This window comes from Perna viridis, chromosome 7 (genome assembly GCF_037379345.1).
Source record: "Perna viridis isolate PV_CMFRI_1.1 ecotype Kerala chromosome 7, ASM3737934v1, whole genome shotgun sequence".
Classification (NCBI taxonomy): Eukaryota; Metazoa; Mollusca; class Bivalvia; order Mytilida; family Mytilidae; genus Perna; species Perna viridis.
In genome coordinates this window covers 40,737,029-40,965,753 of record NC_142451.1, presented here as the reverse complement: position 1 = coordinate 40,965,753, position 228,725 = coordinate 40,737,029, and the positions used below count along the sequence as shown (strand labels likewise).

Here is a 228,725-nt window from a genome sequence, read left to right as displayed (position 1 = left end):
CTAGGTCTAAATATCGAATTTAATCACTTAACAAAAAGCCCCTAAAATTATGACATTTTAGCGCATTTCCAACTATAGAAAAATAATGGCAATATAAAATCAAATAAAGATATTTGTGTATTTATCACTACAATGGATCTATCTTTTTTTTTTTTGGAAGCGAAGGTAACCATGTTGTTTACGATATGTACATGGAATTTACACTGTTGTAAAAACTGTCCAGGTAAAAAAAGGTAAACAACCAATCATAATGAACGAAAAGGTATATGCTAATAAGATTCGAATTATTGATTAATAAAGTTGAAAACACCTCGACATCAATAGTTTGAAAGACTTTGAAGCAGTAAAACTAAATTTGTAATGAAAAAAGTTCTTACTTAGCCGGAAGTACCGGGAAAATACTGATTTCATGTAGACGTTTCCACCTTTACTGCATTTATCGTAACTGAAAATCAGACTACTTTTAAAGTTTGCGCGTCTAATTTAGTAGGAAATTTTATTCATTTGTGTTATTTGCTACATTTAAGGATTAGGCATACACATACTATGGTATATTCAAGGATATTTTTTTATCCGGTTATGCGAAATAAGCAACTTTAGGGAAGTTTACGCTTCATGGACCGAGAAGCGGTAAATTGTCCCAAAGTTTGTTATGCGAGCATAACTTTGTCAAAATTAGAAACAATCCTAATAGTTTGATTTCTAATCGATTAAAGTCCAAATTAAGATTTTTCACCTTTATCAAAACCTTATTCAATTGAATTTCGGACTGCCGTAAATGACGTCACAGTACCAACTAACTGAATGGAAGATAACCTATATGGAATATATCTTACCCAGGTGAGAAATAAACAATCAAATTAAATTATTATATAATATCCTACAACGATGTTGAATTCTGAATCAATGGAACACCAAGCTCCACGCAGCGGGAGATGTTCATTTCCTCTCTTGACAAGCCTTTCGAATTTCTCAAAAATTATTCAAAACAAACGAAAAATCATTCACTTTTTCCCGACTTTGCATAATTCTTGCATTTTCAGTGAGGGCTAGCTGCAGCGTCTAAAGTGAATTTATAACACATTGTTAGTTTGCTTGATGAAGCACAAATAAACCATTTTTTTCTTAATCTGCGTGAATGGATATTTCCTTTACTACTTCTCCTAAATGCCTTTCAAAAAAGATAACTTTCCACTTAGAAGTAAAATACTTCGAAGCAACTTAATATGATAATTGAAAAAAAATATAGATTTGTATTGACATAGTTGTATAGAACATGGGATATGTCGATCGTTGGGGGATAAGAGTATTGTTTTAGAGACATTTTGAATTTTAATGATTCAATCTTAAGTATGTCCATGATTGCATGTCTTCACTTTAACAAAAAATACCCTCAAGAAAAGCATGACCGTACTTGTAAGTCCTATATTTAAATACACAATCAAAAAAGCGTACTCAAGATAGTACATAAGATAAAAAAAAAATAGTGATAAAAAATTAGTTTTGTTACGATAAAAAGATGATAACCCTTAAACGATGCTTCTTTTTATGTATGGGTCCATTCATAAATCGATATCCGACTCACAATTTGCGTAATTGCACCACATGATAATGCACTGGTTTATTTTGTCCAGAAAGCATATTTAGCCAATGTTTTTACTTTCTTTAAAATGTATAAAATTCATCCTTTGACAAATAGCTCTCTTGAGAGAGCTCAATAAATTAGGATTTTTTTCCACTACTTTACCATTTTAAAAATAAAAGACTAATAGGTTTTCTCTTATTTTTGTGAGGTGTTCTTCAGGTATGTATATCTGCATTTCAATGTTGAAAACTTAATAAATATCTGGGACACAAAGACAAGGCAGAGGATTCAATTTCTTTTTCCAAGAAAAGCAATCCTTAAATGTTTTACTTTTCTAAATTTCAAGTTAAAAAAGTTGGGAAATAAATTAATTCATAAATATCCTTTCTTTTCTTTAAACAATATCGTAATAATATTTAAGAAAATATAAGTTGTAAATTAATTTTCATTAAAATTTGGTCTTTAGAGATAATTATTGTTAGAGCTTAAAAATCTGAATACGCACACATATACACTCTGTCACCATAATGCGCTCTATATATCTTCCACTTGATAATTTAACATTCTAAGTTGAAATTGATGTCTGCCCACCCCACACACATTTATCAAGTGTTAATATACACTGACGTTTGGCTAAAGTATGATAAAGTGTTGCAAAGGAATCTGCCAACCAGCAAACTTAATGGGTATCGGATCGTCGAGTCATGACGATGCAGCACAAACAAAAAAATATATAAGTCTAAAGGATTGTACAACGATACCGATAAAGATGTTAATACACTATAATAAAAATTTTCAGTCAACAAATGACCTTCTTCAGGCACTGAATATATATAGATATGTTTGTCAGATCTTATAATAAATTGGGTTTTTTTTCCTTCGTCAAATGGGCGAAGAAGAATAACATCGTCAAAAGGCTGCTTATCCATGTAAATGACGTTCAATATCTTGTTGATAATTATGCCAACGGAAAACAGTGTTCGTTAACTTTTCTGGGTAAGATTTGTATATTCTTTGTCCTTTGATTTAGTTCAGTGTAATATGAAGTACAAGATGATATACCAGCAGCGTAGTTCATACCTTTATATAAATGCTTCAATAAGTTTATATTATATGTGCTATTCAGATGCATCAAATTTTCCTTGTTCCCTGCCTTTGTTGTCTGATGCAAAGCAAGTAACGTCTTTGTTGCATCAATAGTTGTGTGGTTCTGCTTCCTGGTATTCAGCACTAGATAATTATCATAACCACCTCTGCCTATGACAATGCCGGGACAACCCTTCCATGGATATGTTGAATCAGTAATGAAATAATCTTCGCCCCAAGGACTAAATATATTTCCTTTCTTTGAGAGTTCATGAATACGTTCGAACGATGAGGCTTTCTCCTCGGTCACGTTTTGAACATTTGTCCTTTGTCCAATAACTAACATTGGGCGTTTACTATAAAGGTTTGAACTAAGTATTGTTTGTAAAGATTTTACTAAACTTGTAGTAAAAAACACGTCTCCGTTTCCGAAACCATAAAAGTGTGCATTGTATTTGTTCATAGTGTTTAGAATCATAAACTTGAGTATCGGAACTCTAATTGGTGATAACACTGGACGCATTACATCCCATCCATATTTTTTTCATTCTAATTAAAAAATCTTCATCATCTGAGAAAAATACCGGTTTCACTAATGACCCAAAGAATGCCTAGTATAATCTATTATTTCTACATGTGTATTTTTCAGCGTTCGTTTTAAAAGTTGTAAATTATACTAATAAAAATGTGCCGCTAAAATTATTGTTTATCCTTTTAAGAGCATTAAGGCTGTTAGTTGAAACTCTGAAAATATTTAAAGTTTTGTTGTGTTACTGAAAGTCTATACTCCCTAAGTCTTCTTTGGCGTCATCAAATGCGTGGTTAAATTTAAGCAAAACATTGAATGATCGAAATGTAAGACTGCTATACATTAAGACATATATCACGAAGACAAGCAAACTAAAGGTGCGGAACACTGAATATCTTCGAATAACCGCCATCGCTACCATGTGGTCTTTTCAAATGACCTAATAATGAAAATTCTTTCACTTGAAATAAAAAAAAATACTTTATATAAATGATATAATATAAGTAAAATAGCCTACCCAAAAGACCAAAAACCAAAACAAAACATAGACAAAAACACAAAACAAAAACAAAAACTGCCATAAGAAGTAGAAAACAGGCATGTACAAAAGTATAAAAAAAGAAAAAAAATCAGACAAAACTAATCATTCAACAGGACAACGCTGGGAACATCAAGACGTACAAATTGTTTACAAAAAAGAACTAAAAGGAATGCTAAGAAAAATATACAACACGAATTCCAATATAACCCAGTATAACAAACTCAGGACTCCGGAAGGAATAGTAGTTTCTGCATCTTGAGTGACACCCATATTGCTGCCTATTGAAGGTCAAGACCAGCGAAATAGAAAAGACGTCTTTGAAAGATGTAAATCGGTTATGCTGAAAATTGACTCTCCATATCGGTCATGATAGCGATCGAACAACTTTATCTAAGAAGATAAAATTTGACAAAGGTCGCAGTTATTTATTATTACGATTCCATTAAACACTATAACTTCATACAAATTATCAATATTTTCTTTCAATCATGTCGGCAATTACTTGGACAAAAGAAAAATTTATTTAAGTGGAAGCTCCTTTTAATTTCTATTGAAGTGTGTGAGATAAATCCTTCCATTGACTGGAAAGTCAAATAAATGTTAATCAAAAGTAAAAAAAATACTCTTATAATTCAAAAATGTCTAAAGAAGGTTGTAATGGTAGATAAGAATGTAGACCTAGGTTGTACGTTTAAGTAAACCATATTACTTTAATCTATAATGTAAGCATCTAAGTAACTTAGATATATATATCATATGAAAGCATGAAAGGCTTTGATAAAATTGAATATAATACAAACATATCTATGATTATAAGAGCTAGTTTGGCTTTTGGCTACCTTCATGAACTGTTCATGAGTTCACGACCGCTGTTGTAAAGAGTAAATCTTCGAAAACAGCATTTCCACAATTATAAAATGTTGATTCAAATATATGAAGAATAAAGAGATAATCACGCCACCGGGATGAAAAATGTCAGCTCAAGATCACTCATGGGACTTCAATGAACGACGAGATAATCCTCATTGCACAGGGCAGACTGCAGCTTGCCCCAAAACAACATTATACACATGTACAGCGAACAGTTGCCTCTATATATTGCAGCAACAAAAAGTGAACTGAAAGTGAAAACGAAACGAGACATACAGAGGTAACAAATTCCTGACATGGACAGGCGCAAAAGATGCGACGGGATTAAAGTACTTTGGCGTGATCATAAACCTCCCCTTTTAAGACTAACCATGGTGGAAAAACTATACACAAAGACCAAAAAAATCAGTTCAAAAAAGTATAAGTCCCTTGTTTAAACATAAATAAAGAAACTGATTTTACGTTACATGAATGCACAAACAAAGGACTGTTTGCAGATAACTGAAATGCCAGCTCTAGACCACTTTACACCTACAAACAGTTATAATCTCATTGTATGTAATTTCAATCCTAATTGCGGGGTTTGGAACCACGGTACATCATGAGTCATACAGGGAAGATATGTAAACGTATAGAAAGGTCTGAAAAATTTCCAACAATGTTAGAACTGTCAAATTTGCGAGTTGGCCGAGTGGTCTAGGGCGCTGGACTTAGTGCAGGCGGTGTTGTCATAGATGTCACAGCGGTACGAGTTCGAGTCCCGCGGAGGGAACGACCAAAAAAATTGCATCGCAAATTTGACAGTTCTAACATCGTTGGGAATTTTTTAGACCTTTATATATAATGACCCTATGAGTGACCCAAGTTGAAAATTGATATCTTAACGAGTCGAAAACAAAATCTTAAATGTATCCTTTATGAATAAGCCTATTCAACAGTTTAGTCAACACATTGGGTGTAAAGTTTTGTATGAGTTTCATATTGTTTTCTTTTTTTGTCTCCATTATATTTTCGAAATGTAAGCATGTGATTCGTTTGTTGATAATTCTTTAAAAATGTATCACGTTTAAACCTTTTCGCTCTTGAATACTTATTTTCACTTTTTTCATTTAATGGTATAACTTTTATTAAGGGCATAAAAGTGTAGCAAAAATGATTCAGCCTTTTCCTATTTGGGAATAAAAATAAAGTTTGATATTACATAAAGAACAATTAAATACTTAAGTACATGTTCACTCACAGTTCATGATGGAGCGGTATTGAAGTGAATAAAAAAAAATGATTTGCTATCATGACATATATGCTTTCTACTGAAGATCTTTCTATATTTGTAACGATTAAAAAGCTGAATTTGAATATAATACAAGCATATCACTGATTTCAAGAGTTGTGTCCCTTACCCTAGGTCTTCCTCCTTAAGGTGTGTTACCAAACCGCATATCGAATATGTATTACTAGCTAGGCTAGAGTGGAAGTCGGCCCTCGTATGCACACGATATCAGATTTTGAATATAAATTTATATTTCAGTTTAAGAGGCTATTTAGGTCATACTTATTTTCATGTTCCCGACTTTGATTTTGTTTTTTGTTTTTTTGTTTTGTTTTGTTTTTGTTTTTTTTTTTTTGAAAATACGGCGAAGGGAAATGATTCTCCAACCATACAGACTGGTTTACTGACCGATTCGAGCGATGGACAGCAGTAGACTCCAAATTCAATTATTTGACAGCCTCATAAGAGTGAAGAAATAGGTCAGCAAGTAAATGAGCACAATTTGTTCCCATTGGAATGCCGACCGTTTGTTGAAAAACACGTCCACCACACTGGACAAATATGTTGTCGATTAAAAATTTCAGCATTTTGTAAACATCTTCTTCTGTATATTTCGAAGATGATTTGGAATTATTTCTTACAAAGTATGAGGAATCTCTACAAAGAACTATATATTTGTATCTAGGTGTACAATCTTTTTTGGAAAAACAACGATGTATAATGTTTTTAAGTTTTTTGGGGAATAGAAGTATACAGTGTTGAAAAATCATAGGTTTTAATGCTATTATATTCAGATAATAGTCTTGAACTGATTGTCTCCAAAAGATCTTTCGAATTTTTCAGGATCCACATTGCATTAATACCACTACGGGAGTAACAAGTGTTGTGGTAGGACTACAGACCCTCTTTGACAGTTGTGAGTATAGAAGTTAAAATTTTTGAAAGAGGTTTGGTGGTACATTTTGCAGATCCAGCTATGAAACGTTGTTTGTATGGATTCTTGTGAAGTTTAGGAATCCAGTACATAGACGGTAAATCACAATCATCGTCCTTGGTAGAGAGACCAAAAGAGGATAGCACAGATTTATGGTTTTCTACAATCTCTTCTTTGGAGAGAGTGGTAGCAGTATAGTTCTTATCACTGCTATTATTTTCTACGTCTAACTCTGATAATAAACATTGGATATAAAACGTTTTGCAGACAAAAACAATGTAGTTTTGGGCTTTGTCTGCTGGTACGACAACATACTTGTCATGTATAGTAGACAATGTTTTTGCTACATCGGGGTCTTTGAAAACTGATGTAGCCTTGGGACTCATTGACCTACTTAAATCTTTCATTCGTTTAAAAATTAAAGACCTCACAGCCTTTAACCACTCTGACAGAGAATCAATGTCCTGTTCTCGTTTTAACCATTTTCTTGCGTAGTCCTCCACGGCATCCATAAGAACGTTAAAGTTTTAATTCCAATTTATGGAGTGTGGTTCACGGGACCTTTAGAAAGGATATTACGTAGAGATTCGTTTTCGATAATGGTTAAATCTCCCGTAACGACGTGACCAGAAGGACCATATTTGAATGGAGAGGTTCTGCAAGAACAGTCAGGTGGATTAGCCTTGAAAATTTTGGATGCAATGGGTGAAGTCAATAGGAATATGAAATAATTGGTATGGATTTTTCTTTGAAATATGGGGGAATTTTGTTGATAACGTTTTTGTGATGGAGGATGTTAGTCAAATTAATTGCATCTATACCTTTGTTGACAAACGGTAGTGGAAGAAATTATCGTTTTTCTTCATCTTTACTTTTCACACAAACTGGTTTAAAGAATCTGTGGAAACCAATATCCAAAATGATGGCAACAAGTCTGTATAATGATGAGGTGGGGTCAGAAACAGGAGTGTCAAGACTTGTTTTGTAAAGGGAGTGCAGTAGAGTGAGAGGTATAGAAGAAAGTTTGGTTCTAATGAGATGAAGTCCAAGAGGTTTTTGTATGAAAGGAAGGAAACATCATGTAACTTAGATGACGTATAGTGGCGATGGCCGTGACTCCTCTCCCGTCTTGGATTTTTGTAATACATTCATCACATTCATGCTATTATTATATTGGCTTGAAAGGTTTCCTATACTTTTAAACGAGTGCATGCGTAGTGATGATCTGGGATATCTTCCACAAGTGTGAGAAATTCTGTCTTTACCCGAGTGGAGCGAAGCGGAACGAGGGAAAGATGTAGAATTTCTCACATGAGTCGAAGACATCCCATACCTTCACTATTCACTAGAACAAGAACTTATTTCTTTAAAATTTCTAAAACTATATGAATGTATGACGTTGAAAAATGCAGCAAATTAATGCGCCCGTGTGAAAATGTGTGTCATGTCAGTTAAAAATAAGTACCTTAAAATGTTATCCTCAGTAAAACCATTTATTGTATAATCGCTGAGAATAATAATTCCATGATTCATAGAGATCATTTATTCAACTGAATTGTTAGGTGTAAATGCGGGGCCGGGTCCATACACTTTGCCAAAATGAGATATTTTTACCTTATATTTATTCACATGTATGAATATTTATGAGTTTTGCTGGGTCTACTTTTTTTACCTCGCTTTTAATTTGCTGGCTTTGCCAGTGAAGACTTGGTCACGTGCCACTGTCTTCACTGGGCTATATTAACCGGAAATATGAGGCTTATAACGATGTTCTTCTGTTGGATCAGATTAGCTACGTGTATAAAGTCAGCCTCATAAGTGTGCAGATAGATGTCAGGGAGTAGCGGAACACAATTTGTTCCTATTGGAGTACTGACAGTTGAAAACTGGGCCAATTGTGAAAGTGTTCATGTTGTGTTCACCAAGTAGAGAAACTCATGATTACTATGGTGGTGCTGCGGCTGTTTTACAGTATTATATTGAAATTTATTATTTAATCTTTTAATTACTAAAAACCATACGTTAATATGCCAAAACAGGATAAGAATTGCCGTATAATCTTTACTAGAAACCATACGTTAATCAGCCAAAACAGGATAAGAATTGCTATAATCATTCTTCAAAAATCTTTTCAGATTATATTTCGACTTTCTTCCTAAAAAATAGCTTAAGTATGGACAAGCATATTTATGTTAATGAAACTCTGAAAACTCTAATAAGTTATGTTAAAATCTAGTCTTCGTACATGTCTCTCTGATAACTGGAAATATAGGGTAAGTATTTAGAAAGCAATTGCTATAGTATATTGAAATAAAAACTACACAAAAGACTAATGAAGATAAAACTGGGGCCATCTTCTAAAAAAAACAAATATGATAATTTCATTATTTTTTGAAACACTTTTCAAGCGACGTTGAAAGTTCACTTTTTGATTTACTGACAATGTATCAGGTCATTTTGTTTCAATACGATATTCAGCCTACAGTTTATATTAATTATAACTCATAACCTAAACATTTTCCTCCAGTCTAGATCTTACGTTTTTATACAAGAGACCTTTTCGTGGGATAGTCGATAAGCACGCATGGAGTATTTTGCGGTGTTGGTAAATAAACTTGGGCAAAGATTAAATCTATTATTTTAAAAATTTCCAGGCTCCGATTTTATTTCTTTCTAACATACAGAGCTTTGCTTTGAATCATTCATTAATTTTGAGAAAATCATAACTATTCATTAACTTTTCAATGTATTTTTTTCCTTTTTACTTCCTCAAAAATTATTTAAATTTTTAAAGGAAAACTCAGTATGGAGCAAATGGAAAATTATGGAGTTTTCAAAAAGGACAGGCTCAGCGATAACCAGACACCGATGTAAAACAGATTAAGAACTGGATGTTTGGTCCATGAACTAGGTAACGAGCCCCCGAGAAGGGATTTTTGTAGACCTATATAGTTTTATATATGTGTATTAAAAAATAAATCCGCCTTTTTGCCAAAATATAAGTGCAGCGCTGTCATGGAAACCAGGATTTAAAAGTATTCCACAAGGTCATCTCTAAGTTTTCGTCTGTGAAACATTTTGCTTTTTTCCAAGTTAAACAAATTATGTTGGTTAATACAAATGACACCAGAAGAAAGCCAAGACATTCCTCGGTACTATTATGGTATAAAAAAGTTGCTTACCTTTTGAAAGAATGGAATAAAATTCAAAATTTTCCCCAACCCCTTACAAATCGCCTAGCAGAGACCAACTAGTTTGATTTATTTGGCTAACATATGCTATTAGTGAACACAAATGAATGATTGTGATACATTTATGTCTAACAAAAATGTTTGAAGGGCAGAAAATGTCTTATTTTGCGTTAAAAAATATGTCACCACCAAAACCTTAAAAACGGGAAATTCTCAGAAAACCGTTTAGTTTCTGCGTTAATCCGCCAGATGTGTTTATTTTCTTCCAAATGACCACAAAAACAAAATGCACTACATATATTATGATGATACACCAATATAACATTTCATATTTCATCTGTCATTTCGGATTAATTTTTAACCATACAACTATGTTTTCAACACAACGTAATTGATTCTGATAATAGGCACGCCATTGAATCCAACTCCCTAATTAAAGGTGTATATGGTATTTCTTTATAGACATCAAATTAAAAACTTAAGAATTCACCATTAAGTACTTAATATTTTCGATTTTGATGGAATTTCTCAAGAAATGGGCAATTTCGAATTTTATAAAGTTTAAAAACTAATTCATCAAAGTAGAATGTTGTCGACGGTAAACAAATTTCAAAGAAAATAATTGAGTAAACATGCTTCATAATCACCAGGTCCCTATCAAAAACATCTGCAATGGATACTAAATACTTTGGAAAGTCGTAAAACTTCTGTCAAAAATCTTATAACTAGTGAAAAATTTGTTTCGAATCCATCTGTTGAAACTAAAAAATCGATTTCTTCCTTAAATGATTATCTTTACCTCGTACAGACTGACAGTTTTTTTTAACGCCCTTCACTGCCCTGTCGGGTCTCGCACGGACGGCTCAGATTCTTTTCTTTTGAAACAAGCATTATTAGCTCACCTGGCCGAAGGCCATGTGAGCTATTGCCATCACTTGGCGTCCGTCATCGTCGTTAACAATTTTTCAAAACTCTTCTCCTCTGAAACTACTTGACCAATTGGAACCAAACTTGTTATGAATGTTCCTTGGGGTATCCTGCATAAAACTGTTGTGGATATTTTTGATCCATCGAAAAACATGGCCGCCGTTACTAAAAATATAACATAGTAGTTTTTCGCAAATATCTCCAAAACCGTTAGGTGTAGCCAAATTCCGACATGGGGATAAAAGTGTTCAGCATGATGAGATCTGTCTGTGGTCAAAAATGTATTTTAATCTGTTAAGCCACGTTGGAGTTATTGTCCTTTTTCGACTTTTTTTTTGCTATTAAAAATGTTATTTCTTTTTAAAAAAATCTGCTCTGACACTACTTGCCCAATTAGAACCAAACTTGGTGTGAATGTTTCTTTGGGTATCTTGCATAGAACTGATGTGCGGATTTTTGATCCGTCGAAAAACATGGCCACCGGTACTAAAATAGAACAAAGGGGTCAGACAGTAGTTTTTTGCATATATCTCCAAAACCGTTAAGTTTAGCCTTTCGGAGACAATCAGTTCAAGACTATTATCAGAATATAATAGCATTAAAATCTTTGATTTTTCAACACTGTATACTTCTATTCCACACACTCAGATAAAATCCCGACTTAAAGACATTCTACATCGTTGTTTTTTCCAAAAACAAAAAAAAAACGTTACACCTAGATACAAATATATAGTTCAGGGTAGAGATTCCTCATACTTTGTAAGAAATAATTCCAAATCATCTTCCAAATATACAGAAGAAGATGTTTACAAAATGCTGGAATTTTTAATCGACAGCATATTTGTCCAGTGTGGTGGACGCGTTTTTCAACAAACGGTCGGCATTCCACTGGGAATAAATTGTGCTCCTCTACTTGCTGACACATTCCTTCACTCTTATGAGGCTGACTTTATAGCTGATCTGATCCCAATGAAAGAATATCGTTTAGCTAGATCATTTGATCTCAGTTTCCGCTATATAGATGACGTATTATCTTTAAACAATCCTAATTTTGGGGATTTGGTACATCGCATCTACCTCAAAGAACATGAGATAAAGGATACCACAGACACTGTGAAGTCGGCCTCATATCTTGACCTACACTTAGAAATCGATGGTAAATGAAAACTATTGACCAAACTTTACGACAAACGTGGTGACTTTTCGTTCAAAATTGTCAACTTTCCTTTCATCTGTGGCAACATCCCTTCAGCACCTGCGTATGGAATGTTCATATCATAACTCATACGTTATGCCAGAGATTGCCGAAACTACGCAGACTTTTTGTATCGCGCTAGATCTCTAAGAGTTATATTGCTACAAGATTGAAGTCATCACTACAAATGCTTCATGGTCGTCATCATGAACTCGTGGATCGTTACTGTATATCCATCTGCGCCATGAAAACTGATTTGTTCGACGTGTCATAGTTTTCCTGTCCACTGTTTCTACCCCGGACTTGACTTTTTATGAGCAACTCGGCGGGTGTTTCTAGAAAAGTAGAGGACGCTTATCCTACCGGTGCACCTGGTCCATGCTCCTGTTTCTAGTGGAGTCCGAGTTGCTTATTTGCTTTTGTTACTTTGTATATATGATTTTAGTTATTTTATGTTCTTTGTAGTGTATGTCTGTTTTCCCTGGATTACATTCTTTTGATTACCGCTATAACCTTGGTTCCCTTTATTACTCTTGCATACTTTAGTGTAATTCAGTTAATCAATGGTAAAACACAGTGCAAATCCGGTACGAAATGTACTCAATTTGTTTAAAATTTAGGTTGTCCTTGTGAGTTTCATCCCCTTAATGATATATACCATTATCATGAGTGCTACATGTAGAAAAAATAATCTCTTTATGTAGATTAATAGTAAGAAAATGTCGCCCCCGCAAACTAATGACTTTGTGCAAGTAGTTAAATCAAGGTGAGTATGATAATGTTCAGATAATGATAAACATGTGAATTTATTCACTACCTTATTACACGCTTTGCATGCCCCTGTGTAGTACGAACTGCGTAAAATGTCCATGCGTTTATTCAAACATGCCTAAAAGGTCCGTCACTGATTATTGCATACATTTTCCTCCCCACGTAAAGTATAATGAATACACAAGATTCAAGATTAAAAAAGAAATACAGTAAAAATACGGGTTTTTACCTGTCGGAAATATTCAGCTTTCTTGGTGTTGGTAATTATACTTTTACTATAGACTGTATCCATAATTTTGTGAATTGTAAGGCTCCAACTTTATTTCTGTTTTTAACACAAACCTTTTGTATAAATCATCCATTAATTGCGAGATAACAAATATTGATAAATGTTGTAGTACACTTGTTTTCTTTCTACTTTCTCATAATACACAAACGACTTATTTTTCAGAGTAAATTATTCATTTGCTTTTTTTTTCAGAAAACCTCAGTAAGAAGCAAATGGAAAATTATGGAAATTAAAAAAAGAGAGGCTTAATGTAACGAAAGATAAAAGAAAACAGGCACCAATGTCAAACCGGACAAGACAAATACTTGAACAGCTGTATCGACCCTTCAATCAGAAATTAGCGTCGATGTTAAATGATCAACATTATTTGTTGTAGCGCTTTTATCATATTAGAACCATGAGAATTTATTTAATGTTATCAATTGCTTTCTAAATAATCAAATAAAAACAAATTGTATGCTGTTATTCCGAGTAATTTACTGCTGTTCTTTTCAGCCATTTATTCCTCTTAATCTAGTTTTGCTTACGTATACCCTCGTTTCTTTCTCTCTGATGCATACTGATAAAATACTAGAAAAACTCTAAAATACCGAGTTAATAGTAATAGTATATGGGATTACACATTTTTTTTTCTTTTTGACTACGGATTCGAGATTCACAATTTCGTCATGTTCGATTTTTTTAAGAAAACTCTTTTATTTTGAATTTTAAATGAAAATCTTCTAGAAATACATAACAAAGTCAAACTGTTTATCGGGTAGGAGACAGTGATACGGTGTGCGTGTTAAAAAATGTTTTTCTGAATCGGATGTCAAAAGACATGTTATACTCTAAAAACGAGAACGAGAATGTTACAAGCAAAGGAAAATGCCAAATATGTATCATCCACGCGTTGTTACCGAATAATTTGACAAAATATTTACCCTAAGAATGAACACATATAATTTGTCTATTTTTGGGATGGTATTTCCTCATTTCAATATTATTTACATCATGAAACATTGACAAAAATAAGTAAAATCGCCCATGTGTGAATCAAATGCAGTTTCTCTGTTGTTTTAGGTTGGACCTATTGATGTTTCTGCCTTCACAAAGTGAGTTTACCAGATTATACTCCGTTGCAATTTGGCTGATGTCGCTGGTTGAGCACGATATTTCTAAATCAAGGAAGCATGTGATAGCACTCCAAGTTTTCTTTGAGTTTTTCCTAGATCTTTAGTTGTTTGCGTGGGAGCTTTATTTCCTTATTTTCAGTTTGCATATGTAATTGCATTTTATCATGCTCCCTAGACTGTATCTTTAGATTTTCTTTTTTAATCTTGAATCTTGTGTATTCATTTTACTTTACGTGGGGAGGAAAATGTATGCAATAATCAGTGACGGACCTTTTAGGCATTTTTGAATACACGCATTGACATTTTACGCAGTTCGTACTACACAGGGGCATACAAAGCGTGTAATAAGGTAGTGAATAAATTCACATGTTGATTTTTTTTTTGTGTGTCTCAAACATTTCGGAAAATTAGTATATGTTGTTGAAAGAAGATTAGGTTAATATATATTTTACGATTAAAGAATATTTCAGCCTGTGTTGTTTTACCAATTTAAGATTTGAACACACCAACCTGACATGAACATTATCATACTCACCTTGATTTAACTACTTGCACAAAGTCATTAGTTTGCGGGGGCGACTTTTTCTCATTATTAATCTACATAAAGAGATTATTTTTTCTACGTGTAGCACTCATGATAATGGTATATATCATTAAGGGGATGAAACTCACAAGGACAACCTAAATTTTAAACAAATTGAGTACATTTCATACTGAATTTCACTGTGTTTCACCATTGATTAACTGAATTACACTAAAGCATACAAGAGTAATAAAGGGAACCAAGGTTATAGCGGTTATCAAAAGAATGTAATCCAGGGAAAACAGACATACACTACAAAGAACATAAAATAACTAAAATCATATATACAAAGTAACAAAAGCAAATGAGCAACTCGGACTCCACTAAAAACAGGAGCATGGACCAGGTGCACCGGTAGGATAAGCGTCCTCTACTTTTCTAGAAACACCCGCCGAGTTGCTCATAAAAAGTCAAGTCCGGGGTAGAAACAGTGGACAGGAAAACTATGACACGTCGAACAAATCAGTTTTCATGGCGCAGATGGATATACAGTAACGATCCACGAGTTCATGATGACGACCATGAAGCATTTGTAGTGGTGACTTCAATCTTGTAGCAACATAACTCTTAGAGATCTAGCGCGATACAAAAAGTCTGCGTAGTTTCGGCAATCTCTGGCATAACGTATGAGTTATGATATGAACATTCCATACGCAGGTGCTGAAGGGATGTTGCCACAGATGAAAGGAAAGTTGACAATTTTGAACGAAAAGTCACCACGTTTGTCGTAAAGTTTGGTCAATAGTTTTCCTTTACCATCGATTTCTAAGTGTAGGTCAAGATATGAGGCCGACTTCACAGTGTCTGTGGTATCCTTTATCTCATGTTCTTTGGGGTAGATGCGATGTACCAAATCCCCAAAATTAGGATTGTTTAAAGATAATACCTCATCTATATAGCGGAAACTGAGATCAAATGATCTAGCTAAACGATATTCTTTCATTGGGATCAGATCAGCTATAAAGTCAGCCTCATAAGAGTGAAGGAATGTGTCAGCAAGTAGAGGAGCACAATTTGTTCCCAGTGGAATGCCGACCGTTTGTTGAAAAACGCGTCCACCACACTGGACAAATATGCTGTCGATTAAAAATTCCAGCATTTTGTAAACATCTTCTTCTGTATATTTGGAAGATGATTTGGAATTATTTCTTACAAAGTATGAGGAATCTCTACCCTGAACTATATATTTGTATCTAGGTGTAACGTTTTTTTTTTTTGTTTTTTTTTGGAAAAAACAACGATGTAGAATGTTTTTAAGTCGGGATTTTATCTGAGTGTGTGGAATAAAAGTATACAGTGTTGAAAAATCAATTGTTCTATTTTAGTACCGGTGGCCATGTTTTTCGACGGATCAAAAATCCGCACATCAGTTTTTTGCAGGATACCCAAAGAAACATTCACACCAAGTTTGGTTCTAATTGGGCAAGTAGTGTCAGAGCAGATTTCTTTTAAAGAAATAACATTTTTAAAAGCAAAAAAAAAGTCGAAAAAGGACAATAACTCCAACGTGGCTTAACAGATTAAAATACATTTTTGACCACAGACAGATCTCATCATGCTGAACACTTTTATCCCCATGTCGGAATTTGGCTACACCTAACGGTTTTGGAGATGTATGCGAAAAACTACTGCATGACTCCTATGTTATATTTTTAGTAACGGCGGCCATGTTTTTCGATGGATCAGAAATATCCACAACAGTTTTATGCAGGATACCCCAAGGAACATTCATAACAAGTTTGGTTCCAATTGGTCAAGTAGTTTCAGAGGAGAAGAGTTTTGAAAAATTGTTAACGACGATGACGGACGCCAAGTGATGGCAATAGCTCACATGGCCTTCGGCCAGGTGAGCTAATAATGCTTGTTTCAAAAGAAAAGGATCTGGACCGTCCGTGCGAGACCCGACAGGGCAGTGAAGGGCGTTAAAAAAAACTGTCAGTCTGTACGAGGTAAAGATAATCATTTAAGGAAGAAATCGATTTTTTAGTTTCAACAGATGGATTCGAAACAAATTTTTCACTAGTTATAAGATTTTTGACAGAAGTTTTACGACTTTCCAAAGTATTTAGTATCCATTGCAGATGTTTTTGATAGGGACCTGGTGATTATGAAGCATGTTTACTCAATTATTTTCTTTGAAATTTGTTCACCATCGACAACATTCTACTTTGATGAATTAGTTTTTAAACTTTATAAAATTCGAAATTGCCCCTTTCTTGAGAAATTCCATCAAAATCGAAAATATTAAGTACTTAATGGTGAATTCTTAAGTTTTTAATTTGATGTCTATAAAGAAATACCATATAAACCTTTAATTAGGGAGTTGGATTCAATGGCGTGCCTATTATCAGAATCAATTACGTTGTGTTGAAAACATAGTTGTATGGTCAAAAATTAATCCGAAATGACAGATGAAATATGAAATGTTATATGGGTGTATCATCATAATATATGTAGTGCATTTTGTTTTTGTGGTCATTTGGAAGAAAATAAACACATTTCGCGAATTAACGAAGAAACTAAACGGTTTTCTGAGAATTTCCCGTTTTTAAGGTTTTGGTGGTGACATATTTTTTTAACGAAAAATAAGACATTTTCTGCCCTTCAAACATTTTTGTTAGACATAAATGTATCACAATCATTCATTTGTGTTCACTAATAGCATATGTTAGCCAAATAAATCAAACTAGTTGGTCTCTGCCAGGCTATTTGTAAGGGATTGGGGTAAAAGTTTGAATTTTATTCCATTCTTTCAAAAGGTAAGCAACTTTTTATACCATAATAGTACCGAGGAATGTCTTGGCTTTCTTCTGGTGTCATTTGTATTAACCAACATAATTTGTTTAACTTGGAAAAAAGCAAAATGTTTCAAAGACGAAAACTTAGAGATGACCTTGTGGAATACTTTTAAATCCTGGTTTCCATGACAGCGCTGCACTTATATTTTGGCAAAAAGGCGGATTTATTTTTTAATACACATATATAAAACTATAAAGGTCTACAAAAATCCCTCCTCGGGGGCTCGTTACCTGGTCCATGGACCAAACATCCAGTTCTTAATCTGTTTTACATCGGTGTCTGGTTATCGCTGAGCCTGTCCTTTTTGAAAACTCTATAATTTTCCATTTGCTCCATACTGAGTTTTCCTTTAAAAAGTTTAATAATTTTTGAGGAATTAAAAAGGAAAAAAATACATTGAAAAGTTAATGAATAGTTATGATTTTCTCAAAATTAATGAATGATTTAAAGCAAAGCTTTGTATGTTAGACAGAAATAAAATCGGAGCCTGGAAATTTTTAAAATAATAGATTTAATCTTTGCCCAAGTTTATTTACCAACACCACAAAATTCTCCATGCATGCTTATCGACTATCCCACGAAAAGGTCTCTTGTATAAAAACATAAGATCTAGACTGGAGGAAAATGTTTAGGTTATGAGTTATAATTAATATAAACTGTAGGCTGAATATCGTATTGAAACAAAATGACCTGATACATTGTCAGTGAATCAAAAAGTGAACTTTCAACGTCGCTTGAAAAGCGTCTCAAAAATTAATGAAATTATCATATTTGTTTTTCTTAGAAGATGGCCCCAGTTTTATCGTCATTTGTGTCTTTTGTGGAGTTTTTTTTCAATATATTATAGCAATTTCTTTCTAAATACTTACCCTATATTTCCAGTTATCAGAGAGACATGTACGAAGACTAGATTTTAACATAACTCATTAGAGTTTTCAGAGTTTCATTAACATAAATATGCTTGTCCATACTTAAGCTATTTTTAGGAAGATAGTCGAAATATAATCTGAAAAGATTTTTGAAGAATGATTATAGCAATTCTTATCCTGTTTTGGCTGATTAACGTATGGTTTTTTTGTAATTAAGATTAAAAAATAAATTTCAATATAATACTGTAAAACAGCCGCAGCACCACCATAGTAATCATGAGTTTCTCTACTTGTTTAACACAACATGAACTACATGAACACTTTCACAATTGGTCCAGTTTTCAACAGACTGTCAGTATTCCAATAGGAACAAATTGTGCTCCGCTACTCCCTGACATCTATCTGCACACTTATGAGGCTGACTTTATACACGTAGCTAATCTGATCAAACAGAAGAACATCGTTATAAGCCTCATATTTTTTCGGTTAATACAGCCCAGTGAAGACAGTGGCACGTGACCAAGTCTTCACTGGCAAAGCCAACAAATTAAAAGCGAGGTAAAAAAAGTAGACCCAGTAAAACTCATAAATATTCATACATGTGAATAAATATACGGTAAAAAATATCTCATTTTGTCAAAGTGTCTGGACCCGGCCCCGCATTTACACCTAACAATTAAGTCGAATAAATAATCTCTATGAATCATGGAATCATTATTCTCAGCGATTATACAATAATTGGTTTTACTGAGGATTTCATTTTAAGGTACTTGTTTTTAACTGACACGACACATTTTCACACGGGCGCATTAATTTGCTGCATTTTTCAACGTCATACATTCATATAGTTTTAGTAATTTTAAAGAAATAAGTTCTTGTTCTCGTGAATAGTGAAGATATGGGATGTCTTCGACTCATGTGAGAAATTCTACGTCTTCCCCCGTTCCGCTGCGCTCCACTCGGGTAAAGACAGAATTTCTCACACTTGTGGAAGATATCCCAGATCTTCACTACGCATGCACTCGTTTAATAGTATAGGAAACCTTTCAAGCCAATATAACAATAGCATGAAGGTGATGAATTTATTTGACAAAAATCCAAGACGGGAAAGGAGTCATGGCCATCGCCATTATACGTCACCTAAGTTACATGATGTCTCCTTCCTTTCATACAAAAACCTCTTGGACTTCATCACATTAGAACCAAACTTTCTTCTATACCTCTCACTCTACTGCACTCCCTTTACAAAACAAGTCTTGACACTCCTGTTTCTGACCCCACCTCATCATTATACAGACTTGTTGCCATCATTTTGGATATTGGTTTCCACAGACTCTTTAAACCAGTTTGTGTGAAAAGTAAAGATGAAGAAAAACGATAATTTCTTCCACTACCGTTTGTCAACAAAGGTATAGATGCAATTAATTTGACTAACATCCTCCATCACAAAAACGTTACCAACAAAATTCCCCCATATTTCAAAGACAAATCCATACCAATTATTTCATATTCCTATTGACTTCACCCATTGCATCCAAAATTTTCAAGGCTAAACCACCTGACTGTTCTTGCAGAACCTCTCCATTCAAATATGGTCCTTCTGGTCATGTCGATACGGGAGATTTAACCATTATCGAAAACGAATCTCTACGTAATATCCTTTTTAAAGGTCCCAAGTACCGTGAACACGCTCCATAAATTGGAATTATAACTTTAAAGTTCTTATGGATGTCGTTGAGGACTATGCAAGAAAATGGATAAAACGAGAACAAGAAGACATTGATTCTCTGTCAGAGTGGCTAAAGGCCGTGAGGTCTTTAATTTTGAAACGAATGAAAGATTTAAGTAGGTCAATGAGTCCCAATGCTACATCAGTTTTCAAAGACCCCGATGTAGCAAAAACATTGTCTACTATACATGACAAATATTGTTTTTGTCTGCAAAACGTTTTATATCCAATGTTTATTATCAGAGGTAGACGTAGAAAATAATAGCAGTGATAAGACCTATACTGCTACCACTCTCTCCAAAGAGGAGATAGTGGAAAACCATAAATCTGTGCTATCCTCTTTTGGTCTCTCTACCAAGGACGATGATTGTGATTTACCGTCTATGTACTGGATTCCTAAACTTCACAAGAATCCATACAAACAACGTTTCATAGCTGGATCTGCAAAATGTACCACCAACCCTCTTTCAAAACTTTTAACTTCTATACTCACAACTGTCAAAGAGGGTCTGCAGTCCTACCACAACACTTGTTACTCCCGTAGTGGTATTAATGCAATGTGGATCCTGAAAAATTCGAAAGATCTTTTGGAGACAATCAGTTTCTAGACTATTATCTGAATATAATAGCATTAAAACCTATGATTTTTCAACACTGTATACTTCTATTCCCCATACTCAGTTAAAATCCCGACTTAAAAACATTATACATCGTTGTTTTTCCAAAAACAAAAAAATGTTACACCTAGATACAAATATATAGTTCTTTGTAAAGATTCCTCATACTTTGTAAGAAATAATTCCAAATCATCTTCCACATATACAGAGGAAGATGTTCACAAAATTCTGGAATTTTTAATCGACAACATATTTGTCCAGTGTGGTGGACATGTTTTTCAACAAACGGTCGGCATTCCAATGGGAACAAATTGTGCTCCTCTACTTGCTGACCTATTTCTTCACTCTTATGAGGCTGACTTTATAGCTGATTTGATCAGAAAGAAATAATATCGTTTGGCTAGATCCTTCAATCTCAGTTTCCGCTATATATATGACGTATTATCTTTAAACAATCCTAATTTCGGGGATTTGATACATCGCATCTACCCAAAAGAACTTGAGATAAAGGATACTACAGACACTGTGAAGTCAGCCTCATATCTTGACCTACAATTAGAAATCGATGGTAAAAGGAAAACTATTGACCAAACTTTACGACAAACGTGATGACTTTTCATTCAAAATTTTCAACTTTCCTTTCATCTGTGGCAACATCCCTTCGGCTCCGTCGTATGTAGTGTTCATATCACAACTCATACGTTATGCCAGAGCTTGCCGAAACTACGCAGACTTTTTGTATCGCGCTAGAACTCTAACAAATAAGCTTCTGGAACAGGGTTATGTTGCTTCAAGATTGAAGTCATCACTACAAAAGTTTTATGGTCGTCATCATGAACTCGTTGGTCGTTACGGTGTATCCATCTGCGCTATGAAAACTGATTTGTTCGACGTGTTATAGTTTTCCTTTCCTCTTTTGACTACCCCGGACTTGACTTTTTATGAGCAACTCGACGGGTTTTTCTAGAAAAGCAGAGGACACTTACCCTACCGGTGCACCTGGTCCATGCTCCCACTACAGAAGTTTTATGGTCGTCATCATGAACTCGTGGATCGTTATGATGTATCCAATCAGCACCATGAAAACTGATTTATTCAACGCGTCATAGTTTACCTTTCCTCGTTTGTCTACCCCGGACTTGACTTTTTATGAGCAACTCGACGGGTTTTTCTAGAAAAGCAGAGGGCGCTTACCCTATCGGTGCACCTGGTCCATGCTCCCATTTTTAGTGGAGTCCGAGTTGCTCATTTACTTTTGTTACTTTGTACGTATGATTTTAGTTACGTTATGTTCTTTGTTTTGTATGTCTGTTTTCCATGTCTGGTCTTTGTCCCTGGATTACATTCTTTTGATTACCGCTATAATCTTGGTTCCCTTGATTACTCTTTAAGATCCTAATAATCTTGACCTACATATAAAGATCGATGAAAAGGGAAATCTCATGACTATGCGACAAACACAGTGACTTCAAATTCCATACTGTAAACTTTCTTTTCATCCGTGGCAACATCCCTTCAACGCTTGTGTATGGAGTTTTCATATTACAACTAAAACGTTGTGGCAAAGATTGCAGTTACTACGCACACTGTTTGTGCCGTGCTAGACTCCTTGCGATTAAGCTTCTGGAACAGGGGAATGTTGCTACATGTAAAAGATTGAAGTCATCACTATAGAAGTTTATTGTCATCATTATGAACACTTGTATTCATCTGCACCATAAAATCCGATTTGTACACCGTGACAGTTTTCCTTTCCTCTTTTGTCTACCCTGGACACGACATTTTTCAGCAACTCCGTGGGTGTTTCTAGAAAAGCAGAGGACGTTTACCCTACCGATGCACCTGGTCCATCCTCCCAGTTTTAAGTGGAGTCCGGGTTGCTAATTAACGTTTGTCTTCTTGTGTGTGTTATTTTAGTTAGGTTAAACATATTTATTTGCTCAAGAATACAAGCAAGGGGATTGAACTCAAGTTATAACAACATTACGGAGGTCCTCTCCCATATATTTTACTTATTTCATTCTTTGTTGTCTGTGTGTTTTTTCTTGTCTAGCCCGTTATCCTTGTGATATACTCCTTTGATTTTTGAGTTAATGGGTCTTCAATGAGCACGATTAAAGCAGAACTTCTTTCAACTTTAATTGAACTTTAATCATTTTTTTTTTTTTGCAATTTCCAAGTAAGTTGCTGAGTCCATTATGAACTGTAAGTCCTTATGTTTAAGTGAGTCAAAAAGTAATATTTTCTCCACACTTGCCCCAAAACTTAGAACAGGGTTTAACATTTTTGCGCTCGACGGATTTCTTTATTACGTTGGTTTTGGACTGCCAGTGGAGTGTTTTTGTCCATCCAGGTAATATTTTATGGGTGGGTTCATATTGCAAATACACCTAAGGTAACATCTAAAGAAAAGCCAACAGCAGAGAGGAGTGGAAGCAGCTTGTCCTTGCCCTATGTTCCACAGGCATAGCAAAGACTAAGTAAGTATGTAACTGTGTTTTATTGTCTAGATTGAGTAGTTTCCTGTTTTCCCATTTTGGTCGCCTGTATATAGTTGGAGTCTTTAAACAGTCTGTACTTATGTTTTGATGCTTCGGTATGTTTTTGCTCGAGATACTTTTCGATGGCATGAAAAGACAATTTACAACTAGACCATAAATACATTTACAATGATGTTTGTATGGTTTTTAATCGTCTACTTCTATTATTGTTCCTCCATACAAATGTTTTATTATGTTACAGACTACTTTTAAAAGTAGCACTCCAGCTAAGAATCATGCAAATGTGATTCATGTGTTAAATGCCTACATATTTTTATTTTTGACATTTTTTTTAATTGCCATAGTAAACAGAAATTAACATTTGGTTTTTCATATAACCTGTGTTCTTGGGAGCTAAAAATTATATAGAATGCACTGTATATTTCAAAACAAAGGGAGATAACTCTGTAAATGACACTCAAATACAATGGAATCTATTGGATTTTCAATGCTGATTATCTCCTAAGAGCAGGCAGATTTGAATGAATAATTACACATTTCATAGTATATACCCATAAAACAACACAATTACAAAAATAAAAATATGTATCACATTTTTCAGATTTTGCATGATTCTTACAAAGAGAGCTAGTTAATCAAGTAGGCATATTATACAAACAGTTTTGGTTTTCTTGTGCTCGACTCAAGTGCAGGGAGTCGTGGGTTTAGTAAGTCACTGCAAGGGCAGATTAGATGATTTTCAAACAGGGGTTCAGAGGGTTTAAGACTATTATTTGTTCGTCTTTGTCTAAATTTGGCCCGAGAATCCCCTGGATTTGCCATGTCATTGCCTTTTTTTCCTAGTACGGGAGCGTTTATCGTTGTATTATCAACTTTGTTCAATATACTTATGGCAAGTAAAAGCATCAATATCCGGTTTGTACCTGCATTTTCAGGAGCTGAAAACAGCATAATGTCAGCTTCATTTGCGTATACTTGTATATGTGCGATTGAGAGCCAAACCAGTCTCGGAAAATATTTGATAGTTTCGATAATTAAATACAAATCGAATCATAGACTTTCCAAGATAGGTTTGCCCTTATAGTCAGCAGTATGGCGCCCAGATATTAACGAAAATTACGTAATAAATATTACCCATAATTCTCGGGTCATAAAAATTGCGAAACGAAAACGAACCAAAACGAAACGAAAGTAATCGATAAAAGAAAGAATCGAAACGAATCAATTCGATAAAATAAATCAAATCGTAATAAAAACATAATTAAACGATATAAATAGAAAAAGAATGAAGCAAAACTAAATTGAATAAAAGAAATATTTTTCATTACAATAACCATAATGTTTATCCGTGCCGGACAATGCGACCCAAAGACATTTCGGACCATGAAAACCAATAATTCTTTATGAATGCCGGACATTTCGGCCAATAGACATATCAGACCATGACAATAAGTATAATGTGTTGGGACATATATCATTGCAAAAATTACCATATTTGAAGGTTATAAATATAATTTATCAAATCTGACGACAGAGCCGACAAAAATTATCAAAGTTGTTTTTAATTAATGTTTCTTCGGCGTTAAAAGGTTTCACCTTCATTATATTATATGATATGTATTAGTTATAGTGACATCAGGTTTGCTCGGAGTAATTATATGTGTCCGGAATGGGGGCATTAAAATTATGATTGTGATAAATCGTTTTCATGAAACATATCTAGTGTTAGGATGCTGTATGTTTGTAATAATTGTAAGGTTGTTAGGACTGATCAGTTTGACCTTTATTGCTAAATATAGAAATGGCACATTTGTAAACATCTTATTTCAATAATAGAGTTTTCTAGAATTTGTAAACAAAACTGTTTATCTGACTAATTAATGAATAATTGTTTTCTAAATTGTTCTAGAACTTTCTTAGTATTTCTAGATTTTTATGATATTTTATATAAATACTGGACATCTGAAAAGAAAATTTATCTGATTGACTGCTGAATGACTGAATGCTGTTTTGTGAGTACATTCATTCTTTAACACTGCACTTCTGAGGACACCTTTGTAGCTTGGATTAAGTGCTTGAAATTATTCTGTGCGGGACTAATACTATTTAAATTAACTTTGGGATTCCTGCTATATAATAGAATTCAAAAGTGAACATCAAAAGCTGGACAGATTAGCAAACTTTCCAGACTGTATATTGATAAGTAACTTTTGTAATTATAATTACTGTAAATTGTAACACATTACTTATTTAGTTTAATTAAAATTATTGAAATTATAATTTGACTCTTGGTGGCTGAATCTTTAAGAGGTTATTTCTGACCTTGACATTTTTGTTATAACAGTAGTATGCATGTATGACAGTCATCTTATGATCTACATGCATAAATGATGCTTTTTTCTTTGTCCTGTATATACTGTTGTACTGCATTAGTGCACATTATCTTTTGGTGCTACATCAATTCTTTTTGTTATTTGAAAGTACACACCAGTAAAAAATGAAATATAAGAAATGAACAATGCGTATAGTTATGAGGGGAACCAAGGTTATAAGGGTAATCAAAAGAATGCAATCCAGGGACAAAGACCAGACATGGAAAACAGACATACACAACAAAGAATATAGAGTAACTAAAATAAAACATACTAAGTAACAAAAGCAAATGAGCAACTCAGACTCCACTAAAACTGGGAGCAAGGACCAGGTGCACTGGTAGGGTAAGCGTCCTACCCTATAAAAATATGCAAAAGAATGCTGAGTTTCAATTGTCTGAATGTACTGGTACCAGTAGGATTAAACTACTTAATAAATTGTGAAAATGTACCTACCTACATGTACAACATGTTCATGCATATATTGAATCTAGAGTTGAATGTTTCACAAGTAATAAAAAAAGCAGCATGTTACAAAGACCCAATTGGCCAATATGGAGAATTCTTTTCCAATACATGTATGACAAATGATCTAAATGATCTTTAATATGGTCATTGACTTTGCGTATACAGATGGAGCTATTTGTTCTTGAATACAGAATTAGTTGACAGTGTTGATAATGCTATGTTGTTAAATCTCTAATGTCTTGACCAAGGGGAATATGCCAGACTAACATAACACACACTGTGCATCTGCTTTAAATACTCAAACAATCACTTCCTAACTGCATGTGTCCTTCCAGTTTAACATCACTTCCAACAGAAAGATTTTAAGCAACATATTTATAGGACATCACTCATGTACCATCCCTTATAAAGAGCACCATGACAGGTGTCTTGTAAGAAACAGGAACTTTGAGAGCAAATGAATTCATCCCTAAGTTTTCTGTTTGTACTTTTTAGTTCTTTTGTGATGCAAGACATATGTGTGTTGTCTGCGTGTGTGAAGGATATACATGTACATGTATTCTTTGCTTCTTGTCCTTTTCATATTCCTGGTATTGTTTAGTTCAGTCATTTCTCCTTGTTTGTACCTTCAGTATCTCTACTACATTTGTACTTCTTAGATTCAGGAAATCAAAGAATTCCAATATTCAACTCATTTTGAAAGTAAACAAAACTTTGATATTTTGGACACCAATTTGCATGAACTTGAAACAGGGCTCTAAAGTCAGATTTCTAAGCAGAAGTTAAAAGGGAAGATTTAAAAAAAAAAACATATACATGTACATGTATATGAAAATGATTTTTTACTTAAAATAAAAACCCATTGAAATTGGTCAATATTTAAACAATTTATAATACATGTACACATAGTTGTTGACACCTTTTTGCCTTTTATTCTTATGTTTGTACATACTGTAGCTCCCAATTAAGCCAACCTTCCTTTGCAGTGCAGTTTGGAACTCAGTAGTACAATTTCATACATTTTTGTACATGTGTAACAATCAATTCAGTACATGAAACATGTGAATAAATGTACATGAACATTATGTGTATACTAAAGTAATTACATAAAACCAAGTGTCTAAAAATGACATTTACAATGTTCAAGGATTTTTTCGTTAGGTCAACTTTCCAAAATCTACTTTCCCAGTCAATATAGTACTTTCCTTGATATTCTTAACATTAGTACTTTTTGTTGTATTGTACAAAATTAAGTCATCCATCATCAATCCTTCCTGTATGGACAATAAATAAACACCTTGATTCTAAAAAGATGCCTTCATCCTTTCAACAATAGACATAGAATTCTTCTTGACTTCCTGGACACTTTCTGTTGATAAGAGTTCGTTCAATTGTTCAGCATTCAGATCCACAGTGCCAACAGTTCTAGCCTTTGTAGGATATTTATGTTTATGTATGTTACTGTTTATCCTGTGCAAAGCCTCGTATTGTCTTTTACAGAATTCTTCATCAACAGTAGTAGCATCACCTTGACTAAAACGTTCAGTCACCTTCTTTCGTAAAAATGCACCAAGGTCACGGTGAGTTTTTGATTCGTCGAGTGGCCATTCAGCAATCAAACGAATGAATTGCCTATACCTGGAAGCCATAATATATGAGTACTCCCTATTTCAGTTAGGTTTTTAATCTTTTAACTTTGAAATCTTGTTACACAATTTCTTCTTCGGTACATCATAGACGGGGGAGTGAATCTTGCAGTAATGCTTTTAAATACCAATATTGTTTCGGCCCTAAATATCGTCGGTACTATAGACAACGTGAAGGTTTTGATTTTTTATTATTTGTATTTACTTTTATTATTCAAACTTTTTGTTGCAAGTCAGAATTGGAAAGTCCTTATTTCACTGAACCATAGACCTGTACTTAATTATAGACACTAAATGTCTAGGACTGCTCATGAATATGTTATATGAAAAACATTCAATTCAAATTTCTAGTTTAAACATATTGTATTAAAAAATAACATATATTTTGAAAATACAATTTACAATATACAATTTACGAAAAAAAATCAATAGGATTAGCCAACAAGCTTGTTCCTTTTCCTGTGAAATACCGACCTGGTTTACTTCTACAATGCTCGATAAGTTAAGGATTTTAATTACACATATCATGTTATGAACAATTTCAACCAAAGAACTGAAATTAGGTAAGAAAAGGTGAAATATATAAAGAAAAAAATAAATACTGTTATTATGAAAAAAGATTAACATAATATATATAAAAGAAAAAAAATATTAAAAAACAAAACAAAACAAAAAACAAAACAAAACAAAACAGATAAAAAAAACAAAACAAAAAATCAAAGACTGAAGTACTACTCTGCTCTAAAATCCGATGACTTCCGCTGGAATCTTGGTTCCCTTAATTGAAGTGCGAGTAGTGTTTTCGTTCTACAAGTAAGTTTCCCTAAGGTTTTTAGCGATCCTTGGGTCGCTATGATATTTACCAGGGAACCAGATTGGGAACAAGATTAAACAACTTTATCGGGCCCTGATAATGTTTATGACCCACTTAGTCAATTGTAACGAGCCCCTGTGTCTGAATCGGAACCTAGGTACTATTACATAAATTCAATGCTAACCGATCATTTCATCTTTTAATGTAAACTTCTCGTTCTCATTCAAGCAAAAAAAATACACGTAGAACACATGTGTATGCTATTTAAGAGGTACGTTTTAATCTCGTGGACGGTAAACATGGCCCCGACCAGCAGCATAATGCGGTGTAGTAATTTATAATTATGCAAATCATATGCGAATGTAAAATACTGATATTACGAGTGCAAGAAGTTGCTAACAATATTAGCGACTTAAAAAAAGAATGTTACACGTTTCATATTTGCACGTCTAATTTGAAATTCAAATTGTAGACTACTACAAAAAAACTTGTTCCTATATGCCAACCACTATTTTCGCTAAAAGGCTTATGCATAAGAATGACGGAACGTTTATTTTATATCATTTTATTTTATTATTTATTTATTGACTTTTGTTTGTTTGTTTTCTTTTTTGTTTTTTTTTTTTTTTTTGTTGTTTGTTTAAATGCTTCTTTGTTGTTTTTTTTATGTTTTGGGTTTTTTGGGTTTCTTTTTTTTTTTCTTTTTGTTTTTTGTTTTGTTTTGTTTTGTTTTGTTTTTTCTGGTTTGTTTTGTTTTTTATTTGTTGTTTTTTTGTTTTTGTTCAGCTTTTTTTTTTATTCTGGTCATATGTTTTTTTTTCTTTTAGGAGATACAGTGTCAGAACAAGATATATGCAATGATTTTTATAGTCTTCTATAAACACCCTTGATGTATATAAGGGCTGAAGTAATTTTTTTTCCAATTCATTGATCAAAATAATAATATTATCTGCTTAAAGTTTACTCTCGGTTTAGATCACCATGTGTACGATTAGTTATATAAGGGGAATAAATTGTTTCCAATGTAATTGTTTGAAATTGAATGGATTACCTAAATATTCCGGTTTTTTATGACAGACCAAACTTTACAGGGGCGTGGGTTGTCAGGGGTAGATTTGGGCGGTTTTAGGTTGAAACTTTAATTTCTTGCTAATTTTACCACAAAAGATATCTACATTGCACCCACTCTAGAAGAATATTTCAAAAATTTAATCTCGAAAAATGTTTTAACTGTGCTCCCCAATCTAAAATCCTGGATCCGCTCCTGCTTTAAGAACAATCTTACGTACTTTCAAAAGGAACCATTTGTAAGAGTGTTAATTAATTTAAATCCAACAATTCTAAGAATAACTTGAAACTAATTAATATATATCTACATCTTTAATCAAAAACACAGTAGGGTTATCTCTCTTAGAACACTGTTTCTGATATGACATTAACTATCTGGAAACTATTTTACTTCAATTCTGTCTTTTTTCTCTCAGGTTCCAAATGAACCGGAAATTGGTCTACATGTTACACACCGAAATTATATGTACATGTAGATGAGTCTTCTGCTACGACCTACTCGTATTACATTACAACTGAAAGTAGGGGTTGGGGCATGGGGGCTTGCTCCCTCTATCAAATGTACAGCCAGAATAGTATTTAAACTACTAACTGTTTGTAAATATACTAGTTTTGTTGCATATATGATAGTGGGATCAAGCCCCTGTGGTTTGGGCGCGTCTTACGTGCACGTTCATTCGACTTTTCACATACAAACCTTTCTATACGAAAGACACCTGGTCCTAATTTTCGTGGTTTTTTTTTTTATTTATATGTATTTTGTATTGATGTTTGTTCTGATGATTGTTTGTTTTTGTTTATGCTTGTTTGTTTTGGTTTGTTTGTTCTTGTTAACTTGTTAATTTTTTTTTGTTCGTTCATTTGTTTGTTTGTTTGTTCATGTTTGTTTGTTACTTATAACAAAACCATAAAAATTTACTGCATGGTACAGTTTAGTTCTTTTCCTGGATTTACTTTTGTGTTGAAAGCAAAGTTTCAAAAAATGGGGTGTTGGTTTTATGATAGCAGGATGATGGAGAAAGAGTAATCAAGGGAACCAAGGTTATAGCGGTAATCAAAAGAATGTAATCCAGGGACAAAGACCAGACATGGAAAACAGACATACACAACAAAGAACATGAAGTAACTTAAATTATACACACAAAGTAACAAAAGCAAATGAGCAACTCGGATTCCACTAAAAACTGGGAGCATGGACCAGGTGCACTGGTAGGGTTTTCCATTAAGTGATTTCTGCAAATAAAATTCAAAGCCTTCCCCTAAAACAATGACATGTATAGCTTAAATGACAACTTTCATTTATAAAGTACAAAATTTTGCTGAATTCAAATACGTATTTATTTTCTCTTGATTAAAGTTCACAATGCTAATATGATATGTAAGTCATTTTTTTTAATGTATCACCTTTAAAATAGATACAAATTGCAAGGCATAAAATATATGTAGTTTACGGCACCAAATGCATAAAGTATGCGTATAATTATGCGATTATGAAAAGGTATTGATAAACATCAGGTAAGTTTCAGGTGTTAGAGAATGTAATCTTCAGATCCTTTCTCTTTAAAGGTGTATTGGGTATCTTATTATTATGATTTATGGAATGAAAAATTTGTGTAAATCAGAGATTATTGCGTTTTTTTAGTAAGCGTTTGTGCCATGGCTGGCTAAAGGGCGTTATAATGCATATAAAACGAACGTGTCACTAACACTCCGATCATATGGAAATTCGAAGATAAGTCAGGTACTGAAAAACTAAGAAAATACAGAAAATTATGAAAATGAAAATCATTGCCAAATCACATGTTAATTGGGTCGGGATCTTCTTCACCTAGCACGGGTAGCGATCGGGGGGGGGGGGGTTGTGTCTTGTCTTAATTCAAAATGAGTACATGTATAATGAAATGAAATCATTTGACTTTCATCATCAACTTACATGCAATGTAAACATACTTTAGCCTATATTCTATACTTTCTGAATGAGACTGCATCAGTCTCCTCAAGGTGAACTCTGGAAGTTACATGTAGAACATATATACAACCGTTCTCAAGTGCACAAAACTACAATTGTTTTGTTTAGAGTATGAAGTCAATTCTAAATCAACATGCCATAATAATTTGTGTAAGCTAATGACAATACTTGACTCTAATGGGTCTATGATTTGCATGACGTAATTCAGATCGCTAGATTTAGCTGTTACAATGAAACATGTATATGTGCCATATTATATAATATTCAAGAAGCAGTTGTTAGGTGCAGATTTACAGAAGAGTACACAATTTACTCTAGAACAAATAAGAGTATAACAAGCTGAGCGCGAAATATTTCTATTAAAATGTCTATTTTAAACTACAGGGCTAGACCTGAGCCCACCACGGATATCCCAAATTTGTATTGAACTAGGTACATGTAATGTATTTCTGAAAGATACATGTAATAGTCAATGAAATAACGTACATATACATGTGGGTTCCTTGTGTAGTAGCTCGTTGTAATATACCCTCGCTTGGACTCAACGAACATTTTACACACAAAAAAAAATCAAATTTCAAACAAGCATCATATTTAATGTATATCTTATGTAACACAAGACTAGACTCATTTTGTGCATTCTATCTCATTTGTGCTGATGGTACATCTTTTGTGGTACTAGACTCGAGGTCTCATTCACCCGATGGGTGTTGTGCTGATGGTACATTAAGTGGAAGGGAAGGGATGGGGCTCATGCAAAGTAAGTTTAGTTTTACAAGATAAAAATAGATGATATTTTATTACTACAAGAGACATGAAATGCATCAGGTTTTTTTCACAAACTATATAATACAAAGATATATGAAGCATACTGGTAAATGCATTAATATATGTATATAGGTTTTTGCATCGGGTCTCTGTCGACTCGAAGAAATATCTGATTTGAAATAGCAGATGTACAGAGACTTGAAGGGGAGCTAATTCAACTCGCCTGAAATATCTTCAAAAAGTGTGGATATATCAGCTTATTTGTATGTGTGAAAGAGTACAAGTAACCTTTAAGGAATGTTAATATTTCTATCACCCAAATAAGAAATAATACAAAAGTGTGCCAAAACAATTTAAAATATTCGCAGGTATCCCTTTAAATTTTAATTTGCCTTATAAAGGCAATATTTTTAATTAGGTAAGGTTGATTACAGAAATTTGAACTTTCACGTAATATTGAAAATAGACCAAGAAAAAAGACGTTAAAACGTAAGAAAACGTGAAGAAGACTATCCAGAATTATACTCTACTTGACCTTTAATTGTTTAAATTCATTGGAAGAGTAATCAAGGGAACCAAGGTTATAGCGGTAGTCAAAAGAATGTAATCCAGGGACAAAGACCAGATATAGAAAACAGACATACACAACAAAGAACATAACGTGACTAAAATCATACATACAAAGTAACAAAAGCAAATGAGCAACTCGGACTCCACTAAAAACTGGGAGCATGGACCAGGTGCACCGGTAGGGTAAGCATCCTCTGCTTTTCTAGAAAAACCCGTCGAGTTGCTCATAAAAAGTCAAGTCCAGGGTAGTCGAAAGAGGAAAGGAAAACAATGACACGTTGAACAAATCAGTTTTCATATCGCAGATGGATACACCGTAACGACCCACGAGTTCATGATGACGACCATAAAACTTTTGTAGTGATGACTTCAATCTTGTAGCAACATAATCGTGTTCCAGAGAAGTCTATTTGTTAGAATTCTAGCGCGATACAAAAAGTCTGCGTAGTTTCGGCATGCTCTGGTATAACGTAAGAGTTGTGATATGAGCACTGCATACGCAGGTGCTGAAGGAATGTTGCCACAGATGAAAGGAAACTTGACAATTCTTAATGAAAAGTCATCACGTTTGTCGAATAGTTTGGTCAATAGTTTTCCTTTACCGTCGATTTTCTAAGTGTAGGTCAAGATATGAGGCTGACTTCACAGTGTCAGTTACAGAACAGGATCACTCATATGTGAATAAAGACACTTCTGCTCGATTAGTTTGATGGATTACATAAGATAAACTGGATATTACTCGAACCCCACTTAGGTCAGTCAACCTCCCTTACTGAATTCCTGGATCCGCTACTGTCACTATGTAAAATTATTTTAAATTATTTCAATATCACATAGAATACAAGAAGAATCTTTGCCTGTACCAGATATCAACTTTACTGGCACACCAAACTCACTAATAGTAACCATGTCAAAACGAAAACCAAATCAGAACAAATTATGATACATACAGCAAAGAACTTGCAAAAGGCGAGTTGTTTAACTAAAACATTCAATTTCGAGTGTTGACTAAATGTGTAGTATTTTAAATTCAAAATAAATTAATGTCGTGGTGGACATTAAATATTAACCTAGGAATCCAACTCCAAAATCATGACTTGCTGTCTTCCTATCAGGGTAGCAATTTCAAGACCAACTAGTTTGCCTGACCCACTGATACATGTACCATGCATAATTGTTTAAACGGCACACACATGCATTATGGGAGCAGTTTAACAAGACAAGGACAATTCTCACAAATGTACAAATACAATTCATATTTGTTTACAGGCAGCTCGACCATCTCTCTAAAAATTTTGTGGGAGTTCCCCCAGGGGTTGAAGTTCCTCCTTTTTTGGAAGATGATGTTAATTTTGTGCAAAAAAAGTGCTTAAGATAGCCTGGATTCCCTTTTTTTTAAACTGTGAATCTGAATTCACTCTTTTAAATAAGTTTTTTATCCACCTCTGATTTCCCATAAGCTGTAAAGTGTTTGATGAATAAGCGTTATGACCTCGTTCAATTTGATGAAGCCTGACCTCCTATATCATACCCGGTCATACATCAAACTTGTGTGTTATGTTTACATGTACGTACGTGCTTATTTGCATTCTTTTTTTTTTCATAATTATAATATTTAGTATTTACTTCATGTTCCTTAAATAAAACAGAAAATTAAATTATGTGTCATGTCAATAAATATTTCTGTTTAATCAGAGGGTCAATGGCGTACTTCAGAAAAAATGTAATCATTTAGAGAATGGTATTCTTATTAAAATATAACTCCTTTAAAGTAACATTATATTTATCTTACAGAATTGAATTACATAGTACTTCTAAAATGAAAATGTAAGTGGTTAGAATTACGCGATCTGTTTACGTATAAAATTATTTTAACAAAGGAAGAGGTAAAGAAAATTCTGACAATGGTACTTGACTACTTGTTAATATAGACAGACATCATTGTTACTTTTATTCAATACTGGTTTAAAAATATTCTAAGGTCTGGTAATGTTTGTAAATCAGCATAATTATTAATGCTAGCAAGATCGAGTATTTATGGTCTGCATCTTAGCGAAAGTCGTGACTGTAAAATAACCGGCGTTGTAATCTAGTTCAAACAAGGACCGTGCGATGCTTGTCATCAAGCTATCGGAGTATAGGTGATGAAACTGGTCAAAATCTCAAAAGTTTAGGTCTTTTGTTTGTTCGAAGTTTCACCTTGTACAATAGGAGCACCTCAACCTTTCTCGTTACGCTTACCCTACCGGTGCACCTGGTCCATGCTCCCAGTTTTTAGTGGAGTCCAAGTTGCTCATTTGCATTTGTTACTTTGTGTGTATGATTTTAGTTACTTTATGTTCTTTGTTGTGTATGTCCGTTTTCCATGTCTGGTATTTATCCCTGGATTACATTCTTTTGATTACCGCTATAACCTTGGTTCTCTTGATTACCCTTGGATTGCACCTTGTACAGACGAATTTGAATGAACTTGACCTAGGACCTAAAAAGAAAATAAGGATTTAGAGTTTTATAAAGACTTTAGTATTGCATGGCTAGACAATTCTACGGAGAGTTGTAGATTTTAGAATGCTAACAAGGTTGCACGGGAAGAACGAACGAGAGGACATACGACACTATGTCTTTTGCGACATGTACTATAACATCAAAAGAAAATGTAAGTGGTTAGAATTACGCGATCTGTTTACATATAAAATTATTTTAAAAAATTAAAGGAAGAAATGAAGAAAATTATGATGATGGTATTACCACGGCCGGATCCAGACACTTTGAAAAAGATGCAGCTGGATAAAGCTAGCACGCAATATAGTATGTTTGAGGTAAACAAATATACCTCAGATAGGTAGTATCGTGATTTCGACTAGCTGACCATTGAACAATTTGAAATCCGGCTTAGAACGAAAGTATTCCGTTCACGCCATTTCAAGATATAAACCGTTCCCTTCATGCGACAAGAAGGTCGAGTGGATATTCATTTTAACTGATTTTTTTATGACACAGAAAGGATGGACTCCGAACGACGAATACGAAATCGTACATAGAGCTTGAAGTAGTTTTGAGAAGACAAAGACATTTTTAAAAAATCTGACAAAAGCCATTGGAAACCTTAATAGTCGATGCCATTCCAAATTTATGTGAACTCCAATTGTATTATTCTACTCTCCGTAAAATAAGCATGTAACCAAAGCCGGGATTAAACGTCGTGTTATAGCGTTATTAAATGGGCTACATGAATGCTGATATAGTCACTTAATTTGTATAAGAGGTCGAATTCTCTCAGTTACGACTATTCACACAAAAGTTGGACAAGTTTTCATACTATAAGTTTGCACTGGCGCGGAAGACGCAATGAGGTGCTAATGGTACCTTTGTGTATGACAGTTTGAGCCCGAATAAGCAAATTCATCTCACACGATCCAGGGGTCCGTTCGAGTTACACTAGTTGGACAGAACCGGATCCGTTCAAAGCTGAAAAGCATAATTACTTTAAAGTTATATTGAATCTCTATGAACTCTTGTAAAACGAACCTGTTTTGTTGACCACCGGTTTAATGTGTACATTAAATGAACGGCTTTGTAAACGTATCTGTGTTTATGAGCAGATCTATTTAATCCGTTTGTCGGCTTGTTTTGGTAGAAAGTAAATGCTTGATTTTAATCACGATAACTGAGTGATAATTGCCCTTTGTTTTGTGCGACACATAAATCGAACCGAAAGAGAAAAAAAATCAACATAACGGCCTGTGAACTATCTTCGAAATATAATTCCTCAGAGACGGCAGCGACAGCTTAACAACGGGCACCGAAGCAAATCCAACGTACCAGACCTTCTCGGCTTGTCCGGTCGATCATTATATTCGACGAACTCCATCCGATCTATATTGATTTCGACGTCGATACTTCTGTCGCGTATGCCAACTACCACCAGGTAGACACAGAAAGAGCGACGTACAAACTTATGATATTGCTACTTTTTTAACATAAGACCGAAGTAATTGTTCGCTAGCTTCAGTCAATCAATAAAAAAACATTAATTTTACCCATTGGAAAATCGTTCATGATAAGCGTGATTAGAAATTTTGTAAATAGGAATGGTTCCATCAAGGCGTTTGGACCTTTATTGCACGTTTTAAGCCAAGAACAAAGATGGTACTTGGATTTTATAGAATGACATTCGAAACTTACATGTGTAAAACACCCAGTCACCTACAAACTACACGAAACAGGTGTGGTATTTTGTAGTTAGAACAGACTGCCGATTTTGAGAACAAAAAATAATGTTCCAATATGGTTATGAAACTGTATGAAATAAACAAATAAAACATACAAAAAGGGCAAAAAAATAATTCTGGTTCAGATGGACTTTTTTCCTTTTCTTGTAACGTTACCAAATTTGAAGCAGATTTAATGTTTATGATAAAGATCTGTTATTTGAAACTTTTTGCTTCGTCTGTCATTTTGTAGATTTAACAGTTAGACAAACGCAATCTAGAATGAGTCTGAACCATTAAATGCATTACAGCCTTTAATTTACACCCCTGAAAAATACAACATTTGCACAAAATAGTTACGAATGTAAATTTTTAACAGATAAAATCGACCATTAGACCTTCTCCAACAAAAAGTCATTCATATAATCCAATTTTAAAGGGACCTTAAAGGAATTTTAAATAACTTCGTTTTGTCACTGCGCCATAAAGTGTTCATCAGCCATTTTTTAATATGGCTACTACGCGTCTGTATTTGGCTATAAAGTGTTGATAATAACAGAATAACGTGTAAATGGATAATGACCTAAAATAGACACAAATAAAATTTATTTTGACACTATCTACTTCTGACACTGACTACATCTGTAATTGTAGGGTAAAGTGATATTCATAATAACAACTTACGTCACCAGAAAACAAGGATCACCGTTTTTATGTCATCTTTTTTCAATTCAATATATTTCTAGATATAGCTTTAAATGTCATTCTAATTGACTAAATTCACAAAAATTCATTTACAAAGTAAGATATGAATTGCATGGACTGTACCATGCATGTATATATAAGGCCTAATGTATGTGATACTCAGTCTTTAAACCATTGATAATGTACTAATAAACTAGTGCTAACTAATTTTCACAGTCCCAATGTTCCTGTTCCAAATATTTGCTTCATACCTACCATAACTTTGTGATTGAATAAACAGAAATAATCACATACAAACAGGTGTAGTTTCTTTATAAATATATACCTAACATATAAACCGGTAATATATCATACTAATGTTATATTGACATAAGTTAGTGCTCCAATTAAGGATGAAAATAAATGTCGTTTCCTATCCAGAAGCAAGGTCGTATAACTTCGGGTACCTTTTGTTCGATTTTGATTGTAAATGGTTTAATACCTTACTGCTTAGTTGTAAATAAAAGAGAATAAGAAAACATAATGTTAGTGAAGAACTATTACCCTGCACCTGCATGATGTACGGGTTTTACTATGATCATTGAAATCTAATTTATTTATACATGTTAACTTGCACATTTCGTAAAATAATCCCCGTTCAGAAATTGACTTAAAGATAAATATATCCATATAAACATAGTCAGAATAACTAAGACATATATACTTGTGCACTGATGACTAAAAGAAGGTTTCTAATTTGTCCCTGGTACTTTCGAAATGGATCCTCTTTTTCAAAATTAAGTTTATTTAAAGTTAAATACATTTGTATATCGAAGTAAAATTGATTGTCAAATAGAAGCACTATTGACATCAGCACTATTGACATCAGCACTATTGACATCAGACACTATTGACATCAGCGCTATTGACATCAGACACTATTGACATCAGCGCTATTGACATCAGACACTATTGACATCAGCGCTATTGACATCAGACACTATTGACATCAGCACTATCGACATCAGACACTATTGACATCAGCGCTATTGACATCAGACACTATTGACATCAGACATGGAAAAATATATGAAAAGCAAATCGACGTACAGAATATAAACATCTGTAGGTTTGGGTTTCCCTTCGACATAAAGGAACCACAACAGGGGCGGATCCAGGAATCAAGTTTAGGGGGCGTTAATTGAATCAAATGTCGTGCAAAGCAAGGCAAAAAAATATTATGGGGTGAAACTTGTGGTGTACATTTTTTTCTTACAAATTTAGGGAGGCGTACGCCCGACACGCAAGTCCTTGGATCAGCGCCTGCCCAAAACCAATAAGAACATATCGGCTATTTTGTTAGCTACCAAAACAGTAATAGTGATATTATGAGCGAAAAGAAAGCCGAGGAATTCCGATTGCCACCCGAACTACACTCCTTGGTTCTTGGAAGAAGTAGTAGAGTGTTCAAACACTTAATCTTAATAGGATAATTAATTGGAAAGAGTGAATACCAAAATATGATCACGAGTGCCGAAGAACGCCTAGATTTAACGAGTTTGTGAAATTTGTTTCGTGCACGAGTTAAATCTTAATGCATTCTTGGCACGCGTGATCATATTTTGGTTATTCAAGATAACCAGTTGATTATCCTGTTTATTATATAGATTTCTTCCATTATTCAGTGTTATTTTCAACATAAATTATAAAATTTGTGAAAGGCGGATTGATATTCGTGTTGTGACGTTTTGGCGGGAGAAATCGCGATAGTGAAATTACCGAATTTATTTCACAGTGTGAATTATCTATCAAGTAGATATAGTGTTTTAATTTAGAAATGATTTTAGAATATGCTAAAATTGATTTCGGCAAAAAGTTGAATTCGTCACTTCTGTAGCAGTTCAGGCCTTGCATGCACAACAACACACATTTAACGGCATTGGACCTTAAATTTCAAAATTGAGATACTATATCTACTTGACATAGAGACACTGTCGTCAGAGAAGTACGAAGTACGACATAAATTTCTAACAACTGTGTGACAATGAGAAATAAACTTCAACTTCTACAGACATTAAAGTCACCATGAATGTTTAACTACCCATAAATAATTGAATTAATTATAGACTGACACTTTAATGTAAAAAAAACCTTTGAAATCTGACCATTCAAGTGGCTACTTACTTAATGCTTAGTGACCAGCCTATAAAGATATACATGGAAATTACAAATAAACAGAGCAACACGATTTATTTTGAAGGAGACTTGATAAGTACTTTAATGAAATATAAGCCTTCCGAGTGGACAAACCTAGCATTTAGTTGCATGACTTTTAAAAAACATGAAAATAAGTTTTATGGTTGGTCATTTACGAACTGAACCACATCTTTCTAGTACCTATATATCTACTTTGTAGACTCCTTTGAGAATATTGTCATTCTCCGCATTGATCTCACCATAAATCTATATAATTTGCCGAACAGCCAAAATGAGCAGACTTGAAAAATTAACCCTGAATGTGTAGCATTTTGCATGAATCGAAGATTTAAATGATTTAAGAAGGTAGACCTAGGGTTAGGGACATAACTCTTGAAATCGGTGATATGTTTTTATCATATTCAAATTCATCAAAGGCTATCAAGCTTTTATTTGAAACAGAATGAAATCAGTCAAAGTTACTATGATGCTTACATGAGATTGATGTAAAAAACTGAATACAAACGTTCCAATGATTTGTAAGAGTTGTTTCCCTTATCCTAGGTCTACCTTATTTAGGACAAGGAAAACGACAAAAAAATACTTGAAGCAAAGTCTTTTTTTTTCATCCTCATTAATAGATTTAATTGTGTGTTGACCAAAGAGTTGTCTTCTGGTTGTCAAATGACTGATGACGCATTGAACAGTCTCTAAAAATGTTCTACTTAATTCTCAGAAACATTAAGGTTGGGTCCAGAATTGAATAAAACATGTTTTTTTTTAATCCGCTAAGTTATTTTAAAAAAGAAAAGGAAAAAGAAGGAAAGAAAAGAAAAAGAAAAGGAGTCCGAGCTATATCATTTGCTCAATTTTGCTGAAAATTTGCACAAAAGTAACAACAGTTTCCAAAAAGGAAGGGTTTCAATCTCCGGAACCGTTTTAGAATAAGTAAATGTTGCAATCTACAAAAAGTAAAAAAAATGATATTTTATCTTGCTACCTCGTGGCATGCCTTAAAATTTGGTGTTATGTCACGGGATTCAGATATATCCGGTATTGTACACTATTTTAAGCATCGATCAGGAGTAACTTTATGGACTAATAAACAATATGGTAAATGTTTTGAAGATACAATGTAATCGACATGGTATCTTCTTATTGGCAACAGGAGAATCAAGTATGCTATTTTCTGAGCCTATAACTACACATTGTGTCAATCTCCTGAGCCCATAGCTACCCATTGTGTCAATCTCCTGAGTCTATAGCTACCCATAGTGTCGATCTCCACCGTAGACTGACGTGTTTGTCTCCCGATATAGAACACAGAGATTAGCGAAGTAATCAAGGGCATCACTGATTAGTCTATCTCTGCCTCTAGGTTCACAATGTTCCATCCCGCTAGATGATAAAAGGTGTAAAAATTTGTATTGTATTTTTGGTATACTGTAACAATTCGCATCTGAATAAGTGCATAAACAGCAAAAAAGAAAAGAAAACGGACCGAAACGAAGAAGAACAAATTAAAAAAAAAAGACTTTATTTGAAATAATTATGCTTACATTTTCAACTATAATATCTTCGTCTGCTGTCATTTAAGCAAAATCATGATTATAAGGCCAAAAAGTAATAATTTTGTTTCCTTCTATAGCTACCAGAAAGTTAAGTAGGCAGGGAAGTTCTTTTATTTATTTATTTAAAAAAAAAACAGTTTACATTGAATAAATGTGAAAACAAACGGTGTTTGAGCTAAAATGGTCATAAAATACTTAGGGTAGGCAAAAATAAAAATTAGGGTATGTAGGGTAGCAGGAAACAGACATGCTATTGTTTTGGCCTAATATTAAATTCACATTCAACCCAGTTGTCAGACTTGTCTGAATCCGAATTATGTCAGATTTTATCTATCCCATTTGTCAAAATTTGCAGTATTACAAATTTCAAAATACCCAAAAACACTGAAGATTGCGCATGGTAGAACCTCAGGGATTTGAATTTGAGTAATTAATTTTTGGATTGATATCTTTGTGTATCATTTGTTTCTAATACTGCTGGTTAGAGGTTACTCCTTGAAACACCGAAATATACAATATATATATATATATATATATATATATATATATATATATATATATATATATATATATATATATATATATATCTATCTATATATATATATATATATATATATAAGTAGTATTTTTGTATTTCATAGGCATGGAATATTAGGTTGTATCGTATTTACTTCAAATCCCATATCAGAATGAAAATAGACGTTACTTATTAAGACCCCAATTTTTATAATTACAAATTTTATGGCAAGCCATTTACAATTTAATTACGTGATTGTAAGTTACGGAGTCTATTTCTTAAGTAAATTTGATCATTGCGACTATTTGTCTAATTCCAAAGTTTGGTTTATTAGAGGCTGTCATATTTTATTATAACCTTTCAGATAATAATTTCTATTTCTCAACAAACATACAAAACAATTTCTTCTGTATAAATCACGTATTTCTACAATTGAAAAATAAATTAACTTCTTTTATGTTTTTGATCAAGGGTAAAAACTGAAATTCAATCCGAAAATGTGCGGAGGTAAATTAAACTGTACAGTTCTGTTTATAGTTTTCAACTTGTAATCGGCATACTTGGAAATTTCATTATCTATTTCTTTGTTCAAGTGTCAAAGTACAGCACATCAAAGGATTTAAAAACCATGAAAAGTATTTGTTTGACAGTGATCGGTGTAGTTTACTGCCCGAGACCGTATGTATGCCGGTACGCACTGTTCCGCCTTTCATTCATCCGAGAGGTTCAAAATTGAGTTTTTAGGGTATTGGTATCTATTTTAACAAATTCCAGTGGTGTACAAATGGAAGTTAATTGATTTCTACTACTGGTATCCTTAGCAATCTCTACCTCTATTGTCCATAGCAATCTATATACCGCTAATGCCCATTAGCAATCTCTATCACTGGTGTCTTTGGCTTTGTACTTTTAAGTTGATAATTAATAGATCTAGATTACTAGTGCAAATTACACGAATCACAGTTTCAGTGATTACAGAATTGTCTTAAAGGACCGACTTTGATTTGTACCGAATCGTCCACTAAAGATGCTACATTGTAACAGTTTCTATCCCCTGTATTTTGACCCTCCTTGGTAGCAGCAACTATTAGTTCATTGTTCACTGCAGTATATATGCTACATAGTACAAACACCATTTCCTCATACAAATAGTTATTCTCATGTGAAAAACCTAAGATTCTAAAATTCAGGTCAAATTGGAGAACTAAATGTTAATCCTTTGTAGGATTCAGTGTCCAGAGCTATTTTCTGATTTGGCCGCCCACTGAAGTTACATGGAATGGGCTTTTTTTTCGACAGAAAATAAGACTTTCTATAAGATCATCAAGTTTAGTGGAATGTACAAATGTACATTTTACATGTTTAGGTAAACACTAGATCAGTAGATGCCAGGCCTTTCATTAAGAGGTGGTACCAGGTACCTTTACCTTCCTAGGCTACTGAAAGGTACCTCTTGAATCTTAAAATTTCATACCTTTTATAAAAGAAAATGATAAAAAATACCTCCTACAAAACCAAAGGTACATGTATTGCAAAAAGTTAATGAAACCCAGAGATGCTATATATTTATTTTCAAAATTATAATGTATTTTCACATCATGCTATAGAGACTTCCAAATTAAAGTTAAAACAGTTTTTTTTCTTTTTTAGCTTTTAAATCAACAGTTTAAGGTTTGAGTACACAGAATTATTTTGATTTAATCATTTTTAATTTACATGTAGTTGATAATAGAAAGAGATTGAAAATTATGAGTAACTGTACTAAAAAACCTTGGAAAGAGGTTAACATGTAACATCTGATTAATACTTGTAATATAATGATATCTGATAGAAGAAAAGCAAAGTGGAAATATTAAATTGCCAATGAAATGGGATTATCAAAAAGGGAAAATCCATGGGCAAAAAGACATTTGAGAACACATACATTGTACATAATGTACACAATAATACAAGGACAACAAAAAAGACAAAAACATAAAAATACAGAAATGAACATGCAGCACAAACCAAGTATAAAAAGCGGGAGTGAATTAAAGTGCTCTGCAAGAAGTGCAGTTCCTGTTCCTCTTACAAGACACCTGCCATACTGCTGATGAAGGTCATGTCCAGCAAAGAGGAAAACATTCCAAATGTCATTTGTCATACTGGAAAGAGAAGAAGACATACATGTAAGCAGTGGTCTTATTATGTAAGGAGGTTCTTAGGGTTACCCCTAAAACCCTAATGTATGATAAAGTAAAATCTGTTTAAACAAAATATCAATGAACCAGACACCTTGTCCAAAGCAGACACCTTCTGAAGTCTCTAATTACAGTCGAACTTCACTCGCTCGAACTCGGATGGCTCGAACACCCAGGATTTCTCGAACACAATTCAAAGTACCAAAATTTCATAGGTTATAAATAACCTTGGATTTCTCGAACTTCGATTTCTCGAAAACTCAAACTGACTAGTCGGTCCGTTCGGTAATAAATCTTATAGAATAACCTTCACAACTCGAACTCGTCAGCCATTTTGTCAACCTGGGTAATAAAAGGTGTGAAAAACTGAAACCCTATCATTAATCAGTGTCATTTTAGTTAATTACAGGTAATATTTAAGTCATCACTAATTAGGTAGTTTTGATCTTAACATAAAACTGATTGATGTTCAAGAATGTTCTGAAGTCGGTATGATGAAACCATGAAAGAAAATCGGATGAAAACAAATTATTAACCAATGAACCTGCACTCTGGACGTTTGTAAAAGAAAACACAGCATTTTTAATGTCCACAAATCAACATAATCTTCCAAAAGCTAATGAAAAAGATCCACAAACTAACACATCTTCGGAGGAAGTAAGCAATTTTTAATGATAAAGTTGAACTCGGACCGGCAACGAAAGAAATCCGGAAATACACGAACTTCAGTTTCCATATATATGCATATACAGTGAAACTTCTCCAAACCAGACCCTTAGAAACTGGCCTTTTTCAAAAGTCCCGGGCGATATACCTTAGAACCTGTGTGTTTTGTCTTCAATAGTCTGGCCACCCCCTAAAACCATACATCGGCCGGTTTTTCACAGTTTTAGTTACATATTTCAAATAAAAACAACCTCTCAATTCCGGCCGCTCGGTTATTGTTCACCTGTAATAAATGTGTCAACAAAACTGTAAATGATTACATATTATTACATGATTAATAATTCATTCACTGACCGGTTTGCATTTCATCAGTGGACAGATGATAGTTGAAGGGGACAGTAGTTTAAACAACAAAGTTAATCCAGACATTACATTTTGTCACTGGTTGGCTGTTAATTGGTGTGTACACACGTCAGGCAACAGGGGTCATTTAATAGTATGATCTTTACGATCTTTGAACTGTCAATTAATGTGACGTGCCCAAGCCAAAACAATATAGGGGTGAAATTATTAGACTTTGTTGATAAGTAGTTTATGAAAACAATACAAATAATTAATTACCATCATTAGCCCTTTGATCTTTAATGCACATTCTTTCAAAACCGTGAACATTATTTTGTCAGCAGTACCATTTGTAAAATCAAATCGTTTACAAATGATGCAAGCTTTGAAATGTAATAAAAGGCCAAAAGTTTTGAATTGGTATTAAACATGTCTCGACCAACAAACTAACAAGGTGTAGGGTTATAGAACACATTAATGGAAACAGCTCTTAGAGTGCATTGCTATTTTTCACAAAACCGGCCACCCCTATAAACTGGTCATTTTTTCTTATCCCAGTGGTGGCCAGTTTGGAGAAGTTTCACTGTATATATAATCAGCTTAAATACATATTGAACTTGCATGTGTATATTGTTCACGTACCTGAACTTTGTACTGTGAAAGAAATATTGTTCCTGGGGTTCCAATTTTCGTGGTGTCCATCAAACCACAAAATTTGGTTACCAATAAAAAGGAGATTTCCATTGATTGTATACTAAAAACTTCAAAATCACAAATTCAAGAATTCACGAAATTGTGTTTCCTCCCTAATCCAGGAAAATTAATATTCACAAATTAAATTACTCTCGTAGTATTAAATCTATCAGTTTGTAGAGTTTATTTGAGACAGCTTATGCCATCACTTGGCGTCTGTCGTAGTCATCATCGTCCTTGTGGACAAATTTTTGAAAATCTCTGATGAAACTACTAGATCCACAGGTTTTAAACTTGGCTTGATTGTTCCTTAGGATGTTCTGCACAAAATGACCGTTAGGATTTTTGATCCATGACAAAACATGGCCACTGTTACTTAAAATAGAGCATAGGGTCTGAAGGCAGTTTTTTGCAAACAACTAAAAAACGGTTGCCTTTAGCCAAAATCTGCAGTGTAATATTGTTCAGCATCATGAGACGGACCTATGCCAAAATTATCAAAATTATTCGTCAACTGATGTAGGAGATATGGCCCCTGAAACTTTTTTTGTTTTTTGCTTTTTTTCGCATGTGCAACGTTGAAAATCTTCTCAAAAACCATTGTACAGAATTCAATGATTGTTCACATATTTGTTCCTGAGGGTATTCCAAACAAAATGACTCTTGGGATTTTTTATTCTTGAAAAACTTGACGGCTGTTACTAAAAATAGAACATAGGGGTCAGAAGGCAGTTTTTTGCGAATAACTCAAAAACTGTTGCCTTTAGCGAAATTCTTTGCAGGGGGTATTATTGTTCAACATTATGAGACGGACTTATGCTAAATTTTACAAAACGATTCGTTGACTGATGTAGGAGTAATGGCCCCTGAAACAGTTTTTTTTGGCTTTTTCTCTAAAACCATTATACAGAATTCAATGAAAGTTAGCATATTTGTTCCTTAGGGTATCACACAAAATGACTTATTGGATTTTTGATTCGTGGAAAAACATGGCTACCATTACTGAAAAAAGAAGATAGGGGTCAAAAGGCAGTTTATGCAGATAACTCAAAAACCCTTGCCTGTAGTGAAATTCTGGCAGGGGTTAATATAGTTCAGCATCATGAGATGGACCTATGCCGAAATTTTCAAAACGATACATCAACTGATGTAGGAGTTACGGCCTCTGAAATAGTTTTTGTGTTTTTTTTTCACATGCACAACTTTAAAAATCTTCTCTAAAACCAATTAAGATCATTTAATGAAAATAAGCATACTGGTATTAGTCCTTTACTGTATTGTGCTGAAAGTGACTGTTGTGATTTTTTATCTGTGAATAGATATGACTGCCTATACTAAATATGGAACATAGGGATAGGAAGACAGTTTTTTGAAAATAATTAAAAATTGTTGCCTTTAGAAAAATTCTGGTTCATGTCATGAAAATGTTATTAAAAGCATTTCCTGCATTTGACAATTCAGTTGATTTTAAGTTAGCCTGTGGTTAATGGTTAACCAGGTGAGGGATTCAGGCTCTCTTGAGCCTCTAGTTATTTTAGTTGTTTCATTCGTTTTATTCGTTTCAATAGTTGTTTTCATGTTTGTCCAGTTTAGAACAATTTAACCAAGAGTTTCTCTAGCAGATCCTCTTTTCTGCTGCCTGTCCATTGACACTCACAACTGGACTTAAGTGTATAATAAAAATAGCTGAAAAAATACTTTTTGCTCATATCAGAAATACAGTTTGGTTCCTTGTTGATCATCATATTTTTTTTAATATTCTAGCTCAAACAACCAGGTTATTTATTTTTTTTTTTTTATCAAATACCAAACACTTGCTTCAGAAATGCATGAAACCGGGTAATTTCAGTGGAGTCTTAATTTGGCGTATTTTTGCAGTCTGTCTAAAAAAAGATAAAATGAATTCCACAAAATATGTACTCTGGGCTTAAGTACTTCGTGCACAACTTAGCTTCCACCAAAATTAGAAATGCTGAAATTTGTTGTATACCTTTTTGCCTCCAAATCGTTAAATATTGCTTCTGCTAAAAAGCCTAAAATAACCATGTTGTAACTCTGTATGATGTCAAGTCCATTCTATTACTGAATCACCATGACAACCTTTATCAGTGGAATGGGACTATCAGTATTGGAATTGCATTTAAGTTTTAGAATTATGGTTAAAACTATTTGGGTCTAGCCCGAGGTTACAGAACAACTTCAGAGGTAATAAGTACTGGATTCTGTACTTGTACAAGATACTTCTTAAAAATTTATGGTTTGTTCCAACCATGATTTCAGATTCCCTGTGAAATGTTAAAAGTCCATATAACTTTGTGATGCTGTTTCAATATCCAATTTAAAAGATTCATCAAACCAATAAATTTGACACGTAGGAATGAAAGTTACTTTCACAAGAAAGTTGAAAATTATCAAATACGTTATTTCTATTTTCAGTCTTAGGTTGTGTTTTAGTATGAGGATGGTTAATATTATATTTTTGTATTTTAATGATTTTTTAATTATTTTTCTATATTTTCATTTGAATAGAAATATTGGAATAGTGAACTAGCACAAATTGATCAGAGCCACAGAGATTAAATGATGCAGTTATCTCCCTTGCTGCCAGTATATATGGTAATAATTTAGATAGTTCATGAAGATCTTCAGTATTGTATATTTTCAGATAGAGGGAAGCATTTTTAATTCCCTGTTTGACCTTTAGAATGTGACAGAAATAGGATAAGAAAGTCGAAAATTCTAAGTTGAAAAAACAATTAAACCTGCATTTACATGTACAATCAGTTCCTTGAATGAAAGGACCTCTGTCATTGAATGCAACCTCACAAAGTTACCAAGGTTCGTGATGGAGAGAAGTCTGTATTACTATGTTGGAAAATCTGTAGGTCCCAGATACCTTGAAACTTGATGATCTGAACCATCAACATTGTTAGACTCCATGAAATAAAGTCATAAACTAAAGAGAAAATAAAAAGTCTGTTAATATACAGGGTACCACAAATTTGATGTTTCATATACATCTTCACCTTGTTAATATGTTAGTAAATTGTTAAATACACTCAGACCACATTGACTTGTTTCATGTTTAATACATGTGAGTACATGTATATACATGTAGAATTCATGTATGACAACTCTGTATAAATTCAATTCAAAGGTTATTTTCAACTTGCTCCATGATTAATGAAATCTGTTTCCTTGTTAAAATTGCAGTGTAAAATTCTGATATTTTTTTACTTTTTCAAATGGAAAGTTACTTCTGTCTTTTAGTTTCCTTTGTCTTTTTCAACAATTGTGGGCAATTGGGCAGGCACTTATTTCTATTTCTGTAACATCATTTGTAATATCTTGCAGGTGAGAAGACTATCTATAGGTATATTTCTTGCCAGTTATCAGAAAGAGGCTTGCATTGTATCCTTACTTTTCTTAAAAAATGGTGATTTTTGAGACATTTCAAAGAAAACAGAGGTAAGTTGTTAAATCTGTTTTTACAATTTTATTTTGCTAATGCTCCTATTGGCCTCAGTTTTGTATTCTTTGTCCCATAGGCCTCTATAGTAAACCTTAAATTTTCATGATTTTTTAAAGAATAGACAGTGAGTTTCAATTTAACTTTTGTCCATGTTTTTCCATGAAGGAAATGTCAAAAATAATTTTTAGGTCCATTTTAGAGAACAAAGGCATGAACTTTGGTACACCAGAACAGGTTGAACTAAAAAAAGACTTTTTAGCTCACTTGGCTATTGTCATCACTTGGCCTCTGTTGTCGTCATCCATCTTTTTCTCAAAAATTTTCTCCTCAGAAACTACTTGACAAATTTGAACCAAACTTGGTATGAATGTTCTTTAGGATATTCTGCATTGAACTGATTTGGAGATTTTTGATCTGTTGAAAAACATGGCCGCTGTTATTAAAAATAGAACATAGTGGTCAGGCAGAAGTTTTTTGCATATACATCTCAAAAAGCTTTATGTTAAGCCAAATTCTGACTGAGTAAAAGTGTTAAGCATGATGAGATCTATCTGTGGTCAAATTTTTGTTTTAAGCCATGTTGGAGTTATTGCCCTTTTTCAACGTTTTTTCCCTATTTTTAATGTTATTTCTTTCAAAAATCTTCTCCTCTAAAACTACAAGACCAATCAGGACCAAACTTGGTATGAATGTTCCTTAGGATGTTTTACATAGAACTTATATTAGAAGTTTTTATAAAAAAAAAACATGGCTGCCATTATTAAAAATAGAACATAGGGGTCAGGCAGAAGTTTTTTCGCATGTATCTCCAAAACTGTAAGGTTTAGCCAAATTGTGTCTGTTGCTGAATTGATCTTCATTATAAAGCCTTCAAAAATCTGCTTTGAGTCAAAGTTGTCAGAGGATTCCCTGTAAGAGTTATTGCCCTTGAAAGGTGAAAAATTATATTTTTAGCAGTTTTTAGCCAATATCTTGAAAACTGCAATAGATAGAAAGACACTTTCAATTGATGATATGATTCTTATGGTAAGTCCTACCAAAGTCTTCTTTGGGTCAAAATTCAAGTCTCTTTGTTAGAGTTATTGCCCTTGAAAGGTAAAAATTTAACCAGGTAAGCAATTCAGGCTCTTGGGAGCTCTTGTTTATTTTTATTTGGAGTTCATAAAGTAGACTCCTTCTCTGAAGCATTATTTGTCATGAAAATACTGGGGTTTTTTTTGTGTCATAGCTTGATATTTACCCTATACTTTTGATGAAAAATGATAATCATTTGCATAAAAATAAATACAGGAAAAGGCAAAAAGAAAGTACACTATATTTTTTAGCTTCTATGCTTTGATGTACATCCGCTCAGGAATATGTAAAACAAGACTGATACTGTTGTACTGACCTAATTCTAGATATCAATGTGCCATTTTGATTCAGCTGGGCAACTATGAAAAAGGAAGAGATATAATCCAAACCTTTAGTTTTGAAAAAAGTTTCAAAAGCAGAGAAAACAATTATTCTGTGAATTAATTTGACTTGCATAACAGAACCTGTGTAGGCTAATTGGATATATAATCATTTTAAAGCTATGTTTCTTGTCAAGTTCTAGTTATACAACCATGCATCAATAATGTCTTAATCTATTGCCAGTTTAGAAGTTCATTTTTTGGATTCCATCTTCAAACCATTATTTTTTGGATTTCATTTTTCTAAATTTCACATACTATCTAGGGTGGAGTACCACAAGACTTGAAGAATTTACTACTAGTTGTTAACTACTTTGATTGATTTAAGCTTACTAGCTGCACAAAGGGTCTTTTCTGTGTCCTTACAAAAATTTTGAAAGATGATTAAATTTTAGGTATACTTCACTTTAATGATTGGCTCCCACTTCAAACTACATGTGGCTTTATATAGATGGGGCATAAGTTTTAAGTGTTTTTTTTTTTATAATTTTTCTTGAATCTAATATTTTGATCACAATTTGGTTGTTAAATTATATACTCACTTAATGGTTTGATAGTATATCGGAATCACCTTGTCTGTCTGTCTGTGCGTTCGTTATTTGGACTGTTAAAATTTTTGTCACAAAAAACTTGGCTCTTACTGGATATATTGATTTCAAATTTAATATGTGGCTCTATTTATGGGGCATACACAGCAAATGTGCCACACATGAGAATCATATGGTTGGCATCATATGGTTATCATAGTCATAATCATAGACATAGTCATATCATGATAGTCATATGTTTCAGTTAACATATGATAATCACACATTTTTCTCAAACATATGATTATCATATGTTTTCAAGCCCATAGTATCATATGAAAATCATTTGATTACCACATGATAAATATATGATTTTCATATGATTACCATATGATTATCATATGAATCAAGCACCATATGATTATCATATGTGGCACATTTGTCTGTGTATGTCGTAAGCAAATTCAGTTGCTGATATTAACTTCCTGTATGTGTGGGGATATACTTAGATCAACAATCCATGCAATTTCATGATTATAGAAGACAGTGTGTATTGGAATTTTTGATTTTTGGAAATGTGTAGTGGTCATTCTGTCTTTCAATTCATTCATTGTTCTGAGTACTATTTCTAAAAAAAATTATTTCACAATTAATACATGTGTTTTGCAAAATAATTTATGATTTAAAAAAAATGAAAGGTTAAATTTAAATAGAGAGAAATATAAAGAAATTATTGGTCTATACATGTAATTGCATTTAATAATTTTCAGTCAAAGTTACAAAATAGTTTTATACAAGTATCTATAGTAATTATTGTATTCAAATAATTCAGTTACAAAATTACTCAATTATTTTTTTTCTGATTGTCCTTAACAACTTTTATTAGTTTTGCAAAATCTAAATAATATGTCACATTAAAGAGCAAAGTTAATTTACAAGAAATAATTAATCTTCAAAGTGGGTCTTTAATGATGCAATTTCGAAATTCTTTTTAAAAACTAATAACTTGAAAATATGCCTCTTTAAGAATTGTTTTTTTTCAAAATTGTGTCTTTTTTTTAAAATATGCATGTCATTTCAAATTGAATTTTGGAAAATTAAAAATAGACCTTTGTAGGGTTCCAATCCTAAATTATAATGATTTTATTTTTCTTTTGTTCATAGAAATTTAATAGATATATCATAACTATATAGATATCAGTTTTATGTTACATAAGTTGGTACAAACTTATGATAAACATATAAACACATAATTACTTTGCCCTTTTTCCCTCCAGACAGAATGAAATATTCAGTTCTCCAAATTACCTTGTATATTTCATCTGAGGCTTTTTAAAGGGGTGGTGATGCTATCAAAGGGTGATTTCAGTGAACTGTGTCAAGACAGTTGAACATAAGACGTAAGTTGATCGACTTCACAAAACAGTATGTTAGGTAAATAGATGGAAGCCTCATGCAATAGACATGTAATAAAAAAAATAATTTTAACTTGAAGTGTACTGGATTTTTTTTAGAGTTGGGAGGATCATTTTCTTTTCTTCCATACAGTGGATTTTCTGATAAAAGTCTTATTACTGGATTTTTAATCATTGTCAGAAATGATTTTATGTGCACAGGATGTGGGGAATGGATTTAGAAAATAATTCATGAATGGGAACTCAGGATCTATTCACTTAATATTTTTTATGCAAATTAAGTGTACCTAATATTTCTTATGCAAATCAAGTGTGTCCAGAAGAGCTTCTTGATGCTTCCTCAATAAATTGGAGACTTAAATTTGTGTAATATCAAGACTGTTCTTAACATTACTGAAGTCTTGTGGGAGTTTGTTATTGAGAACTATAAGAACTTTCCCAAAGTAGTATATGAAGTAGTCGAAGTTTTGGTAAAGTTTCGTTAACGTGGTTGGAATTTGAATTTAGAAATGATGTAATGAAAAAAAAGTGACATTGTTGTACATGGATTAATTACAAAAGTTTCACCTATTGATTAAATACAGGTAGGCATGTTAAACAAGTATTTGCACATAATTATTTGCTATTTGGTTAGATATGAAATTATTTTTAGACATATTTGCATTTGATATTAATACTTTACATGTTGATGGAATAGATAAACATGTAAAGAGGTCTAATGGTATTTTTTTTTTTTTTTTGACATTTAAAAAACAAGGATTAAACTCTGTCGCATAAAAAGATGTAATTTTTTTTCCTTTTTGATGTAAATCCATAATTGATTATAATTTGATCATTAATAATTTTCCATATTGATGAAATAGATAAATATGTGTTTCTTAAGGAAATAAATAAGGAGAAAAGATGCAACAATGTACATGAATAATGTTTTATTGTCTTTGATTTTCTGCACATTTTCCCCCAAATATTTGCACTTCTGATTAAAAAATAAGAAAACTATATGATACCTGTAATTGAATAATTTTTGTATAGTATTGATGGTTTTAGTTCTAAGGCCTACTTTTCTGGCTTCTATAGTTAATGGCTTTTTAACTTAAATAGAAAGAAGCTGGAAAAGGACTTTTACTTCACTTATTTTCTAGCTAAAATAAAACACATAAAGCAGGGATGGATCCAGATTTCAGTTTAGGGGGGGCGGGGGGTAATTGAATTAAATGCCAAGCATAGCAAGGCAAAAAATATTATGGGGTGAATCTTTTGGTGAACATTTTTTTTTCTTACCGATTTAGGGGAGGGGGGCGTATGCCCGGCACACCAGTCCTTGGATCCGTGCCTGTAAAGTGAATTTGACAATTGGGGGTAGTGTTCATTTTAGCCGATTTTTGTATCAGACTACTGGTATATATTTTTGTTGCATGGCTGAAAAACTACATGTAGAAAAAACAATTTTCTACTTTTCTACTTATTGCGTTTATAGTACAAAGCAATAGAAGAGCTGAAACAAGTAGTTTTAGAAAATGACTTCCAACTCTCCTGTCATACCCTGTTATGAACTTCTAATTATGTTAAAATCCTTTTTGAGGCTACATGTATTATCTTTTGGGGGAGGTTTAAAATCCCCAAAAGTGAATGAATTGACAAAATCTGTAACTACATCTTCATTTTTAGAGACTACTTGCTGGTATTATGAGGAGAATTTTTTTCATTGTAATTGTCTCCTATATGAATGATAAATGTTGGTCATACATTTTAATATAATAAGTAAATTGGGCTCTCAGTACAGGTTCTGAAGAACATGTATTAATTGGATGTCATATAATGATAATTTTAAAATACATGTAGTCCAAAACCCTAAATTTTCAACATTTTCAACAAAATCATCAGTTTAAATGAAGTTTTCAAAAAAAAAAAAACAAAAAAAAACTGACTGCATGTTTGTTTACATGAAAAAGCGTGTCACTGAAATTACTGAGAACATACACAATATTTACCCATCCTACTTGGCTAGTCGTTAAAGACCACATGTAAATATGGTCAGTTTGTAAGTAAAACCTGAATGAAAATTTATAATCTTCCCCACTCAGGCTATAGCTGCATTAAACCATAAACTTTACTTAATCCCTAAGCTGAGTACATAATGTCTTCTATATGGTGTAATCTTGCCTTGAAAGAAATAGTTAGGGAAATTTGCCAGCATCAACAAAAACACTCCTCGTAATTATTACATTGTATAAACATCTACATTACGATGTAGTAGTATACATAAAAAACATGTTATAAAATCATACTGTGCTGTGTATCTTTCATTAGGTACATGTGCATTACATGTGTGAAGCCTTGATGGTGCAATTGAATGCTTCTTAAGAAATTTTTTAGAGTACATACACTAGAACTGAATCCTAAAGTTTAATTTTATTTGCTTATAATTGCACTCTTTACAAATTACCTATGAGCTTTACCGAAAATGACAACCATATACATTTGTATTATAAAATCTCTTTTTCTTTCATTTAATGGGAGAATTTTATGAAAAATGAACTGGCATTGTTGAAAATTGTTGCAGATGCAGATCTAGATCTGGATAGAGAGGGTCCAGCAAAAGAGGGACTCTAGGCTATTTACTTTTTTTTTTTGCCAAAATTTTGCTTAAAATTAACTTAACTTTCCAGTCTGGGTTGGGGAGGGGCTTCCAACCCAAAGAGCTCTCTCCTAGATTTGTAATTTTGTTGTGCTTCACTTATAAATTTTATGAATTGTAAATTTACTTTTTGTGACTGACCCTGTTATTTGTTAAGAGAAAAAGTTTTTTAAGAAAATAAAATTCATTTATATTTTGTAAGGTAGTACCTCTAACACACATACTTTTTTCCTTGTCCTAATTGAATCAAAATAGTGCGATCAGATACCATGCGTATCAATTATTATGCATACAAACATGTAAACATATTTATGTTAAATCAGTCAAGATTCTTGTCAAACAATGCATGTCTGTCTATCAACATTCATGTTTAAAGTAAAGAAAAAGGAGAAAACGAAACCAAAAAAAAAAGAAAAATTAGATTCAGAGAAGAAATGAGTAACATCTCAAGGCTTCATGGCCAGTATGCAGTAACAATTTTGAACTTAATATTGGGCAAGAAGATTTAGATTTGAAAATTCGTTGAAATTATAAATTTAGGAATCACCATTTTAATTTTCAGTGTGAGAATTTGAAACTGTTTAAAACAATGAATTTCATATCTTTATTTAGTTACTAGTTAAACATCTCTTGACCCTTTCCTTAGTTTACATAAAAGACTCCCTTAATACACTTAGGTTGATGCTTCCATGTTTTATCCTAGCTCAAACCCCACATTTTCATTCAGAAATGTGAGACTGTACCAAAAGCTGAAGTGCTATATGGCATTGATTTTCCAGTACTGGTACTCCATCTAAATTTCTATTTTCTTTTTGCAGTTGTTAGTTTTAAGTTGTACATTTAACTATTATGACACGTTTTGTGATTTCCTTTTAATATCTCCCATGTAAATACAGTCTCGCCATTTTATGTTCCTTAAAAGACGTACCACATTATTCTCAATCATTAACACCTACACCAAATTAAACCTGTTTATTCAGCATGTCTTAAATGAAGCACATTTCACTTTCTATACAGACCCATTATAAAATCAGTACACACATTTGCTTTCTTGTGCATATATCTTGATTAATACAAAATAATATAAAACAGAAAAAAAATCTTCAATACATTTAATAATCTCAACTACTTCTGAAATCAACTTCTCATTCAGAACGACCAAATAAATTTTTGACTTGTATATTCTCTATTTGGAAACAGTAGAGCGAGAAATTTCCATAGAGGAACTAACTTTACATAGAGAATCTTGTCGGGTTATAAAGGCCTAAAATTACATATTCTGCGTATTAATATGTGACATTATATGTCATAGTCAAAATACATCATGTTTAGAACTAGGTATATGCTTCTCATATGAGATTAATCTTGGTGAAGCAAAGACCTTTTTTTATCTTTTTAAAAATCTTTTATTTGTTTTTTATTTGACTGTACAATAGGTCTTATTGTTCATGTCATCTTTTTAAATAGGCTTTTTCAACCACTATCCATCTTCATTTCACTCCCCCTGCAAACAATATTTTGGGGATATAGTAATTATCATCTGTCTGTCTGTCTATCTGTCTGTATGTCTGTGTGTTTATATTTGGTGATTCCCAAATAATCTTGACCTTCTGTCTGTCTGTCTGTTTGTTCGTCTGCAGTACAACTCCTGTTAAATAAATAAATTTTTCCAGTACTTATTATGTAGGTTGGGCATGAGGTATGATAATTATTACTGATGTGTATTTGCAAGGGAAATAATTGAACAAAAGTCTTTTAAATGTAACATTCATAGCTTGTGAATTCAAATTCTTCTACACTATTCCATGGATTTTGATGAAATTTTGATTGAAGGTTGCAATATAGTATCATATATGTGCGAGTTAAGCTAATTCCATTGTATTAGCTTTAAGGTTTTAAATGCATGGGCTTTTGCTTAGTGAGGGCAATCATATTTCTAGTTTGAAGACACACGTTTTCTGCATGGCATAATGACCATTTTGTCCATATGTCAACCATAGAATGGTGAGTCTTTATCTATCTTTCCATATGCTAGTACATGTATACTAATTATGCATCATGATATTGGATCTTCTCCCCAAAATTCTCTAATGCAAAACTTTAAACAGAGGTGTGACAAACTGAAGACTGTTATTATAGACACACAAATCTAAATGTATGATTTATATACCTCCCAAAACCTTTTGATTGGTGACAAAGTCTTCAGCACTATGACTAACCCATTCAAAAGTTACTTGACAAATTTTCATGAAATTTTTATCTTCTCTGATTAATAACTTCAGGTGGTCTTTGTAGTCACAAACTTTTATTTCATACTGCTTATCTGAATGAATTGTACATCTTGCTTTTCTGACAGCTTTTTATTAATTTCAAATATCTACTTTAAACATGAAGTTTGCTGTGTGCCACAAGGTATACCACATTGTATAGGAAAGCAAGGTTATACATAGTATATATTTATCACAATTTGGCACGAATGTTTTGAAATTTTACAACTTTTGATCAAATTCTTCAATGACACGGTTGTATACTTTTCATTAAGTTAGGCAGGTTTAAAATCTTTGATCAAATACTAAGTTTACAAAAAACCATGTTCCTATAAGCATGTGAAAATAAATACATGTGCGGAACTTGTTTGATTTTGGCATAACCTTTTGATGAATGAAAAACATGCACATGTTTCAGTATTAACTCCCTTTTGTGTTGATAAAATTTGGTTCAACAGGTCATATCTCTTAAAGTAATTGAAAAAGTTGATGAAAGAAAAAAAAAATTGATTGACTATTTGTAGATTGTGATACTATGGCCTGAACTTCTTTTTTATGTTTACAAATTCGTTAAGACAGCTTGTATCTCTTTCGAGTTATTGAAAATAACTGAATGAATGATCCTAGACTTCAATGAATGTTTGTAGATCTTGACTGATTACAAGGAAAATATATTCTATTACTTTTTGTTAAAATATTTACTGGTATATAAGTATGAATAAATTTTTCAATGACCGAGAAAAATAAATAAGAAGAAACTACGCAGAGTACAAATGCATTGGAAGATAAGGTAGATTACAGTTTGCATAATTACCAGTACATCTAATTTGCATAAAAAATTAATTAAAGACATAAATCATTCGGCGAGGCCACCACAATCATAAAAATTAAGTTTAAAAAATCTAATTTTTGTCTGACAAATGACCGCTGGTAGAAATTTTGAGCGGTAATAAAAATGGGTTTCATAAGTTGACAATAAACTTTTTATAGCATGATATAGTTTCCTTAAGCCCCATAAAAGAGGAATAATGATTAAGTTAAAAGTCAGTAGTGTTCATAATAACTTTTAATGAGATTTCATTATGAATGGGCAGACTTAGTAATTGATAACCTCTTGACCCAAAAGTGACCTTTTACGTTTACTAAATTTGGACTTCCAAATTTAAAGCTTGATTAGCAATCTTTTGTTTGGAACCATGAATCTTCAGAGCAGATTGTATGAAGAAGAATAAAATATTACTGAAAACATACATGTAGATTTATAATCACATTTTTTCACTTTTTTTAAGTGTAAAATTACTTTTTATGCATGTTTCATTACATTATGTTGGTCCTATGTTGGTTATGAAGCTTTTATAAGCTTTTGTAGTATTGTTTCTAATGTTAACTTTGATAGAAGTTTCTTAGCTTCTATCAGCTTAATAGTACAATGCATATCCAAATTTAAGGCACGTTTTAATTCTTAGAATGTTTCAGAAGCTCAGTTATGAATTTCTGTATGGTCTCAATCAATGCAATATTTATTTATTATACCTTCCCCCCAACAAACTCAAAGTAAGTGATAGGACTGTCCATCCTTCCTTCCTTTCTTACATCCAAACATTCTTCCTTCAGTTACTTAGAGGGGTACCCATCTCTTATTCATTACTTCTCCCAAGAAAGGGTTGATTTTCCGTAACATTTTGTTATTTGAATGACAAATAAATACTGACACACAGGTAGACAGATTTACAGGACATATCAGTTTCTATGTACATGTATGAGAACATATTAAGTGGGAGTAAATAATTGTTCTTTTTAAATATCTACATGTATCAACAATTTACGAGCCATTCTATAGTTTGTATTATATACTAGCTGCCTAGTTTTACCAACAGTGTCATAAGTACTTCTCTATCTAAGAATCAGGCAAAATGTGTATACAGTGTGGCACACGAAGACAGTAAACACAGACATTTTATTGCATTATTCAAGTTACCTCAAAAATATCTATGTCACAGATGCTTCAGGATAATTTTAAATAGCTTTTTGGATGTTTTCTAGATGTATTTAATGTATTTGAGACAAAAAAGACTGAATTGAAAAAAAATGATGTGCCACCCATTTGCTTGATTCTTACACAGAATGGTACTTACAGGTTTAGTTGTATGGGTATTTGTTTTGTAGGAAAAATGACAATAAATTGTTTCTCTGCATTATCGTATGTGGTTGACCACAAGTCTACACAAATACTATATAATTGTTGACAGTCACTATACAGCTCAATAAATTTCTCATACTGTTTGTTTATGAATGAAATTTCCATATAATGAATGAAAATATTTTGATAAGTTGAATAAGACCTGGCCATATCTAAAGAGGAAGGGTGTGATTGAGTGGTTGTGTGTCTAAGCCCACTATTATACCTTAACAGATCAGAACCCTTGTCCATGTGTTCATCATGTCAGTAACACTTTTTTATGTAACTTTTTTCATTGTAACTGCTTGTCACAGTCTCATGATATTTTGACACCAGTTTTATATAGATGTGTCACATTGTGAGATGCTATTACAGGTTTACATGAGCACTTCATATGTAATGACTCGGTTTATTCTTTGACCATGTACTAAATGTGGATGGGGGATAACCTGCTATCACTATTTGGCATTGGCTCACAGATGTCTTGTTTTTCATGTTATATTTGTTAAAATGCTTAGATCCTGAAAGCTTCAGGTTGCTTCACCCATTTCAAATCATTTTGCTTGAACAGACCTATTGGCCTCTTCATCTTTCACTGTAGACAAGTATTGTGAAAGTAATGCATTGCTTATGGGTACCAATTTTCATGGTTTTCAGGGGCAAAGCAAACCATGAAATTTGGTTCCTAATGAAAAGGTAATTTTTCATTGATTTGACTGATGTAGATATCAAATCTTCAAATTTTTCAATCCACCAACTAATGTTTATCCCAAAACCATGAAAATTGGTACCCATGAATAAAAGTACCTTCACAGTATCCTCTTTTAACATCACCAGCATAAAAAAGCCATGAAAAATATGGTAGTGCTGTTTCCCCACAGGTTGTGGCTTCAACATATTTTGCTCATGAATCAATCAGTACATAACAAGGAATCCTACTAAATGCAACACCATTCCCTAGACATGAATGAATATGGCATTGACATTTCTTTCTCATGAACTTTGCAACTCACTTACAAGGGAAGATGATGTAGATACAAACAAAACATACAAAACAAATTATGGCGTGGTAGATTTTCACAAAGATACGGCTGAGTTTCATTAATACTTACACTATATCTACTTCATTCATTAAAAATAACCAAATATTTTGACCTTCTTCAATGAAACAATAGTAGCTCTTAACTTCTGCCGCGTAAAATGACACAGGATTGTTCTTATTTCAAAAATATGACTTTAATTGGGTGCTTCCGTTGCTTTTTAAGAATGGCGGAAGGATGTACTTACTCGGGTAAAGACTTTTTGTAAGTGGATACTTCAATAGAGGATATATTTGAGGGTATCAACTCAATTAGCGATGCTGCTGATTTGCGAGAGTGGGGGTGCAGTTGAATAAGAATCTTTTGATACATGTAATTTAAACAAAATTTTACAGAAGTGAGCAGTTTATTTTCTTTTGAAAGGATTGTCACTGTACAGTTTCAGAAGAGTCATTTCAATTAATGATGTGAATTGTTTTTGTAAATTGGAGAAATTGAAAATAGCTTCAAAGGAGTGCACATGTTATGGTAACTATAATGACAAGAATTATTTTAAGTGGTCAAGTTCGATTTTCAAAAACAGCTTCCCACATGTTTGAGTTGAGTGAAGTCCTTTGAGATGAAACATATTCATTAATGTGTGGTAATACATATATAGCCGTGATTCAGAATAGTGCGATTGATGTTATTTTTTTGCTCTCAAAATAGTGAATATCCCATTGAAAACTTCATTATTGTAGTCTGCTGTTCAAGTTGAAAAAAATTGCTATGATGAGTTATTAACATCCCAAATATCTTACAAAGCGGTGTTTTTTTTTAAGATAACTGATTTGACTATGCCATATCTGTTTAGTTGCAGTCTTTATAAATATCAGACACAGATACATGCATATCAAAAAAGTTATAGACAACATAACCAGTCAGAGTTTGTCATACAATTTTTGCACTTTTGAGATAAAAAGTACCAGTATATAGAATGTACCTGGAATTGTCACTTTATAGGAGTTATATTCACAATTTGTTTGATTTAAAATGAAAATAAATTAATTGTTCCTGCAATATATACATATCTGTAAGCAGGAATGACTGTTGCCATGTTAAAATTTGGTGTTTTTCAATTGAAAAATCATTGTGTCCTTTGAGGATTTCTAGCACCTCTACTACATGCAGTGTCAGAATTTTATATGGATTGGTAATTAAGGTCTTGACTTGGGTAAAAACAACTCACTTAGAAATTCAACTTCCATAATCTTTCCTCCCACTGAAAAGAGAGGATTTTGAACTTTCATAAATGTAGTGTTTTCTTGGTTTATTTATATTGACTTTTCTTGCTCATATCCTTTTTTTTCACAAAGTATTATTTTCCAATTGTGTAATTTCCGATCCTAAAGCAAAAAAGTTTATTCCCAATTTATTTATATCATAATATTGATATTTTATCATGAGAAATCAAAAATAAATGTTTATAAAACCCATTTACAGTTTGTTAAGGAAATAAGCAGAAATGTAAATAGTTAGTGGAATTTCACCTCATCATAAATATTCGTGTAAAATGTTGTATAAACTTGCATTTAAATTTCTATCGCTTACAGCAACTTAATATCTTGTCTTAATCAGATTAATACTCAGCTCAAATAAATTATCTACTGCCTTTTCTTCAAAGTAATAGCATATACTCTTACCAACGTAATGTGATGAGGGCTTGCCAAAATATAGTATGCAGGTCTTGATCTTATTTCTTTGATTGTGATAAAAATCTAGCATGATGAACACTTATATGTACTTTAGTTTTATGCGACATCAATTTTTATAGTTGCTTTATGATTGATGTTAGGCTATATCAAGTTAATTTGTAGATTCTCATCCCCGCCCGCCCCTACTCAAAAGGGCCAGCCCCAAATTTTTTTATTTTTGATTTTTTTACAGTGGTTCAAATTTCCGGATTTCTATTATGTCCGTATCTGTCATGACTCTACCTATACACAATACAATAGACTTGTGGTCGGAAAACGAGTAACATGGTGTATGTTTACCGAATATCTTGATATTTTTCGGCAGATCTCAGGATGGTTTCGTTGTTAGTCGTATTATAAGGGGAATTTAAGATATATAGCCTTGGTATGGCAAACATAACTGAAAGTACACATTTCCAGAAGTTCTTCAACGAATTCGTCAGTGGGAATAAGATTTTACAAATCTTGGAAATATAAAAGATAAAAACTAAAATCCTCCTACCCGCCCCATTTTTTTAGTTGCTTGTGGATGAGAATCTATAAATTAACTTGATGTGGCCTTAAAGTTATTTACTAGTTTCATTTTATTTTGCTAAATCCCTTGTAGGAACAACTTTTGACCAAATAAGTCAGTCATGACTTCTTCATTCTTTTTTCAAAATGATGAAATGCCCATAAAACAAACACTATTATGTAATAATGAGTACCAAGTAATAGTTGAAGCCATGGTAAACATTTGGTACTGATGATTTTAAAATTCAGTCACTGCCTATAATTAAGTGGGAATGTATTTTCTTTGTCCGGTAGTGTATTCATCTTATTCATTTCTCCCAGAAAAGATTCAGAAACTTTTTTCTCATGTCTTCTATAAAAGGATGCTTTCTGTTTTATGCCTCCTCCATATTTTCATGTTCGCTGCTGTATTTAAGAATAACAAGGATTTCAAAGTATTGTGAAATCTTTTAATATCGTTCACATTAGAACTATATAAGAAGAAAAAAATAGATGGGCCCGTGCATATGTTTTTTTAGATGTAAGCATTTGAAATTATAGGGGGAAAAGGATTTCTATAGAGTTTCATAGGTTTTGTTTGAGTTGGTTTTATCTATTTAAAACACAAGGATTTCTGAAAAAAAAACAAAAAAAAAACATTATAAGATGTGTTTAATGAAATTATGAAAAGAAAAGGGGGGCCCACTGGTCAAAATATATTAATGCTAACAAATGGATAAAATCAGTTGAGTCTGAAAATCTGAAAAAATGGCTGAACTTTACCAGTAAACTTCCTTAACTATGATCTAACAAAAGCAAGAATATTCTAAGCAAAATATTTTGTGACTTTATCTACATGGACTAGCTATCTCCTTTGTAAATTGCTTATAATATCATTATCGTTAGTGAACAACCTTACGTAATAATGCCAGTAGTCATTTACCATAATAAGCAAATATTTTGAATTGACAACTTTGAAATGTTACTGTTTGAGTATAGGTAATTCAAGTTCTCAAAGTGGAGGACCAAGTGTATGCACCCCTCCCACCCTAAAAATGGGGGCAAAAAATTTTTCTCTTGAAACCTCGCTTTGCTCAGCTTTTGTGTAACCCCCCTCCCCCCCCCCACCTGAAATCCTGGATCCACCCATGTTGTTTATTAGATAAGAAAGAAAGATTGTATGAGAAGTTCCCTATTCAAGTTGTCCATTTCCTTAAGTGCAAGTCAATTTGGGGATTTGGTTGTATTGCCAGTTATTGCTATTTATTTGACATACATACCCCTTTGAAGGTCACAGGGTAAATTATGCCTGAAAATATGATTAAAATATTGGTAAGTTGGTTCAGCTGCATTCTTCCATATTAAAATCAAATTAATAAGTAATAATATATTTAAAAGACTAAAAAATCTAATCCAATTGTTCTTTTTAGGTCTGAGTAGAAGTTTTTAAGTGCATTCCCGCCGTGATCTAGAATTATTAAATTGACATTCCCTTTTCAATTAGGTTGAGATGTGACATGCAAGAAATCGGCACTGAGTAGAAAAATATAAACAGCTCTATTATGCTTATTACCCTCAGCAAACAGACTCCATTGTAAATGAAGCACTCTTACATATGTACAAGGTGTCACTTCATTTCATCCAATTTCATTAAAATGCAACTGTAATCTATGTTGAAATGAATATTCAATGGACCTATTATGCAAAAAAACGTAATTATGCCAATTTGATTTTCAGACTGAGTTATATTTAAATTGTCATCAAATTTGGACCCACATGCTGTTTGGTGATAAAGGGTACTGTTTATATAAGATGAAATGAAGTACCTTTATACATCGATCACCCTACTAAAAAACTGTTTTGTCAATTTGATATAAGGTTTAACACCGTCCCGTTACCTCATTTGGACTTCAAGCCTCACTGCAGTTCACAAAAGCAGAAACCTCCATAAAATCATCAGACTAGTTCATTGAATACATCAAAGGTTTAGCCTAATTACAGGTAAAGGTGTGCTGACAGGTATGGAACCCCTTTTATGTTAATTAAAAGTCTATTTCAAATTCTAGTGGGGTCTGTGATGTCTCATACTCTAGGGCCCCATCAAAAATAAAGACATCACACTATACAGTTGATTGTAATGCATTATTCAAAAGATCTAAAGGAGATAGCTAATTAAAGGTAAAAGGTGTGCTGACAGGTAAAACCTTCTCCATTTTGATGTTAAGGAGGTCAAATCTCGCTCAAGTTCATTAAAAGCTTTACATATATTTATTCAACAAAAAATTAATTATGAGTTTTAATGTTGCTGTTTACAAAAAAAATAAGTACCAGTTCATAAATACTGTACACTGTTAAATATTATGCTAAAATCTGTATCACATGCCATATCAACCCAAACTCCTATATCACCTGAGGGCCATTTGCCCGAGGTTGAAACAACATATAACACTGAATTTGACATGTCTTGTCAGTGAAATCAGATATCTCAACTATACAAGTGTGTTCAAAGTAGGGCTGTGATATATATGTAGGGTAAACAATATAGGGTTTAAACAATCACTTTTCTTATATATACAAAAAAACTATATATTTTAACTTAAATATATGGTTTTGGTTCAATAAGTCTGATCTAAGTTAATTCATATGAGAAATGTTGATGAAGTTTAATCATAGGTCTGTCTGGATATATGACAAAAAGTACCCTGTTCAGGTATTTTTATCTAGAAGTTGATATTTATTATTACAGTTAGGTAGGCGTGTGAATTTCACAATCAACATTGAAACTGAAAGACTGGTGGCTGATGTATTTAAGATTTGAATAAGAAGAAAATTGTTTCTTTTACTGAAAGTACAAAATTTTTATTCTGCCTGATAAATATTTGAATTAGTATGGCTTAGCTATGTAAAAGAGCAGAAAAAAATATGTTAAATTGAAAATATTTTGAACTGTGTCCTGTTTTTGTTGTATTCACTCAGATAGTTCTGTATCAATTTTAAAACTGAATGGAATAAACTCGCAACACTTTAAAATTTGGTTATTTTAAAATTTACTGATTTGATCAAAGGGCCTCCTTACTCCAGGTGTGAATTTGGTGACATAGGACAGGTGATAATAGGGCCATTTTCATTAATTTGCTATAAACTCCATCTTACATCATTTTAAACATCCAAAATAAATAAATTTCTATAACATACTTATCACTATCTCATGGAATTAAATTAAAAGTCCCCCAAAGTGGTTCTGAATGTTAAATCTCATAAATTAAAAATTTTGATATTGCATAAGCGATAATTTTCTGTCAGAAGGAGCAGGATTTTGAATAGCCATCATTAATGGTGAGTTGACCTTAAATTTTACTTCATTTTTGCTAGGTGTTTATCAATCAGAATGCTAAGTATCTCTTTTAGATAGATATTTTAATCAAATCAGTTGTAGATATATGATAAAATACTAATGATAACAGGAAAGGTTTTAATATTGAAGATGGGATGTTATTTATATTCATAATATGATTTGTTGAAGGAGGCAAACAAAATCTGTTACATGTTTGTAAAAAAATACCAGTGTATATTGAAAGGTCAGTATTTTACTGTGAAGAAACCATCAAGGGTTCAAATTACCAAATTTGGCCTGGTCTTGGGGTCTTTGACTCTCAATTTCTGATGCAGGACCATTGAAGTTTCATTTACCACGGCCCTGCTCATACCATACTTTATATATACTCTTATTGAGGACCTTTCACTTTCTTCTTGTGGACCTTTTATCTAGGACACAAAAGTAAGTATTTGAAGACCTAAATTATCATATTTAATTTGTTTTATAAGTGCAGGGCAGACTTACATACAGACATAAAAAGGCTAACAATACTTACCATGGGTTAATTTGCTGTTTTAAACACAGCTTATGTAAGAAGTGCAAGGATACTGTAAAAAATTAATTTTTGTGGATTCTGTCTAGTGAGCATATTTGCAGTATCTATTTTCATGGATTCAAAAAATGATGTGCATTATATAGTGTTAAAAAATTTCATGTCTATCTTTTTTCACGGTTTTCTGTCCACCATGAATATAGCAAAAATAAGTAAATTTACACTATTCCTCTATGGGTTGAAAAATTTTGTTTCCTTGTCCAACAACTAACCTTATATACACTGGTAGCCATATGCTTTTGTATCTGATTTGTTAATGTATTAAAAAAGGACAGAAAAACATTAATAAGAGTCCTCTATATAAATCATTTTGTCCAAATTAGGTCTATTAATTCAATCTTGATCCTTTATTTCCCAGCAATTCATCAGCCCTTCCCAAAACATTTCGTTTTTTATGTAACTCTGACAAAGCCCATCTGGTTAATAAGATGTAACCTTAATTGTAGCTTACACACTTTCTTGTCAAAATTACAGTTATATCTGTCTAAACCAAACCCTGAATATTCTGAAAACCTGTCTAAACTTAACCCTGAATAACCTGAAAACCTGCCTAAACCAAACCCTGAATAACCTGAAAACCTGTCTAAACTGAACTTTGAATAATCTGAAAACCTGTCTAAACCAGACTCTGAATAACCTGAAAACTTTTCTAAACCATACCCAGAATAAGATGAAACGCTTTCTAAATTGAACCTCCATTGGACTTTAAAATGTGTTTTGTTTTGAGAGATGTTCTGTTAAATCAAGGTTCGAAATACATTTAGATTGATATAAGGGGCTTTTAAGATTGTCTAGTTCAGAAAGGTTTTCGGATTTTACCAGGTTTTAGTTTAGAACGGTTTCACTATGTCTTTAGCCGCCACTGTTTGCTTAGATAAAGTTATTTATTTTAAAGTTTTGCTTGTTGGTTTCTGTTTTTGGGAAGTTTTTATTTTCAATGCAAAAGTTCCCAAGTGGAGAGCTGAAAATTTCACTGAGAAAATGGCCACTGTTCATCAGACAGTTACATTATCATGTATACAAAATTAAAACAATTCATCAGGATGATTTGAAATATTGTTGAATTTCTTTGAAGGGCATACAAAATGCAACTCTTTAAAAAATAAAAACATTTGAAACAATTTAGTGGTCTTTGACAGTTTTGAAGTTTTGAAGTGTTTTTCAGTGTAATTCCAATCATTGATTTATTCTTGATTTTAAATGTATTTAATTCTTCATGTGAAATTCTTCTCCTTGTATATCAAGTTCACATATTTTGAGGTAGGCATTTTAATCTCAAACTGGATAGATTTCGAGAAATATGTCCTTAAGAACAAATTTATTAATCCACCAATATATTAGAATAAACATTGACTACATGCTTCAATATTTGCTTTCATTTTCTTAATCTTAATTTCATATCTCAGTTTTAAATATATATACACCCATAAATCAAGTTTCTTATGATTAAAAAGTTGGTCTTCAATTTTTTGGAAGAGCATATACTATGACCATAAAATTACAAAATTAAGATAAAAATCTTATTAGAACAAATTTAAAGGGGATGAACTGCATAAATTTGGACAGTTTTTATGAATATTTTATGCATTTTAACCCAAATTATTCCATAAATTTTAAATTATGTAATGACATGAGTTTTTGATGATATTAAGGTATGAAAAAAGAACTGACATTCTGCAGTGTATTTACTTTATAGTTTCTAGATAGATTTTGATAAAAACTCGTAGATTTTTAAAGACAAGACTGCAAAGAAAAGCAGAATGCTTACTTGATTTACATATCAGATTAAATTTTATCTGAAGAGAATGATTGGTTATTTGGTCCTGGAATGTAGGTTTTATTTGAGTTTTATGTAGGTTGTCGACTTTTACTCTTGTAAAATGCTCTGTTTTGTTGCTGTATTTTTTAATATAAACTGGTAAAATAAGTAATATACAGAAACTAATTTTTCTTTTTCTGTAACATATTACTTATTTGAATATCATAAACACTTAATCAGCAACTTTCATGAAATAACATAATCAAAAGATAGTAAAACATCACATAATTGCATTTCATACTTTTCCAATTGGTGGCAGCGGTGGGATTTTTTTAACTTCAAACTTATATTTCTATTCTGAAATTTTATAGTATAACAGGTATATTTGAAATGCCTAAGGTACATTACACATCAACAATTTGGTCTAGATAAAAAATTACAAAAAATCGGTATTTCCATTTAGGTAGATGTGTATTAGCTGTATTTTTTTGAAGTTGCTTCTGTCAGAAATTTATTCTTAACTCCATACCTTAAATAAATTAAAAAAAGCTTAGAAACACATATAATTCTGAAAGACTTCTATTTGGAATGTTAAGTCTCATACTTGTGTGATAAAATATTTTGCCAAACTTTGACATATTTAAAGTCTTTAAAAACAGATATGAAATGTCCAACTTGTTTGTATGTCATAAATTACATTGAAAAGCCATCTTAAATACCCTGTATATTACATATGTCATTACAGGACAATACACTTATAAGTGCCTCTATGATAATTCCCCATTTAATTGCAATTTCTATGTCCTATCAGTTTGAGGTTGGTTCTGTTATCATGTTTTTATCTTCAATTAAACTATTTTGGAGTGATTTAGTAACTTAATTATTTATTTGTTTTTGATAACTATGATTTGGTTTGGAACCAGTTAATAAGTGACCCACTGAGAATGATAAGTTGTACTAGTATTAGTCCTTATTGTGATCTATAGTTTCTTACCGAAACCCCAAGTGTAAGTATGTGGCTGTACTGAAACCAAAAAATATTGACTGTCAGTCTGTTTCATTATGTTGTTTTTCTTATAATAGAACTTAGTTAAAACAAAAGTTACAGTGACAAATTTTTGGGCCTATTTGATTGGAATGATATTAAGAAACTTCATGTTCAACTATTGTATTCTCAATACTGGAAATGTATCAATTTTTACGGTTGCTAATTTTCGCAGATTCTGCCAAGTGAACATATTACCAGGTATCAACTTTGCAGATTCACAAAATGATCAGCCTTATATAATGATAGAAATCAATATTGTGGGTACTTTTTTTTGCTTTTATGTTCACTGCGAAACTATCGAAAATAAGTACATTGTGAAAATTGATACTTATACAGTCTCATTGGTTTTTTGAATGAAATTTTTGCTAATATTTCATATCATCACTGTCTGCTATTGCTGTATTTTCTATATTTCTCAATTATTTTGGACATTGTCATATGAGCAATTTCCTGTAATCTCTATTTTACACAATTCTAATAAAGTTAATAGTCAGTTATGTAATAGCGCCAATAACAATCATTTCTAATGATGAGTTTACTATTCTATGTCATGACGGCACCGTGCTATTCTAAAGGATCAGTTATTTCTAATAGTATTGGACAGAGTCAATCTCTTTAATGTATGGTACAATACTTAATCACTGACATACAATGTAGATATGATTTATTGGTCGTAGAAATGGTAAAGTAGTCATATTTTATACCATTGTTTCATCAGAAAGATTTGTTCTATAGTTGTATTTCTATACTTCATATAGTTAAGGATAGGCTTTATGTATGACTTCAATCAATTGATAAGTAAAGGAAGCCAGGACATGGCAACCATGTGATTGTTTGGTGCAAGGGTTAAGATAAGATTTGGATTAAACAGGAGGGACCTGGTTTTTTATCCTTTTATGGAAATTCTCCCCCATTATGTATTTTTCTATCGATGGGAAACATATATACTGGATACTAACAAACAAAAAGTTATATCATATATTTAAACTTCTATTATGTTTTTACACAAACAAGTAAACATCAACAAGAAAAAATATACGTCTGCTACAAGCAATTAAAAAGCTCAACCTAAATTTTATCTGGAAATCAAAACAGACCCTGAGTTTCCGGAAACATATAATACTGTTATGTGAGCCAACATATTGAACTTAAAAAACTATCAGTGATACATATACATCACGACCAAGTGTAAAATTTAGGTCACTTCAAACTGCAAGAAATAATTAATCACCGATAATTCTTGATAAAATTATTATTTTAAAAGAATTTCCACACTCTTTTTCTGTAAGATATGATCATTCATTAACTCTTTATTCAATTGTGCTGATTTTTCACTTGAAGGTGCAAACTTTTTGTCTGAACACATGGATGAGATAAGAAAATCGTGCACAGCTAAGTTTAGGATTTTTCTTGTCTCCTTAGTGAGAGAGATTAATGACTATTTTGCAAGTACCAAATTAGGGGCGGAATTTAGCTTGATATTCCGTCGTGCCTGCTGTTCATGTTGGTATTTGTTTAATGTCACGTCATCATGCGGTTTAAGACTTATCTACAAGATGTAGACTATATCCATACATTTTCACGTATTTGTGGTTACTTATAAAATACATCTTTCAAAAGTTGCCAACTTCTAAAAAAAAGTGAAATCTAAATCTAAAAAGTCTTGTAAACTTCAAGTGGATTTAGGCTGGGAAAAACTCAGTTAAGTAAGCAATTTCTATTTGAAATTCCCTGTATGATGATTTAAATTCATTCACAAATGCAGATGACAGTTATTCACTTAACATGGCACTTGAAAAGGAGCCTATAAAAAATTTAGGCACCATGTATTTTACATAGTGGAGTCTTGGCATGGATTATAAAAGTGGAGTCTTTAGAAGTGGAGTATTCAAGTGGTATATCATAAACTAACATTTTATTCTTTTTCTGTCTAATTTGTTAACAAAGTCAGTTTGAATTATCAGTCTGACTCCTATCTTTTATGACTCAAATTTTTTACTACAATGTTCTACTCTCTGACTCCACTTTAATATTCCACATCAAGACTCCACACCAAGACTCCACACTGTGAAATACATGATGCCTAATATTTGGAATATGAAATCTTACTGAATACCAGTGGAACATTACATGTAAAGCATTTGGTACATAAAAATTCCTTGTATAAAATTATGAATAATGTTTATTTGAAATATAACTCAAAGCAGCATATATATTTTTTATTTCATTTTCAAGGTTTTTTAGTTTGCACATTTTGTGGACCTATTTCTCAACATGACTCAATTGAGTTTTAAATACTTTTTAATCCTGTTATGGCCCTTTATGGAGCTCTTCAGTAAAGAAGTTACATAACTGTCACCATGCAATCCATATCATTTCAAACACAAATTTTAAATATTTGACATTGAAATCCACTTTCTATGGGTTTTATTTACTAATAAAAACTTCAAATGGGGTCTGATATGAATTGAAAAGATTAGGGAACAATTCAAACAAAAACCTGAGAGGATTTCTCCTCCTATTCTGTAAGCTCTTCTGAAGTCACATAATTGCCTCAATCCCGTGAAAAGTGCTATCTTTAAGTAAATATTATGGTCATCAGATTACCTGCTTTTGTTTTTCATGAATGAAAAAATTTCATAACAAACTTTCACCAAATGTGGATGAACCACTTCATATATAGTTAAAATGATAGATGTTATTCAATTTTTTAAGGATGAAGAATTTTTAAGTAGTAAATTACCACTCCAATTGAGTATTGAGTATTCTTTAAATTTTATGACATGTTAGCAAGCCAAAATTAACACATTGTATGAAGGTGAAAATGCTATTGAGGACCTTTCTATGGATAATGGCCAAAAAATTATTTTACTTTCTATTGAATTCAAATTTGATAATGGTGTGACTGTTAAACATGTCCTAAGGATTCAGTGAAAGAGATGGATCTTTTATTTGCTATTTGACAATGCAATATCCCAGTAACTCTAAGATAAAATCTTCACACTTTCTGTTTATCAGTTTGGGTTGATCAGTTTTGTGGTGGTCTTGTCATTAGGATAATTTTCAGATTATGGCCTTTTTATTCTAGGTTTGTTGAAGATTGTAAATTCAGTACACAGAGTTTAAAGTTTGTGGTTGAATTGAGAGTTTTCATTTATACTCTTTGTGTGATTCATAGATTGCAGAGATTTCAGAAAGGGGATTTACAGCTTTTTTAGGTCATATTTTTGCAAAAGAGGGTTCTCTTTATTTTCTTAGTTTTCCTTTATTCTATAAGAGTCAACAAATAAAGTGTGGATTTGTTCATTCATTGGGGTTCAGTTTTTGGTGATTATAAAGTTAGACATCTGACGCTTTCGTTTAAGTAAAGATTGATATTTCAGTGTCTGATAACTGTTCGGCTGAGGAAAAATAAACATCACACAAAATAAATGCTCAAATTTTTTACTTTTTCTTTATAAAGCTGAACAGCATTTCACAGGCATGGATCCAAAGATGGGCAGGCCGGACATACACCACCCTAAATTTGGGAATTTTATTTGCATGAATTCTTATTTTTGACAAAATCATCCTCCAAAATTAATTTTTCTCAATTTCTCTCCATTTAATTCTCTTAATGTCCCCCCCCTCCATATCCTGAAATCCTGGACCCCCTACTGTTTCAATTATAGATGGATGGAACATACAAGCTTAGTATTATTTACGACCCACCACATTATACTTTGACAAGATTTTATTTGGCAGATTTAGCAATTTTAGTTGAACATCTTGAAATTTTAATGGAAGCCTTTGGTCTTCAAGTGATAAGCTTGTTCATTTTGACCCAAAGATGTAAATTATACTTGTGAATGTTTATGTTAAAAAATGGATCAATATTTAAGCTAAAAGGTTGATCTTAATCAGTTTTCTTGACATAAGGTCAAGTATTTTGACCTAACTGACTTTGATATTAAAGGGTTTAACCTTAAATGGTTTTGATTATTTAAAATAACATTGTATTGCAGCTTTTTTACTTTTTATACAATAATTTATAAGCTTAGTCATAAGCTGTAGGAATTAAAACATTTCACTTTGGGTGTATAATTGAGTATCATAAAGAAAATAAAAAGATTGGATTTTTATATTGCCGATTTATTTTGTCAGGCGAGTAATATCATTGACAGTTGGAATGGCATTTGAGAAAGAGGGGATTATGAAGGGTTACGTAGTGGTTAATTTGGCATGCCTTATCAAGGAGGGCAATGGTCTTGCATTGTGAAGTTAGTCACTCTAAAATTCACTTTTAAAAACCAAGCGCATATATATAATTTAATTTGGTAAACAACTTTGTTATTGCTTGTATATGGTTATTGGTCAGGTTGCACTTGAGCAAATTGGGTAATAGAGTGTTGAATGTCAGGCTGGCGGATAAAATATTTTCGTTACATTTTTCTTGGCAATTATTAATCACGACCAGTAGATATTTGTTACACAACTTCAGTATGGGGGCCCATATTGTGGGATAAAATTTCAGGTCTGTTACACTTCTATTTCCTGTATATGAACTTCTTGGCAACCCTGCCATTTCTCTCTTTGACCATTTTTTTTTGTGTTCCTTAGGGTTGATTTTCAGGAGACTAGAGTTTATGTCTTTCTCTTGTAGTTTCTTTCAGTCTTGGCTTGATTGACTTGAATATTGACTTAAAGAATTTACATGTGTTGACGACAACTTTTGTATCTTCTTTATTGTCAAACCTTAAAAGGGAGGGAAAAATCATGGTCACATAAAACAGGTGGTCTTTATATACAGGTTGATTTTACATAGAATGCTCTTTATAGAGGTACTTTAATCATAGTCTTTTAAGACAGATTATTGCCAAATACTTGTGGTTGCTACGAATTTGTCATTATTGTCCATTTATTCTGAAGCCTGCATACTTCATTTAGCTGCACCAGAAATTACAGTAGATTTTGTCAATCATCAGATATACCTGTTGTTCTCACCTATAACCAGGTGCTTTAATTTTAAGTAATTAAGGTATAGATGATTGACAGGTACAAACCAACACTCAATGTGATTGACAGAAGGAAGTAGAAACCCAGAGATGGGAAAGACATGTTTGTAAATGTTATGTATTATTGCTTAAAACAGCATTCTCTGATTTTTCTAGACATGACTTGTAACAGTGAAACATGTCTAAACTGAACACTGAAATATCAAAAAACCTGTCTAGACCAGACACTTTTTAAAGCCCCTAATATCAATTTCATGAGCAGTTTTTTTTTATAAAAATCAGACAGAAGGTGATTCATGCATGTTAAAAAACCCCTGAATTTAGTTTTATTTCGTGTTCAGAAACAGTTACTGATCACATAACCAGTCTTAGTTTTAGCTTTTGAGATAAAAATTTTGTAGATTGTAGGTACGAGATCACAATTAATTCCCCTTGAATTTTTGTTGTATACGAATATAGTTATTTTTTTTTTAGTGTGTTTCTTCCTGATTTTTTTTCTTTGCTGTCATAAACTTTATTGCTTAGTATTTACTGCAGAAATGTAGGGCAAGGATCAATTTTACAAGGTTTTTTTATTTCTGTAATTTTATGTGGAAGTTGTAATTTGGTCTTATGGAAAAAGGTCAAAATTTAGGACATTCGGCAGTGGTCAATTTTCATGTCTACGGGGTCTCCGAAGCAAAGTTGCTAAAAATCAAAAAAGGTTGGTGAATTTTTCTGGCACTCTTATAGAAATCTGCTTTTATACATGTTTCCATATTGGTGAAGTTTTTTTTAGTTCGAAGTGGTGGAATATTTTTATATGTCAAGATGGATCTGTTGAAATGCACTACTGAATTAATTGTGTCCACGTACCTGTACATGAAATTGGCTCTTTGCAAGAGTTACTGTTCTTGATTTTGTTTGATTTGGCTGATTTAAGTAGGAGATAGATATAAGATTTTCTGAAAAGTGCAGATCTGAATACAGAAATAAATATCATAATGTTAATATATAGCATTTGCAGGTTGAAAAAGTATTGTTTGTTCGGTGGGTTTTCCTACACCATGAATCACTTTACTATTGGCAGTGTCTGAATTTTATGTGGACTGGTACTTAAAAATGCATTTTGAACTTTGGTAAACAGATTTTAAAATACAAAAGGGGTTCAGTGAAGACAGATTTCACTGTAGAAACTACTGGTAATGAATTACTATGTAACAGAATTGGTCAGGTTATAAAGTGATCTTTTTGAAGTAATTTCTCACTTTTTATTGCCTTTTAGATGATAAATTAATGAGAGTTTTAGACCTTAAATATATTCTTCATTAAAATGCCCAAAAACTTGAGGTTTGGTATTAATTTAAGTTCAGGAGATTGGGCATGGCAGGTGTGCATCCTCTCTCAATTGATAAAGCATTAGTTGAAAAAGTAAAAAGAGGAAAGCAAGGCACAATTACATTTTAGTATCACATACAGGTAAAAAAAAAAAAGTCAGCCTGTATTCATTTAATAGACCAAATGATTAGAAACTGCTCTAAAATAGAACTTTTTGAAATTCTCTTCTTGGAAAACTGCACTCCTCTTACTTCACATCCTTGATTCTTAATTCTCCCCTGAATTTGGTTAATTTTTATTATAGCCTGAAATTTATTTGAAATATTGGTATTCAGGACACTTACTTACATTGTACATGGCTAATTTCAATGATGAAGTTTAAGGAATATAAAAATGTATTTTGTAATGAGAAAAAAACTTCTGCTTGACTATGATAAATGACCTAAAAGCATTTCTTAAATACGACTTGACATGATTATTGCTAATTTTTTATGTACAATTTGAGTTGATTAACATGTTCTTTAACCTGCTATTAATTACAGGTGACACTAATTACCTGCATCAGCCTGTGCAGGTATGCAGCATCATTGAAATACCTGTCATTAACAGCAGGTGACTTTAATTACCTGTAGCAACCTGCAAAGATATGCACCATCTCTTGATTAACTTGTCTTCATCTTTCATTAACTACAGGTGACACTAGTTACCTGTAGCTACCTGTGCAGGTATGCAGCGTCAGGTAGGTCGTGACATGTAATGATTGCAACATCAGCATGTTCTTTGCAGGTGGTGCATTATAGAGATTGAAAGTTAAAGGTCAAATCTTGTTTCATAATTTTTCATTTTTATTGATATGACATGTCTTGAACATTTTTGTGCAACATGGAAATATCCATGTAGGCCAAAACGATAAAACATTCCTTTGATTTCTGAGGTGTTTTTGATAAATTGGGTCTGTTTGACTCACACATGCTTTGTAAATAGGCTGAGATAGTAGGAAAAAAAATTTAAGTAAAAAAAATGTATGATCTATGAAGATGTGCATAAGGATGGTAGCATGAGTTGTCAATGTAGAATAAGAATATATATTCCAGTAAGGAAACTGCTTTAGATATTGTTTTGATTTTTTATTCAATGCCACACAAGATGGAGAAGTAATATGTGATTTCCTCTGAAAAGTTGTGTTTCTGTCCAAGCGGCTGTCCGTCCATCTGTGGTCTCCAGACGATAACTTGAAAAATGATCAATGAATTTTTTTTAAACTTTGCACCATTGTTAAGAACCATAAATACAGATCATGTTCAACATATAGCAAAATTCAAAATGTAGTTTTTTTTAGTTAAGCCAATTTTAGCATTTTTCAAAATTTTGGCAGGTCATCACATAATGTTCCAGTAATACCCAATTCTTTTTAAAACTGTACTTATATTGCTCAAGACAACACAACATACTGTGAAGATACTTTTATTCATGGGTACCGGTATTAATTTGTGTGGTTTGATGTGATTTATCATTTCTTGCAGATTTAAATTTAAAAAAAACATGTTTTAATTTTTTAGGAACTAGAAATTTGGAAATTTCCAAACTACAAAAACCATGAAAATTAGAAGCCAAGGAAAAATAGTTCTTTCATAGTAAATTAGATCTAACAAACATTCATAGTTCAGTGCATTGCACAGTTTATTTGTCCATATGTTTCAGAGTTGCAACTTGTTCCCTGTGTGTTACTTATCTTAGGTGCCAGTTTAGATATACTGTATATCAATTTATCTCTGTCATATGAGGCTTTACTACCTGTTTCGGCTTCCTGGCATGATGGTTGGTTAAACAAATACTTATCTATTAATCTCTGGTCTCCATCAGTCTGTCTAAGGATCTGGTAGAAATCTTGATTCTTATGGGAAGTTTTGCAGGTCTGAAAATTTCACTGGGCTTAATTCAATAGAGAAATTTTACTGTATGAAAATAAACTACACTTATAATTTTACAATTTTATCATAGCTGTATGAAGAAAAGAAGTAAGTTATAAATGGGTTTCAGATATAGTTTAAAAAAAAAATAACTCCTTTCTAATGTCGGTGTGTGTGATGAGAATTAGGGATTAGGTAGGTAGAGAGATATGACTGTCAGCATCCACTTATTTCATATTCCAATACTTATATGATTTTAGGCAAATCACAAATAACAGAGCTATTTGTACTCAAATTGTGATGCCTCGATCAATGTATATCTGTTGCTTTAAGAAATCAAACAATTGTTTCTTGACTGCATACTTCATTTTCGTTTCTTGACTGCATACTTCATTTTCAAGATAGGCCACTTTGGACAACACAATTTTTGAACCATTTCATGTTTGAGAACACCTACACACATAAATGTACCACATCACTGATGCTCCGTCCCTATCAGTATCTAGTACATATGATCTGCTGTCAAGAAGGTTTCTTTTTAAGTTTAGATATAGCAAATTATGATTGGAACTTAAACTTGTTTCAATGTACTGTTATACTGTATATCTCCTGTTAGTTCACAATTAACTAGTTTGTTCTAATTTCCAGTCATGATTTTGTCGAATCATCTTGATCTTCCTGTAAGTTTATGACTATTGTAGAGATCAAAGTCATGTTTTCTCACTTTACTTGCAGGCGTGATTTCTTTAAAATCCATAATTGCAGGCAAATATCATGAAGTCTGATTTTATCATCCTAAGAACTTAACTTGAAGCTTATCTTAAGAAAGAAAAAATATTGAAAACGAAAAAAAGTATAGAGTTTAAAATACTCCCTTTCCCTTTGAGAGGTGGATAAGAACTTAAGTGGGAGTATCATGAAAATTTCTATTAAGTCCTCTTGAAAACTTTCATACAGGTACATCCTATAGAATGCTTCGTTTGCCTGATGTTCGTGTATGGCATCTCAATTTATCTTCATCATTCTGATCTTTACTACCTGTTGTGATTTCCTGGCATGATGTTAGTTAAACAGATACCTATTTTAACCTTCTGTCTGAAATATCAGTATTGTTGAGTAGTGGGCAGGTCAGGAAATATTGGTAATTATACTTAACTTCCTGTAATGGTTCTCCCTACTTTTGAAGTATACCAGTACTATTCTTTGTAAGAATCTGGCAGGTCTGAATGGAGTAAATTAAAGGCTTGCTTAATAGATATTCATGTAAAAATGTATAATGATTGTTGTTCATTTACTATTATATTTATAATTGATGCCTCTATTCCATGAGGTTGATTCAATATTTCTTCAAGATGTTGCTGATGTAAGCAGACATTATGGTATGTTCCTTTGTCTGTCTGTTTGTCTGTCCACACACATATTTGGTTTTGGTAAGACATTTGTCCTGAAAGAATGAGTCTCCTCTGCAATTTTTTCATTGTCTACCCCGGACTTGACTTTTTATGAGCAACTCGGCGGGTGTTTCTACGCTTACCCTACCGGTGCACCTGGTCATGCTCCCAGTTTTTTAGTGGAGTCCCGAGTTACTCATTTGCTTTTGTTACTTTGTATGTATGATTTTAGTTGCTTTATGTTCTTTGTTGTGTTAGTCTGTTTTCCATGTCTGGTCTTTGTCCGTGGATTCATTCTTTTGATTACCACTATAACCTTGGTTCCCTTGATTACTCTTAGTAACATCTCAGAGTAAATGGTCTTAAGACTTAGAAATGAGGGGACCAGATCTATTGTTTGCTTTGATAGCACAGCTGTTTCCTGAAGTTTTCATCCCAGTGGAGTTGTTGTACTTTTGACATACTCACCAATATAATATTAATTGGTATGCAATTTCATTATTTTTTACCAAAATGTTATTTTAATTTTTGTAATATGAAGAAATTTCAAATTTGTTCAAATAATAGATTTTTAAAATGTGAATTTATAATACCCTGCCACATAATCGATAACTATTCTAAATTTTGAAATATCAAGTTTTTAAAAGATTTAATAAAAAAAAAATACCTACATTACACACAATTGTTAATTGAGATAAGGATGATCTATCATTAACTACCTGTTGATTTGTAACTTCCTTGGAAGATGTAGATAAAAACAGACACTCAACTCAGTATATCTTCCATGTATCTTCCCTGTATCTAGATTGTGATCTCTAAAGTAGAACATACATATCATACAGGATGACCATGTTATGGTTTTACCTTATTTTTCAATGGAAAAACAAGTTGTAAAGCACTAAATTATATTCCTGTAGTAATGCACTTAATTTTGAGGTGAACCGGTAAAGATATTTTTCTATGCTCAACCATTGCAAATTTTTAAATGAACGAAATTGTTCTGAGTGACCATTATATATTTTGACAACCCAACAGTAATGAATGAATTTATGTGGAATCTGTTGAACTCATGTTTTCTTGAATTAATGTACAGCTTGTTTGGAAATTACATGACATTACCATTCTGAATTGTTGAAAATAGTAGTACCTGAGGTTGGAAAATATAAGGGGATTCTGTCCTACTGAGTGTCAGCTGCCAGTTACCCATACATGTACTTTGAGTGTCATATGACTATTTGTTACTCCTCCTTTTGACACTAAAAATTTGTAACATAAATTTCACTCTTAAATTTCTTTCTTAGAATTCTTTTTCAAATGAGTGTGTGCTTCTTCTTACAAAAGTAGAACCTTGGTTGGAAAAGTACATAAATCTATCCCTGACAGGTATAAAATGTGGCTATAATAGTCCATGTCAGGACAATATGTCCCTCATAAATCTCTGCCTAACTAGTAGTTGACCATGTGTTACTGACCAGACATAAATTATCTCCCTTGTATCAGCTGTTTTTATATTACATTAACCAGGTCCACTTGACCCCTGAGGGACATTTTTTTTATTTTTATGGCCTTAAATGGCAATTTTAACAGTTATGGTGTGAAAACAGTTTTGATTTCTTTGTGAAATTATAAAAGTTAGGCCTGGAGTATTTATTTGTTTTTAATGTTGTCAAGTTCAGTGTGAAATGGACATAAGATCGTAAATTATATATTTAAGGTACAGTTATATTTATTAAAACACCACTTAAATATTAATTCATTTTGAATAATGAAGAGTATCAATAAAGTGGACTGTTTGTCAATCAGAAGTTAAAATTTCCCATTTTTTGTGGTATGTTTGGAGGGCATTATGTATACAGAATATAAATGAATTAAAAGCTTTGGCATTTGTTAGTTATATGTAGAGTGTTGTAATGTTAAGCGTTTCATAATTTTAAGTTCTGTGTAATTTGTGTTTCTCTTGTAGCATTGGAAAATGATGGATCAACACTTCTTTAATAACATTGATAATTCGTTGTTTTACTAATATGAAAGTATGCCATTTAATGAGGTTGACCTAGGGTAAGGGACATAACTCATGAAATCAGTGATATGTTTGTATTATATTCAATTTCACCATAGCCTCTCAAGCTTTTGTTTGAAACAGAATAAAATGAATCCAAGTTAAGTAGATGCTTGCATAAGATTGATGTAAAATGCTGAATACAAACGTTTCAATGATTTTTAAGAGTTGTGTCCCTTACCCTAGGTCTACCATCTTAATGCATCCATAAAGCTTTGTGCTTTATTTTTTTTAGTTTGGCTGCTTTAGTATAAAAATCTTATTTAAGAACAATGTGCTTGTGTATATCATTGTTTATATGTAATTGTTTATATGTATTTGTATATGTGTTTGTACGTCATATACCACTAATCTCTTAAAAAAAATCAGCCACCAGTACTTCTTGAATTTTTATACTCAAGGTGTTGGTGGTATATCAATCATCTTGTCCATCCATCTGTCATTCCATTAATCTGAATTTTGTCGCAATTTTCTGGACTCCTATTAGATGGATTCATATGAAATTTGGTATTGCCACTTCATGACATATGTGTTGAATACGTTGTTAGCTGTCTTATACAAACTTCCTATTATGTGGGACTTTTTCACTATTCATAATGAGTGGAGAACGTGAGCAACTTCAAGTTATCATTGTTTTCTTATATTTTTTTATGAACAGTTATAATGAGGAAGACCTACTTAATTTTTACTACTGTAATCTACAGAGGGGATAGAATGATCGGATATACCAATTTATCTCCATGAAAACAACTGTTTAATCGATTCAGTGTTATTTTAAACTACAGACAGGAATTAAGGCTTGTGATTCTATGTAAAGATTCATATCAAATGATATTTATATTTTATCAATTTTTTCTGCAGCTAATTCAAGTGTTCCCTTTGAAAATAGAGACTTAACTTGCGATTTTAACTTTTGATATCAGTTTGATCTCTTTAATGTACTCTATATGTGTTTTAAATGTAGACACTACCCTAATCTTGCTAATTTAGAAAGTTTTTTTCAGTATCTTTATCTCAGAATTTTCTTTTTATTGCTTCTGCTACTGTTTTAGTGTCCAAGACTAGAAAACAAGATGAAATGTCTGTAGCCAGTGTTTATTTATATCCCTTCTATTGAAGTATAGGTGTCTCTGTTCCTTGGCTCATAGAAAATCCCAAGTGTAGGTGTCACTTTTGGACCAGTGAAATACAAATTTTTTTCCCTTGCCTATAGGCATCAGGAATCTGATTTTGCTGCAGTCATAGAGTATGATTATTCAGATTTGTTTATTTCATATTTGAGAAGAATTAGCAATTCTTATTAGTTAAAACTTATTGGTCATATGGTATTCATTAATATGTGTTAAAATGTCAGGAGGGGGCATTATCACACAAAAATGTCTTCTTCATTGAAATGAATACAATTGTGGCTTATGTAGAGGGCATTATCAATAAAATGAATGTCCCTGGGAAGTAATTATTGGCTTCAACATTGATAAAGCCCTTGTCTGTGGCTCAGGGCATTATCAACAATTCAGGCAATACCAGTGTCCCTTGGGCATCATGGTAATGCCCTTTATATTAGCAACTATTGTGTATGTATCTACATACGTCCAATATAAACTTCTTCAGCAAGAATTTTGAAAGACTAAAATTTTGCATGATCTTCAACATGAGAGATTGTACCATATTGGTAGATGTATTACTACTTACCTTAGACATCAACTGTCTGCTTACTATTTTACTGGTAGGTGGAGGACATCCATGACCTTCAGACATATTTCATCTTTTGTAGAATGCAGACGATACCCTATTGTTCAATGCTCCTGGTTCATACTTCTATTTTTAGGTGGAGTCTCAATCTCTACTAAATTTGTACTTGTATTTTTTTAGTTTTTGAGATTTTAGTTGATTTTAGGTATCTGTTTTAGTTTTATCTTATTTAAGTTTTTAATGATTACCAAACCATAGCTTACATAGCTCATTGTACTGTAATGATCATGTCTGTCTGTCTGTCTGTTCACATTAAATGGACATCACAACTTCTACTGGACAAATGGCTTTGTCACCTTAACAAGTACTATATCTCCTCATTCCATGTTTGAAGTACCAGTCCATATAAAGTTCAGACAGTGCCATTGGTAAAGTGATTCATGGTGTAGAAAAACCCACCAAACAAACAATGGTTTTTAAGTCTACATATGCTATATTTTTACATTACAACAATCATTGCCTTATTCAGATCTGTACTTTTGAGAAAAACATACATTCATCTCCCACTAAAATGAACCAAATCAAACAAAATCAAGAACAATAACTCTTGCAAAGTGTCAATTTCATGTACAATCTATGTAATTTGTATCTCAGAGTACAACAACCAAATGAAAAATTAAGATTATATGATGGTTATATGATGAGTAACTGCTTCTGAACAAGAAATAAAACTTTTGTTGGATTTTTTACATGCATGAATCACCTCTTGTCTGATTTTTATAAAGACTAGTACTTAAGAACATCTTTCTCCTGATTATCTATGCATGCTTGCTTATTAAATATGTGATTTGGCATTGTGATCAGCCTCTTATTTCACCCAAATTTACAAAAGAGGTCAAGTCTACAATAGTCAAACTCATCATGTAGGGTTTTCCCCATTGTTTATACCAAGGATCAGCATTTACGTCTTCATTGAATTCTACTTGCTGAAAATCATGTACCAATTTCACATGAGTAGGTGGACAACTTGATTTTTTCATTCATCATGATTATTGAATTATGAGATAAATTGTATGATCTGCACATCAAATTTGATGAAAATTGCTATGTAAACAGTTACAAATAATCTTATTTATTTTATTTTACTATTAAACTTCGACAACTGGTGCATTTTTAACATTTAGATAAGTTGCCTTATTATTGGCATGATGCACTTGATAATCTAATAAAAATTTGTCTGTCTGGAAATTTGGACAAATTAATAGATATTTTGGTTTAGGTCTCTATGGTTAATGTTGAAACTTCCTTATTTAAAACTCTAGTTTTTTTCTCAGAAAAAAAACCGATAAAAATTAGTCAAACTCATTTTAAAAGTGTTTTTTTCTGTCAATCATAGATGTTGCAGCATGATTCTGCAGAAGTCATATAATGATCATAGTGTTTGTCTGTTTGTTTGTCCCATTTACTTTTGCATACAGTTTTCTCCACCTTCTGCAGCATTTTATATTTAATAGGGGCTTTTTATATGCATGCCATATTGTGGGATTCCACTTCCAACTGAAAAGACATCTACTTCCTGTTTGATAACTTTTGTTGATAGTTAGACCATATATATGGTTACTTTTTAATTTGATAAAAATACAAAGCAAAATAAAATATTTTAAGCATTAAACTCTGTTTGCCCTGTTCTAGGCCAAGCCAACATAGAAATCTGTGTAAATAAATATGTTATACTGATTTTTTTCAGTATTAGTTCTTTATGTGGATGCAAATATTCATGTCGCCTGACATTGGCGATGAGTTCCATCACATACTATCATATAATTATTTTTGAAATGAAAGGAATAAGTATCTTTCCTGTCGTTATTGGCAAAATAATTGAAGTTTAACCAGTTGTTCTCATCCCATAATTTAGCTGAACTAGAAAAATTGTGTAGATTTATAAAATATATATCTACTGTCATAAATCCTCCTGTTTAGGTAACTCATATACATGTATTTCCACACATGCATTCATACCTGTATTTTGTATACATGTTATTATCTCTGTAACTATGTCATAGTTAATGAGAATAAAATCATATAAAAAAAAAATAGCCAAATATTAAAATTTTTTTTTTCTTTTTTTTTTTCATATTCGGTTTTATTATTGAAGTCTCACTGACAGTGTATGCATAAACTCAGTTTTGAGGTAATTGATCCATTCCCACTTGTCAACTAAGGTTAAAGGCATACTCAAAAACAAGTCTATATACATTTAACCAATCCAGGCTTAGCCAAGTCAAGCTTATCAGCTTATATGATTACAGATCTGGTTTAAGAGTATGTGACTTTATTGAAACCTGTCCTAAGTAACTTCTACATTTTTGGCTTGAGACAACCATGTACACAAGCTTTAAAATTGATGCTGGTTGCCTTGAGTGACATCACAAAAAAAATCCTATTCCCTGTTTGAACTGGTACTTTGCCAATAGAACTAGTCAATGAACAACATTTTTTCCCTTAATTAAATGTACATTAATTTCACAACAAAATGAATTTAACAGTTAATCACAAAAATACAGTATACTCAGAGGAAATGGTTTTATAAAAGCTGTGTGAGCAGGAACAGAGCCAAGTCAAAGGATATTTATACAAGGAAAACGCTAAAATAATGATTAAGGCTTATTATACACAGTAATGAAAGGAAAGACGCCAACTCTGCTTTGGTCGGTTGTATAATTTAACGACATCGTAAATGTAATACATGCATGCAGTAATAAGGAAATGAATGAAACCACAGCAAAACATGCATCATTAATGATTGTAAAGAGATTTGTCTATTGCCAAGCTGCCGTTAAATTTAATTTTAAAATCCATTTTTCATTTAAAGCCAATTATAATGTCTTGAATGAACCAAACCTGAATAAATAGCAACTCAGTGAAGTTGTGAATGGTGGAAGCTGGTACATAATAAAATACAGATCATACTCAGGAAAGACTGCCAGCACAATGTAGAACCAAATGGCAGATTGATTACTTAGTACTTGTAATTACATGTTAATTAAGCATGTGTGTTGTTAAGGATAATTTTGTGTGGGATGATTGCCAGATTGCTGAATATTGTTTGGTCTTTTAAGCAGTTTTCATGAATAAAACTAGACTCTCTTTCCAAAGCAAGAAAACTTGCCGATGAAGATTATCAATTTATGATTTTGCTAGTGTCTTGCTTGAGACAACAACTATAGGAAAGTTGCCAGGATGTTGGCGGTGTCAGTATCAATATGACGACAGTTTACGAAAATAGCCAATATAATGATTCTCGCTATTACATTATGATGGCATCATAAACGTATTTATAGTTGAATGTAATTGTAAAAATTGTGTTGTTTGCTGAGTGGAATGTTTCTCTTGTGTAATTTTAAGCCATAAATCAGTCTTTATTGAGAAGTTTTACCGTCTATTCATAACAGTTGGAATTAGGTTTTAGCTATATCTCAACATCAATATTTATATTGCTTTGAAGATGAATTTCTTCTTGTATAGAAGAATTCTCTTTCTATGCATTTGAATAATTATTTGAAAACCATTTTCTAAGTCATAATTCCTGTAAATTAAGACCAGATAGGGATATGTAGTAATTTCTGGGCATTGCAGATGTATAACTGGGATTTTTTTTAGCTTCTATGGTCAAAAATGAAGTGAAGATGATGTTAGATATACTGTATGTTTGGGTAAGAAATAGAAGTTGTACATGTATATTGTATAATATGATTTTAGGCTACAAATTACAATTTACTCAAATAACTGACTTTGTGATGATGCAGTGCCATGGATTTATGGGCAGTTTGGTAATGTCATGTCCAACAGTAATATCTGATACTTCCTATATGCATTGTGTAAAATTTTGGACAATCATTTCCTAATTATCATGAGTCATTCATGTTTCAGACCCCTACATGTAGAAGATACCACTGACACTTGTTCACTAGAAGTACATGTAGCAAAAAATACCCTTGACAAATTTTTCCAAAAAATAAAAAATAAAGTCCTTAATCCATTTAGAAATGATGATATATCTTAGGCTCAATTTTACATTTACTCTGAGATACACATGGCCCAAATGCCTGTATAAATGATAGATGAAGTTACTGGTGACTGCAGGTGGCCTAGTAAATGGATGTGAGACATTGTGAATGAAAGTTTTGGCCTATTTAGTCCACTTAGGTATTTCATATAAATCATTCATCACAAGGATCTCTGTTGTTCTGGGGGAGGAATGTAAAGAGCATCATAAATCAGTCTGCATGGTGTACTTTTGTCATAGGGCATGTTGTAAAATATGGTTAATTATGGCACTGTCCATTGGACTGGGTTATTGATTTGGGAACTTAGGCACGAAATCTACAATAGATTGTTATGTATATGCTTATTATTGTAGTTGCAAGATTGATATTTATTCTGGAGAAGGGGTATAAGAGTATTAAAATCAGTCTGCTGTATTGTTTTTTCATGTTGTTACGTAAGGTCTGTGAGAAAATAAACATGCATTTGGCGTGATGATATTGTAGAAGTCTTTGAATGATAGAGGAACAAAAGAAAAAGTAGCATTGTATTGTCAAGAATTTTGTCTGTTGTGTATTATTTTGTTTTGTTTTTTGCATTTTGATTGCGTTAAGAGTTCCATTATTCAGTCTTTTGTATTTTTATTAAAGACATGTTGTAATATGTGGCCTTATAGCCTTTTGTTGGATTGGATAATGATGTGAAAAACATTGCCAGACTTGTGCAGTTATATAATTAGGGGTATGTGACATATACCATACTATCATAATTTTTTATTGAAATTTTACGATTATGATTATTTTAAAAGAAGTAATGAAATATTCTGACAGCTTCAATCAAGTAATAATAGGATAGGACAGGCATGCCCCTTAATTTTTCATGAATTGTACCCCCAAAAATTGTCCAGAAATTTCTGCCTTTCTTAGCATTGTATGATATTTACGCCCCCCTTACCTGAAATCCTGGAATCCTCCCCCCCTCATCTCTATTACTACCTATAAGATTTGTATGGAGATTGTTTGATGTGGTATGAGGATGTCATTAAACATTATCCTATGTTAAGGTTGTGATTCCATATTTGCTGCATGGCTTCATTTAGTGTCCTTACTTATAAAATAAAAACAAAAAATATTTCATGATAGTAAACAGCCTAATATTTTTCACGTGAAATTCATGTTAACCAAGCTTCACCTGAAATTTACGTGAACTTCACATGAAATTAATGTGATTTTCACCTAAAATTCACTTAACATTAATTGCATATAAACAATTCACGCGAATTTCATGTGAAAGCTCGATTCACCCAAATTTCACGTGAACTCTGTCACAAAGTTTATTTGTCCAGTTCGGTAGAGAATCAGGTGAAATAATTTTGCCTGTGTAGTAAGTACAACAGACAATTACAAATTCTGCTTATTTAGCCAAAGGTGCTAATGCTCTGATATGGTCTTTACTTTTTAATAATGATGAAAGAAATTACACCTCATTTTTTCTCACCTACAATCAAAACCTTGTATTATTTTGATATTTCTGACAGGTAAATTAAGGTAATCTGTATCATTTCATTCATAAAGAAGAAAATCTCAATGAATGAATATTTATCACCTGTATGAAATACCTTGTGGCGACATACAGAATTGTTTACTTTATTTTTTATCGAAATATGATCCATCTTTTTTTGTATGGTGAATTGGCAAACTTGAGACCCATGAGGACATGTTAATGATAACATGTCTTAATGTAGAAAAATTATACCTAAACTGGGTTTAAAGTAAATTGTATGGGTTTCTGAATATTGATCATGGTCAGAAATAAAGTTTTGCTTTTAGCCATGTCTTTTGTCTTTTAAATGTGTGAAGTTGATCTAGGGATTTATTTGAGTTTTATGTTATTTATTAGGTTTTATGGAAGAGATTTATGACATGATTAATGTTTGGTGTGATAATGGAAAAATTTATGGTTAAAAAATTTAAGTTTTTTTATCCATATAAGGCTAATTTATATTTACAAGTTTTTATTTTAGCTAACTGATTCATCACAGTTTGATTAATTTTTATCCCATTCTTCTTAAAGTCTCATTCATATCTTTTTGCTATCAGTCTCATTGGTGAAAAAAAGTTATCATGACAGCATTATTTATTTCTCCTTACACATTTCCTAAACTTGTTATTTTTTTAGTCTTATAGGCATTGAATCAAGTACAACACTTAGATCAGGTTCACATCTCCTCCAAGTAATGATTTTTTTCATCAAACAATTTTGATAAATACTTTTGACAGTATTTTAACACTAGTTGACCATAAATGAATATCAGAGTTATTGTGCATGGATTTTAAAGGAAACTTTGTTAACAATTATAGAGTAGGTGTACTTTTTGTTTTCAATCACCGTACTTTGCAGTGTCAGGTACAGGGTGAAGGTTTTTTAGTTTTAAACACTTTTTTATTTGAAATATGAGTTAATCATGTACAAAAAATTCCCAATAAAAGCCTTGACCCCCCCCTTTTTAAAAAATACCGGATTCCCACCTGCTGTCTCGCTATGTTCATTTTATACTTTTTACATTGTTATCTTTTTCAATATTGGCAATGCAGCAGACTTGTAGAGGAACACACACATGTAACTATTTAGTTCATTCTTCCATTATGCCTAATATCTTCACTTTTTTCTCCTTCAGACCACCAGTCTCAGCAGTATTATGGCATCTCAGCGTACTATACGGGAACAAAAATGACATCTCTATTGATGTTCTGTTTCTTTGTTATAACCGTTGTTTGTGACACTTCAACGGAACCAGAGAAGAAACCAGTATTCCCTCGAGAGTTTGATTTTAGATTTACTAGTTATCAAGGTAGGTGAATGTTTGTTCTTCTGCATTATGTTTGGAAATTGTTGTCCATATGTGTCTTTTTAGGGACGAAATTATGGCATGTATTTTGGGATTACTGATAGGGCTACTAAGGTAGGCTGTATTGGTACGACCAATAAATTTTGGTAGTGGTTAATTGAAGAAACTATGGCTTGGGTGTTATAATGTATTATTAAAGGTCGATCTGTAATAAAACAATGATAGAATGGAGTTCCTGTGATTTATTTTAATTCTAAAAGGACTAGTTTCTTCATTTTTGTTGTTGCAAGAAATGCCAACAATAATGGATTCAAATTCTGTTGTTAGACGTCTGTAAAACTTATCTTTGAAATCGGAAATCCGAAATATATGTCTATGTCGTTGGTCACATGCTTATCGAAGTTTTACTGTGGCTATGGTCTAAAGACCTTAGAATTACATTATATCAGAAATCAGAAATTCAAATATATAAATGACATGTAAACAGGTGGTTGAAACCTATAAAAAACTTAAGATTGGGAACCTAGAAGTCACCAACAATCAATGACATGGCAAGTACTTGGCACATTTATGATAAGGGTTTATGTGCAGATGCAAAAACAAATTAAAGTATTTATATGGAAATTCAAGATAACAATGCAAATAAGAAAATGATAGAATCTTTTTTACAGTATGATTTGGTATTATATCATAGATATCACTAACATAGTTAATATGTAATAATCTACAATAAAAGATGCCATGTGCATCTCCAAACCTTTTTACAAGGTATAAAACTTTTAAAACGTGCAATTCATTTCATGGTTGTGCATTTTAAGTCCTTTATCAAATCTATATATGTAAATATGGCTTTTAAATGCACCGACGTACAAATAAAAAGGTTTGAAACAGCTCAGAATTATTAGTCATACAAAATTCATCATGTTTATCTATCGATAACTTCGCAGGTTGACAAATTTCGGGTGGTTTTTCATGACACTTGCCATGTAAGCTTTAACGACAATCACATGTATAGAAGAACATTAGTATTGTTATGCAATCTATGTGTAGTCTTGAGAGGACATTTATCAGCCGAATGTCAGTACTGTCTCCATCAAGTGGGAATTCAGGTGTATGGGAGAGAGCCGTTAGGAGACCTGAGGTAATTAGTCAATATCAAACAGCAATTACCTGTAGAGGTTTCCATGTTAAACGCAACTGGATATGGTAGTGGTGCAGTTACCATGGAAATTGGAGTATTTGTAAAATTCAGGGGCAAAGAAAAGACTACTATTTTCTTTGATGGAAGGAATCACAAAAAGTGCAGTGGGGTTGTTTACTGTTAATTGAGTAATTCAAATTACCAAACAAATGAATTAACATTTCCACATCTACTATTTGTTAATATGTGATTCAATGGCACAAATGTACCTATCATACCATTGCATTTTGTCCAAACAAGCTCCTTTCAGACTGAAGTATTTGGTGTTTGGTTTAGGTAGACGTTTGGTTAAGTAGATATTTGGTTTAGGCAGGTGTTTGGTTTAGGTAGATGAATGGCTTGGATAGATGTTTGGCTTAGGCAGGTGTTTGGTATAGGTAGATGTTTGGTTTAGGCAGTTGTTTGGTATAGACAGTGTTTGGTTTAGGTAGATGTTTGGTTTAGGCAGATGTTTGGTTTAGGTAGATGTTTGGTTTAGGCAAATGTGTTGTGTTTGGTTTATGTAGATGTTTGGTTTAGGCAGGTGTTTGGTTAGGTAGATATTTGGTTTAGACAGGTGTTTGGTTTAGGTAGATGTTTGGTTTAGGCAGGTGTTTGGTTTAGGTAGATGTTTGGTTTTGGTAAATGTGTTGTGTTTGGTTTAGGCAGGTGTTTGGTTTAGGTAGATGAATGGCTTAGGCAGGTGTTTGGTTTGGGTAGATTTTTATTTAGGCAAATGTGTGGTGTATGGTTTAGGCAGGTGTATGGCTAAAGTAGATGTTATGTTTACATAGGTTCACAATGTATTGACCCTGGCATCTAGAGATTTTAAAAGGTGTCTGGTTATGACAGGTTTTTGGTTTATGCAGGGTTTGGTTTAAATATATATTACTTTCGAATGATGGGTGAATGACAACTTAAGTTGAAAAGATATATTTTTGCATGCAGTAGCCATTGCAGAAAGTAAGTGTCAGGGACCAAAATAAATTCTTGAACTTTTTTAGCTATTTGAGTATTACTTGAATGGATTTGGTATTAAATTCTTAAGTCATTGTGTTTTAATAAGGGAAGCTAGGGCACAATGAACACCACAAGACTTGACCCCTGACCCCAGAGCTGTCAACTATCACCAGGCTAGAACTAAAGTATTATTTATACAGTACATAAACTAAAGGTTATGTGTGGTCAAAGTTTTAATCCCCCAAAAAATAAAATTAATAAAAATTCAAATATGGACCTTGTAAGATCTGATAACATTATGTCAAATATCATAAGTAATATGGAGTCCAATGGAGTAAATATAATTTAACTACTAGATACCCCATGAAGTTTATACATCTTTTTTAAAAGAGATTATCAATAAGATGAAATTCATTTTGTGATTTTCAGCTTACAACACAGCAGGGAAACTTTGTATGAGATTGTAGTTAATCCACTGACTTGTAAATCTTTTGATTTTGATTTTTGAAATGACATGAAAATTTCATAAATTTTATTGTACAATTATTTGTCAAGAGTCAGAAAAAGGTATGAGACATTGATCTAGCGGAATGTTGTTGTTTGCTACAGGAGATTTGGCTATTTATTGCAGTAAGGGGCCACCTGCAGATTTGAAATGTTGACAGATTGCGAGCACTTAAAACATCCTGAATTGTGGTCCATTTAAACAACTTGTACTGGTTGTTGTATGGGGTTTTTACAGTATCCTAATTATGTACTCCACCTGACAAGATTTAGCATTCATAATTTCTGACCGCTCTATTATTTAGTAGCTGTACATGCTAGTCTTTTGTAATATTTGAATGAGCGAGGGAGTTGAAATAAAATTTTGAGTGTTGAAATTTTGGATGACAAGACTGAAGTACCAATTTGTCACGTCAGATCTTCACAAAACTTGCATTGTTTGTTGTAACAAGAGTCAAATAAAAGGGTGGATAACATGTCTAGAGAGGACTGTTGTGGCAAGGTAAAATTTGCTCTTGAACGGCCATTGTACAAGTTTAATCATCGGTAAATTTGGACAGATACAGAGTGGGGTACTTGGCCATAACTTGATCAATTGTTGGAGAAAAATAGAGTACTTCTGTATTTATTTTGGCTTAAGATATATGGCTTTTTGAATGGAGTAAAGCATGCATAAATTATCATGAATATTCTGCTGAATGCTCAGAAAAGAAATATATTTCTCTTGATATCCAGTATTAAAAAGAACTTGTGTTAAACTGCTTTTGAGGTTTCTTTTGAAAATATTGTACAGCATTTCTTCTTTTTTATTACATATAAAAAAAATTACTGGAAGTAAACAAGTATGGCCTGATTCTAGAGGCCAGATCTTGGTTTTTCATTCAGTCTGTTTCCACTGGTGGTGATATGGGGGGGGGACATTTATAAGGAGTGAATTGGTACTGTAGATAGTTTATGCAATGGATCATTGAGTAAATTGAGAAAAAAAAAAGTTTTAGTAGGAGGAAAAATTGAGGTTAACTGGCTGTTGGTCAGGGGCTGTTAAAGAGAGGTACTACTGTACTGTTCAAATCCTGGTTGCCTTGATTTTCCCCCTTAATTGATACAAATCATTTGCAGTGATCTAGTATTTTTGCTAGTATTTTTTGCTTTCCACAAGACAGTTTCCTTTCCACTTATTGAAAACAGGCTGAATACCAAATTAATAAAAGAATCTTTGCATAGGCTATGTTTTACTCGCGACAAGATATGGAGGTATTGGATGCTTACCGTACCGGTGCACCTGGTCCATGCTCCCAGTTTTTAGTTGAGTCCAAGTTGCTCCTTTACCTTTTTTACATTGTATGTACATATATTATTTTGGTTATTTTATGTCCTTTGTTGTGTGTGTCTGTTTTCTATGTCTGGTCTTTGTCCCTATATTACATTCTTTTGATTTCCAATAGAGTCTTGGTTCTCTTGATTACTCTTGCATAGTATGTAATATTAATAGAGAATTTGGATGAGAGAGTTTATTGCTGTTAAATTTTGCTGAAGGGTCTGAATAGTTTTTGGACAGTTCTTACATAACTTCTTGTTCTAAGTAGGGTTATAGATTTTGAAAATTGAACTCTGCCAAAACTGAATCTGACTTATACAAGGAGTGAAAGCAATAAAAGTACAGAAATACATGGCTAGATTTTTAGTGTGTAAAGCAATTTTTGTGATTGATTGCATTTTAAATATAACCTTTGAACTATAATAGTGTTTTTTTAATGATTTCTTACATAATTTATTGTTTTAAACAGGGCCATAGATTTTGAAATTTTAACTGTGGCAAAATTTAACCTGGCATATTCAAGTAGCTAATTGCAAGTAAATCTTAAGGGCCTTAACTAAATTACATTGATGTATGTAAGTATTTATACATTCGCAAGAATTGTCATTTAAACAAATAGAAAGGTAAGAAAATTGCATTCATACTGACAGAAAAAAAAGAAAAAATGCCAAGTTATTTCTGAATTTTTTTTCTGATATCAAAAGTGCATGGCATAATGACTTCGCCAATTTTTTGTCTTGTCTCCATGAGTTAAAAAGCCTATTATTCTTATAATCCTTCTGAAATTGATGGTGCACTTGTAACAAGAGGACCTCCGTATACTAGATTTATTATTTCGTTAGTTTACTGCCTTATCAACTCGATCACTGCATCTATTTTGCAGAAGCCATAACAAAAGAACCTTTAATTGCACAATTTTTTGTGCAGAAGAATATCTAATAAAGATGAAAACTGGATTTTTTCAACTTTCTTAGTTCTCTGGCATTTACGTCATTTGATTTTGAATTGATGAAAAACACAAATTTTGGCAGTATCATAAATTCTTTACAATTGAATTACGCAGAAATATAATGATAAAGCAGATGCTATATGGATTAGGGGCTTGTTGTGTCAGAAACTGTGAAAAAAAATATGGGCATCAACCTCTATTTTTATTGAATCTTCCATGATTTTTGTTAAATCATCTTTTGTTGTGAGGTTTTACATTATTTGGAACCTCTCCAGATTTTGATATGAACACTGAGGATTCTTTAATTGGATCCTGTGAGTTTGTCATGGTTTTTTGGTTTTTTGTTGGGCCTTTGTTTGATTGGTTTTTAGTCGGTGGTCACATTGAATTATCTGCTCTTTGTTATTTTATTGGTGCAGGCACTGTTGATGAGTCTGTCAAAACATGCACACATGGTTTATTTTCCGCTTAAATGCTAAATTCATGCCTGTAACTCTTGAACAAATAACCCACATATCAAGTTGGATTTTTTTGTCTGATTGGAGTAGAGAAGTGTGCCGTTCTGTTATTTTGACATGTTTTTTTTTGTAATTTTTGTGCCTGATTTTGATATACATCTGTTTCTGTGGATAATTGTAGTACAGTGCATTGAGGATCACTTTAAAATACATTGTACAAATTGATGAAGAACTTGAAATTTTTAATTACTTCTTTTGAAAATCTTACATATAATTCTTATTGAATGTTGAAAAATGTTTTGAAAAAAGCTTTAATTTTGCCTTGATGGAAATTTTAATGCCAGTAAAGAGCTGTTAATGACATATTTCATTTACTTATCCAACAAATTTTCTGCTCCTTAGGCCCAGCAGATCATGAGAGTTGCTTTATATGGTGGTCAAAATTATTTTTCCCAAGCTAGGTGCATCTAGCTGTGAGGTATGTGACTACAACACCTACCTATAAAAAATGACCAACAGGACAAAGCATGAGCTATAAAATTTGAACTGACATAGATAAAATATCCAATTATTACTTATTTTACACATTTTGGCGACAAATTGCTGGGATACCACCTGTAAATTATCATTAAATGTATTGCTTTTAAGTGTCTGTCTCTGTAAGTATCAGGCAGTGAGTGATGTATGGTATGAAACAAAATTTGTACCATTAGAATCAAGGAATAAAGAGAAGATTTTCTTTATTGTTTTGGTGAAATGTGTTACAATTCCATTGAAATGCACTGCAATTGAACTTTTCAAGGGCAGATAACTCCGTCAAAACAGATTTTTTTAAACATTGTTATGAAAGTTTCCAAAGCATATCCAGTGGTGCAGATATCAAATAGCAGTGATTTCAAGTAGAGAAGACTTCCTTGATTGAAATTATATTGTCAGATAAATGAGTTTTGACATCCATGTTTTGTATTTTTCCCATTTTGCCAAATTTTTACAAGGATTTGTAGTTAATGCATTTAACTTTATCTGTCAGAGTTTAACAAATAGATTGCAGAAAAATTTAGACTTTAATTAGAAAGGTTTAAAAGTTAACAAATACTTTGTATGGAAAAGTGACATCTTTGTTTGAATATTGTCACCTCATGTGAAAAATTGACTTGATGTATACCTGTTAATTTTAGCCCTGTATGTTACAAATTTTTATCACAATTCTGTCTACAATTCTTTTTATTGCAATTTTGTTTTATCTTTTTTGTAAGAGATGTTTTGGTCATTTAAAGGACTAAAGAATTTTTATATCCCGTCAAACATGTGTGAGGTACATGTATATTATTTGAACCCTCCAAAAAATGCATGTCTGTCCTTCGGTCTGTGTGCCTCCACCCCTACCTAATCCCATGTTTTCCAGATGATAATTTGAGAACAGATCAATGACTTTTTCTTTAATTTTGCACATATAGGTTAACTTCAATTTGCTGCAAAATCCAAAATGCAGTTTTCTTGATAGGCTTGCCATCCCCCTTTTTTCATCATTACATGGCATGGTATCACTTAATGTTCCATTAATGCCCTATTTTTATTGAATATGAAAAGAAGAAAAAACATGTATATGTGATACAGAATAAAAAAACGTATATGTATTAATATAGAAAATTAAAAAAAAAAAAAAAAGAAGCAGCTTTATTTCTAGGAAATTTTTCTACATTTTTTTTTCAACAGGAAACTTTACATTTTTAGTTGATTTTCTGAAGAAGAAGCATTTTGGATAATGTTACTGTAATAACCACTGTGATTTCTCTAATGAGATACCTTTTAAAAAAGTCTTGTTTTTGAAGGGTACTTGGCAATATTCAGTTTTGTATAAAGTTGCATGTCAGTATGAAAAGGGCATATATTTCATAGAACATTACCTTTTAAACTTGTACATCTCCATCTAAGAATCAGGCAAAATGTGTATAAAGTGTGGCACATGAAGGGAAAAAATGCAGAGATTTTATTGCATTAATCAAGTCTTTATACTTGATAACTGCCAGAAATAACCATTAAAGTGTTTGTAAAATTTGCCTTTTTAAGATATTGATAGGTCAAATTTAGTTGAAATGCACTATGAAAAAATGGCGGGAAAATTTTCCCACACTTTTTCCTTATGTAAGCAGTCAAAAAATATTTATGTCACAGATGCATCAGGATAAATTTAGATAACTTTTCAGTTGTTTTCTAGATGTATTGAATATATTTGAGGAAAAAAGACCAAATTGAGAATTATCATGTGCCACCCATTTGCCTGATTCTTACACTGAGTGGTACTTAACACTTGACTTATCTTGACATTGTAAAACTGAGTCTTTTCTCACCAATATTTATACTATGGAGTGAGGAAAAGAGATTTGAACTTGGAAAAAAATGTTATAATTGTTTGTGACCCTCTAAAATGAATCACCAGCGAGATTTTTATAATGATGAATGCATTCACGAAAGTGCAAGAAAACAATATGATACATTGCTTAAAATGACTGCTTTGTGGCTTCCTCGTGACAGATTTTAATCTTTAGAAACACCTTAAGAGACAATATGGCTTAATTAGTCCAGAAATTATGATTCTGAAATTATTTAAATCTGAATGTTATAGCTTTGTCAATGTCATAGAATATTTTTATGGTTTTGTAGAGTTGACTCATTTGGATTAAAATTTTTTCCTAATTATGAGAATTTTTTTTATGAATTTGCGGTATATTACATCAACTAAAAGTCGAGCCAGCATCAATTAGCTTTTTAAAATTTTTCATTGATTGTTTTTCTATTGTTATGAAATCTAACACATTGTGTTTTAAATTATGGAAAAACCACAATTAACATTTAATGTCATTAGAGTAGAAATTCAACATGGCTAGAATTTTGTTTTTGATTTGATGGTTGCACTTTTAAACATGATAGGTTTGTAGGCAGAATTTATTAGGATGATTTTTCATGTTTAAACAGCTTTTAATGATCTTGGGGTTCATCGTCACATCCAGACTCCCTCCCTTTGGCTCATTTTAGAATGTCTACATGTTTTTAAGATTTGTTTAGTATATTAAGGCTAAAAGATATTGCAGTACTATGATACTAAGCTGAGAATGGAAACTCAACAAATGAAAAGCAAGTCACAAAATACAGAAGACTATAGATATAGGTCCAAAAGCATGCAAGTTATTGAAACCAATAATTAAAAGCAAAGAAACAAACTAGACTGGACAAAAAACTGAACTGTATGCATTAACTTGAATAATTATACAGACTTTAAAGTCTCAAGACACAGTGGCTCCCTCCCATGCTCCAACCTATTTTTAGGAGTTTTACTGCCTTTTTAAGGGTGTCATTTAATACTTTGTGACCTTTCAGTGACATATGGTAAACTTTAATTGCACCTAATTCCAACTGACCAAAACAAATTTAATAATTGTTTTGCCTTCTTGGTGGAAAGATATTTTCACAGATAAAACAGCTGTTTGAAAAAAAAAGATAATTTTATTGACAATAAAATAGCTGTTAAATATATGTTAGAACCAAAAATTTCTGATTGAATCTTGTTTTCACTGAGCATGGTTTTTTTATTGCCAAAATCTATGGCCACTCCTGACCTAAGCATATGCCTCCCCTGTTCCAATAGGTTATCTGCATTCCAGTGACATATTATCTATACTTTTATAACCCCAATTACCAACTGACCAAAACAAATTTAATGGTCTGCTAGTCTTAATTACTTGTAATGATATTTATAGTGATAACAGAACAGTCCTAAAACAATGATTAAATATGGCAGTCAGAAAATAAAAATGGTGTAAAATGGTAATTAGGGTGGTCAGAGAAAGTTATAGGGTGTCTAGCCAGACAGACAAAGGTTGAATGAGGTTAATTTTGACAGGTGAAGACAAGGATGATTTTGACTGTAAAGTGTTGGTGTCTAAGGCTATGTCTGTTTGTTTTTACAATGCTCAAGCAGTGCATTGTTAGAACATCACTTAGGGTTACTACAATTAATGATTAGTGCAGATTTAACCATATTGGCAAAGATGTTTATTCAGTGTAAAAAAATGATTTTACATATATAATCAAATGTAAACTTTTGAAAGTAAATTTTGTAATATTAAATGAATTGCTGAGAAATGCTTTATATATAATTGTACTGTAAGGTTTTGAAATATGACCCCTCACTAGAAGTCTGGATACTTTGCTTCATAATTCACTCATTGACCTTTTTATCTTTGCCACAAAAGATGTGAATTCATTTAATCTAGAAAATTAATTAGTAAAACTGTTGTGACTGTAAAAATAATAAGCAGATCGAACATAGCTGTTATAGATATTGAGGTCAGAGCTGCACTCTGTTGTTTAGGTGATTCTCTGTAATTAAACTTGTATTTTGATTTTATGTGGTCATATCAATGTAAATGGGCTCAGTTTTATGTGTTATTTAAAAGTTCACTAATTGAAAATACAATAATTGGGCCAAGTTGTCTCTGGTATAGCATCAGTAGAAGAAAGCTGTTGAATATGATATTTTTTTGCAGAAAGGAGTTCTCATAAATTTTATTAACAGAACTATACACTGAATATTTCTTGGGAAATGTGGTTCAGAGGCTTCAATGACATAGGTTTATCTCAAATATTAGCAACCCTTGCATTGGGTTGTACCATCTGTAATTTTCCTTCTGCAAAATACTTTTGTTTGGACATTTTTTTATATGAAATGTTTGATAAACTTATAAACTTAATGTTTGAGTGTGGAACTGAATTTTTTCCATAAATTTCTTAGATGACAGGAAAAAAAAAAAACTTTATGTTTGAGTTTAGAACAGAACTTTTTCATTAATTTCTAAAATGACGGAAAAAGTTCATTAAGAGAACCCAAGTTAATGTAATCAACTGGTAATTTATTTGGTGTGCTCAATATCAAAGCATTGCCATACTGTTATGTATTAATCTTGGTGTTTGTGTATAACTGACACTTAGAAAACCAGGAACACAAACCAAAGTGTAGCAGCATCTTAAATAAGTCAATTTACAATACAATTATAAAATATTACAGGAAATATAAATACAATGGAGAGATTTAATCACGTCAGAACAGTTTTTTTATAAGATAACAGACAATTACAGACAGACGCTTGGCACTTCCTGGAGATAGCTTATCAATGGCCCGTAGGGGCGGACAAGTAGTTTAAGAATTTGTGTGGGGTTAAATTGATTTGATCTTTATAATTGGGTGAATTGAATTAATTTGAAATTTTTTATTATTTTATTTTTTTTTATATCACTGTCTTTGCATATGACCATGCATCATTTAAACTTTTGCTTAATCTAATTGAACTTTCCATCCAGTTGGGGTTAGGATTCTGCAGTTAAACCTGTCTAAACCAAACCCTGAATAATCCAAAAACATGTCTGATCCTCAAAGTCACTTCATATAAGTTCAAGTGTATCTAAAACCTTTGTAAACTAAACACCTGTCTAAACAAAATTCTAAATCCTAAAGGGGTTCAGTTTTTAGGCAGACTTTTATTCTACCATCATACAAGCTCTTGAAGGTGCAAGTAGAGAGGTAAAGCAGAATCTAAGCCTGCTGCTATCTCCATCTGTCTGTTATATAATTTAAGTTAATTGATACTGCACTCCTGTAACTGTTACTGTTTTAATCTTCAAGATAGATAACTCTGTAATCAGGATAGATAACTCTGTAATCAGAGATAATGTTATTCCTTAGATAAGTAGAAACATCCTCTAATGATCTTGTCTTCTAGAACTACTGATTGATGTCAGTTGAAAGGAAGTAGGTTATTGCCTTTATTCAATTGAAATTAAATCTTCTGTGTTGCTGGTATGGACAAGAAAAAGGGGGAGTGATATCAGTGATTAATTTGATTTTGAAATGTTTTGTTTTTAAACTGATTAGTTTATGGTTTTAATTGGATAGGAAGTTAACTTTGGTATACATGTGGCTATTGAAAAACTTTCTGCTTGTGATGTTTTGTATTGTAGAAAAATTGATCAGGGGAAATTTTGTCAGTCACAAATTTGTGCACAACAAAAACAATGCCTATGATCTGAACTTCATTATAAAACTAAAAATTCCTTTGCTGACAATGCAAACGTTAGTATTTACTTTATAATTGACATTAAGGTGTTGTATTTAACAGTTTATACTGCCTATAAAACGTTTTATAAACTATTGAATGATCAGGCAGTGTTTCTTATGGAGATAAAAACTGATCTAGTTTAGCAAAGATTAACATCACCTGTTATATAAGTAGAATTTTATTCCATTTCTCCAACAGTTTTTACAATCAAAGATAAGATAAACTATAGATAGCAAAACTGATTCAGAAATTGCCTTGATATACAGAGGTAATTCAAAGAATAAGACCAATTAAAGACATTTTTTATTCCCATTGCTATGAAAGCAGAAGTTATATAGTGATCATGGTGTTCCTTTGTCCATTGGTCCATTTGGCCATATCATTGGATTTGATTTCACTGACTAAAGCTACATCCATTTCTTGTTTGACTACTTTGTTTATATTTTTTCCTATTGGTTTCTTGAGGTGGGAGTTGGGGATACCCTTTGAAGAAGGAATTTGATCATCCAAATCCAAACCTCGTCTGCTTTTTCCCTCATAGGGGGAGAAATGCGAATTTGGAAAATTGCCATTCAAGCTTTTTTTCTCTGTTTATTTTACTTTTAAATGGAAGTAATTAAGCTTCACTCATTAGATATTTAATTTGATTAAATTGTAATTTTGCTCCCATAACATTTGATTATATCTTGATCAAAGAAATTTTTGTGTTATCAGAGAGAGATGTACTTCTGATGGAGGTAACATCTTCTAATAATCTTGCCTTCTTGAAACTCCATGGGGGATAAAATAGAAATTTTTGTCTATATTTCCTCAAATTTTTCATGGGACTGGTTAAAATCCATATTGGCCTACTGACATCAGACTTGTTAGTCAGTAAAGGTATAGTTGCGTAAGGTTTTCCATATTGAAAGCAGTTCTCTTTTGTTGCCTGCAGATTGGCATACATAAGAATCTACATCTGATTTCTGGTACATCAATATGTATTTAAGACTCATTATTATATGCTACTATCATTCTATCACCCTCAACCTGAAGTCCTCATGTACTTGTACAATGTATAATTACCAGTTGTTGATTCGTTTTACAGAGAAATAAATCTGTTATCAAACCTTCAATCCATATCAGATAAACTTGAACATTCCCTAATTATGTTATTTTTTCTATATTGTCTTCATTTCTGATTTTCTTAGATAACTGTGTATCCTTGATAAGTGTACTCTAAATTAGTTTGTTTTGCCATTCTCTCTAGGCTCAATGAATGGAAGATTTTGTCTTCTTCAAAAAAAGGAGTCAAAATATGTCTTCTGCTGATGGCAAACAGCAAGCAAATAAGCTGATGGGCAAGTCTAAGTCAAACAGAGCTTGCCCATTAGGCAACATTTGGATTCATCTTATGAAAAGATAAAGTTAACTTCACTCCGGGCCAGTCTAGTTTAGCAAAACTTGCCCACTAGTCTAGGGTGGCAAATTTTCTTATTTCTGCCATTGAAACAGGTACATTCACACAACTTGTTCTTCTGCCCTTGTTTTTTTTACAAATAATTTGTTTCAGTGCTCATATTTTTGGATTACTACTCATCCTTTTGGTTTCAGATAGATGTATTTTTATTTTATATACTTTTTAACCCTCCCCTTTTCAAAATTTATGCATCCACCCCTCAATCATTACTGAATTATATACTTGAGATCTTGTGGTATTTTACTTGTTGTATTCTGTTGGCTGTTACTTCAAGAACCCACTCAACCATAGCATTGACCTTTTCTTTGCAGCAACAACTTGTTGATATTATCAATAATCTGTTCCCTGTTCCTGGAATCAACATTAAGTGCTTGAACTTGAATCCTTTTTTTTTTTTTTTCAGAAATTTGTACAAATTACATAACACATGCACCCCAGCCATCTGTAAAGCTGACAATTTTATTACTGATAAAAATTTGTTTAGTAGATTAATTTTTATGTATCATATGTGCTTAGTTTTATGTAATCGCAGGAAATAGCATGATTTTGTAATTATTTACTTGGTAGGGTGAGATACTTCGTATTACAGTTATATAACTCTGACCTATAAGCCTCTCACAGCATTGAAAATGTTGTTCTCACGTTATAATTTATGTCATTGTTTGGGCTGTATTTTGTTTCTTTCAAAGTTTACAGTGATAATCTTTTGTAGGACCCTGCAGTTTCACTCTGCGGAGTTTGATATTTGAGACTAGTTATTTTAATTTCCAATGAAACAAAGAGTTTAAGACTTGTCAAATTTTCAGGTTTGTTAAATGGCTTAGTTATGTAATCAATGAAACCTGTCTCAAATGAACCTTTTGGACTGTTGAATATGTCTGGTTTGAATAGGTTTTTGTTTTATCCAGGTTTAAAATAGATTTAAGGAGGTAGACCTAGGGTAGTCTGGTTCTAAGGTTTTAAGTGGCCAACAAGAAATAGGATATAAAAATTCTTGTTACTTGCAGTTAAGGAGGTAGACCTAGGATAAGGGACATAACTCTTGAAATCAGTGATATGTTTGTATCATGTTCAATTTTACCAAAGTATATCAAGCTTTCATTTGAGACAGAATGTAATTAGTCCAAGTTACGTAGATGCTTACATGAGATTGATGTAAAATGCTGAATACTAACATTCCAATAATTTGTAAGAGTTATGTCCCTTACCTTAGGTCTACCTCCTTAAACTGGTATGAAAGAGCTTCAAATATGTCTGGTTTAGACAGGTTTTCAGTTTATTCAGGGTTCAGTTTAGACAGGTTTCACTGTATATATAAATCAAAACCAGTTGAAATTTATGTTTGCTACTACAGTGGAACCTGTCTTAACCAAATCCCTGATAACCCAAAAATCAAACACTTTTATCATTTAAATGTACATGTATTTTGAACCTTGGTAAACTACTGTGAAAGTACTTTAATTCATGGATACCAATGAAGAAACTCAAGTTCATGTCTCAAATTCGTGGTTTTTAAATTTTCAGTACACACATCAATTGGAATCAACTATTCGTTGGGAACCAAATTTCATTGTTTGACTTACCCACGAAAACCACAAAAATTGGTATACCACAAACAATAGTACTTTCACATTGTTTAGCACTTCTTTTAACCAAATGCATTTTGCTTTGTCCATAAGGAGATTTATTGCATAATCTTTGTTATTAAAAGTTTCAAATATTCTTAAATTCTGGCTACTTTTCTGATAATAGTATTTTTTTCTATAACATCAATTCAGTATTACACTAGCACCTGTAAATTTCATTTCTAGTTCATCTATCAAAACTTCTTGTCTGGGTCATTGGTGTCACATTGACACATTTTTTTATTCTTCTGGTGCATGTCCCAAATCCTAACCCTGATTCCTCTTGATTTAAACACCACAACAGCTGATTTGAGTTGGGAGTTCTAATTATAATGGGAGTTAATGCCTGCAGGGAAAAACACTTTCAGGTACATAAAGATACACTTTTAAGAAGCACTAAATGTCTTGTTTTACATCATTTTCTAGGGTTTGATAAAAATTGAAAATATCTGTTTTGTGATGAAATAATTTTTTTGGCATTTATTTTGTTGAAACTGCTGTGAATGACATCTAAGAAATTAAGTTGCAAAATGGACAAATCAGAATCTAGAACTTTGAAAATCAGATACTTTAACTGAAAGCTGACTTATACTTCAGTTGATAAGAGTGCTTTGAAATTTGTCTGGGTGTTGGCAATACTATTGGAATTTAATGGGGCTTGCTGCTTGGCAGTTGCATTTGAAGTTTGAAATTGCAAACAGAAACTGTTGTAAAATTTTAAGTTATATAGCAGGAATGCTTACACATTTGTGATGTAAAGTATTTGAAAAAAATTCAGGTTTTTCAAATTCTTTTGCTGTTGTAGACATGCACTTGCTAATCTTTAATTTGAAATATTTACTAACCTTCAAGAAAGACTTGAGACAGGTATCAAACCTATCTTAACTGACCTTCCAAGGATAAACAAAATCATGGTTACTTAGCACAGGTTAAATTTACATAATATGCACTACACAGGGAAATCATAATCAGACTTTTAAGACAGGTCATTGCTGAATACAGGTGGTTGCTATAGACAGGTTTGACTATACCTGGTAATGGTTCTGGTTGTTGGTCTCAATTGTTATGGGGCCATTTGCTTGCAGTTGGTTCAAGGTTATTGACAGGGCCGTAGGGCACATGTGGTAACTGATCAATTGATTTATTTGAGTTGGTAAAATTTAATTGGTGTTTGTAAAAGTTCTGTGTTATTTTCTTTGTACATTTAGAAACACAGCTGCTACTTAGGGTAAAACATTTTCTGGATCTCGTTTGGTATTTTGGTTTAGGATTTCCATCTATCATTTACTTGTAATCTATCCAAGTGAAAGCCTGTTGGGATGTCCCTTGTCACATTTATCAACTGTATAAAACCATAGTAGAGGTTTGGGTCCAATACCTGTATATTCAAACACCCAAAGGATACATTAATTAATTCTGTTTGAAGGATAGGTGAACTCAAGGACTCATAAATCAGTTACTTAAAGTATTCAGAGTTATAAGGTTCCTGTGAGAGTAGGCCTAGAACCTATTTATTGGTTATGTAATGAGGGTTGGCCATGTTGGAGTCTTGATGGCCCAAGGACCCATTTATCAACCAAGAAAAACTTAAAGGTATTGTAATCCATGGGTTAGAAAATAGAAGTACTAGTGTAGAAAATCAGCTGAACAATGAAATGGTCCATAGCGAAATCCCCCAGGAACTCATTTCTCAACCCTAGGGAGTTGTAGTAGGTAAAGGGTCCATTGCTCTACAAGGAATAAAAACAACAAGTAAAATGTTTGGTAGATATTATTATGGTACAGGAGATGTTTTGGATAACGTAAGAAAAAGCAACAGAAAACAATGCTTTGATCAGTCTTTACCAGTCTTTAGAGACTGAAAACAGACTGTGGTCATTTACAGTTGTTGCTGCATTGTTATCTTATCAACTAAAGGTTATAGGAATACGTATTACATCTAAATCTAGTTTACTCTTGTTGTGGAATGTTAATATCAACAATAACTACTGCTAATAATCTCAAGGTGTTGTGTTTTTGGAGTGTCTTATGAACCACATGCATGTTTATGCAATAGATGCTGTTTAAAAAAGTCAAAAAAGTTGTGCACTTGCATGTTATCCAGGGAATGGACACAGCTGATGACAGACCATTTAGTGTGTGGTAATTTTTTTAATGAAACCATAGTCCTGCTAGTAGGATTATGTTATGACCTCATATGAAGTATATAACAAAGGACTCTTATGTTTTTCTACTATTTCAAAATTTGTCACTTTCATCAAAGAAATTGATAGTTATTGTATCACTTTCTTTCTTGCCTGACAAAACATACTTCAAGTTGGAAAATTTTAATTGAAAATTTTTGTTGTGTATAAGACTTTGTAAATTGTCACTCTTTTCTAATATTACAACCAGCTTAATTTGAATGTTTCAGATTCCATGTCAAAACGACACAGTTATTTCTCGATTGTATTTTGTTTCTTTTCATTTTGTAGCGTTAATGAGACAAAAGTATTTCAATTGGGCAAAAACCTACGCTCTAGATGTCAGTCTTACAAAATGTTTGTCAACTGTCAATTTTTTTTAGTGAAAATTTTGTTTGAAACATTTGTCTTGTGTCACTATAAAACAGACAGTAATGTATTGTTAAAACCTTATAGAATTTCTGTAGAAATGTTCCATTACAGTAAAATAACAACAAAACATACATCATGATGTTATTTTGGAGTTGTGATAAACCCATGACATATTGATTCATTGTAAGATGCTCGAGGAAAATGTGGTCAAGACAATTTTAAAAGAGGATCAAGTGCCAGTACATCAATTTTTTTATGTTCTCAAACTCTCTGCTATAGTTACCCTTCTTATTTGAAAGTTTAGTATAGTACTCAGTCAAAAAAAGTATAATATACTGTTTTATTGGCAACTTTATCAAATTTCCTTCAGTCCTACTTCCTGATAATGTCTTATCTCAGGCTACTGCAATGATACAAAAAATTATTGGCAATGCTATGTAACTTTTGACTGTGACATTGCTGATATACAGATTAACACTGTGATATTTTTTACTTCAAAACTGCCATTATTTTGTATGTCTTCTTCAACCACTGCCAAACACAGCATACTTCATAGGCAGTAAAGTGACAACTGGTTGGTTCACTGTCCATATAATGTGTCCAAGTGGGTTGAATGCCTACCTGTGGGCAGTTGCTTTTGTTAGATAGTAAAAACCCAGCATAGCATGTTGTACTAGTACAAAGTAGGGTCTGTTTCATTTGTCAATATTCTTCTCCTGAAGTGCATGAAATAAATGCCATAAGATGTAAAACCACAACGAATCAAATAGTAAAAAAGTGCAATCTGAAAATAACACATTTTTCAAGTGTACCTGTACTAACTCTGTACTAAGTTAACCATCAAAGATATGACAGCAACTGGCATGCTCTATCACAAGGATCTTAACAATAGTCAGAAAAGATTCGATATAGATCTGGTTTTTTGATTAGTAGATGTTGAAAAAATGTTGAAAAGTGATGAACAATTTGGCATTGTTATCTTCAATATTTTGACAGAAAAAAGAAAAGAACAAATAACAAAAAACTGCAGAAACAAAACCATCAAGAGAGTTATACAGACATGCTTATCTGTTAGATCTCTGAAGGCACAGAAAAAAGAATGGAAAAAATTAGTGACAATTACAAAGCTGAAACGTGCCAATTTTATTCTTGATTAAAAAAATGTAGAAACTGTTGAAAACATTGACAATTTAATGAGTACCATCTTATCAAAGTTCGCAAGAAAAAAATAAGTTTTGGGATATAAAAACATGCCCGTGCCAATCATTAAGATCTTAAGAGATGGCAAAAAATGGTGACAGCGTTCAAAAACTTTCACTTGTCAATCAGAGTTTTAGAAAAAAAAAATGCTCACAAAAAAGAAAAACTAAGACAAAAAATTGAAAATTGTGTTAAAAATCCACTTGTGTTCTTTACATGAAGTCTTTAAAAGATATTGGTGACACTGGCAAAAACTATTGCACATATTTCATTCTGTAAAATTTTATAAAAAAAAACAGACAAAGGTGAAATAAATCAGACTGGTTTTATCATCTCATGACTTAGATAAAATGGTGACAATTGGAAAAACAATTTGCATGTTGAGTAACAAGGTTTCAGTCTGATAGATTTGAATTTAAAAAATCAACAAAGAAACAAAATCAGACTGTTGTTTTTTTTTTCCAGACAAAATTACAGGTTTACCCAAGAATCATGCAGATAGTGATATTAGTTAATATTTTTGGTCAAATTTCTTCATTGTGTAAATGCATTCTGTATGTTCCATTAGTGGATTGAGAACCAATAAAAGTAATAAAAAATGTTGGATAAATGAAGAAAAAAGATGAATGGTTTGACATATAGTGGTCTGTAGTGAAAAAGTGATGGGTAAATTTTCCAGTGGAATTCAAATAAAATGTTTCATTACTTTTATTCTAAGTGGTATTTTTATTTTAAATGTGAATTGCTGCAAAATTATGGTTGTTAAAAAAGATGGCAATTTTTTTTAAAGAAATTTTTTAACTTATTTAATTTGCATGATTTTTAGGGGAACCTGTACCTTGAACGACTTGACATGTCAGTCACCAATAAGCAACATTTTGCATAAACATAGACATGCTGTTCTGTTCCATCTCCAATACTCTGATAAGAACATGCTGATAAAAGTCTTGACAAAGGAGGTAAACTCAGTCAGCCATGCCAAGTGCTTTGCTCTTTTATATATCAGAAAAAATGGTTGACATTTTGGAGAAAGTCAGACATGTCGATCACCCCATCTAGAGCTGTAGATTTATGGGGTTAATGGTCTCTTGAGTATTATGTAACACAAAAGTGATGGAGAGAATAGAATTACAAGAAAATTATTTTTTCTGCACGTTCTCCGTCTGCACCAGAAGACTTAACTTCCAGGTTATTCTTGTTTAAGTTTTTATTCCTCCTTCTTAAAAGTTAATCTCTTGGATCCTTAGTGACCTCCAAAAAAATAAATGTCAGAATCAAATAGCTTTTATTTTCTTTGATAATTTTGTGTATTTTTAAAGACAGAATTTTGATAATGATTGTGCTCTGATTCTTTTATTTGTCAGAGTTTGGAAAACAAATGAAGTTTGTGTGATATGCTCTGATTTTTTTTATTTAGTCAGAGTTTGGAAAACAAATGAAGTTTGTGTGATGTGCTCCTATTTTTTTTTATTTAGACAGAGTCTCAAAAAAGAAGTTTGTGTGATCACGCATCTGTAATTTGCCTTGATTGTTTTCTCTTTAAAACTTTATTTAAAAACAAATCTTGGATAATTAATGAACATTGTATCATTTTGTTTTCCATTCCACAGTTGTATTAGTGTACACAGAACATGCTTTGTGGAGGAACTAAAATACTTGAAGCTTGTGATTTGGCATGTTTCTCATCTTCACTTAGGATACTTTACTTCTTTAAAGATGTTATACATTACTTTTTTGTGTTTTGAATGTTTCTTTGAATTTACTTTTTGGGTTTTACATTAATTTTTGTTAGTTGTAAATTTCAAGTTGCACAAAAAGCCAGAACAAGGTATCGCAACAATGAAATTGCTTTTTTTTTGTAAAATTCTTTTTCTTATAATTTATAATTTTATATTACTGTAGATTGTTCTCTGTTTATTAGTAATAGTGACTTCTAATGTGTAAAAACTCCTGCTAATGTCTTTGAATAGCCTGCACAAAGGAAAGCACTATTTCAAAGCTTTTACACCGCTATCATGCTCATTATTAAGCTATGCCTTTACAACGAAATAACACTTCATATATTTTTGATAGTATTTTATTATACACTGTGAAAGAGTAATCAAGGGAACCAAGATTCTAACGGAAATCAAAAGAATGTAATCCAGGGACAAAGACCAAACATGAAAAACAGACAAACACAACAAAGAACATAATACAAAAGTAAACTTGGACTTCACTAAAAACTGGGAGCATGGACCAGGTGCACCAGTAGGATAAGCGTCCTCTGCTTTTCTAGAAACATTCTCCGAGTTGCTCGTATAAAGTCAAGTCCAGGGTAGACGAAAGAGGAAAGGAAAACTATGACACGTTGAACAAATCAGTTTTCATGGTGCAGATAGATACTTCATGATTGCGAAGCTGATAATTAAGCATAGTGAAACAAATCAGAAAGTGATTATACGGTCTGCAGGCCTGTAAAGTCTGAAAAAGGAAATTTGGAAATGAAAGAAATTTTCCGTAATCTCTAAGTCATGCTAGAAGTGAATGGGTTGTAGGTATGTATTAGCTGCAGCTGTGTGAGGGTAATAGAAACCATTAATTGAAATGAAGCATTGTTTTGCATTTTAAAAAAATCATTACACTATGAGAATGAAGCTTTTCTTTCTAAAGTACCCATCTGCTCCTGTAAAAAAAAATATTAAGATTTCCTCTGATATTTCTACACGTTTTGTCTGCACTTAAAAACTGAGTGATGCTGTTTCTTTGTCTTAGTTTTTGCTAATCCTTAATGCTTATAAATGTCAGTACCACACATGTGAATTCTGGTCTGATTTTGTTGTTCAAGTTTTCTGTGTGATGGCAGATTTTGCATTTGTTGTTTTTTTTCTGCATTTAGGCTTTTGGTAGACAAATTTGACATGATGATTCTGTAGTACTTTTATGTCATTTTATGCAAGTTTTTAGTGCATGTTTTGTATTGCAGGTGCCAAACACTTTTAAACATTAGATTGCACTAAATAGCCACAAATTTGACATCAATATCTTGTAGAATCTTTAATTTGTACTATTATGACTTATCAGTTCAAACACACAGGTGATTAAACTGACACATGCTACTGAAGCTGCTAAATTCATTTATTCTGGGTCAAGTGAGGTCAATTAAATAAAGTCAAAGGTCATAGTAGCTAGTTTCTTTTCTTTGATGTTGTTTTTAAAGATATGAAGTCTACTTTCTTGCTGGTCTATATACAACCACTTTGATGATAAAGATGATGCTATTTGTACATCACACATTGACATTGAAGTCTAGTTTGATGGTGTGGTTGTGCAGGGAGTGATTTAGTCCAGGTGAACATAAGGTTTGCTAAGGAATTCTTTTAATTTAATGTTTATGCCTCATAAATGCAGGGCAACCTAGCAAAATGAAAAATAGCCTCTAAAGACAGCATAACTATTTTTCACTCTGAGTCACTGTGGGGAGTCATCTTTGTCAAAATTGGGTATGGGGTGCAGCTGCAGCTTGCCTTGGGCTAATTGTTAAAAGCTTAGTTATGACATTTTGTGCTTCTTGCAACCCATTATTACTTCAGACTACCTTGATATTGTATAAAATAAACTGTTTAGCATCCTTTTGTGGTTTTCTTCCCCCTAATTTTGAGCAGTTTTCATACCTTATCTGTTCTAGTCCTGCCCAAACCTTATTTAGACTACTAATATAATCATATGGTCCACTGTACCTAAATAAATTTATCATAATATCCTATTATAATCCTATAATGGTCATGCAGCCCAGTTTATTTGTATTCTTTATGGTTAATTTACGTCAAATAAGGGACATCTAAAAACAAATTATTCTCTTATTTAAACAAATACTTAAGCAAAGGGGATACACACCAGTATATGACCAGTTATTTACCTACAACCCCATATGACCTCTTATGCTGGAAGGTAACTAGTTTGACATACATTCTTACTGATGACCCTAAATGACCTGTGATCAGCAGTTCACCCCACTTGACCCCTGTGGTTCTGTGGTTGATAATTAAGAGCCAGTCTAGGTTTATCTTTATGAGTGTGTCTGACCATATTATTAATAGGTGGATGATAATTGACCACAACTCTCAATGTTGTTTGTTTTGGGTATTGGGCATGTCTGATCATTAATTAGTGGGATGTGTCTTATGTTGCTGACCTAATATCACCCAGCAGTGACCACTGTGATAATTATATACCAAGGTGTTATAATCTTTTTGTACATTATACACTCAAACCCAACTTAGCAACCACCTGTATTCAGCAATAACCTGCTTTGAAATGTCTGGGTTTTTTTTTTTTTTGTAACATGAACCTGTATATAAAATCCACCTGTCTTGTATGACTATGATTTTGATCTCCTTTGGAAGGTCACTTAATACAGGTTTGATAATTGGCAACTGTTTAATTGCTTAGCAAGCTCTTGGGCTACCACCAAATATCATCTATGCAATGACATTTGATACATACAGAAGAATGGCAGTTTTTTTTGGAAAGAGCAACATAGGGAGCATGATCAAAGGGCTAAACCTGGTGAGATGTTGGAAACTGATGATTTCATGTTTTTCAGCATGTCACAGTTAATTTGACATAGCTTTTAATTGTCATTATAAATTGCTGACATTTTTGTGATCACTGTAGTAGCCTGAGATTCTAAATATCAGCCAATACTAAGAGTCGCAAAATATCAAGAAGAAAATGAACAAGTTTCCAATATGTATTTGCATATTCCATAGTATTGTGTTAACTTGGTCAGTAAGTAAACTCAACCAAATATTAACTTACATTTAAGCCAAAAACATTCCTAGATCTCACAAACACCTTAAGCCTCATTTATCGTAAGGCTGGTACAACAATATGACTAGTGACTAAACCCCTCATTTGTTGGAAATTTAAGCAATATTGAGCAAGTAATAGCCTTGAACTCACAGGCACTTGTTTCTATCAATGTATCACAAGAATAATAGAATTGACTGTATGTACAAAAGAATATAGCACCTTGGTGTATAATTATCATGGTGGTCACTATTGGGTTGCTGGAACCCCCTTCCAAAATTTCTTGATTGATCCCCCTCTGTATAACAGTGTTCCTATTTCCCACTTCTTCCTTTACCTTGTCCTTAATGGTACATGTATCTATATTTGCCTATAATGCTAAAATTGCTTAATTGTCTTTATTAGTTTACTCCATATCACTACTATTTCACACACTATACCATGATAAATAAAGCCTTTCATTTGTTATTTATGTCAAAACTAATCAATTGTTGAAGACTGATATGTATTTTTCTCTTAGATGTGACTCCAAATCTGTTATTTCACACAACAAATTGTGATTAATATGGCTTCAAATCAATTTTATGTCAAAATTATCATAATTTCAAAATGATCAATATCAAAAAGGTATTTTTATTTGAGTTATCTACCCTGATTTACAACTGAAGACAGTTTTGATTGAGTTATCTTCCCCTTTGATTGAAAGTGAGATTTTTACTATGTGTTTATCTGCAAGATATTTATATGATAATCAGTTTATTTTCTTTCTGACATAAAGAGTGATTGTGGTTGAAATTTTTTGTAACCTTTTTTGATTTAATTGCACCTTAGATTAATAAATTACTTGATTTATTTATCAGCTTTCTAATATACGTGGGATTTCCTTCTTAATTTTGTAGGAAATGTGCCTTAATTCATTTGATGTCTATAATCTTTCAATTAAAATCTGTCATGCACATGCATCGAATGCAGCAAAATTATGTAATAACTACATACAGGTGAAATTTATATATATTGGGTTTTCTTTGATGTGCAAAATAGACTTCTCTTTTACAGATATACAGACTTCACTTCATGAATTATTCTTTTACATCCATTTTTATTTTGATTCAACATGTGCTAATAGTTGAATAACAAGATGGTTGTTATAAGACTTGATTTTTGTTTTGACTATGTGGTGCTTTTGTGAAATATTTTAGTCATGTTTTCTGTGTTTTGATTATACCGAGCATCACATGTGAGGTGAATGATAGACATTCAGGTATCAGACAAGCCAGCAGAAATGGGTCATGGAAGTGAATTCAAAGTTGAAGTAATCTTTTAAATTTATCTAAAATTAAATATGCAATTCAAAATCAATGACAAATTTAAAAAAAAATACTTACAGCAACTATATCTGGTATGCTGATTTTTTTTAAATGGACAACCATTTACCTATCCTATCTCGCCCCTTTCAGCTGTTGTCCCTTTTTTCAATGATTTAACAAACGTAAGAAAAACATATAAGTGCAATGCTCAGATGTAGGCTATTGCCTAATTCAAATTAGATTCAAAGCCCTATTTCTCCATGAGTTATTTGGCTTCTTTATAGTCTAATTGTAATGTACCACTTTGATTACTCTGTATCATTTAAGGAGGTAGACCTAGGGTAAGGGACATAACTTTTGAATCAATGATTTGTTTGTATCATATTCAATTTCATCAAAGCCTTTCAAGCTTTCCTTCGAAAGAGAATGAAATCAGTCCAATTTACTCTGATGCTTACATTAGATTGATGTAAAATGTTCAATGCAAACATTCTAATGATTTGTAAGAGTTGTGTCCCTTACCCTAGGTCTACCTCCTTAAATTAAATTTTTAAAAGAAAAAATATTGTTCATTAGTTTGGATATGTACTGTGGGTAAGCAAGTTTCTACCATATAGTGTCTGTGTGTACCTTGGCCTCCATTTGTTACTTGCTCTTCAAGTTTAGAATTCCCGGTGAAAAAAATTGTTAAGTAACTGTCTTTGTAAGAATCATGCAAAATCTGAAAAATGTGATACACCCCAATAAAGGCTACATATTTTTATTCTTGTAATTAAGTTGTTTTATGGGTATATATTATGAAATGTGTAATTCTTCATTCAAATCGGCCTGCTCTTAGGAAATAATCCACATTGAAAATCCAGTAGATTCTATTGTATTTGAGTGCCATTTACAGAGATATCTCCCTTAATTTTGAAATCTACAGTGCATTCTATATAATTTTAATCTCTTATCTGGAGTGCTACTTAAGAGTTGTGTTCTAACTGTGACATCTAGATAGCGACTTTATTCAATTTTACATTATAGAATTAAACAAAAGAAGAAACGTCAACAACAGCTGAATTAGGTTGTTTTTAAGGTGAACATGTTTCGTCCCAACGCAGGGCATCTTTAGGACCTAGTGGTTAATTCAGCTGATCTTTTTCTCTTCTATTTTACTGCTATGATCAACAAGGGATTCATCTGTTTTTTTATCCTATGGCTTAATCATACTCAAAGTATTGGTTCACTTTACTATAATTGTAAAAGTTAAAAATGTATGTAAGATACTTATTTTGATATTTGCAAAGTCAGCTTTAATTTACCAAATGTTTTTATCTCAAATTATATTAACTTATCTAACTCCATGAGCCAACAGATACAACAAAAGAAGATTACAAATTTTTACATTAAATATAATATTACCCTCGGCCCTGTCATCTGATATCCCTCAATGAAAACCTAAACTTTAATACTACCCTCAGCATTTCCATCTGATACCCTCAATGAAAACCTAAACCACCAACAGAGTGATATTTGAGAACTAGAGTTTAGTTCACTAACTTCAGTATGTTGTATTTCAAAGTGTTTAATTTGTATTTTTTCTGGTTAATTGTTGTATTTAACAATGAAATTATGTTTCAAGCAGTGCCAAAGTTTGCTGTAAAGGTGTATGTAGAATTTGAAATTGTAATTTCTTTTTGAAAAGTTGCTATCTTAAAGAAAATGAGCCAAAGCCATATGAGAATTTTACACCATTCATATTGAAACTGTGAAATCAGTTATCAGTTTAACAAAAACAATTTAAAAGACAGTTGTCCTTGTTACACTGTGGTATCTTGGAATAATCCAGTCTGTCCGTCCAAATTTTGTGGCAATTATCACAACTCCCAATGGACAGATTGATTTCAAATTTGGTATGTTGGTTTATATAGATAGGGCATTAAGTGATTATGGTTGCTGTCCAATATCAACTTCCTGTGTTATGTTGGAGTGGCAGGCACGATAATCATGCAGCTTTTTGTTTTCTATGGACTTGCTTGTTCTGTTGGTTCTCAAATATATATAACTAGAAGACATAAGTACCAGTATTTCTAAAAATCAGACAGAAGGTGATTCATGAATGTTAAAAATCCACCAAACTCAGTCTTGTTTCTTGTTCAGAGACAGTTACTGATCACATGACCAGTCTTAGTTTTTCATTTGGTTGTTGCACTTTTCGGATAAAAATCATGTAGACTGTACATGAAATTTGCACTTTGGAAGAGTTATCATTCTTGATTTGGCTTCATTTGGTTGATTTCAGTGGGAGATGAATATATGATTTTCTTGAAAGTGCAGATCCGAATGCAGAAAAGATTATTGTTATGTGAAAGTATAGCATATTGAGACTAAAAAGCATTGTTTGGTGGGTTATTCTTCACCATGAATCACTTTACCATTGGCAGTGTCTGAACTTTATGTGGACTGGTACTTGACTTTTTTAATAGGTATAACACAGTACCTTCTTTGTTTCTTGTGAAAAGTTTTATGATGTCACTAATTGTTTATTTTGCTAACTGTATCATGAAAAAAAAGTTCAACACACAAAGCTAATTGTCAGATTTATATTCTAATTACTTCATTGAAACTTGGCGCATCGGTCTATTTGAAGACATAAATGTCAAATTAGGCTTGACTTTATCTTGTCTATGGGATCGTCTCTGTTTTTTACTAAATTGTCTCTGTTTTTCTCCTATTAACCACGAACCAATATAGTTCAATTAACTCACAGTATACTTTATCTTAAATGCTTAGATTTCAATCAAATCGATCCCATATTGATTTTAAACAATGTTCATGGTGAGAGATTTTGACACTGTTACATACGTTGTCAAATGATAGTCATCTGCCCTTGTTATTTGCATAACAAATTAGCCGATTAATTTAATTATCAGGTAATTAGAAACGTTTATTTATCCTAATTGATTTCAATCATATCAGTTATTTCGTTCAATGATTAAATCGTTAATTGTGGCCTTAGGGTTCAAATTTGTATTGCTTACAAAAATCACCCATTGATCGAGGTTACTTGGCAGTCCGATCTTTTATTGCAAGCATTTGACCTCTTCTTAATCTGTACCACCGAACCTGATATTACTGAAAACAAACCCTGTAACAGTTATACCATTGAATACCTCAACATCTTAGCCATTTTCAAAACTGTTCAAATTACTCCATACAAATGTATAAAATTCTGTTTTATTCCTTACGAGAGGAATAAAATTGACTGTGAATGTTTTAAACTGGAACAGAAATATATGAAAATAGTTAAAAGTTTACATATATGTCATATTGAACAAGGGGATTCATTTTCAAAGCAGTAATTGCAGGATTTCTTCAAAGACCAAAAAGATCACTTATATATTTGATCTACACATTTGCTTTGATAGTTTTTTTTTTATTATATGAAATTTTAAGACTACTAAAAAAATAGTAAATGATTGGAAAGATAATGTTGTAAATGGATACTATAGATGGATTCTAAAATTATATCTTATTTGAGGAATTCGTGAGGTTGACCAAATCTTGACATTTGAGATATACAGTGAAATCTGTCTATACTGAACCCTTTTGCATTGCACTGAAAATTTGGTCTGGTTTTGACAGATGTTTGGTTTTCTGTTAGGTTCAAAATACTGTGAAAGTAAAATTTTTTCGTGGAGTACCAATTTTCATGGTCTTCATGAAGACCACAAAATTTTGTTTCCAATGAATAAGGGATTCCTGTTGATTTGTATACTGAAAACCTCAAAGACATGAATTCAAGAATCCACGAAATTGTGTATCTTCCCTAATCCACAAAAATGTGTATGCACGAATTAAAGTTATCACCTTGGTTCCCTTGATTACTCTTTCACAGTACGTTTAAACCGATATGAAAGGACTTGAAAAAGTGTGTGGTTTAGACAGATTTTAGGTTTATTCAAGATTCAGGTTAGATAGATTTCACTGTAAATGTTGACAAGTGAGCTTGCTGATGCTTCAGACCCCTCCCCACTTGATTCAAAGTTGTTATTCAAGGTCAAACTTTTTACACTGTGGCCTTTTGCAAGATTTTTGAATGAATAAAATCATAATGAGATTATGTTAAGTGGCCAGAAAGGGAAGTACTGCAATTATACTCTTTGGTGCAGGATGATTACTTATTGACACTATGTTTGATTTACTTAATGCTGTCAAACAGACAAATTTAAGTGCTTTGAAACTGTCCCGCCCTATTGCTTACCCAGTCCTGCTGTCTTGAATCTTCTAATTAAATTTTTTTCTTGTAAATTAAGTGGAATTCTGTTAAATTTATGGCATGCTTCTTCCCCACCCTTAATTGTTCTTTATAAGTGTGTTTTGTTATCAAGAACTCAATGGGGACTCCTTGTCGGATACCTAGTTCCTCTAAGTATTTCTACATGCAAAGTGAAATGAAAATTCTTAATTCATAAAATGGTATATGACCTGAATCTGAAACTTAGTATTTTATCTTGTTAGAATCTGCAAAATTTGGAATTTTAGCCATACATTTATACTAATGTTGTATGTGATCCACTGAGTAGTTTAAATGGAACTTTTTTAATATCAGAATGAATAATATAAGGATCTTCCATAATGTATAAAAATATGTCATATGATTTGACCCCACAATGCTATATGTTATCAAAAATTTAAGATCAATTTTACAATAACAACTTTTTGTCAGACTGACCACAGGCTCGCTGAGAGCGAACCAACCAATCAGATCAAGTTAAACTGTAGATTGTGACAGAATATTCACCTTTTTGTTCTGAATTACATGAACCGTATGACAATGGACGTAGATGGTGTATACCAAGTATATCTTCTGATCTCCTACTGGAAGTCCATTGTGATCAAAGGTTTAGAATGACTTGCAAAGTCTCATGATATGGTCTTCTAGATTTCTCGTTATAATGGATTTGATCTGTTTTTCTCTTTTTCTTTCACTTATCACACTGTAGGCTTTTATGATAAAATTGTAAACCCTACGATTTGCTGACATTTATCACCAATAAATGCCCTTATATTATGGGGTTATGAAATTAAACTCTTTCAGGTAATAAATTTAGATTTAAATTTTTTAATAGGATAGTTTTTTAATGTTACCATATCTGTCTCCTTTAGGTAATACTGTAGTATAAGTGTATGATATAGTTTTGACACAATGATTCAATATTTTTTGCACTGTCACTCTATCCTTTGCAAGTGTTCCAGGTCACGGCATGCCGGTAGTTCCTCAGGAAGCAAAATCGGTAAATAAGACCTAAATTTATAAGACCCATGTGTAATGGTATGCTGGTACTGACTCTGTGCCAAGTTTTAAATTGATGTTTGGTAATGCTGCTTAAACCTTGTGTAGAAAAGCCCATCAGAATACTAAATTTGTGAGTGAGTTGTGATATCCATATAAGGAGAAGTCTTAAGGAAAAAGTACTGGTATAGATGGGGTTAGACTTTAACATGAAAAATAAACTGAAAGCTGATATGAATTTTGACATTCGTCACAAGTCTCCCTCTCTCAATGAAATGATCCAGTGATGGATGCAGGGGTTCGTTGTCAAACCCCTATTTTTTATTGAAATGGTTTTTTCATACAAAATTTGGGCAAAAATGAGCAAATACTTGCTTGAACCCCTTTTTCTGGAACCTCTTTGTGACTTCTCCTTCACAAAATCTCTGGATTTATATTTTTTATTATGGATTGCCAGAACTGATATGTTTTGGGGTCATATTTGTTGTAGAAATGGGTATTCCATTTTCTTGAGTAGATCTTCATGAATATTGTTTATTTGTTTTCAACACTAAAACTAGAATGAAAAGAAAAACAAGGATCATTTACATGTTGTGTCAACATTCCAAATTTATGCTTTAAAAATTCCCACCAAGTCAAGCAGCAGCTATGTTCAGACATCATTTTAACCTATATTAAAAATGTGAATATTATTTATGGTAAATTATTCCAAAGACAAAGTTCAATCTCACTTTGGTCATATTCAGGTTCTTGACCCTGTGTAAGGTTTTTGTACAATACTAATTATCTCCATATATGGGCCTCGTAAATCAGGTCCAATCTCAGTCATAAATCTATAAGTATTGTATATTTTTATCGTATTTGACTTACATTTGTTTACTTTAAGGCTATGTGAAAGTCAGACTCCCATCAGAGAGGTCATTAACAACTGTAAGACAAGTAATTTAGGGATAAGACATTTTGTATCTTAAATGGCTATCAGGTTTTTAGGCTGGTCTCACTATTTACTAAATGTCTAGCACTTAATGGAAACTGTCAAATTATTGACATGTAGAGTCAATTTGTCTTCAACTTGGCTTCATTTACATGTAGTAAATTTAATTTTGTCTCTCATTTTATATCTTTTCGTGTAACACAAACTAGGATTCTTGACTTTTTACTTCTATTGGTATTCTAGTACATGTTTAGTATTGAATATCTATGTAAATACAATTAAAGTCGGATTACATGTATGTCTCTGAATACTAATACTTAAAAGGAATCTTAAAACTGCACTAGAAAGCATTGTCTGATGATTATGCATTTTTCCTACTGGTACATTTAATTTATCACATCCCCCACAGACAATGTTTTGAAATATTTAAGAATCACTCTTTCACATGCCTGTCTGCCTGTGTCTGCCTGCCTGCCACCCTACCTGCCTCCCTGCTGGTCTGGTCATCTCTCTGTCCCTCCATCTATTCATCATATTGTCTGTCTGTTTGTCCTTCCATTGATTTATCTATTCTACTGTCTACATGCCCTTTTGATGTCAATTTTGGAGAAAAACTTCATTTTACCATTAAGTGTATTGTGATCTTAATTTTTGAGTCACAATCATCAAATACATCAGAGATGAATTTTGATGGTTTATCAAATGTTCATTACTATTGCAGCCATTTAAATTAACTTCAAGGACATTTTTACTCTAGAGAACACTCAAATTACTTTCTGTGATGTAAATGGCATCATCCTTGCTATGCTGAATAAACAAAACTTATTTTTAACTTTTGATAAACGAACTTTCAGAACTTCCATACATTACAGTACTGATCTTTATCAAATTCTGCATTTCTCATCAAACATTCATCTATTTGTTATTATATCGATTGGCAATAAGACAGATTTTGGCACAATCTTTTATTTTGATGAACTGGATACCTAATGTGTGTTTCCTGACTAGGTAGTAAATCATATGGTATTTTTGAAATACTAGGGTATATTTTAGTACTTTTATCTACCTTTAATTTATCAAAAATATCTTTCATAATTAGCTTGTTCATTTATCAGTCTGATGTATGTGGTGAGTATGTGGACACAGAAGAGCTGACTACAGTTTAGCATGATTTAGTGACTACCTGCATTCAGCAATATCCAGTTTTTAAAATATCCCTATGTATTGCATTCTATGTAAAATTAACTTGCATAGATCCCCAGTGACCATGATTTTGCACCTCCTATCAAAGTCCCTTTAGACTGGTTGCACTGCATGTCTCATCAGCAAAGCTGGTGTGATGCATATAGGGTTTTATTCAGTGAAATAATTTGGCTATTCATTAATCTTTTAATCTTTTAGTTCATTGTTACAGAGTTAGAAATAGTAGCCTGCCCGTCAACCGAGACTGGCTATTTTTTGGCAGGGTTGGCTAATTTTAGCAAAAATCTATATAGCCATACAGTAAATGTATTGAAAAGTTGTATCCAGGACTGGCTAGAATTTAAGTGAGTTTCTACCCTGATTGTTCTTCAGGTTTCAGTTTTTCAGTGTCAATCTCTGTAAGAATATTACACAGGCAAATTTATTTCACATGATTTTCAAACAAAATGAACAAATAAACTTTGTGACAGAGTTCACTTGATATTGGTGTGAATCGAGCCTTCACGTGAAATTCACATGAGCTGTTGACATGCAATTCATGTTAAGTGAATTTCATGTGAAAATTACGTTAATTGCATGTGAAAAATATCTGCTTGTGTAGGCTTTGCATTAAATCAGTTATGATGGGACTAAGGAAAATGCTGCTTTAGACAGGTTTCTGAATCAATCTTGGATCAGTTTAGACCGATTTCACTGTTTTAAGATATTATGCAGTCCATTTGCCTGCCTGTCTGTCTGACTATGCTTCATATTGAATACAAGAATTCTTTATTAAGAGCTTTCAAATTTGGCAAACATATTCGACGTCATAGTTGGAAAATGTCAGTAATTCTTCATTTATTTATATATTTGTTTCTGAGTTACAGGGCTTTAAAACACAGATAAAGGGAGGGGGGCTGGGGCATCATGTGCTTCAGCAAACTGTTTATTTTGATTAGGAATAAAAATTTTAAGAATCAGTAAAAGTTTTGCTGTAAAAATCTCTTAATGACTAAATTTGAATTGAACAAGAAACTAAAAAAAAATCTGTAATTGCTTCAACCATTAATACAAGTATGTCGTAATGACTTCATAAGTTCTAATTTTATGACATTATAAGAGTCAGTATTCTAGTAATGTTAAATGCTGTTATAAAGTGGCTGTATAGGGTTAAATGGAGATATCTCTCTAGGATTAACATAAAGGTGTAAAGGCTGATAACTAAGGCCAACAACTTATATAGGGATTAAATTGTAATCTTTGTCAAATAATTGTGAAACTTTGCATGCTGATAACCATTTAGTGTCATGGACTGGTACATAGAAGTTCATGTTTATTGCTGACCCTTGTGTATTAAAATTGTGTCACTATGGTGTTCTTGTATGGGTCTCGTTATTTTATGAAACAGTTCGGAAATATTAAATAATGCCTTATGAATACAGAGTTGCTTCAGGCCTGTAGTCTGGGTTTTCAAGGGGTTATGACAAATTTCAAGCAAAAAAGGTGCTGAAAAATATTAAATTTCAATTGGTCTGAGCCTTGCATGTGTTTAATCTTGGATTATGGATAATAAGCCATTTAGCAGTCTTCAGATAGATTGATTGTCCTTTGTGATTTTTGTAACAGTATTTGTTTGTCATATGAATCATTGTTTGTCATAGTGACAACATTGGTGCAGATGATGCATTGATATTCAACATTGTCTTAATTGTTTTAATTTGATTACACCAAAATCTGGGAATCTCTAGAACCCATTTTTTTTAATAATATGATAATGTTGAAAATCTGCATTCTGATTTTAGAAAAGTGAACCCTGAAAAGGGTGTCTCTTTTAACACTGGAGGTTGTTTCATATTTTTGCCACATAAAATAAGAGGACGGTTATGCAATGGTATTACACTATCATCATCTTTGTCTTTGTAGTGGTCTATATATGATGGTCATTTTATGATACTAAGTACTATGAAAGTATATATAGATGAACTTTGAATTTCCCCTAAAAATATCAAGTAAAATATATAATGATGATATGAAATATGATAAACTTGAAATAGGAAAAATGAATAAAATAGAATGTATGTACACTGAAGCCTGCCTAAACCATACCCTAAATAGAATTTTTTTTAAAAATGCGTAAACCAAATTCTGGATAAAATAACCTGAAAACCTGACTAAAGCAAACCCTGAATAACTTGAAAACCTGTTAAACCAAACCCTGGATTAGATGAAAACCTGTCTTAACCAAACCCTGGATAAAATGAAAACATGCCTAAACCAAACCCTGAATAACCTGAAAACCTGTCTAAACCAAACCCTGAGTAAAATAAAAACCTGTCTAAACAAAATCCTGGATAAAATGAAAACTTGCCTAAACCAAACCCTGAATAAAATGAAAACCTGCCTAAACCAGACACTTTAACAAAGTCCCTTCCTAGCTGTTCAAATTTAACACTTGACTAAACCAAACAAATTTACAGTACCAAAGGTGTTTAATTTTGACAGGTTTCACTGTATGGCTACAAAATAAAGTGCAGAATATCAATTGTTCCACCAAGATAAATGTTTCATTGCTTGATTGATTGTTGGTATTTACCGCCCATTGAACATGAAATGGATGATAAAATGAACATGAAATGATGATGAAATGAAAAATCGGATGGGACACAAAGATAATAGGGTCAACAAATTTGATTGCCACTGGAAATTCGGAGAAGGGGTAGGGTCAGGCAATTTAGCCTCTTGTGGTGGGGTGCAAAGGTTTCTACTCTTATCAAATATCAAAGCAGGGTTCTTTTAGTGTGAGGAACGTGTCATTTTTCCTAACACAATGCACCACTGTGGTTTGTGGTCAGATTTTCCATATTATGACCTAACAACCCCAGCATACCAGAGGTACCCCATTGCACCAACTGGGGCACAGTTGGTCTCTGAGCAGAGCACCCTAGCTCAGGCCAGGGTTGTGAGCACTATTTAGCAACTTTTTACAACAAGCTTAGCGCTGTTGCGGGCCTATTCTTTTGATACCTGAACCCACATAGGGCGACAAATGTTTGAAGCATTGAAACTTACTAATAGTTATATAAATTTACATGCATGTTCCAATTGATGCAATTTGGTAGCATGACAGCTAATTCCATAATGCAGTGGTATCTATAAACAATGTTTAATTTATCAAAAGCAATACAAAATGTTGTTTGTAAATGACAGTTGTGCATACTCACTCTTCATGTCACATGTAAAAATTATTTCTTTTCATTGCATTCTTTTATTTTTCCTTGCACTTGACAGAAAGATAAAGAATGATGCATCTTTGGCATACATTGTTACAGCTGTAATGCAATTGCAAATTTAAACAACAGATGGGCAATAGTTTGCTTGTCTAAACAGTCTTTTTCTTTTTGTATTGATGTTGTCTTGTTGAAATAAGGGTATGAAAAATAATAAAATAACAATTTGCTCATTGTAGAAAGTGACAGTTTTTCTCTTAACATGTAAAAATGGTCTCATTTGGGAGCTTTTGATAATTCATTGCTTGTGAAATGCTGGTATTTGGGGAATGCAAGATTAATCAGACAGAAATATTGCAATATTTTTCTGTATGAATAAATATCTTAAGTGTGGAATGCTAAAATATAGGGTGTGAATTTAATCAAGAGATTGAAGTACCAGTATTAGCTGTGGAATATTGTTCTACATCTAGTATGATAAATTTGCAATAACAGATATTGTCTAGGAAAATACCTTACTTGTCTTTGTTCAGATGCTGTGGTGTGATAAATCTGAATTTATAGTACTTCAGGGGCGACTTGTCTCAAAAAGATGCAAATAAAATTTGTACTTTATTGTCTGATGACAGTATTTGTGTGAAATAATCTTGATGGTCACAGTTTTGTAGTCCATAATGGATGACATTTTACAGAAATATTTTACTAATCAATCATGGTTGTTTTTGTATTGTCATACTTCAAGCTGTAAAGCATAAAGAAATAATTCGTACAGTTTTTAGTGACACAAGATTTTTCACAGAAATTTTCATGGTTTTAATTGACATGCTTTCTGATGTACATATACTTTCTAAGATTTTTCATGTGCTTCAAACTGGATAGGAAAGCACACAGATATTTTCATATACTTTTAATGACACCATTTTTCGCATACTTTCCTAGCTTTTTGCATTCTGTTATCAGAGCATAAAAACTTTATGAATTCCAGCATTTAGTTTAAAGTTTGATAAGCTTATTTTGAAATACTATTTAAATTTGCAAAACAATATTAAAAGAAATTTTTGTATATATATATTTAAATAGACAACAATATATCATGCATTATTGTCTCTGCATGGGATGTTTTTTGAAAATAAAATTATGCAGTATGGCCTGTGCAGATATGATTATTATTGTCACTTGGCGACAATTCTGTGAATGTAGAGAATTTTTATAAGGTAACATTCATCTTCAAACACTCCCTCATAAATCACAATTAAAAGGTTTTTTTTTATGTAATTGTCACAGAAGTAATAACCTTTAGGTGTGGTAGTCGTAAATCATCTGATTATTATCATACATCGTAGCGTTTTGTTGCATTTTTGACTTCTGTGGAAATCTGCATTTCCTTATTGTGTGTAATAGCTGTCCTGGGGAATATAAGATTTTGAAACATCACAGACAATGCATAATTTTGGTCAGGTGTAAAATGTGGAATAGAACCACATACCTTAAAGTATAATAGGTGTTTCGAGCTACCATATAAATAATGAAACTAATACTTAGAGAGGGAATCTTGTTGTTACCTCTACCCAAAACAGGATTGACCTTAGAACTGGATTTGACTTGAATGGATTGACCTTTGACAAGTTGTTTGTTGTAGTGACAACCAGATAAAATATTAGAAGGGTTGACCTTAGACAAGTTTAATTCAAAGAAAGAATGAAAACTTCATTAATTGTATCAAAGCAGGTTACTAAATTGAGAATTTTGGTATAATAATAATATATGATAATGATCAAGTTGTATGAAACTAATTTTGGTTACTATTTTGTAGAGTGTAAATTGTTTTAGTCCTAAAATGGTGTTTAACAGTATTTTTAGCAACCAAAGAGAGTATTAAGCTTGATTCTGAGAGAAGTATTTTGGAATAGGGTATGTAAGTCTGGTCACGTGACTCCGTGGTTTTTTAAGAATGGGTCCTAGTCTGCCATTCAAATGTATGGAGATTCGTCATTAACATAGCATTGAGTTCAATATTAAAAGCAAAGTATCATTTTTGGGTAAAAATACTGATTAAAAATGATAATTATCAAGTTCTAAGAGATAAAAATGTGTAAAAAAGCATAAAATAGAAAATTTTGCATTGTGAAGCAGCGTTTGGATTTCCCGGAAGTACACAATAAAGTGCATATCGTTCTTCGGATTTCAATACGTTCTACACCGGAAGTTCCTCAAAGGAAACTGAAACTAGAACGAGACTTACAAACCCTATATCAGGACATCTCACTAAATTGATACTTTTGTATATTAAACCTAGTAAGTGACAAAGTTTTCCATTGAAGATTACTGAAGTTTACAGTTTTACCAATTCACCAACAGCAATTCACAAAAACACATTGAAACACTGGGGCCCTTATATAATTAAATTACCTATTTTATCTAGACTTAATCAGTGCATTTCTGGACAGAAAAATTGTTTATGAAAATTTGGTGCAATGGTGCAATCATTTACAGCATGCCAGTACCATAAAACAATATATTTTTAGCTTTAATCTCCTGGCATCTTGCAGATAAAGTTAATCCAGTGCCGGCAGATCCTGGGAATTACACTAATCTGACTTGATACTTTTTAGTATATCAGATAATTGACCTTGATGTGTATGTTTTCAATAGAAAAAAATTACTATGACGCCAAATGCGAAATCTCAAAAATACTACAGACACTAAGCATATGTCTACGTTGCAGTGGTGCATAGTGCATGCAGAGTGATAGAGGAAATAGTTGTTTGATGCTTGTGGGAAAATCAACAATCATGGAAGATCTGTATTGACAGATTTTTATGAAACATGGAAACACTTGCTGTGGGGTGGGGGAGGTGTTAAGTTAGCTCTCTATAATGCGTAAAGGGTATTTTATTCCATCTTCAATTTAAATTTGTGTCTTGGTATTTGTGTTTCAATAGGAATGACATGGAACATTAAAAATTATATGTTTGGTGAGCCCTGTATAAACCAAACACCTTTTGGATTGTGAAATTTGTTCAGTTTAGACATGTGTTAATTCTGTTAATCCAGGTTAAAAGGAGTAATCAAGGGAACCAAGGTTCTAGCGACAATGATAACCAGAATATTTTTATCACCAGTTGATATAGAGGTTTCTTAACACAAAATTGTTCATTGAAATTGCACACTTTTTTTTATTCATTTACTGTTAAAGCTTTTTGTATATGTAGGTTTACTTATCTTATTCATGTTATTCTGTCAAACCACAAATTAATAATCCTACGTAGGAAATTTTAATGGAAAATGAAAAAGCTTTCAGAAACCTGTGAAGTCAGTTTTTTTTAATTGGGTAAAAGCCCATTTTTCAAAGATTTGGATGAAAATTTAGTCAAAGAAAACTTTGTCAAAGTTGGTTGTTTACTTGATCAAAGTTTGATAATTAAAACCCATCAAATGGATTGAAAATAAGTCATGCACCTGCTATTTGTCTTTTATTTACATTCTGAAAACTCATTTTGATTGGTCAGTCAAAGTCAGTTTTTTGACATGGATTTACAGAATCAAAGATTTTGATAGCAACTTTGATGTGTAAACAGCCCTTAACTATGAAAATTACAACCCGTGCACAAAATTACCCCATTGGTTATTAGTACCAATAAATTTTGAAGGAAAAAGTTATAAACAGTTTTTTCTTGCAAAGTCTATTCCAGATGACTTGTTGGATTATAGCTATATACAAAATTGTTAGGTCTGTTTCTATTACACTGAAAGTTAATATTTGTCAAACTTGAAAATCAAATTGAATATGTCTAGCTTGCCATCAGAATACCCTTTATGATCTTAAGTGCATATCTAAACAAATTGCTCTGCACTGGTATTATTTTCCTTAAATATCTAAATAATCCACATGGAACACTTAAAAATAAAAGAGAAATAGGTATATAGGGATGAATTTACATATGTAATCAAAAGGAGGGGGTGTGTTAGTCACTGCTCTTTGATCTATGTTTGTTATTTGGCCAAGTTTTGATAGTTTGTGAGTTCCTCCCCCTTTTACACCTGACATGTTTTTGTTGTACCCTTCATTAAATCGTTTTTGTTCATTACATAAAAGGATGGTCTTTATGTCAGATTTATGATCTGTAAAAATAATTTGAGACCTTTTCAATAAGAAGATGGAAAATGTCAAACTTGTGTCAATTACTAATTTTTCAAATTGTGTTAAATGACTCCTGTTTGGGGAATGCATTCTCTTAATTTGGTTAATATATTCAGAGGTTCTTTATTTGGTGTACTTTTGTAAGAAAAATTATTATTTCTGAATGTATGAATATTTAAAATAGATAAGATATGTAATTTAAATGGTTTTCAGGAACCATGAAAACTTCAATGCATTTATTAAAAAAAAAAAAACACATGAAAAGTCCAGAAAGTTGAAATCTGTGAAGCTTGCAGTAAATCTGTGTTCAGTAACTCCATTGATAAATTTATTTACTATTTTCAAAATAATTTTATCATACAAAGTTTCAAAACTTCATTGAGTTTTTTTTAACTGGTATATAAATTTGACCTCCTGAATTTTCTTGTTTTGATGGTAATTTTGAATTAGAGGTTTGTTTGACATATAAAAAAACATAAAACTATACTTTCATGTTACATAAAATTCAAGTTCACCAGACTAGTGCATTCAGAACAACCTTGGGTTCAATATTTGCTAAATAATAAGTTTTCCTTTTTGTATTCATATCATGCTCAATAGTATTTGTGCATTCTTTACACATTTTGCATTTAAGTTATTTCATTTTCCACACACATGAACTGTGAAAAATTTGGTCCGTTTCAAGATTAAAGGTTGTCTCAGGTGAGTCATCAATGTTTCAATTCTGCAATAATAAAAACATTAAATTAACTATATAAAAAATGGAGTAAATGAAAATTTTATTAACTTAAAAAAGGGGTTTGTTTTTTGTTGCTTTCTTATTTAATGTCAGTTTATGGTCCCTGTAGGTGGGATTTAGTGCCAAAATTGCAAGTACGCATTGTAAATTTCTTAAATGGGTTGAAAACTTCAATGAATTTAAAATAGATTTATCATAAAAAGTTTTAAAATGTAGAAATAAATAAGCATATTATTAACAAATTGGGGTCTTTTTGCTATCATTAGATCAAAAGAAATCCAAGCTACTTTGCATAATGGCTTTATATGTGCATATCCCTCTGTGGTATGTAAATAATGCATAACTGATAAAAATTGGGTTGGAAAAAATCTTAAATGTTGATATGAAAATTCAGGCTGAATAAACTTAGAAAATAATCATATTTTGGCTGCTTTTGTATTTTTAAAGAGAAGTAAGGGGAGATTATACACTGAGCCTGTAGAGTGAAAACTTGTCAAAACTGTATCCCTTTTTGACCTTGAAATTGGATTGGTTTAGACAGGTGTTCAGTTTATCAAGGTTCAAAATATGATTAAATTGATTTAAAAGGGACTTCAAAAAGTGTCTAATTTAGACAGGACTTCGGATTATGCAGGGTTCAGTTTAGACAGGTTTCATTGTTAAAAGAAAATCTATGTAAAGGTGATGTCATTGGAATTCACTAGTATATTTACATGTCAATTTTAGTTTTTTCTCAGGTTTTTTTGTATTTTTGCTTTTGATTAATCTGACCAGTACATTATCAAATAAACTTTAAAAACATACATTTTTTTATGGTTCTGATCAAAATTTGCCCACCAAGGCAATTGTCGCCCAGCTGACAACATATTTCCCTGGATTTACCATCGGTAACCTCTGCCTACTTGTAGAATGTCTTTATGAACCATAACATTCCTGGTTAAGTGCTTAATGATGACAGTACATTGTACAGCAAAATATGAACATTTTCGGCCGTAGTTAGATACAAGCATCAGATTGACTAACATTTTTATGAGTGGCAACTATGCAATAAATATAAAAAACTGAAAATATGGTGATTATTATCTCATAAAAATTAATAGACTTTTTAACGGTGATATCATGTTTTGCAAATTACAAAATCACTACTTTTCTCTGATTTCATGTAGAAACTTGATTTTGTGCCAACCATGAAAGATCTTTTCGCTGTATTATGAATACCCTTATATACTAAGTGCATGTACCATGGTATGAAAAATTATGTTCAATGTGTTTTTTTTATGAGAGGCTTTGATTCTCAGGCTAATTGATGTGGGTTAAAATGCATATACCATCTGGTTAATATGGAATATATGTATAAAATTTGTATGAAATCAAATAACCATGTCCACAAACTAATGTTTAATCATAAGAAATATTTTGTTTGTTAATTGAAAATTTTAGTTGTTTTGACAGCTAATGCAAATGTTGTTGATTTTTTTTAAATGATGGGTATTTGATAGCCTAGATATTTTTTAAATGATGGATATTTGATAGCCAAAAGACTGTCAAATGTTCTTAGGCTCTCTAAATTCAAGGAGTTTAACCATCTTTCAACCCTGTTGTGTAATTACTGAAAGTCTCACATGAGATTTTTCTTTCACAGCAGGATTGTAACATCATCAAAACAAGTTGTTTTGTTTTATGACTGTTACCAAAAGTTTGGAAGAACTTAAAATTTTATGTCTGATTTCTTTGTTTTAAGAAATTAGAGGAAAATGGTCTTCATGCATTTTTAACTCATACTGTTAAAGTTCATTCTGAAATTGCAGTCTTTTGACTATCTTGATTGAAGGAATCAGATCATACATAAAAAGCTTTAAATGTACGCTGAAAGTGAAGTTACAGATACATTTTATTTCCATTAATTTGATCAAATATAACTTTTGAACAGAGTTTTGTTTTCCACAAAATTTACACAAAATTCTTTACTCTATCAGCAAATTGCAGAATTAATGATAATGGTATTAAGACTTCTGCATTAAATTGTCATTGTAAATCATAAAGGTTAGATAAATATGAAATAAAAAAAAAACTTGGGTACTGGTTTTTGTGGTTTGGTCAAATGTAAAATATATTTGTTGAAAAAATAACAGATATGATGAAATTTAGAAATACAAACTTCAACTAAAAACCAAACTTTGACCACAAAAATTGATACCCACATTTAAATCACCCTTACAGTATGTATAATCACTAAATTGACTGAAATTGCTGTGGAAGCCCTTACATTCATGTGTATCAATTTTTGTGGTTTAGGGGAAAAGCACAAGTTTGTGGATTCTTGAATTTGTGGTTTTGATGATCCTGTCATACAATTTAAAGTAAATAATTCTTTTCGTTTGGAATCAAATTTTGTGGTTTACCTTACCCAAGAAAGCCACGAAAATTGGTACCCCACGAACAATAGTACTTTGACAGTACCTATACCCTACTACCAAGAAAGAGGGTTTTCTGCTTTACCCATGTATGTCCATTTATTTATTCACCACACTGTTTCATAACAGTTTCTCTGCAAGTATGGATCCAAGGACTGACTCCCTCCTTCAATCTGTTTGTCAGTTATACTTAGGGGTACCAGTATCCACTTTATGTGTTCTGTAACTCAATATATACGTATTGAAGATATGCACTTCATATCATGGAGAAATTTGATTAATTTTTTCTTACATTTTTGGCACATAGGACTTAGCCATGTATATTGTGACACTGACAAATATATAATGGTGATGCCGGTCCAGACATATATTCTTAATTTTGGGTTCAAAGGTATCATTATTGGGCATGGGCTCATAGATCTCTTGTTCATGATGGGTAGCTTATTGCTGAAATCATAGAATACTTGGTTAGCTACATGTAGCTAGAGTACACTGGACCACATACTGCGAGATTTATATTAGTTTCAATTAAGCCTTTTCTCCTTCATTAAACCTATGCTGATGTAAGCATAGCACTGTGGAAGATGTATGTTGCTAAAGTGTGAGCTTAAGTCTTTCATCACCATTTCTCATTAAAAACTACAGTAGTTTTTGTGGTCTTAATTACCCAAGATTCTGTCTGCTAGACACCTGCGATGAGGTCATTTCCTGTTCTGTTGAGAGCAGGTGTAAGGGAGGGATAGACTATTTATGTTTTTTCTTTTCTTTGATTAGCTGATGAAGAGACATTTTGTTTTTAGCTTTGTGGTGTATCCCATTCCTAAGATAATAAAAAGGATATTTTTGTTATGTTTGGAAGCAAAATGACCTAATTAAGATTTTTAATTGGCAATTTCAGCATAAAGAACACATTTTCATCAAACTATCATCATGTCATAAACTTAATGTTTTTCTGTTACCCCACCTTAGAAAACTGAGGTGAAATGCTGCAATGTAATGTTGATGGCCTTTAGTTTCATGATCAATGCTTCTGTAAAAAAGGCTATGGATGCACTGCTGAACTGGTTCTTAGCTGAATATTTTCAATTAGAAAAAAATGCACAATGAATGCATTGTTTATAGGTACAAATTGTGCTGTTTCTTAAAAACTTTAAGCATCTATTTCACTATTTATAAAAAGGGTGCACTTGACATGTATGTGGTCAGATTCGGAACATAATGTAGCTGTAAAATTGTAAAAGTTATGAAAAGACCTTTTTATGGAAAAGATAGCTGAGTAAACTAAATGTGTTGTAATTGAGGCCCTTATTTGTCACATTTGAATAAGTTTGTAAGTATGTGAGAAATAGGTTTATGGAATTGAGCAATCTTATAGTGAGTAAAACAGTTAACTTCAGGGGGCCATTACCTGATAATTAGTCTCAGGTAAAATCCCTAGAGTGCCCTGAAGTTAACTATTTTATTGGCTGTGAAACTATTGGCAAGCCATAATGTATGACACACGTATAGAATGTTGTAGTATATAGTTTTTATACATTTTTTTTTTTTTTTTTTTTTTATGAAAGTGAATGTTCTCATAAATATTGGTCAGAATTTGAAGAACAGAGTATATAGCTGCATTTGTGGCTCCATTAATTGAGGCTTATATCTATATTGTTTATTGTTACAAATGTAAGCCGGATGAATTCACAATAAACATTGGAGGTTTTTACCTCTTTATTCATGTTTTATGAGAGGATATTTGGCTTGTGATCAGGAGAAGGTATACCATGCACAAAAAAAAGATCCTTTATTATAGTATTTATTGATACATGCAGATCAGAGTTGTTCCTTGCATGTCTCCATGCCAAGAAAAAAGGAGTTTGATATGTAAATAATTATTGTGAATCCTAACAAAAAGTGAGAAAATCCTTGATTTGTTTTGGTAAGAAGTACATTCTTCTAATTGTTGGCAAAATACAACATATCTTAATCATGACTGATGGAGATTTATGCACAATGAGCAAGTTCAGGAAGGATACTCTTTGTTTACATCATAAAAATCAGTTTGGCTGACATACTTTTCAAAACTTTGTTTGGCAGTTTTCATTTTCCATTTCTGGCTGTGGTGGTACAACTACTTGCATTAGATAGGGGTGGGGCTAGCGTTTACTTTGAAAAAACATAAAAGTAGACTTGCTTGAGGGTAGAAATTTGAGACAAGAACTATGTATTTATGACATTGAGCTTATACCAGCTGTTGAATATGAAATTAGGGCTAGATTAAACAAAAACAAAATCCACATATAAAGTAGGCCAAGTCCTTTTCCCTTTCCTAAAAATCAAGTGCTTAGTCCCTTAGGCCCTATAAGAAATACAAAGACTTTGACCCCTATCTTCCCAAAAAAAGTAAATCCACAATTTGCAACATAATCAAATTTGAATATGCATTAAACATTTTGACTACTCAAAATAGAAGATTGCAAAAAACAATGTATTAAGGATGTCTACTCAGTATGAAGTATTATCAGGAACAAATGACAATTTATTTCCTCTTTAGCTTTTGCTTATTTGAAATTTTCGAAATACTGTGAAACCTGTCTAATGTGACTTTCCATAAGAGAGCAAAACTTTGGTCACATAAGGCAGGTGATTTTTATAAACAGGTTCATATCATGTAGAATAGACTAAGAGGAATATTTAACAGGGATGATTTTGTTCCGCTTTTTAGTGGAATTCCGCTATTTCAAATCCAGATTTTACCATTACAATTAAAAAGTTACAGATTCTTTTCTGAACAGTCAGAAAGCAATGTATTTCTAGAAAAACTTCCACATTTTTTGTTTTTCCCCAATTTCCTTCTTTATTTACAATAAGCAAAATTATGTCTGGCTACTCCACTATGTGGAAAAACCTTAACAAAGTTTATATAGTTAAAGGTATACATTACTATTTCACAGACATGACTTTTTTCTGCATTTTAGTTGAATTCTGCTATTTCAAATCCAGATTTTACCATTATGATTCTTTTTTTTTACTGTATATTTATTTTTGATTTAGCCAATTTCCATTTGTTTGTAAAATCTTCTTTAATTGAAATACAGGAATACCTGTTTTAACCAACCCCATGATAATCTGAAAACCTGTCTAAACCAGTCACTTTTGAAAATCACATATCAATCGAAATGTATTATGAACCTTGGTAAACTGAACACCTGTCTAAACCAAACAAATACTGAAGGCTAAAAGAGATTCTGTAAATACAGATTTCACTGTGATAATCTTTCAAGGAGGTAGACTTGGAACGTTTATATTAACCATTTTTACATCAATCTCATGTAAGCATCAAAGTAACTTGGACTGATTTTATTTTGTTTCAAAAGAAAGCTTGAAAGGCTTTGGTGAAATTGAATATGATACAAACATATCACCGATTTCAAGACTTATGTCTCTTACCTTAGGTCTACATCCTTAAGAGAGATTGTTGCTATTAAATACATGTGGTTGCTAGGGCAGGTTTGACTGTATTATAATTGTCTGAAACATATTCATTCAAGATAAATAATTCCAAGATTTTTTTTCATTTTTTCAGATTTACTTACAGACACACAGGCATTTAAAACATTCCAGCATGAAAATCTTACAGGAGCCATACAGTTAACAGTAGATATCCCCAGGAACCAGTTACTTGTTGGGGCCAGGTCAGTACATGTATGAGATGTTGGATAAGATAAATGATTTGCCTTTATGAATCTGTAAGCAAGTGGTTCTAGTTCAAGATTTAGTTTGATAAACAGACAAAAGACATGGAACTTACCGTATACTATAGATGTGGTAATTTTCAATATATTCGCAGTCACAAAATATCAGCAGTAATATATCAAATTGTAAAATTTCTTGTTATTTTCAGTGTGGTGTTAACAGGTCTGGCCTGGGTTTCATACATGTAAAAAAAAATCTTGAATCAAGTTTTTTCTCATATCTTCAAGTTCAAGTGATTTGATTGGTCGAAACTTGAGTTGAGGAAAAATTTAAGGAAAATTTCAATTTGAGATTCTTTATGATAATGGGACACTGACTGCCTTAAATTTACCAATGCAAAATGTTTCAAAAGTTATTCTTCCTTCATACTAAGTTTGTCTGAGAATAAAATTATTTCATAAACAAAGGCAAATAATTAAGTACTTTGATTAAGCATGCTTTATTTGACATGGCCCACTGTTTTATTTTTAGAGATGTGATATTACAACTTAGTCTTGATGACCTAAATATGTTAGACAGTGTTTCATGGATGCCAGACACGAGTATTTTGACCGAATGCTCCGCTATTAAAAAAAAGGTTTGTACAAATAAATTGTACCGAAAAACTTAAGGAAATGTATTTCAGAGCATGATAAGCTTTCAATAAGATTTCCAGCTTTGTTGTTCATGTTTGTTATGTGTACCCACAAAAGGTCAAAACTGAGTGTCAGCAAGAAAGGGAACCAAATATTGAAAGTAGTAAATTTTATGCAAAGTGTCAACTGCTACAACTGTTAAAGTCATGTGATTTAAAGGTCAAGGTATTATGACAGCAAGTCAAAAGGCATGATTTTTTAAGTTAAAAGGTCAAGTTTGAAAACTGCAAGTCAAAAGGCATGACTTATGAAATTAAAAGGTTGAGGTTTGAAAACTGCTAGTCAAAAGGCATGACTTAGGAAGTTAAAAGGTCAAGGTTTGAAGACCACAAGTAAAAAGACATGACTTATGAAGTTAAAAGGTCGACGTTTGAAGACCACAAGTAAAAAGACATGACTTATGAAGTTAAAAGATTAAGGTTTGAAGACAGCAAGTCAAGGGCCTGACATTTAAGTAATAAGGCTATATTTCATGATAATAAGAGCATATTTTCTAAATGAGAACTTTCAGGATGCATAATTATACCTGTTGTAGGTGCATGAATGTCAGATATAAAGTACATATAAAAAAGCGGTTAAGCTGAGGTTTGAAGTGTACTGAATTGGTTTCTTTGATGAAAATACAAATCAGCTGGCATAAGTCTTTACCATGATGTACCACAGTTGTAATGACTGCTTTAATATATTGGGTAATTGCTTGATTGGGTACATATTTGACTGGGTCAAAACATTTGTGTGGGTGAAAAGATGCAAGTATCTCATGAAAATTTTGTGGACAGGTTTTTAGCTCACTTTGCCAAAGGCCATGTGAGCTATTGCCATTACTTAACAATTTTTCAAAACTCTTCTCCTCTGAAACTACTTGACCAATTAGACCCAAACTTGGTATGAATGTTCCTTAGGGTATCCTGCATAGAACTGAAATGGGGATTTTTGATCCGTCGAAAAACATGGCCCCTGTTACTCAAAATAGAATATAGGGTTCAGACAATAGTTTTTCGCATATATATCCAAAACGGTTAGGTTTGGCCTATTTTGAAAGGAGTGAAAGTGTTTAGCATGATGAGGTCCATCTGTGGTCAAATATTCATTTTAATCTATTAAGCCATGTTGGAGTTATTGCCCTTTTTCAAAGTTTTTTACTACTTTCTTATGTTATTTCTTTCAAAAATCTTCTGCTCTGACACTATTTGACCAATTGGAACCAAACTTGGTATGAATGTTTCTTGGGGTATCCTGCATAGAAATGATGTGGGGATTTTTTATCTGTCGAAAAGCATGGCCGCCATTACAAAAAATAGAACTTAGGGGTCAGACAATAGTTTGAAACAACTTGTTTAAAGGTGTGTGTATATGCCTTAGAGACTGCTTCTCTTAAATTACTAATTGCTGTTTTTTTTTATAACTAATCCTTATCATTTATTATCTTGCTTGCAATAAACATCGTATTTTTTTCTGTCTATATGCTGACATTACAAATCTTGGTGATTTTTTTTTTATGAATATACACCTGGTAGAATGTGGTAGTAAGGAATAATCAAGGAAACCAAGATTCTAGCGGAAATTAAAAGAATGAAATCCAGGGATAAAGACCTGACAGGGAAAACAGACACACAACAAAGAACATAAAATAACCTAAATAATACATACAAAGAAACAAAAGTAAATGAGCAACGTGTACTCCACTAAAAACTGGGAGCATGGACCAGGTGCACTGGTAGGGTAAGCGTTCTCTGCTTTTCTAGAAATGCCCGCCAATTTGCTCATAAAATGCCATGTCCAGAGTAGATTGAAGAGGAAAGGAAAACTATGGCAAGTTTAGCAAATTAGTTCTCATGGTGCAGATGGATACACAAGCACTTCGTAGATGTATAATATATTCTTAAGCAATTATAAACACACAGTACAGGCTCTGCTCCCTCTCCCCCTCCAGGTTTGAGATAAAAATTGGCAGAAAAGTATGGTGAAACCTGTTTTAAACCAATCCTGAATAAACAAAAAAACCTGTCTAAACCAAACCCTGAATAAACAAAAACCTGTCTAAACCAAACCTGTCTAAATCAAACCCCAAATAAACAAAAAACCTGTCTAAACCAAACCCTGAATAAACCAAAAAGCTGTCTAAACCAGGTACAGTTTTGAAGGGCCTTTAACATGAACCTAAATAATCAAACATCTGTTGAAGCGGATAAATTTATCAGCCTATAAAGGTGGTCATTTTAGTCAGGTTTCACTGTTGTCATGTACATGTAGTTAGGCACCAACCATTTTTATACTTAGGGGAGGCAGAAAAAAATCGATGATTCTATATTTTCCCCACTACTTAACAATGTAGATTTTCAAATAAAATTTTTTAACTTTGGCTGCTGTCGAAAAAAAAATTATTTTCATGCTTGCATGTAAAAATTTTCTATCTCAACATAAAGTCCTAGGCCCCCCCATCAGAAGAAAATGGTCTTTGCCTTAAGTATACATGTACTGACAAATTACAGAATTATCTACCAAACTGTGTGGATGCCCCACCCATTCCACCTCTCATTTAAGGAGGTAGACCTAGGGTAAGGGACACAACTCTTAAAAATCATTGGAACGTTTGTATTCAGCATTTAACATCAATCATATGTAACCATCTAATTAACTTGGATTCATTTTATTCTGCTTCAAATGAAAGTTTGAGTGGCTTTGGTGAATTGAATATGATACAAACATATCACTTATTTCATGAGTTATGCCTCTTACCCTAGGTCTACCTCCTTAATATAGAGATTTTTCAGGTTTAATTTTGTTGCTAGTATTTAATATATATGAGCTTTGTTACTCAGCTGTTCTCCAAAAATATTCAATATTAGATAGATTCTTTACAAAATTTTTGCCCTGGTCTTAGGTTGCTGCTGTGTATGCCTTTAATCTACCTATATATTTTACTTGATCCCAGCTTGATGGAACTCTTAAAAAGCTATTTGTACCTCTTCACAGAAGAGTTATCTCTATAATTGTAAAACATTGTTTGTTTGTCTGCCTTCTTTATTACAATAAACAACTCATTTGTCTTCAAATACCAGTACTGACCTTTTTAAAGTTAAGGCAGTGGGTATGAAATCGTAGTTCCCATTTATGGTGAAGTTATGGGTTTTCTTTTTCTGCCATGTCTTTGATGACTATAAGTAACGGTACATTGTTTTTGTCCCCCTTCTCAACGTCAAAGGGGACATAGAAATACAGGTTTTGTGCATCCTTCCCTACGCTTGTGAATGCAAACTCCTTAAAAAAAACAGCTTGACTGGTTTTGTTCATATTTTGTTGGATTGTTATTTACCATATGTACGGTAGTTGATCTTGTTGTATAGACATTATTTTTACTGGAGTTATTGGACTTTGGTGAATTTGTACATGCTACACTATACAAACACTTTGAGGAAGCAACATCTCAGTCACCATTTGTAGATGATCATATTGCCATTTTGATTTGAAAAATTTTTCCTGAGTTATGGGGCCTTTGCACTTAAACCTTTTTTTGGGGGTCGTGCGAACATACGGCTTTTTTTATATGAATCGTTTCTTTCTGTAAGACATTACCTCTGTGAGCTAGCACATCAAACATAAGGTCTGGGTGTTAGTCTAGTGTATACTAAGCAGTGTCTTTCTGCAGATTAGTACTTGCCCTAATTGCTCAGAAATATTTTAGCAACTTTATTCAACATGTAGTAAAAAACTAGAACATACAAGTATTTTTTGGAGGGGGAATTGATTGAATGAAACTAAAACAATGTGATGCAACATGTCATTAAAAATTCTAATAATGTTCAAAATCTTTTTGGAGAAGACAAAATACCTTTAAAATTCAAATGTACTATCTGATACTTTGGAAACTTGTTGTTCTTGATAAATATCAGACTAAAATTTAAACAAAACCTGATTCTTGTGAAAGACTGTTTCTGTATTCTTCTGTAACACAAATGTTTACTTTATCTAAAAGGTCTGGGGAAGGTAAAAAGTTTATAGTGAGATAACAAAATTGATAAATATTTGAAAACATTGGCAGGTATCTGATTGTTTAGGGCATCAATAATCCTGGACAGACACTCTTAACTGTGAATAATGTAGTTTTAAACAGAACTCAAGAGGAATTTGTCTCAGTTGTAATGTTTTTTTTATATGTTATTGAAATATGGTTATTGTCATGTCCAGTGAGCTTATCTATTATTTAATTTATTAGTTTTCCCAGTATGAATGTTTTGTTGAATTCAAATATTATATAGTCTGTTTTATCCAAAAGGTAAATTTTCCAGAATCTTTTGTCGTCTGGTATTTTTTGTCAAGCCTAAAGATTTACCAGCTAGTATATTTTAATTTGGTGAAAATTTGCTTGTCCCCGATGGTTTCCAGATGAGAATTGATCAATGAATTTTTTAATCTTTGCAAAGTTGTTAAGTACCATAAAGTACAGGTTAAGTTCAATTTGCAGTAAAATCCCAACAGAGTTTTTGAGTTAAGCTATTTTTAAAATTTTTCCATTCCCCTTTTTTTACAGTTACTTACTTGGCAGGATATCACTTAATGTTCCATTAAAACCCTATTTTTTTATTATTTGCCTATGAACACCAACAATTTTTTGACATGGTCTTATGTATATGTATTATGTTAGGCATTAGAGGCGTTATACTGGGTTACTGTTCATGTCCTGATGATTATTTTTTTTTTCAAATTTGTACATGTGTTAAAAAGAAGTAGCAGAATGATGTCTTGTAAACTTTGAAAATTGATACTAAGAAATAAAGTTTATTTGAAGGAAGTCATAGTCCAAGGGGAATAACTCAATTACTTTGAAATTACAAATAGAATTTTGATAATTTCCCAAGGTGCCATATATTCTGAATCTGTGAAGAGCTCAGTTCAAACACATAAGTAGAATTATGTGTTTAATTGTTACATGTAGAGATTACTTTGGTCTTGTTGTTTTAGTTGTAACTTTTTATACAATAATCATAAAGTATTATAATAAATCTGTCATGCTTATACAGAAAAATTGATTTCCCACAAAACTCTTTCAGGAGTATTAATTTGTTTGGCCATAGAATTTGTTAATTTTGTGTTTACATTTCTCAAGAACAAAATTTTACAAGGGGTTATATTTTATTGATCTTAAACTCTTTTTTGAAAAATTACATACAATGTCAATTAAATTAGACATTGAAATACTGTGAAAGAACTTTAATTCGTGGATACCAATTTTCATGGATCAGGGAAGATACCTTAATTTGTGGATTCTTGAATTTGTGGTTTTGAGGTTTTCAGTATATACATTGATGACAATCTCCTTGTTTGAAACAAATTTGGTGCTCAGGCTCACCCACAAAAACCATGAAAATTGGTACTCCACGAACAATAGTACTTTCACAATAGGTATATACATCGGTCAGATCTCATAGTAATCAAAAGCATAATATTGAATACAATTTCCTGCACATTTGCTATTTCAAAACTTTACCCCTCTGTCACACTCAGTACATAACTCCGCCTCTTTATGCAAATAAGTACAGTACCAATGAAGTAGCTTCACAGTTGAGCTCATGCCTTGAGAAATTTTTTTCACATCCTGTATAGCAAAACCTATAAGAATGGAATCAGGAAGCAGCTACAGGTCTACAGAGGAGATTGTATTGAATATTGTAGCATTGAAGCAACCCGCTATTCCCTATTTGGTCCTTCAAGAAATCCTTGTTGGTCCTGACTAACATTCACATTGCAAAATTCACAGATATCATCGCATCTGAACAAATAATGCTGATATTTAATCAGTCAGGACCAACTGGACCAACCATTTTAGGGAACTTTGGAATAATAATAAAAAAAAAATTAGTTGTGATGATATCAAACAAATATTTTTTATACTTTTGCCTTAGTATGCTTTGTATGAGTAACATGTAATAGTAATTGAGTTATTGACATAATTTGGCATCAAAACTGTTTTACATTAGAGGTACTTGACTTAGTTTGATATCTCAGTAATCATGACATTATGTTATTTGTTTTATAAAGGCAACAAAGTATTAAAGTCACATACTGATATTTTGACTGAACATTTTTTGCATTTTTTTTAAAAGAGGCAACTTTTCAGTGTTGTGCCTTGTAAAAACAAATAAATCAACGTTCTTCAAATAAACAGTGTATTGTCATTTGTTTTATGATTTCTTATCAGACTAACAAAAACATTAATGGAAAATTTAATTGCTTTTTTTCTCACTTCATAATTTTTTTATTGGAAAAGAGTAGTCTTTGTAAAAATCATGCAAATTCTGAAATATTCAATACACCTAAAAAAGGCTAAACATTTTTATTTTTGATATTAAGTTGTCTTGTGGGATGAAATTAAACGTATTATCATTCATTCCATTCTGTCTGCTCATAGGAGATAATCCACATTGAAAATCCAATAGTTTCTATGGTATTTTAGCATCATTTACAGAGTTATCTCCATTAATTTTGAATACTACAGTACATTCTATATAATTTTTAACTCCTAAGAGCATGAGTGATAGGAATAGCAACATGCTAATTTCTGTTTACTATAACATTTTCAACAAAATATCAAAAATAAAAATATGTCAGCTTTCCAACCATGAATCACCTTTTGCATGATTCTTATCAGGAGTACTATTTATAAAAGAACACTTATCTCTGACCTTGGTACATTTATTTCATTTTTTCTGAGGGATATTTTCTTCAAGTTATTATTTTTTTTATTTATTTATTTATTTTTTTTTTTTTGTTTTGGTTTGTCTTTTTAGGAAGTTTGCCACAATTATGTTCGTGTGGTCATGGTACATGATGACTCAGTTTTTACATGTGGAACATATGCTGCCAATCCTAAATGTAGTTGGAGAAATGTAAGTAGACCAAGGAAGAAAACTCTTTTTAGAGTGAAGTTAAATTGCTGCTGATGAGTTGAAGCAAAATTAAATTATTAAAGGATTTTGCTCTCAAATTTTAAATTTAAAATGTTTTGATACAGAAATAAAAATGAATTCGAAAATCAGTTTTCTAAATAGGTTTATGAAATTCACTACCCATTTGATGTTTCTCACTATACCCTGTACCAGATATCCCTGGATGGTAACAGATATGGCAAAATCCCTTGGGTGATAGAAAAGATATTTAGCAAAATGAAAACTAGGGCCATAGGAATAATCAAGGGACTTAGGGATCAGAAACCCCTCCTAAAGTGGTCCCCTGGAATCTCTTATAAAGAGTTTAAAGTCATGGGTCACTATGTTGTGTTAGAATTGGACCACTTTCTGACTAAACATCAACATTCATTTTCATATTTCAGGCAGAAAATCTAACTGTGATAGAAGAAGATGAGTTTTCAGCTGTAGGTTATCTCCCCTTTACTCCAGACCATAACTCCACTGCAGTGCTCACCCGTGATAGAGTGTACTACAGTGGTACAGTGTCAGATGTCCAGGGACGAAATGAAATAATTTTTCGACCGAAGACCAAAGATTACAGAGCTTTATTAACCAAGAAAACTCAAAAGTGGTTAACTGGTAAGGATAGACATTTTGTGCTCTTTTAAGAAGGAATATTTTTAGTGTACTTAAGGGGGAATAGAAACCATTGCTAGAAACTTCTGGTTCACAAACCATTATAAAAGGAAACACAAATGAAGTCCTAGACAAAATAGGTCTCACTAACCACTTCTAACGTTTCCATTACTTTACATGTTAAAAAAATAATTTTTTCAAAGTTTCACTATGAATTTCCAGGACAAATGAAATTTTAAGTTCTTAAGTTTTTTAAGGTGCATACCGTTAGGAAGCTTGGAAAATGAGGCTTTAAAAATCATTTTGCTAATGGTACGATGATTGAAGAAATTTTTCACAAAATTGACTTGAATATATAATTCTGAAAATTCACATTTTTACCTTTTCTGCTGACTGACAGCATGAAGGCAAATTACTCACACATATAAGCAATATTTATACACCTTTGTAGTAAATTACAAATGTGATTTTAAAGTACATATTCTAAGCTTTTTGATTACTTTTGACAAGCATACACACAAATTATTCCATACAATGCATAGATCTAGTGTCAGTGTGTCTTTGGTACTACATAGGGGGTGGCTATTTGACTCAGAAGTGGTATGTGACACCATTGCAATGGAAAAAATTGTCTCCCTTGTGCTGTCCTTGTACCATCTCAAGCAAGAAAATCAACTGATAATCTATTACTAGCTAGTATACTATTTGGTGCCATATTTTAAACATCATTTCATCATAAAAATGGAATCGTTAAAAAATTAATTTGGTGTTAACATAGCCAGATAGATTCATTATTTTTTCACCTGACATTGAATTTTCCGGCTTTTTTCCCTACAAATCTTACGTGAACAGGACTGTATTAGATAAAGCTTGAAGACACTCCCTTAAAATTACTACAAATGCCAAGTATTAAAATTCTGCCATACCATATTTTCTTCCAAAGGCTTTTTGAAAAAAAAAATGAAAATTAGAAAGGGTCACAAATTGAGATTAAAACCAATTTAGAAAATTAGTTGAGATAGATTCAAGACATAATGAATGTTATTTACAAAATAGCTTCTGCACCAGCATGATTAAATTTAGCATTTTTTTTTTTCAGATCCTCATTTTGTATCAGCTTATGAAATAGATGATTATGTTTACTTTTTCTTCCGAGAAGTTGCCATTGAATACATTAATTGTGGCAAAGTAAGTTTACATTAATTGTGGCATAGTAAGTTTACATTAAATGTGACAAAGTAAGTTTACATAAGTATATATTCTTCTACTTTATTTGAATAATAAAATACTGTAAAGTATCTTATTTTCAGTTCCTTTCTTGGCAAGTCAGTTGGTATGTAGTAATCTAAATTTCCCTTAGTGGCTGACTCATAGGAGTAGTCAAAAAATGTGATTGAGTGGTTTTGAATAATCACCCTAAAACTAAAACTGAGACTGAAAAAACGTTCATTCAAATCTTTTGAAACTTGAAACTAATGCTTAGGACCTAAAAGCACAGGTCAAAATAGATCATGGTGCTTATTATACTAACTGTTCTGGACTCATGGAATCTTTTTCACTTTAAAAATTTGGTACTCTGGAATATTCTTGATCAACTTTCCCTTAAAATACAATGCAGACGTTTTGATGAATAAAATGTGGAATGTTTTTGTCTCCATGTAATTGTCCGTCCATGCTCATGTCATTGACTCAGTAATCCTCTGACTCTGAGGTACTTATATATAACCACAAACATTTTTTTGTAAATTGTGAAAGATTGATAAATTTTAATGGGAAAATGATCAAGAAAAAAGTAAAAAATTATTGTATCTCAACATCTTAAATTTTTTTTCAGAGAATATATTCCAGAGTAGCAAGAGTTTGTAAGGTAAGTCAAATTTATCTTCAAAAAACAACATGGAATTATAAGAGACTATGTGAGGGATAGTAAGAAATGGAGCAATAACGTAATGCATACACATCAAACAAGACATGAATGTTCCTCCTGTCCACATTCTTTCATTACAAATGAAAAAAGATGGGCAAAGAAAACTCCACAAATGAACTAGAAACATGGATTAAGTAGATGCCCTGGCAGGGTAACAATCATCTGGTCTTTCAGTCCTCGAGATTGGCACCAACCCAACAGTCATGGCTGGGAAAAATGCTGGTGGACTTGACTAAAATGACACTGAGTGCTATACCAGATCATTAAAATTTTTGAGCTTGGGCTTGTTGTTAGAAATTTATATGGCAAAGACTGAATTCTTTATGAAACACCTACCAGATGAAATAAATTCAAACATGTAATCATCTGGGATTTTTTTTTAAGAAAATTTTTTGTCAAGTTGTATTATTTTGTATGGTCTTTTGTAGTACAGATAGTTAAGTAACTGTCTTTGTAAGGATCGTGCAAAGTCTGAAAAGTGTGATACACCCCAAAAAAGGCTACATATTTTATTTTTGTAATTATGTTGTTTTATGGGTCTATACTATGAAATGCGTAATTATTCATTCAAATCTACCTGCTCTTAGGAGATAATCAACATTGAAAATCCAATAGATTCTATTGTATTTGGCTGTCATTTACAGAGTTATCTCCCTTAATTTTGAAATCTACATTGCATTCTATATAATTTTTATCTCCTCTAAGAACATGGGTTATATGAGAAACTGAATTTCTGTTTACTGTGGCAATTCAAACAAAATATCAAAAATAAAAATATGTATGCTTTTTACCCATGAATCACATTTTGCATGATTCTTAGCTGGAGTGCTACTTAATACCTTAATTGCTCCATGACTTATAATATTGCTGATTTTGTTGTTCAAGTACCTATAATTTAATTTCAGAAGTAACATACCTTTTGATTGGATAATAAATTTTGTCCCTCATCTCACAAACCAAATGTTGTATATGTCTGTGATGTCAGCAACCTTTTTTATGATTTACTCATTGAATTTTGGATACTAAAATTAAATTTTACGGAATGAATGTTATATATTTTTTTGGTCTATTTTAAATAGCCTCAATACCAGTGATGCACACTTGAAAATATTCTGCTGCACAGGTTTTTTAGCGTGCACCAAGTGAATGAGGTTATTTCTTCATAGACTGAAAAAAAATATAATAGTCATTCCTTAAATTGCCCTTTTAAAGTAGGATCTTTCTATTACTCAATGGTTAACTAATTCATTACGCATGTATTTGTAATATTAATGATACACTTCGTTTTTCAGAGTGACCAAGGAACTGATCTCCAACAGCTATTATTTAAAGACAACTGGACAACATTTGTAAAAGCCAGATTGAATTGTTTTTTACCAGGGGAATACCCATTCTATTTTGATCAGATTCAGAATACATATTTACTTGATACTGGAACTGAGAAATTCTTATTTGCAATATTCACAACTTCTGAGTAAGTTGAATAATTATATTACATTTATTGTGATTAAGATTGAGAACTTTCTTTTCTTCTTCTTCTTGTCGTTCGCCATTGCACTTGCCAGTCTCCTCAACAAATCTGGCTGTCTTCTGTAGGTTTTCCACGGGTCCATACAGTTTCTCTGTAATGGGGGTTGGTTTATCCCATATTTTCTCTCTCTGTGCCTGGTGTAATTTGCACGTCTGCAGAAAGTGTTCTGTATTGTGCCCTGCTTCTCCACAGGGACACATTTGTGATGGTATGACCTTCAAAACTCTGTGCAGATGTTGGTTGAGTCTGTTGTGTTCTGTCCTGAGCCTGAAGATTGTAGTTTGCTCAAATCTTTTTAGTTGATGGTAGCTATCTGGCTTCTGAGGGGTATTGTGTAAAGACTTGATGATGGTCTTCATCTCTGTGTAGCAGACAGGATTTTCATCTTGCTGTTGTTGAGCTCCTTCCTTTGTTAGCTTATCTGCTTTCTCATTTCCATTGATTCCACAGTGTGAAGGTATCTACTTGTATGGCAGTTTTAAGGCTCTTGATGGAATAAATAGCTCTTTCAAGTTGTGGTAGTTTGTTGTTGGTCAGTGCTTGTATTACGGAGAGGGCATCTGTTAGGAATACTGCTTGCATATTTTCTGCACTTTCCTTGACATAATTTGCTGCATAGATGAGTGCTTCTTATTCAGCAATTTAATCCTAATGGTATTGCCATTGACTGTTGTACTCCATTTGGGTATTCTATGTAGATACCAGCCCCTCCTTTTGTTGTTGCATTTGTGGCTGAACCGTCTGTGTAAACTCTTGCCCACAATGCTGATGGATACTCTTCTTCCAGCATGCTCATTGTTATGGTTTTTCTGACAATGTTTGATTGTTCATCTTTGGTACTGAGTAACGGAACTGTTGTCTGAATGGTTACATTGTCCTCCTTCTCTGCACATAGATTGTCATTCATTTTAAAATCTATAGGTTTGACATGCTTAGGTAGATTTTCTTGGTGTTTTCTTTGCGATGCTCTTGTTTCTAGAGAGAAGCTGGATCTTTTGAGTCTGCCTGGGGATAGTTGTTTTAGTCTCTCATTCATTTTGGTGGTTTTGTAAGCATTGATATTTGGTGGCCTGTATCATAGCTTTACATTCTCTTCTCTTACTTAATTGTGGTATGTTTGTAATTTCCTCCATGCTAACAATAGGTGTTGATTTCATGGCTCCTGTGATGATGCGGAGTGCCTGATTCTGGATTTTATCTAGAGTTTGATGGTGAGACTTAGCTGCTGTCATCCAAGCACTCAAACCATATTCTAGATGTGGGCGCACATTTCCTTTATAGACAGATTTCAAAACTTTCTCATTAGCACCCCAGTTTGTACCAGCAAGTTTTCTCATGATGTTTAGTTTTCGTCTGGCTTTGGCTTCTGCTGTCATTATATGCTGTTTCCATGTAAATCTTTTATCGAAGGTTACACCAAGATATGTTTGCTGATCTTCCATTGTGATATGGATGTCATACATGGTCAGTTTGACAGATTGGGTTTTAGGTGAGAGTGTAAAGAGGGTTGCTGTTGTTTTCTCTCTATTGATGGTAACACACCACTCATTGGCCCATTTGACTACCATATTTAATGCTGTATGTATCCTGTACCTTACAGTAGTTGCATACAAGATCATCTGCATACAGTGCTGATTGTACACCATTTTGGTAGCTCTCGAACTAGGTCATTCATATAGAGTATGAAGAGAGTCGGTGGCAGTACTCCTCCATGTGGTACACCCTGTTTTAGAAGTATTTTTCGGCCATGCTTTCCATCTAGGAGTACTCTTGCCCTTCTATTGTACAGGTATGAGTTGGTCCATGTATACATTCTTCCACTCACTCCAAATCTAAGAAGTTTCACAAGAAGACCATCTTTCCAAACTTTGTCAAATACTCTCTGAAGATCTACAAAGATAGCTAGCGTTACTTTCTTTGATTGAAATGCATCCTTGACTACTTGAGATAGATGTGTTGTCTGATCTTCTGTGCTCTTGTACTGTCTAAAACCAGCTTGTTCATGACCAAGAATGTTCTCAAACTCCAAGTATGTCTGTAGGCACTTGTTGATTATTTGCTTCATTAATTTGCAGCAACTGCTTGTTAGGCTAATTGGGCGGTAGCTTGAGGCTTTCGACTTGTTCTCTCTCCTCTTCAGTATTGGCATCATTATGGCTTCTTTCCAACATTGAGGGACTTGACCTTGTCTCTAGCTCAGGTTGAGAATCTCTAGCAAAGTTGTTAATGCTAAGGTGCCAAGGTGTTGAAGCATTTCATTGGTGATGTTATCTGGACTTGGTGCCTTTTTCATTTTCATTTTTCTGATGGCTGCCTTCCTCTCAAACATGGTGATATCTCTCTGCATAAGTTCATGTGTTGGCACTTTTGATCTTTCTCTCAATCCAGTTCTTACTTCTTTTTTCCATGATGGTGGTATATCAGTGTTGCTTTCTTTCTGATAGCCTTTAGCAAATTCATTTGATACCGCTTTCCCTATGGTTGTTTCTCCTTCAACTTCTAGCATGATCTTTTCACCTTTTGCTTCCCTCATCATTCAGTGCTTTTGTCAAGTTCCAAAGCTTTTTTGTATCTTTTTCAATATCCATAGATGATGTTTTCTTTCTCCACCCTTACCTTTGACATTCAATCTTTGTTCTTAGATGTTTGGCGTTTGATGTTATTTCTTGACTGGGATTTAATTCTGCATCATCCCTTGCCCTTGTATGTTGCCTGTATCTCACTGGACCAGTATGGCTTGTAGTCCTTTCTTACACCTCTTGGTATACTTTCCTTTGCTGCCTTTAATACAACAGTGTTGAATGCTTTCACCACATTGTTAATATTCTTTCCCTCTATTTCTATGTCCCTTGTGAGTTCATCTGTTCTAGCTTGAAACATACTCCAATTTGCCTTCTTGTAATTCCATCTTGGTAGCTGAGCATACTCAGATGTTGTTGTTTCTGCAATGGATATTATGACAGGTCAATGATCACTGCCTCCTAGCTGGTCACATACCTTTCTACTGATTTTTTGGTGTATATCGTCAGTACAGAAAGCTAGATCTGGTGTGGTGGTTGTATACCACTGACGAGAATAAAAAATAGGCGCGTCAGTGGCATCGTTGACAAGGATAGGGTGGTATTCATCCTGCCAGTCTTCTATGGTCTCCCCTCTTTTGTCCATGGTATTATATCCCCACCTTGTGGTTGGCTGTTGAAATCACTTACTATTAGGAATGAACTGTCTGGTATTTGTATGGTGTCTAGTGACATTTTATTATCATTGGGACAGTAGAAGTTAATGATGTTATATGAACTTTTCCCAATAGTTGCTTTGATTTCATTGTATTCTGCTTCCTCCATAAACTTTTTTGTCTCTAAAGCATTAATGTTGTTTCTTACAAGAGTCAATACACCACCTTTCTTTCTTTCCTTTCTATTACTCCTGAAGACTTGGTATCCTCTTATCTTAAAAGGTTTGTCCTCAGATGTGTTTCTTCAATACAGCAGATGTTCACATTGTTTTCGTGAAGAAAGTGTTGAAGTTCTTCTCTCTTGTTTGAATTTTTTTTTTTTTTGTTCCCTACTGGCTACAAGTTATGTTCTCCCATCAAGACCTATATTTAAAAATACAGCGGGCATCTATTAATCATGAAGTAAAAAGTCAAAGGTCAAGGTTAATAATATTATAAATAGATTTTGCTAGGTACTTTAGTACTTTAATTTGTGGATGCCAATTACATGGAGTAGGGAAAATACACAAGTTCATGGATTCATGGTTTTGAGATTTTCATTATACACATCAGTGGAAATCTCCTTTTTGTTGGAAACCAAATTTTGTGGTTTGGCCTACCCACAAAAACCATGAAAATTGGTACCCCACGAACAATAGTGTTTCCTCATTATAATGATTAATTTCTTACTAAAAACTAGTTGAAGTCAAAATGTGTGTATACAATATGGAAAGTGGCTATCGAGGCTAATAATATTAAAACATTTTAAAATGTGTAACATTCCAAATCCAATGTAAACACAATGCACAATATTTATTCACAAGTTACATAGTAGCCGAAGGATTCTCCATCAACAAAGTAATCGTAGGATTTAAGTTAATTTTCATGATTTTCATTATAGAAGGGAAAAGATAAACTTTGCATTGTTTCATTAACATGAAATGCCAAAGAAATGACAAAAACATTGTTAAATTCAGTACTTTAAAACTTCTTTTACCAAATATGTGATGCACATACAAATTTGAACTGGGACAATGCACACAAGATTCCCATGACTCACATAATTTCATGAATAAATGCCAAATTGAAATAAAAGGCGTTTGAGCTGAATGTTTTTTTTTGTATACCCCAATGTATCCCAGGTCTTTCCTGTAACCATCTATATAAAAGATTTATCAATATGTTTGTAGGAACAGTATAGCTGGGTCTGCTGTGTGTTATTTCAATATGACATCATTTGCATCAGTATTTAGTGGACCATTTAAGTATCAAAAATATGCCGGACATGCTTGGGAGAGAGTGGCTAACACTAAGCCAGCAGAGGTTGGTAGTAATTTCGTTTTTCTACATCTTTTGATGCTTATGGTATTTTGTCTCTCTGCCCTCATCTGTGATGATAACTCAAATAGACAATTTTATAATTGTTTGTTGCAATCTTTGTCTTAATGAAAAGAAGTTTCATTTTGTTTTTCACCGTTTTTGATTTTATTCAGAATTATGGCACTTCAAACAATGAAAAAAGTGTGGGAGAAGGGATATAATTTGCTAAAAAAAAACATTGCTGTTTATTTTGCAAATTTGCCGTTATAAGCTCTCTTACAGATGTGCAATTTTGTTTCAAAGATTCATTTAAGATTCAAATTAATGTAAGACTCCAATTTTAATTGTATTACTGCATTATAAACAGGATTTTCATTTTGGATAAATCATATATCAAGGAAAAAAATATAGAGGAAATAAAATTATGTTAATGTTAAGGAGATGCAATTTGATTCCTGTTCAAATGATATATGTATTTTGTTTAAAATAGTTGTTAATACCATTTGTGCTACTACTTTGAATTCTAAATAAATACTGTGAAAGTACTATTGTTCATGGGGTACCATTTTTTGTGTTTTTTGTGGGATGGCCAAACCATGAAATTTGGTTTTCAATGAATAGTAGATTCCCATTAATGTATATACTGAAAACTTCAAAACCACAAATTCAAGAACTTGTGTTTCTTCCCTGATCATTGAAAATTGGTTTCACAAATTGAAAATACTCTCTCAGTAGAAAAAAAAAAAACTAGATTTATGTCTCAGGCTGAAGCAATTGAGTCCTTTGGCAAAGTTGAAACTTGAACCGTTTCTATTTCAGTGCCCAAACAACAGTGGAACTGACAAACGGTCATCTGAAGATAATGGGCTCAAATCATCCTTCCAATCAGTTACGGAATACCAACTTATGGATGATGCTGTTCAGCCTCAGTCATTAAATCCACTTATGTTTAGAAGCAATGAAAGGTAAGTTTTCTACTGCATACCCCACATGTAGGGCAATAGAAATTAGAGAGACTCCATCTGTCACCTTACCGAAGTATGGTGCTGCACTAAATCAGAATTCAAATGTTCTATCAGCTGTAAAGTCATGGATGTTGATTAGGTTTCTCGTATATTACTTATTCTTATGCATCCTGGGCCAGATTATTATTTGCCATTTTTTGTCAATTTTCTAAATGGAAACGACAAATTTCCTGCACCCGCCCTCCTTGGATCCCCTACTGGCATCCTATCATATCATTTGTCATATTAGTAAATTTTGTTGAAAGATGATACTATGTTGTCATGGTTCCCTAGTTTTTATTAGTGTGGCTTGTGGTTAACAGTGCAGTCTCTGCATATAAAACTTGAAATCCATCTCTCCTTTGCTTTAGTGTACTCTTTGCCTTGCCCTTGTTTGGATTTGTATACAGATATTTACAATATTCTTTAGAATTTTTGGTTCAAAAATTCTGAAATCAACAGTACATGGAAGTGCATATTCATAAAAAGTAAATTTTTATCTGTATCAGTTTGATTCAAATCCTTACTAGGTATATAATGGTACTTTTATTCTGTTTTTAGATGGACACATATAGTTGTTGATGTTGTAAAGGGCAAAGGTCACCAGTATTATGTAATGTTTGTTGCCACTTTGGAGGGCAACATCAGAAAGATGGCATATCTACCTCAGACTAACTCCTCATGTCTCATTGAAGAATATAGAATTGTCCCAGAGGGAGAATTCAAACCGGTGAAAAATATGAGATTATCGAGGAAAAAGGTAAAACAATCTGCAGCTAAGTACATTTAATTTCTTGTTCTTTAAACATACAAAGGAAAAAATGTGTAAGAAAGAACGCATGCAACTAAATAAGGTGCACTGCTTGTATTTTATTGACAGAGTGCAAATTGAATTTAAGTCGACCATAGTCCCTTTGTTTCTTTCTTTCTGAATGCCAAAAACTACTGCAGTATATACAATTTACCATTTTTCCACCAAGTAAGTAGAAAGGAGAGGCCTTAAAACTCAATTTCAGAATTAATTGGTATTACAGTTATATAAGATAAAGTTGTATTTGATATTAGAAGAAGAGTTATTTAATACATTGTATTTTAGGGTGCTGTATTTGTGACAGTAGAAGGGCAGATAACAAAAATTCCAGTACAGAGGTGCGAGAGATTTACTGATCAAGAGTAAGTAAAGGAGTTCACTATCCGTAAACTTATTTCTCAAATGACTTTTATATCTTTTTTTTTTTTTATATACTCATCTTTGTACGTATTATGTTTTTTGGATTTCCTGTGTCTGTCTGTCAGTCTGTCCCCCCTTATGTCATCCAATAATTCAAAACCATTTTTATTAATTTCTTGGTAAAATGTTTGTTTTCCTTTGATAAAGAGTACTGGTGATTAGAATTCTATCACCAAAAAAGGGGAGCGAGAATTTGGCATACAGTGTGTTTGAGCACAGCTGTATAATATCAATTGCACTAAGTTTACTATTTGTGTTCTGTTTTACCAGTTGATAATTAGAAGATATACAGTTCACTTGCAAAAAATCAAGATTTCTGTTTGAGTTTTAATACAAATGTTTTATGAATTAAATGATAGAATGAAATTCAATCAAATCATCAAATGTGAAAAAGAAGTTTAACCTTGTTTTATTTGATTAATTTTCATTGTAGCCTCTGTAAAAACTCAATGGATCCATACTGTGGATGGAATGGGGCTTTGAACAAGTGTACTACTGCACCAGATAATGACCCTTCCATTCACTTCTGGATGCAGGACATAATATCATGTCCGATCATAGAACATCCAATTGATGGTGGATGGTCTGAATGGTCGCCATGGGCAACCTGTAAACAGATGGTACCTGAACCATCAGCTGGGGATTGTTTATGTCGGACTAGGTCATGTGACAGTCCTAAACAGGCCTTTGGCGGGAAGGCATGTGAGGGTGCTACAGTGGAAGTAACAAACTGTACAGGTGAATGTTTTTATGCAGTTAAAAATTTCAGTATTCAAGATGTGACCACAATAACAAAAGTCTATGAAAGAAGATTTAGAAATACCAAAGACATAACTGTAATCAAGGGAAACAGAGATTTGGTAATAAAAAAAATATATATTCCAAGGATTTAGACTAGACAGGGAAAACAGACACACACAACAAAGAACATGAAATTACCAAAATAATACATATAAAGTAACAAAAGTAAATGAGCAACAAGAACTACTAAAAACTTGGAGCATGGATCAGGTGCCCTGGTAGGGTGAAAGACGGGAAAATCCTTGTCATTAGACAACACTGGAAACCACATGTCTAAAAGGGTAAAACTTGCAACAGACAATATGAATATACAAGAATATTCACATTATCACAACTAGGGTGGTAAAAAAAAGTTAGAAGTGTTCTCTGAATTCACCATTTCCATCAGAAATGCCTGTACCAAATCAGGACCATTACAGTGATTTCCAACTTTTGGGTTTTTTGCTTTGATATCATCATTTGTTATACGGTCTTTCCTAATTTTCCCTGCCAAGAGTTTATCAGTTCAGTAATTTTGATATCATTCTTTAACTTTCTCCTTAGAAAGATGGATTTACACAGAATAATCAGTTATGTTTGAAACTATATTTTTTAGAAATATTTTAGTCTACTATGTTTATTATTTCATGTTCCAATTGAATACAACTGATTTCTTTTTCAGCCCATGGACAGTGGACTGACTGGACTGCCTGGTCTAAATGTTCCATAACATGTGGCCATAATGGGACCAGGTCTCGCCTGCGGTACTGTAGTAATCCCCCTCCCAGGTATGGGGGTCGGGAATGTATAGGGTCAGACAAGGATGTTGGTTACTGCCCTGGTAACCCCACCTGTCCAGGTAATTTTTTTACTTTTCTTGTAGAAATGATGCAAATATTTAAGTAGCACTCCAGCTAAGAATCATGCAAAATGTGATTCATGGGTAAAAAGTCTACATATTTTTATTTTTGATATTTTGTTTGAAATGTCATAATAAACAGAAAATAACATGTGGTTTTTCATATAACCCGTGCTCTTAGGAGATAAAAATTATATAGAATGCACTGTAGATTTCAAAATTAAGTGAGATAACTCTGTAAAAGGCGCTCAAATACAATAGAATCTACTGTATTTTCAATGTCTATTATCTCTTAAGAGCAGGCAGATTTGAATGAATAATTACACATTTCATAGTATAGACCCATAGAACAACTTAATTACAAAAATAAAAATATGTAGCCTTTTTTGGGGTGTATCACATTTTTCAGATTTTGCATGATTCTTACAAAGACAGCTACTTAATATGTGAGAACGATATATCAATTTAGTTTTGCTAACAGGGTAATCCCATTATTATAATATATGTTAATAAATATGTTATTTCATATTGGCCTTGTTATAGGTTTGAGGTCTGTCATATTGGTCGAGGCAGTTGTATTGGTACCAAGGCATTGCTGAGGGCCAATACGGCTGTCTAGGCCAATGTGATTGACCGAAATCTATAACAGGGCCAATATGAAATTACATATTTATTGACAATTTTATTAATTTTATAACTAGATGATTTGTAGAACAGTTGCTTTTTTGTTTTACCAAAATCATGTAGGTTTATTTTGCATTAATCAGTCTTATAAAATATCCTTTTTGTATAAAATGGGAGATTTTTTTTTGTGTTTCTGAAGCTTTTAGTCCTGATGATCAAAGTTCATGAAATCCAATTCTAACTCAAAATGGCGGTGCCAAACGACCGGAAGTTATGATGCCATATTGGCCCTGGTTTGATCCATATTGGCGCTCTTTTTCATATTGGCTCCGTATAGATGTCTGGTTTGAATTCATATCAATTGATCAGTTTTTGACATATTTTAACGTATTTTGGGTAGTTGGTTAATAATGGTATGATATATACATGACATGACTTGTGTATGGATTGTGGTTTTGGTTTGGATGTTGTTCTTTTTTGGTCAGTCTTCATAACCATATACTGTGGAAGTACTATTGTTCGTGGAGTACCAATTTACATGGTTTTCTGGCCAAACCATAAAATTTGGTTCCCAACGAAAATTAGATTTCTGTTGATGTATATACTGAAAACCTAAAAACCATGAATCCAAGGATCCACAAAGTTGAGTTTCTTCCGTAATCCATGAAAATTGGCATCCATGAATTAAAATACTTTCACAATACCAGTATGATTACGGCTTTACCGATAAGGAACAGCTTTTTGTACTCAAATAACATTAGTTTTGACTTGGTTGATAATACAGCACTATGTTATTTTTTTCTCTGATTTCTGGACCAATGGGAATATGCAGGATTTCCTATAACTGGGTTTAAATTTTTTTAGACACTCATGATTCAGAACATATACATACATGTATAAAGGATGTAGCTGTCACCTTTTAGGGCATTTGTCATACTGTAATGTGGATGATGATATAAAAATAAACACTGGTAGATATTTTAAATAAGTTTCAAAATAAGTAAATAAGTTATTGCAGAAGGGTTACTTATTACTTTACTTGTAGTGATACAAGTGCTTACAACTATCTCAATGTGTTCTTACACATAGTATATGTATATAGATGTCATGAGCAGATTAAACTATTTCTCCACTCAATATGGTAAAATTAAGAGCTTTATTGAGCATGTTAAAATTTTCATTTTACCATAGAGAGTGGAGAAATAATTAAAAATCAGAAATAGGAAAATTTGGTTTCTGTATTAAACTGGGAAAATGTAATATGGCAGGAATATTCTCGCGGAAATTTAGTCGCTGGCCAGTGGTTAAAAAGTTGCATCCATTTATAATCACCAACTAAGAAAGGGAGAAATATTGTGTAAATACCTACACTTGTTATCAAACTAATACTTAAATCATAATTTTAGATCCACCTATTGATGGTAAATGGACAATGTGGGCTCAATGGAGCCGCTGTACTGCCGAATGTAACGGTGGTATTCAGACTCGCAAGAGACAATGTAATCAACCGCCACCAACAGAGGATGGCAAGCCTTGTGAAGGGAATACTCAAGAATGGAGAATGTGCAATACTTTACACTGTCCAGGTAGGTCTAACATCATTATAAACAACCAGCTGATTGCAATACTCATTGAACATGGGTTGTCGAAATTGTTTTCTTAGTTTTTTCTCATTTGGCTATCTTTTATTGTGTTTTTTTTTCTATACTGTGGGCAAAGAAAGTTTCATGGAGTACATAATTTAATGGGTTTTTTTATATACTGTTGATGAAAAAAAATTTCATGGGGTACTAAATATCATGGTTTTTTTATATTCTATGGAGAAACAAATTTTCATGGGGCACCAATTTGATGGTTTACTATGTACTATGGAGGAACAAATTTTCATTGGGCACTAAATTTTATTATTTTCTAAATACTGTGGCGGATCAAATTTCCATAGGTACCAATTTTCTGTATACTGTGAAAGAACTCATTTTCATCATTTTTTATGTTCAACCAAATCTCAAATTCAAATACCCAACAAAATTGTAAAATTTCCATTGCAAATTTAGATGCTTTAATGAAATTCACAACTTCATTCCGAGAAAAATGATATTCATGCATAAAAGTACTTTCACAGTGCTTTAGATGAATTATTTGTATGTCAAAATGCCTTAATAAATCAGAATAATGATAGTTCTAAAAATCATCACTGATGTGATATTTCTAATGAGGCAAAGCCTAAGTCACAGAAAAAAGTTCCTTTTTTAAGCTCTACACCTAAAATGTTCTTTACGGTGTGGTGTTTTAAAACTTTAGTCAATGTAGTGTCAATTTATACTGGTTTTTTGGGGTTTTTTTTATTATATTGTACTGTGACTTTGGGAATTTTCTTTATGTACTCATACATAGTATTTAATTCATGATCTACTTAATCCCATGTAAGTGGCAAAAAAAATACTGCTCAACTTTCAATGCTTTGGTTCAACGTGTCATAGTTTTCCTTTCCTCTTTCATCTAACCCAGAGTTTACTTTTTATGAGCAACTCAGCAGGTGTTTCTAGAAAAGCAGAGGACCCTTACCCTACCAGTGCACCTGGTCCTTGCTCCCAGTTTTTAGTGGAGTCTGAGTTGCTCATTTACTTTTGTTATTTTTTATGTATTATTTTAGTTACTTTATGTTCTTTATTGTGTTTTTCTGTTTTCCATGTCTGGTCTTTGTCCCTGGATTACATTCTTTTGATTTCATCTAGAATCTTGGTTCCCTTGATTACTCTTTCAAACTTCATCAGGCTTCATATAGATAGTTGCTGTTTGGTGGGACTTTCACATTTTTTCACTATATGGAAAGAGTGGAGTATACCTAGATGACCCTAGCATGAGGGCATGGGTAACCATGTGTTTTGTTGTTCAGATTTTTAGGAAGAACTGCACATTTACTTCAAGCTTTAAACAAGAGCTGTAGAGAGTAAATATTTATATATCAAAATAGACCCAAACTTATAGTGCAGTGTCTTTGAATTACATGTTTGTATTTTATACTTTGTTTGTAGTGTTGAATCTTGGAACAGGTTATATTAAATGTTACACAGTCACAGGTGTATTGTTTAGATTTAAGTAAGAATGCCATGAGAAATTCTTCAAAATTTATAATTCCTAAGGCCACTAAATGGTAATTTCTAGGATCTTGGGTGATTTTCATGAACTTTTGAATGTTTTTTTTTTCATTTTTCACTTAAGTTTTGCCACCCTAATGTAACTCAAATGAGGAAAGGCTTTTTTTGTACATGTATATTTATTCATATGGTAATGAAAATTTGGAATTATGTCAGTAAAATGCTGTGAGGGGAGAGGCTGGGCATGAGAACCTAGACATCAACTATTGTTGGCCTTAGATGTTTATTTTTATTGCATGTTCACACAAATGGTAGGTAGATCACAATCTTCTTGTTTGATGTGCACAATAACAGTGATGAGAAAAGGAAAATTGAAGAAATGTGTATTTGTTAATTTACCTTATGCATGAGGGATATTGAATTAGATTTTTAGAACTTCACAGTTTAGTCACTGCATGACATTAGTTTTTTCACTGTCTTTTCAGAGTTGGCACAGTTCACACCGTGGACTATATGGATAAAAACTAACGAAACTAGCAGCGGATACTTTCAACAGAGATTCCGTTTCATGTGCGAAGCTAATGTTCCCGATGTCAATATGATAAAAACAAGTTATGTTAAAACACATTCGAGATACTGTTTTAAAAAAGGTGATGGGACATGCCACAGGGCAGGTGAGCTACGAAACTCAATTGACCCATTTAATGAACCACTTAGTAAAGCGGTTAGAAGCATGTGCAAGTACAACCGTAAATACTTCAACCAATATCATTGCAAGTGTCGAACGTTAGGGATATTTTTAGTATGTCGGAAGTGTGGTTTTAGATAGTCCCCAGTTTGAACAATTAATACAATCACTGCCAAAGAGTATTCTTCATAACCATAGCAACAAGCATCGTGTGATTCCGTCATTTTGTATTCAGAGGTTGCATTGTGTAAATCTATCATCGTAACCATAGAAACTAGGAATCCGTCGATGTGGATTTGTGGATACTAAAATATATAACTTCACCTGAAAGGAATGTGGATCGTTTGTTACTCCACCTCTGTTTAGAATATAGACTCACAGAATGCTGGTCATTCTTGTTACCATAGCAACAGTTCCTTAGCAACAGCATGATGTATTAACACTGATTCTTTTCTTTTTTGTAATTATATGTAAAATGTATTTTTCTGAGGGCTGGTCCCTCATTCTGTCTTATGCCAGTATCTTTTTGTGTGTATACAGCATATGTTAAAGTTCTAAATACTCATGCTTCCTAGACAGGGGTTTGAGTCTCCTCGCTTGCTCGCTCGATGGACTTAAAACCCTGACTTGGGAGGATGCTAAATACTTGACTTCTGAACTTGTGAATTTTATTCTTGAATTATTTTTTTTTTAGAAATTATGGTGTTAAATACAATTTGTAACGCCAAGATCTTTTGATAATATATAATTATGGTTGGTTTCAGTACGTCATACTGCATTTTTACTCTGCAAGGGAGATAACTTTCTTTCAGTTTTGTATACCCATGCTTTTGTCACCCAACCTAGCAAGACAGTAACTTATCTCTGCATGGAACTTCATTTATTATATGTATTGTCATCATTGTTGTTCACCAAATCTGTATCTTTTGTCAAAAATCCAGACCTATTTATCAGAAAGTGGTGTGTTTAAAACACAACATTGCATCTCTTGTGCCCAGTAAAGGTACAAATTCTCAAGAATTTTCAACATTAAAGAAAAAAACATATAAATGCAGCAATCAACAAGAAAGCAGGAGATCTCCCTCTCAGAATTTGCCGAGTCTTTGTTTTAATGACATGTTTTGATAAGAATTGAGGTAATTTCTGAAAACTGGCAAATAAACAGGAGAATGTTAAATTTTTCATGAAATGTTGAAAAGTTACTGCCAAAAGCATGAGACTCAACAACTATACATATGAGCACTACATTTTTATATCCCCACTCTGAAGAAGACGGGGTATACTGTTTCACCATAGTCTGTCTTTCTGTCAGTCATACAAAATAAAACCCAACCAAACAAAATGTAGAAAGCTAATTTATGTTTTCAGCTTTGGGTCAAATGGTCTGTAAGAAAAAAAAAAACAAGTTGGAGAACTTTGCTCTAGCAGTGTCAGTCAAACTCCATTTGGTACTAAAAGTAAGAAATTGGAATCATGATTCTCATATGTGATCAGATATTCTTTTTTTTTTAAATGTGAAAATAAGAGGTGAATATGATGTCATACAAGATATTTTATTAAACAAAATATATTTTTAAAAGGCAAGCCATGTATTTTATACCTCCTCAAAATAAATGGCAACATTTTGATTGAAATTGTGCATTTATCCATTATTGAAGCCATTGCTATTTTGTATAAAACTTTGTGTACATAAGATTTATTTATATTTTTGCACTTCTGATTTTTTTATATGAAATATCCAAATATACACTGTTAAGATCTTCCATAATGATTTTATTTGAGATTCAAAGAGATCTGCTGGCATGAATGCGTATTTTGAAAGATTTTTGTCTTTATTTTTATGCCTTTTAAAGGCAATTGAGACCTTTTAAAATAGCTGGCAAATTCCAAGTTAAACCATGATATTTTGCTGTTTTATTAACTTAGAAAATTAGATTGTAATATTGCTACAAGTTTTTAAAGGTATTCAGTATTTCATTTCTGAAAAAAAAACATTGAATGGAGGTTAAAAAAAAAGAGAAAAAATATTAGGCAAATTTTTATTTGAATGTATGGATATAAAATTCACCATTTCAAAAAATATAGAATGTTACATATAATACTCTTCTTTTTTATTGTTTTATTTTTTTTGATTAACTTTTATTTAATTTTTTTTTTTAATTTTTGAATGAGTTGTACTAATTCTACTAAAAGTAGGAATGGTTTGCCTGCAGTCCTGAGGACGAGTTGTTGTTGTAAATATAAATGTATATGTTTCTCTCCCTGCCTTTCTGGAAACAGTCAAATTAATTTTCATCTTCCAGCTTCAATGCCAAATTTGACTCCAAATAATCATTACATTCACTCCTACAAAATCTTTTGGTGATATTGATGCATTCTGGGTAAATTTTACATAATGATATACAGGAACATTTTGATGGGTTTTAAACAAAAATGGTGTGATATCATTTGTCAATAATTGGATAAAAAAGGGGGAGGCTAAAAAAGAACAGAACTCGAATTTTTGTGTAAAAAATTATGGGGAAACAAATGGGCCTATATTAAGAAAAAGTTCAAAGAGTAAAGTAAATTATATAATTAAATTAAAAAATCATTGATTGATGATTGGCTCCCTCTTAAAATGAAATGGTTGCTTTCTTATTATGGATCAGTCTGCTATTAAGCTTGCTTACTCAAATTTGACATTCAAATAGATTGTGCAGGGAGTGATTTATTCCATGTTAAAAATCAAATCATAAAACCATTACAGTTCATATATATATGACTTCAGTCATTTGTAATTTGTATATTTAGTATATTTATTTGCATATGGTAGATGACTTTTTGTATAGTTTTGATTAATTGCTATTTTACATTTGACTTTGATGCCAACCCAAAAATAGTATAAAATAAAAAAAAAATCAAAGTACATTTTTAATATTTTTTTGTGATAGTTGTAGAATAAATCTTGATTTAAAAGGTGAAATGGTCATATCCACTTGAACTGACATTCGTAGCATATAGTCACAGAATTATCAAAACTGACCTTTTAATTGTTTTGAAATATTGCAACCAAAAACATATTTCTTCACACATAATGCAGCAACCTCAGTAGGCTTCATACAGCATTGAATACAAATTTGAACAGCATTTATAAGAAATATATCATTTTTCGTTTTTAAACCATACAAATAAACACACCACAAATCTGATCCAAAGTTTATATAGTTGAGGCATAAATGAATAGATGAAACCAAACATGAAATAGGTTCCAAAACATACAGGTTTTTTAAGAAAAAAACCCAGACTGTAAAGTGAAATTACAGTAAAATTTGTTACAAAGCAATAGTTCTTGGACCTACTGTAGGGATTTTGTCTGGTTTGGACAGGTGTATAAACCAAACAAAAGTAGATTTATTGTTTGTTGTCTAAACCTGAGCAAACCTTTTAGAATCAAAAGAAACAAACAATGACCTTTCATCCCCGTGGGATTGTTGTCTCTGACAAATACACCATACCTATTCTTGTTATAATTATCTACTCTGGACTGACTCCATAACATGATTGGTTTAGACAGGTTTTATTTCTTACTGTATTAGACTCTAATTTTTTTAAAGACAGAAGTACACTAAAGAAAAAAACTTTGTATGTTTTAAAGGTCTATTGTTTTGATATAACAATACATGTATATGTTGAATTTAGAGAGCATCATAAACATGACGAAAGATGGTCATTGGTCACCATGGCAACCATGGTCTGTCTGCTCTAATGACTGTGGGGGAGGTACACAGACTAGAATTAGGTCATGTGACAGTCCTGAACCAATGGGATTTGGCAAGGATTGTTATGGTCATCATATGGAATCTAGGCAATGCAATATGCATTCGTGCCAAGGTAAGAACAGACGAGAAGTGGAAAACAAATGTAACTATCAGATCAGTCCGGTAGCACTGTGTTGAGCAACCTTTTCAATACACATAGACAAAGTTATTAATTTGCGGTATATCTCGGGAATAACCAACACGAAATGTCTTTCCTGTCAAATTTTCAAATTTCAGCCTGAAATGCCTGTATACATAAAAAAAACTTTCATTTTGAGATATATTGAAATGTTGGTGTTGGATATAACAGTTTTTCTTTGTTTTTTTTTTTTTTTTTTTTTTGGCAACCATAATGCCATTTTACTCCCATTCAATTTACGTGTTAGATGAATGGAAATTAACCGACAATGGACAAAGGCAAACACGCTAGAAAAATCACTAGCGGAATATCCTTTTCTCATCAGTCTCCTTAAAAGGGACATTTCGATATGTGCTTAAAAATACAAGGTGTCCTTGCATCTGTTAAATCTACCAAAAGACAAAAATATCGATGATTTTCCACGAACCAAACAGTGGTGCATCCAATATTGAATAATTCTTAACTTCTTACCAAACATTAATTTGCGTAAATTAGGAGTCTTTTTGTGACCTTTTTTCATTTTATAACAGGTATTTGGAGTTGTTGGTCCGAGTTCTCCCAATGTTCAGCATCATGTGGAGAAGGCAACCGGGTCCGTGTGAGACATTGTAGCAGTCCTGTTCCCGGTACCAAGTATAAGTATCCCTGTAAAGGTCTGGACAGTGATTACAGACAATGTGACTCCAAACCTTGCAACAGTGAGTTTGCGACCATGGGCGTATTGATTGTTCCATTATTTATGTTTTGGTTTTGTTTTGTTGTAGTGTTTGTTTGTTTGGTTTTGTGTGTGTGTGTGTGTTTTTTTTTCAATAATTTTACGCTAGCTGGTCTGTAAAATACAGAAATAGCCATGAAATTAATGTTTGCAAGTTTTTAATTACAAAATAGTAAGAAATACAAGTTCGTCAACATGGAAAAATCGGAGTTGGAGTTTAAAAGTGTTGTTACTGTAACAAATAATTGTTCCTCCTAATTAGTTATGATTTTACTGTGAAAGTATGGAAATAGAGTAGTCAGATATAGTATGGATTCCAGTGGACCACTCGCTTTTCAGTAATAAACTAAAACTGAATAAACCATTTTGTCACAGTCTAATCAAACAAAAGACTTTCTGATGTAAAAAGTTTACAGGATTCTGTCGGTTTGAATTTTTTAGTGTCAGCAGGTTGGGACCACTGGTCATCATGGACACATTGCCATGGAGACGGTTTACAGTACAGACACAGAAAATGTCTTAAAGACTCACATGATGATAGCGAATGTCATGGTCACAAGATAGAGTATTCAACCTGTATATTTAGTCCAGTCAGTAAGTGTCAAGGTCGCAACAAAGAGTATACGACCTTTATATATATTCAAGTCATTAAATGTCAAAGTCACAAGTCATAGTATACATATTTTATATACAGTCCACTCAGTAAGTACCAATGTCACAAGATAGAGTATATGACCTGTATATACAGGTCCAATCAGTAAGTTTCAAGGTCATTCCGCAAAATTACAAGGTTCTGAACTTTGGTATAAAGCGATGAAAAAAAAAACTTTTTGGCAACCTTTTTTACGTGCTCCGTTTGCAATTTTACCAATAATTTCATTGCTATCAATACTAAAAGAAATGATTTGGGAACAGCCTGGTTTTCAGTAGTTTACAATTCCATATAAAACATTGAATTCGTAGTTAAAATGTCATGATTAATTTTATAGGGGATGTCAAGAAAAAGATTTTAATCAGCGAAACTTTGAACATAAACACTATAATCTACCATTCAACGTTACAACCAATTGGGAAAAAGTTAATCTTAAATGGGGTTATTTTTTAGAACATTTGATGACCTTTTGAGGATCTTTTTCAGGGGAAACAGCCCTATTTGGGTGGTAATTTAAAGCAAACAGTATCGCTGATTATACCAATTGAACGTTCTAGTATACTGGCAATGTTTTTAACCAAAACGTTACCAGGAGGTTTTTGCCATTTGACAACACAAATTTGTCTTTTGCAGAGATAGGATTAACACCGGTCAAATCGGGAGAGAGGGACATTCAGAACTTCACATTGTTTCATCTCATTGTGGTCTCTACCGGGTCGTTCCTGTTTGGTATCATGATAACCATTGGTCTTTATCTTTGTTACAAAACTTGTCGTAGTTTCCGGAAGTTTGATCTAGAAAAGGAAAGAAAGAAAAGTGAAACTTGGAACAACGGAAAAAGAAAATGTGGCTCGTTGTCGTCTCAAATTAGTTTAGACTTTCTGACAATAAATAATAAAGTTTATGATGCTAGTACGTTACAATTATCTAAACAGGATAAGTTTGTAGCCAGTAAGAATACTTATAATTCAATAAAGAGGAAAGAATCACTGAACATAGACTATAATCATGATGTGTAGGTTTATATACTTACTAGAGTCGTAAATTCATCGACTGAAATGAAACTTGCATACTCTGTTGAAGGATCAAAATCGGTTTCTAACTTTACGTTTGTTCGTTGCGACCATAGACGGTGCGCGATTTGGATTTTTTTACATTTGATTAGTTTTGTCCGGAAACTATGTGCCGCTTAATTTGATTATTGGTTGACTGACATGTTACCCAAGCAAACTTAGTTTACTATGGTCAGTATGCTATATCAAACATGTGCTTCTAATCATTAAGAGGTCAGTAAACTGCTATATTTCCATTCTCATGCTACACTTTGTTGCGTAAACAAATTTGAAACAACTTGTGGGTATTTATCAAGAAGCGTGATTTGTGCATTTTGTGTGATTTAATTGATAGACCGCCATTTTTTTCCAACTTCATTGAATGGTAATACAACTGATTTGTTTCATATTCAAACTTTGTGTACCGTGGACACAACTTTGCTACACTTTGCATACCGTGGACACTTCTCTGCCCATTTTACGTTCAGTGGACACAACTATCTGTCACACTTTGCATTGCGTACCGACACAAATCTGCCATAGGATTTTACGGTCAGAATTTTTTTAATTCGTTGGCATGTAAAATTTTAATGTTACAAAGCAACACTAATGGCTGATGTTTGTATCAAGCAACCTACAACGCTATTTGTGTCTTTTAAATGATTTATTGATGTGTTAGAGTAATATTGTAACTCATTGGTCGGTAGAAGTAAACACAAACAGGTCTGCCCGAACTTTACTGTACCAGTTGATAGTCGGTGTGTTATATATGAGATTGTGATTTTTATTTTACAAAATTTTGTGACTTGGTCAAAGTGTAAATGAGATGAGTTATGTGTGTCCCGATAGTCAGTTGAAGATGAATTTGCTGATGTTGTATACATGTATTCGTTGACGTTATTTTATTGAGATTTACAGCAAGTAAAATAGTTACCTTTATTGGATAGAGTTGGCCTTCCAGTGGTGAAATGACAATCACCTGATGAACTTTTGAACAACTGACAAAGACATAAGTAAAATACGTATGAAATGATGGAAAGTTACAATCTCATCGTTAATTGTTCAGTTCACTACCTAAGAAATTTCACCAGATAAAGGCCTTTCAATCAAGGGAAGACCAGCTATAGTTTCCGAAGTTAACTGTAAAACTCGCTGTAACTCTAAAGTGAAAGATGTACAAAAGAATTGTGAGAGATATTGACTGAAATGCAAATATTAGTGTATATATATACATAGTTATAAAAATGTTAACTGTACAGTATAGATAACGTTTAACATACTCATTTAAGTTTTGATTATGTGATTACCTTATTCGATTGTGTGATTACCTTAATGACTGTTTGATTACTAGACCAAATATGCCATGATTTTTATTATAATCTATGACTGCACCGGTTACCAGATGAAATATTTTCGGAATACCCAAATGGCTGTAACGATTATGTGGTTAACAAATGATGATTACCGAAAACCCAAAGGATGACTTTATACAAGTTGTTACTGCAAAATTTGTTATATATATAAGGGCAATATTGACTAATTTCAGTTACCCTGATTAAGTATTACTTGTTTTGGTTAACCGGAAACATTATGATATTGGCATGAACAACAAATTGGATATCGAAATCTAAATATGGTGACAAGATTAATGAACAAGAATTTAAAATGTGAATGAAACTTGTAACTTTAAGAGTAGTTGTCCTGTAAAATCTCAGGGCCATTTTATTTTGCTCATTCACCATGCATCAATATCTACTTTATTCACATTAAAGAATATATAAACTTTCATCTAATATCAGTTCATCGTAAAGTACAATGTAGATTCTTCGTTCTTTAATGTATATTTAATCATAATTCTAGTAGCTATTTGGACTGATAATCTCTCACTGAAAGAAAATGTGGATTGGTTTCTGTAGGTAGCTAAAGGAATCCTGACTTTTTTGTCGATATATTCATTCACCCACACTGACCACTATCAGCATGCCAATGCTATTCATATTGGTTACGACTCTTGATCGTGTTATAGTTCATTACTCATGCACTAACATATTGATAAGAGCAGACTTGTCTAAATCGCAGGATGAGAAAATAGGGAAATCTGATAAGTCATATTTTTTAATTATCACCCCGATGTGCATCTTAAACTGATTTCATCTGACCCTTAATAAAGAGTAATCAAGGGACCTAAGGTTATAGTGGTAATCAAAAGAATGTAATCCAGGGACAAAGACCAGACATACACAACAAAGAACATAAAGTAACTACAATCATACATACAAAGTAACAAAAGTAAATGAGCAACTCGGACTCCACTAAAAACTGGGAGCATGGACCAGGTGCACCGGTAGGGTAAGCGTCCTCTGCTTTTCTAGAAACACCCGCCGGGTTGCTCATAAAAAGTCAAGTCCGGGGTAGACAAACGAGGAAAGGAAAACTATGACCCGTTGAATAAATCCGTTTTCATGGTGCTGATGGATACACCATAACGATCCACGAGTTCATGATGACGACCATAAAACTTCTGTAGTGATGATTTCAATCTTGTAGCAACATAATCCTGTTCCAGAAGCCTATTTGTTCGAGTTCTAGCGCGATATAAAAAGTCTGCGAAGTTTCGGCAAGCTCTGGTATAACGTATGAGTTGTTATATGAACACTCCATACGCAGGAGCCGAAGGGATGTTGCCACAGATGAAAGGAAAGTTGACAATTCTGAATGAAAAGTCATCACGTTTGTCATAAAGTTTGGTCAATAGTTTTCCTTTACCATCGATTTCTAAGTGTAGGTGACCATTTTTTGTCAAAATAGGTCGATTTAGGCATTGGTTTTGTTAGACAGTTTTAGGGATGGACCAAAGATTAATAATAGAACGTTAACGGTGTGAATAGAAAAAAAATTAAAGGTTTTTTTATTATTATTATTATTTCGTTCCCCTCTTTCACAGTTTTTGGGGATGTACGTCGAATTCTGCTGCTATTAAAAAATCAGCTTTTGATGCACATCGCTTATTTTTTACCTTGACATATTTGATGCAACAAACTGAGAACATGCCGGAACTAAATTGTCCAGTCAATGAGACCCGTCATGAAACATAAGTTCTTATGACATACATACAAGACGTGCAGGTCGTACTCCACACTAAAATGGTAAAAAATGTGTGACATATAGTTCTTTTCTCTCGAAAATTATACCCAAAAGAGTTGCATTTCTCTTTCCACTTAGCAATTGATCTGCTAGCGGCCTTCTATACTGCGTTTTTGTACACATCTTCTGTCTTCTTTCTGTAATGTAACAATTGATAATGAGATATGTATTATTTCAGTACGCCATTAATTGTAAAATTTACACATTTTTTACATTTAATATGCTTTGTAATTATGCTTGTCATACACAATTTCAATCTGCACAAGTTGTAAATTTACTAGTATTTTATTTAAATAAAAGATATCAATTGATGAAGGTATGATGATTGTCTCATTACCAGGAAGTTAACTTAAGCTTCATTCCTTGCATCGTGCATGGTAGAAACTTTCGCTGATGGATTTGGCTTCCTATTTCGATATTTTTGGTTTTGAGTTCTTCTTATATACAATAAATGTTTGGACTTAGAGCTTCCTATATATTAGAATATAATGCTGCCGACGAGAGGTCACTCCTTGAAATACGTGTACAGTATACCGAAATTTTTACGGCAAGTATTTTTGAATACCGAACTTAAATTGAGTTCAACTGTGTTCAATATATAATTCAATCCAGTTGAATTGCAAAGGTCTTCAATGAGATTTAACCACCCGAAAGAAAAATCCTTTTTGCTTTTTTTCAGATTCAACAAAATTCTAAGTAATTTACTAGATAAGTTATTAGATGATTTTATGTTAAGCCAAAATCCGATCATTCTGACATTGATATCAACTCTTAGAGGAAAACGGCCCGATTCGCCATAAACCATGTAATTAGGTGTGCTACCTCTATTCTTCAAAATTTGTTTACAAAAACCCAAATGAACCCTTTCAATATCAGAAATATTTTCAAAACCCCATACTTCACAAGAATACGTCAGTATCGGTAGATGTTAACAATGTGATGTTGACAATGAAAAACTGCATGACGATGACAATAAAACGCTTTATGACGGTAACAATGAAATCATCTCTGATGTTAACAATAAAAAGCTGCAATACGGTGACAATAAAACGCTTTATGACGGTAACAATGAAATCATATGTGATGTTAACAATGATTTTTGACGGTGACAATGTAATACTTAATCACGATAACAACGAAATCCTGGCGATATTAAAATTGAAAGCTTCATATTTGAAACAGTTAAATCCTATGTGAGATTAACAATGAAAAGTTATAAATAAAAAATAAATAAAATCCTTTATGATGGTTACTATGACATCCTCTGTGATGTTCACATTATAAAGCTTTATGACAGTAACAATTAAATGCCCTGTGATGCTAACAATGTAAATTTTAATAAGGTTAACAATAAAACGCATTTTGACAGTAATTTTGAAATTGACATAACAATGAAACCCATTGTGATGTTAACAATAAAAATCTTTGTGACGGTAAAATTGAAATAGTCTGTGATGTTTTATGACGACAAAAAATTCTCTGTGACGTAAACAATGGAAAGTAAGTATTTGCAAGAATCAGGCAAAATGGGAAAAATCAGAAACTGCATGGCAAAACTCCACTGATCTGACAATGTTATATAATCAAGGATACGTTCTCTATTTGAAAAGATAATTATATGATCTGCATCACTGGCTTTGCTCGAATTTTTTTCAATAGAATATTTGAAAAATGAGGTTTTTGACAGAGTTATGTACCCCTGAAATGTTCCAGCATGATAATGAAAACCTTGTCTGTTTTCCTTGATTCTGATGGTGTAAATAGTGAAATTACACTATCAAAATGATGTTGTTGTTTTTTTCATACTACATACAGGGACTGACACAGTAACATCGTTCGTGATGTTCACAACGAAAGCTTTATGACAGTAACGATGAAATCCTCTGTGATGTTCATAATAAATGCTTTAAGACGGTGCCTAAAAATCCGTCGTGATGTTTTACAGTGAATTGTTTTATGACGATAGTAAATCTTCTGTTTATAAACAACCAAATGCTTCATGATGAAAACAATTAAATCGTGTTTTATGTTAACGATAAATGTTTTGAAACCAACACAATGAAATCAAAATTACATTGAAATGGTCTCTAATATTAATATTAACAAAGGAAAGCTTTATGGTGGTTACAATGGAAAGCTTTATGGTGGTTACAATGGAAAGCTTTATGACAGTAACAATGAAATCCACTGTGATGTTAACAATTGGATGCTTGAACCAATGAAATTCACGACGGAAGCTGGTGTTAAAAAAAACCTTTGTGATGTTTACAATGAATAGATTTATGACGATAACAATGAAATCTTCTGTGATGCTTACAATCAAAAGCTTAATGGCGGTAATGATTAAATCCTCTGTGATATTTACAATCAAAAGCTTAATGGCAGTAACAATGAAATCCTCTGTGATATTGACAGTCAAAAGCTTAATGGCGGTAACAATTAAATCCTCTGTGTGTCAATAATCAGATGCTTTATAATGGTAACAATGATTTACGTCTTAAAACTTAATGGCGGTAACAATTAATCCTCTGTGATGTTAATAATGAAAGGCTTTATGACAATAACAATGAAATCGTTTGTGATGTTAACAATGAATATGCTTGATGACAGTAACAATGAAATCCTTTGAGATGTTAACAATTGGAAGTTTTATTACGGTAACAATGAAATCCTCTGTGATGTTAACAATCGGAAATTTCACTGTGAAGTTATATTACGGTAACAATGAAATGATCTGTGATATTAACGATGAAGTGCCGCGTAAGGGTTACAATTAAATAGTTCTTGACTTTTTATGACGATAATAATGAAATTCTCTGTCACGTAAACAATGAAAAAGTTAAGACGGGAACAAAAAATGACTTCTAAAAACTTTAAGGTAACTGCCACGGTCATACATTTTAATCATCTTACATATCAAACTTGAACCGTTAGATAAACAAGAGTATTGGAGATTTATTACTTCTGAAACCAAGCCTTACTAGAATCTGTTTACAATAAAAACATGAAACATGTATTGCACATTTCCCACGGCTCTTGGGCTCATATAATTTATACACGTGTTGGGTTGGGCAGTCTTGCAATATCTGTTGAATTAGATAGTTGTAGTTCTGAATATTCTTATATGTGAATTTTAGTATTAATAAAATGTAGACAAATTGTGTGGATTAAATTAGGTCGAGGAACTATAAAAAATATAGTGAAACTGTTCCCTAAATACATTACAAGCATGCCATAACAGCGCATGCAAAAGTAACATTGAAATAGTGTGCGATGTTAAGATCATAAAAAAAGCCAAAAAATGAACAAAAACAAAACAAAACAAAAACGACTGGATCATCAATCACAAGCAAACAGGAAATGACATTATCACACATTTAGAATGTAGTACCAAGTCTGTAAAGCTTATAGTATACATGTAATTGTCTTTCTTTTATTACATTATATGATAAGAAGTTCTGTTCGAGCAAAATACACTGTTCGGATAAGATACGAATGAAGCTTAAGCTTTTTGTTACGCATAAAAATTCAGTTCAGTTCCGTCTGTCTGTCTCTTCGTCTCCCTGCGTTTTCCATTTGATAAACAAAACTTTGTACAGTCGTTAAGCACAAACTGAATATATACATGCAAGTTCGGTGTTGAGCTAGATAAAAAAAAATATTTTTCAAGTAAGCAAGAGACCAGTTTGATAGTTTGATAAACTACTTGAAAGCATTATTGGGCGTAATTCTTTGATAAACAACGGGAAATTTCGCAGAATAATAGGACAAAATGCTAGAAAGTTCCCTTTCGACTTTTCTCGCCAATTCAACCATTAAAAATTACGAACGAACAAGTCCCAGTTTGGGGGTTGATCACAAATTTGTATATACAAATACAAGGGTGGTTACGGATTGAATGGGCATCTGAAAAAAAAACTCCGACGATACATTGAAAATAACCGACAACAAGGAACGGGGCTTTAGTGCCTCTTGATGTTGTATGAGGGTCTTCAACAATTAACAGTCCCAAACCAGACCAAGAAGACCCCCTGTAGCATGCACAGAAGCAGAATTCTTGATAAAATAAAAATCAGGATTACTCTCTCGCTGCCCAATGGCCAGGGAGTGAAAACTTGGGCGAAGCCTCAGGATAACCAGCTAATAGCACCAGGGTTACAGGTAGACACTGCTAATCTTGAATTAATCGATCGCTGCAAAAATACGCCATTGACGCAACGAACGTCTGCAGCAGTCACATTGTTTATTAATAGAGTATGTTTCCTCAACGGGCCATAACAACTTGTAAAGTCTTCTTCCTCAACGGGCCATAACAACTTGTAAAGACTTCTTCCTCAACGGGCCATAACAACTTGTAAAGACTTCCTCAATGGGCCATAACAACTTGTAAAGTCTTCTTCCTCAACGGGCCATATCAACTTGTAAAGTCTTCTCTTTGGGTTTACTGGTGTCGACATCGTCGTCGTAAAACATTAGCTCCTCACATACCCCTGTGTCAAATTAAACCCGGGACCAATAAACAGCTTCTTAGTCCCAGATTAAGCCAATTTTTCCAGAAAAGTGCATTGGCATGAAAATATGAAACTTTGCTTAGGGACGCACCATTTAACGCCCTGGGGGAGGGGGGCTTAGTTTTTTTTCTTTGGTTATTAAAAATATTTCGATTCTGACTTAGGAGAAAGACAATTCGGTAAGGAATATCTAAAAAATAAGTAATGTGAATAAAAAAAGGAAAAATAATTCACTCACATGCGTTATAATAGTACATATTTTTGCGCGGTAATCGCAGAAAAATCTGAGTAAAAAAGAACAAGTCCCCCTGAAAGGTTAATAGTCAACTCCTCATAACCCACAAAAGCAATTAGAACAAAACTGTACACCACTGATGTATGATAGATGATCGAAGATCCTCATTTTGTTTGGATTCGTCAAATTAGTATACTGTGTCCACACTTTGCTCAATCGACGACGATTTCGCGGGCATCCTCTAGTATAATTAAAAACAATGAAAGTGTAACACTGTCATGAGAGAGAAATCGATGATATAAGTCAAGTGCTACAGCTTGACGTTATTTACGGAGCTTTTCTTTTTAACAATTACAGCAACACTGCAATGTTTTCCAAACCAGGCAAGGATGTCTGTCAAAATGATCACACAAAGGATATGAACTATTGTTTTGTTTATTTTGAGTAACAGTTTGACAGGAAATGCAAAAATTAAAAAAAAAAAAAAAAAAAAAAACTTTGCCCTAGCATTTGATCACAGAAGGGAACCCATTTATCAATTAAGATTTCTACTTTTTTTCCTCAATTTTGTGGGCAATTTAAGATTAAAAATCTATTTTTTATTGAATAACAACATTTAAGAGGATGAATTGAAAATCATTTTTGTGTTTTTATTTTAATAAACTGTATAAAAAGTGACCGGACTACATCTGCAATTGTCGTGAAGGAGGCGGTTAAGAATCGTGAGCCATTTACTTGATTTAGTATGCAACTACAAGAGATGCATTATATTTTAGCTTTGTTTAATTTAGTTTAAACACTTTTATTGTCAATACAACAGCTAATGGATCAAGAACAAGTAATAATTATTGAATACGATAAGCATGTGAGGTCAAGCGTTAAATTTGATGGTGAAAATGTTAATTATGTTAAAGATCATAGCCATCTTGATGTGTTTTTGTCTAGCATTTGTAAATGGGATTGTCATATTGAATATATAATCAGCAGCTCTACAAAAAAAATATCAATGCTAAGAAAATTCAAGTTTACACTTAAGAGAGTAAATTTTGAAAAAATAAATTTTTCATATGCAAGACCAATTTTAGAAAATGGAAGTGAAATTTGGGATGAGTGTGGTAAAACAAATATAGATAACTTGGAGCTACTTTAACATGAAGCCGCAAGATTAGTTTCGGACTTTCGAAATTTAGCAGTATTGAATCATTATAATTTGAAACGGTGTGGGAAACTCTTTGAGATAGACGGAAAAATCGGAAACTTTGTTACAAAATTTGAAATGGGAAGAAATCTTCCAATTATTTAATAGACTATTTACAAGATTTCAACCCTGAGTAAAGAAATCAAGGTAGCTACAGAGTTTTCAGGTTTACTAAAATTCTTTCTTTCCTTTATCTATTAATTTATGGAATGGATTAGATGTAACTATTCGAAACTCTACATCTATTCATTCATGTAAACGAAAAATAAATGCATTACTTTCAAAACCCCCTAAATTTAATGATACAGGAAGCAGGTATTTAATTTTAAATACACACACGCATAAAACATCGTTGTAGCAATCCAAATGCTGATCTTTTTAGAGTTAACTTAATTCATGATTCAGAATGTTCGTGTGGATGGGTGATTGAAGACTCTATTCGGTGTTTCTTAGAATGTCCTCTTTATCAAAATTCGAGACAAAATGTACGAATTCGGTTAAATTTTCTCAATGAATTGGATATAGAAACTCTTTCATTTGGTAATAATGGGTTAAATGAAGAAAACAAAGAAAACATTTTCAAAGCAGTTCTACAATTTATTAAACAATGCAAACGCTTATAATCTGTAAATACTATTACAAAGTTTCACAGTGAATAACCTTCTACTACTATATTGTAAAACATTATCAATCACAGGCGTACTTTTATTTATACATTTTTTACCTTTTTAATTTTGTCTGTTTAATTGTTGTATATATTATTACTTGTCATCAGTAAATGTTGATCCATGCATTTTACTCATATCGTATACACCATATTCATATTTTATATTTGGGAGAGGACGCTTGATATAACTTTTGTCCGATCCTTTTACTGTTAAATTATGCAATAAAATATGTTCAATTCAGGGATTGTATGTCAGACACCAGTGGCGGACCCAAGGGAGGGTGAAGCCACTGAAGGGGGTTGGCAACCCGGCCCCTTTTAATCAGAAAATTTGTCATTTTTATGTGTAAAATTGACAAAAAATGGCAACTGATGTCCTAGCACCTCTTTTTTTCTATGAATCTGACTGGCACCCCTCGCTTTCAAAATGTCAAGATCCGCCCCTGGACACAAGGCTAAAAACCACTAATTCCACTTCCCATAGGCTTCTATGCTAATTTCACAATATTCAATGGCTTCTCTGGACTTTACCTTAACTTTAACCTGCAGATGACTATATATCAGCATAATTCTACATATGTCAGCTCACAATCCTCAGAATGGCATGTGGGGTTAGCAGACTTGCAGTGCAGTACTGGTCACCGGAAGTGAAGGGTCTATAAATAGCATGGGAAATCACAGTGTTTTCACAAGATAGGGGTATATTTAAAAATCATTATGGAGATTAGGCTTCACATCACAAGAAGCAAAATGCACCTATAAAATGTACAGAAATGTTTTTCCTTTCAGAAACTGTTTAATTTTTTTTAAATAAGATGAGAACTTTTTTCACAGCACTATGAGGAACAGGGGTAATTTCTGCGTAGGACTATTTTTGCATACGTTCCAAATGCTCATTGGTTGAATTGGTGGTCTGTAACCTAAATAAGCGGTAATGGCAATCTGGGATTAAATATAATGTTGTTTTATTAGTCCCAGTGGCGCAATTTAATCGACACAGATTCAGGAAATAAAGACAAGTTAAATCATAGAGATCTGTAACAGAGAGTTTGTCTTCCCTAGTCATAATTTATTTATTCTATTTTGTGTGGTAGCTCAAAGAATGCATTACTTGACCTTCTTAGGACAAGATGATAGTAGACCGAATTGTCCATACAGCATTTTTCGGTGATTGGTCGTTCTTTGAGAAGCCCGCGAAGAAACAAAAACTATGGACATCGAGTTTTATTGGTAACTTATTGGAACGAAACGTGAGCTATAAGAATTTTCGTAACCATTGCATTTTCGTTGCTTTAAAATTATCGATTAAAAGTTTGGCAATGGTTTGCTCGATCTGCAAGCATTCTTGTCATTGATTAGCTGCGAAACGTAGCTCTATTTCTTTTGTATTTTTTAACGTTAGATCGCAAAAAAAAAGAGCTACGATTTCGCAGCTAGTCAATGATCTGACCATGACCCGATCTCGAGGTCATTGACCGATAAAATTTACGGTTGATACTTTATCGATGAACAGATCAAACTGATGGAGGTGACCGAGCAAAAGTAAATTTTATCCCAAGAGTATAGAAGTCCGATTCCTGGGACTCTTAATTCCACTGACTCCTATTCAAGCTGGGTTTATAATAAGGTCAGATAAAATTTGGAACTCAAGCTGTCAAGAGACAGGACCAATGAATTTTGTTTCAATTTTGTCCCGTTAATGAGTAATTTTATTACCGAGAAAGGGGTCTTTCTATTAGTCATGTAGCGTATATTACTTGTGTTAATAGTCCAGCAATGCTAGAGGTTGTCTGGCAAGGTATTTTCAGATTTGGTGCCATGGTTATATCATATGCATTTTATAGGGCATCAGGGTTCTCCATGAGCTGCTTTAGTATGGTGGACCACCATGGTTCAAATTCTTTGCCAAATCAGCACCATGATTAAATTGTCCGCCATGATTAACTATTACCGTTATATGCCTACAAATATTTTAGGCCTGAGAAATCCATCAATTATTAACTTAAATTATGTAAAGCAATTAGAGGGCTCAAGCTACTTGAGGAAAACAGAGAGAAGTGACTTCTCTTTCAGGGAGACACTAGGGAGAAGTGGGGTGTGTTCAGGGATAAGTGAACACGTACATGCATCATTCACTAACGCTTTTACAGTGTTCGTTCCAGACCGCGCCATTGGGCCTGGCATTGATATTTCATGCATGGCGCCCAAAAGTGGGCCAAGCAGGCGCACAGTATTCTGTAGGTCGATCTCTGAATTTCCTGATTTTTGTCAGTTACGTGTCTGGGTGCGTATCTGTCTTTTGAAAGCACCAATGGCCTCGACCGTGTAGCAGTAAACATGAGAAGCAAAAGTTTAAACTTTTCGCAGGCCAAAAACGATTTAATGAAACTGCAGACGGTGTGCAGCAGACACAATCATCTCCCCTGATCCAGTTGACGGGAGCTGACTGACTGAAAACATGGCCAATAAACCTAGACACCTAGAGTCGAAAATTTCGAGCGAAGATGAAACTATTCATCGTCCATGGGACTGGGCAGCTTTGGATACGATCCTGATAAGAACAGAAAGATTCTAAGTGGACCACATATTGAATTACAATTTGAATCAACACAATGCCATAATAATAAAAAAAAAAAAAAAAAAACATATACTAGTATTTCTTCTTATTCATTTGGAGTTATGTATCTCTCTGACCTCTCACCTAAAATGAAACTATAAAGTGTATACAAACCTGAGGTTAACTTACTTGTTGGTTGAATCTTTCCTGTTATGTAAAAATTGCCCCTTATAATACTGCCATATTGGCCCCCTTTATTCTGGAAGTGACCCCTGTTTTGCTGTCAAGGGGGCCACTGGCCCCTTTTGCAATTTTCTGGAATGAACACTCTTTTATTTTAATTACAATGTATATGTTTAGTATTTTGATAATTTTTCTTTAAGCTGCATATGTAAGTTATTAAAAATTTTGGACAAAATGAAATCAGCCTGCTCACTTCAATAGGAGATGGCACCAGGCGAATTTCATGGCTTTACTTCAATGAAATCACCTATTCAATGAAAAAAATTTGAATTGTATTATAGAACTTAAACAGAAAAAAAAATCTTGCCACTGTGAACAAAAATATTACACCTCAAAATCAGTTCAGAAATGTCTGAGACCTTGTTTAAACGACAATAAAGAAACTGAATATAAATTACACAAATGTACATCAAATCTAAATTTCACCTGTTGAAATTAAAGTTATTGGAATCATAGTTAGAAATAGTAGCCTGCCCACCATCTGGAGACTGACTATTTTTTGGTAGGGCTTGCTAATTTTAGCAAAAATCTATATAGCCATATAATAAATATATTGAAAGAATAATCATGGGAACTAAGGTTATAGTGGTAAATAAAAGAATGTAATCCAGGGACAAAGATCAGACATGGAAAATGGCCATACACAACACTCCACTAAAAGCTGGGAGCATGAATCAGGTGAACCGGAAGGGTAAGCATCCCCTGCTTTTCTAGAAACACCTGCCGAGTTGCTCATAAAAAATCGTCCGGGGTAGACAAAAGAGGAAAAGAAAACTGTGACACGTTGAATAAATCAGTTTTCATGGTGCAGATGGATACACCATAACGATCCACGAGTTCATGATGACAACCATAAAACTTCAGTAGTGATGACTTCAATCTTGTAGCTACATAACCTTATTCCAGACGCCTTTTGTTAGAATTCTAGTGCAGCATAACATGAGTTGTGATATGAACACTCATAAAAAGTCATCACGCTACGAATAGTTACATCTAATCTATTCCATAAATTAATAGATGAAAGAAAGAAAGAATTTGAATAAAGCTGAAATCGAGTGAGTGGAACTCTGTAGCTACCTTGATTTCTTTACTCAGGGTTGAAATCTTGTAAATAGTCTATTAAATAATTGGAAGATTTCTTCCCATTTCAAATTTTGTAACAAAGTTTCCGATTTTTCCGTCTATCTCAAAGAGTTTCCCAAACCGTTTCAAATTATAATAATTCAATACTGCTAAATTTCGAAAGTCATATAACTAATCTTGCGGCTTTATGTTGAATTAGCTCCAGTTTATCTATATTTATTTGACCACACTCATCCCAAATTTCACATCCATTTTCTAAAATTGGTCTTGTATATGAAAAATATATTTTTTTTCAAAAATTACTCTCTTAAGGGTAAACTTATATAAACAATATAACCCTATTCCAGAAGCCTATTTGTTAGAATTCTAGCGCAGCAGTACAAAAAATTTGCCTAGTTACGGCAAGTTCTGGCATAACATGAGTTGTGATATGAACACTCCATACTCCACAGATGAAAGGAAAGTTGACAATTTTGAATGAAAAATCATCATGTTTGTTGTAAAGTTAGGTCGATAGTTTTCCTTTACCATCAATTTCTAAGTGTAGGTCAAGATATGAGGCTGACTTTACAGTTTCTTTAGTATCCTTTATATCAAGTTCTTTGGGGTAGATGCGACGTATCAAATCCCTGAAATTAGGATTTTTTAAAGATAATATATCATCTATGTAGCGGAAACTTAGATTAAAGGATCTAGCTAAACGATGTTCTTTCTTTCGGATCAGATCAGCTATAAAGTCAGCCTTGAAAATTGAAAAATTGTATTCAGCACTGGTTAGAATTTGAGTGAGTTTCCTACCCTGTTGGAATCTCTGACTTTTAGATGACTTTTTAATGTAGAAAAATCTAAAACTTCGAAAATTTATGCATTAATGATGATAATTGTATTAATGAACAAAAATGCATAATACATTTTGTTTTAGGTGATGTACACTATTAATGATGTAGAATTGTGACAAGATGACCGAAGAATCTGCTCCTAACTTTCTTTGGTCCTTTACTCACGAATTTGACAACAGATTCATTTACTACTTAACATGTGGAGTTGGCATCATGTTTACTGCTTCCATGGTCATTGCTTTCTTCGGCAACAAAAAAACAGTAAGTTATTTGAGATAATTTACATGTACATGTACCCCTTATTGAATTATATTGCATGGCATTACCTGTAATTAGTAATGGTCAGTGCATGTGTCCATCACAGGTACTTTCTTTGTGCAGTTCCTGAAAAACTGGCTATTGGATTTGCATGAAATTTTGTAGGATGATAAAAACCTTTTGTAATTTATCATGTGACTTTATGTCACATTTACATTTTGATTTTCAGTGTTATAGGAATTTTGAAAATTTTTAGTTTCCATATGTGAGTTTTAAGTTTACCATCCAACAATCAAAGTCAGTACCTCACTTTACAGGGTACTTTGTGATGTTTTCACTCTTTGATTTCGTATCAGAAAATATTTTTACTGTGTTGCACAAGGGTCCAGACATTTTACAGCCCATTTCAGTCATTTTATCAAACTTCAGCAGACCTTTGTGTCAATGGATGATGGATTTGGCAATCTTTTTCTTAATTACATTTGTAAATCAATTAATAAATATAAAAATTCTCAGATTCACTTAATTAATTCGTATGGGGCTGCATGTGTATCGTTAATATAATTATGAAATCAACTAATCAGTTACAGGTAATTCACAGTCACTGGTGGCTGCACATCGGCAAATATTGACAAACACCTGTCAATCAATTTCCAATAAACAATTAGGAGACAGGTAGACAGGATGTTTGTACGCTAATGAAACCACACAGACTGTAATTTATAGAGGTTAACAATTTTTGGAAAATGGTCATTGGACATTTGCAAAATCTGAGGTTTCGATTCATCCAAGGTAAAATTGTATTGGAGTAAGGGGAGTTTTGCTTGGACTTTGAAATTATTTCGAGTTATCAGAGATGTTGACTCTTCTGAGTTTGACACATCGAAGTTCAACTGTATGAATTGCTCCCATGATGGGAAGATTTATCAGTTGCACAGACTAGGCACTTGCCTACATTTTAAAAACATGTAGTTCATATCTCCCATTGCTATGAATCTTGGGCTTCAAAGATACATGTACATGTAAATGTCGATGATAGCAACAGTTTTGTTTCAAGTACATCTACAAAGTGTACTTCTTTTTCAGGCAAAAGTGGTGAATGTATCAGCATCAGATGATGCTATGCCAGAAGCAAAGCTTCATAAATATACAGTCATCATAGAAACATCCAACAGTATAGGTAATTGATTAGGATCAATAAGTTTTCACATGACTTGGCAAACCCAGAAAAAATCTCTGTACCTGGTGTAAGCATACAGAAGAAATTTCTCCTTTTTCCCAATACGTGACTTACACATATACTCTTGAAATTTAAAATATTTGCTATGTTTATGTGCCAGAGAGAAATTTTATGCAATAATGGTGATAAAAGAGTCAAGACCTACCACATTCTTTCATGTATTGGGCACACATTTTTTTCAACTTTTTCTTTGTTCCAGTAGGGGTTACGCTGTATACACCAAAACATTGACTTACCCTGGGTAACGGGAAATAGGAATCCTAGAACACTGCATCCGCTTGATGAACTGTTTCCACATCATGAACATCATCAATACACAAGCTTTGCAAATTAAAACATCATTTTTTATAAAAGGTCATACTTGACACCATTGATTTAATCAAATACCTGATTTGCATACTACAGGAAATGTAAACATTTTAACTGACTCATTGAATGGATCCAATATATATTGCTGTATTTTAATCAATAAATGACTTGTAGACACAGGGAAACATAAAAAATACTTTTTTAAAAAGATTAATGATGAAATGATACACATTTAAGGGAATTTACCGGAATCCTTTCATCTCATTGTGGTCTTCTGTTAGTGATTTTCCTCGCTCCCCAGTACTAGTGCACGTTTTTCATGGCACCTTAATTCTTTTGTTGATCTCACAAGACAGAGGTGCGCAGAATCCACAAATGCAAGCAATACTTGGAATATTAATGGTAACAGGAAACAGTACTGAAAGTATTATTTGGCTTGGATTAAATAGTCATACCTTTGTTTCCAAATACAGCTTTTTATGTAGGGCAGGTTTGCTTGATTGCTGCTCTTGTTGATTTCAGGTGTGAGTTGTGAAAAAGACACCACTATCCAAATCCAGCTGAATGGTATGAGAGCAAAAACCAGATACTACAAACTATCTGCTTATATTGATGATAGGTTCATATTCCAAAGAGGAAATAAAGATATTCTTTTGATAAAAACACAGGGTAATTTTATGTATATATTCTGGGTAGCAGCATTGATAGTTAAAAATATTCATGTTACTTATGGGTTCAGAATGTATACAGTTGATAATTGCTTCAACATTGGATTACAGATGATAATTGGAAAAGTTTATGTCTGATTCAAATCAAACTTTGGGATATTGCTACATAACATATAAGTGAGATCTCTATTGATTTGGGGTAAATTTTGTTTAAGTTCAAGGTAAAAAAACTTAAATTTTTTTTCTGTATAATTGAGATTTCCGTACAATAACCAGGAATGCCAGTAGTATTTTAAGTAGCAGGAAAAAAGAAAAAGTAGCAGGTAGACTGATGAAAATTTTACTAGAAAATAGAGTAGCCATCAAAAGCAAGTGTGTAGCCATCCAATTTCACCAGTTGGTGCTTCTATTGACAAACTAAAAAAGTTTACTTCTGATTCAAACCAAAATTTGAGATATTGTTTAATACTAGGTAAGTGAGATCCCTGATGATTTTTGGGAAATTTTGTTAAGACCAAGGTCAGTCATCAAAAAATTAAATTTTTAAAAAATTAGGTATCCAGATGATAATTCTTAAAGTTTACCTCTGATTCACATCAATTGTTACAAGCCTGATAAGTGATATACTTATCAAGGTCAAGAATTCCAAAACAAATTGATATCATTGCATAAAAATTAGGTATCCAAACAATGATATAAAAAGTTTACATCTGATTGAAATGGAATTCTTGGACAGGGTTCTCGTTAAAGCGCATACACACGCCCTGGACACAAGAAAAAGTTGCTGGACGCGCCAGGTTAAAACATTATGTGTCCACAGGACGCGTCTTCACAATATCAGCTGCATCCTAACATCAGTAATTTATTTAAAAATCATTAAAACTATCCTAAAGATCATTGAAAAACTGTTTTTTGACAACAAATGACAACCGGAAGTTTACACAGTTATTTACACATGATGTTCATCATATGATTTTTTACACAACAAAATTTAGTTATATATATATAGTATATGATAAAAAAATTGTGACAAATAATTTCAATCTGATATCTTTAATTAGAAAAATCATAAATCTGACGAGGTGTTAATTGATGTCTAAACAGGTAAGGGTACATTTTACAACAGGTAAATAATTTCAGAGGAGCAATCAGTTGACTAGGGACAGTAGGGTTTGACAATTAGAAAATGAATCCTGATTGGATATACCACTATTTTGTGAACATCCAATCATTTTCTAAAGATTAATTACTACTCCATAATTAATAGAAAATACTGTCATTTTAACAGGTCTCAAAATGGTAGAACCAGGTGTGTAAAGAAATTTTAAAATTATCACTGTTTATACAAAATGAGTTACCTACCCTGCAGTCTTCACATTTCCTGTAATTTCAACAGTGCATTATTTTTCCCATAATTTTTGCAATAATTGGAAGAAATACTATTCCTTTCAAATTATGATGATTTTGGAAATTCGGTATCAACTTTCTTGAATATTTGTTACATTTCCTCATATACTGCACCAAACGGTATACATTTAATGAAATGTAAGAGTTGCCCAAGTTTCTATCCACCTATTCTCAAGACTATGCAGCATCATAATGACACAGTATCCAAGTTAAGCTAGTTCTAACAAATAATCTGATTACAATCATTCTTCAATTTCAAAACGTGAATTATTCCCCTTCAACTGACGTCAATGGGAAGAAGGAAAAATTTGCTCAATGTGTTCTCATTTGGCAGTAATGAATTTGATTATAAGTAAAAGTTTTCTCATTTATTCATTTTTTTTATTTTGATAAAACTAAGAAAATGCTATAGAGATTGTCCCATTCATACATTACTACAGTAAAACCCATGCAATTTGCAAAATATGTCCCGAATATGTCGGTTCACACATTGTCCAACATAAAAACCCCCATGGAGGATTTTCGAAGGTTGGCAGGTATGTTAGTATTTACGTGTAGGTACACGGAACTAAACACACATTATGTATTGAGCTGTGTCGTGAAGCCAGCAGTTTTCAAATGAAAAAAAAAGATACTGAGTTTACTCTACACAATTTAATATGTATGACATGCATAATTGCAGTGAGATATGGTTTTGTTATGATTGTACATACATATATGTAGTACTATGTATGCACTAAAATAATGAATGTAGCGGTCAAACTGGTTTTAAACCAGGAAAATGGTGGGACCCACCAATTTCATCTGGGACTCGCCATGTAAAAATCCTAGTGAGAACCCTGTACAAAATTGTTACATACCAGATAAATGATTTTGATTTTGGGGGAAGGTTACACTTGTCAAAAAGCTTCATTATTTAGCTCACCTGGCATTCTTATTCCCCTGTCATCATCATTAATAATTATTAAAAAAACTCTTCTTCTCTGACACTACTTGGCCAATGAGAACAAAACTTGGTATGAATGTTTCTTAGAGAATTCCGCATCCAACTGGTGTGAGGATTTTTGATACTTTGAAAAACATGGCCGCCATTACTATAAATAAAACATAAGGGTCGGACAGTAGCTTTCTGCATATATCTCCATAATCGTTAGATTTAGCCAAATTCTGACAGGATATAAGTATATAGTGTAATAGACAGTTTTTTGCGTATATCTTCAAAACTTTTAGGTTCTGGCATATGTAATAGTTCTCAGCTTGATGAGACTTATCTGTGGTCAAATTTTCTTATAAATCTGTTCACTCGTGTTGGAGTAATTGCCCTTATTCAATGATTTTTTTTTTCTCAATATTTTGATTATTTTCTTCAAAATTCTTCTCCGTTGATACTACTGGACATAGGTGATCCAAGAAAAAATGTGGCTGCTTTAACAAAAATAGAATTTTGCTTTTGGAACGAGGTGAGTGATTTAAGAGCTTTAGACCTATAGTTTTCTGTAAAAATTAAGTTTCTGGACGATGACTCAAAATGTTTGCATCCAATTCAAATGGAACTTTGGTATATTATTAAATACCAGGTATGTGAGAACATTATTGATTTAAAATATCTGGAATGTTTCTTTCTCTCTAATAGTGGCACACCTTGATGCATTTCAATTTTTTCATTTAAACAAATATTAAATTACTTTTCTTTTACATTTGCCTTTTTCATGGAATTTAAAATGTGATTTTGATATTTTCAATTCAAAGTAAATTTACAGTAGCTTCATTCATGTATTAGATTTGCTTAGATGAAAATCCTGAAATTTACATGAATTGACCATCAGTTATTAAATTATCTTTTAACAAAACCATGGTCATTTCAGTCACCAATTTCTGATTCATCAGCAATCAGTCAACAATTAGCTACCAATCCATCAATTGGGATTGGTTCAAGTACTTTAAATCAGGGCTGTTCAAGTAAAACTTATGAGAGACGGTAGGTCATTTTTATTCTTTGTATATGGGTGGGTGTTAGATCTATTGACAAAATATAGAGTTTAAAAAAAAAAAACATCAATAGAACTTCCAATGGTGATTGGTGATACCCCTGGCCTGATTTCTGTTTTTTTTTTCTTAAAAAAAGTCTATGGCAATTCCTAATTTACAAATATGTTTTTCAATAATAATAATTGAGTCTGCTATAATGATCCTCATTCTTATTTCATTTTTTTATTTGTATGTTATTTTCAGATGTTCTTGGGAAAATTACAGAAATAAAAATTATGATTGATAATGAGAAATGGTAAGCTGAATTCTAAAATACCAATCAGTATAAAAATCAGAGAAGAGGTGGTTCATGCATCTCAAAAACCCTACAAATTCATTTTTTTTTCTTAATCAGAAACAGCTATAGACCACATACTGTGAAAGTTCTATTGTTGGTCGGGTACCAATTTTAGTGATTTTCCTGGATATGCCAAATGCCCAAATTTTGTTCCCAACGAAAACCAGATTTCCATTTATATGGATTCTGAAAACCTCAAAACCACGAATTCAAGAATCCATGAACTTGAGTTTCTTTCCAAACACTTGAAAATGGGTGTCCACGAATTAAAGTACTTTCACAGTAACCAGTTTTAGTTCGTCATTCATTTGTTTCACAATTAAGGTAGAAATTATATAGATTGGGGATGAAATTGGAACTTTGCAAAAGTTATCATTCATGATTTGGTTTGATTTGAATGATTTGAGTGGGATATGACTATATAGTTTTATAAAAAAAAAAAATACAGATTTAAATACAGAAAGACTATCATTGTGTAAAAATATAGCATATGTAGAACAGAAAAAAACATTTGTTTTCATTTAAGGAGATAGACTTAGGGTAAGGAAAATAACTCTTTAAATCAGTGATATGTTTGTATCATATTCAATTTCACCAAAGACTTTCCAGCTTTCCTTTGAAACAGAATGAAACCAGTCCGAGTTACTTTGATGCTTACATAAGATTGATGTAAAGTGGTGAATACAAATGATTTTTAAGAGTTGTGTCCCTTACCTTAGGTCTACCTCCTTAAATCCCCTCTACCATAGGCAATGTCTGAATTTTATATGAACAGGTACCTTAGTTCGATAATTATATGAAGTATTCTGGCAAAATTTAGTATGCAGTGATTAAAGCGGATTTCAAATGCAATGCATTAGTTAAATTGTATGCCTTCTAGGTTTTAGTGATATAACAAAAAATGGAAGAGTAATCAATGGAACCAAGATTCTAGCAGAAATCAAAAGAATGTTATCCAGGGACAAAGACTAGACATGGAAAACAGACACACACAATAAAGAACATAAATTAAATAAAATAATACTTTCAAAGCAACAAAAGTAAATGAGCAACTCGGACTCCACTTAAAATTTGGAGCAGGGACCAGCTGTATCAGGAGGGTAAGTGACCTCTGCTTTTCTAGAAACACCTGACAGGCTGCTCATAAAAAGTCAAGTCTGGGAAGGAAAGGAAAAAAATAGCAAAAAATATACATCTATATTAGATACAAAAAAAAGTAAGAAATTATAGAAAAAGTATTTGATTCAAATAGTATGATACATCACCAGCCCAAAATAAAGGAAGGTGACAGTCATAGCAAAATTTGTTGGACCCTCGGACATGACCAGTACTTTTAGCCGCCAGTTCGGTAAAATTAGCATGATTTCTGGACCAGATGCCTGGTACATTTTTTTTTTAATTCACGCCTCAACCAGAAGTTCCGGTGTAAAGATAGTGTCTGAATCGAGGCAGATTTTTTTCGGTCCGGCAGATAGTTATTTGGTCCAGCAGATTTTGTTAGGTTGCCGGACCAAATGTCCGACAGGTTGAAAAATTATTTTGCTAGGTCTAGGGAGGCAATTTTAGCCTTATTCCCTTTGATTTGTGATGTTTACTCTACTCTACTGTCAATTCATCTGTAACTAGCACCTTGGTGAATTATCTTAAATTAACTTGACCGATTTTCCTAAGATATGGTGTTCCCCTTGACAGGAGGAGATGATTGGTTCAGTGCTTAGTCCATTCATCCAAAGACTTTAAAATTGATGGTCACTGCTTCTCCATACTGTATTCAACTTACTAGAGAAAGAATGAAGTGACAACTGGTTTAGTGTTCTAGGAATTTTGTTTTAAATATTAGTTTCAACAGGGAACATCTACATGAATATTTACTTAATTTATATATCAAACAAATTCTTAAACAAATTCAAGCTTTCTACCTGCCAAAGGGAAAGTAGAAGATTATGAACATCTTTCCATGCCTAAATAGCAGTAGCCTTGGGTGATGGAAAGGTGGAATCCTAGGACACTGCTGATTTGCTCAAAGTCCAACTCATATAACAAAGTCTGGTGTCAGGTCTGCCTGAATACTGTTGCATCTCTGAGCTTGCATAATAAAAACCCAGCTCAGTTTGTTGGACTAGTACAATGAAGAATCTGTTCGAATGATTCTGGTCCTGAAATGCATGCTATATCTGCTATTGTATAGTTAGTCTGCAAACAGCAATGGGCTGCCATTATTAATGTTGCATTGTTTTGATGAATTATTAACTTTATTTTCAAGGAGACCAATACATGGAGAGGTTGTGAAGACTTCGACTGGCGAAAGGTATAAGGTGCCAATACGTGTACTTCACTCTGACATGGTTGCAAATGCTGAGGCTTGGGAAGTCTATCCAGTCAAAGAAAAAACGTAATAATGCATTTTAAACATACTGATATTATATTAAATAACGACATTACTTTTTGTAGTTTTAAACTGGTCTGGAGCTGGTGTTTTGGGGCCTGTTGCAGCTTGCTCTTTGGTGTTAAGAGTTCCTTTGTTCTTCAGTGAAAACCCATGGGTGGCCTTGAGCTGATATTTTTCATCCTGGTGGGATTGTTGTCTCTTTGACATATTCACCACTTCCATTATCATTATATGTTATAAAAATGATGTGGATAAGATCTCATAATAGGTATAATTTACCCTCTTTGTTTGTTTTTGTCAATTTATATTTTGTACAGTAAATTAAAAAATGCTGTCAGGAATGTAATGTGTTTTAATGTTTTGTTTTAAAGACCATGTTTTTTTCTTTATTTAAGGAGGCACCCATTTGTTTTTTGTTTTTGTTTTTAGGACAGTGTTTTTTTTCGTTATTAAAGGAAGCTCCTATTTGTTTTTCAATGCTTGTTATTTTTTGTTAGAGTTGTATGACTTTCTCTTAAAAAAGGGGGTGGTCATATCATGTGCCTAATAGTGCAATGTAAATGAACTAATGATTACTTATGATAAAATATAGAACTAGTAATTATACCCCATGCAATGATGTTGCAGAGGGTGTAATGTTTTTGACCCGTTCCTCAGTCCATCTTCAGTTTTCCAGACTTTTTTTTTAAACGATTTCAGATATTGACATATTTTTTTAGTATATAAGTTCTCCATGATAAGTTGCAGGTCAAGTTTAACTTTTGTTCCGTTTCAATGATTTTTACTGAAATTACAGGCCTTGAACTTAGCAAAATTCACAGAAATAATAGTTTTCCAGACTTTTTTTTCAAAACGCTTACAGATATTGACATGATTTTTTGTATATAAATTCACCATGATAAGTTACAGGTCAAGTTGACGTTTTGTTTCGCTACGATTGGACAAAATAAAGGGGAACAAACCTGTGTTGCTATAATTGCACAGCTGTTCATTTTCTTCATAAAGTTTATATAATCCTTAAAATATTTTTTTTCTGTTTTCAGATTTTGCAAGTCAGTGTGTTGCTCGCTGTTCTTCAATCACCATTGGCTGTCTCCAATTCTTGTTTCCCACCGATTTGGAGCATTCACATCAGTTGTCAATAACCTATTCTTGTTTGTTGGAATTGTGTCTGTGTTGACAAGTACACTTATCATCTATATAATTGTCTCCCCTGATGATGGAGAGGACTTCACTTTTGATGAATATTCTTTTCTCTGGTGTCTTTATTTAACAATACTTATATTTATAATCATAGCTATTTTAGACCTAGTTCTGCGAAATGTTAGGTCAGGGTATGTACCAGATGTCAATGAATTTCTTGGAATTATGAAGGATAATGAAATTAAGCCAAGGGCAGCAAATCCATTGCACGCATATCTTGAACGTAAAAATTTTAACTTCGGGACAATTGATAATATTTGGGAAAGCCCTTCACTGGAAAGTTTCTACTCAGATTGGGGCAGTGAAGAAGGCTATGAAGACAGAAAAAACCAAGAACTTATGCATAATGAAGATCACTTCAAAAGTTGTATAGAATTTCATACTGAAGAGGAAGTTGGAGGAAAAAGAACTACAAACAAAAAGACGAAAGGACCAAAGTCACATAAAAGATCTCGTTTTTATGAAGTTCAATCAACTGACAGCATTGGATATGAAATGGAACCAGTACCTAGCAAGGAAGATCTAAAGGGTACATTATCTGAGGCTCTTCAAGATCAATTGAAGGAGAATGAATCTAATCTTTTCTTTGATCAGAAATCAAAGATCAGAGTCAAAAGTAATAAGTACTTTGGAAAAGGTCCACTTGCAAAAAAACTGAAAAAAGGTTTCATTAATTGGAAAACTGATTATGTTCACCAGCGTAAGGCATTTTACAATGAAATTGAAGAAGCTGAACATGATGATGTCTCTGATGCCAACTCAGTTCTTTTAGAAGCTGTTACAATTTCTCCCCCAAGGTACCCCTCTGAAATAATAGCGGCCCACTTTGAGGAAGCCGAACAATTGCTACAGAATGAATTTAGAAATGAGAAAAATAATTCAGCCAAAAATAGAAATGTGACAAATGAAAATAAGTATGTGGAAATGAAGACTGATTTAAAAAATCAGGAAAAAAGTGGAAAAAAATCTCCAAGTACAAATGCTAGTCATGTGAAAGGGAGTAAGACTAAAAAGTCTATAAAATTAAACCCTAATTTGAAAATTGAGAATGTTCTGCATTTTCAGCAATTGAGGTCTGTAGAGTTAAAAGATCAGGATAGGGATTGTCGTGCTTCTTATTCTGAGGAGATGATAAATTTAAAGCCAGTTTTTTCTTCACTTTCTAATCCATATGTTAGTGAATTCAGTCAATTCAAGCCAAAGAAAAAAGCTGAAAACAAGAAGAAAAAAAAGAAAGAACAAAAGAAAAATGATAAATCAGAGGCAGGGCCAGTGTCATCAAAAAGGAAAGAATCAAGGTCAAAAGGTGAAATGTCAAGGTCCAAAGGTGAAATGTCAAGATCCAAAGAATTAACATCTAAGTCAGCAAAAGAAAAAGAATCAAAATTATCCAAGGATAAAAATGGGGAGTCAATATCATCAGGTTCATCAAAGACTGTAGAGTTAAAGTCAAAAAATACTGTTCCAAAGTCAGGAAAGGAAATAGATACAAAGTCACAAAAAGACACCGTGTCAAAATCTAAAGATGTTGAATTGAAGGCACCAAAAGAAAAAGGGGTAAATTCTTCAAAAGATGCAGATTTAAAATCTACAGATGTTGAATCAAAGTCATCAAAAGGAGAAGTGTTGAAGTCTTCAAAAGATGCAGAATTGAAATCTCAAGATGTTGAAACAAAATCTTTGAAAGATGCAAAGTTGAAGTCTATAGATGTTGAATTGAATTCAGCAAAAGAGAAAGAGAAAAAGTCTTCAAAATATACAGAGTTGAAATCTAAGGATGTTAACTTGAAGTCAGTGAAAGAAAAAGGTATGAATTCTTCAAAAAAATCAGAGTTGAAGTCAACGAAAGAAAATGTGAAGAGGTCATCACAAGAAAAAGAAAAGAAATCATCTGAATGTTCTGAGGTAATCTCAAGTGAAACTCCTTTCTTTTTGAGTGAATTCTGTCGACCTTACTACATTCAAGAGCAAATGTCAAAAGAACTTGATGAAACTTATACAATTGAACTCAGTACTAAAAGAGAAAACAGCAAAAGATCTGCTCGTAAACTATGGCAAGATGCTATAAAGCTTGTAATAAGCAAGCAAAAAGAAAAGGAGACAATGGCTTCAGTTGTAAAGAAAGTGAAAAATAAAAAAAGCCATCATTTGCAAGAAGACTCTGTTAAAATGGGTGCTGGAAGAGAGAAAGGTAGAACTGAAAATCGTAAAGGGTGGAAAGATGTCAGACGACTGGTATTGAATAAACCTGAAGGGAAAGAGACATTGTTTTCTGTTTACAATAAAGCAAAAAATAAGACATCTGGTGATATGGAATCAAATGTTCAGGGTACTGGTACCCCATACCAAAGTGAGAAAGAGGAAACAGGCTTACAGCGGCAATTAAGGGATAAACATGACAAAGATAGATCTGAGAGTCACAAGGGATGGAAAGATGTTAGGCAACCTGTATTGAATAAACCTGGTGGAAAAGAGACATTGTTTTCTGTTTACAATAAAGCAAAAAGTAAGACTTCTAGTCATTTAGGATCAGATGCTCAGGGTTCTGGCACCCCTTGTATTTTGGAAGAAAGGAATGCAAGCTTACAGCAGCATAAAAAGGATGGAGTTGACAAAGATAGATCTGAGAGTCGTAAGGGATGGAAAGACGTTAGGCGACTTGTATTGAATAAACCTGAAGGAAAAGAGACACTGTTTTCTATTTACAATAAAGCAAAAAGTAAGACTTCTAGTCATTTAGGATCAGATGTTCAGGGTTCTGGCACCCCATGTATATTGGAAGAAAAGAATGCAAGCTTACAGCAACATAAAAGGGATGGAGTTGACAAAGATAGATCTGAGAGTCGTAAGGGATGGAAAGACGTTAGGCGGCTTGTATTGAATAAACCTGAAGGGAAAGAGACATTGTTTTCTGTCTATAACAAAGCAAAAAATAAGACTTCTAGTCATTTGGATTCAAATCTTCATGGTTCTGACACCCCATCTATAATTATGGAGGAGGATACAGGCTTAAAGCAACAAGTAATGGATGGAAGAGAAAAAGGTAGAACTGAGGGTCGTAAGGGATGGAAAGATGTGAGGCGACTTGTATTAAACAAACCTGATGGAAAAGAAACAGTGCTTTCTGTTTACAATAAAGCTAAAATGGGAAATGCCAGTCCTTTGGCTTCAGGTTTTTCTGGTTCCCCAATTCAGCAACAAGTAGATGAAGGAGTTGACAAAAATAGAATTGAAGGTCGTAAGGGATGGAAAGATGTGAGAAGACTTGTTTTAAACAAACCCAATGGAAAAGAGACAGTGTTTTCTGTCTATAACAAAGCAAAAAATAAGACTTCTAGTCATTTGGATTCAAATCTTCATGGTTCTAACACCCCATCTATAATTATGGAGGAGGATACAGGCTTAAAGCAACAAGTAATGGATGGAAGAGAAAAAGGTAGAACTGAGGGTCGTAAGGGATGGAAAGATGTGAGGCGACTTGTATTAAACAAACCTAATGGAAAAGAAACAGTGTTTTCTGTTTACAATAAAACTAAAATGGGAAATGCCAGTCCTTTGGCTTCAGGTTTTTCTGGTTCCCCAATTCAGCAACAAGTAGATGAAGGAGTTGACAAAGATAGAATTGAGGGTCGTAAGGGATGGAAAGATGTGAGAAGACTTGTTTTAAACAAACCCAATGGAAAAGAGACAGTGTTTTCTGTTTACAAAAAAGCCAAAATGGGAAATGCCAGTCATATGGCTTCTGACGTTTCTGATGATAAACAAAGCATAAAACCAATGTCCTCAAATGTTCCTATATCTGTGACAGAATATCTTATGAAGTCTGATGAAAAAGATTTGTTGGAAAAAACTATTGATAGAGAAGTGGAAAGAAAACTTTCTTCTATTAGGTCATCCAATAAATGTACAATGGTTCCAAAAGATAAAAACAAGACCTTTCTGAGTAAATTATCCTTACACAGATTTTCAAAAAATGCATTACTTTCTGAATCTACTTCACCTGGTGGTGATCTGTGTACACAAGACGAGACTCCAAGACTGAAATCAAGTAATTGTTACGGACGCAAAAATAAAGGAAGGAGACTTTCTGGGCATCAGCTGTCTCAGCACATTGTTGAATCAATTATGAGTCCAGATGACGTGAAGAAGTCTACCAAAGCTAGTAAATCATCAAAAAATATTTCTGGTTCCGCTGCCAAAGTACAAATTCGTAGCAGTCATGTAACAGCACAGACTAGTGAAATCAAGAGTAAAGTTAAAAGTAAACTTTTCCGACCAGGTACCTCAGGTGAAGGTCAGACAAAGCCACAAACTAATTGGAGCGATGTTGATGTATGGATAGACCGGTTTGGGGATGCTCAGATGAAGTTTGGAGAGTGGGAAGGTACTTTATCTCATTTACTCTCCAATAAGTACAGCAATGCTTAAAAAAATACCAATCTTATTTTAAATTTGGCCTAGTTATTGTTCTGTTTAGTCACTGCATGTCAAAACAACATTTGATATAGTTTGCTTTCAGTAATGCTTTCATAATCATTGAAGTTGAAATCGGATTGGATGATAAGACAGGTCATCTGAACACAGGGGTTGATCCAGTGATTTGAAACCACCCCTTATTGTTGGAAAATGTTGTTAATTTTGTTGAAAAGTGAGCGTGGAACCCCTTCTCCACATTTCATAAATTTTTGGATCAGAACGCACACCTTTTTTTATGTTAAGTAGAAAAATGAGTAGAGTGTTCTTCTACTTCCAGTAGCTGAATTGTACAATTAAGTCTTATTTCAGTTAGATTCTTTCTTATTTTCAAGTTAATTCTTCTCAAAACATTTAGAAATTATTGCTAATACATGTAGTTTCTGGTACTCAAAATATTTAGGAGGCACATTACAATACTAATAGTCAAGTTCCAGTCATGCACAGACTTGTAGCTGACATATTAGGTGAAACTTATTTGCATTAAAACTGCTACTTATTAAAAATCATTTCCAAAGTTTCTTGGTTTTGGAATAGAGTTTTGTGTAATTTTACAGTTACTTGTGACAGCTTAGGTGAATAGTGTCAATTTCCTTGCTATGGTGGAAATTGATGATCTACATGTATTGTAAAAATATTGGGTTGATGAAATTGGCCCACTGTATCCAGGGGATATGCATGTTGAAAATTTTATCGTCTGAATCTCAGAATCTTTTAACTTGAGTTTTGAAACATTGAATTGACAGATTTACCCAAGCTACCAAAGTTTCCTATATTCAAGAAAATTAAGAGCCTGTCCATGTATAAATCAGGCAGATCCTGTATTATAGGTGGCACAAGATAAGTTTTATCCAACTGAATTTTTTTTTTACAATGTAATGTATATACCATATGTATGTCAAAAAGTATAAAGTTTGTTTTGAATCGACAATGGATGGCTCTGAAAATGATTTTAACAAATTAAAGAGTTGTTGCCCCTATTTCAACAAATTTCAATTATTTCCACGTAATTTATTTCTCTTTAATTGATGCAGTAAATCAAAAATCAACATTCAACAAAATTTGTCATGTGCCACCCACTGCCTGGTTTGGCATGAACACCTACTTAATATGTTCTATAGACAATGAAACCTTTCTAAACCAAACTGAATAAATCTGAAATCTGTCTAAACCAGACACTTTGTAAAGTCCCTTGATATCAATTTTAACAAACTTTAAGCCTTGATAAACCAAACACCTGCTTAAGGAGATAGACCTAAGGTAAGGGACATAACTCTTGTAATCAGTAATATGGTTGTATTATATTCAATTTCACCCAAGCCTTTCAAGCTTTCCTTTGAAACAGAATGAAATCATTAAGTTAATTTGATGCTTACATTAGATTGATGTAAAATGGTGAATACAAATGTTTCAATGATTTGTAAGAGTTGTGTCCCTTACCCTAGGTCTACCTCTTTAAACCAACCTAATTTTAAGGTCAAAAGGGATTCAGGTAAGACAGTTTTGACTGTACTTGTATGTTTTCATCAAACAATATTTTAAAAAAAAATTTTCTGGTGGAAAATGGAGGAAAATCTCGATTTGAATAAAATCAATCCCTGAGACTTTTTCACCTCTTATAACTATCTCACTAGTGTGATTCTTTTGTTGTTGAGAATGTAACCCGACTTGAGCTTAAGGTAGATCATACTTTTGGCCAACAATTTATTTTTTTATTTCAAGACCATGTAGAATAAACCTACTTGAAAATTTCAAATGAACAAAAAGCATAGGTACTCTGATTGGATTAAGAGAAAATTGCCTTAATGTCAGTGGATTTCATCATATTCTTTGTATATTTTATCTGGAATTTTCTGTATTTTATGAATTAAAGAGAAAAAAAATTAGCTATATGATTATCTATATGCTTCTATACTCTTAAAAATGTTGTAGAGTCACCCATTTTTCAAGAAACTAAAAATTCCCAGTATATTTTTATAGAATATTTCCCTTCTAGTTACCTCCCCTTGACAAGGGTTTTCATGGTTTTTCCATTCATGGTTCTATTTAAAAGTTTCCTTTAAAATGATATAAAGGTTTTACATATCAAGTATTCTTGTTGAAAAAACAGATTTCAATACAAATTTGTAAGATGCATGAAAAAAGTTACTCTTCATTTTAGGTATGCATGTTATTCTCATTTACCCTTCTGTTTAAGAATCAGATAATGGTTGGCACACCATTTTTCCCAAATTGGTCTTTTTGGCTTCAATTCATCTAGTTAATAACTGAAAAGCTTATTAAATTTATTCTGAAGCATCTGTGATGTAGTTATTCTTTTACTGGTTATATGAGGAAAAAGTAGTGCATTGTAACTAAATTTGACCTATCAATATTTTAAAAAGGCAAACTTTGCAAACACTTTGGTTATTCCTCGAGACTTTACGGTATGAAAAACTTGAATAATGCAATAATATATCTGCTTCTTTTTCTTTGTGTGCCACACCTTATATACATTTTGCCTGATTCTTAGACACTGAAGTACTTGAAATAGTACTCAAGAATCATGCAGAATGTGATTTATAGTTTTTAATTTTTATATTATGTTTAAAGTGCTATGGTGTGTGGCTTTTCTTAAACCCTTGCTCTTAGATTTTCTTTTGAATATATATACACACACTGCACTGTAGAATTCAGAATTAAGGTAGAAAACTCTATAATTGACACTAACTACAATAGAAACTGTTGGATTTTTTCAATGTGCATGATCTCCTAAGAGCAGACAGATTGGTATGAATAATTATACATTTCATCATACAGACCTATAAAGCAACTTACTAAAAATTATAATTGTTTGTCTTTTTGGGATGTATCACATATTACAGAATTTGCATGATTCTTACAAAGACTGCTACTTCAAGATATTTTACTAGAAAAATATGACATATATTTGAGTTTGTCTGATACTATAAAATTTGATATTGTGATGTATTATTAATACAGAAACAGTATTTTTCAAATTTATTGAGGATTGAAACTTAAGCTAAATTTTCATCCAAAAGCATAAGACTACAAGAATAAACGCAGGCAAAAGTATTGATAATTATAATAAAGTTACAAAAAGTGAATTTATACCAGAAGTAATGAAATTAAGTTATTTCTATGAGGAGGGAAATAGTATAAATTCTTAATTAATTAGTAAGCATGCAGAAATATTGGCCAAACTCACAATCTATGTAAATATGATATTAATTATTTACTTAGGGTCACATCACTCTATTCCTGAACGACCTCAAAGAGAACAAGGCATAAAGAGACATTGGAAGGCCTTAAGTAGCCGTAGAATGAGGAAATGTGCTGTTTTCAACTGTGCATGTATGGGTATTTGAAATCTCTTCTTAATTGAAAATTGGAACGAATGATTGAAAGAAAAGTGAAGAATTTTAGTAGTCTGTCTTGCATAAAACTTTAGTTTTTTACTTTGCTTAAGTGGTGGTTGATTGAGAATCAGCTTAAATATATGATCCATTGAATTGTGTGTCCTATTTTTGTCTTGGTCAAAAATCCATTATATGTGATAGGCTCCCAGGTGGCCGACTATGGTTATTTAAACAGTAGATCATGTTGAAGGGTTGGGCTTTAGCCAAATTCCTCCAACAGATCTACTATCTGTCTAAATAATCAGAAGATTACAGGAGCAAATTGTTTGAAAGTGCACACTTAGGGTGCATCGTCTACATTGAACAAGCTATGTTGGTCTCATCATCAAGGTCAAATTATTGAATAATAGACTGATTGTACAACAATTGTTATCATTGGTTGGTGGATTTTCCATTTATGGTCTTCATTTGCATATTGTTTATTGTTTTGATACTTTAAGTATAAATATTTTTATCAATGGCAGGTGGATTTTTAATATATGGTCTTCATTTACATGTTGCTGCTTTTGATATTTGGATAAATGGTTTTATCTAATCACAAGTAATCAACACAACACAAATTGAAACAACCCCTGTGTACTGGTTTGCATTTCAGTGTACTTAGTTATGATAAGACTTTAAAAAAAAAATTCTTTGTTTCCAGTACCATCTCCTATAAACTTAGGGTCGGAAGGTAGGTCTTTCTTTTCTTGGAAAATACTTGATTTGCAGGACATTGAAACCTCCCGGTTTTGCTGCCTCTCTTATGACACCACTGAGCTTGTCAAAGCCTTGGCCATGTTTCTTTTTCTTTTCTATGAATTTGAAACTCCACATCAGAGAGCAAGGTAATTCCAGTAAAAAATCAATGACGGAAAATCTGTATTTTTTGTTTCTTTTTTTTTTTTTTACACCATAAGAAACTAAGGTTGGTCAGGTTACCAGAAACACTGAATTTTATTTAAAGACTTAAGTAGTGTTTCCTAACTTACAACTGTTTACTGGGTGTCTAGCTGAAATTTAGTGTGCATATGTTGCATAAATCTTTGTCTGGGTTGTACTCTAGCAAAAAGTCTTACAGAATGGTCTTGTTGAGCAGGTGGGCATGGAAAACATGTTATCCTAACATATTTCTAAGCAACTATTCATCACAGGCACAAGATATTTGGCACTCAACTTCAGTATGTGGTCCCATATAATGGGATGCAATTTAAGGTCTGTCACATTTTTCTACTCCTTGTGTAACAGCTTAACAGCAACCATTGGTCCCAATTTTTTTGGTTAAAACTTGTTTTGAATGAGAAATGCAATTTGTTATGGAGCTGAATTAAGCATGAAAAGTTTGACCATGTGGCTGTGTTGTTGTGATTCAACCTTTTAATTCTGTTTACCATTTGTTTGCCTTAGGTTTAGTGGTGCTTTGGGCATTTGTGTGCTATGAACATAAATAAAAAAGTTCTTGCTCTCTATATTTTTTTTTAATGTAATTGCCTGGTAGAACAATACATAGAAATTTGAGATAACTTTTTAAATATTTTCCAGGTGACAAATATAAGTTCAGCCTTAAAGATGTATTGTCAGAAATGGATGGTTGTATCATCAGCCTGGATGAAGCAGGGGCAGAGTTACAGGACTTTATCAAGCAATTGTCTTCCTTTATAAACAGTCAGCTCAAGTCCTATCGGAGAAGAATTCAGAGTGGAGACATAGAGTGCTTTGATGAAGCGGATCATTTTGTGAAGAAATTGATAGAAAAAGTCATGAAATGTCTGTCAAAGTACATCTTGGATATTGCTTTTCAACAAGGTATTACATGTATCATACCTGTTAACCCTCCCATATCAGAGCAGACTGCCACATAATCATTGAGAAATTTAGAATCTCCCTCATTTAAGTTTGATAGGGTTTTGGTTAAAATCACAATATTTAACTTGAAAATACTAAATAATTAAATTTTTACATTTAAAAAATTGCTATTATGTAAAAATCTCACGAGAGACAGTGTCAGTGAGGGCAAATCTCCTATATGAAATGTTCTAAACGTTAACAGATATGCATGTAATTTTGTATCATTTTCCTGTAATCAATTCTTATTTTTAAGGTATACACACACATACATGTACATGTAAAGGCAAGCAATACTTGAAATGATGCAGTTATCATTTGTTTGAAATTTCAAATAATAAATTTTGAAAGAGGTTAATGGTACTGTTTGAGCAAATGAAAGTTGCAACATAGCCAAATACTAGTTGAGCTTGAATGTGGCCGATTGAAGATGGCCTATTTAGTAGTAGTCATTTGCCACAACATGTGGCTAATTCACCATTTTTACTACATGTACTACTAAAGCAGTCGAAGCAAATAAAGAAGTTGCCGATGTGTTATGCTCAATAAGTAGCACTCCAGATAAGAATCATGCTAAATGTGATTCATGGTTGGAAAGCCTACCTATTTTTATATTTTGTTTAAATGTTATAAAAAACAGAAACAAACATGTTGCTATTCTTATAACTCATGCTCTTAGGAGTTAAAAATTATATAGAATGTACTGTAGAATTCAAAATTAAAGGAGATAACTGTGTAAATGACACTACAATAGAAACTGTTGAATTTTCAATGAGATTATATTCTAAGAGCAGACAGATTGGAAAGAATAATTATGCATTCCATCATATATACTATAAAGTAACTTAATTACAAAAATAAAAATGTGCAGTCTTGTTTGAGATGTATAATATATTACAGAACTTGCATGATTCTTACAGAGAGTGCTACTTCAGTTGTGATATGACTAATGACATTTAAGTATACATGGACTGCTGCAGATTATAATTGTATTAAACATTAGACAAAATATTGTCTTGTTGAGGTTTATTATAAAAATTTGCTCAGTACTGATCAATGCCATGTTTCTGGGATATTTTAAACCTCCTTATTGCAATTAGTGTGACTGTTTCTTCATTTTTCCCTGCTCTGAAGGAATGTATTACCTTTGTCCTTGTGTCTGTCTGTATCATTTTTTGTATTTCCATCACATTTTTCTCTGACAGCAATTACTCATCACAGCGATTGATTGATTGATTGTTGGGGTTTAACGACCGAGCAGCAATATTTCAGCTATATTCAGTCAATGAACATGAAATGGATGATAAAATGATCATGAAATGGTGATGATAAAATGAAAAAAAGGATGGGACACAAGGATAATAGGACTGACCAATTTTGATTGCCACGAGATAAAAGGGAGGGATGGGTAGGGTGGGCAATTTAGCCTCCTGTGGCGGAGTGCAAAGGTTCCTACTCCTATCGAATACCACAGCAGGGTTCTGTAACGTGTGAGGAACATGGCATCTTTCCCAACACGGTGCACTACTATGGTTTGCAGTCAGGTTTTCTGTATTATCGCCTGACAACCCCAGCATGTAACACGCCAGAGGTACCCCATTCCACCACCTGGGGCACACAACCCAGTTGCTCTGTGAACGGAGTGCCTAGCCCCTGGCTAGGTTTCTGAGCACTATTTAGTAGCCTTTTACGACAAGCTTAGCACTGCTACAGGCCTATTCTTTTGACACCCACGCTTGCACTTGGCCATCCTGAAAGTAGACCTTATGATGGGATCCATTTTCAGAAAAAAATCAACAACTTCCTGTTTGAGGACTTTGTTTATTTTCAATAATCATGACTTGAAAGCATGGGTGTCACTAGTGAGCCATTGTTCACAGATATCCTGTTTCTCTTAGTTTCAACATCCCACCTGTGTTTTTTATATGTTTTTCTCCTTTTTAGGACTTACCAGGCCTATTCTGAAGAGGAAACTTGCAAATGCACCAGAGCTTGAAAAAGACACCCTCCCTTCAATAGCCTCATTAATAATTTGTGCAATAATTGAGGAGTGTACAGAGAGGTTGCTGTATGAGAAGTCCATGACAATGCCAGATTTGGAGGAAATTTCCCGCAAGTTAATGGATTATGCCTGTATGATTGCTGAGGTTTTTGACCAGAAGTTGAGAATTCCAGGTTAATATATTGTTAATCTTAATTTAGAAGTTTTGCTTAATCTTCCTATAAAAAAGGTGGGAACAAGGATGGACCACACTCTAAATAAGAATAAAACCTTCATGAAAGTTTAAGATTAAATGTCATGCAATGCTCAATGCATTCCAAAAAAAGTCTGGTCAAACAGTAGTTTTTGTAATTTAAAGGGACACAACTCTTTCAAAAATTAACGAATCAGAACAGAACTCGGATTTGATCTGCAACTCATCAATTTACACCTGTATACAAAAATCAACACATGCCAAGGTGTCTCAAACAGACCAAAAATTAAACCATTAGAAAAAGATGCAATTACTTACATCCTTCACAGAAAGAAAATGAAATGTGAACGTTGACATTTTTAACAATATAGCTATCATGTCATTGTCAATATCAAATTGATAACCAGTGATACTTATCTGATGTTAAATCCACCACAGTGGTTTTTATATTTTTTCATAGTTTTCAGCCAGATGTTTGTCCGTTCATCTGTTCGTCTTTTATGATCACACTTTTTGTTTCCAGAGTGTATTGAAGGAACTAATCAGTTTCAAAAGTTCTGACTTCAAAGTGATGCTTTTGGCCATTAGCTGTAGTTCAAAGTCATTTGTCATTTAAATTGTATGTTGCATTTTATCACTCTGAGTTGGCATGTTGGTGCCCACATAACTGTTCTAGTTTTTTTTTTCTGCTACTCACTTAGTCATATGAAAGGAATATGTATGTGATTGTTTTCAGATCTCATTGAGGTAAAGTCTACTTTTATCTGCATGAAGTAGATTATCCATTCCCTTTTACAATGCACAATAGTCATACCTGTATATTAACTAATCATATCTGCATTAACGGGCCCTTATCAAATATAACTAATGAGTATAGTGCACATTTAACTTTTCTTTCCTCCAGGTTGCTGCAGTTCTACAATGATATCTGTCTTAACCACACTCTGGCTACACAAGAAACTTTTTCAAAACTAGACAATAAGTCCCTTTACGTCAATTTTACTGTATTTTGATCCTTTGCAAATCAAACACCCGTCCAGGGATGTCAGTGGAAGCCATCAACTAGCAAAATTGGACAACTACTCTATTTTAAAAAAAATGTGAGCTATAGCCATTACTTGACATCTGTTGTCATTGTCAAAACTCTTGTCCCTAACACTACTTAATTAATTGGACTCAACTTAGTACGAATGTTTCTTGGGGTATCCTGCATAGAACTGATGTGGGGATTATTGATCCCTCTAAAAATATGGCTGCCATTACTAAAAATAGAATATAGAAGTTGGCCAGTAGTTTTTTGCATATATCTCCAAAATGGTTAGGTGTAGCTAAATCTTGACTGGATTAAAGTGTTCAGCATGATGAGATCTATCTGTGGTCAAATTTTCGCTTTAATCTGTGATGCCATGTTGAAGTTACCCTTTTTCAATGTTACTTTGCTATTTTTGTCCCCAGAGACACGGCACGAGGGGACATGGAAATGCTGGGTGTCCGTCCGTGTTTTCCGTACTTTTTTTTGTTATGCTTTTACCAAATAAGTATGTTTTTGGTATGTGGCCTTATTATGAAGAGTTACAGATTAAGTTCAATTTTACGGTTACGGTTGAATGATTTTTACAGACATTATGGCCCTTGGACTTAGAAAATTTCAGTGAATTTACAGTTTTCCGCACTTTTTTTTGTGATGCTTTTACCAATTTATTTCATATTTTATATGTAGTCTAACTACGATAAGTTATATATTAAGTTCAACTTTGGTTACAGTTGAATGATTTCTATGGAAGTTATGGCCCTTGGACTTTTCAGCGAATTTTAAGTTTTCCACATTTTTTTTTTGTGGGGGACATTGGAAGGCTGTTCTTTTATTAATGTTATTTCTTTCAAAAATCTTCTCCTCTGGCACTACGTGACCAAATGGATCCAAACTTGGTATGAATGTTCTGTAGGGTATCCTGCATAGCAAAAAATATGTTTTAAGCAGTTTTCAGCCAATATCTTGAAAACTGTAATAGATGGAATGAAACTTTCAGTTGATGAAATGAACCTTACAAGTCCTACCAAAGTCTTTTTTTGAGTCAAAAGTGTTGGACAGCATCTTGCTGGAGTTATTGCCCTTGAAAGCAAAAAATTAACCAGGTGATTCCAGGCGATTCCTGGGAGCCTCTTGTCTGTTTTTCTTCTGATATCCTTCCTGTCTAAACCACTATATTTTATTGTCCTAAACTGTTTGGTTTAGAAAGGTTTCACTGTAGTCAGAAACAAAATCAAAATGTACTAAATTCTTTATAGTCACTTTGTATCTTTTTAATGCTGTCAATCTTTTACCTGTGTCTGAACAAATATATTTTGGGTTCCCCTGGAATTTCACTTGAATTTTGCTTTGATACTTACGTATAGGAAAAATGTTAAAACTTGTACTAGGTGGTACTAGTAACAACTAGCTGAAGAAGTTCTTGGTGCAGGTTGCATGTATTTTGAAAGTTACTAAAAGTTGATACCAGTTTTCATGGATTAGGGAAGAAACACAAGTTTGTGGATTCTTGACTTTGTGGTTTTGAGGTTTCCAGTAAACACATTAATTTTTGTTGGGAACCAAATTTCGTAGTTTGGCCTACCCACAAAAACAAGGAAAACTTGTACCCCACAAACAATCGTACTTTCACAGCATTTCATGAAATAAATTTAATCTTTCAAATGTATGTAAGCAAATGTCAGTTGTACTTGTTCAGAAACATAAGGGTGATTGTCTAACTTGTAAAATCTCCACCTATAAAACTGTCCAATATTAGTATATGGTGTATGATTAAGGTATTATATATATATATATTTGATATGTGAAATTGTTCACACTTGTTAACCTATTTTATGCTCAAAGAGGGAGATCTACCTCTTTTCAGCTTTTCTAAGAGGGAGATTTACCGTAATGACCTTTTTTGCAGAAAAAAGGTAAATCCAATTACAAGAAGCGACAAAGATATAAAATTCATGATAATTACCATAATCTACTCTGGGTTTTTAATCAATATTTGAGTAATTAGAAGCAAAAGAAATCAGCGGTAGACTTAAGGACCAAGTCTATGCAAAATCAAACAGGTCTATGATAAAATTGGCTCAATATTTTTGCTAAGAGGTAGATTTTGGGGGAAGAAATTTGTGAAAGAGGGAGATTGACCCAAAACGAGGGAGGGTTATCAGATATGATATTGTGTATGCCATGAATTAATTTTGAGAAGGCAAGAAAATTTTTACCATTATTTGAATACAAAATGTATTGCTTTTGGTTCCATTGTATCAATTTTTCAACAAGTAACAAGTAGAAAATTTTGATTAATTTAAAATATTGGTATACATTTTTATTTTTCAAATGAATTAATAAGAAAATTTTCTTAATGAACTATGTTTTGTAAATGTTATATGGTTGAAATAAATTTATCAGGAAATTCCAAGTAAGTGCCTGTCATGTGTTTCTTAGCCTTCTGCAACTAATTTTGTTAGTGTTTTGAATATATATTTCAGATGTACGCATATCGCAACATAAATTGTTATCACAGTTTTCATCTCATGGTAGTTTGAGTGGTGTATTCCCTGACAAGCCAGTGACCAAAGCCTTAACAGGCAGTAAGTACATTGCAGGATAGAACGTGTTGGTTGATTTATACTAAAAGATGCTGAAGTATATTTTTATGGGGAATTTAGTATTTCTGTGCTCAACTAAATTTGTAGCTGAGGCCAAAAAATATATGTTTCCTGTTACCAAGGCAAAAAAATTTAGGTTGGGAGCTTGAGTTGTTGTTTTTTTTTATAGACCCTTCTGTGCTAACTGTGGAATAGTTGATGAGCATATGTAGAACATGCTTAATGTACGCTTTCGCCAGAAAAATTATTTTGTTCTACCCAAGCCCTACCTCATGGGAGTGTATACTGAGCTTGCTCGTTAAACTACTACAAAAGGGTCTATAACCAGTAGTGATTACGACATGATCAGCTTCACTTAATTATACCCCACACAGCAAAGTTGCGAAGGGTATAAAGTTTTTGACCCGTCTGTCAGTCAATCTTCAGTTTTTCTGACTTTTTTTCAAAAGCTTGCAGATATTGTCATGATTTTGGTATAAATTCACCATGATAAGTTGCAGGTAAAGTCTTACTTTCGTTCAGCTCCAATGATTTTTACTGAAATTATGGGCCTTGAACTTTGCAAAATTCACAGAAATAACAGTTTTCCGGACTTTTTTTTCTAAACACTTGAAGATATTGACATGATTTTTGGTGTATTAGTTCATTATGATAAGTAACTGGTCAAGTTTATGTTTTGTTCTACTCCAATAATTTTACCAAAATTATGGACCTTGAACTTAGCAAAATTCACAGAAAAAACACTTTCTGGACTTTTTTTCAAAACGCTTGCAGATATTGACATGATTTTTTGGTATATAACTTCACCATGCTAAGTTACAGGTCATGTGTAATTTTCATTTTGCTCTGATGATTTTTATCGAAATTACGGGCCTTGAAATCTGCAAAATTCACAGAAAAAACAACTTTCAAGACTTTTTTTCTAAACACTTGCAGATATCGACATAATTTCTAGTATAGGAATTAACCATAAGTTTGTAGTTGGTTCTGCTCTGATGATTTTTACCGAAATTATGGGCCTTGAACTTAGCTTAATTCACAGAAATAACACTTTTTGGGACTTTTTTTTTTAAACCCTTACAGATTATGACATGATTTTTAGTATATAAGTTCACCATGATAAATTACAGGTCAAGTGTACGATTTGTTCCGTTAAGATGATATTTACTTTGGATTAACTTAAACTCAAAGAAATCACAGTCTTGAGTTTGAAACTACCAGTTTGAGTAACAGAATTTAGTTGGAAGATAAAGGTCTAAAGCTTAAAAAACATTCTTATTCCTCTTTTTATTGGGCCCTTCTATATGTATTTATATTACAAACAAATTTACTTGAGTATCCAACATGGGGACACGTTGGGTATGTGAGCACACTCACTAAGGTTCTTTAATTTAGATACTACATCATGGAAGGTACAATACATGAATGTAATGTTTACTCCAGCACACTTGTGGTTGCTCCTCCACTAGGAGCAGCCATTTTGATTGCAGGAGCATAGTAAGATGCTGGGAGCATATCAAATGGGAAACAAATCTTTTCCAGAATTTAAATAGAAAAAAATCTGGGTCAGGGGTTTTGAGTCCAGGTAGGTTGTGCAACATGAAACAGACATATATTTTGGCCTGATTATATGACTGTGTTGAGGACCATGACATGGGTTCAGATTAGTGGTGGTCTAAGGTCTTGGACCCACAACTTCTGACCTTGGACCTTTGAAAATTCATTAACCTGGGTCTTGGACCATTTAATTGAGACTTTATTGAGGACCTTAGATTTTATTCCAGTAGGCCATTGATTTGAAACTTGGAAAAGTCCAGGACCTTCTATTCTTGAAAGTCAACTTGTGTCCCTGTATGAAAAAAATGGTCAGATCCAACTAGGATGTATATTGCATAGAATCCAAGAGTAAGCTCATTTTTATCTCACTTGGCCTTAGGCCATGTGAGCTATTGCCATCACTTGGCATCTGTCGTCGTCATCATCATTTTCGAACATCTCTGAAACTACTGAATAGATTTGCAGGAAACTTATGATGATTGTTTCTTAGAGTATCCTGCACAAAATGTCTGTTCGGATTTTTGATCAGTTAAAAAACAGGGCCGTCCTTACTAAAAAATAGAACATAGTGGTCAGACAGCAGATTTTTGCATTTATCTCCAAAACCATTAGATTTAATCATTCTGACATAGGGTAAAAGTATTCAGCATAATGAGATCCGTCTGTGGTAAAATTTTTAAGTTGCTGAAATGATTCTTATTATAAGGCCTTCAAAAGTCTTCAAGGATCAAAGTCAGACAACTCAATGTAAGAGTTATTGCTCTTGAAAGGCAAAAATTATTTTTATAGCAGTTTTCAGCCAGTATTTTCAAAACTATAATAGATAGAATGAAAGTTTCAGTTGATGAAATGATCCTTATGATAAGTTCTACCAAAATCTTTATGGAGTCAAAGTTGTCAGACAATCTGACAACTCCTTGTTAGAGTTATTGCCCTTGAAAGGCAAAAATTTAACCAGATGAGCGATTCAGGCTCTTGGAAGTCTCTTGTTTCTAGCAGTTTCCCTATCATTTTACTGAGTGTCATAATATTCATTAAATTATGAATAGAGTTTCATGTAGCTTCTAATATTGTTATCAGATTTCTCTTTTTGAGTTAGTAAAATTTTGTAGTTAAGTAACTTTTGGTTGGAGAAAATGAATAATCCACGAGATGAAATGGAAGATCCTGTTTCTCGAGTATTAATTCAGATTTTTTGATAATGTCAAATTTATGTGCATAACACTATATATATTTTCCACAAACTTTTTTAATGAACTCCCTTATGATTTTAGTTATAAACAGACTGTGTCTTTATTCACAAGCACGAAGCCCAATACTAGTAAAAATTGATTCAGGCTAGTGAAAAATTGCTGAAATTGACTGCTTGTTGCTGAAAAAAGTTCTTGGCAGACTGTAATAAATAGCAGAAAACTAAAATAATTAAATTTTTCCAAAAAAATGCAGACAAGTATATTTCCATTACATTCATACAGTTACAGGTCGTGTTGGGACAAAGGGAAGGAGAATTTGTGGTACTACAGTTGTTTGGCCCCAATTTTTAGGTAAAATAGTTTGTTATAAACTTGTCATTAAGCTTTATTATCAGGGATGATTTTTTTCCGTTTTTTACCGGAATTTTGCTATTTCAAATCCAGATTTGACCGTTACGATTCTTTTTTCTTGTTTTTACTGTATATTTACTTCCGATTTTGCCAATTTTCGCTTTGTTTGTAGGCCTTGTAAAATCATCCTTGTATTACATGTATTAAGCCAACAATAAAACAAATATTTTTACAATGACTCAGCAACATTTTTTTTACAGGACTAGGTACAATAAAGGCCTGTTTAAGAGCCAAGTCTTAATGTCCTCACCCTTTTTGCAATTAGAAAAATAGTAAAGCACCATAACAAGCAATTATGTTTTTTTGTTTTTGTTTTTGTTTTGGTTCAGCTGTAATTTAAAGAATAATATTCATTCATGTTCTTTTCCGTTTCACATTTTTTGACATCCTACATTTGTACATTACTAACAAAATAAATGTATTCATGTTTGAAAAATATCCTTGACACTTTAGAACATTTCAAAAGTTTATGTTAGTTTTAAACGCTCATTAAAGCTTGGGTTGGAATGTTTTATTTGTACTGACTTTACTTTTGAACTTTTGAAATTGGGTGTGTAAGGCAACAGTTTGTCATTCAGCTAAGATTGGCAAACTTCAAGCTAAGTTGCGATACACTCTTTAAAACCTGGTGACTTCTTAACAGTGATGACCCATATATTTCTCTATCAAAACCATAGTAGAAATAGTAACCTGCCCACCAGCCCGAGACTGGCTATTTTTTGGCAGGGCTGGCTAGTTTTAGCAAAAATCTATATAGCCATGTAGTAAATTTTTTGAAAAATTGTATTCAGGCCTGCCTAGAATTTGATTGAGTTTCCTGCCCTGTCAAAACAACTTCGAGACCAGGCATTTCTTAGCTATATTACAGAAAATGCAATGCTACCGATTATTTCTTCTTTTAATGTAAACTTTCTGCTCTCAAACAAATAAAAACACACGTAGAACACATGTGTATGGATGGTATTTAAGAGGTACATTTTGATCTTGTATGAAGCATAATGTGGTGTAGTAATTATATAATTCTTCAAATCATATAGGAATGCACAGTACTGAAATAACGAGTGTAGCTAACAATAATAGCTTCTTAAAAAGACTTCAATATTTGCATTCTAAGATCTGTTTTTCTATAAAATGTAATTTGTTCACTTTTCAGTTATAGAATTGAAGTATTCTCCAGACAAAAGAGAGGGCAGAGGAATTATTGAGTCTTTGACAGAAAAAGCATTTTATACTGGTATTGGTGACATTAAATATCGTACCCTATACACCCTAGCAGCATGTGTTGTAAGGCTGGCTTTTTTCAACCAAGACTGGGTTTTGCAGGAAGACTGGAATAAAATTGGTGACTCGCCAACACCGTTGTACTTAGATCATTTTTTCAAAAGACAGCAAAAAGAGCTCTTGACTGTATGGAGGTTGTGTTCGAAAGTGACAGAAGAGGCTCAACAAGAACTAAATGAGGAGTATAATGATGGTGTCTTTGTGTATACACAGTTTCTTGTCCGAAAGCTTACTCTGTCTAGAATTGAGGAGTTGTCGAAAGATAAGGAATTAAGCGAGAGATGTTTAGAGTTAAAAGAAAAATTGCTGAAGCAGTGGAGAAAACAAGTATGTATTAAAACATATTCTGATAACAACTGGAGGTAGCACTTATATGTAATACATTATGGTTTTTACTGTTTTTTTCTTGTTTTTGTTTTTGTTTTTTTAGTTTTTTTCTTTCAATGATAAAAAATAAAAACTCTGTTTATTAATTTGGTGATATATGGCGGGTGGCTGCCAAAACTTGTTTGTGTTACTGCTTAAACAGCTTTTGATAGATTTTTTTTTTCCTGAATCATATTGATTTTCATGTTGAATTTTCATTAATATGTGTTTTTAGACACTTGGAAAATCTGCTTTGGTATCAATTTGACAACCTGTTATATCATGTTCATTGGTACAATACATGGGATTGTGGGTAAGGGCTGTTCAAGAATTGATTGTATGAGGGAGCGTCAAGGGGCATTTTTTTTTATCTGCCTTAATGTCCACAAATTAAAGTAGATGTTTTCTCTATTGTTCAATACAAAAAGTCCACTACATACCCACCGATCATTTATTTATAAGATTTTCCTCCCAACCCCCTACACAATACTGGAACAGCGCTGTGATAAGTAGTACAGAATTCTATTACTATATTTATATATTGATTTCAAACTTGCTCACTTCATTTGACCTGTCATGTTTTCAATAAAATGGTCACCTTATTTGTTCTTTGGCTTCTTGCATCTTCCATGTGACATAAATTTTGTATGCAGAGTTTCTTTCCTATATTTTTTTTTTCATGTAGGATATTTGATCCCTTAATTCAAGTGTCTGGGCATGCCTAAAAAATTGTGGGTTTCAGTCCATAGTATGTATTGGAATACCCTGAAATTTATTACATTACCCAATGAAACTCCATGTTCAGCCTATGTTGAAATGGTAGAATTGATTGCATTAACATTTTAAGTTACAGTCTTTATAAAAATCAGACTGGAGGTGATTCATGCATGTCAAAAACCCACCAAACTCTCTTTTATTTCTTATTCAGAATCAGTTACAGACCACATAGCCACTCATAGATTTTCATTTGGGTTTTGCACTTTTGAGGTAAAATTTAAATGGATTGTATATGAAATAAGCACATATCAAGAGTTGTCATTCTTGATTTTGTTAGATTTGGTTGATTTTAGTGGTAGATATATGTATGATTTTCTCAAAGTAAAGATCTGAAAATGAAAAAGACAACTGTTGCGTAAAAATATAGTATACGAAGATTGAAAAAGCATTGTTCATTTGATGGGTTTTTCTTTACCATGAATCACTTTAATATGGACAGTATCTGAATTTCATTTGGACTAGTACTTATAAAGAGTTATAGCACTAATTCCTTTTTTTAATTACAGGGCTTTATTCCAAATCTGAATGCATTACACTACCTTCCAGAAATATTAATGTGTAATTACCTGTCTCATGCACTGAACACTGATTTGATAAATGTCAACGATGAAACATCTCCTTATTTTGTCCTTACAAGAAACAGTATCTTAGAACGAATAGAGAATAGTCTTGAACTAGCAATTCATAAAAGACTCAAGGAGAATCTGTTTTGTTATGGCGGAAAATTACACTTCCTGTCACATGAGGATAGAATGAGGTCATTGATGGACTGTGGAGATTTTCTTTTGTCAGAACATACAGAAATTATGGTTTGTATATGTATCACACGTTTACATTGGCAAACATTATACCTTGATGGTATATTTGAATTACCTTGTCTGTTTGCCATTCTATCCGACATTATTTTGTTATAATTATCTCCACTAGTATTGAATAGATTGATTAAAAATTTAGTATGTGGTTTTATTTAGAAGGGACATATATTGTAAGTGTTAACAGCCATACATCAACTTCCTGTACATGATGTTCTTTACCTTGGATGATGTGTGCAACTTCATGTTTGTAAGCAATTAAGTAATAGCATAGGTGGTGTTACATAAATTTGACAAAACAGTATTTGTATGCTTGTCTTTCTAGTTGGGAGGTATTAAAGTACTGTGAAAGTACTTTGATTCGTAGATACCCATTTTTGTGGATTAGGGATGATATACAAATTTGTGGATTCTTGAATTCATGGTTTTTAGGTTTTCAGTATACACATCACTGAAAATCTCTTTTTTTGTTGGTGACCATATTTCGTGGTTTTGGCCTAAAAAGGTTGTCCTTTTGCCCAGGACAGGAGATAATACCAGTCAGACAATTTAAGTTATATCCTACTTGCCTAGAGGACAACCAAATCGTTTTCATTTTTAACATGCATTTACTGAAGGACAGCCTAGATTTCAGTTTTGGTTAGGAGAGTTTTTATCAATCTGTCAGATAGGACTAAAATGTTAACATACCCTGGTATACTGAGAACTAATTGACTTGGAGTGGAGTGGAATGACATTTCTTCATGAGGATCAACTAGTACAATAAAAATCTTGCCCAGCATTTTGGAATTGCACTTAGCAGGTCAAACATTATCGTCCTGAAATGCATGAAAAATATGGTATACATATACAGTAGCAGATCATGAGGGTTCTGAGGGTTTGAAATCCTCCCTTTTTAGCTCACCTTGCCAAAGGCTATGTGAGCTATTGCCATCACTTGGTGTCTGTTGTCCTCATCGTTAACAATTATACAAAACTCTTCTACTCTGACAATATTTGATTAATTGGAACCAAAGTTGGTATGAATTGGGGTATCCTGCATAGAACTGATGTGGGGATTTTTGATTCGTCAAAAAACATGGCCGCTGTTACTAAAAATAGTACATAGGGGTCAGACAGTAGTTTTTCGCATATATCTCCTCAACCGTTAGGTTTAGCTGAATTCTGACATCGCGTGAAAGTGTTCAGCATGATGAGATCTATCTCTGGTCAAATTATGGTTTTAATCCGTTAAGCCATGTTGGAGTTATTGCCCTTTTTCAATGATTTTTTGCTATTTTTAATGTTATTTCTTTCCAAAATCTTCTCCTCTGACAATATTTGATTAATTGGAACCAAAGTTGGTATGAATTGGGGTATCCTGCATAGAACTGATGTGAGGATTTTTGATTCGTCAAAAGACATGGCCGCCAAAACTAAAAATACAACATAGGGGTCAGACAGTAGTTTTTCGCATGTATCTCCTAAACTGTTAGATTTAGCTGAATTTTGACGAGGTAAAAGTGTTCAGCATGATGAGATCTATCTCTGGTCAAATTTTGGTTTTAATCCGTTAAGCGATGTTGGAGTTATTGTCCTTTTTCAACGATTTTTGCTATTTTTAATGTTATTTCTTTCCAAAATCTTCTCCTCTGACGCTACTTAACCATTTGAAATCAAACTTTGTATGAATGTTTCTTGGGGTATACTGCATAGAACTGATGTGTGGATTTTCGATTCGTCAAAAAACATGGCCGCCATTACTAAAAATAGAACATAGGGGTCAGACAGTAGTTTTTCACATATATCGCCTAAACCGTTAGGTTTATCCAAATTCTTTCAATAGCTGAAATGATCCATATCATTAGGACTACAAAAGTCTTCAGACTCCTTGTAAGAGTTATTGCCCTTGAAAGGGAAAAAAATTTCTTTTTTTAATAGTTTTCAGTCAATATCTTGAAAACTATGATAGATTAAAAGAAACTTTCAGTTGTTGAAAAGATCCTGGATAGTCCTACCAAAGACTTCTTTAGTCAAAATTGTTGGACAACTTCTTTAATTTATTGCCTTTCAAAGGCAAAATTCAAGAAGGTGAGTGATTCAGGCTCATGGGAGCCTCTTGTTTTTTTTTTTTTTATTTGAAAACCCCCTTTTCAAAATATCTAGATCCGTGCCTGGTATAGGATTTGAAACAACAATCAATCAGTGTAGTAAAAAAACTGGACTATAAATACTACAAAATATGGTAAATGTTTGACATCATAAAGCTTTAACAATATTTTTATCTATAGGTTGATCAGGCTGTGGAAGAAGAGGCTAAAATACTACCAGGAATTAGAGATGAGATGATCACAGAGGAAAGAATACAATTTGCAGCCTCAAGAGTCGTGAGACAAGTTATAGATAAGGCTCGATACATCTGTCTGACTGAAAAACAGGTAAGTTGCAGTGTTTAAGATAGGATCGGAAAATAATTTAATTTTCCCCCGATTTTGTCTAATTGTTTTAATACACCTACCAATTATGGCACTTGCAATATTTATTTCATATAGAAATGGCTTGAGTGACACTGTTCGTCCAAAAAAAGGGCACCTTGAATTTATGATAAGAAGCAGAGGGGTTCAGGTGGCACTCTCTCTACATACACAGTTTGGGAAAACATTTTTTTCCAATTTGCCATTCTGGCTAGTGGAATATTGATCTTGCTAGCCAAATAGAAATTCAACTAGCCAATTTTTTTTGTTTTTTTGTTTGTACTATCATCTGTTTTCTCTTGGATTTGACTATCTTCTGCCTTTCTTTTTCTTTCTTCAACTATCTTTTCATTTGTTTCTAAATTTATCAAAAACTTCTCCATTTTCAAATATTCCCTCCCATTGAAGTTTTTCAAGTTCCATTTCTGAACTCATAGTTTAAAAATAAAATTATATATCAACAGATTCATCATCATGAAACAAGTAAATGTTTATCATTTGCTTCTTGTTCATTTTTATTTTGACAATAAACAACTGATTTGCAAGGTAACATTTCATAAATTACCAAGATAATTTCGTTTGAATACTAATTTGAGATCGGGACCCTCGCATAGGTTTTGGCACATCCTGTTTACCAGAAATTTAAATGGCAGATGATGGTAAACAATGCTTTACAAGTCAATAAAATTGTGCACAATTCACTTGACATATTTAAGCTAAACTTCTTAATATGTAGGGAACATATTTTTAATGTATGATGTTAAGGGATGTTTAACTAAATAACCTGTTGGCTGGTTAACTTTCCTTGGAACTCGCCAGTCAAATGACGGTCGCCAAATTGACGATTGTAAGCTAATGAGAACTTGCCAAATTACACATCTACTCGTATTTGGCAAGCTGGCGAGCGGTGGTTTTCCACACTACATACAGGTTTGGTGGACACCTTACCCTTTTTCATGGAATTTTTATTCACCTTGCCTTTTTCTGTCAATTTTTCCTTAATAAATGTTGATCTTTGCATCATTGCATTCATAGGTGTGTATTCAGAAAATGTCAAAATCAGCCCCAAAACTAAAGTGTTTCAAATAGATTTGAAAATTGCATGATTCACTAGTTGAATATGTGCCTTCGTTAAAAACGAAGTTCCATTGCTGTTAATGCATGTGTTGCACTAAAATTGTAGAAGAAAATAAAGCAGAATTAGAAAATTTAGTCAAATTGTGTTAAAATTGCTTATTTCATGAGACATTTTTATGTAGAAAATAGAGTGTATTTGTTGAGCTCTTTGATATTTATACAAAAACAGCCTTCTGTACCATCACAACTCCTGACAAAAGATTTTGTTGTTCATAGCTTGCGCTTTATATTTTTAAATTAAGAATACTACCCAATATCCTCTCATATTTGTGTAAATTCTTCGAAAACTGTGTAGAAGTAGAGTTTTGTGCCCTCCTCATGACTAAATTATAACTCAACAGCTTGTAATTTATGTACATTAGATTTCAGATAGTATTTTAGCTTTAAAATAGGCAAATGGAAAATTTCAAATAATAAGTTGAAATTTCGGCAAAATAGTTGGTCTGTAACTAGTGTTAGCAAATTTGCCTCTTTAACTCTAATAATTTTGGATGCACTTTTTTACTTGGGATTATCCTGCTTTATTCCAGACCTTCAGGGAACACTACATGCCCAGTGTTCTAGGATTCCAATTTCCCGTTACCTGTGGCAAGTGAAATTTGGGTCAGGGAAAGTTAGGTACTTAGTTACACTTTCCTGTGGCAAGTTGAAGACTTCATATGTTGTAAGGATTTGTTTTGTTCAGAAAGCAGTCATTGACTGTGGGAAAGTTGATTTTATATGGATTTTTCCTGAGGAAACCTCATTTTCTGCAAAATCCTAGAACACTGATGCCCATGTAACATTTAAAATAAAGGTAGTGGAGGTGCAATTTTTGTTTGTTCACCAAATTGTCATGCTTGATATTTTAGCTTGTTCTGCTAAAATTAAAAAAAATACTCTGGATTCTTATCCCCTTCTGATCTGATTTTTTCAGCCCCCCCCCCCACCCCCCCAGACAAATTTTATATTAATTTTTTGTCATTTAGGAGCATTTTTCTTTTAAATTGATAAAAAAAAAATAGAAAATAAAATTAGTTACCTGCCTCAAACTTAGTGGATTTGGTGGGTAGGCAAAACCACAAATTTTGGTTCCCAATGAAAAGGAGATTTCCATTGATGTGTATACTGAAAACCTCCAAACCTGAAATCCAAGAATCCACTAACTTGTGTTTCTTCCCTAATCTACGAAAATTAGTATCCACAAATTAAAATATTTTTACAGTATTTCAAATCCTTATTTTGCCGTTACGATTCTTTTTTTACTGTATATTTACTTCCAATTTTGCCGATTTCTGCTTTGTTTGTAGACCTAGTAAAATCTTCTCTGTTTATGGTTCAGAAAGTGCAATGCTAGGCATACAACACATTTCTTTGTTTCAAAGGTTGAATACATTTTGTGGGTGTAAAATAACATCCTAGGTGTCAGGGTTGTTGTCAGTTTTCACACTTACAAATTCTATACAGAATGTATTATTCACTTACATGTATTTAATGAAGATTAAAGTTTGGAGGTGAAACAACATTGCTTGGGGAATACCAAAAATTTTTGTGTCAATCAAATTTTTATAGTACATGTATTTTGCATTTTACAGTAGTCTGCAAAAATTGATATAGTGTAATATAATTTCAATTAATCTTTTTCTTTAAGTAACTCATGATTGGTGAGATACCCAAATACTGCTGCAAAAATAAAGTACTCATACTCAGCTGATTTCTAACCTAAATAAATGTAGGTTTTATAAGAAAGATTATTTCAGTATCAAATCAGTTATTGAAAAGTTTTTGTCACAGATCAAGTCATTTTGAAGTGTAGATGTAAAAGAAATTTCAATAAATATACAATTTGACAATGAAAAAGTTAGCCATGATGGAATACACATCCAAAATGGTTCATAATTACAGAGTTGTACCTATGAAACTATTATCTTAATACATAGCATCGACAAGCACATCATGATATGACCACAGTGGTTGAAACTCTGAACAGTTGGGGCAAGTGTGGACACAGCTTTAGTTTTTGACACATATGAGCATAGAGATTTATAGTTCTTTATAGACACAACAACTGGGTTGGACACAATACAGCACAAGATTTGAAAATTAATTAAAAAATTTCCAAATGGGACCAGAAATTAAGAAGACGGTTTTTTTGGGCGGCACTGCAACTTTGACACTTTTTACCTGAAAATGGTAAGAGATATCTGAAATTTGATGCCAGGAATTTTCATACGGAAAGCAATAAAAAAAAAAAAATCAAAATCAGACCAAAAATAAAAAAGTAGATTTTTTGGGGTGTGGCTACTTCGACCCCATATAACTAGAAAACAGTAAGTGATATCTGAATGAAAAAAGCATTTTCATGAGGAATCCAATAGAAAAAAAAATCAAGTCTGATCAAAAATAAGAGATTTGATATTTTTGGGGTGTAGCCCCTTTGACTCCTTACAACTTGAAAATGGTAAGAGATATCTGAAATTTGATCTGAGAAATGCAAACCTGGGTTTTCTTAAGGAATGCAGTAAACAAAAATTCAAAATCAGACCAAAAATTTTTAAAAAGTAGATTTTTTTAAAGATTGGATAAATTTTACTCAAGTTCTAAAAACATCGTGAACTGTTCTTAAGGTAAGCAAGTATGCACTTTTATTTTTTTTTTTTTGCAGAATAAGTTACAGAACAAGCTTTTGAGAAGACAGAAGGAGGTACCAGTTGTACTTGATAAACAACTAAAATCAGCTTTAGAAGGTTTGTAGAATTAGAGTCAGCTTTAAAAGGTTTGTACAATTAAAGGCAGCTTTAGAAGGTTTGTACAATTAAAGGCAGCTTAGAAGGTTTGTACAATTAAAGGCAGCTTAGAAGGTTTGTACAAATAAAATCAGCTTTAGAAGGTTCGTACAATTAAACTCAGTTTTAGGAGGTTTGTACAATTAAAGGCAGCTTTAGAAGGTTTGAACAATTAAAGGCAGCTTTAGAATTTTTTTCACAATTAAAAGCTGCCTTAGAAGGTTTATACAATCTATTAAAAAACAGTATATTACCTCCTTCCAATACTATTACAACATTGATATCATTTACTATCTCAATTGGAGAAATTTTTAAATCACTTAAATGTAAGAAGCTATTTGTATTGACCATTTATTTATGTATTTAGAACAATTGGTCCATACTGTGTTATGGTAATGGGTGGCATATCATTTTTCTAAGTTTGGTTTTATTTTTAGCTCACCTGACCAAAGGCCATGTGAAATTTTGCCATCAATTGGTGTCTGTCGTCAACAATTTTTCAAAACTCTTCTCTGACACCAAACTTGGAACCAAACTTGGTATGAATGTTCCTTGGGGTATCTTGCATAGAACTGATATGGAGATTTTTGATTCATTGAAAAACATGGTCACCATTACTAAAAATAGAACATAGGGGTCAGACAGTAGTTTTTCGCATTTATCTCCAAAACCGTTAGTTTGAGCTGAATTCGAACATTGGTAAAATTTTTCAGCATGATGAGATCAAACTTGGTATGAATGTTCCTTGGGGTATCCTGCATAGAACTGATTTGGGGATTTATGATATAAAGAAACTAAAAATAGAACATAGGGGTCAGACAGTAGTTTTTAGCATATTTTATCTCCAAATTCTTTCAGTTGCTGAAATGATTCTTATCATAAGGCCTAATCAAGTCTCCAGAGATGAAAGTTGTCAGATGACTCCTTGTAAGTTATTGCCCTTTAATGGTGAAAAATTACCAGGTGAGCGATTCAGGCTTCTGGGAGTCTCTTGTTTCGTATTGAATACATACCTGTCTTTTAGGACTATGTTTGAAATATCCTTATGTAGTACATACTATGTAAAATTAACTTGTATGTAAAAACCACCTGTTATGTGACCATAATTTTGCTGTCCCTTTGGAAGGTCAATTTAAACAGGTTTGATACTTGGAAATTTTAGCACATAGGTAAGTTTTTCCTCAAAACAAAACAAAAAGGAATTCAGGGCCACAGGGGACCTGGTTTCCAGACTTGAGTTAAAGTGCATACATGTAGGTCTTCTTGTCATTGTACATAAAGTAGCCATACTACTAAAGGAAGGTTTTGGTGCATTTAAAGGATTATGGTCTTTACCTTTTAGGAATAACCACCCAAGAAGGTCAGAGATAAAAATAAATCATTTTTGTATAAATTGCAAACTTTGTATATGTTGAATTGCAAATTTTAAAGTTCTTACACCACTTCAATTTTGGTCAGAATCTTATGCTGAAACATTTAGTTATAATCCTAATCAAATGTTTATCATGTGTCAATTTTTTATAGCGATCAAAATTCAGAGCTTCATATCAAGTTTGAATGTTGCATCCATACTTGTCCCAAATTTTTCAGGGTCCCACTTCTGTGGGCATATCAAGCTGTGCCGATTTTTTTTAGCCATCATTATGAAGGCATGAAAATATTGAAACATGAAAAACATGTGTTACACAAAAGTATGTTGATTTAAAAGAAGAAAATAGGCCTGACAGGTGATCTTATAAAAGATATGTATTGCATACTGAAATATTTCCTTATTTCATTTTAGAATTGAAACCTGTACTCAATGATATAAAATTGGGATATGCCAAAGAGAGAACAAAGAATATCATTCATCCAGAGGTGTTTGTAGATGTGATGGAGAACAAGCATTTAGACTTTGTAAGGATAAATTTCCAACGAGTTGTTGATGCTTGTTATATTCTTGACGATGAAGCGTTAGACAAGACAATTACACCACACACTTTACAGGAACTAGAATGGGAAGTCACAGGAGAAAACAGAAAGTGTATTCCACATTTCGTCAAAACGATGTTGATGTATATTCTATTTATAGGTGTGCTCCTGGCACTTGTTTACAATACCTATATTGGAGGACAGCTGAATGAGACTGAGATTAAGGAATGGATGGTGTACTGGCTAATTTGTCAACTGTTCTATGGATTTGGGTTGCTCCCTATTTTAGCTTTAATTGTTGGTATAATGACATTTATTAGAGACAAATGTAACTGTCGAAATACATGACCAATACTAGGTTATATCATGCAATTTTTTTTTTTTTTTTTTTTTTGTTGGTTTGTTTGAAAGCAGATCATGAATTGACCATCCATGTTTGGCCAGTCCAGAAGAATGGCAACTCCTGCCACTGTACTTTAGCTGTCCAAAGTGGATATCACCAAAAGAGGTTTATAGTGTGTTTTATTATTAAGAGGACAGCTGACTTAGATGAATATTTAACTTTTTTTTCTTGGGACAGATTTTCATTATTTAAAAAAAAATAATTTGTATTTGTCCAATTTGATTAAATTGATCAAATTTATTATCCATGGTTAGTATCAAACCATGAAGGCAAAATACATATTTTGTATTGTTATACAGTTGTTCTTAAAAAGCAAGTTACAGCAAGAGGCCATGAGAAGTGAATATTTAAATGTGAAATATAATTAATCTGTTTGTCACATTACTTTGTTTCATAACTTGAAAATTGGTTTTTATATACAATTGAACCTCGATGTGTCGAACTCGGATTAGTCGAAATCTTGGATAACTTGAACTAAGTCCCAGCAAAACTCCCCTTATTCCAATACAATTTTACCTTGGATGACTTGAACTCAGATAAATCGAAACCTTGGATAACTCGAGGTAATCAAGCATTCCCCTCGATAGAACTTCGAGGTTAATTAACCCTGATGTCTCGTAGTAAACTAATTAGTCAGAAAACTGATTGGTTTATTACAAACCATGATAAGAGAGTGTTTTAACAACAATTAGCATGGTTTTTAAAATTAATTTGTTGACACTCTTTATGGCTTGATTTGTGTATTTAATTAATTTAAAATTGCATGTGTAGTGAAAAGAAACGAATGTGATTAATTACACATCAGAATTGAATATTTCTATATTTTGATAATTTAAAAAAAAATACAGATGAATTGTTATGGTTTCTGACTATTTAATGAAACATCAAACAGGCGATAGTAAGTGTATATCAATGACTACATTCGTTTCGCAAGTGAATTTGAAATTTTATCGTAATAATGTAGAGCACATGGTTTGACAACACTCCTGATTGTGAGTCAGACAAAGCAGCATGTTATGAACTATGACGTTTTTGATGTAGAAAAAATAAAACAGAAATTTCATTAAGGCACTCGGTGTCGTTCAGTATTTCAAACATGATATACAACATACAAAAAAATATCTTCCAATATGAAACACAAGACATTACGAAGGACCATATAAAGTGAAGTACATGTACAAGCACAACAAATGATGTAAATGCAGAAACAATCATTGACAAAACCACTTGTATTTCCAGCTTATCCTCGACCTCGGATTACTCGAACCTCGGATAACTCAAACATTTTTGCATGGTCCCTTCGACTTCGATTTATCGAGGTTCGACTGTACCTACAAAAAAAAATTTCTGTTGTATAATGGTACATGTATCACCTTGTTGGGGTTGTGGTTGGCATCTGTTAACTTTAGTTTATTTGCAAAAATTTGACAGATGTTTAAGTTAAGGGTCGTGCAATGGTTTTTCCTGAATTTTACATTTCCAACCTTGAAAATCTCATTCTCTAAAACTACTGGATGGATTGAAACAAAAGTTAGCATGAATGTTCCATAGAAAATCTGGCAGGAAGTAAATTTGTTCATTACGATGGGTTGGACCTATGCCAAAATTTTCAGAGATCCATGGATGGATATTTGAGTTATTGGTCCTGAAATGGATTTTTTCCCCCCAAATTATACCTTTCCAACTTAGAAAATCTTCTCTGTAGAGACTACTTGATGGATTGTAACCAAACATGGCATGAATGTTTTAGTATGTCCCTAACCATCTGTGTGTGGAGATTTTTTATCTGTCGAAAAACATGACCACTATGACTAAAAATATATGATTTGTGGAAATAACTGAAAAACCAATGGGTTTAGTCAAATTTTCATGGGATAAAATTGATCAGCATGGTGAGAAGGATCTTTGCCAAAACTTTCATAAAGGTTTGTTGATAAATGTTGGAGTTGTTGCCCTTTAGGGTAAAACAATTACTATTAGAGATTTATTTAATAATATGAAACCAGGTGGATAACTAAGATGCTCTATATTGATTAAATGATTCTCGTGAAAATAGTTCAGTAGAGTCACAAGTCCAGTTTTAGAAGGCTAAAAGACTATTTTTGACTAGGTGAACAATTCAGGACTCTAGAGCCTCTAGTTTATTTTTGGTCTGATTTTGAAAATTTTTAATCAAACCAGTTATTGTGTCCACAATTAACCATAAGTCCCTTTGCTTAATTGTGTCAAAAACTGATATTATGTCCACACTTGCCCCTACCGTTCAGGGTTTGACCACTGCAGTTGTATCATGCTGTACTCACGAATTCCTTCAATGTTTGGTACATTTGTGCTGAGGTTAACTCTATACATACAGTTACTTCATGACATTAAATTTATCAAGAATTTTGGCTCGTTATAATTTGTTAGTCTGTAAGTAATGCTTTTACTTTATTCCATAAAATGCAGATCAGGTTCTTTTGTGGAACATGTACATGTATGTAGTGCATTTTTACCATTCATGAGTTGTGTTCATTTTTCACTTTGATTTTGAAAGTGTGGATAGGGTTTTATCTGTGATCTACATTCTCTTGTAATTATTGGAAATTATACTAGCACATTTTTCACATCCAAAATTGAAAACCTTTATTAGCCACATGCAATTAAAGTAATTAAATTCAGTTGAGTTTTCATTCAGTTTTGAAACAAAATTGAACAAACAAAGATTAACACATTTATTAAAGCTTTAAATAAAATTCATTAATGTTTTAGTCCTCTACCAGCCACTTTCACTGAAGGGTACTTGAGTTTTGCACTCCATCCATCTATATTTCTGTCAGCCCTCAACTTAGTTATCTACACTTTCATTTATCATGCATACAGATATCAATTTGATATTTGATACATTTCTTTACCTTGAGAAGTTGCATACAAGTTTTTAGCTTTAATAGATTGCAGAGTTCTGACCATTGGACTTAAAATAGTAATATAATAACTAAGTTTTTCACAGTTTTGGGGTAACAAATAATGCATGAAGTTTGTATTCTGTTCTCACCAACAGATTTTTCTGCTAGTAGTGTAGTTTGCATTATCATAAAGCTTGTTTGTCTTAAGGAGGTAGACCTAGGGTAAGGGACACAACTCTTCCAAATCATTTGAACGTTTGTATTCACCATTTTACATCAATCTTGTGTAAGCATCAAATTAACTTGGACTGATTTCATTCTGTTTCATATGAAAGCTTGATAGGCTTTAGTGAAATTGAATATGAAACATATTACTGATTTCGAGAGTTATGTCCCTTACCCTAGGTCTACCTACTTAAGTGAACTGTTCTGTCAAAATTCAATATTATTTTTTATGTGACATTACTTCAAAATGCTGTAATCTAGTTTCATTTCTGGTCATTCCGAGTATTAAGTGTAAATATTTGTAAGAATCGGGCAAAATTTGAAAAATCAAGAACATGCATTTCAAAACCCCACCAATCTGACAATATAATTTAACTCAAGGATGCTTTCTTTATTTGAAAAGGCCATCATTTGATCTCTGCATTATTGGATTTGCTCGTAACTTTCTTGATAGAATGTTAGAAAAATTAAGTTTTTGACAGAGTTATCTGACCTTCATGTTCATTTATGGTGCATTTCAATGAAATTATATCTCAATGCTCCAACATTACATGGAAAATCTTGTTTTTTTTCCCTTGATTCTGATGGTGCAAATAGTCAAATTACACTATCAAGATGATGGTTTTTTTTTTTTCATACTATGGTTCACCCACTGCCTGATTCTTACAAAGACTGACACTTAAGAGCTATTTGTGTTGCATGTGATGATGTTACTACTGCACAACAACACTTCATATAATATCATGTAAAAACTTTGTACTTGGTTGATTACTTTGTCAATATTTAAAATTAAAATTAAGATATAACAATATTTATACAATTTAATTAGCTTTTTAACATGCCTTTTTAAATTTTGACAAATGCTTAATTTATGGTGTATTGTTGTTTGTCTGTACTTTTTACAATAACTCAAGAATGATCTCTGCTATGAAGTATATTTTCGTGGGAGGAAGCTTCCATCCATCTTAACACAGAAAAAGGCTAACATGTTTCAGGTACTTTAGCACTCTTCTAGTATTTACTATGTGCTCTTACCCTGCAAACATGAAGTTTGAATAGAAGGTATACCGGTAAGTGTAAAATAATAGTATGCTGTTTTTTGCAATTTTTACTGAAATAAATGTAGAATTATGTATTCACTACTATGAAATGGGACCAAAATTAAATCATGGCAGAATTAATGTTTTAGTTTCTTTATAATCAATTGAACTTCTTATACTTTTAACAATTGTGACATGTTTTAACATAGAAAGTACCATTCTGTGTAAGAATCAAGCAATAGGTAGCACATCATTTTTCTCAGTTTGGTATTTTTTACCTTAAATATATTCATACATCTAGAAAACAACTGAAAAACTGTTCAAATTTATCTTGAATTTTCTGTGACAAAGATATATTATGCCTGCTTTAATGTATAGGAAAAATGTACGGGAAAATGTTTTTTCCATTTTTTTAATATGCATTTTTACTAAATTTGACCTATCAATATTTGTAAAAGTAAAATTTGCAAACACTTTGCGGATTTCTGGAGATTATGAGATGAATTCTTAGATAATGAATAAAATCTCTGCGGTTTTTTTCCCTCATGTGCCGCACCTAATACACATTTTGCCTGATTCTTAAATAGATGCCAGGAGAAGTACTGCAAAATTTTCATAAAAGGGACCTTGGCCCTAAAGGCTAGTTTTACACCTAAGGAGAATAGGAAGATCTATAAACTACTGATTTATAAATAAACTTATCTTAATTTCTTCTGGTGTACCTGAATGAATTTGAAAAAAAAATACTGTAAAAATCCCCAAGTAATTACAGAAAAATGGGTTAATGCATTGACATTCAACCTGTGCCAACATTTTGAAAATTGTATATCAAAAGGTGAACATTTTGTTGGCATTCTTTGAATATTGTGTAAACAATCAGTAATTAAATTGAGATCCTAAAATAACAAAATTTAATTAAATTTTACCTGCACCTATAAAATTATGGTTCTTTTAGTCTATGCCAGCTGTTTTGAAAATTTTGTTTTAAAAGGTAGAAAATTTCATTGGCACTTCTTGAATATTGTGTAAAAGTGTTTACTGTTCCGTCTCTCCTTAATGGGCCAGTAAATCAGCTTGTTTAAAATTGGTACTATTATCCTTTGTGTTGCACTATGATGAAAAAATATTTTTTTCTAATATTGTTTGACAGAAATGTAATCATCCCAAGACAAATATAGTTCTGGCCCTACCTAGGTCACTCTAAACAAAATTAGATAATCACTTCAAATAAAGAACTGTGGCCCCACATATTTTTTTTCCTTGATGAGCCAAAAGTAAATGTAAGACAGTTGAAAAATTTGATTGGAAATAAATCTGGACAGATTTTCCTGTCTAGTGCATACTATTTTTTTCTTTTATGCACAGAGAAAAGCTGGAACATTCCATTGAGATTGTCAAGTGTGTGATTTATTTCCTTTTTGAAATGTTGCAGAAACCAGTTGAAAAAAGGACTATTACAATCAGCTTGAAGTGGAGAGACTTTAAAAATTGAAACAGACGTTACCAATAAAAAGAGTGCTTTCTTTTGAAATGAATTTTTTACTGGTTTCTCACTTGAAAATAAAAATATATATACATACATATCTACTTAAGTACAAAGGAAAACAAATTGATTGTAGATATGGAAGTTGTACTCAGGGAGTGTATGTTACACCTAAAAGTCACTGCTATACTGTATAAATTTTGTCTGTTTATGACTACGCACAAAACATTCTAAAACTAAGACCTACTGGAAGATAAGAATTCTGCACATGGTTGAATAATATAATGCAATTAAATCCTGTTTATGTATTACATGTTTCTCATGCATGCATTAGTCCATATAAATAAATTTGGAATTAGAAGTAGCATTTTAATGACTTGGTCAAAGGTTTATTCATTTGTACTGGCAAACATACTTTAAATTTTAATGTAAATTTAATTTTGGCTGAACTAAATGGATGTTTTAATTGTTCATACATGTATAGATCGTGCCATGTAAATATTTATTTTTCTACGTCATACTGATCACTACGTCACAAATTTAAAGTGGAGTTCATTAAATAGATCTTTCTAATCAACATTAATCCTGTTACCACAACTGAGAGAAAACAACATTGAGCTTACGAAGTGTCCAAAGGGTTTGAGAATCCTTTGTAATATTTATTGCTTTCAAACTAAAATTTATCAATTACCAATTAGGGGTCTCTTGTACATTTTATTTTAATAAAATTGCCATGGTGCATAGATAAGAATTAGATAAGAGAAATTTGTTATTGCTGATTTTTTTTTTTTGCTGTTAATTTTGGTGAATTGTAGCTTCATTCATATCAGTTATGCCTGTTTCATTAAAGTTAGATTTATGTTTCAACATTTGTTGTTGTTGTTTTTAACCAAAATTAATGAATTATTAAGCAAATCAAAATGATTTTTTTTAAATACACTGTTGATAAAGGTCCATTTATAAAATATGA

The 228,725-nt window shown here is 32.7% G+C and overlaps 3 protein-coding genes across 7 annotated transcripts; 2 read left to right on the top strand and 1 right to left on the bottom strand.

Annotated features, from left to right (window-relative positions):
* Positions 1-27,545: 27,545 nt before the first annotated feature.
* LOC148612715 (ubiquinol-cytochrome c reductase complex assembly factor 2-like) lies at positions 27,546-27,890 on the bottom strand. Its single transcript, XM_088595398.1, has one exon. It carries the CDS (start codon positions 27,888-27,890, stop codon positions 27,546-27,548), a length of 345 nt encoding a protein of 114 aa, XP_088451524.1.
* Positions 27,891-44,282: 16,392 nt separating this feature from the next.
* LOC148612714 (semaphorin-5A-like) lies at positions 44,283-170,687 on the top strand. Of its 3 annotated transcripts, XM_088594377.1 has the most exons (23): positions 44,283-44,423; positions 48,666-48,752; positions 49,491-49,604; positions 90,174-90,347; positions 136,250-136,358; positions 136,891-136,996; positions 143,843-143,941; positions 144,385-144,601; positions 145,698-145,786; positions 146,433-146,465; positions 147,818-147,999; positions 152,461-152,593; positions 153,410-153,555; positions 154,156-154,354; positions 154,691-154,767; positions 155,259-155,563; positions 156,288-156,464; positions 158,495-158,674; positions 160,672-160,860; positions 164,556-164,747; positions 165,344-165,511; positions 165,970-166,122; positions 166,814-170,687. In XM_088594377.1, the coding sequence occupies exons 4-23, from the start codon at positions 90,227-90,229 to the stop codon at positions 167,197-167,199; spliced, it is 3,261 nt and encodes a 1,086-aa protein (XP_088450503.1). In that variant the 5' UTR covers positions 44,283-44,423; positions 48,666-48,752; positions 49,491-49,604; positions 90,174-90,226; the 3' UTR covers positions 167,200-170,687. The 3 variants fall into 3 exon arrangements, with proteins under 3 accessions (XP_088450503.1, XP_088450502.1, XP_088450501.1); XM_088594376.1 differs by lacking the exons at positions 44,283-44,423; positions 48,666-48,752; positions 49,491-49,604 and adding an exon at positions 52,926-53,588; XM_088594375.1 differs by lacking the exons at positions 44,283-44,423; positions 48,666-48,752; positions 49,491-49,604 and adding an exon at positions 66,883-66,931.
* Positions 170,688-178,174: 7,487 nt separating this feature from the next.
* Positions 178,175-222,413, top strand: LOC148612713 (uncharacterized). 3 transcript variants are annotated; one of them, XM_088594369.1, is made up of 17 exons: positions 178,175-178,237; positions 181,793-181,970; positions 183,054-183,147; positions 184,039-184,185; positions 187,824-187,875; positions 190,181-190,309; positions 191,350-195,893; positions 199,226-199,336; positions 200,923-201,186; positions 203,170-203,400; positions 206,937-207,038; positions 210,089-210,157; positions 211,371-211,825; positions 213,148-213,450; positions 215,724-215,870; positions 219,688-219,769; positions 221,592-222,413. In XM_088594369.1, exons 2-17 carry the CDS (start codon positions 181,830-181,832, stop codon positions 222,065-222,067), a joined length of 7,347 nt encoding a protein of 2,448 aa, XP_088450495.1. In that variant the 5' UTR covers positions 178,175-178,237; positions 181,793-181,829; the 3' UTR covers positions 222,068-222,413. The 3 variants fall into 3 exon arrangements, with proteins under 3 accessions (XP_088450495.1, XP_088450497.1, XP_088450496.1); XM_088594371.1 differs by lacking the exon at positions 199,226-199,336; XM_088594370.1 differs by lacking the exon at positions 210,089-210,157.
* Positions 222,414-228,725: the final 6,312 nt, after the last annotated feature.

Coding starts and splice junctions, on each gene's coding strand:
- LOC148612714 (XM_088594375.1), top strand. CDS start 66,898: ATGTTTGTAAAAAAATACCAGTGTATATTGAAAG. Junction 145,787..146,432: donor AATACATTAATTGTGGCAAA/GTAAGTTTACAT, acceptor ATTTTTTTTCAG/AGAATATATTCCAGAGTAGC. Junction 166,123..166,813: donor CTGTATATTTAGTCCAGTCA/GTAAGTGTCAAG, acceptor TGTCTTTTGCAG/AGATAGGATTAACACCGGTC.
- LOC148612713 (XM_088594369.1), top strand. CDS start 181,830: ATGACCGAAGAATCTGCTCCTAACTTTCTTTGGTCCTTTACTCACGAA. Junction 199,337..200,922: donor TGCTGTTTTCAACTGTGCAT/GTATGGGTATTT, acceptor AATATTTTCCAG/GTGACAAATATAAGTTCAGC. Junction 211,826..213,147: donor TGAAGCAGTGGAGAAAACAA/GTATGTATTAAA, acceptor TTTTAATTACAG/GGCTTTATTCCAAATCTGAA.
- LOC148612715 (XM_088595398.1), bottom strand. CDS start 27,890: ATGGCTTCCAGGTATAGGCAATTCATTCGTTTGATTGCTGAATGGCCA.